The sequence below is a fragment of the Prunus mume genome, linkage group LG6 (assembly GCF_029339155.1).
Source record: "Prunus mume cultivar Tortuosa linkage group LG6, ASM2933915v1, whole genome shotgun sequence".
Classification (NCBI taxonomy): domain Eukaryota; kingdom Viridiplantae; phylum Streptophyta; class Magnoliopsida; order Rosales; family Rosaceae; genus Prunus; species Prunus mume.
In genome coordinates this window covers 4,081,885-4,324,527 of record NC_142703.1, presented here as the reverse complement: position 1 = coordinate 4,324,527, position 242,643 = coordinate 4,081,885, and the positions used below count along the sequence as shown (strand labels likewise).

Here is a 242,643-nt window from a genome sequence, read left to right as displayed (position 1 = left end):
CATTTTAGAGATCAATATTTCATTTCAGGGATCAATAGTTCATTTCATAGGTCAATAAAATGAACTATGAAATTAAATTCATTAAGCTTGCCCACCATAATTACTTTACAATCTCTCTCTTACTGACACATGGACAACATTGATTTTTAATTTATAAGCTATTGAACTATACCACTGCAAGTGAAATTGCACTTCAATTCAATAGCCGTCAAAAAAATTCAATAAATTGAACTATTGAACTAAACTGTTTAGTAATCATTGCGGATACTCTAATGCCTTGGAACCGAATGTAAACACGTTTTGCGATGGCTCAATCTCAGCCGTTGTTGAGCACAAGGCTGTGTCGGCTTATTATGCATGCACGGTTGAGATTGCATCATGACTCAATCACAGTGGGGCACCTTTTTGATAAGGTGGCCCCAAGGCCCACGTTCTCATTAGTTTGGTCAATTTCATCTCAAAAGTGACTTCGCATGTGTCGGTGCTAAAACGAATTATAAGCTACATGGATTGCAATGGAATCAGATTTTATTTTGTCAATTTATTGTCACAAAGAGTCCCACCGCGTTCCTCTTTGCTTAAAACTATTGGTTCAATATATATCCTTCATCCCATGTCGTGCCAACATAAAATATAATTAATTTGAAAAAAAAAATTGTTGCAAATATTCTTTAGTTCAGAAATAGTATTTTTGAATTAAGCACACTGCTAAGGGGATTGTAGGAGATTTTTTTTCCTGATATATTTGGAGGTGATTTATTTTATTTTATGTTTTTTCATACAAGCAATATTAGAGAATAAAAAATGTTATTTGTACCATATTTATTATATAAATTTATTTAATTTTTCTTTTACTTCCATTTGGTTGGGAAAAGGAAACATATTGAAATGAATTTATATATTTTTTTATTTTTCTATAAAAAAATAGAAAAAATTATGGTAGATCACCGCCCTCCTATCTATGAATCTGCTTGCTTGGACTTTACTGGCTCATTGGTTTACAACTTAACCTTAGCTGGAGTGGAGATTGCAGATCCCATAAAAAGGTTATAGAAATAGAAGTAGATCTCTCTCTCTCTCTCTGAGATAATTTTCATTCTTTAATAAATGCAATGCAATATGCAAATTTATGCTAAATACATTGATCTCTCTCTCTCTCTCTCTGATATATTTTTATAAAGACCCACTGACTGACCCAACCAAGCTCTCTCTTCAAGTAGGAGGCAATTAGTACTATGGAGTAAGCAAGAGGAGGACCCGACACTTCTCCCAGCCACTGAGCCAAGTAAGAAAAATCTCACTCTCTGTCTCAGATACTCTACCCCTTTCCATTATTTGATCAGATCTTTGTTTTCTTGCTTGACCGAAGTACTCTTTTGTTTAATGAATCAATGCCAAGGGACCTCCAAGTTTCTATCTTTTACATATTCCCAGCATGTAGTTGTTTCAGTTCTCATTTATTTCCCTGCACTTTCGCACCAACCAAACAGTGCATTGCCCTTATTATTGAGCCCCCACTCTCGTTTTCTGTTTGTTTGCGTTGTGAAATGGGTTATAATCACTTTTTGTAAAAACATGTTTTTGAGGATATTCTTGTTGGGTTATGGAATTCAACAGAAAAAAGTTGATCTTTTACTCTGAAATTTCTTTGTTCTTTGTTAATTGATCTATCTGCTTTCTTTGGAACAAAGTTGAGCTCTCTTTACCCTATTCTATGATCCAATTTGCTATTACTTGTCCATCTACTTGAGGAAAAGGTATCACCTTCGTTATGCCCAGAGAAAAACTATCAGAGCCGTAATTTGACATGATACACGCTACCACAACTACTCTTGTATATCAAAATTAGCAAGGATGCCCTTTTTCATATATATTCTTTTAGCAGTGCAAGGCCTGTCGGTTCCTTTATTCATTCAAAAACAGTTTTTTTTTTAATTACTCTTTTTGCGTTTGTGATTAAAATCATTAAGATAAAAATAAGTGCAAAATTATGTTGCCACATGAGGGTTCAAACACTTTTTCCTTAACAATTTCCAGAAAACAAGCTTGAAGATACAAACATCATGGATAGCTGAGTTTGTTTTGTTATTGCCCTTGTCAGGTGTGTTTACTATTTGGGATATCAGTTTTCACCTCATAAAGATGGCTGTAGGGAAGTATTCTCGAGTTGACGGAAGGAGGTCATTGAATTGTTGTTCGACGACCAGTCTAGTTGTATTTGTTGCATTTTGTTTAGTTGGGGTCTGGATGTTAATGTCAACGGTTGTTCCAATTCAGAATCAAGACTCATCATCTGAGGAGACCGTAAATGAGGTAAAACGGCAAACGACAACTGATAAAGATCCCAAGCAATTCGAAGACAGTTCAGGTGAATTACCAGAAACTGTAATAAAAAGGGATGACAATGGCAATGACTTACAGAGTGAAAGCCATTTGGATATTAAGAATGCTCAGAATGTTGCAGAGGATGTTTCTGTAAATACAACTGAAGAAAAACAGGAAGAATTGGTTTCAAAGGAGGACTCTGAGGTGAAGACTGAGCCAGAAAGTGAGAATGGTATTGAGGGAAATCAGCAAGAGAAGCTTGTAGAGGAGAAATCTGATGAGAAACTTGAGACTGAAGAGCAAACAAAGACAGAGGCTGAAAATGATGGGGATGGGAAAACAAATGATCATGAAGCTAGTTCAGGAGATGGAGAGTCCAATTCAGAAGCTGGAAATACATCTGACTTCCAAGAAGGGGAGAAAAAATTGGAGGGAGACGAGACTTCTGATGGAATAAAGCAGGAAGATGAAGTGACTATTCAGATTGAGAAGGAAAATGTTGAGAAATATCAAGACATTCATTCAGAAGAAAGTGATAGTAATAACATAGAAAGCCAGGAAACTGCAGCTGAAAATGAGCAAGGGTCAACTGAAATCGTGGAGTCGCAGAATGAGAAAGAAACACAACAATCTTCCTTATCCGAACATAAGAGTGGGCATGAGTGGAAGTGGAAACTCTGTGATGTCACTGCTGGGCCAGACTACATCCCTTGTCTTGACAATTGGGGTTCTATCAGGAAGCTTCCAAGTACAATGCACTATGAACATCGAGAGAGGCACTGCCCTGATGAAGCCCCGACCTGTCTTGTTCCTCTTCCAGAAGGATATAAACGGTCCATTCAGTGGCCTACAAGCAGGGAAAAGGTATATCAGCTGTCTAGTAAAACAATAACAATTACCTCTTTTTAATCCTTGCAATTGAAATATGTTCTTGGTGCATGATGCAGATATGGTACCACAATGTTCCTCACACCAAGCTCGCAGTAGTTAAAGGGCACCAAAATTGGGTTAAAGTTACCGGTGAATACCTCACATTTCCTGGTGGTGGAACTCAGTTTAAGAATGGTGCTCTTCATTACATTGATTTTATCCAAAAAGTAAGTCCTATTGTTATATCATCTTATTTTCCAGATCCTGTCATACATTGGTTTGCCAAAATATATTTTCAGAAATTTATGGGAAGGGAATATCATTTCTGATTCCACTTACAGTACCAAGTAATAGTTATATTGACGTAGGGCGATGAGGATATTACATTGTGCATGAGACATAATGTGTCGTACCAATTGATCAGTGATTCAGGATGCACCTGTGTTCATTCAAACTTGTTCCTATTAGTATTTGTATTGTAGGCATAGGGACAGTTTTGAGGGTTTGGTTAATGGCTTTGTGCTGAATGTGAACTATTTTATCCTTTTTTTTCCTGTATGCAGGACTGGGAATGTGTCTATGTGATTCTGTGTGGGTGTGCTCTAGTCCTTTATACAATTTTGAAATTATATTTTCTTTATGCAATTACCAAATAGTGGGTTAGAATTATGGGATGCAGTTCCATCTGATTTCATCTCTTCATTCGTGCAACTTGTCCATTTCATTGTATTCATTTTGCCATGCTTCATGTGAAGTCCTGTTCTTTAGGAAGCAATATATTTGTATGACCTTGGTTATATTTGTCTAAACATATTCAATTGTGCCTCACTTGATCTTATATGTTTATTTTCTTTTGTGGTTCCTTTTGTAAGAAAACTCTAGTATTCAGCATTATTATCTTACTGGTCTGGAGTTTCAGTCTAATTATTAAAAAAAGCATTATTTTTTGGTGAAACTTTTGTGTTTTTTTTCTGATGCTAAAAATGTATATTTCATTTTTGCTATGCAGTCTCTTCCTGATATTGCATGGGGTAAAAGAAGCCGTGTGATATTAGATGTTGGGTGTGGTGTAGCCAGCTTCGGAGGTTTTCTATTTGATAGAGATGTTCTTGCTATGTCATTTGCCCCCAAGGATGAGCACGAAGCCCAAGTACAATTTGCACTAGAACGGGGAATCCCCGCCATATCAGCTGTTATGGGTACCAAAAGACTACCCTTTCCAAGTTCTGTGTATGATCTTGTCCACTGTGCACGCTGTAGAGTCCCTTGGCATATTGAAGGTAATGTTTGCAATTTATTTATTTATTTTCTTAGTCTGCATTGTTCTGGAGATATAACTCGAGTTACATTGCAGGTGGTAAACTTCTCCTGGAGCTTAATCGTGTCTTGCGACCTGGTGGTTACTTTGTCTGGTCTGCTACTCCTGTTTACCAGAAGCTTCCTGAAGATGTTGGCATTTGGAAAGGTAGAATACTTCCTTTTTCTTTTTTCCTTTTTCCCTCCCTCTGAAACGAGTTGTATGTTTTGGTTGATCCTTCCTATCTTACATATTCTCACTCTCCTCTCTCTCTCTCTCTCATGGTAATTATTGGCAGCGATGTCTAAATTAACAAAGTCAATGTGCTGGGATCTGTTGGTGATTAAAAAGGACAGACTCAATGGAGTGGCTGCTGCCATATATAGAAAACCTTCTACCAATGAGTGCTACAATGAAAGAGCACGCAATGACCCTCCTCTATGCAGTGAATCTGATGATCCAAATACTAGCTGGTACTTTACCTTTTTGCCCAAATATTGAAGTATTGGCGTTTCTCTGTGTTTGTTAATGGTGGTCGCTAGTACGGAAATTGGAAGTGACATCAAAGAAAGATAAAAAATAATCAGAAAAAGTTTTTGTGTGGACATTTTTAATACAATGATAATTCATATAGTACCAAAAATAAATACTAGATTACCTAATGTGTACGTTTGCTACTCGATATGATGCATTGGTAAAATAAAATGATTTTGGATCTCAATAACATTTGCCATGTCAGATTTTAGAAGAATACTGATATTTTTCTTTTTTTTCTGTTGTCTGTATAGTAATGTTTGGTAACTAATATAAATTCGCTATGATGACGACTACTTATAGGTATCAATATTTATTTCTTAAATGGTGCTATAAATATAATTTAATAATGTACTAACTTTTTTAAGTAATGTGTGGCATATCAGGTTATTCATGTGAATCAGTTTCCTTTATGGCTAATGTGCATTGAAGATTTTAAATTTCTTTTAGGCATCAGGTTATATGTTAGTCTTGTTATACGTATATAACCAATTTGCTCTAAGCTAAAGCAATTGTGACTCATATGTCGCTTACTAGGACCATATTTGGAGTGTCTTTCCAGCAATAAGTTTTTGTTTTCAAACCTGAATTTTTATATGAAGTTTTACATTTTGGGTTTTGTGTATCCCTTGAAAATTCATTAGCAATGTGAAGGATTTTGCAGTCTGAAAAACATAAGGATTTTGTAGTGCAGAAAATTCTCCAATGTCGTGAACTTGAGATGCATAAATATCATTCCAAATCTTTAAGTTGTACTTGCCCTTGTGAGAGTGACTAACATGTTGAACTGAAAGAGCTTTTATTGATAGCATCTTCCTTTTTCAAAATTTCTGAGTTGTTAAATAAAATCTATGTCATAAGTTTTCATATGAACAGAAATAAATAAAATTGATGCCACTATAGTTTTCAAGTCCGCCTTTATTCTAAGTTGGCCTGCTAAACATCGTCAAATGTGGCTCAGAAAATACTTCACATCTTTGAATACCTATATGTAGTTAAAAGTTCCTTTATAGTATTCTCCATGAGTTAAATTTCCAACACTGTTAAGTGTTCCATTTTATTTCTGCATCATCAGGAATGTTTCACTAGAGGCATGCATGCACAAAGTGCCAGAGAATGTCTTAAACCGTGGGTCTCAGTGGCCTCCAAAATGGCCATTAAGGTTGGAAAAACCACCATACTGGTTAAAGTCTCAGCTTGATGTTGATGGAAGATCTGCCCCGGAGGATTTCATTTCTGACTACAAGCATTGGAAAAAAGTTGTTTCCGAGACATATTTGAATGGGATGGGAATCAACTGGTCTTCTGTTAGGAATGTCATGGACATGAGAGCTGTATACGGAGGGTAAGCAATTTTTAATCTTTTAATTTCTTTTTCCCATCACTACCTTAAATCACCCAGGTCTCCCTCTTTCTGCTATTCTACACCCCCTCTTCTTTTCTGTTGCTTTGATTGAAATTATTGTTTCCATATATACCTAATGACTACTGCCGATTACAAAAAGTTGAGTTTAGCATTGGTAATACTTTATATTTTGAACATCTTAGTGGCTGAAGGTGAAAAATATTGATGGCCTTAGATGGAACACATGGTCGAAAAGTTCGTATCAGTACGAATTGCATGTCATATTCTTTCCAAAAAATAATGATCCCCTTTTCAGCTTCGTTTTGTTATTCTTATTTCTCTTGTGCAAATGTTTCCTTTTTCCAGTGTAGTAAAGAATTTTGAAATCTTTCACATAGTCTGACTTTTTTTTGGCAATGCTTTTAGGTTTGCTGCAGCACTAAAAGACTTGAAAGTATGGGTTATGAATGTAGTCCCAGTTGACTCCCGTGACACACTCCCGATAATTTTTGAGCGTGGTTTAACTGGGATATATCATGATTGGTGTGAGTCATTCAGTACCTACCCAAGAACTTATGATCTTCTACATGCAGATCATCTATTCTCCGTCCTGAAAAAAAGGTATGTAATGAAGCATTTTCCTATGATTATTTATAAAAACACATTTACTGCTGTTTTAATCATAACAAAGACCTCCAAACATGTCGTCTGATTCAGCGTGTGTATGGTATTCTGGCTACAGATGCAACTTAGTGGCAGTGATTGCCGAAGTTGATAGGATACTTAGGCCAGAAGGGAAGCTAATCATATGGGACAATGCTGAAACCTTAAACGAGGTTGAGAGCATGGCTAAATCTCTGCAGTGGGACATCCGATTTACGTATTCGAAAGACAATGAGGGTTTGCTATGCATTCAGAAGACCTTTTGGCGTCCTGCAGAGAGAGAAACAATTTTGTCGGCAATTGCCTAAATGCTTCGATCTGTGTCTTTGACTGGGTAAGGCTTAGTCAATGCTGGAAGTATAGTCTGTTCAAGTTTCTTTTGTTCGCTTAGGCACTAAATTATAAGGACTATACACTGAAGTAATACGTTAATATGTAAAGTTCACATAATTGATTATTCTTTCAGATCCCCGATAAAGTTCTCGTCTCCTTTTCTAGTTGCTAAGGGAACTTATGCCCCTTCAATAGAGGGATTGGGCTTTGAATTTTTGTATCTTAATGTTCTGAGTATAAATGGCAGTCAACCACTCAAACGCATTTTATTGTAGTCTTTTGGTATGTTATTGCTCTTTTCTAACTCTACTACCAAAAGTGCATCTCCATGCTGGGATAGGTTAATTAATAGGTTCGGAGTTATGGCAACTAAATGGGATAGGTTAATTAGTAGGTTCGGAGTTATGGCAACTAAAAACCTAATTTATATCTAAGTGTGTTTGAGTTTGCCTTTGGTCGTGCAAAGCATTATAAACAAATAGTGTTATATTGGACTTCATTGTATCCGCATTACTTATTTTCTTATTTGCATTTCCCTTTTGCACAAGAAAAACTTGGTTGCAACGGTGATGACACTATTTTGCTATCCCAACTAATAATAATATACCATGTAAAAAAGTTATCACGAGTGTTATAACATTATTAGCCGAGAATAGCATTCCGTTTCATGCAAATGTTTCTCTTTTCGCACACCGGTTTTGAGTGCAGATAAGTAGCTATAACCCACAGACAAATATCCAACAAAAATCAGGGCAGAGGAAAAAATGATTTGGAAATTAATTAGTTAGACCAAATTAAATTAGTGAGCAGTAAGACATGTGCAGTAGTTTGAGTGAGAATGGACCCTACCACTTTGAGATAGAGTACAGTGTCCATCTCCTTCCAACTCCTCTTGTCTCGAATGAGCCTGCATGCATAGATTAAAACATTATCTTTCACCCGACATTCTTCCAACTTTGACGATTTTATAATTCTCACACACACATGCGCTGCAAATTTATTTTATATAGGGACTGCTTCTCTGCAATGGCATCACCATATATGACTGACGCCTACAAATTTCTTAGCATTTTAGAAAAAAAAAAAAAAATCGTAATTCATACTCACAATTTTCATTATACGCTCATTTTGCGAGTGATTCATACTTAAAAAAAATTTAATTAATTAATTTTATAATGACAAATTGAAAGTGTGAGCAGCCTTAGAAGTTCTTGTTTTAAATAGTGATTGATTTCAATTATTATTATTATTATTTTAATACAAAGCGATAATGAGAGAGGAGAAATCGACCCTAAGACCTAAAATGCTTTCAAACACTTGAGTTACAAGCTGTTCAAATATTAAATTTTAGAGGAATCCTGGACTATACCTTTTGACTTAAGTATGAGTAGTTTGATTAATGTTTTCCGTTGCTTGCTTGTCTGACTGAACTTCACTTTTCAACTAAGGTGCACCATTAAGTAGGAAATTGTGGTGCTCTAATCACAACCCTTTTCATAAAAATATACTAATATCTCACTGACACCATTGATGGCCATCACCTTTTTGTTGTAAATATATTTCTTTGTTGGCAAAATAGCATACAAAAGTGTCAAGATGCTTTTTTTGAACTCTTTTAAAAATTTACTCATCAACTTTACATTAGCTAGGCTTGTTTGTTTGGCTGTGAGTAATCTGAGAAAATGAAAAAGGAAACTCTCTCCCTCATGTTTGCATGATTGAAATTTAATAATAACAATAATGCTACAATTTTAGGTTGGGTGTTCTCAACCATAGGCTTAAATGGCTTCAACAAATTATCTATATTTCCATGAATGATGCATAGCTCATTGAATTTAATTAGTTTGATGAAGGTCTGTCATTGCTTGCTTGACAACAAAGAAATTAATGAATTTAATTTGTTTAAAATTAACAGAGAAATTATCAGTAAGATAAACCAGATTTCTGTACCCAAACCAATGCATAATGCATCATACATCATGACAATGTATGCATCCACATAAATTCAGCAAAGTAAGTTGGGTGAAGATCTTGTTCTGGTTAGGTCACAAATTGTCCAAGTGGCATTACCAATTATACCACTTTGAACAACTCTGACAACAAGGATTTGTTACCAGACATAGAAGAATTAATTTTATACCCAACCAAAATGAGGGGTCCAAGGAGAATGTTTTTTTTTATAAAACCCCTCAAATTCCTCACTTTCTCACTCAAAGAGATTCTGCTTCTAGTACACAATGAGAGCAACAACATGAGCTGCTCAAAGAGGTTTAGAATTATCAAATACCCTATTGTCTGCCATTGGCACACTTTCCTCAAACAATCAAGTTGGCAGTCTCCATACATTACTCAACCTGTCTGCTGCCACCAATGCTCTAAAGCTGCCATCTTAGGATGTTAAAGTAGCACAGTGCCTGTCAATTCCCAGAGTATTATTCAACATGTCTGGTTCTTGGAGGCACAAGTGCTTGCTCTTCACTCTTGTTGCTTTCATTGTTCTCTCAGAAGCATCAAGGTTGCCTAAGGACTGTTGGCAACAGATGCTGCCCAAGAAGCTACCAACTCCTTCCTCATCTCCCTCCAAAGGCACGAATTCGGCGACTAAATCTTCCTCCAAGTCCTTGGAAGCTCATAGGAAACTCCCCTCATCAGATGGAAAAGTCTAGCCACAGTGCTATGAAGAACTTTAGTTTCAATTCTATCTCTAGGTCAGCCAGAAAGGCAATCCGCAATGCTGCACCAATCAGAGGGAACCATGCACCGCTTTGAAATCAGTTATCAAAATTGAGATATGCTGTTCTGATGAGGTGCTTATGAACAAAGTTATATCTTTGTAGATTTCTTTTGACTTAGTCTGCGGTACAGTATGTTGTAAAGATCACAGAGTAGATTAATTTTTGGACAGGATGAATTAGCAATCATAATTTCGGGACAGTAGGATAATGCCTATGTATCTCTCTTAAATAATGTTGATCTTTGTACTTCTTCCTCGTAACGACTTGTGTAATCTATATCTAATTTCCTCTCAAAATGACTTTCTCAAACTAACATATTGCTTCCTTCACTTTCTTGGTAAAAACATCTTTATGAGTTAAACATTTTCTTGTATATATAAATTTCAGTTACTCAACTTGGGAATAAAACTAAGAACACATATAAATTCTTTACTTGCTTGGTTTGAGGTGCTAAATTAAAAATAACAGTAAATGAATTGAAGTTTTGGGGATGGGTTGGCTAAATATTTACAGCTTCAAAGCTAGAAACCAATTTCTAGGCTAGTGTTGTGAAAAAACTATGCAGACCTGAGCAGAAGTAGTAGGCATATCTTTCATCAATTGAAACACAAAAGAAGCACAAAAGAATGCATGGCTCAAATCTTTGATCAATTGCTACTAAAGTGACAGTCAATCTCCAACAATATTACAAGACATACAAACAGACAGTACTGAAAATGCAATCTATGAGCAGAGAGTCTTGGTATTACTTGATTCAAGCATTAACAAGAGAAAATAAGATTTATTGTTTGCAGCTTCATAACAGAATCTTCCTGGCGCAAACAGGATTGAATCTTCACCTCTCAGACTAGATTCTGCAGAAAAAAATAGCATTATGAAACCAGGATGGAAATCGGATGAAATTTCCATGCTTATATTATGCTATAGAAACTAACTATTAAGGATTTAGTATTTGGTCCATGAAGAAATTATATGGCTTCACCAAAATGTTAATTTGGAATAATTTGGAACAATTTCTATTAGAACAGTTCAAATTAGATGCCTTCTAGCAAGAAAAGACTTAACGTACCTTCATGTGGGTGAACTATGATGAGCTCTTGTCAAGCATTTCAAACGATAATTTGTAATGACGGTGATGTGTTTTACAGTTGGATGATCCACACCTCCTTCTTGTATGGACTCTATAAGTTGCATTGAAACAGACAACAATTCAAGTGTTTCTAGCTTACTAAGGTATTCAAAACCCTGTGGCAATGCCTTTAACTCCATACATCTACCAAGTGTTAATAACCTGAGATTCCTCACCACCCCTTCTGCTATAGTTATCTTATTCAATAAGGGGAAATTAAACAACTCCAGAATAGTAAGCTTTGGAAAGCCTCTGTTGAAACACAACTCATTACCAACATAGGCATTGACAAGTACAAGCCTTCCCAGACATGGCAATGCTTCAATACGAGGTAGTAAATCCTCCTCAAGTCTCGTCCAATGAAGATACAGATATGTAAGGTTCTGGAGTGAAGAGAACCAAGGTGGTACCTTTTGCAACTTGCTGGCAAAAATAAGCCTTCGAAGGTGTGGAGGAGGTGAAGATAATGCATTGATGTCAAGAAACTCCTCCTCACCACTTACCCCTAAAGCCAAGTACTGAAGTAGCTTCAACTTTTGAATTGAATCACATAGGTCCATTGCGTCTCTCTCTTTTACATTCGTAATGCCAATCTTCGTAAGTTGAGTCATATTCCCAATGAGCCTTATAATGTTTCTGATGCAGGACGCATAGGACCTAAATTTATTAGTTTCCTAATATATTTGTTAGTTTCCTAGATTCTCTAGTTTTCCAAATTCTAGTAGGATTTCTACTTTTCCAGATTTCCAGATTTCTAGTTTTAAGTATTTGGGTTATGATTTCCGTTTAAGCAAGGGATTTTTATCCTATTAAGGTTTTAGTTTGCTATAAATACCCCCATGTAGTTCTTTAAAATTGAGATTTGGATATTGAGTAAACCTTCTCTTAAAACTATGTGATTTCTGTCCTTTCTTTCGTCCCTTCGATCTATATTTTCGTCTCCTCGATCTCTTATACTCTTCTATGTTCTATTGTTTGGATGCTTAATCTAATATACGGGCTGTACTACATCAATTGGTAATCAGAAGCGTTTGCTCTCCCATGGCACCCCAAACCGTGGCCAGCCTTGCTGAACAGTTTCATCCGAGACAAAGTTTCTGACGATATCGCTGGCATGGAAACCCAACTCTCCAAACTCAGTGTTGACTTCAAAGACGAGTTAGTACAGGCTCACACACATCGTGCTGACCTCAAAGACGAGTTGGTACAGGCTCATCGTGCGAAGATGGCCCTTGCCATCAACAAACTCCAAGACTCCGTTCAGATGAGCTTGGAACGACTGACCCTTCTTCTACCTCAGTGGTGCTCTCGAGTTCGTGACTCCGCCGCCAGAAGGTGGCCTTCTTCCCAATCCACTGATGGATCAAACACTCAAGGCCGTGCCACATGGTCCTCCGAGTGGAACTATCGATTAGCATGCCCGAGGTTCCTGGAGCCCATCGTTTCTTTTGGTTCTATGCCGCAGCCCAACCATACCCAACATCCGATGGGTTCTCCTCTAGTTGACGACAACATTCCCGTCTCTACACCACCACCCCAACCACACAACAAGAACTTCATGCACCAACACTTTGATTTTGAGATAGCCCGACATGCAACGCTAGGTGTTTTTCCTGCACCAAGGCACTCTGGCGACGACTTACGAACACCATGGATTGAGGGTGCGCTTGCATTCGTTGGCTGATCATGTTTGTGGAGGAGGCTATCTATTTGCCATTCTAACAAGGACTAATGTTCCAGGCTTGCGGAACGGCTGGTTTCAAGGTGGCAAATATGATGCTGTGAAGAACTAACGAACGCCACATGCCTCTTCACCTCCTCGCTGTTTACTCGTCGGAGTCGAGTTCTTTTCGGCGGAGGAGAATGATGCAGGACGCATAGGACCTAAATTTATTAGTTTCCTAATATATTTGTTAGTTTCCTAGATTCTCTAGTTTTCCAAATTCTAGTAGGATTTCTACTTTTCCAGATTTCAGATTTCTAGTTTTAAGTTTCCTATTTTATTTGGGTTATGATTTCCGTTTAAGCATAGGGATTTTTATCCTATTATGCTAGGTTTTAGTTTCTATAAATACCCCCATGTAGTTCTTTAAAATTGAGATTTGGATATTGAGTAAACCTTTTAAAACATTTCTGTCCTTTCTTTCGTCCCTTCGATCTATATTTTCGTCTCCCCGACCTCCAATATTCTTCTTGTTCTACTGTTCTACTGTTCTACCCTTTCTTTCGTCTTTTGAGTCTATATTTTCGTCTCCTCGATCTCTTATACTCTTCTATGTTCTATTGTTTGGATGCTTAATCTAATACCTACGGGCTGTACTACATCAGTTTCCTTCTGATTCAACAAATGACAAAACTTCCAATTTCTTCAGCTTACTAATATTCAATGGCACTCTTGTCCCACTGGCCATTCTGAAGGCCATATTCTCTCCAGAATGACGGAGCATAATTAGATGGCGCAGGTTTTGCAACTTGGAAATTCCTGTGGGAAGTACCTCTATCTTAGTATTGAGGAAGTTCAATGTCTGAAGGTTGTGGAGCAGTCCTATGGCTTTTGAAGCTCCTTAATTTGAGTTCCCTTCAAACTTAAGTATCTTAAGTTGAATAAGTACACTAAATTATGTGGCAGCTTATCAATTTGGACATCCTCCAAATCTATAACCCTCGACAATTTGAATCCAGAAGGCAATGACTTTGAGAAAGAAAATGAGAATTTGCCAGTAACGAATACAAGAAAAGAACGAGGGCGTGACATACCAATGCAAGATTCAATTCCTCCTTGGGTTGTTTGGATTGACAAACGGCGGGCTCCAATGTCTTCCAGTACTTCTTTCCCATCATGTACAACAGAAAATTTTTCTTTCTCAGATGTTGACAGAGCAAGCTCTCGCATAAGGTCATGCATCTTACATGATTTTGGCCTACCGGTTTCATTCCTCTCTACAACTTGTAGCATGTTACGAAAAATGAGTTCCATAAGATAGCTATCTGCAATTTGTTCAGGTGTGACCCCTCTAGCATGTTCAACAAATCCTTCAGCTATCCATAACCTAATGAGCCTTTTCCTTCGAATCAAATAATCCTCTGGAAAAAGGGAACAATATAGAAAACAATGCTTCAAGCGATATGGCAAATCATTGAAACTAAGTAACAAGATGCTCTTCACAGGTTCTAACAAATGATGGCTTGTTAGATGCCAATTTAAGCCATTGTAGACTTTACTCCACTCCGCAGCTGATTTCTTGGAAGACATAAGACCACCTAAAGCTATGATAGCTAGAGGTAGGCCTTTACACTTTTCCATGAGTTCCCAAGCTAATTTTTCAAGCTCTGGTGGACAACATTTACCATCAAAGGTAGAGAATGATTTCCTGCTGAAAAGCTCCCAAGCGTAATTCTTTTCCAGGGGTTGCATACAGTGAACATGGCTTTCAACTCCAAAACAATGGAATGCTATGTCTTCTTTTCGAGTTGTAAGCATGATTCGACTTCCAAGCTGTCTATCTGGAAGTGATATCCTTATTTCTCTCCAAAGTTTGATATCCCACACGTCATCCAGTACTACTAGGTACCTTTTAGACTCCAGGTAGTTCAGCAGAAGTTGTATCAAGTCTCTGTAGCCCATGGATACCAGGTCTGCAGGGACATCTTCATTCCTTGTTTGGTGGAGTTCCTTGATCAAGCTCCGAAACAAGTCTTCAATCACATAAGTTTGGGAGACAGTGATCCAAGCATAAGAATCAAAATGTCTCTTTACAGTTTCGTTGGTGAAGGTCTTGGCAACTAGAGTTGTTTTCCCGGATCCTCCCATCCCGACCACGGAGACAACAGTTAGGTGTTGCTCTTCATTGAGCAGCCATGCAGTTAATGTTTGCTTGTTTCCATCAATCCCGACGAGTTCATCTTCATTAACAAAGAGAGAAGACACTGCTTGGTTCTTGACCCATTTGCTAATATCATCCCAACTTGTTCCTACTACACCTCAAGAGCATATCTCTTATTTCTCTCTGGAATGGCCTTGATCATTTTAGTGATTTTGTGTAACTTGTTGGCAATTTTACGCCGATAGAAGAGATTCTTTGGAATATGAATGGTCCTGTGGAGCCACCTTGCAAATCGTCCCCTACTTTGCTGCTCATACATATGATACATGAATTCATCGATGATATCCTCAACATCACTGGTTAAGTCTCTGACACTTGTGACCCAAGCTTTCTGTGCTTCTGTCTCTGTTTTCTTGCCGTCAACATCCTCTAGGAAGGATGTCATGCTTACCAGCTCCTGCTTAATCTCATCAACTTCATCACGGACAGCGCCTATGGAGTATGCTTCGTTCTTGAGAACGTCGATAATTTTGCAAACCAAGAGAGCTGTTGGAGCTGAGTCCATATGGATTCACCTCTTAGGCAACCCTAATTGACAGAATTTCCAAAGTATTGCTCTCACATATGTGCAAATGTTTTAAGATCAAAACAAAATATGAAAATGGTGCATATATAAGCAATCAACCATGTGTGCAAAATGATGCAGTTTTATTATATGCAAATCCTAACTTAACTTGAATTGCATGCTTTATCAATTACAGAATAAAATTTTATTGATGAAGAATAACATACCAAGTCTTGGGTAGATCTGATCTGATGGGATATAAAGCTCATAAAAGAAATGCAATGATTTGCTTCAATTCTGTGAAGAACAGGACTCTCTCCTCTGTTAATGAGCTCTAATAGCAAACTCAGTGAGATAAAATGACAAGGTTTAAGAAAGAAAATGGAGAGGTACGTGGGAACACTTAGACCATGAACAAAATTTCTACTTGCACTTGTTTTCCTACCACAGAAAATGGAGAGATAAGTGGCAGCTGCAAATGGTCAACATATCGCAATATTATTGCTATTTTATCGATAATATTGCGATATGTATTTTCAAAAATGAAATAATTCAATTGAATTCACGCACACAGGGGATTGAACCCCTCCACCTTTCAAGTTTGGGAGCCACTCAACCACCACGCTAGTGGTCACTTTGCGACTAGTTCCTATGGAATTTATATTAATAAGTCTTCCAAGCTGTTCCTCAAAATAGAAAATAATTACTTATTGTTCTATATTGTTGATCAAATATTTAGTGCAATAGCCAGTAGTGGATTTTCTATCAATAGCATTCCCTGCCTAGTCAACATTGGTGTATGCCATGATTTGAGTATGACCATGTTGTTCATGATAATTCCCCAAACAATGGAGCCCTTGAGGTATCTTAGAATCCTTTTAACAATGTTTAAATGAGCCTCAGTGGGTGCATGCATGAATTGGCTAACAAGGCTGACGACATAAGTTATATCCGGTCTAGTAATGGTGAGATATAAAAGCTTACCCACTAGTCTTTGATAGTAACTTATATCACTGAGAAGTTCTCCTTCCAATTCCAACTTCAATTTGCTATCAAGAGGGATATGAGCCAGTTTGCAATCCATCATCTTCACTTCTTGAAGCAAGTCAATTACATATTTCCTTTGACTTAAAAACAGTCCATTGGGAGAAGTAGCCATTTCAATCAAGGAAGTATTTTAACTGTCCTAAGTTTTTAATGGCAAATTTCTGATGAAGAGAATGCTTAAGAATGTTAATCTCATCAATATTATCACCTGTGATGATGATATCATCAACATAGATTAGAACAACTAATTTTCCAACTAATCCAGTTCGAACAAACAAGGATGAATCAGCATGACTTCTCTTGAAACCAAACTTTTCAAGTACAAAGCTCAGCTTGGCATACCAGGCACGTGGAGATTGTTTCAATCTATAAATGGACTTGTGAAGCTTGCAAACCATACTTGAATTATGTGCTTGTGGATGACCATGAGGTAATTGCATGTAAACTTCCTCTTCAAGGTCTCCATGCAAAAAGCATTTTTTACATCCATTTGGTACAATGGCCACTCATGATTAACTGCAACAGATACCAAAACCATCACTACACTTATCTTAGCCACATGAGCAAATGTCTCCTTATAATCAACTCCAAATGTTTGAGTAAAACCGCGAGCCACCAATCTTGCCTTGTGTCTTTCAATTGAACCATTAGAATTAAGCTTGGTTTTGTAGATCCAACAATACCTACCACCTTCTTTCCCTTTGGAACCTGGACTACACTCCGGGTTTTATTTTCATCCAAAGCCTTGAGTTCTTCTTCCATGGCTAGCCTCCAAACATCTTGAAGATTGGCTTCTTGAAAGTTCCTTGGTTCACTTTCATTTGAGAGTTTACTGAGAAAAGCTGCATGAGAGTGAGAGAGTTTGGAGTAATTTACAAACTTGTGAATTGGGTACCTTGCATTGTATGTTACATAGTCTTGCAGCTTTGATGATGGATGTCTATGTCAAGTTGGATTCCTTTGAGGTTGAGTTGGGATCACAGTACGTAGGTTCAAGTCCACTCTCTTCTATAGATGATGTGTCATTATATATCATGAGGAACCACTTGTGCTTCTAAGGCTTTAGTTTCATCTCCAATAATCACGTTCGCATTACTGGTTGCATGAAGAGTCACTGTCATGAGGTACTGAATGAACACAATCACTTGTTTCTACCAGATTTTGTAATGAAAAGAAATCCAGTAAGTGTTCCCCCTAACGATTTTGATATGATGGTTTGTTGAAATAAGGTTTGATCTCATCAAACCTTACATCTCTTAAGACAATCAGCTTCCTAGAACATGGATTGTAACATTTGTAACCTTTTTGAGTGGAGGAGTAGCCCATGAAAACACACTTAACTGCTTTGGGATCTAGCTTGTCTCGATGATGGGATTGAATATGAGCATAACAAGTACATCCAAAGATTCTCATATGGGAATTTAATTTTTTTTGTTTTGCATGACCTTGTTGGTGATTTTGAATCTAGAACACAACTAGTCAATCTGTTGAAAAGGTAGGGGGCTGCAGCCTGCAAGAACTCCTTGAGACCAAAACCTCTTAGGCACATTCATTTGTAACATTAGAGCCCTGGTTTTTTCAAGTAGGTCCCTATTCTTCCTTTGGCAATTCCATTTTGCTGAGGATTACCTACACAACTTGTTTGATGTATAATGCCATGTGTACTCAAATAGTTAGTCATATTTTTAGATGTATATTAAGTGCCATTATCAGACCTTAATATGTGAATTTGAGATAAAAAATGGTTCATGGCAAGATTATGAAAATTCTTGAAAGCATCCATGACTTCACTTTGAATTTTAGGAGGTACAACCAAGTGACTTTTGAAAAATCATCAACAAAAGTAAGTAGTACCTATAACCATCAAAAGACTCTAGAGGTGCAGGTCCCCAAACATCGGAGTGCACCATCTCAAAAAGCTTGCTAGCTCTAGATATGGAAGAATTAAATGAAAGTCTAGTACATTTTGACAAATGACAAATTTCACATACAAGTGAGGATTTGCATAAACTAGGGAACAAAGTAGACAAAACAAATTCTGAGGGATGTGCTAGACATTGGTGCCACAACTAATGTTCTAGATTTGAACTGACTTGGAACCCCTTTGGAACATTAAGGTCCTTTGAAAAATAGTACAATCATTTAGGTAGTGACCTTTAGCAATCAGCTTTTTGGTGGCTAGATCCTGAAAAACAACATTGTAAGGGGAGAAAATTGCACGAAAGTTGAGAGAATTTGTAATCCTTCCTACGGACAACAATTGAAAAGGAAAATATGGAATATTTGGACTCAACACTCTTTGAAATCAGTTTAACTTTCCCTCTACCTAGAACAGGTACACCTCTACCATTTTCTATAGAAACTAGGAAGATGGTTTAGTGTAGCTTTCAAAATTGTATAGCTTTGAATATTGATTCGTCATGTGATCAGTGACACCTGAGTCTATAATCCAAAAATCATGAGAATGACTAACATTTAGAGTAGTTGAAAGAGCACACATAATATCTAGAATATCTCATTGAGGCAATCAAACTTAGCTAAGAATCCTGCAAACTGCCCAAGGAGAGCAGTTTGATTTCCACTAGTCAACACTTTGCTTGTGCTTCCTTTTATGGTTTGAAGATAGGCTGAGAACTCATCAATTGATGTAGCAGCAGCAACATGGTTTTTGTTTGTATGTGATCTGGTTTGTGAGCCCTTGTAGTCTCTTGATGGCCTGTTCTCAAACTTTGGCTTCAACTTAGGTGTAATATCCAGCATCGATATATTAGATGTCCAACATTATTGCGGTGTGAACACTTCAGATCTAACCTTCTTTCCTTGTACACTTTATCTCCAGATGACTTGTGGTTTGTCACAAAAGCTCTAGCCTCAGACACACTAGATTTTACGTCAACATTTATGACTTTCCTACTTACTTATTCTCGCTGGATAGTAGTGCAAACACTTGCAAATGATGGAAGTTCGGGGTTCATTAGAATATGGCTTCTAAGATCTTCATATGTAGACCCCAAACTTGCTAGCAAATGAATTTTTTTGTCTTCCTCAGACATGTTTAACAGTAGGGCAGCACCGATAGTATGTGGTCAATACATATCTAGTTCGTTCCACATATTTTTCATGCAACTGAGATGATGAACAAAGGATTTATCACCTTGTTGGAGACTTGCAAGATTCCTCTTAAGTTGGAACACTCAAGCAGCATTGTTTTGATTTCTATACATATCTTTGACTGCCTTCCAAAGAGAAAGACGGGATTCTGAAAATTGAAGATTTTAGATAGCTTAGGATCCATGGAGTTGAGGAGCCATGACATGATTAGTTGGTCTTTGCACAACCATGCTTCATACTCCGGAAACGAGGCGTCAGGTGCCTTAATGCTTCCATTGACAAATCCGAGTTTGGATCTTCCTCCAAGGGCAAGAGATACTGCTCTAGACCATGGAAGATAGTTAAACTCATTTAACAACACAAAGCACAATCGTTGGTTTGCGTTGACTTCAGCTTTGGAAAACTGGAGCGAGGTACTAAGAAGCTTTCAGCTTTAGAGCCAAAAGTATTATCTTCTGCCATTATTGAATACAATGAACAGAAGAAAATAAGGAAACAATAGAGACCGGTTAAGGTTCCTGCTCTGATAACATGTGGAAAATGATGGGGAGAATGTGTTTTCTCATTATATCTTCTTTACAAGATTACAAAGTATATATGCATAAGCTGGGGAAGGCTAATATCCACTGGCCAAGAGTTGTTGGTCAACACGCCACAACCTTAACTTCCATGATTTAATCCCTAATTATAGGGAAACTCTAATTACAAGTAACAAGATCAAGTCACCCTAAATTAAGGGAAACGAACGTGTAAATGGGACAACCACCAATAGCTAATCACGGCTAGCAGCCACCTAGCCACCAATACTTCCAATAGTATGTATGTAATCCATTGTTTGGCAACTTAAGTACGGAACTTATTAAATGATAAGCAAAAAAAAAATCATGGAAATTGGGGATTGAGATTCCCAATTTTAATTTCCGACAAAAAGCGTCATTTCACAATTTCTATTGAGTATGAATTCGCGTTTCACTGTAATTTCTGTCATTTACAAAATTCGCCATACATAAATCCAAACATTCGAAATTATTTATTGCCATAAATTTAAGAATTCTTTGTAATTTCTGATTTCTTAATCCAAGAGAGGGTAATGTAATAGAAAATGATACTTCATTCATTCATTGAGGTAAAAATAGAGACGCACCCAATTTAGACAGAAAGAATGCTACAAAAGGAAGGAATCAACATACATAGACTAATCAAGGGAGAAAATCATAGCATATGATGGAGGCAATTAACAGAACTTTCCTAACTGGAAAGTAGAAACCAACAACTTTAATTATATTTAGGTTAGGTTAAATATTTAACCTATTTTCTTCTCTTCTCTGCGCCGTTACCTCTCTTCTTCTCTCTATCTCTGCGCCATTTCTTCATATCCTTCTCCTCTCTCTCTCTCTCTGTCTCTGCCACGCCGACCAGATCTGGCTTTGGCCCGTCTCTAGCTTTGACGAAGCGAGATGGGAGGTGGATTTCGAGTTCTTCATCTGGTGAGACCCTTCCTTTCGTTTTTGCCGGAAGTGCAGAGCGCTGACAGGAAAGTCCCCTTCAGAGAGAAGGTGATATACACTGTCATCTCCCTCTTCATTTTCTTGGTATGCAGCCAGCTCCCTCTGTATGGCATTCACTCCACAACTGGCGCAGATCCCTTCTATTGGATGCGTGTGATTCTCGCTTCCAACCGAGGCACTGTCATGGAGCTTGGGATCACTCCAATTGTCACATCTGGGCTCGTCATGCAACTCCTTGCTGGCTCTAAAATCATTGAAGTCGACAACAATGTACGCGAAGATCGTGCTCTTTTGTAAGTATAATCTCCATCTCTAGGCCTTTATATTTAATATTTAATTCGGTTTTATCACTCTTGATTTGTTCGTTTGAATGCTTGAATTTGCATACTATTGCAGCCAAAAGGGTTTTCATAACTGTTTCAAAATACGGGCTTGAAATCTGGGAACATTAAAAAATGGTGTTTTCAGTTTTGGGTTATTATAGAGCCATTTTTTTCTACTGCCTTCTAAAATTATACATGTTAATTGTGATCACTTGTCTCTAGTTAACTTATTTTGTTTGGAAATTTCTGTTGTTCAGTTCTTTTCTAAGGTAATATTTAGTATTCTCCTTCATTTGCAACTTGCAACTTGCATGTGCATCTTGCTATTTGTATTCTACGTGATGATTTCTGTTTTTCGTCCCAGGAATGGAGCACAGAAGTTATTGGGCATCCTGATAGCTATTGGTGAGGCAGTTGCGTATGTTCTCTCGGGCATGTATGGTAGTGTTGGGCAACTTGGAGTTGGAAATGCCATTCTCATTATCATTCAGCTCTGCTTTGCTGGTATTATTGTGATATGTTTGGATGAACTGCTTCAGAAGGGATATGGTCTAGGCTCTGGAATTTCTCTTTTCATTGCCACCAATATCTGGTGAGTTTGTAATCCTTTCTTCTGCCTAGTTATGTCCAGCAGTGGGATCTTTTGCATAACAGCTCAATAGTTTACGAGTTCAGCATGTTCAAAATTTTCCAAATTTTGAGTACTTTAAAAGTGATATAATTCTTTATCAGTGAAAACATTATCTGGAAGGCGTTTAGTCCCACCACTATCAACAGTGGGCGGGGAGCTGAATTTGAAGGTGCCGTTATTGCCCTGTTCCATCTTCTGATAACTCGTTCAGATAAGGTTCGAGCTCTTCGAGAGGCCTTTTACCGGCAGAATCTTCCAAATGTTACAAATCTGCTTGCGACAGTGTTGATCTTCCTTATAGTAATCTACTTCCAAGGGTTCCGTGTGGTTCTGCCTGTGAGATCAAAAAATGCTCGTGGGCAGCAGGGTTCCTATCCTATCAAGCTGTTCTACACCTCCAACATGCCAATCATTCTGCAGTCTGCACTTGTGTCAAACCTCTACTTCATCTCCCAGGTACTGGAGTTTTTTATGTTTGTATGGACAGGTTGTGACTGTTTCTTCTACTGTGCAGTGTAACCATTTGTTTTTCTTTTTAAATTTTTATGTACAGTTGCTGTACAGGAGGTACAGTGGAAATTTCCTTGTGAATCTTTTGGGTAAGTGGAAGGAGTCTGAATATTCGGGTGGACAATTCATTCCTGTCGGTGGTCTTGCATATTATATCACTGCCCCTTCAAGGTAATTTAGAATACTTTCCCTCTTGAAGATGTTATGTTCTGTGCCTAATGAAGCTTGCATTTTTGTTGGTAAACCTGATAATTATGTGTGCTTCCCTCTCTATTCTTGCTGATGGCTGCTTTAATTGATATGTTGCTATAATGTTTTGCAGCTTAGCTGATATGGCAGCCAATCCTTTCCATGCACTCTTCTATATTGTGTTCATGCTGTCAGCCTGTGCACTTTTCTCAAAAACATGGATTGAAGTTTCTGGATCCTCTGCCAAAGATGTTGCCAAGCAGCTCAAGGTAAGTTAAAATAGTTTATCCATTCTCTTTTGTTGCAAATGAGGGGGTTAGTGTGGCTCCTACCCATTGTATTCTCATATCTTACGATTTGTTTGACCTTATGGTCTTGAGTTTAGTGGCCAGATCAGACCCATCCCACTTGAATTATGTTCCTACCAAATGCACAATTTATATAATAGTGCATTTGACTATTTTTATTTATATATTTTTTTATGAAGAAAAGTTTAGGGGGAGGGGAGGCTATCTCATCCTAGGGCCAGGGCATACCAATGCCCCTTTGAGGACTGCATTTGACTATTCTTAAATCATTACGTAATATACACACAGCTATGCAGCATGCTAATTACATCTCCCTTTCTAATTTGTAGGAACAACAAATGGTGATGCCTGGTCATCGTGAATCAAACTTGCAGAAGGAGTTGAACCGATACATTCCCACAGCTGCCGCGTTTGGAGGCATGTGCATTGGTGCTCTGACAGTGTTGGCCGATTTCATGGGTGCAATTGGTTCAGGAACAGGAATTCTGCTTGCAGTCACAATCATCTATCAGTACTTCGAGACATTTGAGAAAGAGAGAGCCAGTGAACTTGGTTTCTTTGGTTTCTAGGCAATTTGTTGCCAGTTATGTTTGGTCTCCCTGACAATTTTGGTGTGCTGAGAGATGTAAGTAGGTTTTAACAGCGAAGTTAAAGATATTAGGCTAGTCTCTTATCACTCCTTTGAAGAAAATACAAAAGCAATAAACCTCTAAACATAGTGTTATATGGGATCTTTTCCCTTTTGCATTTCCGCCACTACCATGTTCCATTGTCAAGTATCGTTGGATCTATGTAACACTATCAGGTCCTATGGTAAGGATCTTTATAATTTACTTGTCTGAAATGTTTAAGGACACCTTTGAGAAGGAACTGACTGAATTTTGCTCATGTTCGAGACTCTTAGAAATTCCCTTGTACTAGCATGTTGTTTCTGTTACACAAATGACTTTGCCTCTTTTCGACTTAAACAAGGACCAGACCGCCATATCTGAATTGAGATCTATTTGGCGCACTGCTCTGTATGAGAATGACGTATGTTGACAATTTGACACATTATTTGATAAATAAAAAGGCCTCATCAAGTCTAGCATTATTGGCTGGATATTATATCTTACCGGGATATGAAAATTCACAAAACAAATGCAATTAATTGCTACAATTCCATGAAGAACTTGTCCTCTCGCCTGACCAAATATTTGTCAACAATCTCTGGAAAGATGACTAAAACGTCGCTACTGAATAAAACAACACCCCATCTGTTAAAATACGTAAGTAAATAAAACAGCACCCCATCAAATAAATAAAAAAGGTTCAAACAGCACAACATATGGCTACTTGGGTGAAAAACCTTCAGTCTCCAACATTATCAACATGGCGGCTTTGATTAACAAGAAGCAAGAAAAGAAGATCAGTATTTCTACAATTTGTTTATGCAACAGATATTACAACGAAACTGAAATATGATTATCAATTAAATTAACCATACATACATTATTCAGCTCACGAACTGATACACGGATTTAGCTTGTTTTTTGTAGCTCGAATTTTGAAAATGCAAATTTGTTTTCTCGTTTTGATTTTTAGAAAAACATTCTCTAAAAACCTTCTATGAAAACGTTTTAGACAGGCCCTAAGCAACTCCAAATGTGTAAGATTTTCGAAGCCTATATTGAGACACAACTCATTCCTAAAGGGTGTTGTTATAATTTTTGAACCCTTGTGGAGGGTGTTAGTGTAAATAACGCATTAAAGAAATTAGAAATCTTTTCTTATTCACATCAAATTGCAAATATTTCCTCACTTGTATTACTATATGAGACATGTGGGTGGGTTAAATATTTGTTGGGGTTCTCTAACATACAAGTCCACTCCATCCTTCCAACTTTCAAGCATGTAATGAGCTGCTTCTATTAATATATATTGCCTTTTAAATTGAGTTATGACTTTAAGCTTTTAATATGATTTGTGAGCAATTGACAATTCATTCTTTGCTACTAAATTTGAAGACTTTTTCAACATTTGCAACCAGATAGTTAAATAACAATGCAAGGCAGGTGGAATGGTGAAATCAGGGAGAAAATGAAAACCCTGCCTACTCCATTTCCAAATAATTTATCAAGAAGCAAACAAAATGAGCAAAGTGAATGAATACGGTTCTGTGGATTCGAAGTCAGTAATCGAGCATAATATTCAAAGTCAACATACAACTCACTCTTGATGATAAAAATTAAAGATTTTCAGCAGTAAAACCTATAGGAATTTTTTAATCAGCCAAGCTGGAGTACAAACAACACAACCTCCTTCGATCTCCAACATTATTACATATGCAACCAGCAGATGTACAAAGAAGACCAGTCTTTCCATCTTCACACAAAGACATCTTGTCTCAGTCTGTTACATGTTGACAAATTGAGATATCATTTTCCATTTGATGCGCTCAAAATACAATTTCAAATCACTGAAATTTCTTGCACATTGGAGGAGGTTCCACTGCCAGCTGAAATCGTCACTTGATTCATTTGGCTCATCTTTCAACCTCTTCTATATTCAAATTCATTCTACCATTGTGAGCAACTAGTTTGGATACAAGGCTAATATGGCCTTACCAACAGACTTCTTGATCGGCAAAATTGTGACCATTCTTGAGAACGAAGCATCCTCCATAGCCGGTGTTCGTGATGAAATTGATGACATCAAGCAGGAGCTTGTAAGCATGAAGGCCTTCCTAAATGATTTTGAGGGCAAGAAGGCACTCACCGAAGGTGGGGAGACGTGGGTTGCAAGCGTCAGAGGCATGGCCTATGATGTTGAAGACATCATTGACGAGTTCATGTATCACATGTATGAGCAAGGATGTCATAAGGGCCGATTTGCAAGGTGGCTCCAACATACTATTCGCATTCCTCAGAATGTTTGGTTCAGACGTCAAATGTCAAAGAAGTTGCGGAAAATCTCAAGAATGATTAAAGCCATTCAGGAGAGGAATCAGAGATATGGTGTCGGTGGATTAGAAGGAACAAGTAGTACTTGTGATGATGTTGGCAAATGGATGCGGAACCAAGCGGAATCTTCTCTTTTTATTAAGGATGATGAGCTCGTGGGGATTGAAAGAAAGAAGCAACTATTGATGAATTGGTTGATGAATGGAGAGCAACAGCAAACGCTTATCTCTGTGGTGGGGATGGGTGGATCAGGGAAGACGACTTTAGTTGCAAAGACCTTCAACGACGGAAGGGTCAAGAGACAATTCCACTGTTGTGCTTGGCTAACTGTTTCACAAACTTATGTGACTGACGACTTGCTTAGAAGCTTGATTAAGCAATTCCACGAAGCAAGGATGGAAAAGGTCCCTGCAGACATGAATTCCATGACATACAGAGAATTGCTACAGGTGCTGGTCAATTACTTGGAGTCTAAAAGGTACATGGTTGTATTGGATGATGTGTGGGATATCAAACTTTGGAAAGAAATGAGGATAGCACTCCCAAATACACAGTTTGGAAGTCGAATCATGCTTACTACTCGAAGAGAAGACGTCGCATCCTATTCTTTTGGAGTACAAAGTCATATTCACCACATTCAACCCCTCGGAAAGAATGATGCTTGGGATCTATTCAGCAGAAAAGCATTCTCAGCTTACCAGAATAAATGTTGTCCACCAGATCTTCAATCATTGGCTGAGGAACTTGTAGAAAAGTGTGAAGGCCTACCTCTGGCGGTCAAGGCTTTAGGTGGTCTGATGTCTTCCAAGAAGTCATTAGAATGGATCAAAGTCTACAACAGCTTAAACTGGCATCTAACTAACCATCCGTTACTTGAGCCAGTGAAGAGCATCTTGTTGTTTAGCTTTGATGATTTACCATACCCATTGAAGCACTGTTTTCTATACTGTTCCCTTTTCCCAGAAGACTATTTGATTCGAAGAAAGAGGCTCATTAGGTTGTGGATAGCTGAAGGGTTTGTTCAAGATGAAAAAGGCGCCACACCAGAAGAAGTTGCTGAGAGCTATCTTATGCAGCTCATTTTCCGTAGCATGCTACATGTTGTTCTGAGGAATGAAAGTGGAAGGCCCAAAGCATGTAAGATGCACGACCTTATGCGGGAGCTTGCTCTGTCTACATCAGAAAAAGAGAAGTTTGGTGCTGTACATGATGGAAAAGAAGTTATGGATGAAGTTCAAGTGCGCCGCTTGTCAATTCAAACCACTGGAGGAGAAATTAAACTAGGCACTGGTATGGCACAACTTCGTTCTTTTCTTGTGTTTGTTACTGACATGTCCTCATCCTCTTCCTCGAATACATTGCCTTCTGGATTCATATTGTTGAGGGTGCTAGATTTGCAATATGTTCCAATGGATGTACTGCCAAAAGAACTTGCGTACTTATTCAATTTAAGATACTTAAATTTAAGGGGAACTCCAATTAAGAAGCTTCCTGAATCCATTGGGCAGCTCCGCAACCTTCAAACTTTGGATATCAGGAACTCAAAGATAGAGGCACTTCCAAGTGGAATTGCCAAGTTGCAAAACTTGCGCCATCTAATTATGTACCGTTACACTCAAGAACCTAATGGCTTCAGATATGTGAATGGGACAAGATCACCACCAAATATATGTATGTTGAAGAAATTGCAAGTTTTGACGTGTGTTGAATTAGAAGGAAACATTGTTAGACTTGTGGGTAATATGACCCAACTTAGAAGGATTGGAATTACGAATGTAAAAGAAAGAGACGAGATGGACCTATGTGCTTCAATTCAAAAGATGAAGCAACTTCACTACTTGTTTCTAATGACAAGCGATGTAGAGGAAGTTCTTCAAACAAACAAAATATGCTCACCTCCTCCCCACCTTCGAATGGTTATTTTGGTTGGCAAATTGGAAAATGTACCACGTTGGTTCTTTTCACTCCAGAACCTCACATATTTGTACCTGCATTGGTCTAGAATTGAAGAAGATTTACTACCTTACATTGAAGCACTGCCCAATCTGGGAAATCTTTCACTTCTTAATGCATATGCTGGCAGAGAGTTATGTTTCAGCAGAGGGTTTGTAAAGCTTACGAGATTGCATTTGTGTACTTGCCCTTTATTGAACAAGATAACTATAGTAAAAGGGGTGATGTCAAATCTCCAATCTTTATGGCTTGATAACTGCCCACAACTAAACACAATGCCACTGGGTCTTCAATACCTCACTGAACTAAAAGTATTGGCATTGGAGCATGTATCAACGGAACTTAAGGATTCCATACGAGAAGGAGGTGTGGATCGTGAAAAGGTACATCACATCCCTGAGATCTACCATTTTTACGAAACGTCACTGGGAATGTGTCGTGAAAGCTTGTCCTAGTTGTTTTGGAAGGAGGTATGTAAAGTTTTTTTTTTTTTGGGTCTCCTTGTTTTTCCTTTTTCGTTTTTTATATATGCCTTGAGTTCCCTAACTTGCATCATATAAACTATTCTAGTACGAACTATTCTATTGTTATCCACAAGTTTGTTAAGGCCATGTATTTTTGTCCATGGACTAAATACTAAGCCTGCTATAGTTAGTTTTAATAGCACAAGATTTTTGTATTGAAATTCTGTTTGATTATCATTTCGATTTTGTTGTTTGCCATGCAGAATCTAGTCTGAGACGGAAAAATTTTACCCAGTTGCGCCTAGAAGAACCCTTGCTTTCTTGTGTGAGGCTGCAAATCTTAATTATTTTCCATCACTATCTCATGTTTTATTTGAAGCCATTTGATCATTAGTAAGTTTTGCTTTGAGACCATGGAATCTTATGTAATTTGATTTGTGAGTATGTTTGCTATTTGATTATGTAATGCCTTAAGAAGCACTAATCAGGATCTAATGCTCAATTGATTTTGAGAGTTTCCTATACTTGTACATTGATAATCATCTTTTGCTGCTCTGGAAAACTTTTAACAACCGTAGGGCACATATAATTGTATGCCGAAACTTGAATTGAGTTATGAGTTTAAGCTTTTAGTATAATTGTGATGTCATGTAGAATTTGTGAGCAGACTTTTTCAACATTCTTCTTTGCTACCGGATAAATAACATCAGTAACAATGCACCCTGCCTACTTCATTTCCAAATAATTAAGCAAGAAGCAGAGAACAAAATGAGCAAAGTGAATGAATATGGTTCTGCGGATTCTCACTTTGCTTAGGCCGTCCATGGAGGAATCATCATTACTTGTGATCAAAGTTTTGTAGGTAGAGAATGACATGCTGGTGGTTTTTGAGAAGATTAAGGATGAATCTTTACTAATGGCTGAGACAATTAAAGTCGAGATAGAGCAATACCATATAAGGCCATCTCCAGTCATAGGGCTAAATGTAGTTCAAGGCTATAAATTTTGCACTTCAAAATACTAATTTTTTAAAGAATAATGTAAGGCTAAATTTTTCCATATACAGCCATGCAGGGCTATATTTTAGAGTCCTTCATATTTTATTATTTTGAGAAAAACTATGGTACAACACTCATACATTCCACAATTATGTATTGTTTAATTCAGTTAAACTACTATTTAAAGACAATATTCCATATATGACACGTATCCGTTGATAACATTTAAAAAGGCTATTTAAAAAAAAATATATATATATATATATATCCTAACGGCAAAAAATAAATTTGGAGAAGTCAGCAATTGCTTTCAGTCCGAACACTCCTATGCATTTAAGGAATGAGGTGAGCAGCATTCTAAAGATCCCAACTATTGAGTTTCATGAGAAATATTTGGGATTGCCAACTGTGATTGGCAGGAAAAAGAAGGATTGTTTTAACGGAATAAAAGAAAGATTGAGGAAGAAGCTTAATGGATGGAAAGAGAAATTGCTTTCAAAATCAGGAAAGGCTCTCCTTATCAAAGCGGTGGCTTAGAGCATTCCAAATTATGCTATGGGAGTCTTTAAACTTCCTATAACATTTTGCACTGAATTGAATTCAATGATCTCTAAATTTTGGTGGAAGAATTCAAAGTATTGCAAAGGTATTAGCTGGGAAAGTGGGAGCATCTGTGTTTTGCAAAGGATGAAGGTGGAATGGGGTTTAGAGATCTAGAGTTATTTAACAAAGCTCTTGTGGCTAAGCAATGTTGGAGACTTATTACCAATGAACAGTCCATGATTCACAAGGTGTAAAAGCTCGATATTTTCCAAACTGTAATTTCTTGGCGGCTGGTGAAGGAAGAGCTTCTTCATATGTTTGGAGGTCTTTGATTTGGGGTTGTGAGTTGCTCTTGAGTGGGTTAAGGAAAAGGATTGGAGATGGACAAGAAACTCTAGTCTATGGAGATGCTTGGATTCCTAGACCTAATTATTTCCGCCCTATTTCCCCTCAAGTGTTGGATCAAGAAACTAAAGTAAGTGCTTTTATTTTTCCAATTGGGAATTGGAATGTTGATTTACTAAATTTGTGTTTTCATGCAGAAGATGTTAAGGCCATTACCTCTATCTCTTTGAGTGTTATAATTATCACAAGGATAGATGGATTTGGCATTATACGACTAATGGAATTTATTTTGTGAAAGTGGATATAGGCTGGAGATGTCAGAAAAAAAAGGAGTGTAGTGGGGCTGTTGATCTTCTTCGGAACCAAGAATACAACTTGCTTTATGGAGAAAAGTTTGGTCCCAAGAGATACCACAAAAACTCTTATATTTTAATTGGAGAGATATTAAAAATTATCTTCCTTGTAAATCTAATCTACTTAAAAGGAAAATAATCTCTAATGACTCCTGCCCCATTTGTAATGTGAATTCTGAGAGTGTAATTCATGCATTGTGGAGTTGTCCTAGTACCCAAAAAGCTTGGAAAAAAGTGCAGTTTAGGGAGGTTTTTATAGGGGTGCACTTTTCTAACTGTTTGGGCCTAAATTAAACGCGCCCAGCCCAACACGGAGAAAGCCAGAATAAAAGCTACAGGACTCAAGCGGTTTGGGCTTTTGCAAAAGGCAAAGCCCAAAGTCCAGAGAGGCCCAGCCCAAGACTCATCAAAATGTGGCAAGCAAACTTGGGCCCCAAAAGAAAAGCGATTACCTTTGGGCTCTAGACAAATCAGAATGGGCCCAGCATGATTAAAAGAAAATGGAAGAGACCCGTTTTAGAACCCACGTGACTACCAAAATGGAAAAGTCAACAAACTCAACTGAGTTGATTGAGAATTAATTAAAGCAGGTCAGTGGCAAAAGGACTTCTCTGAATTTTTGCCACTAGAAGATCAAAATCCTTCTTATATATTCAAAAATATTGATTTCACTCCAAGGAGGCACCATCCTTTCAAGAGATACGCAGGCCATATTTTCAAAAAGAAGATAAGCAGGAGGACAGAGAGTTGTTCATCTGGGAAATCAAACTAACCATCATGGTTGAAATCTCACAAGGGGCAGTTAAAGTGGGAAAAGGAATTAGGCTTCTTTTAAAAAAAACAGGGAAGTGATCTCAAAGATTGATTGATAAAAGCCTATCTGACATAATTAAATTAAATCCCTCCCTCTCTTGTATCTCTTTGCAGATTTTTGAAAGGATTTGCCACCCATTATTAAAAGAATCACCCTACTCTAGAAAAACATTTCTTATAAATACAAGAAGGAGTGAACAGGGGAGATGACAAAAAATCCTACATTCAAATCATCAACCAAACAAACAACTCAAAATCAACCAGAAGCTCACTTGAATTCCAAGTGAAACCAGCTTTAGATCAGAATTCCCAAGGTTCAGACTTAGAGAATAAGTCATTTAAAACGAGATTTCTCTCGTTACAAATTTGATTCAGCAAAAAACCAAGACAGGTAGAGCTTGAGCTTTTCCCAAACATGAAAACCTCAACAAATTTCACAGTGCAGTCTCTAGCCCACTGAAGTCCTCAAGAACATGCCACTTACGCCTCTCGATCAAGAAGCCGCATTCGCCCACTTAAAACCCTCACAAAAGCATGAAGTATATTAAAGCTCTGCCAAAATTGACCTTTGGTATCGATTTACTGAAGCTTAGCGATTGAAGTTGTTATGATTCAGCCCAAATATTTCAGTCCGGCCCGGATCGAGCCTCCCATCCAGACATAAATGGAGTTCCAGTTGTCTTTTTATCTTTCTAGCATGGGTATTTATTTTTATAGTTTTGTAAAAGGCAGTTCTACCTAAGACAACTTAAATTCCATCAACCATTCTGGCCAGAACAACCTCTTTTTACTGAGATAAATTGTTAAAGTCCTCACCAGTCTAAGGCAAGAAAAGAACTTACTTGGGAGATATTCCTCACCCAAATTCACAATCGTTTGTTTATAGAAATCAGTGACTTGAGGCGCAAGTTATCTACTCTAGAATAAGTCTGCTAGGATCTTCATTGCTAGCAGTGGCGCGCTCATACACCAAAGAAAGCTGATTTGTTCACCAGTCAATGATTTTCAAGGCAGTGGGGAACTTTGCTCTTCCATCTCAGGAGAAATCACAAAACGGGATGAACACTAACTATGGGGATTTATTTGAAGTTGCCACTATTTATCTTTCAAAGTATGAAATGCGCTTGCTTTTATACATCTGCTGGAGCTTATGGAAAAATAGAAATAAAGTAGTTGTTGAAGGTCGTTCTTGTGCACAGGAGGCGATTTTCAAAAGAGCTATTTACTTGGCTGATGAATATGGAAATCTTGTGAAAGGTGAACCTAAAATATATGTTGAGAAACCAACCAAATGGTCTCCTCCTCCCGTTGGTAAATATAAACTGAATGTTGATGTTGCTTATATTCCCGAAACATGTGTGGGTGGAATTGGTGCTGTTGTTGGAAATGACAAAGGGGAAGTGATGGCGGCTATGGCCCTTCCTCTTGCCACCGCCACCTCACCTAAATATGTAGAGATCATGGCACTTCATTTTGGGATTAAATTTACTCGAGATGCTAGCTTTTCTTTTATTCTAATTGAGTCTGATTCACAAGGAGTGGTAAATGATGTAAAGAAGGATGAGGAAGAGTCGTGGGCATCAGATGGGCATCTCATTGATGATATTAAGAGGAGTCTGCAACAATTTGATGGTGTTACTATCTCTTTCAGTCAAAAGGGGTGCAATCAATGAGCTCATTTTCTAGCAAGGCATGCACTTAATTGTAATACTATAGTAACTTAGATTGAAGGGGTTCCCTTCTGGCTGGCGTCAATTGTAAAATATGATATTGTTGTATCCTCTTAGTTGTTATCAATGATTTCCTTTTTCACCCAAAAAAAAAAAAAGAAAAAAAGAAAAAAAAAAGAATGGAGGAGAATGGAGGATTTTGCATATGGGAGTTGTGTAATTAGAGGGATAAGGAGTGTCCATTTAAAAAATAAATGAGGGCATTATGGGTAAGTCAAAAATTCATTAAAACCATTGGTTATTATTATTATTAAGCAGCTCTTAGAACCAGGTGGAGAGAGCTTTGAAGAAAGGTGGTTAGAGGGCACCAACTCTCTAATAGAGGTGGGGCCAATACACCGAGCCCACGCTTTATTAGAGAGTTGGTGAGTTGGTGCCTCTAGCATTTTCCTTGAAGAAACGATCATTAACCGCAATTTAAAAAAAGGATTCCGGATGTTTACCAAACTCCCAATCCATGACAATTTTTTATTAAAGGCTTTAAAAAAATTAAACACTACCATACACTACCTTAGTCTTCTCAACTGTAATTTACAACTGCATGGTGATTGGTCATGCTCCCTATCCCATGTCTACCGTGAACAAAATAAGGCTGCTGATGTTGACCAAACAAAAAAAAGTTGTTGATGCGTTAGCCACGAGCTATTAATTGAAACAAGACCCAATTTCCACCTTGGAAACACCACTAAACCGTCGAGGATCAAGCCACTCGTAGTTCTTTTCTCTATTCGACTGCTTGAATTTATAGTAAAACTAGGGCTGACCATTCGAGTATCGGGACTCCTTATAATCCGTCAAATACTATACAATCCAGAAAGTCTAGATTAATATACTTGGAATTAACTACGATCCAACGGTTCAAACGTATTGAACTGACAAGAAAGTAGATCCGTTTGGGGTTCAAACGATATCCGAATTAAGATCCCGAAATCCTACGCTCGTGAGGACTAGAGATCATTCTTGCCATGCCTAAAGCGATAACGCATCGTCGGAAAAACTCAACATCTAGGCTCAAGACTCCTATCCTAGGTATAACACCCATTTGGAGCCACTTTTGTTCTTGGACCTACCCCAAAACTGACCGAAAGTGGCCTGACCAAAACCTGCTGAAACCTAGCTCAGAATCGAGCTATCTCTGAAATTTCAAATCCTATCCAACCAGCAGCTAGAGCATGAAAAATAGCTAGAAATCCATACCTCACCCGTCAAATTGGTGCCCAAATCGTTCGAAGCTAGAGAAAATCAAAAACCGCCATTTCTATGGCAATTCCGGCAATCTCCGCGTGAGACCGATCGGGAAGGGAAGAGGAGGGTGGCCGTCCGTTTGGGTCCGATCTCGTGGCCCACCGTGGTGACAACGGTGGCTCTTGGAAGCCACCGAAGCTGAAAAAATGGGGGAAGGGTTCTCTCGAACCAAAGAGAGAGAGGGTTTTAAAAATCTGACTTTCCTAATTACCATTTTGCCCTTGAAGCATTTTGACCGTAACTTCTTCGTTACAACTCCGATTCGAGTCCACTACGTGTCTACGGACTCGTTTTCGCGCTCTACGCAACGGTATAATTGAAATCTCCAATTTCCTTCTTGGTCAAAAAGTCAACTTTTGACCTAATAAAAATTCTAAGGCATTTTAGTCTTTTCCTCCAATAAATTAATAATTAAATATAAATTTTAGGTTTGGGTTATTACAAATTCCCTTTGGGCCTTCATGTCTTGGAGTTGGAGCCCCCCCTTAATGATATTATTGATGCTGATGTTAGCAGACTTAGGGTGGTTGCGGTTCAGAAGCTGCAATTTTTGCCCAAACGCAAACCGACCGACTATTTGCGGGATGGTGATTTTTGAAACCGCATAAAGCGGTCGGTTACCGTGAATTAGCGGTTTAAAACCGCAAGTTCTTTTTGTATCATAAAAATCCAATCTTCCATATTTTAGGCCTAGTTTTGATACTTCTTTTGAAGTCTTTTGAGTTCAAGCATACTTTAACCCAAAAATATAAATTCACAACCTAAAGAAATAAATTCACAACCTCAACTTCTCAAGCATATATAAATTCACAACCTCCTCAACTTCTCAAGCATTCACAACCTAAAGAAAATTAAAGTTACAATTCCAAGCATTCCAATTAAAGTTAAACTTCTCAAGCATTCACAACCTCAACTTCTCAAGTATTCCAATTCCAAATCCTTTAAAGTTACAAACCAAAAGGAAAATGCAATTCCAAATGAATTAAAGTTACAACCCAAAGGAAAAATCAAATTCAAAGTTAATTAAAGTTACAAACTAAAAGGAAAATACAATGCATCAATGTTACAAACTCAAGTGTTGGTGATGGTGAGTGGATTTGAAGGACCTCGTTGTGTTGTTTGAGCACCAATGCTATCTACAAATAAAACAACATAAGTTTAATACATTTTATTATAAGAAGAAGCATTAAATGCAATTTTATTTATTTTTTTAAAATATAGTCGCGGTTTGCGATAACTGCAAGTTATGAAAATCAAATACCGCAACCGCAACGCAAATGCGTTCGGTTCTTCATACCACAAATGCGATTCGATTTTCCGCGATTGCGGTTCCATTGCGGTTAAATGTCGGTTGGTTTTTGTGATTTTTCAATTTTTCGGTTTAAAATGCCACCCCTAGCAGTACACCTAGTCCCAGGTTAATCCCGGGAGCTTCTACAATGAGGAGTTAAAGTGAGGAGACCGATCCGACCGTCAAAAATTTAAAGTATTTAAGTCCCGTGATTTCTTTACATTTGTTGATAGTGAGATTTGACCTTCTCAAATAACCTTCTCACTTTAAGTCCTCATTATAGTCTTTCCGGTTAATCCCTACATCATTGTTTGGTTTTGGGCTCTTGGCCCCGCTTTGTACCTGAAAAAGAGAGAAAAGAGAAGCAGTTCATTTGGGTAAAAGGGTACCGAAAAAGGAAAAAAGAAAAGAAAAGGGATTCACTTCACCTTTGTTGTCATAATGTACGTGTCGCAACTTTCAATTACTTTGTCCCTTTTTGTTTTGGGTACTGACCACTTTAGGCTCTCTCTGTAAATCACGTTCACCTTTGGGAAAATTTCTTTGGTCCAAACGGGTAGTAAGAATGCAAGAAATTTTCATTTTTGTCAATTAGCTCTTGCTTTCATGTTTACAGCTGTTTTTTTTAATGGGTGGTTGGTTGTCCCATCTTGAATTGGACCTCTTTGTTCTCTTCTTCGAGAAATTATAAAATAGCACTTGCCACTGATCACTTGAGAATTTGAGAGATGGAGTGGAGAGAGGAAGAAAAACAAATATGAAAAAAAAAAAGAGAGAGGGAGGGAGAGTTGGAGAGAGAAGGAAAAGAAAAAGAATATAAAGAATATATAACAAAAGAGAGAGAGGGGCCCTACGTAGATACGCCACTGATCACCATCCACTTCCATTTCTGCAAGACATTTGACTCCTTCAGGAGCAGCTATGTTGCTGTTGGTCTAGAGTCTCTACACAACGCTAAAATATGAGAATTATGAAAGAATATTGGTTTGTAGAAATTTTTTGTGTATCTTTCTCTTTGTAGTAAGTTATATTTATAATACAACATAATTTTAATGGGCAAATGAATAATAAATTCATATTTTTATTTATAGTAAGAAATCAGGAATTTCCACATGGGCACTCAATTCGGCTATGTTTGGTTCAGAAGGAGAGAAGGAGTCAGTGGTGCTACCTCCATAAGGGTTGAAAAAATCATCAACCCCTATAGCGGTGGCGGGGGTTGAAAACTAGAGTGAACAATTCCAAGATCGCCGCCTTGAAACGGTATTTTATTTGGGCTACCAAAGTCAACAATTCAACACCTCCTATATTTGGACCAGTCTTTCCATCTTCACACAAAGACAGCTTTGTCTAAGCCTGTTACTTATTGACAAATTGAGATATCATTTTCCATTTGATGTGCTCAAAATACAATTTCAAATCACTGAAATTTCTTGCACATTGGAGGAGCTTCCACTGCCAGCTGAAATCGTCACTTGATTCACTTGGCTCATCTTTCAACCTTTCCTATATTCAAATTCGTTCTACCATTGTGAGCAACTAGTTTGGATACAAGGCCAGTTATGGCCTTAAGCTTGCCAATAGACCTATGGTAAGGATCTTTATAATTTACTTGTCTGAAATGTTTAAGGACACCTTTGAGAAGGAACTGACTGAATTTTGCTCATGTTCAAGACTGCTAGAAATTCCCTTGTTCTAGCATGTTGTTTCTGTTACACAAATGACTTTGCCTTTTTCCGAAAGCCTAATATCATTGTTTACAGGATTGCCCGCTTGGCTATGCAATTCTAATATTTTATGTCATGAAAGTCTGTCGTCCCCATCTAAATTAATGTGTTGTTCTATCTTCTACAGTTTCTAAAATCAGAATTACCTACCGTTGATTTAGTCATGGATTTGGCGCACGTTTTGGTTAATTGAAAGGCGACTGCGACATTGCTTGTGTGTTGAAACAGTTTTTGCTCCTCATTCTAATATCATCCTTGTAAAATCTGAAACCGTCTAGGCATTTTATCATTGCCTTGACCATTTTATTGTTTATGACTTATTTTATCATTGCCTTGACCGTTAGTCAAGTGAATATTTTTTTTTAAGGATGATCTTTCAATTATGACTTATAAAATGACGGATTCAGATCATGCTTCTATTAAATATATTGCCTTTTAAATTGAGTTATGACTTTAAGCTTTTAATATGATTTGTGGGCAATTGACAATTCATTCTTTGCTACTAAATTTGAAGACTTTTTCAACATTTGCTACCAGATAGTCAAATAACATGAGAGTATAATAACAATGCAAGGCAGGTGGAATGGTGAAATCAGAAAGGAAAAAAAAAGTGCAAACAACACAACCTCCTTCGATCTCCAACATTATTACATATGCAACCAGCAGATGCACAAAGAAGACCAGTCTTTCCATCTTCACACAAAGACATCTTTGTCTCAGTCTGTCACGTATTGACAAATTGAGATATCATTTTCCATTCGATGTGCTAAAAATACGTATTTGCACATTGGAGAGCTTCCACTACCAGCTGAAATCGTCACTTGATCCATTTGGCTCATCTTTCAACCTTTTCTATATTCAAATTCATTCTACCATTGTGAGCAACTAGTTCGGATACAAGGGTGATATGGCCTTACCAACAGACTTCTTGATCGGCAAAATTGTGACCATTCTTGAGAACGAAGCATCCTCCATAGCCGGTGTTTGTGATGAAATTGATGACATCAAGCAGGAGCTTGTATGCATGAAGGCCTTTCTAAATGATTCTGAGGGAAAGAAGGCACTCACCGAAGGTGGGGAGACGTGGGTTGCAAGCGTCAGAGGCATGGCCTATGATGTTGAAGACATCATTGACGAGTTCATGTATCACATGTATGAGCACGGATGTCATGAGAGCCGATTTGCAAGGCGGCTCCACCATACTATTCGCATTCTGCAGAATGTTTGGTTCAGACGTCAAATGTCAGAGAAGTTGCGGAAAATCTCGAGAATGATTAAAGCCATTCCGGAGAGGAATCAGAGATATGGTGTCGGTGGATTAGAAGGAACAAGTAGTACTTGTGATGATGTCCGTAAATGGATGCGGAACCAAGCGGAATCTTCTCTTTTTATTAAGGAAGATGAGCTCGTGGGGATTGAAATAAAGAAGCAACTATTGATGAATTGGTTGATGAATGGAGAGCAACAGCAAACGCTTATCTCTGTGGTGGGGATGGGCGGATCAGGGAAGACGACTTTAGTTGCCAAGACCTTCAACGACGAAAGGGTCAAGAAACAATTCCACTGTTGTGCTTGGCTAACTGTTTCACAAACTTATGCAATTGAAGACTTGCTTAGAAGCTTGATTAAGCAATTCCACGAAGCAAGTTTGGAAAAGGTCCCTGCAGACATGAATTCCATGACATACAGAGAATTGCTACAGGTGCTGGTCAATTACTTGGAGTCTAAAAGGTACATGGTTGTATTGGATGATGTGTGGGATATCAAACTTTGGAAAGAAATTAGGATAGCACTCCCAAATACACAGTTTGGAAGTCGAATCATGCTTACCACTCGAAGAGAAGACATAGCGTCCTATTCTTTTGGAGTACAAAGTCATACTCACCACATTCAACCCCTCGAAAAGGATGATGCTTGGGAGCTATTCAGCAGCAAAGCATTCTCAGCTTACCAGAATAAATGTTGTCCACCAGATCTTCAATCATTGGCTAAGGAACTTGTAAAAAAGTGTGAAGGCCTACCTCTGGCAGTCGTGGCTTTAGGTGGTCTGATGTCTTCCAAGAAGTCATTAGAATGGATCAAAGTCTACAACAGCTTGAACTGGCATCTAACTAACCATCCGTTGCTAGAGCCAGTGAAGAGCATCTTGTTGTTTAGTTTTGATGATTTACCATACCCATTGAAGCACTGTTTTCTATACTGTTCCCTTTTTCCAGAAGACTATTTGATTAGAAGAAAAAGGCTCATTAGGTTGTGGATAGCTGAAGGGTTTGTTGAAGATGTCAAAGGCGCCACATCAGAAGAAGTTGCTGAGAGCTATCTTATGGAGCTCATTTTCCGTAGCATGCTACATGTTGTTTGGAGGAATGCAAGTGGAAGGCCAAAAGCATGCAAGATGCATGACCTTATGCGGGAGCTTGCTCTGTCTAAATCAGAAAAAGAAAAGTTTGGTGCTGTATATGATGGAAAAGAAGTTAATGGACGAAGTTCAAGTGCGCCGCTTGTCAATTAAAACCACTGGAGGAGAAATTAAATTAGGCACTGGTATGGCACAACTTCGTTCTCTTCTTGTGTTTGTTACTGACATGTCCTCATCCTCTTCCTCGAATACATTGCCTCCTGGATTCAAATTGTTGAGGGTGCTAGATTTGGGATATGTTCCAATTGATATACTGCCAAAAGAACTTGAGTACTTATTCAATTTAAGATACTTAAATTTAAGGGGAACTCCAGTTAAGAAGCTTCCTGAATCCATTGGAAAGCTCCGGAACCTTCAAACTTTGGATATCAGGAACTCAAAGATAGAGGCACTTCCAAGTGGAATTGCCAAGTTGCAAAACTTGCGTCATCTAATGATGTATCGTTACACTGAAGAGCCTAGGGCCTTCAGATATGTGAATGGGACAAGATCACCATCAAATATATGTATGTTGAAGAAATTGCAAGTTTTGGTGGGTGTTGAATTAGAAGGAAACATTGTTAGACTTGTGGGTAATATGACCCAACTTAGAAGGATTGGAATTACGAATGTAAAAGAAAGAGACGAGATGGACCTATGTGCCTCAATTCAAAAGATGAAGCTCCTTCAGCAGTTGGTTCTAAAGACAAGCGATGAAGAGGAAGTTCTTCAAACAAACGCACTATGCTCACCTCCTCCCCACCTTCGAAGGGTTATTTTGGCTGGCAAATTGGAAATTGTGCCACGTTGGTTCGTTTCACTCAAGAGCCTCACACAATTGTATCTGCATTGGTCTAGAATTGAAGAAGATTTACTACCTTACATTGAAGCACTGCCCAATCTGGGAAATCTTTCACTTATTAATGCATATGCCGGCAAAGAGTTATGTTTCAGCGGAGGCTTTGCAAAGCTTACGAGATTGCGTTTGTCTACTTGCCCCTTACTGAACAAGATAACTATAGAAAAAGGGGTGATGTCAAATCTCCAAACCTTATGGTTTGATAACTGCCCAGAACTAAACACAATGCCACAGGGTCTTCAATACCTCACTGAACTAAAAGTATTGACATTGGGGCTTGTATCAAAGGAACTTATGGATTCCATACGAGAAGGAGGTGTGGATCGTGAAAAGGTACAACACATCCCTGAGATCTACCATTATTACAAATCGTCACTGGGGTTGCGTCGTGAAAGCTTGTCCTAGTTGTTTTTGAAGGAGGTATGTAAGGTTTTAATTTATTTTTTTGGTCTCCTCGTTTTCCTTTTTCGCTTTTTATATATGCCTTGAGCTCCATAATCTTGCATCATATAAACTATTATGGTACAAACTATTGTCGTCCACAAGTTTGTTAAGGCCATGTATTTTTGTCCATGGACTAAATACTAAGTCTGCAATAGTTAGTTTCAATAGCACAAGAATTTTGTATTGAAATTCTGTTTGATTATCATTTCGCTTTTGTTGTTTGCCATGCAGAATCTAGTCGGAGACTGAAAGATTTTACACAATTGCGCCTAGAAGAACCCTTGCTTTCTTGTGTGAGGCTGCAAATCTTAATTATTTTCCATCACTATTTCAAGTTTTATTTGAAGCCATTTGGTCATTAGTGAGTTTTTCTTTGAGACTATGGAATCTTTTGTAATTTGATTTGTGAGTGTGTTTGCTATTTGATTATGTAATGCCTTAAGAAGCACTAATCAGTATCTAATGCTCAATTTGATTTTGAGAGTTTCCTATACTTGTACATTGCTAATCATCTTCTGCTGCTCTGGAAAACTTTTAACAACCGTAAAACATATATAATTGTATAGGGAAAAACATGAACTTGCTTGTATTCCGTTTAAATTTGTTTTATCAAAATAACATAGTTGACGAAATTTTTTTGCAAGACCATCGCCTCTAATAGATTGCACTCTGCTCTATTTAGTAAGGAAGAGAGATGCGACATCATTGCTAATTCCATTCTCATTTTTGCCTGATAGCCTGAAAAAAGCAAGACATATTTAGTGGAAGTTGGCTAGTATAAGTCCACTCCATCCTTCTATTAAAATATATTGCCTTTTAAATTGAGTTATGAATTTAAGGTTTTAATATGAGAATTCATATTCTGCAACTAATTTGAAGACTTTTTCAACATCATCAGAGTATAATAACAATGCAAGGCAGGGGAATGGTGTAATCAGGAAGAAAATGAAAACCATGCCTACTCCATTTCCAAATAATAAGTTAGCAAGAAGCAGAGAACAAAATAAGCCAGTAGAACTCTGATGGGTTTACCAAAGCAGCAGAATATGATTAATAATTGCAAAGATACCACAGGTTGTAGGAACTTGATGGTAGAATCAAAAATCCAGAATTATTAGCTCCTGACTATAGTAGTGTTTGTTGTTGCATCTTCACACAAATTCATCTTTGCACCGTGCTTCTCCAATTTGATTCTTTAAAGGGATATGACAAGACAGAGCAATACCATAATCAAAATAAAATGAATGTACATATAACAGACTTTTAAAGGATCTAAAATGATTAAGCTTTGGAAAGTCAATGGAAGGACAGAAACTTACGGTGTGGGGAAAGAATCATGGGGTGAGCTTTCACCTTGCAGAAGAAGTCACAGATGATGTTTCGTAAATTTGGTCAATTTCGTGGATGTGTTGTACCTTTGGATGATCCACGCCTCCTTCTCGTATATTTTCTATAATTTTCATTGGAACAGACCCCAATCTCAATGTTTCTAGACTCTGAAGGAATTCAAGACCATGTGGTAATGCCTTTAAGTTCATGCAGCAATGAAGTACTAACAATTGGAGTTTCGGCATCACACCTTATTGTTATATTTTTCAAGAAGGAGAAATTAAGCAACTCCGGATGTGTGAGCTTTGCGAAGCCTATTTTGAAGCACAACTCATTCCCAACATAGGCATTAACAAGGATAAGCCTTCGAAGACAGGGCAGTGCTTCAATGTGTGGTAGTAGATCTTCTTTAAGTCTAGACCAACGTAGACTGATATCTGTGAGGCTCCTGAGTGAAGCAAACCAACTTGGTACAGTTGCTAGTTTGCCGCTCAAAAGAAGCCTTTGAAGGTGTGGCGGAGGACCTGGAAGAGAAGCAAGTGCATCGATTCGTAGAAATTCCTCTTCACTTGTTACCAATAAATACAGGTTGCATTGAAGCACAAATGTTCATCTCATTACTTCCTTTTACATTTGTAATGCCAATGTGAGTAAGTTGGGTCATGTTCCCAACAAGTTTAATAATGTTTCCTTCTGAGTCTGATTCAACAAATGACAAAACTTGCAATTTTTCCAACATACAAATATTTGATGGTGCTCTAATCCCTTTAGCATATCTAAATTTCCAAAATGCTCCACTGTATCTGTGGGAACCGAATTAAATCAGACCCTAGGTCAAATAATTCCTTCCATTTGGGGATTATTTGACCTAATTGGGAATTACTCGACCTAATTGGGTGGTGGAAACCTCAATGCAACCGCACAAAATCGTGGCTGCCAACGCCTTGCAGCCATCTTCTAGTGCTTTGCAGCCGCCTTTAGCTGCTGGGATTGCGAACAGCAGCCGCATGACCCCGGGACCTCCACAGCCTTTGCGCGGCGCCGATTAACGGAGCTGCCTGCCTCGTTGTCTTGCCGTCGAGCACAGCAGCAGCCACACCACTCAACTACGGACTTGCTGTGCAGCCCCACGGCTACTCCGACGTCATCCCGGTCTTGGGAGCAGATCAATTATCTCCTCCTCTGCGATCACACTTGACATATGCACCTGTGTACGTGTCTAATGGAGCCCTAGCCCATATGCCGTTGGGCCCGATGCACACCACTCCACTTGACCCGCGCAGTCAGGTGGACCTTAACTCACGGGTTGATCAACTCACAAAGAAGGTCGATGATTAAAACAACCTGATTGGCCAACTACTCAAGCAGATCAACTTGGATCGAGGTCCTAACCTTGGACCCCGTGACGAGGAGAGGAGGGTGCACGAACATGCTGGTGAGCGATTCGAGAGGTCCCAGCTGGTCGACAGGGCAAGCGGCGGGAGAGAGCAAGATCGTGCGAGACGCTAACGTTGATATAAAACAAAGGAGCTGATTTTCTCACTCCCCTTTTCTCCACTTACACTCCTTTTTTATTTTTAATACTTTTTAATCAAGTTTGTTCTTTTTGTTCTTTATCTTTCCTATTATACCCCTTATCTTGAATTAAGGTTTTGATAACTGAAATAAAGAAAAGTTAATAGGAAAAAAAAAAAAGTCACAACGTCTTCTTCTCTTTCATCGTGTCTTTTCCACTTCTCCTACCTAGAGCTACTCTCAGAGCAATTCATGAAATAGAACAATCCTTCTCCTACCCAAAGCAAATACTCTTTAATTTTTAGTGAAATGTTAGATACGGATGAAAACCAAACATTAGAGTCCAAGTCGCCTAGACAAATATACAGTGTTAATTATTTTTTTACTTGATGAAAGGAAAAAGAAAACTGAAAATGTAGTGCAAGTTAAAAAATTAAGTATAAAGAAAAAATATATATATAAAAGTGAAGTAAAAAAGAAATAAGGTAGGGCAAAGGTAGAAGAGGAAAGATGAAGAACAAAAAAGAACAAAATTGATTAAAAGTATTGACCAAAAAAAATTGATTAAAAGTATTATTAAAAAAAAACAAAAAGGAGTGTAAGTGAAGAAAATGAGAGTGGAAAAATCAATTCTCTATAACAAAATGTTAATTATCTACGTTGGAGCAATTGTCCATATGCCATCGTCTTATAGATACGTACTGTCATCTGACAAGTGTCGTGATAGTATTGTGCTATTGTATAATTTCTTAGAGAGAACAAAGAGGTCCAATTCAAGATGTGCCAACCAATTATAAAAAAACAGCTGTAAACATGAAAGCAAATTGAGAAAAAGAAAGAAAGTAATAATAGATTTGTATCATGATTCCTGCAGTGTTGCTACCCCTAACGGAGAGAGCCTAAAGTGGTCAAGTATACATTATGACAAAAACGGACAAAATAATTGAAGGTGCATCACGTACATTATGACAAAACAGGGAACCCGTTTCAAAGATTGAATCAGAAAATGAGCATCTAATCTGATCTTGCCCGCTAAAATGAAATATATAATTTCTAAAAGCAAATGTGGCTGAACGTGAGAAGTAGTGAAAAAAAAAAAAAAAAAAAAACCTTCATCATTTCCTTTGAAAACTAAGGCGGAACGTGCGAAGTAGTGGAAAAAACATCATCATTGCCTTTGAAAACAATGGTGGTTGCCCATTATAATTTTAGTTTCTGAAGTTTGTCAGTTTGGACAATTCCACTTAACGATTTTAACATCACAAAGGGAAAAACTAACAAAATAGAGCATGAGCTGCACGGCCTGGCATGGTTTAAATTAAGTTTAATAATTGGCTAATGTCACATGGTGGTCGTTTTTTAGAACATTAGAAATGAATCTTTATTAAGAATTAGCCAATTTACCGCTTACTATCAATTTTTTCAAATTTCATCCAACTTTCTGTCCAAATTAAGGCCAAATTACCCCCAACGAACCATTTTTGGCTTAGATGGCAGGTGGGTAATTTTCCAGTTTGGTTGGGGGTGGATGCTGGTGGGTGAAGCGTGGTAAAGGTGGATGGGCTGTTTGGGAGGGGCGAGAGAGACAGAAAGTTATGAATTTGTCCTTAATTTGGATAGAGAGTTGGATGAAATTTGAAAACATTGACGGTAAAAGGTAAATTGGCTATTTTTAAAAAGTTTGTGTCTTAGTTTACCCAAAAACATTGATTGATGGGTAAATTGATAAGATCGAAATAGTTGAGAGGGCAAAACCACAGAAAACCCCTTATGAATGGTTGAGCAACTCTGGTTTTCACAATAAAATTAATTAAGAACTCAGAAATCGTGAATTTTTAGCTATGGAATAGTAATGTCTCTTCCTGCATTGAATAATGAAATTTTGTAACAAGCCATAGAATTTTATTAGAACAACTAAAAAAAGTATAAAGGGAGCCATCCCAATTAGCAGTATGACGGAACAAGAGAGATTTTCATGCAACGAGAATAACAACTTTTTATTATTCCAATCAATAACGCAAGATAGCTTTTCCACATATCATTGCATTATTGGCCTGCTATCTTCGTTACAAGAAAGTTTTTTCTAGTAACAGCAGACTGTTTATATTCAACCAAGGACGGACCCATTCACATACTCACCTAGACTATAGCCCTAGCCTAGGTGTCTTTATTTTTTAGCCTATAGTAGTACTCCCAGCTCACCCAAGCTAACCCCACACACCCTCTTGCGCATACAACATTCCTTAGCCAACCCCTACCTGCACGCAGAGAAAAAAAACACATGAAAAAGCCAAGCATCCGTGCTGCACGCCAATCACCCAAGCCCTTCAACGCTTAATTAAAGGAAACCAAGTTAAACATTAAAAATACTATTTCACCCCTGCATTTAACAGAAAAGTTAACAAAATTAACGGCATGATCATTTGTCTTAACGAAACTAAAGTTAAAGGACCGCAGGAACCGTTTTGGAAATTGAGGTACTCAAATGCAAATCGATTCTAAATTCAGGGACTAATAAAATGATTAACCCTCTTATTAATGAAACTTATCTTGATTGTAATTTTAATGAAATTTACCAAAGAAAAAAACCTACTGAGCACGGGTTTTAGGTGTAGCAGCATCGAATAGTTTTTTTTGTGGAAAATAATATGATTTTGAAAAGCTGCCTTATGAACCTTTTTATTTTTTTCAAGTCTTATGAAACTTTGGATTCGACTCAAAATACAATATTAAGCAGTGCAATTACAGAAGAAAGTGTTGGTGGTTTTAATTAACAAGAAGCATGAAAAGAAGACTGGTCTTTTGGCTCATCTTTCAACCCCATCTCCATATTCAACTTTTTTTTTATTACGCTGGGAGGAAAGACAACCCTGAGCCTTCAATCCTGGGTGCCGAGCAGCAGGGCAAGAGAGGAGAGATACGAAGGCTTCACAAGAGATGTTACACTATAGGGCATACTCACCCAATCCTCTCTCTCTCTCTCTCTCTCTCTCTCTCTCTCTCTTGTAAACAAGGAGCATGTATTAAGATTACTAATTATATGTGGGACACTCACTACTTCGCTCTTTCCTAGAAGGATGCATTCATACTTCATGCAAATCAAAATTTGACACAGATCAGCATAAAAGTGGGAAAGTTCTTACTTCTAGGAAATGAGGCAAGTATTTTCCTAATATGCGTCAATATGTCATTAAATTAATCTAAAGATCTTTATTAAAGAAGTGCTATATTTTTAGGTGAGCTGGACTGCTTGATTGGATGCGCACATAGTGCATTCCTCTTTAGCCTTTAGTGTGGACAGTACAGAAGTTGCATCAGATTTGTTTATTTAATCTAAAATTTTGCCTGAAGCTACGAGATTCACTTACCTATATACAATCCTAAAGATCATATTTTCAAGTCAAATCAAAAGAGAAGGGAAGCAGTTCATTTGGGTAAAAAGGTACCTTTGTTGTCATAATGTACGTGACGCAACTTTCGATTATTTTGACCCTTTTATTCATAATGTACGTGTTGTCATAATGTACGTGAAGCAACTCTCTCCGTAAATCACGCTCGCCTTTGGGAAAATTTCTTTGGTCCAAACGGGTAGTAATAATGCAAGAAATTTTCTTTTTTCTCAATTAGCTCTTGCTTTCATGTTTACAGCTGTTTTTTTAATGGGTGGTTGTCGATCCCATCTTCAATTGGACCTCTTTGTTCTCCTCTTCGAGAAATTATAAAATAGCACTTGCCACTGATCACTTGAGAATTTGAGAGATGGAGTGGAGAGAGGAAGAAAAACAAATATGGAGAAAAAAAAAGGAGAGAGGGAGCTTCCACTGATACAATTTCAAATCACTGAAATTTCTTGCACATTGGAGGAGCTTCCACTGCCAGCTGAAATCGTCATTTGATTCATTTGGCTCATCTATCAACCTTTCCTATATTCAAATTCGTTCTACCATTGTGAGCAACTAGTTTGGATACAAGGCCAGTTATGGCCTTGCCAACACACCTCTTGATTGGCAAAATTGTGACCATTTTTGAGAACGAAGCATCCTCCATAGCCGGTGTTCGTGATGAAATTGATGACATCAAGCAGGAGCTTGTAAGCATGAAGGTCTTCCTAAATGATTTTGAGGGCAAGAAGGCACTCACCGAAGGTGGGGAGACGTGGGTTGCAAGCGTCAGAGGCATGGCCTATGATGTTGAAGACATCATTGACGAGTTCATGTATCACATGTATGAGCGAGGATGTCATGATGGCCGATTTGCAAGGTGGTTCCACCAAACTATTCGCATTCCACCGAATGTTTGGCTCAGACGTCAAATGTCAAAGAAGTTGCAGAAAATCTCAAGAAGGATTAAAGCCATTCCGGAGAGGAATCAGAGATATGGTGTCGGTGGATTAGAAGGAACAAGTGATACTTGTGATGATGTTGTCAAATGGATGCAGAACCAAGCGGAATCTTCTCTTTTTATTAAGGAAGATGAGCTCGTGGGGATTGAAAGAAAGAAGCAACTATTGATCAATTGGTTGATGAATGGAGAGCAACAGCAAACGGTTATCTCTGTGGTGGGGATGGGCGGATCAGGGAAGACGACTTTAGTTGCCAAGACCTTCAACGACGAAAGGGTCAAGAAAAAATTCCACTGTTGTGCTTGGCTAACTGTTTCACAAACTTATGTGATTGATGACTTGTTTAGAAGCTTGATTAAGGAATTCCACGAAGCAAGGATGGAAAAGGTCCCTGCAGACATGAATTCCATGACATATAGAGAATTGCTACAGGTGCTGGTCAATTACTTGGAGTCTAAAAGGTACATGGTTGTGTTGGATGATGTGTGGGATATCAAACTTTGGAAAGAAATGAGGATAGCACTCCCAAATACGCAGTTTGGAAGTCGAATCATGCTTACTACTCGAAGAGAAGACGTAGCATCCTATTGTTTTGGAGTACAAAGTCATATTCACCACATTCAACCCCTCGAAAAGAATGATGCTTGGGAGCTATTCAGCAGCAAAGCATTCTCAGCTTACCAGAATAAATGTTGTCCACTAGATCTTCAATCATTGGCTGAGGAACTTGTAGAAAAGTGTGAAGGCCTACCTCTGGCAGTCGTGGCTTTAGGTGGTCTGATGTCCTCCAAGAAGCCATTCGAGTGGAAGCAAGTCTACAACAGCTTAAACTTGCATTTAACTAACCATCTGTTGCTAGAGCCAGTGAAGAGCATCTTGTTGCTTTGTTTTGATGATTTACCATACCCATTGAAGCACTGTTTTCTGTACTGTTCCCTTTTCCCAGAAGACTATTCGATTCGCAGAAAGAGGCTCATTAGGTTGTGGATAGCTGAAGGGTTTGTTCAGGATGGAAAAGGCGCCGCACCAGAAGAAGTTGCTGAGAGCTATCTTATGCAGCTCATTTTCCGTAGCATGCTACAGGTTGTTCAGAGGAATGAAAGTGGAAGGCCCAAATCATGTAAGATGCACGACCTTATGCGGGAGCTTGCTCTGTCTAAATCAGAAAAAGAAAAGTTTGGTGCTGTATATGATGGAAAAGATGTTATGGATGAAGTTCAAGTGCGCCGCTTGTCAACTCAAACCACTGGAGGAGAAATTAAACTAGGCACTGGTATGGCACAACTTCGTTCTTTTCTTGTGTTTGTTACTGATGTGTCCTCATCCTCTTCCTCGAATACATTGCCTTCTGGATGCAAATTGTTGAGGGTGCTAGATTTGCAATATGTTCCAATTGATATACTGCCAAAAGAACTTGCGTACTTATTCAATTTAAGATATTTAAATTTAAGGGGAACTCCAATTAAGAAGCTTCCTGAATCCATTGGAAAGCTCTGCAACCTTCAGACTTTGGATATCAGGGACTCAAAGATAGAGGTACTTCCATGTGGAATTGCCAAGTTGCAAAACTTGCGCCATCTAATTATGTATCGTCGCACTGAAGAGCATAGGGGCTTCAGATATGTGAATGGGACAAGATCACCATCAAATATATGTATGTTGAAGAAATTGCAAGTTTTGGCTTGTGTTGAATTAGAACGAAAGATTGTTAGACTTGTGGGGAATATGACCCAACTTAGAAGGATTGGAATTACGAATGTAAAAGAAAGAGACGAGATGGACCTATGTGCCTCAATTCGAAAGATGAAGCAACTTCGCTACTTGTTTCTAATGACAAGCGATGAAGAGGAAGTTCTTCAAACAAACACACTGTGCTCACCTCCTCCCCATCTTCAAACAGTTATTTTGAATGGAAAATTGGAAAAGGTACCACGTTGGGTCTCCTCACTCCAGAGCCTCACACATTTAAATCTGATTTGGTCTGGAATTGAAGAAGATTTACTACCTTACATTGAAGCACTGCCCAATCTGGGAAGGCTTACACTTGTTAATGCATATGCTGGCAGAGAGTTATGTTTCAGCAGAGGCTTTGCAAAGCTTACGAAATTGGAATTGTCTATTTGCCACTTATTGAACAAGGTAACTATAGAAAAAGGAGTGATGTCAAATCTCCATTTCTTATGCCTTGAAAACTGCCCAGAACTAAACACAATGCCACAGGGTCTTGAATACCTCACTGAACTAAAAGTATTGACATTGGTGGTTGTATCAAAGGAACTCAAGGATTCCATACGAGAAGGAGGTGTGGATCGTGAAAAGGTACAACATATCCCTGAGATCTACCATTATTACAAATCGTCACTGGGGATGATGTGTCGTGAAAGCTTGTCCTAGTTGTTTTGGAAGGAGGTATGTAAGGTTTTAATTTTTCTTTTGGTCTCCTGGTTTTCCTTTTTCATTTTTTATATATGCCTTGATTTCCCTAATCTTGCATCATATAAACTATTCTAGTATGAATTGTTGTTTTGTCCATAGACTAAAGGTCTGCAATAGTTAGTTTCGATAGCACAAGAATTTTGTATTGAAATTCTGTTTGATTATCATTTCGCTTTTGTTGTTTGTCATGCAGAATCTAGTCTAAGATGTAAAGATTTTACCCAGTTGCGCCTAGAAGAACCCTTGCTTTCTTGTGTGAGGCTGCAAATCTTAATTATTTTCCATCACTATCTCAAGTTTTATTTGAAGTCATTTGATCATTAGTGAGTTTTGCTTTGAGAGTATGAAATCTTATGTAATTTGATTCATGAGTGTGTTTGCTATTTGATTATGTAATGCCTTAAGAAGCACTAATCAGTATCTGATGCTCAATTTGATTTTGAGAGTTTCCTATACTTGTACATTGCTAATTATCTTCTCCTGCTCCGGAAAACTTTTAACAACTGTAGAACAGGTATAATTGTATGGTGAAAAACTTGATAAATAACATCCGTAACAATGCACGGCAGGGTCATGGTGAAATCAGGGAGAAAATGAAAAACCTGCCTGCTTCATTTCCAAATAATTTAGCAAAGCAGAGAACAAAATGAGCAAAGTGAATGAATATGGTTCTGTGGATTCTCACTTTGCTTAGGCCCTCCACGGAGGAATAAAGTTTTCCATATTTTTACATTATAAATTCCAGGTTCTGAAGTCTCTGAACTTGAACTCCAGTTGACTTTTCAAAATCAAAAGAGCTTCCAGACGCAGAAACTATTTAAAAGCACGGCTGAACGGCCAGAGCTGCTTCAAATTATGAACGAGACTATTTAAAAGCTTAATTCTTGGCTAATGCTGGAGAAGTCACATGCTGGTGGGTTTTGAGAAGATTAAGGATGAATCTTTATTAATGGCTGAGACAATTGAATAATGGGGCAAACTTTCACCTTCCAGAAGAAGTCGGAGATGATGTTTCGTAAATTTGGTCAATTTCGCGGATGTGTTGTACCTTTGGATGATCCACGCCTCCATCTCGTATATTTTCTGTAATTTTCATCGGAACAGACCCCAATCCCAATGTTTCTAGATTCCTAAAGAATTCAAGACCGTGTGGTAATGCCTTTAATTTCATGCAGCAATGAAGTATTAACAACTGGAGTTTCGGCATCACACCTTCTTCTATTGTTATATTTTTCAAGGGGAAATTAAGCAACTCCAGATGTGTGAGCCTTGCAAAGCCTATATTGAAGCACAACTCATTCCCAACATAGGCATTAACAAGGATAAGCCTTCTAAGACAGGGCAGTGCTTCAATGTGTGGTAGTAGATCTTCTTTAAGTCTAGACCAACGTAGACTGATATCTGTGAGGCTCCTGAGTGAAGCAAACCAATTTGGTACAGTTGCTAGTTTGCCACTCAAAAGAAGCCTTTGAAGGTGTGGCGGAGGACCTGGAAGAGAAGCAAGTGCATCGATTCGAAGAAATTCCTCTTCACTTGTAACCAATAAATACAGGTAGCGAAGGAGCTTCATCTTTTGAATGGAAGCACAAAGGTTCATCTCATTACTTCCTTTTACATTTGTAATGCCAACGTGAGTAAGTTGGGTTATGTTCCGAACAAGTTTAAAAAAGTTTCCTTCCGAGTCTGATTCAACAAATGACAAAACTTACAATTTTTTCAACATACAAATATTTGATGGTGCTCTAATCCCTTTAGCATATCTAAATTCCCAAGATGCTCCACTGTATCGATACATAATTAGATGGCGTAGGTTTACCAACTTGGCAATTTCTTTCGGAAGTGTTTCAATCTCTGTGTAGCTGATGTCTAAGGTTTGAAGATTGCAAAGCTGTCCTATGGATTCTGGAAGTTTTTTAATTGAAGTTCCACTCAAACTTAAATATCTTAAGTTGAATAAGTACACAAGACCATCAGGCAGTTCTTCAATTGGTACATCCTCCAAATCTAGAATCCTCAACAATTTGAATTGAGAAAGCAATGTACATGAAATAGACAGCGAGAATACACCAGTGACAATATAGAAAAAAAAAATCAGAATTTTAAAGTATTTTTTAGTATTTTTTTTATGGTATTTAAAGTATTTTTTATTTATAGGAAAAAAAAATCAGAATTTTAAAGTTTTTTTTAGTTTTTTTTAATTTTGATTTTTTTTCATAATTTTATTGCTGGAAAATCGCTAGCCGTTGGATGAAGGCTGTGGAATCAAATCGGAGCGCTAGGGGCGTGCCACGTGGCTTCAGTCGTTGGTTCAAATTTTTACCGTTGGCCCGTGCAATGCATGCGTAACGGTAAAAATTTGATTACCGCGTGCTCGGCGTCGTGGACGTCGGTGACGTCGACCCGCATTTTGGACTGAGGCGGAAGTTGCCTTGGGGTTGGTGGGTCCCACACCCCGGGCTGCTCTCTGGACGCATAAAATTTTTTTTTTTTTCCCCTAGCCTCGGGCTGGGCTTACTGCTGGAGTAGCTCTAAGAAAAGCAATGGTTTGCTTCAATACCATTTTCTTTTGGTACAATGGACTGCTTTAATTGTAATAAAGATGCTTTTGAGCAATGAGCATTCTTTGCTTGAGGTTTTAGTTCCTGGTTGTCGAGGTTGAATTTGGGTTCCTATTCTGTTTTATGGCCATACCATCTTGTTGGGTTCTTTTCCTTGTTTGCTCTTCTGGATTTTATTGTCTTCTCCATTTCTTAGTTTGTTGCAGTTTTGTTTTTTGGGTCTTGCTTTAGTGAGCCATTAAGTTGGGGACAATGGGGAGGCACATTCGCAAGATATTTTTTATATTTCAAGTTTGTTAAGTGCAACTTCGAATTATATTTCTATGTATCCTTTTATTGATCAGTCTTCGAAAGTAATATTTGCTTAACATTCCCATCAAACAAACCACAATTTTCTATCGCAACTTGTCTCAAATCAATCGTTGGTCTTTTTTTATCGTCTAACGAACAATAAGCAACACAGAAAACAGGACTTGAACTATCAACAAGACCAATAAGCTATTATTATCATTATCTGGAAGATAATCAATACACATAGCCTTAGAAGACCATGACCATCAATGAATCGCACAATTTAGAGCTTTCTGAATAGCTTACATTGAGATTTTATAGTAACATGGAAATTTCAGCCAAAAATTTATTTTCCTCTGTTTCTCTGTTTAAACAATGGATCAAACTAAATTTGGCTCGACAAGTAAATAAGAATAGATGAAATTCTTACTTCAATTTGTAGGATGTTTTGTCTGCGAAAAACTGACATTCAGGGCTGATAATCCAACAATATCGGGGCTCCTGAGCTGATCAAGCTGTTTCCTAGCGCGGCGAAGCAAGTACTCAATGTAAAGGAAATTTTTGCGGTCTACCTCCTTGGCATTGCGGCGGAACTCACTTGACACAAGTGACTCAATCTGCTGTCGATCTTCGGCAGATTTTGCACGGGCTGCCCTCAGAAACCCTCTGTATAGACTAAGGACTTGTTTCTGCATCCCAGAAAGCCTTGGTCCTCTAGAGGCTCCCATTGCATCTTCTTTTGTTTGGCACCAGATTTGCTTTTGGGAAGAACCTCAAAACGTTATGGAAATATTTTGACTTTGTTGTTTCTTCTGTATAGAAACATAAATTAGTATATTATATTAAGCTATAAGTAAAAAAAAAAAAAAAAAAATTTACCACTCAAACAGAAGAGGGTTCCTATCACAAAGCACAAGAACTCACATGAAAAGTTGATCGCCAGATACAACCAATACAAGCATTGGAAAATTCAAATTGGTGTTGGATTAAACTAACAAAGCCATGTTTTGCATAACATTGCTTCAAAACAAGCAGCAAGAAATCCAAGTAATGACTTAATCAGAAATATACAAGTACAGCAAGATTGATTGTAAAGATATCATGGTTCGTATGCATATTGACATGCTTAAAATGGACCTAGCTACAATGCAATATTGACATCTTTTAAAATTACTTTTTCCCTCTCACTCCATGATTGCAATCCATGGAGGACTTTCCTCATACAGGTAGTGAGCATCAGAACAAAATGTAGCCTTCAGCAATTCCAAGTGCAGATAAGTTCTGCCCTTGATTTGATTCAGATGCGCATACATTCAGAGGAAAGGAAACACATTATAGATTATATCCCGCGTAATATCGAGAGACGAAAATGTGATTAAACTGGAGCAACTAAACAAAGAACACATGGAAAAGACCTAACTTTCTTGTCATGACATAACGCCATTTTCAGTTAGACTCGGGACTAAATTAAAAGATGTGATTAGTAAGGGAAACAAACAGTGATGAACATCTCTAGGGCGCAATAGAAAATTGGAAATACATACGAAATGTTGGGAACAAAGTCTCCAGAAGCTAACTTGTTCAATTTTGTTAGTAATTTGATGATTTTTGCGACAATTTTGAGCAAATACAAATCAAGAACGGGATGATATAATAAGTATTCAGAATTACAAAGATACCAACAAAATAAAATAAAGAAATCAAACGGGAAAAGCATATTATACCTGTAGCGTAGAAGTAGAAGAACTGCCAAAAACAAGGAGAGAGGAAACAAAGATGAGAATGACGACCAAGTGTGCCCAACTTCTTGGGTTTGCCAGCCCATGTGCACAGTGCACGTGAGTCACGAAAAAAAATTTGACAGTGTGATTTTAATTCCAAGCAATTTAAGGATAATTCTTAATTTCTGTCAAAAAATTGTAACTGCCGTTTCTTATGAAACATGGGCCCAACTTGTTGGGGTATTATAAGAGTCAGAAGAATAATATTAATTCAAATAATTTCGTGGATAGTCTTATCCTTAACTGTAATTCGTATGTTTAGTATTATTGTGTACTATTTATGTTTCTTGTTGTATAGACATGGTATGTTGCTTATACTCGACTTACAATGTTTCTTTCTTTAAAGAGTATAACCGTATGACCATACATTATAAATAAAAAATTTTAAAAGTATAGAGTATAACCGCGCGGCTATACTCCAAAATTGAATATTTTAAAAGTAAGTGTGAGACTGGTAGTCGTGTTTGTTTCTCTTCTTTTATTTTGTCAATGATTGGACCTAAATGCCCCTCCACGTGAAGGGCATGTATTCGATAAGTAATGCACTTACAATAATTTGACTGAAATAGTGAATTATCCTTAAATTGTTTGGAATTAAAACTACATAGGCAAAATTGATGAAATGGACACCACAAGGACCTTAGTGGTAAAAATAATAAACCACATGGACCAAAAATGACTCTTTATCATACATCATTAGTCCACAACGTTGTCGTTTCACTCATCTACTTCTTGTAGCTCATGCGCATCTTTCCTTTGTGGATGGGTTACTTGGCTACTTCTTTCTGATTATGGATTTGAGAGTGTTGCTACCACACACCTTTTAATGAAAATGGGGAGGACAAGTTTATCCATTTGTGAAGCAACCTACAAGAATTTGGCTAAAAATAAAGAAGCGTTTTCAATTCAAATGGTCTCTGAAAATGTCCACGAATTGCATTTTGGTCCCTTAACTAAATTTTTCTTTCTAATGGTCCCTTAACTTTTATAATGGTGCAAATTGGTCCTACCGTCTAACTCCGTCAATATTGCCATTAATTTGAGGGTTAAAATCGTCAAACTTACTATGGATTCTCAACCTCTACATCAATCAAAACTTATCCAATCATATATTCATCTTCTCTATCACGCAATTCATTTAATTTCGGGTCAAGGGCCCTATTTTCAGATGCATAGATGAGCTATTGATGATTTACAAACCCTTACACAAACTCAAATTATGTTAAGGAAGGCAATTTAGGCAACAATATAACATAGTCAACTCATGTTAGCCTTTCTTTTTGTATCTGATTGTGTACTATGAAAGTAGATAGTTTAGGCTATAATAGCGAATCTTCCTTTCTTAAAAGTCCTTGTATTGTATCAACTCAACATACACCGAATCTCATTCACGTTTCTTTACATGGTATCCAAGCATCACGTCCTGGTATGTATTTTTATGTTTATATTAAAAGGGAATACATCGTTAAACTTATTATAATCCTCGCCTTTTTTCTCCATTCTCATGCACCACTTTTGACCTAGCTCGAAGAGTTTAAAAGTGATGATTTTTTTTCACTGTTGTTCGCGCATTTGTACATACATGTATATGCAATTGAATTTAAAATCTAGTTTCTCTATGGCTCTTCTTCTCATAAGTTTAGCAAAACATTTTTTAGTAGAAAATGTGATTTACTCTTTATACTATTAAATTGACGGGACATAATAAATATATAATGCAAAAACTAACGTATAGAAGCTTCTAATGTGTTAGAATTAAAAAAATATATATCCATATACTTCTAAGATTCAAAGGTAGAATACAAGTAGTACCCAATCAACTTGTGCAAACCTTCAAACTTTCCTTGCCTTTTTTTTTTCTCGACTAATTTTTACCTTCAATTTCTATATGGCTATTTTTTTCATGAGTTGAGCAAAACATTCTTTAGTATATAATGCAGTTTACAATTATATACAACATTAAATGAAAGGAAAAGAATCACTATATAATGCAAAGCTAATGTACAAAAGATTAGAATATATAAAGAGTGCTGCTAAATGAACCCTAAAATTAATTGAATACACCCGATTACCAAACTATTTATTGAATTACTAATTTATCAATTGATAATTGCTTGTTGCCATATTTTTTCTTTTCTTCAAGAAATTTTGGCCTTAGCAGCAACAGGAAATTTAACTTTAATATTATATATATTTCATATAAATATATAATACATATATTCATGAACAAATAAAGTAGCAAGTTCGACTGATCTATTTTGTCCAAAATGGTGTGGCTGGAATTCAGGATGCAACCAATGATCGTAGAGTAATAGTAACCTTGCTTAGGATTGGTATTAGGGTGTTGTGTGATAGAGTGTATCAGGGTATACCAGGGATATTTTTGGTAGTTAAATAGGGTCTACTTAGTTAATTTTACATTTTGATTAAAATATTAGGATGTACTTAGATCATAAGGTGTACTCATTAGGGTTCGTTTAGCAGCACTCTATATAAATATCGATACTAATAATAAGATTAAGGCTACATAAATATGATATAAACTATGCATTCCTATTATAATTTCAAGTTTCTTATATGCATTTGTTTTACAAGAGTTTTATTCAAATTCTATCCTATTAAATGAACATGTTTTTCTTAAAACTATCAATCCTTCTAACTAAGTCTCTTATCTTTCTCGTCTCTCTCGTCCAAGTTCAAGTTAGACATCATTATTTAGGACATAAATGTTTTGGGGAGATAGAATTTCCAAACAAGGACGCGTATGAGGCAACTTCAGGCAATAACGAAAAAAATTCTTGACGCAATTCCTCCTACAGGAAATGCAATCGCCAAGTGTTGAGGATTCGCCGTAGCAGAACGTAACCACATATCATGCATAAGCTGCATCCATAAAGCAAGTCAACAGGTTAGAACTTAGAACGTGATGCCTTCAACGATCAGGAGCATTCTTTGCTTGAGGTTTTAGTTCCTGGTTGTCGAGGTTGAATTTGGGTTCCTATTCTGTTTTATGGCCATACCATCTTGTTGGGTTCTTTTCCTTGTTTGCTCTTCTGGGTTTTATTGTCTTCTCCATTTCTTAGTTTGTTGCAGTTTTGTTTTTTGGGTCTTGCTTTAGTGAGCCATTAAGTTGGGGACAATGGGGAGGCACATTCGCGAGATATTTTTTCTATTTCAAGTTTGTTAAGTTCAACTTCGAATTATATTTCTATTTATCCTTTTATTGATCAGTCTTCGAAAGTAATATTTGCTTACCATTCCCATCAAACAAACCACAATCTTCTATCGCAACTTGTAACAAATCGATCATTGGTCTTTTTTATCGTCTAACGAACAATAAGCAACACAGAAAACAGGACTTGAACTATCAATACACACAGCCTTATAAGACCATGACCATCAATGAATCGCATAATTTAGAGTTTTCTGAATAGATTACATTGAGATTTTATAGTAACATGGAAATTTCAGCCAAAAATGTATTTTCCTCTGTTACCTCGTTTAAACAATGGATCAAACTAAATTTGGCTCGACAAGTAAATAAGAATAGATGAAATTCTTACTTCAATTTGTAGGATGTTTTGTCTGTGAGAAACTGACATTCAGGGCTGATAATCCAACAACATCAGGGCTCCTGAGTTGATCAAGCTGTTCCTTAGCGTGGCAAAGCAAGTACTCAATGTAAAGGTACCTTCTAGACTCCAATTAGGTTACGAGTATATGTAGCAATTCCCTATAGCTCATGGAATTTAAGTCTGCAACTGCAAGGACCTCTTCCTTCGTTGCTTGGTGGACTTCCTTGATCAAGCTTCTAAACAAATCTTCAATCACATAACTTTGGGAAACCGCAATCCGCGCAAAACAGCTGAAATGTCTCTTCACACTTTCACTGGTGAAGGTTTTTGCAACTAGAGTTGTCTTCCCTGATCCTCCCATCCTGGCCACAGAGATAACCGCTTGTTGTTGATCTCCGTTCATCAGCCATCCCATCAATATTTGCTTCTTGTCTTCAATCCCCACAAGTTCGTCTTCCTTAATAAAAAGGGAAGACTCTGCTTGGTTTTTCACCCATTTTTGAATGTCATCTGAACTTGTTCCTTTTAGGGGATCAATATCGTATCTTTGATTCCTCTCTGTCATGTCCTTGATGGTTTTTGTGATTTTCTGTAACTTTTTGCCAATTTGACGCCTATACTAAAGTTTCTTTGGAATGTGAATGGCCTTGTGGAGGAAGCTTGCAAATCGACCGTTATACTTTGGAATGTGAATGGTTTTGTGGAGCCACCTTGCAAATCGACTCCTATACCAAAGATACTTTGGGTTGTGTCTCGTCCTGTGAAGCCACCTTGCAAATAGACCTCTGTTCCAATGGTTTGGAAAGCAAATGGTTTTGCGGAGCAAGCTTGCAAATCTAACCCCACTCTGCTGCTCATGCATGTGGTACATGAACTCATCAATGATATCTTCAACATCATAGGCCAAATCTCTCACGCTAGCTACCCATGTCTCCTCTCCTTCTGCCTGCGGTTTCTTCCCCTCAGCATCCTTTAGGAAGGATTTCATGCTTATAAGCTCTTGCTTAATCTCATCAACTTGATCACGAACACCTACTGTGGAGGATGCTTCGCTCTCAAGAATGCCTGCAACTTTGCCAATCAAGAGATCGGCTGCAGTTTAGGCCATATTTGCTCTTCTACTGTATCTTCTTAATCACAAAATCATATGATCAGAAATGGAATTGCCCTTACCATCTCTCTAAGAAAATTTTCTGAGAGAATTTCCGGTGTGGTGACTGATATATAGAGTTTAGGGTTAAGTGCAACTTCGAATTATATTTCTATTTATCCTTTTATTGATCAGTCTTCGAAAGTAATATTTGCTTACCATTCCCATCAAACAAACCACAATCTTCTATCGCAACTTGTCTCAAATCAATCATTGCTCTTTTGTATCGTCTAACGAACAATAAGCAACACAGAAAACAGGACTTGAACTATCAACAAAGACCAATAAGCTATTATTATCATTATCTGGAAGATAATCAATACACACAGCCTTAGAAGACCATGACCATCAATGAATCGCATAATTTAGAGTTTTCTGAATAGATTACTTTGAGATTTTATAGTAACATGGAAATTTCAGCCAAAAATTTATTTTCCTCTGTTTCTCTGTTTAAACAATGGATCAAACTAAATTTGGCTAGACAAGTAAATAAGAATAGATGAAATTCTTACTTCAATTTGTAGGATGTTTTGTCTGCGAGAAACCGACATTGGTGATAATCCAACAACATCGGGCTCCTGAGCTGACCAAGCTGTTTCTTAGCATGGTGAAGCAAGTACTCAATGTAAAGGAAATTTTTGCGGTCTACCTCCTTCGCATTGCGTGGAACTCACTTGACACAAGTGACTCAATCTGTTGTCGATCTTCAGCAGATTTTGCACGGCTGCCCTCGAAACCCTCTGTATAGACTAAGGACTTGTTTCTGCATCCCGGAAAGCCTTGGTCCCATTGAGGCTCCCATTGCATCTTCTTTTGTTTGGCACCAGATTTGCTTTTGAGAACAACTTCAAAACGTTATGGAAATATTTTGACTTTGTTAGTTTCTTCTGTATAGAAACATAAATTACTATGTTTATCTATGTTGCACCGGTACAGGTACGGCTATGCTGATATGATACGATAAGCCAATACGTCAAATCTCTAAAAACTAGAATACAAGTACGTACCGGCAATTAAAATATATATTAATAACAAAATTGATATTTGATCCGTCATATTATAATTATGGGAATTTTAGTTTTAAAACACCATATAATATACTAATTTGGAAGATAGGAATACAATTTCATCTAATTAGCATAAGGCCAAAGGCCAAAGACCAAAAAGTAGTAGCTAATTTTACAATGATATAATTAAAAAATATTAAAATTACACACAATGCCGCTCATTCTAAAGTAAGTACACTATGTCACATGTCCACCTACGGCAATCCTCCTTCCGGCCAACCGTCGCCGCTGGCCTGCCGTCATCTGCAGGGAACCAACTCAGTTGCCCTCCTTAAATAAATTAGAAAATTTTGTGTCATATAAGAGCATCTCCACCTATAAGAGCTAAGTCTAGGGCAAGGGCAAGCAAGGGCTGCCACTATTCACATGAATAGTGTCAGCCTTGCCATTTGTGGTTTCACCCATGAGGGCTAAGTCTATGGCAAGTCTAAGGCAAATACTATTCATTGTACTTTATTTCCTATTTTTTTATACTTTAAACCATTAATTTTGATAATCTTTTGTGATTAAATTTTCGGATAAGATTTTTGGTTGTCACGTGTCCATTATTTTTCAGAAAAGATTTTCGGATGAGAATCTTGGTTGCCACGTGTCTTATTCCAAATAAAATTTTCGGATATTCATTAAAAAAAATTATAATCTCATATTTCAGATAAGATTTTCACCCTCTAAAATTGTGCCACGTGTCCCATGTCAGATAAGATTTTTAGATATTTTTAAAAAATTATAATCTCATATTTCAGATAAGATTTTCACCCTCTAAAATTGTGTCACGTGTCATCTCTATCTTCTGAATCCCTCTATAAAACTACACCATCAACTCATACTTCTCACACAATCTCTTATTTATTCCTTCATTTCTCAGATATTACAAAACACATTCTACTCTCAATGTCAAACTTGTCAAGGGTGTTGGAGAGGCAACAGAAAGAAAGGGAAGAAATCTAGCGTAGACGTGCTGAAAAAGATCGAGACGCCGATGAAGAAGAGGAACAAATGCTTGCAGCAGTAGTGTGTATGCTTAATCAATCAAGGCAACACCATCGTCGTCGTGCTCCGAATGTGGACAGACGTAGGGAGTCTCAGGGTAAGAATCTCTTGGAGGATTATTTTATCCCAAATTCGTTATATCCTGCTTTTAAGTTTCGAGAGAAATATAGAATGCAGCCAAATTTGTTCCAAAAAATCATGCATGATATTTGTAATTACGACACATACTTCATTCAAAAGCATGATGCTGTTGGAGCTTTGGGTCTTATCCCGGAGCAAAAACTTACAGCTGCTTTGCGGATGCTTGCTTATGGGGCATTTGCAGAGCAGGTAGATGAGATTGCAAGGATGGGAAAATCTACTATCCTAGAGTGCTTGGTGAGATTCTATGATGCAGTAGAAAATTTGTACACGAGGGAGTACCTTCTCAAACCCATGCCGAAAGACCTGTAAAGGCTTCTACAAAAAGGCGAGGCTCGAGGCTTCTCAGGAATGATTGGAAGCATCGATTGCATGCACTGGCAGTGGAAGAATTGTCCTACTATTTGGCAAGGAGAGTACTAGAATCGGAAGGGCCTAAAAAGTATAATTTTGGAGGTCATTCCCCCAGGTCACGTACCAAATCTATAATACTGTATACTCTGGTGCGTACTACCTTCCCAACAGAATTTATCTTAGGTGGACGACATTCATGAAAACAATTCCGAATCCCCAATCTGAGAAGGAAAGAAGCTTTACTTCCTTTCAAGAAGGTTACAGGAAAGACGTGGAGAGGTGTTTCGGTATCTTGCAAGCTCATTAGGAAATTATTAGGGGTGCTGCTCGGATGCTAGATGAGGAGGTGCTGCGAAGTATTATGATGACTTGCATCATCCTCCACAACATGATTGTGGAGGATGAGTATGACCACGATGCTCCAGATGTGTTTGAACCCGATCCCATGAACACAGCGTTAACAAGAATATATGAAAGGCCGATGGGACCAAATGGACTACCAATGGAGCCCGAACTGTTACTTCGGGATGGTCGATTCAACAACCCCATGATTGATCATTATCAAGAAATGCAATCTTCATATGTTCACGAGAGACGTCAAGTTGACTTGATCGAGCACTTATGGGAGATGAAAGACAGTCACAATGGATGAAGTCAAGATTAATGTTTTGTTTGGAATTATGCTTTGTTTTTAATTATGCTTTATTTCGTGTGTTGTGTTTTTTGAAATTATGCTTTTTATTATTATTATCCTTTTATGTATGGTTTGTTTTGTGTGTTGTTTGCAATAAATTAAGGTTTGTTTTTAATAAATACTCATATTATTTAATGCTTTTTTTATTAAATAAAAAGGAAACAATACAACAAATTAAAGGATAATACAACAATACAACAATACAAAGGATAATACAACAATACAACAATACAACATATGGCAAATGTGTTTAAATACGACCTAATGGTTTTCATCATTTAACCAATCCATATTGCTAGGTCCGTCGTCATGGAAAAGTTTTCTTCTCATCACATCCCTTCGTCTTAACTTCCAATAGGCTTTTGTTTCAGGAGACATATGGCTCGTATCCATGGCCATGATTTTCATCTCTCTATCATCCATGTCTTTTTCTTGTGCCTTCTACTGTTGAATAACATATGCTTCCTCTCGTGCCACGTCCATTTCATCTCTTTTCAAGTCTCTCTCAATTCTTAGTGAGATGTTCTTAGCTATTTGCTCCAATAATTGTACACATTCATTGGTCGAAGTGCCTCCTCTCTTGGCCTTTGCCGCCTTTCTACCAATAGGTGTCGGCGGACGTGGGAGTGGTGACTTCGTTTCCATTGGGAAGGCCAATGACGAATCGTGGAGCGGCGCCTCATTCAACACAACCGGCGGACCGGTAGGAATAATTTTGAATCTCGAACAATCCTTCACAACTTCCTAACATTGGAAATGCACAAAAAAAATTTTGCCTTGCCCCGTGGCCCCGAACCACATTTGTGCTTGTATGATCTATTAAAAATAAATAATTGGAAGTGCAAGAAAAAAAAAATATTATGCAAGAATAAAATTGATTATGCGAGAAAATATAGACAAATTGGAAATGCAAAAAGAAAAATAAAGATTATGCAAGAAAAAGAAATAGAATATGCAATAAAAAAAATTTACATTAAATTGATTAAAATGGCAATTATAGATATTCTACCTCATCGGATAGATTTTGACCGCTTCGAATGTTCTCCCTTACTTTTGTCAAGGCATTTCTCCATTCCCTAACTCTTTATTCAGAAGTTTCCATTTACTAGATAAGGCCATTTCGGTCCGAATGGAACCTGATCTTTGACAAAATTCTCCATGAATTTTGCTCCACGTATGATGGAACTTCATCTCATTGCTCGTGATAGGGTCATGACTAACGTTCACCCAAGACTGACACAACGCAATATCTTCCTGAGTTGACCACGAGCCTCCGGTTTCGACAGAAAGTAGTAGAAAAATGTGAGTGGAGAGTAAAAAATATTGGAAGGAGAAGAGTTTGTATGGAGAATTGGTGTGGAAAGTGAATAATGTGAGTGGAGCGTAAAAAATATTGGATGGAGAAGAAATTGTATGAAGATTTGGTGTGGATAGTAAATAAAATGGTTAGGTATTTATAGGGAAAAAATACAAAAAATTTTGGTATTTTTTTTAAAAAAAATTCAGAATTTTTTGATTTTTTAGCCAAAAAGCGGGACCGTCGGTTTGGAGAAAAACCCATCGGGCGTCCGTGTTGCGACACGTGGCACATGCCCGTTGGATTCATCATTGTGGCGTTAGCGGTGACATCAGCGCGTAAGTCAAATTTATCGTCGGCGTTAACAAGTGTAATTCACGCGCCAAGCGGTAAAAAATTTGAATTACCGTCTTTGAGGCGTCGACAGCGTCGCCCTCGGGCTAAAGCCCGTGCAAAACTTGCCCTTGGGCTTGCCCGAGCTAGTGGGACCCAACGCTGCCGGGCTTCTTCTCTCGCCGAAGGCGTTTGGGCTCGGTCGGGGCCTTTTGCCCAGTTTTGGATGCGCACTGGAGATGCTCTAAAAGGGACTTCAACCTTGACCCTCAAAGGAGGAAGGCTCATTCACAAACCACTACACCAAACTTAATTTTGTGATATTTATTCAGTTATACAAATAATCAATGATTTTATAAAAAAAATTTAAAAAAATCATTTCAACATATATTCACACAAAAACTGTAAATAAAAACAAAAACTGCCACAAAAATACAATGTAGATATCAATTATGTAAACACATACAAAAACAAAAAAACAAAAACAAAAACTAACTTTATACAAGCAAAAATTGCACTGTAGAGCATGGGAAAAAATAAACATGATGAAAGTACTAGGACGGAAATGGAAACTGCAATGCAGAAACTGAAACTATAATGCAGAGTCTAGGCAAAAATGCACCTACTAATAAGTGAGGAACTAAAAGTCACCGGGTCTATTTCTCCTTCTTCCTCGCGAGAGAGACCAGATTTTCTGGCTCTCTCTCTCTCTCCGCACACACTCATCTTCAAGCAACGATTTCGTCGCCATCCGAGACCCGTTTTGAGTGAAATTTGTTGCAAAAGTTTCGTATCGTTGTCCTCTACCTAACCCAGCTCAGCTCCGACGCCAGCCGCAGCGAAGCCACCGGAAAACTCGAAGGAAGTTGCGGTTTTGACAGAATTTTCCAAGCTTACGTTCTCCCTCGATTCTCCACCAAATCGGACGAGTGAGGTATGGTTTTCCAGCTATTTTTCGTAACTTAGCTGCTGGTTGGGTTAGATTTCAGAAATTTTAAGCGTAGAGTGTTCGTTTTCAACTTAAGTTTCAGCCGGTTTTGAGGGTAAGATTCCGGCCACTTCCGACCACTTTTTGGGGTAGGTCCAAGAACAAAAGTGGTTCCAAATTGGGTGTTTTATCTAAGTTAGGAGTTTGGGCCGGCGGTTTGGAGTTTTCCTGCCGCCGGAAATTTCTCAAGCAACCCAAATCGCGGCGTGTGGCGGCGCGTGGGCAGTCTGGTGGGGCAATTCTCAATTCCAGAATGATCCTAGTATTCTCACGAGTGTGTAGAAATTCACGGATCTCAATTCGGACGTCGTTTGAGTGTTAAGCGGACTTTTACATAGTATGCGTTATTCGGTTCAATAGTTTTGAACCGTTGGATCGTGATCACTTTAAAATATGTTAATCTAGACCTTGCCAGGATTGTGTAGGATTCGACGGATCATGAATCGGAGTCCCGGATACTCCGGAATCGCGAACCCTAGGGTTAAGGTTTTAGAATCGTCGATCGTGTGATCGTAACGAATCTAACCGTCTGATCAAAACCAGATTCATGGGACGAATGTCCTAGGATTAAAGGAACGTAATGTGGGCATCGGAATAACTTTTAATTGATGCACGCACTTCTAGAAGCCGGGGGTCAGGGTTTTATTTAAATATTTATACCGAGCAGTTTTATTAATATATTTATTCGTATTTGAATCGGGCATTCGGGCACCGATTGACCGCAGGAGGGACCTTCCACAGTCCAGCGAGCTCGGACCAACTGTGAGTGGACTCTTTGTTTTCATAAATGAATTTATTCAATTTAGTTTCAGTATTTGATCTTGAATAAGTTTTATTCAAAGAATAGTGTTTTATAAGTGAGACATGCTTTTAAATATTATGATTTGCATGCTGCCGAGTGGAATATCCTTTAGAGACACAGAAAAAGAGAATTTTAGCTAAACATCAGATAAATGGCAGCAGAGTCCAGCCTTAACAGAAATTCAGTTATTTATCAGATTTTTCAACAAACTTTGCTTATTACTATTATTATTATTTTCTAAGCCACCTTAGGTACCCAGATATACAGATGTTGCCTTCGGATATGATGATGTCTACGGACATCCAGGTTGCCTTTGATTTTATCGTTGCCTTCTGTTTAGTCGGCATGCTTGATTGCCCCACGAGTTCCTTGGTACCCGGACTCGTGCGGAGCGAGAATGCGAATCAGGTTGACTACGGTCCCCGAATCCTGCCAGTTTGCGGCTCGGGTTGACTCTGTGTCACCGAGACCTGCCAGGGGAATTGACGAATATCAGGAATTGATGGCAAACCAGGAATTGACGGAAATAGAGGGGTACACCTAAGTGGTAGTTTTAAACGGATTTTAATGCTTTACAAGATTAATGTTAACCATGAATGTGTTTAGTATATAATGCATAAATACATTGATTTCAGCATGTGTATGATAAAGGAAATGAGTTAGTTTTGTATAATTGTATTTTTACTGTGGGGTTAGTATGTTCTTACTTATTTTCTAAACTTTGTTTTTGGGGTCCACTCACCTTTTTAATGTTTTGCGCCCCCAGGCTGTAGACGTGCATCCGAGAGCCACCACAGGACATTCCCCGCTTCCCGCTCTTCCCCATTTTGATGTAGGGTTCCTTGGTTCACAACGGTTACCTCCTTTGTAATTAAACCTGTTTAGATGCTCTGAAATTGCCCTGGAACGTCTTTAACTGTTGGAACTTACTTATTTTTGTATACTGGCAGTTGGTGTATATATTTAAGTACTTGTTGACAGGTGTAAATTTTGGGAACGTTCAATTTACAGGGGAGACTTTGCCGAATTTTCGGTAGAAGTCAGGATTTAAAGGAATTAAGTTTTTAATCAAAAAGGGCAACCAAGTCAATTGTGTTCGGCAACTACAGGTGTCGATCACAAACAGGGTTCGGCTCAGATTCCAAAGTAGAATTTGGGTCGGGTCCTGTCATTTCTGAATTATTTGCCAACAATATATTAGATCTTCGCAAAAACAAAAGAAAAAAAATCTAGTCATATGAATGTTGCCAGAAACAATTTATGTCATCACCAATGGTTATTAGTTGTATTGGTCCAGAATCTAGATCTTTGGTGTGCTCCCAAGTTGTTTTAGGTAATCATTGTATCTCACAATTTTTTATTTTTATGTCATATGAATTTCAATTTACCCTTAAATTATCAAAGAATTTAAATAAAAATAATAATATTCGATCGTATTATCCAACAGAGCACCAAACACAGTATAATTTAGTTAGACTATTTATCCGAACAACACTAAATGCCTTATAATACTATAGATAAATAGTCAGTACTTGCTGGAACAGATTAATACTATCCAACAAAAAATTAGTCAATACAATCCGATGAACCAAACGAACCCTTAATTGTCTAAATTTCTTCTGATACGCCTCCTTTGGTCCGTCCGTTTGAAAGAAACAATGAGTTTCATTCAAGTTGCAATGAGTTTCATTCAAGTTGAACATTTCAAAAACAGGCCCATTATAAAGCCCAACAAAATAAGGCCTTAATAATAAGGGTTAATGGTCACTTAATGACATATCTAATATTTATTTTCCAAAATAACACTCATTCATATGCATCTTTTATCGGATTAATTGAATAGGTTTATATTAGATATATTTTTACAGTGATTAATATGGGGCTCAAATAATCTGTATTTTTATATTTAATCTATAAAATAATATATGCTCGAAAGGTTTACGCTTCAATGCCTCAAGGATTATGCCTCCCCTTGTGGGACAAAAAAAGGCCTTAAGAAGTTGCTTCTACTAAAATATATTTCATCCTTCCAATTATGGTTGGCTGGCTCGGTCGAACCCAAAATTTTTGGGTTTGGGCCAGGCTTTATTGGGTTTTTTCTTTTCTTGGGTTGGGTTGGGCCGAGGTTTGAAAGGGTACGGCCCAAGCCCACTCTTACTTAATTATTTTTATATTACTCAATTTACTTAAGTTTATAATGTAAATAAGAAAGTAATCCCAATTTGGATTCAATTAAAAATACTAGAAAATCAAATTCCCAACAAATCAAAATATGAAAATTCAATTATAATATAAGATACTGTTTATACCAATATTGATACCTCAATAAATCAATGTATACTTTATACTAAAATATCATAAAATCGTGTTTGATTATTTAATATGTAAGGAGTATAAACCGCCAAAAGTTCTTCTGTCCTAAATAACATCAGAGTTTAATAACAATGCAAGAAGGCAGGGGAACGGTGTAATCAGGAACAAAATGAAAATCCTGCCTACTCCATTTCCAAATAATTTAGCAAGAAGCAGGTAACAAAATGACCAAAGTGAATGAATATGGTTCTGTGGATTCTCTCTTTGATTAGGAGGAATCATTACCTGTAAACAAATTATTCTATATTCCAACATTATAATTTTCAGATTCTGAAAGTCTGTGAAATTGGATAACTCCAGTTGACTTTTGAAAATCCCAAGAGGTTCTAGAGGCAGAAACGAAGTAAGAAAATAGAACATGGCCGGCTTGAGCTGCTTCAAATTTGTGTTTTAACGCATTTTCAGAAGAAAATGTTCAGATAGTTTATTTATGGATCCCATATTTTTTTTTTTTTTGAGTTAATCGTTTTATTAGTTCCTGAACTTAAACCCGATTTGCATTTGAGTACCTCAATTTCCAAAATGGTTCCTGTGGTCCTTTAACTTCACTTTCGTTAGAACACATGGTTCTGCCGTCAATTCTTTTAACTTTTTCTGTTAAATACAGGGGCAAAATGGTATTTTTATACCATAGTAACAAATACCCGATCTTAATTGCAATCCAATAAAAAATTATAATAAATGGCAACAACGGCACTTAGCAAGGATGAAGACGTCATCATAGTTGCTCAGTCATGCAAATTCCTAATTGTTTTGAATTGAGAGAGAGAGAGAGAGAGAGAGAGAGAGAGAGGAGGGAAGGGGGTTGCCATTAGCTATGTCCTGCACAGATACACAACACAAGGAAATGACAAATCTCAAAAAACGAAGACACGGGGACACAACAATGAAAAAATAATAATTTATAATAATACTTAAATATATTTTAAAAAAATTAAAATATTGATGTTCATACTATAATTTCACAATACTATATGGTGAAATTTAAGCTTTCCAAATCTTTCAAAATGTAGTTTATTGATTTTATATGAATTATAATTGAATTAACACATTAATTGACCCTGAGTATGAGTTGACCCATGTCCAAAGAGTGGCTTGACCATTGATGGGGATTGTCCTGACCGTAGACATGACGTTGATCGTTGAACACGGGAGTCTGACACTCTGAAACTTGAGCTTAGTGGAGTGTCTATGCAACATAGGCCATGAGTGAGGTGGGGAGGGGTGTGTCATGGGTGGATGATAGGTTTATGGTTTTTTCTTTATTGTTTTTGTTTCCTTATTTTAATTTATGTAGACTTAACGGTGTTAAGTTATAGTTAATTATATGGATAGGTGCCAAAATTTAAAAATTGACATGTCATATCTTGAGTGGTTAGATTATTAGAATAGTTCAAATCTTGTGAAATGCAGGTAAATACACAGTCACTAAATGTAGAGGCTCAATATCCCGATGACGTTAACATTGATATAAAACAATGGAGCTGATTTTCTCACTCTCCCTTTCTCCACTTACACTCCCTTTTAATTTTTTAATATTTTTTAATCAAGTTTATTCTTTTTTGTTCTTTATCTTTCCTATTTTACCCTTATCTTGAATTAAGGTTTTGATAACTGAAATTAAGAAAATTTAATAGAAAAAAAAAAAGTCACAACGTCTTCTTCTCATTCATCGTGTCTTTTCCACTTCTCCTACCCAAAGCTACTCTCAGAGCAATTCATAAAATAGAACAATCCTTCTCCTACCCAAAGCAAATACTCTTTAATTTTTAGTGAAATGTTAGCTACGGATGAAGACCAAACATTAGAGTCCGAGTTGCCTAGACAAATATACAGTGTTAATTATTTTTTCCTTGATGAAAGGAAAAAGAATACTTAAAATGTAGTGCAAGTTGAAAAATTAAGTATAAAGAAAAAGAAAAAATATAAAAGTGAAGTAAAAAAAGAAATAAGGTAGGGTAATGGTAGAATAGGAAAGAGGAAGAACAAAAAAGAACAAAATTCATTAAAAATATTAAAAAAACAAAAAAAAGGTGCAAGTGGAGAAAACGATAGTGGAAAAATCAATTCCCTAAAACAAAATGTTAATTACCTATGTTGGAGCAGTTGTCCAAATATCGTCGTCTTATAAGTACCTACTGCCATTTGAAACAGCTGTAAACATGAAAGCAAATTCAGGAAAATAATAATAATAATAATAATAGTGGAATCATTACTTGTAGACGTATACATTACGACAAAAAGGGATAAAATAATTGAAGTTGCATCACGTACATTATGACAAAACAAAGAACCAGTTTCAAAGATTGAATCAGAAAATGAGCATCTAAATCTGCTAAAATGAAATAAACAATAGAGGAATCATTATTTGTCATAAATTAATGTACGCAACTTTCAATTATTTTGTCCCTTTTTGTTTTGCGCACTGACCACTTTAGGCTCTCTCCGTAAATCACGTTCACCTTTGGGAAAATTTCTTTGGTCCAAACGGGTAGTAATAATGCAAGAAGTTTTTTTTTAATGGACGGTTGTCCCATCTTGAATTGGACCTCTTTGTTCTCTTCTTCGAGAAATTATAAAGTAGTATGGTAGTCTCACATGATACTTGCCACTGAACACTTTAGAATTTGAGAGATGGAGTGGAGAGAGGAAAGAAAAACAGACATGAAAAAAAAAAAAAAAACAAAAAACAAAAGAGAGAGAGGGAGCTTCCACTGATGCAATTTCAAATCACTGAAATTTCTTGCACATTAATTGGAGGAGCTTCCACTGCCAGCTGAAATCATCACTTGATTCATTTGGCTCATCTTTCAACCTTTCCTGTATTCAAATTCGTTCTACCATTGTGAGCAACTAGTTTGGATACAAGGCCAGTTATGGCCTTGCCAACAGACCTCTTGATTGGCAAAATTGTGACCATTTTTGAGAACGAAGCATCCTCCATAGCTGGTGTTCGTGATGAAATTGATGACATCAAGCAGGAGCTTGTAAGCATGACGGCCTTCCTCAATGATGCTGAGGGCAAGAATGTACGCAGCGAAGGCGGGAGGACGTGGGTTGCAAGCGTCAGAGGCATGGCCTATGATGTTGAAGACATCATTGACGAGTTCATGTATCACATGTATAAGCGAGGATGTCATGATAGTCGATTTGCAAGGTGGTTCCACCAAACTATTCACATTCCACGGAATGTTTGGTTCAGACGTCAAATGTCAAAGAAGTTGCGGAAAATCTCAAGAATGATTAAAGCCATTCCGGATAGGAATCAGAGATATGGTGTCGGTGGATTAGAAGGAACAAGTAGTACTTGTGATGATGTTAGCAAATGGATGCGGAACCAAGCGGAATCTTCTCTTTTTATTAAGGAAGATGAGCTCGTGGGGATTGAAAGAAAGAAGCAACTATTGATCAATTGGTTGATGAATGGAAAGCAACAGCAAACGCTTCTCTCTGTGGTGGGGATGGGCGGATCAGGGAAGACGACTTTAGTTGCCAAGACCTTCAACGATGAAAGGGTCAAGAAACAATTCCACTGTTGTGCTTGGGTAACTATTTCACAAACTTATGTGATTGACGACTTGTTTAGAAGCTTGATTAAGGAATTCCACGAAGCAAACAAGGAAAAGATCCCTGCAGACATGAATTCCATGACATATAGAGAATTGCTACAGGTGCTGGTCAATTACTTGGAGTCTAAAAGGTACATGGTTGTATTGGATGATGTGTGGGATATCAAACTTTGGAAAGAAATTAGGATAGCACTCCCAAATACGCAGCTTGGAAGTCGAATCATGCTAACTACTCGAAAAGAAGACGTAGCATCCTCTTCTTTTGGAGCACAAAGTCATATTCACCACATTCAACTCCTCGAAATGAATGATGCTTGGGAGCTATTCAGCAGCAAAGCATTCTCAGCTTACCAGAATAACTGTTGTCCACCAGAACTTCAATCATTGGCTGAGGAACTTGTAGAGAAGTGTGGAGGCCTACCTCTGGCAATCGTGGCTTTAGGTGGTCTGATGTCCTCCAAGAAGCCATTCGAGTGGAAGCAAGTCTACAACAGCTTAAACTTGCATTTAACTATCCCGTTGTTAGAGCGAGTGGAGAACATCTTATTTCTTAGTTTTGATGATTTACCATACCCATTGAAGCACTGTTTTCTATACTGTTCCCTTTTCCCAGAAGACTATTTGATTCGAAGAAAGAGGCTCATTAGGTTGTGGATAGCTGAAGGGTTTATTCAAGATGAAAAAGGCGCCACACCAGAAGAAGTTGCTGAGAGCTATCTTATGCAGCTCATTTTCCGTAGCATGCTACATGTTGTTCAGAGGAATGAAAGTGGAAGGCCAAAAACATGTAAGATGCACGACCTTATGCGGAAGCTTGCTCTGTCTAAATCAGAAAAAGAAAAGTTCGGTGCTGTATATGATGGAAAAGAAGTTATGGAAGAAGTTCAAGTGCGCCGCTTGTCAACTCAAACCACTGGCGGAGAAATTAAACTAGGCACTGGTGTGGCACAACTTCGTTCTTTTCTTGTGTTTGTTAATGACGTGTCCTCGTCCTCTTCCTCGAATACATTGCCTACTGGATGCAAATTGTTGAGGGTGCTAGATTTGCAATATGTTCCAATTGATATACTGCCAAAAGAACTTGAGTACTTATTCAATTTAAGATACTTAAATTTAAGGGGAACTGCAGTTAAGAAGCTTCCTGAATCCATTGGAAAGCTCCGCAACCTTCAAACTTTGGATATCAGTGACTCAAAGATAGAGGTAGTTCCAAGTGGAATTGCCAAGTTGCAAAACCTGCGCCATCTAATTATGTATCGTCGCACTGAAGAGCATAGGGACTTCAGATATGTGAATGGGACAAGATCACCATCAAATGTATGTATGTTGAAGAAATTGGAAGTTTTGGCGTGTGTTGAATTAGAAGGAAACATTGTTAAACTTGTGGGGAATATGACCCAACTTAGAAGGATTGGAATTTCAAATGTAAAAGAAAGAGACGAGATGGACCTATGTGCCTCAATTCAAAAGATGAAGCAACTTCACTACTTGGGTCTAATATCAAGCGATGAAGAGGAAGTTCTTCAAACAAACGCACTATGCTCACCTCCTCCCCACCTTCAAACTCTTGTTTTGGTTGGCAAATTGGAAATTGTGCCACGTTGGTTCTTTTCACTCCAGAGCCTCACAAAATTGCAACTGCATTGGTCTAGAATTGAAGAAGATTTGCTACCTTACATTGAAGCACTGCCAAATCTGGGATATCTTGTACTTATTAATGCTTATGCTGGCAGAGAGTTATGCTTCAGCAGAGGCTTTGTAAAGCTTACGAAATTGGAATTGTGTACTTGCCCCTTATTGAACAAGGTAACTATAGAAAAAGGGGTGATGTCAAATCTCCAATCCTTAAGGCTTGATAACTGCCCAGAACTAAACACAACGCCACAGGGTCTTCAATACCTCACTAAACTAAAAGAATTGTCATTGGTGGTTGTACCAAAGGAACTTAAGGATTCCATACGAGAAGGAGGTGTGGATCGTGAAAAGGTACAACACATCCCTGAGATCTACCATATTTACGAAACGTCACTGGGGATGTGTCGTGAAAGCTTGTCCTAGTTGTTTTGGAAGGAGGTATGTAAAGTGTTTTTTTTTTGGCCGTCTCCTTTTTCCTTTTTCGTTTTTTTTATATGCCTAGAGTTCCTTAATCTTGCATAATATAAACTATTTTAGTACGAACTGTTGTCTTGTCATCCACAAGTTTGTTAAGGCCATGTATTTTTGTCCATGGACTAAATACTAGTCTGCAATAGTTAGTTTCGATAGCACAAGATTTTTGTATTGAAATTCTATTTGATTATCACTTTGCTTTTGTTGTTTGCCATGCAGAATCTAGTTCAAGACAGAAATATTTTACCCTGTTGCGCGTAGAAGAACCCTTGCTTCCTCGTGTGAGGCTACAAATTTTAATTATTTTCCATCACTATCTCAAGTTTTATTTGAAGCCATTTGATCATTAGTGAGTTTTGCTTTGAGAATATGGAATCTTATGTAATTTGATTCGTGAGTGTGTTTGCTATTTGATTATGTAATGTCTTAAGAGGCACTAATCAGGATCTAATGCTCAATTTTATTTTGAGAGTTTCCTACCCGTTAAATAACATCAGTAACAATGCACGGCAGGGCCAAGGTGAAATCAGGGAGAAAATGAAAAACCCTGCCTACTTCATTTCCAAATAATTTAGCAAAGCAGAGAACAAAATGAGCAAAGTGAATGAAAATGGTTCTGTGGATTCTCACTTTGCTTAGGCCCTCCATGGAGGAATCATCACTTGTAATCAAAGTTTTCCATATTTTTACATTATAAATTCCAGGTTCTGAGGAATCATCACTGGATAACTCCAGTTGACTTTTGAAAATCAAAAGAGCTTCTAGACGCAAAAACTAAGTAAGAAAATGGAAAGCATGGCTGAACGGCCTGAGCTGGAGAAGTCACATGCTGGTGGTTTTTGAGAAGATTAAGGATGAATCTTTATTAATGGCTGAGACAATTGAATTATTTAAGAATCTTGTAGAACTGTGATGTTTTTACCAAAGCTGCAGAATATGATTAAAAGCTGCAGACCACTGTGAGGTTGAAGAAACTTGATGAGCTCCTGACTAGTAGTGTAGTTGCATTGCATAATGAATTGTAAAAGTAATAATAATTCTAATAATGTTGGTAATAAATAGCACAATATTCAAACTCATTATAATAAAAAATAATAATAATAAAAATCATTCTTAATGAGATTAAAAAAAAAAATTATAAAAAAAAATCAGCAGTGAAAGCACTAGGAATTGTTTACTCAGCCAAGCTAGAGTACAAACAACATTTGATCAGAAAATACAAATATTAAGTAGTGCAAAACAAGAAGCTCAGTCCTTCCATCTTCACACAAATTCATCAAAATAAAATGAATGCACATATAACAGACTTGTAAATGAGAAGTGGCTTATATAGCAGTAGTTAAAGGATCTAAAATTATTGGGCTTTGGAACGTCAATGGAAGGACAGAAAACTTACGGTGTGGGGAAAGAATCATGGGGCGAGCTTTCACCTTGCAGAAGAAGTTGCAGATGATGTTTCGTAAATTTGGTCAATTTCGTGGATGTGTTGTACCTTTGGATGATCCACGCCTCCTTCTCGTATATTTTCTATAATTTTCATCGGAACAGACCCCAATCTCAATGTTTCTAGATTCCTAAGGAATTCAAGACCGTGTGGTAATGCCTTTAATTTCATGCAGCAATGAAGTATTAACAACTGGAGTTTCGGCATCACACCTTCTTCTATTGTTATATTTTTCAAGAAGGGAAAATTAAGCAACTCCAGATGTGTGAGCCTTGCAAAGCCTATATTGAAGCACAACTCATTCCCAACATAGGCATTAACAAGGATAAGCCTTCTAAGACAGGGCAGTGCTTCAATGTGTGGTAGTAGATCTTCTCCTGAGTGAAGCAAACCAATTTGGTACAGTTGCTAGTTTGCCGCTCAAAAGAAGCCTTTGAAGGTGTGGCGGAGGACCTGGAAGAGAAGCAAGTGCATCGATTCGAAGAAATTCCTCTTCACTTGTAACCAATAAATACAGGTAGCGAAGGAGCTTCATCTTTTGACTGGAAGCACAAAGGTTCATCTCATTACTTCCTTTTACATTTGTAATGCCAATGTGAGTAAGTTGGGTCATGTTCCCAACAATTTTTAAAAAGTTTCCTTCCGAGTCTGATTCAACAAATGACAAAACTTGCAATTTTTTCAACATACAAATATTTGATGGTGCTCTAATCCCTTTAGCATATCTAAATTCCCAAGATGCTCCACTGTATCGATACATAATTAGATGGCGTAGGTTTACCAACTTGGCAATTTCTTTTGGAAGTGTTTCAATCTCTGTGTCGCTGATGTCTAAGGTTTGAAGATTGCAAAGCTGTCCTATGGATTCTGGAAGTTTTTTAATTGAAGTTCTACTCAAACTTAAATATCTTAAGTTGAATAAGTACATAAGACCATCAGGCAGTTCTTCAATTGGTACATCCTCCAAATCTCTAATCCTCAACAATTTGAATTGAGAAAGCAATGTACTTGAAATAGACGGCGAGAATACACCAGTGACAAACACGTGAAATGAACGAAGCTGCCACATACCTTTGCATACTTTATTTCTCCTTCAGATGTCTGAATTGACAAACGACGAGCTCTGATTTCTTCCATTACTTCTCTCCCATCATAGACAACACAAAACTTTTCTTTTTCTAATGTGGACAAAGCAAGCTTCCGCATAAGATCATGCATCTTACATGCTTGTCTTATAGTTGGACACCTTACAACCTGCAACATGCTACGAAAATGAGTTCCATAAGATAGCTCTCAGAAACTTCTTCCAGTGTGACCCCTTTAACATGTTCAACGAAGCCTTCAGCTATCCACAATCTAATAAGCCTTTCTGCTCAAATCAAATAATCTTCTGAGAAAATTGAACAATATAGGAAGCAATGTTTCAGTTGATATGGCAAATCGTTGAAACTGAGAAACAAGATTGTCTTCACAGGTTCTAGGAAATGATCATTTATTAGATGCCAATTTATGCTGTTGCAGACTTTTCTCCACTCCGTAGATGACTCCTTGGAAGACATAAGACCACCCAAAGCTACGATTGCTAGGGGTAGACCTTTACAATTCCCCAAAAGTTCCCAAGCTGATGATTCAAGCTCTGGTGGACAACGTTTATTATGGTAAGTTGAGAATGCTTTCTTGCTGAAGAGCTCCCAAGCCTCATTCTTTTTCAGCGGTTGAATACGATGAACATGGCTTTCTACTCCAAAGGAATAGAAGGCTATGTATTCTTTTCGAGTAGTGAGCATGATTCGACTTCCAAGCTGTCTATTTGGAAGTGCTATCCTCATTTCTTTCAAAAGTTTTATATCCCACACGTCATCCAATACAACTAGGTACCTTCTAGACTCCAAGTAGGTTACGAGTATATGTAGCAATTCCCTATAGCTCATGGAATTGAAGTCTGCAGCTGCAGGGACCTCTTCCTTCGTTGCTTGGTGGACTTCCTTGATCAAGCTTCTAAACAAATCTTCTCGATCACATAACTTTGGGAAACCGTAATCCACGCATATATAACAGCTGAAATGTCTCTTCACACTTTCACTGGTGAAGGTTTTTGCAACTAGAGTTGTCTTCCCTGATCCTCCCATCCCGACCACAGAGATAACCACTTGTTGTTGCTCTCCGTTCATCAGCAATCCCATCAATATTTGCTTCTTGTCTTCAATCCCCACAAGTTCGTCTTCCTTAATAAAAAGGGAAGACTCTGCTTGGTTTTTCACCCATTTTTGAATGTCATCTGAACTTGTTCCTTCTAGGGGACCAATACCGTATCTTTGATTCCTCTCTGTAATGTCTTTGATGGTTTTTGTAATTTTCTTTAACTTTTTGCCAATTTGACGCCTATACCAAAGTTTCTTTGGAATGTGAATGGCTTTGTGGAGGCAGCTTGCAAATCGACCCCTATACTTTGGAATGTGAATGGTTTTGTGGAGCCACCTTGCAAATCGACTCCTATACCAAAGATACTTTGGGTTGTGTCTCGTTCTGTGGAGCCACCTTGCAAATGGACCTCTGTTCCAATGGTTTGGAAAGCAAATGGTTTTGCAGAGCAAGCTTGCAAATCTAACCCCACTCTGCTGCTTGATGAGTCGATTTTATATTATATATTTAACCCCATTCTTAGTATATTTTGGTTAATATTTTGGAAGAATTTTGATACTTTGAATTATATTTCTAATATAGGTCTTTCAACTTCCTCTGGAGCAAAACATAATCAAATGGACGAATTTTGGAGTAATTCCAGTTGGAGGACGTTCGTGAGTCACTTAACTTGATCGTGTCAGAATTTCAGACTTTTCCACCAAGCGATGATTTCCTGGCGAATAAATAAAGGAGCAGTGCGCTATGCTGGAATAATGACGTTTTGGGCTTTTATTGCGATTTTAGAGCCCAAGATGACCTCGGATGGGTTCGTGGCCTTCTGGAGAAGTGTTCGGAATATTTTTATCTTTAAAACGAGCTATCTTGGGCCAGATTTGGAGGAGATTTGAGACCAAAACGTGGCTGGGCAGATTTGGGCAGATTCTCCTAATCCAATTTGGACTTTATTTCCTAGTCTTATTTTATTTTAACTTAGTTTCCTTGTGGGGTTTGGGTAGCTAGGTTTTAGGAGGCATTTAAGCTTCTTTTCACATAAATTTAGGGGATCTCCTTTTAGAACTTCTTTTTGGCTTTGGGAGAAATTGCTAGGGTTTTGCATTTTCGCTACTTTCAGGTGTTTTCATTCTTACTCATTCGAATGATATTTTCTTGGATTTCAATTATGATTATGTGTAACTAATTCCCTTTGCTAGGGCGAGGCCGTAAGCCTTAGCATGAATATGTAGTTTTATTAATTTACTTATGAATGGATGCATGTTTGCTTTGAATTATTAATCACTGTCACTACTACAAAAAGTGACAAAGACGACCAGAAAAAAACGACGGTCTAAGTGAAAACCATCGTTGTTTTTTAAAAGACGACGGTTCTATAAAACCGCCGTGTAATAACACCTTAGACACCTAAAAAATGGAGATTCAAATGATTGTTCATAAACAACGACGTACCTAATTAAAAAACCAACGTCTATTTGAAACAGGATTTCCGCAGTGTAAAATCAAAGCAAATAAAGAACGGCAGAAGTTATGAATCGACCGACGTAGAAAGTAAAGACGACGATTTCAAAAAAAGCCGCCATTTTTACGCAGAAAATAACACGACCAAGTTTTCGTATAAGGCGCCATATAATTACAAATAAATCCACGGCGGTAAAATACAAAATATCGCCGTATTAAATTAATGTACAACGACGAAAAATAAAAATATATCGACGTCTTTCTCATATAGTTCTACGACGGTATCTTTAAATCTCACCATGTTTGTTTTTCATTTAACGACGTATTATAAAATTTAACGTCGTGTTTATTCCCTTTATACGTCATACCTTATATTTAAACCGTCGTCTTAATATGAATTTTTTTTATCAATTTATTTCTTTGATTTTGTATCATACGTCATACTATATGTAAAGATGACGATTTTTATAAAAACCGTCGTCTATTATAGGTAAAGATGACGATTTTATAAAACCGTCGTCTATTATATGTAAAGATGACGATTTTTATAAAAACCGTCGTCTATTATATGTAAAGATGACGATTTTATAAAACCGTCGTCTATTATATGTAAAGACGACGATTTTTATTAAAAACCGTCGTCTATTATGTGTAAAGATGACGATTTTTTAAAAACCGTCGTCTATTATATGTAAAGATGACGATTTTATAAAACCGTCGTCTATTATATGTAAAGATGACACTTTTTATAAAAACCGAAAAAACCGTCGTCTATTATATGTAAAGATGACGCTTTTTTATAAAAAAACCGAAAAAACCGTCGTCTATTATATGTAAAGATGACGCTTTTATAAAAACCATAAAAACCGTCGTCTATTATATGTAAAGATGACGCTTTTTATAAAAAAACCGTCGTCTATTATATGTAAAGATGACGATTTTTTTTTAAAAAAAAGGGTCATCTATTATATATAAAGATGACGCTTTTTATAAAAAAATGGTTGTCTATTATATGTAAAGATGATGGTTTGTTATAATAACCGTTAAATCATGATTTTTCATTTATAACCGTCGAAATTTTTTGTCCCGTTACTTTATCTCTGAATGTTTATTTTTTTGATTTTTGGTGTAGATGATCTCGAAGTATAAACAAGCAAGTTTGACGGTTGGATCGTTGAAACTAGTTTCTTAGAATGCGTATGCCATCAAAACAATATATTCACTAACAATTAAGAGTTTATTTATACTTTCGTTAAATATAACATAAGATTTTGTGGTATCCACTAGTGTAAATATTTTAAATTAAAGATCAAATTCAGTCATTGTATTCATATAGGGTCAAGGAGTGTAGCGGTAAAAAATCATCAAAATCGGAGTTAGAATAACCGTTAAATCATGATTTTTCATTTATAACCGTCGAAATTTTTTGTTCCGTTACTTTATCTCTGAATGTTTATTTTTTCCGATTTTTGGCGTATATGATCTCGAAGTATAAAAAACACGTTTGACGGTTGGATCATTGAAACTAGTTTCTTAGAATGCGTATGCCATCAAAACAATATATTCACTAACAATGAAGAGTTTATTTATACTTTCATTAAATATGACATAAGATTTTGTGGTATCCACTAGTGTAAATATTTTAAATTGAAGATCAAATTCAATCATTGTATTCATATTGGGTCAAGGAGTGTAGCGGTAAAAAATCATCAAAATCGGAGTTAAAATAACCGTTAAATCATGATTTTTCATTTATAACCGTTGAAATTTTTTGTCCTGTTACTTTATCGCTGAATGTTTATTTTTTTCGATTTTTGGTGTAGATGATCTCGAAGTTTAAACAAACAAGTTTGATGGTTGGATCGTTGAAACTAGTTTCTTAAAATGTGTATGCCATAAAAAAAAATATTCACTAACAATTAAGAGTTTATTTATACTTTCGTTAAATATAACATAAGATTTTGTAGTATCCACTAGTGTAAATATTTTAAATTGAAGATCAAATTCAGTCATTGTATTCATATAGGGTCAAGGAGTGTAGTGGAAAAAAATGTCTATTGTATGTAAAGATGACGCTTTTTATAAAAATTGTCGTCTATTGTACGTAAAGATGATGCTTTTATAAAAACCGTCGTCTATTGTACGTAAAGATGACGCTTTTATAAAAAACCGTTGTCTATTGTACGTAAAGATGACGCTTTTTATAAAAACCGTCGTCTATTATATGTAAAGATGACGCTTTTTATAAAAAAACCGTCGTATATTATATCTAAAGATGACAAATGTTTTTTTAAAAAAAGCGTCGTCTTTTAAAACACGCTAAAAAATGGCCGCTTAAGTGAATTCGCGCTCGATAAATTTTCAAATTTTCACCCGTCTTTGAAAATCTTATCTCTCATTAACAAGCGTCGTCTTTTAAAACACGCTAAAAATATCTACTTAAGTGAATTCGCGCTTGTCAAATTTTCATATTTTCCCCCGTCTCTGAAAACCTTATCTCTCCCTCCTTCTGCACTCTCTAAAACACCCTCATGAAACTCTCTACAAAATCATCAAAAGATCGATATCAATGAAGGAGTTGAGAGATTAAGGTCTTAGCAAATCCATAAGATGTAGAGGGATGTTCTGTATTTGAGAATCAAGCTGGTTGAAAGGTTTGATTTGAAAGTCACCTAATCTCTTAATACCCTTCTATATCTTGCTAGTGAATTCTGGATTAGTCTGTTTGCGTTTTTGGTATGTTCTTTGTATCCCTAATTTCATATTTTGTCTCTCTTGATTTGTCTGATTTGTTTACATATTTTTTTAATTTCTGGTTTCTTTTTAGATTTTCTGATTTGGTTATCAGGAGATGAGGAGGAAGCTTGCAGATTTATAACTTTTTCTTTTGCAGGTTTTCTATGTGAGTCGTATGTTTTTATGTTGTTGAAAATTTGCAGGTTCTCGATGGTCTTTTTTATGCTCATTTTACAAGTTTTCTATGGAAATATGGACCAATGGTAAAATTTCTCTTCCACCTAATTTTTTATGTTTATAATCTTAGCTTCTTCTTTTTTTCTCTCTTTGTCATTTTGATTTATTTACAGGGATGATGGAGGAGACTTCAGTTATGCATCATTTGTATGTTTGGATGAGGAATGCTTGGATTAGGAGTACGTAGGTCTTGTTAGGAATTATGTTTGTTGTAGAATAAAGATTGGTTAACTATGTAATAACTATTGAATCTTCAAGTTTTATGAAAGAAACTATTTTTGATAAAGCATTATGGTTGGTTTTCTAGTTAAAATTGTTGTATAGCATCATAGGAAATCAAAAAGCATTATTGTACGTAAAGATGACGTTTTTATAAAAACCGTCGTCTATTGTATGTAAAGATGACGCTTTTTATAAAAACCGTCGTCTATTGTATGTAAAGATGACGCTTTTTATAAAACCGTCGTCTATTGTACGTAAAGATGACGCTTTTTATAAAAAACCGTCGTCTATTGTACGTAAAGATGACGCTTTTTATAAAAAAATCGTCTATTGTACGTAAAGATGACGCTTTTTATAAAAACCGTCGTCTATTGTACGTAAAGATGACGCTTTTTATAAAAACCGTCGTCTATTGTATGTAAAGATGACGCTTTTTATAAAAAAAGGTCGTCTATTGTATGTAAAGATGACGTCTTTATAAACAATCCACGACGGTTTTCATAAAAAAATCGTCATCTTTACATACAATACACGACGGTTTTATTAAAAACAGTCGTCTTTCCTCCTATAATTAACGATCTTTACCTCTAAACAACGACGATTTTCTTTAAAAACCGTCATCTTTACTGATAAACAACGACGGTGAAAAGCCGTCGTAGTTTGAAACCCAAATAGACGGCAATCGATTTCACGACCGGCGAAAACCTTTTACACGACGGTGGTTTCCCGTCGTCTATTTCGATTTTTGCAGTAGTGTGTGTTTAAAACTATCTATCTATTTTAATGATTGATCACCATTAGGATATGTAGACAAGTAATTTGATGCAATTTCTGTTGGAACATCACCCTGAAATTGAGGAGGGCTTCTTGTGATTAGTAATTGTAAGTTCACTTAAGGCGAACATCACGTTCTTAAGGGTTGCATGGTTTTGCAAAGGGTTTTCACAAAGCTTAATGAGTCTTGCATGTTTATATTTGATCTGAACATCACAGACGGATTGCATGTTAGATATACGTTTTCGCTTGAACATCACAAGGAAAATATGCATTAGGAAAACCTAACCTTCAAAGCATATATGTGGAAATTCATAAGTAATTGATAGAATTGCATAGGATTGCGACGGTGTTGGCTAAACCCTAGTTTTCTCTAAATTGTTAGTCTTTAAAAACGAAATCGTTTCTCTTCTTTGCTGTTATTATTTCCCAACTTTCAGATTTCTTTTACTGTTAGTTTAATCTTTTCAAATTCATAAACTTCAAATCTTTGATAAAATCTATTTTAGTTATTAATTAAGAGTTAGTTTAATTACAGATTAGTCAAACAATCTTTGGGGACAACGACCTTGCATGAGCATTTATACTACAATTACCTTGTATTCTTGCAAGTATTTTCAGTGATTTTAACCCTGTTTGCGCAGGTACTAAAAATCCTATCACTGCTCATGCATGTGGTACATGAACTCATCAATGATATCTTCAACATCATAGGCCAAATCTCTCACGCTAGCTACCCATGTCTCCTCTCCTTCTGTCTGCGGTTTCTTCCCCTCAGCATCCTTTAGGAAGGATTTCATGCTTATAAGCTCTTGCTTAATCTCATCAATTTGATCACGAACACCTACTATGGAGGATGCTTCGCTCTCAAGAATGCCTGCAACTTTGCCAATCAAGAGATCGGTTGCAGTTGAGGCCATATTTGCTCTTCTACTGTATCTTCTTAATCACAAAATCATAGGATCAGAAATGGAATTGCCCTTACCATCTCTCTAAGAAAATTTTCTGAGAGAATTTCTGGTGTGGTGACTGATATGAGTTGAAGTCAAGACAGAGAATAGAGTTGAAAACATAATTAAATGGAAATCAATATATCACAATCCAAAATTAGAGTAGAGAGTGACATAGCTATAGCATAATCCAAAATAATTTCAGTGACCATTTCAACTTTGTAGGGGATTCTGGTGCTCCATAAATGAAAGAAATTAGAAATCTTTTCCTAATCACACCAAACTGCAAATGTTCCCTCACTTACATTACTATATCAGACTGACATGTGGGTGATTAAATATATCTTGGGTTCTCTGAACTCAGAAGCAAGTGATGTAGTGAAAATGTGAACAAACTCTCTGTACTTGTAATATGCATGTAAGTCCACTCCCTCCATCCAACTTGTATTAAAATATATTTTCCTTTGAATAGGAGTTCTGACATATAATTATTTATATAAGTTTGCTCCCCATTAAAGGAAGATTTCTGCTACCCAATTAAATAAACAGAGCATGTATATGTGGTGTCAGACTATGATTAATCTGAACCTAAAATGCAGCATCCTTCATAGTCAATGTAGTCTAGAAGGCAGCATGCGTTAGGGGAAGAGTGAAAGGAAGTCGCATAAAGTTCACTTCTTTAGGTTAATTGTTTATGGGATGAAGTTGATGAAATAAATAAACTAACAAATTAAAATTGAGAAAGAAAATGCAAAAGAGAGATCAAAACTGGTAAACTTCTATATATATGTTTCTATTTCTTTTAATACAAGCGATAATCATCTCTAAATTAATCTAATTTACAAGGAGGGGGATTCGAACTTGGGTGCAAAGGGTCTAGCTTATTGCCTTGGCCAACTGACTTAACCCACATTTGCATATTATTTGTCTCGATTTATAAGACAGATATATCAGTTATACCAGATGGAAGATTGGGCAATATAAGCAAATCCTCTTTTATATGGCATGAAAATAATAAGCTCATGGTAAGAAAAGCAATGGTTTTCTTCAATACCATTTTTTTTTTATACAATGGACTGCTTTAATTGTAATCAAGATGCTTTTGTGCTTGAGGTTTTAGTTCCTGGTTGTCGTGGTTGAATTTGGGTCCCTGTTCAGTTTTATAGGCATGCCATCTTGTTGGATTCTTTTCCTTGTTTGCTCTTCTCCATTTCTTAGTTTGTTGCAGTTTTGTTTTTCGGGTCTTGCATTAGTGAGCCATTAAGTTGGGGACAATGCAACTTGGAATTATATTTCAAAAGTAATATTTGCTTATTTGCTTACCATTCCCATCAAACAAACCACAATCAATCATTGGTCTTTTTTTATCGTGTAACGAACAATAAGCAACACAGAAAACAGGACTTGAACTATCAACAAAGGCCAATAAGCTATTATTATCATATCTGGAAGATAATCAATACACATAGCCTTAGAAGACCATGACCATCAACGAATCGCACAATTTAGAGCTTTCTGAATAGCTTACATTGAGATTTTAGAGTAACAAGGAAATTTCAGCCAAAAATTTATTTTCCTCTGTTTCTCTGTTAAAACAATGGATCAAACTAAATTTGGCTCGACAAGTAAATAAGAATAGATGACATTCTTACTTCAATTTGTAGGATGTTTTGTCTGCGAAAAACTGACATTCAGGGCTGATAATCCAACAACATCGGGCCTCCTGAGCTGATCAAGCTGTTTCTTAGCACGGCGAAGCAAGTACTCAATGTAAAGGAAATTTTTGCGGTCTACCTCCTTGGCATTGCGGTGGAACTCACTTGACACAAGTGACTCAATCTGTTGTCGATCTTCAGCACATTTTGCACGGGCTGCCCTCAGAAACCCTCTGTATAGACTAAGGACTTGTTTCTGCATCCCAGAAAGCCTTGGTCCTCTGGAGGCTCCCATTGCATCTTCTTTTGTTTGGCACCAGATTTGCTTTTGAGAACAACTTCAAAACGTCATGGAAATATTTTGACTTTGTTGTTTCTTCTGTATAGAAACATAAATTAGTATATTTATTAAGCTATAAGTAAAACAAAATTTACCACTCAAACAGAAGAGGGTTCCTATCACAAAGGACAAGAAGTCGCATGAAAAGCTGATCCCCAGATACAACCAATACAAGCATTGGAAAATTCAAATTGGTGTTGGATTAAACTAACAAAGCCATGTTTTGCATAACATTGCTTCAAAACAAGCAGCAAGAAATCCAAGTAATGACTTAATCAGAAATATACAAGTACAGCAAGATTGATTGTAAAGATATCATGGTTCGTATGCATTTTAAAATTACTTTTTCCCTCTCACTCCATGATTCAATCCATGGAGGACTTTCCTCATACAGGTAGTGAGCATCAGAACAAAATGTAGCCTTCAGCAATTCCAAGTGCAGATAAGTTCCGCCCTTGATTTGATTCAGATGCGCATACATTCAGAGGAAAGGAAACACATTATAGATTATATCCCGCGTAATATCGAGAGACGAAAATGTGATTAAACTGGAGCAACTAAACAAAGAACACATGGAAAAGACCTAACTTTCTTGTCATGACATAACGCCATTTTCAGTTAGACTCGGGACTAAATTAAAAGATGTGATTAGTAAGGGAAACAAACAGTGATGAACATCTCTAGGGCGCAATAGAAAATTGGAAATACATACGAAATGTTGGGAACAAAGTCTCGCAAATCAACAATCTAACAACATTTAAGTAACACCCAGAAGCTAACTTGTTCAATTTTGTTAGTAATTTGATGATTTTTGCGACAATTTTGAGCAAATACAAATCAAGAACGGGATGATATAATAAGTATTCAGAATTACAAAGATACCAACAAAATAAAATAAAGAAATCAAACGGGAAAAGCATATTATACCTGTAGCGTAGAAGTAGAAGAACTGCCAAAAACAAGGAGAGAGGAAACAAAGATGAGAATGACGACCAAGTGTGCCCAACTTCTTGGGTTTGCCAGCCCATGTGCACAGTGCACGTGAGTCACGAAAAAAATTTTGACCGTGTGATTTTAATTCCAAGCAATTTAAGGATAATTCTTAATATCTGTTAAAAAATTGTAACTGCCGTTTCTTATGAAACATGGGCCCAACTTGTTGGGGTATTATAAGAGTCAGAAGAATAATATTAATTCGAATAATTTCGTGGATAGTCTTATCCTTAACTGTAATTCGCCTCTCTATCTAAACATACCATGTCTATAAATAATATATATAGACATGGGTATGTTTAGTATTATTGTATACTATTTATGTTTCTTGTTGTATAGACATGGTATGTTGCTTATACTCGACTTACAATGTTTCTTTCTTTAAAGAGTATAACCGTATGACCATACATTATAAATAGAAAATTTTAAAAGTATAGAGTATAACCGCGCGGCTATACTCCAAAATTGAATATTTTAAAAGTAAGTGTGAGACTGGTAGTCGTGTTTGTTTCTCTTCTTTTATTTTGTCAATGATTGGACCTAAATGCCCCTCCACGTGAAGGACATGTATTCGATAAGTAATGCACTTACAATAATTTGACAGAAATAGTGAATTATCCTTAAATTGTTTGGAATTAAAACTACATGGGCAAAATTGATGAAATGGACACCACAAGGACCTTAGTGGTAAAAATAATAAACCACAGGGACCAAAAATGACTCTTTATCATACATCATTAGTCCACAACGTTGTCGTTTCACTCATCTACTTCTTGTAGCTCATGCGCATCTTTCCTTTGTGGATGGGTTACTTGGCTACTTCTTTCTGATTATGGATTTGAGAGTGTTGCTACGACACACCTTTTAATGAAAATGGGGAGGACAAGTTTATCCATTTGTGAAGCAACCTACAAGAATTTGGCTAAAAATAAAGAAGCGTTTTCAATTCAAATGGTCTCCGAAAATGTCCACGAATTGCATTTTGGTCCCTTAACTAAATTTTTCTTTCTAATGGTCCCTTAACTTTTATAATGGTGCAAATTGGTCCTACCGTCTAACTCCGTCAATATTGCCATTAATTTGAGGGTTAAAATCGTCAAACTTACTATGGATTCTCAACCTCTACATCAATCAAAACTTATCCAATCATATATTCATCTTCTCTATCACGCAATTCATTTAATTTCGGGTCAAGGGCCCTATTTTCAGATGCATAGATGAGCTATTGATGATTTACAAACCCTTACACAAACTCAAATTATGTTAAGGAAGACAATTTAGGCAACAATATAATATAGTCAACTCATGTTAGCCTTTCTTTTTGTATCTGATTGTGTACTATGAAAGTAGATAGTTTAGGCTATAATAGCGAATCTTCCTTTCTTAAAAGTCCTTGTATTGTATCAACTCAACATACACCGAATCTGATTCACGTTTCTTTACATGGTATCCAAGCATCACGTCCTGGTATGTATTTTTATGTTTATATTAAAAGGGAATACATCGTTAAACTTATTATAATCCTCGCCTTTTTTCTCCATTCTCATGCACCACTTTTGACCTAGCTCGAAGAGTTTAAAAGTGATGATTTTTTTTCACTGTTGTTCGCGCATTTGTACATACATGTATATGCAATTGAATTTAAAATCTAGTTTCTCTATGGCTCTTCTTCTCATAAGTTTAGCAAAACATTTTTTAGTAGAAAATGTGATTTACTCTTTATACTATTAAATTGACGGGACATAATAAATATATAATGCAAAAACTAACGTATAGAAGCTTCTAATGTGTTAGAATTAAAAAAATATATATCCATATACTTCTAAGATTCAAAGGTAGAATACAAGTAGTACCCAATCAACTTGTGCAAACCTTCAAACTTTCCTTGCCTTTTTTTTTTCTCGACTAATTTTTACCTTCAATTTCTATATGGCTATTTTTTTCATGAGTTGAGCAAAACATTCTTTAGTATATAATGCAATTTACAATTATATACAACATTAAATGAAAGGAATAGAATCATTATATAATGCAAAGCTAATGTACAAAAGATTAGAATATATAAAGAGTGCTGCTAAATGAACCTTAAAATTAATTGAGTACACCCGATTACCAAACTATTTATTGAATTACTAATTTATCAATTGATAATTGCTTGTTGCCATATTTTTTCTTTTCTTCAAGAAATTTTGGCCTTAGCAGCAACAGGAAATTTAACTTTAATATTATATATATTTCATATAAATATATAATACATATATTCATGAACAAATAAAGTAGCAAGTTCGACTGATCTATTTTGTCCAAAATGGTGTGGCTGGAATTCAGGATGCAACCAATGATCGTAAAGTAATAGTAACCTTGCTTAGGATTGGTATTAGGGTGTTGTGTGATAGAGTGTATCAGGGTATACCAGGGGTATTTTTGGTAGTTAAATAGGGTCTACTTAGTTAATTTTATATTTTGATTAAAATATTAGGATGTACTTAGATCATAAGGTGTACTCAGTTAATTTTAGGGTTCGTTTAGCAGCACCCTATATAAATATCGATACTAATGAGATTAAGGCTACATAAATATGATATAAACTATGCATTCCTAATATCAAAGACATGCAAATGTAAAGGATTCCTTAGGAAATCCAAAAATAAATAAGGACAATTTTGTCCATTTTGGCTTCTTTTACAAAATTTCTCTCTCCTTTGTGTTTTTCCAAAGTCTCCCTTATAATTTCAAGTTTCTTATATGCATTTGTTTTACAAAAGTTGTATTCAAGTTCTATCCTATTAAATGAACATGTTTTTCTTAAAACTATCAATCCTTCTAAGTCTCTTATCTTTCTCGTCTCTCTCGTCCAAGTTCAAGTTAGACATCATTATTTAGGACATAAATGTTTTGGGGAGATAGAATTTCCAAACAAGGACGCGTATGAGGCAACTTTCAGGCAATAACGAAAAAAATTCTTGACTCAATTCCTCCTATAGGAAATGCAATTGTATTCAAAGGCAGAGAAGAACAAAATCAAATTTTATATGGGCTCGCCAAGTGTTGGGGATTCGTCGTAGCATAACGTCACCACATATCATGCATAAGCTGCATCCATAAAGCAAGTCAACAGCTTAGAACTTAGAACGTGCTGCCCTCAACTATCAGGAGCTATAATTTGGTACAATAATTGGTTCTTAAAATACTCAAGCAAAAAATTCTTAGGTAAAAGCGACAATATAATGGGATTTTTGTGTGGAATACGGAATAGGTTCATGCTCCTCCATTGTTGTTTATGAATGTCCAACAACTTTTACTGATTGTGTTTGCAATCTACTCTTATCGGGCCTTTTTTGGCTCAAGGGCACTTGAAACTTATGGGTGATGAAGTGCTTTACAGTGCTACTCAATGCACTACCGACCTTTTGCACATAGAATGTAAGAGGTGTCTTGATGTTGCAATGAGTGATCTAGAAAACGCAAGAGCAATGGAAGGAGAGGTTACCGTACGTGTTTATTATGGGAGTTGTTATATAAGATTTGAACCTTATCGCTTCATTCGTTGATGAATAGAATTGGAGGATAGATTCTTTAGGAAAAAAAAAAAAGGCCGAAAAACCCTAGCCCCCAACCCCTAACCCCCTATCTCGCCCCCATCTTCCTCCTCTCTCTTCCCTCTCAACCCTTCTCTCTTTCTATATCCTCCTGTTTTTTTCGTCTCTTATTTCCTTCCCTTTCCTTTCTCGTGGATCTTAGTTTTGTTTTTTGTTTTTCTTGTTTCTGGTTACATGATTTTTTGGTTTGGTTTTTTTTTCTTGGCTGTAATAAGAGTTACCGATAGTGCCATCTATCTCGGCAGAGGTGGCGGCGTCAACATCGATAGAGGTAGTAATGGTTGCTATGTTGGTTCGCATGTGAAGTGGAAGCAGACACCCCGAAACACCATTATCGTCATGATTTAGTTACCGCTTTTGGCTCTAGTTCAGTGTTTGGAGTTACAATAATGAAAGTTATCGGTTTTTGTGGGGGTGGGGTTTAGTTGGTATGGCATCTATGGAATTCTTTGGTTGTCGGAGAGGATGTGGAGTGTTGTCCTGTTTCTTGTTTGAAGTATATTACTCATTAAGAGTTTGCTATACTTTTTATTTTAATTCTTAAGAACTCTTTATGAGTTTGCTATGTTTTGTATTCTAGTTTTCGGCTGCAATACAAATCATCGTTCTGTTCTTGTGATGGAGATGTATTGTTAATCTGAGTACGAGTACTTCAAGATGTTGAATCAAGGGGTTGAGTATTTGTTGGTTTAGGCGTAATTCTCTCCAAATCAAATCAACATATTGTTGTGTTTGGTCACTAGAGATGTTGTATCCATTTAGCTCTTTTGTGGCTTTGTACTAATGTTTCATCAATAATTACCATCACTTTTTCTAAAATAATAAAATAAAATAAAAAAGTGAGACCCAACCAACTGTGCTCAGCAACAAAGCAAAAAGGCCATAGGCCCAAATAAAATGTAAAAGAAACAGTAACAAGCTTAAAGCCCAACATGCATTAAGCCCACACAAGCCCAAACCAAGGCCAAGATGGCAAACATACCCTAAACAAAACTCAGCCGAGCCGCCAAAGCCTGAGATGACATCACCGGGACAAGTTGAGGGGATGAACTGCCACACCTAAGGGGCACAAAACGAAAAAACGCACAACCCACAATCCATCCAAATACCTTTAAAAAGAAATTTTATACATCCTAATCTGCTCATTTGGAAACTTTCCATAGGGGATGGAACCAAGATAAAAATAGAAATTTTTTGTAAGAATGGAAATGGGAAGGCAAATTCGATCCCGTCTCGCCCTATTATCATCCCTAGCAACCACAATGAATGGTAATACATGAACCTAAACTAAACCATTTGAATATAATCAATGCATTTTTCTCCATATGATATTGCATTCAGACTAACCAACCACATACTAAACGTATTTATACATCCTAATCTGCTCATTTGATAACAAGTCTAGAGCGTTCTCTACACAGTTCATGACATATCACGTTCTTCGACGTCTGCCATTGATTAGCGTCGCCTAGCACTTCCTCAGTAGTTAGACATAAATTAAGAAAAAAAAACCTCCACACCCCAACAGACTGATAGGGAGAGAAAGAGATATGGCAAGAGCAGAGGAAAGCAATGATCAACTCTGTGCAGCTTATCCAGTGAGAGGTGGAGATGGACCCAGCAGCTATGCCGTCAACTCTGTTTACCAGGTTAGTTTCTTCTCTAGCTACTATGTACAAGCCTCTGATTTACTTGGCTAGTAACTTATAAGAATGTTTTAATTTCCGGAGCCATACATATATAAGAAAGAACCGATTTGGGTGCTGCAGTAATGATTTCATCTTATTTTATTCTCTTTAGAATTAGTAATTAGTGATCGCTAAACATGTAAACATTGTTTTTCAGTTTGTTACCTACAAAGATAATAATAATTTTTTGTGTTAGATATAGGCAAATTAAAGATATAGGTGGGTGTAGCAAAGGACTTTGTAGCTCATGTGGTTACAAGGATAGGGAAACATTTATAAAATATTGAACATGGTCTAAATTTTATAGGCTTGTTCCTACTCCAATAAATATTAGCCCGCTGCACCAAATAAATATAGCTCATACATGCATTGTTTTTCTTTTTTTAATAAACTATCAATAGCCCAATCTAAGTAAAGTAAATAATAGCTCAGTCCTCTATTTAAAATAAGCCCACTCTTGAAACATATAGAAAATAATAAACATCAATCCAATCCTTTATAAATTTGATTAGAAGTAGAACTCACGCTAAGGCTCTACCAACTTGAGCTATTCTAATCGTACTGATATTGGGCTACACCAACAGAGAGTAAAGATGTTAGACAATGTGTTTGATGAGCTTCTAATCGTCACATGATGATAATAGACCGGATATCATTTATAGTATTGCTTCATGTTGGACAATGTGTTTGATTTGTTATTTATTTATATTTTGTACTTCTTTGTGTTATATTTGCTCGTAATATGGCTTTGTTTGATTTATAAAATTTTATTTACATTTTTGTTTCAAGAGAAAAAAGACTTATAATATGTACAAATTTATAAATAAACCCAATCCTAGACATGTATTTATAAAAAAACCCAAGCACTATTTATCTCCTCTAAAATAATAAAAAATTTAGCCTACCCCTCTAAAAATTCATGGATCCCCTATTGTGTGGTCAACGAGCATTTACCCATGTGTCCTAAGTGTCCTAGTTTCGATTCCCCGCTCCCCAATATATAGCTTGTATTTTTTATAAAAAAAAAGAAGAAAAAGATATAGGTTTGTAGTAGAGAAATCAAAATTAAAGATTTTGAATCCCCTCTGGATTCAATTAAATGTAACATGAACATTTCTTCTTATACAGAGAGGAGCTGTGGCTGCTGCCAAAGAATTTATAAGCAAGGCAATTGAAGAAAAGCTTGACATGGAAATCTTGTTATCTTCCAAGACCTTTCGCATTGCAGATTTGGGTTGCGCTGTTGGGCCCAATTCCTTTTTTTCTGCTGAGAACATAATTGAAGCTGTGCAGTTGAAGTATAAAAGCCAAGGGCTGAATTCCCAAACCCTTGAATTTCAAGTTTTCTTTAATGATATTACTGCAAATGATTTTAACAAGCTCTTCAGATCCCTCCCAAGCAACAGGCAATACTATGCCGCGGGTGTACCAGGTTCCTTCTATGGCAGGCTATTTCCTGATGCTTCCATTAACCTTTTTCACTCTGCTTTTGCTATTCCATGGATGTCTCAAGTTCCAAAAGCGGTAATGGATAGGAACGGTCCTGCTTGGAATAAAGGGCGAATCTTTTACTCAGATGCCTCGGATGATGTAGTGAGTGCTTATGAAGCACAGAACGCTGAGGACATGGAGCGCTTCCTGCATGCCAGGGCTCAAGAGATTGTGAGTGGAGGACTCATGGTATTTTTCATTCCTGGCCGTCCAGATGGTACCCCCCATTCTCATACTCTGCCAAATGTGATCTATCAAATCTTAGGATCTTGCCTCATGGACTTGGCTAGGAAGGTAAGCAATTGTTTTTATTATTTTCATTCTTTTTTAAATAGTGATTTTTCCTGGGGAGGGTTGCTCTATTTTCTCTTATTTGTATGGTTTTAAAATAGTGAAGTAAGATGTAATTATATTTGATTTTACAATTGTTATCTATTGTTGCTTTGTATTGGTTTGTTCAAGACATCCTTTAGCTGCTTTATGTATTTTTTCACTTTATGCATGCAGGGAGTTGTTGATGAAGAGAAAGTAGATTCATTTAACATACCTAATTATTTGATGTCTTCCAAAGAACTTGAAAGTGCTGTAGAACGAAATGGATGCTTCAGCATAGAGAGAAGGGAAAATTTGGATCATTTCTTTGCACATGACACTGTCTATAAAAATCCTCAATTACTTGCATCTCAAATCAGAGCTAGCTTGGAGGGACTCTTCAAGCAGCAATTCGGAGACGAAATCTTGGACGAGCTTTTTGAATTGTATGGTAAAAAACTTGAAGAGCAGCAGTCCATGGTTGAGTCAGGGAAGGCAGTTGTTTTTCTTGTTGTTCTTAGACGCACAGCAAATTGATTTTAACATCCAGCTTTTAATAGTTCAGTCTGTTTTGGTCATGTAGAGATGGCCAACTAAGTATTCGAATAATCAGCTGGCTATAAGTATGCTTTCAGATAATAACTTTTATGTGTTGTCTTTGTTTATTGGCAGTAATTGAGATTAACTCTAGAAACTCATTACTTATTTTGCAGTTTGTCTCTATGTTCAAGTGAACAAAGAACTTATAATTATATATTACACAAGAGATCACTGCAGGTAAACAGAATTTGACAATCTAGGTTTAGGAATGCCAATGAGAGGCTTTCCTTTTCGAATTGTGAGCCCCACTCTCTCTTCTACATTGTCGACAATCTCAGCAGGGCATTCCCACTCAAAAGCATGAAGCAGTGCTGCTAAGTAAAAGTGCACCATGCGATGGCCAAGGGGCAATCCGATGCAAGACCTTTTCCCACTCCCAAAAGGAATGAGGTTAAAATCATGGCCTTTCACATCAATGCTTGACCCAAGAAACCTTTCGGGTTTAAACTCACAAGGGTCTTCCCAAACACTGGGATCCCTAGCCATCCCCCAAACATTCACCAACACAATACAGCCCTTAGGAATTTGGTAACCGGAAACCTCACACGCCTCATTCGTGCTACGAGGAACGAGCAGTGGGACTGCAGGGTGGAGCCGGAAAACTTCTTTTACTGCTGCTTGAAGGTAGGGTAGATTGGAGATGTCACTCTCTTTAACAAACCGATCCTTCCCAACCACTTGGTCCAACTCCATAACTATTTTCTTGTATGCATCAGGTTTTCTTAGGATCTCTGTCATCCCCCACTCAAAAGTGCTTGAGGTAGTCTCTGTGCCTGCGACAAACATTTCCTGTAAAAATTCAAAATAAAAACGTTGGTCTTAGGTTTAATTGGACTCAATTATGGTTTGCTTGTTGAACTGATATACAGGTTTGTTTTGAGAATTTTACTGTATGGGGGATTCGAACTTGGAATCTCTTCCAACATTGAAAGTATATTTAACGGAAGTGTGAAAGTACAAAGTTTAGATATTAATGTCTAGATAACTTACCGCAAGCATGCCCTTGATGTTCTTTCTGGATAAGCTTTTTAATTCATCATCTCTGTCACTTCTATAATCCAATAACACATCTAACAAGTCCAAATTTTCCTTCCCAATATTGCCGATTCCGATTTTTCTTTCTTCCAACCTCTCCTTGATGATATTTTCATAAAACGCATCTAATCTCCAAAAGATTTTCAATATTCTCCGTTTCAGGCCTTGAGGATCAAATGGCTTGAATACTGGGATGAGATCAGCAACGTTTACAGAGCCAAGAATTTGCATTAACTGCCAGAATGTATGTTTTAGCTCTCTCCCTTCCTTTTTTGTGTTCTCAAAAAGGTTCCTACCGCATACTGTGTTGCTCACAATGTTGCCTGAGGCCACGAAGGCCCACTCTGCAATGTTAACCGAATTCCTGGACAGTGAAATTGAGTAGAGCTCCTTGAGCAACCCATGAACCTAACGAACAAATGAAACAATTAAGACTGTTCATATTTCTCTTTACATAAACATCATCTTTTTATCAACATTTTCTTTACGTGCACATATGTAATTTTAGGTTAATTAAAATAATAGCATTACTGATGTTATATATATGCATGTAAGAAATTAACAAACCTGTCGCTTGCGAAGTGGTTCAAAAGCCTCAAAGGCCTTGGCAGAGAAGAGCTTTTCCATTAATATTTTTCTAATTACTCTCCATCGTGCACTATCCATGGGAGCATATACAATGGAAGCGGTATCATATGTAATGACTCGGATGGCCTCGGTGACGGTGCGACTGGAGAAAACAGCCTCCTGCTGCTTGAGGGTCTTACATGCCATCTCCGGCGACGATATCACGACAACCGGCTTTAAACCTAGTTTCAGGCTAAAGAGCGGGCCATGGATTCTGGACAGATGAAACAAGTCCTCATGAAGGCGATTGTTGAGGAAGTGAAGAAGGCTTCCTAGTACGGGCCATCCCACAGGTCCTGGTGGAGAATCCTTCCAGTTCTTAGAGTCCTGGAAATGGATGATAAAATATGCACCGATTGATGTAGCCAATGCAACGATAATGTAGAGAGGGGAGGTTGAAAAAGCTGATGATATGGAAGTAAGCTGCAGGAAATCCATGGTTTGCATGCTCTGTGTATCTCTGGCTGTGTTCGTGTGTATTTATAAATCAATCGTTCTCCGGATCGAAGACTTTAAATCCCAATTGCCACGTTTTCTGGTTAATTAAAGATTAAAAAAAAAAACGTGAGTTTGGCTAATTGGCGAGAACAGTGAGTCCACACTTTCACATTCCACTCCTTGTACTTATGTTTTCTTGGCTTATTTTCTCTTACCTTATCATTCCCTGTTTGTATAATACTATAACTGAAAGTTGTCATTCTCTTACCTTATCTCTTATTTGTATAATTGCCTTCTTAGTTTGTCTAGATCTATTGGCTTTTCTTGTTATGTATCATTACAATAGCACTTTAGTTGTGCATAAAGTGGTTCGCCACTAGATAGTGGTGTAACGTTAAGCATGACTAGACAAGCACAAGCAACACATACTTTTATAATAGAATTCCAGTTTAAGAAATTAGAAACTCTATTATAAAATATCGTACTCAAGCATTACCAGTCGATTACGTAATTATAAGCCTTAAGAAAGTTTTAGCTTATAATTATGAATATGAAGAAGCAAGAGAACATCTATCTAATTTGTTGAACAGCTCAAGCAAGAGGATGAAGCTGTGTGAAGCACTTCAGATTCAGAATATTAACTCTCAAGTACAAAAGTTTAACAACACAAATAATTATTTAGCATGATTCGACAAGATAAGCAAGAAGATCACTCCTCTACAGGCTGTAGCGCATGCACATGTTTTTCCTCGGGCATTAAAATAAGAAGGTAGTACCTTGAGTCATATAAGAAGTTTCACGACCAAAAGAAAAAGAGTGACACTTTTTTGCTTTATTTAACCAGAAAACATAGGAATTAGCATTTTAAAGTCCAGAAATCTTCAGAATATTTATAATCTTGTATGAGCCAAAACTGAAACTTCCTTTCCTTGGCGAAATAATGGATATAAAAAAATAAAATTATAACGGGCTTCTGATGGAGCAAAAAATACAGAGAAAAGCAAGCCTGAAATTGAAAGCAAATTTCAAGGAATTGGTACTACATCAAACTAAGTACAGAATAAAATATTTTCAAGGATTATTAGTAAGTTGATTATTTAATTAATGCCAACTAACATACGTAATAAGAAGACAATAAAGCGCATATAAAACCAGCTAGTCGTAGCTTAATGTTTTGTGTCAAGCCTGTATGTCTTGTTCCTCAAGTTAGTAGTGCTATAGAGCTGGTGAGGTTTCGACATCTTGAGGTTAATTATGTGAGATATATTCAGATAGAGTAATACTATACTCATTAGGAGTTTGCTGTACTTTTTATTTTTATTCCTCAGGAATTGTTTAGGAGTTTTGTGTTTTGTATTCTAGTTTTTACTGCAATTCAAATTTGTCATTTCTGCTGTTACACGATGGAGATGTATTGTAAGTTGGAGTACAAGTCCTTTGAGATGCTAAATTAAGGGGTTGAGTAGTTGTTGGTTTAGGCGTAATTCTCTCTGAATCAAATCAACATGTTGTTGTGTTTGGGCACTAGAGATGTTCTTATATATGTGGCTTTGTACAATGATATGTTTCATAAATAATTTTTTTCTCAAAATAAAAAATTATAATTAATTAAATGCAGTGATCATTAATACTAGTTTATTTTTACAAATATATTAAATGCAATGATAATCAATGTTAATATTTAATGGGTAATTATTTTATTTATTAACTTATACATCAGGCAGGGCTGGGGTGCCCATCGGCCTAGAAATCGTGGCCTAGGCTCTACCTATTACAGAACGGGCTGAGCTAAGTCCACTCATAGTAACCGGCCTGGGCTAGTTCATAGTCCAAAAAGTAGGGTAGAGTTTTGGCTAGCCCATCCGGTTGGGCCATTTTACAGGCCTTTGGGGACACATTGGATCATTTCTATGCACATGACACTGTCTATAAAAGTCCTCAACAACTTGCATATCAAATCAGAGCTAGCCTGGAGGGCCTCTTCAAGCAGCAATTCAGAGACGAAATCGTGGACGAGCACTTTGACTTGTATCGTAAAAAACTTGAAGAGCAGCACTCCATGGTTGAGTCAGCGAAGGCAGTTGTTTTTCTTCTTGTTCTCAGACGCAGAGCAAATTGATTTGAACATCCAGCTTTTAAGTTCAGTTGAATTTGGTCATGTAGAGATGGCCAGCAAAATATTCCAACAATCAGCTGGCTATAAGTCTGCATTCAAATGTTATTGGCTATTATATAGGCATCAGTAACTACATAACTTTTATGTGTTTGTCTTTGTTTATTGGCAGTAATTGTGATTAGCTCTGAAACTGATAACTCATTTGCATTTTGTCTATGTTCATGTGAAACTAATTGCATTATTATTACTCATGGTATATTTCTAAATTACATTAGCATAAAGTATTGTAGAGACATACTCCATCTTACCAATATTACAAATTTTTACATATTTGCACAGGAGATCAGTGGAGGTAAGCAGAATCTGACAATCTAGGTTTAGGAAGGCCAATGAGAGTCTTTCCCTTTTGAATTGCAAGCCCCATTCTCTCTTCTACAATGTCCAAAATGTCAGCGGGGAATTCCCATTCAAAAGCATGAAGCAGGGCTGCCCCATGCGATGGACAAGGGGCAATCCAATGCAAGATCTTTTCCCACTCCCAAAAGGAATGAGGTTAAAATCATGGCCTTTCACATCAATGCTAGACCCAAGAAACCTTACGGTTTTAAACTCACAAGGGTCTCCCAAACACTGGGATCCCTAGCCATCCCCAAAACATTCACCAACACTATGCAGCCCTTAGGAATATGGTAACTGGAAATCTCACACACCTCATTCGTGCCATGAGGAACGAGCAGTGGGACGGCAGGGTGGAGCCAGAAAACTTCTTTCACTGCTGCTTGAAGGTAGGGTAGATTGGAAATGTCACTCTCTTCAACAAACCGAACCTTCCCAACTACTTGGTCCAACTCCATAACTATTTTCTTGTACGCATCAGGTTTTCTTTGGATCTCTGCCATACCCCACTCAAAAGTGCTTGATGTAGTCTCTGTGCCTGTAAACATTTACTGCAAAAACATAAAATCAAAACTTGTTCTTAGTTTCAATTGGACTGAATTGGTTTGTTTGTTGAACTGATGTACACGTTATATTCTGCGTATGTTTTGAGAATTTCAGCATGGGAGATTCGAACTTGGAATCTCTTTCAACATTGAGAGTATATTTAAACAAAGTCTGAAAGTACAAAGTTCAGAGATTAATATCTAGATAACTTACCGCAAGCATGCCTTTAATGTTCTTTCTCGATAAGCTTTTTAATTCATCATCTCTGTCACTTCTATAATCCAATAACACATCTAACAAGTCCAATTTTTCCTTCCCAATATTGCCGATTCTGATTTTTCTTTCTTCCAACCTCTCCTTGATAATGTTTTCATAAAACGCATATAATCTCCAAAAGATCTTCAATATTCTCTGTTTAAGGCCTCGAGGATCAAATGGCTTAAATACTGGGATGAGATCAGTAACATTTACAGAGCCAAGAATTTGCATTAACTCCCAGAATGTATGTTTTAGTTCTCTCCCTTTGTTTTTTGTGTTATCAAAAAGGTTTTTACTGCATACTGTGTTACTCACAATGTTGCCTGAGGCCACGAAGCCCAACTCTGCAATGTTCACTGAATTTTCATCATCGAAGCTTAAGTAGAGCTGCTTGAGCAACCCATGAACCTACAAGCAAGTGAAACAAAGAATTAAGACTGCTCATTTTTCCCTTTACATATGTTGTATATTGATCAACATTTTGTGAACTGGTTCAAAAGCCTCAAAGGCCTTGGCAGAAAAGATCTGTTCCATCAAGATTCTTCTAATTACTCTCCAATGTGCACTAGCCATTGGAGCATATATACAACAGAGGCCGTATAATATGTAATGACCCGGATGGCCTCCGTGATGGTATGACTGGAGAAAACATACTCCTGCTGCTTAAGGGTCTTCCTTGCCATCTTCGGTGACAATATCACGAACCCCAGCTTTAAACCTAGTTTCAGGCTAAAGAGTGGGCCATGGATTCTAGAGAGATGAAACAAGTCCTCATGAAGGCGATTGTTGAGGAGGTGAGGAAGGCTCCCAAGTATGGGCGATCCAACAGGTCCTGGTGGAGAATCCTTCCAGTTCTTAGGGTCATGTAAATGGATGAAAATATATGCACCGATTGATGTAGCCAATGCAATGATAATGTAGAAAGGGAAGGAAAACAAATAGGTTGAAACAGCTGATGATATGGAAGTACACTGCATGAAATCCATGGTTTGCATGCTCTGTGTCTCTAGGAGTGTGTGTGTGTATATTTATAAATCAATCGTTCTCTCGATCAAAGACTTTAAAATCCGACCCGCCACCTTTGCTAGTTAATTAAAGGGGGAAAAAAAAAGGCAAATGATTGAAAAGCCCTCAAAATACCTTTTTTTTACACAATTAGAAGGGAGGAGGGAGGTATTCTCACACACGTGCCGTGGAGAATCGAACTGCATACCACTAACCTGGATTTCCACAGCTCTGAGACCCCTTTGTCATATACTGTACTTTTCTTGGCTTATTCTCTTACTTCATCTTCTCCTTGTTTGTATAATACTATAATTGCACATGTTGTCATTGTGTTATCTTTTCCGTTTTTAGGTCTGATTAATTACCTTATCTTTTCCTTATTTATATAATTTATCTGTTGAAAGTTCTTTTCCCCTGTTTGGATCACTTGTCTGCTGTTTGATTACAATAGCACTTAGTTGTGGATAAAGTGGTTCACCATTGCAGGGTATGACTAGACAAGCATAATCAGCACATACCTACTGTCATAATGGAATTCCAGTTGAAGAAATTTGAAACCATATCCTACTCAAGCATTACTATCAAATAAGCAGAAAGCGTTTTTTGGATAATTTTTGTAACATTAAAATTACTTATGACAATCTGAGAAAGGGGCAAGAGAGCTTATCATCAAGGAATTGGAGCAGGAATTTTTGGCTTATAATTTTGAATATGGAAAAGCAAGAGAACAACTATCTATTTTGTGAATAATATAATAAGCTCAAGCAGCAAGATAAGCAACCCTTAGATAGTATAGGATGACTGCCACACTGTTAGACCAAAAATGCAGAAACTCTTATTATTTTCCTTCAAGCATTAGCAAGAGAAAGATTCCACTACATAGCAGAAGATTCAAAAAGCTATATGATCAAATTAGAATATTAGAAAAACATGTCAGTACAATATGCATGAAGAAAATAACCTTACCCTTGAGCACATACATCCACTAGGATTGTTGTGGACTGATCAACACTTACCCTTAACATGCATCTGCTTAATGTAATTTCAGAAATATTAAACTTTTTATGGTTAATACAATGCACATGTACAAATTCAAATTCAAATTCAAATTCATAATTCTAACTTCTTTCATCTAAGCACAATATATATATACATATTGATTTTATAGAATTGAAGCCCACTTTTATGAAGATAATTACAAGGCATATCAATAATATTAACTCTACTGTAAATAATCACCTGGAAATCTGCTTGGTTGGTCCTTTGAACATTGTGGTTGCTTGGTAATGGCTTCTCTTCTCTGCTGCACCTCAAGTCAAGAAGAGTGTATGAAGCTGAGTCTAGTTTTCAACGGAAATGGAATATTTCTTTTGTGGCGGTATAAGTCCCATTTTATAATTTAACCATGGTCAACTGACGTGCATCAAGTAACTATCCTTTCTATTGTAGCTTAATCTCGATCTCATCACCCACAATTATGATGAACCACTATCATTAGAGACAAAATGAGATGAGATTTAAAAAAAAAAAATGTAGTATGAGCAGTCACTCTCCATGCTTTACATAATCCTATGAGGATATGAGGAAGCAACTTCCCTAATAAATCATCAGAAATAATAAGCAACAGAAATAAGAGTTCATTTCAGCTTACCCCATAACAAATGTTGTTTATACTTGTATCCTTACAAATGTTCATCGTAAAATATTTTCAACAGGTAGATAAAAGAACAGTACTTCAATTGAAAACTATTTGAATATGGCTGCTTGAAAAGCCTTTGCGATTCTCCTTTTCATCTTCCTGCATCATATTAAAAAAATTATTGAAGTAGAAAAATTAAATAGAAGAATATACAACAATAAGAGGAAAACAGTGTATCCTGAACCCTGATTTGCTAAGACAAATAAAACGGTGTCTTTCCAACTTGCAAGCACAGAAAATTGGCACATCAGAGTTGGGGAAAGGGTGTCCGCCCGATCACTATCATCATCATTTATTACCTGCTGTTGTCGTTGTGGATGTAGGAACACGTTGAGTGGAAAAAATAATCATTTCCGCATGACCAACAAATTTTGTTGCTTCAATTTTCTGGAGTACTCCTTCATCCATTACGTCAAACAAATTTCATTCAATGTAGAACGTTTACGACAACGTAGTGGTTTACACTTCCAAAACTGCAACGCTGGCAATCACTGCCTGGCTCTGTACATAATCTGAAACTCTTATGAACTAGAAGGATTACTCATTAAGTCTTTGAGCAGCCCATTGTCCCAATCTCAAGCAGCCATGTCTTCTACAAGCATCAAGGATTCTTGTCAACATTGGGACTGTAGGATCAAATGGCATATTCTTTACAAAATCTTCAAGCTCATCCATGTACCCCCATTGGCTGTAGAGTTCAATCATGCACTCATAGTGCTCTAACCTAGGTATAATACCGTACTCATTGGTCATCGAATCAAAATACTGCCTGCCCAACTCAACAAAACCTTCATATGTACAAGCATGTAAAACACCTCGAAATGTTACATGGTCTGGCTTAATACCTTCATCCTCCATCAAACCAAAACATTTAAGTACTTCTCTCCCCTTATAGTTGTGACAGCATCCCAAAATCATGGAGTTCCACAGAATTACATCTCTTGAAGGCCCTCTCTTTGAAAACCATGATAGCATACTCAATAGAACGACACTTGGAATACATGTCAACTAATGTCCCTCTGACCACACTATCCATTGTATAACCATTTCTGATCATGAAACCATGAATTTGTTTTCCTTGCTCAAGTGCAAAAATATTTGCACAAGCTGCCAGGAGAATTGCAAACGTATACTCATCAGGTGTTTCCTCCAATTGCATCTCACAAAATATTGTCATAGCTAGTTCACTCCGGCCATGGCGAGCATAGCTACTCAACAAAGCATTCCAAGAAATTCTATCCCGGCATTGACTAATTTGGTGAAACCAGACTGTTTTGGCACTTTTCAAGTTCCCACATTTACCATACATGTCAAGAAGGCCATTTCCAACAAAGATATTGGAACAGAAACCATGTCGGTAAATGAATCCATGAACCTGTTTTCCCATTTCAACATCTGAAAGGCCAGCACACACCTTGAGGATTAACCCAAGGGTGACTTGGTCTATATTTTTTGTTGTGTTCACCATCAGGAATATAAAATTCAAAGCCTCTTCCCACTGGAAATAATGAGTGTATCCAGCCAACATTGCATTCCATGTTACCACATTCCGTTCAGGCATTTCATTGAAGAACTCTCTTGCCTTCCATGTCTGTCCACTCATTGCATATCCTGAAACAATTGAAGTCCCAGAAATCAAATTTTTCGACTTGGGCTGGTCAAAAATTGCACACGCATTCTCTAGTTCCCCACACTTGGCGTACATATCGATAAGGGAGCTCAAAACAACCTCATCATTTTCGAAACCCATTTTAATTGCAGCTCCATGAATCTGCGTTCCCTCTTCAAGTGCAGTAATACTCGAACAAGCAACAAGAGCACTAGAAAAGGTGAAATTCAATGGCCTAACAGCTGCCACAAACATCTGGAAAAACATAATTATTGCCTCCTTTCCTTCACCCATCTCAAGATACCGCCTCACAATTATATTCCAAGATATGTCATTTGGATTCTGGATCTCATCAAATATTCCACGGGCATCCCTCATAACCCCACATTTCCCATATATGTCAACAAGTGAACTCCCTAAAATCACATTCCCATTGAAACCATACTTGAAAATAACCGCATGAATTTGCCTCGAAAGCCAAAGCGCCAAAACTGCAGCACACGACCCAAGAACACTAGCAAATGTAATCTCATTCGGCAAAAAACCCGACCTGTTCATCTTTATGAACAAGCCAAAGGCATCCTCAGGATTCCCAGTTTGCGAGTACGCTGTTATCAATGCATTCCAAGACCCACCATCTCTTTGAGGCATTTCCTCGAACAGCTCCCTCGCATCTCCCAAAGACCCACATTTCGCATAAGCCTCAATGGCACGATTCAGTAGAAAAATGGGCGGGATGGGTGAGAAGGTGACCAAATGCGACTCAACCTTTCGGACCTCAAGAATGGCGCGGTTGGAGGAACAGAGCTGGAAGAGACGGGTGTAGAGAGAAAATTGGAAGGGAAATGGAGATGCAGAGAGGATTGAAACGGCTTTCGGGAGATGACCAGAGTCGAGGTGAGTGAGGATTGTGCTGGTGATGGCTTTGACGGTGGTGGGATTTGAGGGTTTGGTTAGATGGCCTTTGTCACAAAGAAGACGGTTTAGCACAGAGCCTGCAGTCACACCCATGCATGTGTTGTTGTAATGTCGTGCGAATTAGAACACACACTGCAGAGTGCAAGAGGATATAGGCTACAAGAGAACTATTCATTCACAATCTGCAGACAACCAAAGTGCAAAAATTGTTGTGAGGTTCATATCGCCAAGCTCACGCATTTAACATTCATTAGTTTGCAGGCAACCAAAGTGCAAAAATTGGACATGAAACTTTTGCATTGGATGTCACTTTCGTTGCTTTTTTCTTTTTCTTTTTTTCTTTTTTTCGTATTTTTCCTATTAATTAAGCAAACTATTGAGTCAACATGCATTGTTATAAATATATAGGAACAAGAAAAGACCACCAAACCATTTTGAGGCATAAGAATTTAAGATTAACATTCCCACCCTATCCTTTCTATCTTCTTCTTCTTTTTTTTCCTGATTTCCAACATGATTGAACTGATACTGAAAAGAAAGCAATTCCTATCCAACTAGGGCAGATTTCTTTAGATGAATTCTCTCCCCTGTTTTGGTTGCGAAGTAGAAGATAAAGTCAGTAAGCGAGTTCAATTTATAAATTCCTTGACAGACCAAATTGTATCTGGCATTAGTTTGACTGATAGTTCAAAAAGAAGGTTTTAACTGAAGAATAAGAAACTCATGAAAAAGTATAAAGAAGGCAACAAAAAAGGAAGAATTACTCAGAATATATTGCATATAGAAGACAATCTTTTGTTTTCTTGGTCAGCAAGACAACTAAAAATTTATCAACTTTCTTGGTGTGGAAGACAAACAATACTATTTACGCAAACAAAACTGAATTTTAGTGAAAATTTACAAGAGAAGCAGATTAACAGAAGCACTTAAATATAGCTCAAGTTTTTAACTTGTTGAAGATCATCCTGCACTTATCTCACGTTAGTTGCACATTATAAGTGTTATAACATGTGAAGCCATATTGAAGCAACCTAGTAGTATTAGAGTACTGACATGCCTTCTTTATCATTTTTCCATTTCAATGTATCAGTATCTTGTGTCCCATACCATGCTCATAGCTTGAGAGGGCTTAATTAACAACCTACTGCTTGTGCCATCCCATTTCTAGTTCTTCCGAAAATGTTTCTTCTTCACTCCTAAACAATCTAATCACTGAGCTAACTAAATACAACCGACTAATTTTTTAGATTCAATAACAGTAAGGGCAATAACATTCTTATTCAAACTGCTGAGAAACACATATTGGGATTGAGGATAGAAAGTTGTAACAATTTCTAGGTACGACTCTGATGCACTTATCACTCAACAGAAAGCTTGAAATCAAAAAGTACTCAAATCCCCAAATCCCAATAATTCTTATTCTTATATCAGTCTACATGTGCAGCCATATAGAAGCAGACATTGACATGAAACTCAAATTAGATATATCTTTATATATATATATATATATATATATAACAATTAGATACACCCTTTTTCATTTAAAGTTCAATAGCTCTATTCCAATGGTAAAAATTACCCGATTGCAGCGATCGGAGATAAGCCAATGTTGTGCGTCTGTGCGGTGGCGTGTGAAGTCGAGAATTCGACTGATGGAGTCGCAGAGACCAGAGGAGGCGGCGAGGGCAGTCCCCAGATGCCCAGCCCTAAAAATTACTGACGAAAGAGAGGGGGAGAGAGAGGTAGAGAGAGAGGGACAAAGAGAGATGGAGAGGGAGCAAGAGAGCTTCAAGCTTCTGCGAACGATGAGAACGGCGAGAAAAAAAAAAAAAATTTTACGAAATGACTATAATACCCTTAACTATTTAGGTCTGGTCGACCAGAGTGGTCAAGTATTAGATCGATCTAATACTGAAAGAAAGCAGCAGACGAAGAAGAAGAGTGAAGTATAGAGGAAGAGAAAAATGGGGAAAGCATCGACATCGTCAACGACCAAGGACGCCCTTGTCCTCTTCGATTCTCTTCGCTCAGCTTACTCTGCAACTCCCACCACTCTCAAGGTCTCTCTCTTCTCTCTCTTTCTCTCTCTAAGAATTCACAAAATAACGAGAAGAAATGCTTAACCCAATTTGTCATTTCTTTTATAAATTTGCAGATCATTGATCTCTATGTTGGTTTTGCTGTGTTCACAGCTCTCATCCAGGTACTCCATGATCTCAATTTTCCTGTCTCCGTGTATATATATACTAATTTGCTATATTTGGGTGCCTAGAAACTTTGGGTAATTGTCAAAGGTGCAAAATTGAAATGCCCCATTTTGATTTAATCTTAAGTAAATGGATCTTTATTTTCTCTCCTTTTGGTTTGATCTGAAATCACGTAAGTTGATAGTCTCTCGGATTGACAAACATATCGGTTTTCAATTTTTTTTTCTTTTGTCGAAAATGATATTTCATTAACGGAGGACAAAACCCCAGGAAACAAGAACAAAGCACAGGGAAAGTTTTAAACAGAATAAAATGGCTTTCAAAAAAATATATATTTATTTTGTTAATTGTGGTTTAAAAAGAAAAAGTAAAAAACAAAACCAAGGAGGAGAAGGGAAAGCATCTTGGAGTCTTGGATAGGCTTGCAATTTGAACTGCCTTTCCATTTGAACCCCTTATTATTTAGTTAGGTCAATATGAATAGCTAGGATCAGTAAAATCTTATCTTTTTTTAAAAAATATAAATGTATAGTTATCTGGTTTGTTATCAAGCTTCAGTCTTTTCTATCATTAGTTTGTATTCCTTCCGGTTTGATTGTATACATAGTTTTGCATTCCACATGGCACCATTGTGCGTGCATCTATTTGGTAAATGTTGTTAACGGAATTGCCTTTAAGAGGTTTCTGAAGCTCCATTTGGTTTAATATAACAACGGATCTGAAGCTCCAGGGAGAAATATTAATAATTAGGTGTTTAAAGGCTTGATGTTCTAGTGTTGGTGTCTACACATGTCTGACACACACATGGCCACCTTGGAGCGTCCATTCTTCATAGGTTAAGGTATATAAGACTCCTTGTTGGGGTACATATCGTGGATCAATGCCTTTAGCCTCTCTTTCTGTAATAACAGGTCTGGTCGGTCTGGCTACCATGTTATGTCATTGTTGATTACCATGTCCACTCTTTTTTCCACTCCCACTGCAGCATAATCTTCTACCTATTTCTAATGATGCTATGATGCCATGATGCATTAACTACTACAATAACAACCCATAAATGGTGGAAGCTAGCTTTCTTGCAACTTGATATGGTTTCTTTAATCTTTGATTTGGTTATCTACTTTGTTGATGAACAGGTAGTTTACATGGCTCTCGTCGGATCATTCCCATTTAACTCTTTTCTCTCAGGAGTACTTTCTTGTACAGGGACAGCAGTCCTCGCTGGTAAGGGAACGATGAAGTTTTTTTCTTTGTTGGGTGAAAGTTCATATTAGACATGAGAAGGTTAACTCGGAAACTGATTACTTCTTTTGCAGTTTGTCTCCGTATTCAAGTGAACAAAGAAAACAAAGACTTTAAGGTAAACTCTGTTTCTTCCTTGTCCTTCTGTCTGATTCACAAATTTTGAATTGTGCCAAGTTTGTGCACTCTAAACCAGTTTTTTCGTTTTCGACGGCTTTTCTTCATCATGTATTAAGGAATTGACAAAGTTGGTAATGTTGTTTTGCCCACCTTGACCTATCCTCTTCCATCCTCGTCCTGATCAGTGTTTGTGTGTAAAACTGCAGGATTTACCACCAGAACGGGCTTTTGCAGATTTTGTTCTCTGCAACTTGGTGCTGCACTTGGTGATTATGAATTTCCTGGGATAAGTTAGCATCTTTTGGTCTTCATTGATACTGTTTCCTGGAACAATGATGATAAGATATGATCCTAAAGAAGTTTTAAGAATTTGATGTGGTAACTTTTTCTTGGTAGCTTTATTTTATTTGATAAACTTTACATGATAAGTTATGTAGCCACAATATGTGGAAAATGAACCTGCAATAGAATCTGTCTTTTATTACATTATCAGGATCTATTCTTTAAATAGTTTATTGGAACTGTTTTTATTACATTACTGGTTGCTGTGGATTTGTTCATTCTAGAGATAGTTAAACTTGTCTCTGCCAGACCATTTTAATGCTCAGCTTAGTGTTTAGCCCTTTGATTGGAGAACTCATCTTGTGCTTTTGGGCGTTCAATAGGATATGGATTTGTTCGTGTATAAAACAGAAGACAAAAAGTTAGAAATTATTTGATCAATTTATGCAAATCAATAACGGTAACTTCATCCCAGTAGGAGCTGTTTGAGCTCGGCAGGTGTTTACCTCTTGTGAGAATAGTTGTAAGATTCATATTGATTATGAGTTGATAATAGTACATGTTTATTATCCACTGTGTATAGGGTAAACGTGAACTGCTGAGAGCTTTAATGGAGGTTCTGAGTACTTCATGGGTGGGAAGAAGGATGCGTAGAGGCAATAAGGCAATAATCTTCACTCACCCTTTTGTGGATCGGCCACTGGTGAGGGGAATATGGTGGGCTGGAAATTGTCAAGGAGTTTGTGGTGGCGGTGGGAGGGTGTGGAGGGGGGCGGGGCTGCCAATATAATATCTTGAATTTGAAAGTGACCCAAAAAATTAGGTTTTCCCTATATGTATATACATATAAAATAAAAATAACAACTACAAACAAGAGCTTCAATTTTCAAATGTTACATGAAATCTTTGATATCTCTTGCTCTGGCAATGGCACTTGCCACCATTCCCAACGGCTCTAAATCTTGTCAACTCCATTCCTTCTCCTAAAGGTAGAGTCACATAACGAAACCCTTTCTTCTCCTTAAAAACTCGATCAAGAATCATTGGACCTCCAAAATCCCTCTTAGTCTCAGGGTCATCAACGTTGGTTCCTACAACCATGCACCCATTTGGGTTAAAGTTCATAATCTTCAACAATTTCAAGTGATCTTTTAACTTGAAGTCAACAACCGCAAAATCTATGTTCTTCAACTGCTTCACCAGCATACAAGGATCAGTGCCGTAAACATACTCAATGACCTCGTCAAGACCATGTTCCACAAACAGGGTTTTGCTAATTTCCTCCACACGATCCACATCCTGACTGTTAATCCACACAACTAGTCGGCCTCCGCTTTGCTTTGCAGCCACAGCCAGTGAAACTGTCACTGGCGTTATGCCTTGAGAGGTGATTTGCAGGATTAATCTTGCTCGCTTTCCAGCTGCCAAAGCTGATATAAATTCCATGCATTTTGGCTCTATGATAATACTGGTAGCGGTTGTGTGATTTCCAAGGCTCAAGTCTTCATCTTTGTCGACCTTACACTGCATTAATTTAAGTGAATCAGTTAGCAAAGATACATGAAGGAGAAAATTACAAAACTGGAAAAATAATTCCACACCACCAATGTATATTTAATGTATATAGAAAATTACCAGATGAAGAGTGTGTAAGTAAGCTTTCAAGGCATCTTGAGGAGACCATTCCATTGCCATTTAGTACTTCAAATTGGTTCAAGGGAGAGATTTTGTGAAGGATATTTAGACCAAAGAAGGTGATGGAGGCATACTTATAGCAGTTCTGATGTTCAATTGATTTTTTTATGCAAGGTGGGAGTGGTGACTTTTAAATCCCGTTATGCAATGACATGTGGCAGCAGAAGGGATAGGATTTGCATGCATTAGGTGAGGTGAGGTCGTGGCAAGCTTTGAGCACCTTAGATCACGCGACTAAAGTGGCTGGAAAAAGGGGGAAACACATCCCAAAAGAAAGAAATTGCTTATTCCTTGTAATAAAAAAATATTTAAAAATTGGTCGTTTCTAGATCATTTGGGACGTGGGGGCTAAATTAAGGAAACACTTGCCACTGCGAAAGATGCCCTCAACAGGACATGTGGAAACAAATGACACTCAGCTCAACCACAAATTGGCAACCTAGACAACGAGATATAACCCAATGTAAAAAGAATCTTGTTTTGCAAATTAATGGTGGTTTAAATTTTATGACATCGTAGTAGTGTGTTTGAGAAAACATCTTCTTTTTATAGTTTAAACAATCGCTTGTATTATTTTATAAAATTTTTGACAACAGATTAATTCTTAAATTGGTCGATATAATACTAAAAACTGATCCAATCCAAACCGCTAACACAACCATTCCATATATATTGCAGACTAAAAGAAACACACTCCTCACTGGTTCATCAGGTGTACTCAAGGTGAGCAGCCCTGGAATTCTTGTCCTTGTTGACCATAAGAACACTATCAATCTATTGGTAGTCTTTAATTAAAATGTCTTGTTCATGTTAGTTGGAAAGATCCAATTTCCCCTCTCATTCTCTCTGAATTTCTAATTTTTTTTGTTTGGCTTGATTCCTGGCATTACATGGTAGTCTTTAACCCACCAATGAATTCTCCAGGTGTGGCTGCATCAAGGATGAAGCCTCCCCTAAAGAAAGAAACATCAATGAAGCTTTTGAGAGCACCTAATTAACTTGATATATGTAAATATGTAAAACAGCAGCCATGACAAAACAGTGCATTCTGAACATCAACATAGGATGCAAAAGCGATCCAACTGGAAGATTTAAGTTGAAAAAAAAAAAAACCACACATATTCTCAAGCAACATTTTTCTAATCAACTTCTAATACCAAACAATATATTAACTCTAATTCAAATCACAACATGAGTTGTTGAAATCATGATAGAATACACATTTGTAACATCTTAAAAGGAGAAGTTACCCACTTCCAAGGAGCATCTTGAGCAGGAAGATTCGAAGGCTTTAGACTGAGACTAGCAAAAATATTCACGAGATCTCTTTCTTCACCATCTGCATGATTATGTTCAACAGCACAAGTATAACCAATTCTGCAGTTCCAAAATAAATAAAATAATAATTTGTAAGTCATATCCCTTGCCTGGACTGGAAATAGGTGATGGGTGCCTCATTGTTGAACTGTGCGTGGCTCCTTCACTATTTTGGACTCCATCTTCTTATAAGAAGTTTTACCAATTAATAAGACATCCGTGAATCGCTTCTCCCCAATATGCTCATTTCCAGAAGCTACGGAAGTCTTTGTTTCTCCTATAACTGAGATAAGAAATCATAAGCATTGCACATATAGCATCCATTTACCATAGGAACAAAATGCTATCTTCACACTTTTAATAACACATCCAAAATATTTTGAACAAAAAATGCTGAGTAGATACAACGAGTCTGTCTCAACACTTTTACTAACCCAATTCTATTGCATGAACTCTACAATAAGAGCAATTTATAATTTTTCTTTTCATACGAAACACAAATTTAAGTTACAAACTTCCATTAAAACAAAGAAAGAGAATCGTGATGCAGAAGACACTGTTGATAATAATAGTGAAGATTATTTGTACCATTCCTTATACTCAGTTCTGATTATTTGACTTCAGTAGCAGGCAAAGCTGCATCTACTAGATCGTCACTGGAACCATATTCCTTTGAATTCTGCTAACCAAGAGGAGCCTTTGGTTCTGACAAAGACATAAGAGCAACCAATTGCACCACTAAGAGTATATCAAAAAGCAAAACCTTTCACTATCTAGCATGTACTCAATCATCCATATATACAAGGGGAGAATGGAGAGTATGTGGCTCATAGAATCAAAGCACGATAGGTAAAATGGAGGGTTTTGTTAAGCATATATATAGTATGATCATCATATTTTGCTAGAATTGAAAGCTAAGTTTATAGAACATCTGTTAGACCAGCCATGCTATATGGGACTGAATGCTGGACAGTTAGAAAACAGACATATTCATAGTTCCTGTAGGTACATATTAGCCAAATGTTACAACCAACACAGTGATATGCACACCTCTATCTCTGTTTTTCTAACAGCATATTAGCCATTATTAGACACAAATTGTTAAGAGATCAGATTAAAAAAAATTTCACCTTTTGAATCCTTCAAAATTGGAGATGTTTGCTGAATAATCTTTCCTATCCTTCAAAATCGAAGGGTCATTGCCTCAACCTTAAAAGCCAAGTTTTTATAGTGAAAGGGATGTCAATGAACTCGAGGTAAATCCTTCTTCTAACAAATGTTGTAGACCAAAGATGGATTGAGTACATCAGGGCATGACCTTTTGAGCCTGAGAGGCAACCGTTTCGAGTCTATCCTCGGCATCTTGTGCTTTAGACTCCAAAAAATGGGCCTAGGCGGGCGGCTAGACGGCTGGGCGGGCGCTAGGCGGCTGGGCGGGCCTCTTAGGCTGGTTGGGTCTTTTTTCGGTGCCGAACCCGGAGGACGAAGCAGCTGAAACTGAAGAAAACAAATCGAAGCTTGAGTTGATAGAGAAGCGAAACTTCGACTACAACCTCCGTCCTCTGCGAGTTGAGGCTTCGTGTTCATAGGGTATAGCCGCGCGGCTATACTTTTAAAATATTCTAATATATTAACATTTCAAGCGTATAACTTTTAAAATATTCGAATATATTTAGAAAGTATAGCCGACCGGCTATAAGTTTAAAATATTCTAATATATTTGGCGAGTATAGCCGCCCGGCTATAAGTTTAAAATATTCTATAGTATAGCCGCCCGGCTATAAGCTTTAAATATACAGTTCTGTTTTATCATTTTAAGGTTTGAGGCTGAAACATCACTTGGACTCGAGCTATTTCTTTAATTATTTTATTTGTTCAAGCGATATTGGAGAATAAGAATTTAAATTATTTCCAATACCTCACATTCTAATAATTTCTAGCTATTAGCCCATTAGACATGAATTTAAAAAAATGAATTTAATTTATAACAAATAACACAAGTTTAACCCATAAATACAACAACAAAAAATAGGATGTCAATGAACTCGAGGTCAATCCTTCTTCTAAAGCACTTTTAGCTAATGAAGTCATAGTCCTTTTACACCAAGGGAGGCTCAATAAACGATATTTCATGCTAGTGTGTTAATCTAGTGATTTTGAAGTCAGTTTGAAAAGTTAAATATAATTAAGAGATTCCATGCGTTAGCAAATGCACCCTCTAAAAAAAACTAGGTTTTATGCCTAACTATTTCTCGTGTTATTAATTTGCTCGTTTCAACATATCAAAAGCAAATATTGAAGAGAGAGAAATTTCGTAGTAAATCAATCTAAGAGTTCAATTATTGAATTTATATTTTTCGTGGGAATGTTTGCCTTTGATCTATCTCGTTCTCTCGAGTGCTATTAAATTATGTTACTGCGCATATTATTTGTCGTAGCGAATGGCATGATTAGTTGGAGTGGTTTTAGTAATTGCTTCACTTTTCAAACAAACACTTTACATGAAGAATATTACGACCTTACTACTATAAATCTTTGTTCCAAATTCTTGTTTTGGTTGGCGAATATATTGCAAAATCACCATTTTGATGAATGATGGTGATTTTGCAATATATTGTCATGGCATGCAAGTACAAATTCAATTGATGTATGATTTGGCTTTATCTTCTGTTTCTGTGGAGACATAAGGGTGGCCATGCATTTTGACGTCATTCCAAGTTCCAAGATTGAAGAGAACATCGAAGCATCTGGTGCCCGATTCGGATTGCACATCAGGGCTGCTAGAGCCCGAGAATTGCCGTTAGATCCTCTGCCATGAGGTGTTTGAGAGGCGGGGTTCTCTTTTTTATAAATAATAATAAATAAATAGTCGCGCTACACTTGTGGTTTTCAAAAAAAAAAGTATAGTCGTATGCGGCTATACTTAGGGTTTATTATAAAAATAGTATAACCGAGTGGCTATACGGTTTTTGACATGTGGCAAAGCGGCGCTTGGCACAAAGCGGTCCTTTTTTATTAATTATAAATATTATAGCCGTGCGGCTATACGCTGGGTTTTAAATGAAAATCGTATAGCATAGCCCTACTACGGTTGTTATTATAAAATTAGTATAGCCGCGTGGATATACTATTTTGACTCGTGGTTGTATCTAGGGCCGGGCAAAGTGGTCACTGTTTTTTATATAAATAATATAGCCGAGCGGCTATACTACGGGTTTTGTTATAAAATTAGTATCGCCGCGCTATACTATTCGACACGTGGTAAAATGGGCGCTAGGCGCCAGCGCCAGAAGGTCCCTCCCGGCTATACACGGGGGTTTTATTATTCAAAATAGTATAGCCTACGGATTTTATTAAAAGAATTGTATAGCCGGACGGCTGTACTATTTTTGACACGTTAGGCACCAGACGGATCCCTTTTGTTCTTTTTTCATAAATAATTATTTTTTTCTTTGAAAGGAGGAAGCATGGTAGTGGAGTTTACAAATGACATTCTGCATATACTAAAAAATTAAGAAGGAAAGGAGGAGGATGAAAGATCTACTTGGTAATTTCCACTTTACAAGAAAAGAGTGGCATCAAATCAACACCAAAGTTTGTCATTGTATCATTCTCCAACTTCCTTTCGGCAAATTCCTCTGGGAAGTTCTTATGTATAATTTTGTTAAGTGTCACACTAACAAAAATAGAAATAAGATTTTGAAGGAAATTCTGAACGCTATAACACTAATTAAGCACAAAAAATTAGGAAGCACATATCATGCTCACAAACCTAAAATATATGCCTAGCATTGAATGCATGATGGAAGTAAAAGTTTGAATGGCCCCACCAAAATGATTTCCTAAATTCATATTTATAGATTAGTAATTTCATTTTACTTGGATTTTTGTTATTTCCAAAATCTAGAACCGCAAATCCGCTAATTGTTATACTCTGTAAAAGTGAGAATGCCAGACTCAACCATGCCCATTACAAACAGCATAGGTATAGAAAACCATAAAGCAATAATTCTGATGTCAAATAATACCAGCATCTCATTCAATTGCTATAAGCACGCGTTCTAGGACTAATGAAAAGAACTGTTCGGCACAAAGGACATTTGTTATCTAGGAAAATTAACACAAGTCAAGGACTAAAAAGGGATTAGAAGATATAGACTAACTCAATTAAATAGAATCAGTAATAGCAAAACACTCACCTCGATCCATTGACCGAAATAGGCACGAAATGCCCCCAAAGTTGTGACAGGTTCATATAGTAATTTCAAGCGTAATGTGCAATCAAAGTCATCACTGCGTTCTGCTTTTCTATGGCTTCTCCTCCTTGTGAACTTAGCTTGTATTCTCTCTAAATTCTGAAGAGGATTGCTACAAAATACCACACAAAAGATAAAATAATATAACATTTGAGAAATTCCCTTAAGAGAAGTGAAACTACAACAAAAGTCCCTTAAGAGAAACTGTAGTTTTAGACTTCTAGTGTATTAAACAATATATACTTAATATCTATGTTTTGTTAAATAAACAATTATTCAAGCAGGGGAATAGTTACGTAGGTGACCAATGAACCTTTGAGCCTATGGAGGTGTATTTAACACCGTGAAAAAGTTCAAGAAAGTCGGGTTTTCCAGCGGCCGCCTATTGTAGAATCGTCGATAACCTGGCTGCCACGTGTGGGGAAATGTTCCTTATGCTTTCTTTTCGACAAGTAAAACTACAACAAAAGTCCCTTAAGAGAAACCGTAGTTTTAGACTTGTTGTGCATGATGGGATCTCAGGCTTTGTAAACGTGCGTTAAATCCCCGTATTTTAGTTAGGACTTGATTAAGGGTCTCAAAACGTTGTATTCTACATGAATTTCCTCTTAGCATAACTGTTTCTCCTTATAGACTTCCTCTCAGTAGGAAGAACAACTATAAGTAGAAGTTCCTATTATACAGGACTTCCTTTAAGGGAGTGTAATTGGGGAGTATGGTAGTGGAGTCTTTAAGTCCTCTTGCATTTTCTGCTTGGTTGCCTTTACATGGACGGTTTTTAACCATCGAACAAATACAAAGAAGAGGCTTGCAATTGGTGAACCAGTGTGTCTTGTGTTGGTCTGCCATGGAATCAATACACCACTTGTTAGAATGTTGTCTTTTATAACAACAAAAATCTATTTTACTTTTGATTTTATCGAAAGAGAGTTTCACCAATTCTAACACTAATTTGAAATTAAATCGAATTGGATCCTCCCAGTAAACAAATTACTCAATTTCTTCCTGGTTTCCTGACATTTTCTCAACAACCAAACAAGAGAAACCACACTCACCGAAATGCAGTCGTCCAGGTCACCAGGCACGTAGTTGCCGAACCCGGAGGACAAAGGCTTTGCCTCAACAGACATTGAGAGAGCCCAACCAATCGAATCAACGCAGCAACTAAAACTGAAGAAAAAAAAAATTTGAAGCTTGGGTTGAGAGAGAGCCTAAAGACCGAGTTTTTGATGCTTTGAAATGCTTATAGAGAAGCAAAATGGCTGTCTGCGAGTGCAAGCTTCGTGTTCGTTCTCGGTACGTTCAGTTCATTCGCGGACAACATTCCTCTGTGAGTTTCTTGTTTGTTAGGAACATATTTAAATAGCGGCTATACTTTTATATTATTCGAATGTATTTACAGAGTATAGCCGCGCGGCTATACTCTCGAATACATTAAAGAAGTATAGCCGGTCGGCTATACTGTTATTTCTCCAACATCCCATTAGGATTTAGGAGGAGAAGCATCCAAAGCTGAATCTCTTGCCTTGTGGCGGTAACCGGCCCAAACCAAAAGGAAGGGGCAAAACGTCTTTATCTGTCTGTCTCTGGTGTTTCTCCTTAAAAATCAAACAAGAAGCGAGCAAAGTCTTAGCCCTCCGCATGCTGTGAGTCTGTGACTGTTGCCTTGGATTCATTGACAAAAGTGAAAGGAGATATACATAGAACATGGATAGTAGAGGGAAGCCTCAGCTGTGCAAATTGCAAGCAAGAAAAGAAGATTGGAATTGGAGAGAAGGTGACCACTTTTCTCTGCACTCCTAAAACTAATACCAGTTTTTTTATGTCCCCACTTTGACCAGACAACACACCATGCTGCTGTAGATAAAAAGAATTAAATGGTTCCATTTGTCTCCTTCTCTAAGGGATGGGATCAATTACCTCTTTCCTCCATCAGCAACAAAAGGGTATCTGCACTGCAGCCTAGCTAGCTTTGCTTTCACTTCCAAGAGCCCTCTATCTTATTATCTCAGAGAGTTCAGTTAAATCTATCCGAGCCAGAGAGACTGCATCAACTAGTTTATAATGGACCACGAGAAGGCCAAATCTAGTTGCCGACTTGCTGGGTTAGGTGTGCTAGGGTTTAGCAATCATCTTCATATTCACTATACACAGGTTCCTCCGCACGAGAGAGACAAAGCTTCCCATCTTATACTATTGCTCTGTCTCTCTTCTCTTATTTTGCTCTCTCCGTGAAATTACAACATGGCAACCCTTTCGTACAATTCTCTATCTGTATTTTTATCTGTAAATTTGAATGCGTTTGTTTTTCTTCTTTGTGAAAATTTGGTTATGTTTTGTTGATTGTACAGCGGTGGCAAGATCCTTTCTTCAGTGGCGACAGAAGAGGTTGCTTCCTCTCGTGAGTTGTTCAGATCGAAGGAATCTCCATGATTCTCGTCTTTTCTCTGTTTTGCTGCTTGTAAATTTTTGGAAAACTATGGATGCCTAAGTTGATTATAACTATGGACATGACCCGCCCAGGCCATCTAGATACTCCCGGCTGCCTAGATCCGCCTAGGGCCTCCTAGATCCGCCCAGGCCGCCTAGATCCTCCCAGCCGCCTAGGCGCCGCCTAGATCCTCCCAGGAGGCCAAGGCACCGCCTAAATCCTTCCAGCCGCCTAGGCACCGCCCAACTCCCGCATCGGTGTCCTCCCGTCTAGTGCCGCCACGGCTCCCAGACCCGCCTGAGCCACCTAGATCCGCCCATGCCGCCTAGGCGCTGCTTAGATCCACCCAGCCGCCTAGGTGCCGCCTAGATCCTCCCAGCTGCCTAGGCCCCCAAAACTCCACAGTGTCGTTGTCCTCCTCCCTAGTGCCTAGGCCAATATCTCGAACACCTGCTCAAAATCTGCAGGCTTGCTCGCCCTAGTCGTTCGTAGTGATGAGTTCAGTCCGAGTCCGATTCGCAGAATATTTTTTAAAAACCGAGTATAGCCGAGCGGCTATTCTATGTTTAAAAAAAATTCAGAAAATACCGAGTAAAACCGCCCAGTAACGTTGTTCTCGCCATCATCCAAAGTAACAAGGAAAAAGAAACCAGAAGTTTATATTTTGAAATGAGAAGAATGTTTGAGATAATAAGGAAGACTTGGGGTACATAATGTCAGGTAAAGTTTTCTTTGACAATTGAGATTAGGAAGACTTGAGATCAGGTAAAGTCCTTTTCTATCTGCCTCTGGCAGCTGGTATAGTTTGGATAGAATTAATTTACACCAATATCAGGTGATTTTCTTTGACAATAGTTTATTCATATCGAATATATGTATAGTGCATTAGCAGGTGCTCATGTTTAAGAGTATTTTTTAGCAATATCCTGGAGGTGGGAGAACAGCTTTACTGGTCTAGACAACAAACATGAACATGTGATCAGAACCATTTATCACTTTGACTTCATCTGGTGGATTTGACTATGCTACGAATTAGATTTCTTCGCCTATCCTCGTTGAGGAAAAAAATTGGAAATTCTATACATAGAATCTAAATTACCTTAACTACAAAGCTTGTTCTTCTATTCCTTCACTGCTCAATGTAACAACGTTCATCCACAAAGTGCATTCACTTCTTAAAAATCTCCATATATGGCCTCAAAGAGTCATGAGGATCTCAAAGCACTCTTTCCAGCATTGTCTGACTGTGGCCCAGTTGCCTGACTCAAAGAAACTCAAAGAGTTTTCGTCGAGATTTGGCCTCATTGGTTGGCAAGATCTCATTTTATCACTTCAACTCAAAGGAATAAATGATGCTCTGCAAAAATCTGTGCTGATAAGTTCATTCTTTTAGAAGTTTATTTCTCTTCCTCAAAACAGAGTTCCTGAAATCTTGTTAAGCTGCAAGCAAAGAGAAACCAGTTTAGTTTGGATAAGTCGTGATCACGAGGAACGAAGGGAACTAAAAGTGAAAGAAAGAAGTTGACTGTAGTAAATTCAAAATAAAAATCAAACCCTATAGTAAGAGCAATCACTAGTTTACTGGGAAGCAGAATGAAACTCATTTCAAAGAGACGTACCGGTTCAGAAGAACATTAGGATTGTAGGGAAACAGATTCTTTTGGTGTAGACCTTCAATAGAAATTTTAAGTGAAAGTAAGCACTCTTTGGCTTCTTTGAAATACTGTCCTCCATTTTGGGTATGCTTGCAGCCATTTTCATTTTCTTCATCAGGTTCATCATCAAGAAATGTAAGATGATTTTTTGTTGGTGCAAGAGAATCCTCTCCCCAGGAACTCGAGCCACCCAATGAAACTTTTCTTTTCTTGCAAAATGATTGATTTGTAGCTTGCCCATCCACTAGAAATTCCACAAATAAGCTCCATGAATCACACACTTTACGCAAGCACCTAAAAGAGAATGCATAAAGGATGGTAAGAAGCAAATGAAAGATTAATGCATCTTGCCTCTAGTAGGAAAAGATGGAACAAGAGTACAGGATTGAAAAGATCTGAGACACGGAAAAGTAAATTGCCATTCGAATCCTCCAATGCAACCTTTTCCTTTTCATCCCTATATAAACCCAAAAATCTTGTTAAAAGGAATCCATGATGATAACTTTTAAAACAATGGAAAACTAGGATATTAATTCCTTACTGTTCTGCACAACAAGTACACAAAGCAGATGCAAGAGCACTTTGAATAATACATCATCCTACAGTTCAAAAACAAGCCAAGAAATGAGGACATGAGTCTAAAAAACTGCAAGAAAAATACAACAAATGAAGAATACAGAACTGCAATTTTAATACGTGAAATTGTTGAATAAGATGATGCATTCAGATAGACAAAACAAAATATGGATACAATTTTTCTTTTTTTGGGTCTGGGTGAACAGATTGCCTATTTTGCTTATATCACGTTGCATATAAACATAGACAAAAAAACTCCTAGTTTCAAAGATAAAGAAGACATACCTCTTTGATATACTGTTGGATGAAGGATTTGGCAAAGTCAACACATTCTACAAAATACATTTCATGGTCCACTGTCATATTAGCTGGAAGATGCCCTTGAAGCCAGAAGCTCCAAGAGACCTTTCTTTCTTAGACAGTAACATGAGGCTTCTAGTACTAGAAAGAAATCAATAAAGCAGAAAGGCACTGGTGAGCAATGCCAATGCGCCTCCCTCCACTAACTGACCTCTCCCTGCATGTGTGTTGACGACTAATTTATCCTTTCCTTTTCTTTATTACCCCAACCAAGACCACCAGGAATTATAAATCTCTCATTCCCTCTTCATTTGCCTCCCAATTCTCACTCTCTCAACAACAGAAACACAGTTTTCTATCTCTTCCTTTCACTCCACACGAAACAAACCCCTCATTTCTTATGCCTTTCCTTATTTGATGTCACCTTTCCTTCTTCGCACCAGGAAGCTTCGTCTGTCTTCATTTGGAGAAAAGAACACGACCCGCCTCAGCGCTCGGACCATACGGCTCCCGGACCGCCTAGATCCGCCTAGATCCGCTTAGGTCGCTTAGAACCGCCTAACTCCCGGGTGTCGGTGTCCTCCGCCTGTGGCTTATGCCGATATTTTGAACACCGCCAAAACCTGGAACGGGCTTGCGCTGTGCCCTAGACATATCTTGATGAGTTCGAGTCCGATTCACCGAATATTAAAAAAACCAAGTATAGCCGTTCGGCTATACTATTCTTTAAAAGGAAAACTCCGAGTAATGCCGGCTACCCTATTTTAAAAAATAAGATAAAAAGTATAGCCGATCGGCTGTACTCTTTTAAAATAAAACTAGGAAAAACCTAGTATAGCCGTGTGGAAGTACTATAGCCAACTTCGGGTTGTTCGCTTGGTTGTATTGCATGCTGCACACCTTTACAGTCACTTGATTCCTCTTGTTCTTCTTATTGATGGTAATTTTATCACCTATCTCACGTCATCAGAGAACACTGTTATTTTCTTACTTTTATGGAGAAAAGATGGGAAGGGGGAATGTAAGAATATTACATCAATTGTTGTTTTTTGAATTAGGTAGCAGTCCAATTGATGTTGTGGATCCAAGCTGGGAGTTGTATGTCCTGATCCAGAGGAAAACAGATCGAGCAAGGGGAAATCTACAATATGTTGCTTTATATATATCAGTTGCTAGTTATGCATGCTCTAGAGAAACAGCTTGGTGCTTCCGTAGTTCAAATAAATTTCATTTTTTGTGCAATCTTGGTGCTGTTGAGTTTTAACAAGCCTGCTTGTTGATGGCAGATATTGGTGTTGCCTCCTTATCAACACAAGGGTTGTGGACGATACCTTCTTGAGGTTCTCAATGATGTTGCAATATCTGAAAACGTCTATGACCTCACAGTTGATGAACCATGGATTACTTTGAACATGTACGCACTTGTGTTGATGTACTGCGCCTTCATAAGTTCGATCCAATCAAGCATGCAGTCAGCTCAGCAGTTTCGCAACTAAAGCAAGGAAAATTGTCGAAGAAGACACACCCTCCTCGACTTATGCCAGACACTAGAGTCATTGAGGATGTCCGGAAAAGTTTGAAAATCAACAAGAAACAGTTTCTTCAGTGTTGGGAGGTTTACCTTTATCTCGGCCTTGATCATGTGGACAGCTATATGGATGATTTTGTGGGAATTATTTCTAATCGCATGAAGGATGATCTTATCGGAAAAGATTCTGGGACTGGTGGGAAGCAAGTGATTGAAGTTCCAAGCAATTATGAACCCGAGATGTCATTTGTGATGTTCAGGTCACAAGCTAGTGAAGCTGCTAGTACTGTTCAGATAGATGAGAATCAACCAAATCAGGAGGAGCAACTCCAGCAGTTAGTTGATGAGAGAGTGAAAGAGATCAAATCAATAGCCGAGAAAGTGTCTGTGGAGCTCTCTATCATTGCTGAGGCATCATAAAGGACTTCGATTTTGGCGATGCCCTTGTACTTTACCAATTGATGCAATCTGTAGGGTGAAAGTGGTTTGTGGGTTGGAATATCGGAGCCTTATCTGTAAATCTTTGAGCTCTATGCTTGCATCCTAGCTTTTGTTATTCGAATATTTGCAGAACTTTATTACTTCTCATGAAATTGAGCAGCTAACGCTACCTTTAACATGTCAAGTGTCGTTTTCATTCTCTGTAACTTGTATTTTTATTTCAATTTTGCATCGAGTTATAGTATTTGTGTTTACAAATAGAAAACAAGTCACCTGCTTTTTTCACATCCACTTTGTCAATTTAGGTAATATATGTTTGGTACAAAGTAAAGTATCGTATATTGGAACAAAAACTTGCACAGGATATGTACTCATTAATGGAACAAAAACCTCTCCCGACGACATTTCGTCGGCATAGGAAACTTTCCTCGGGAGAGGTCTAATCCGGCAAATAGTTGCTGACATAGACATGTGAGGACGAAATGTCATCGCGACAAGTCTTCTTGCTCTGATAGTATTCATCCTAGCCACAGGTGCAAAGGTATCATGATAATCAACTCCATATGTCTGAGTGAACCCTTTAGCTACCATTCTGTTGGAATCAGGCCACTTGAGATGGTGCTTGGCACATTCTTCCAATGCTTCAATGAATCTCAAAGTCACTTGAGAAACTGTAGACTGGCCTACCCTGAAGTCAACTCCCATTGATACTTGAGACCCATGGCTGTATCGTTATTATATTTATTTTTTAGTATAGCCGGCCGGCTATACTGTATTTTATTTATTTTTAATTTTTTAAAGCTTATAGCCGAACGGCTATATTATTTTTAATTATTTTTTCATTTTACGAGTATAGCCGACCGGCTATACTAATTTTTATTTTGTTTTAACGAGTATATCGGCGCGGCTATACCTTTTTTTCATATTCAATTTTTAACGAGTATAGCCGCACCGCTATACTTTTAAAATATATATTTAGAGTATAGCCGGTTGGCCGTACTGTTAAAATATTCGAATATATTTAAGTAGTATAGCCGCCCGGCTATACCTTTATTTCTCCAACAACCAAAATAAGGGGCAAAAGGTCTCTCTCTGTCATCTCTGGTGTGTCTCTCTTTAAACGTCAAACAAGAAGAAGCAAGTCTTAGCCCTCCTCATGCTGTGAGTCTGTAACTGTTGGCTTGGATTCATTGAACTTGTTTGAAATTGAAACCAACCAAGACAAAAGTGAAAGGACATAAACAAAGAACATAGAGAGTAGAGGGAAGCCTCAGCTGTGCAAATTGCAAGCAAGAAAAGAAGAATGGAATTGGAGGGAAGGCGACCACTTTCCATAAACATATGGGGTCCACCCCATCTTTCTTTGATCTCTTCTCTGCACGCATAAAACTAATACCAGTTTTTTTATGTACCCACTTTGACCAAACAACACACTATGCTGCTGCAGATAGAAAGAATTAAATGGTTCCATTTGTCTCCTTCTCTAACTTCTAACTTGTAAGTTGTAAGTTGTTGTTCATGGGATGCGATCAATTACCTCTTACCTCCATCAGCAACAAAAGGGCATCTGCACTGCAACCTAGCTAGCTTTGTTTTCACTTCCAAGAGCCCTCTATCTTATCATCTCAAAGAGTTCAGTTAAATCTAGCAGAGCCAGAGAGACTACATCAACTAGTTTAAAATGGACCACTGAGAGAAGGCCAAATCTAGGGGCCAGCTTGCTGGGTTAGGTGTGCTTTGGATCTACTCATTTAAATGACCTATTTTATTGTAAGCCAACATCTTCAATAAACTAATTACCAAAAATAGACATCTTCAATAAACTAATCATTAGAGGTGTGCTTTTGTGTCAGGAGGGGATCTTTGTCTTCTGATTTCACTTCTTTTTCCATCTTTCTTTCTCTCCTAGGTTATAATGACCTTCCCTCAGTGGAGACCCCAAAAATGAGATGTTTCTCTTGGGCTCAGTTAAGTCCCACCTTACCTCCTCTATTTAATTATTGTTTTATCTCTCTTTTGCCAGTAACTAATTAATCAAAAGGCTAAAACTAGTTGAAGCTGTCTCCCTCTTCATTCCAGAATTGGAACAATATGCTTCTTTTGACATCATCAAAGCCATAAGGATGATGCAATAGTTAATATAAGTTATAACTACAAATCCTCTCTCTCTCTCTCTCTCTCTCTCTCTTTTGAAGCAAGTTATAGGATCACCTTTTCAGAGCTACACATACTCCCAATCGGCTCCATTATCCCAGTACTAGCCAGTACTATAACTATATACACATATATAGCTTGTCTCTAGTTCTGAAGAAAAATGGGCAACTGTTTTGTTCTCTCCAGGCAGGAGAAAGTTTTGAGGGTTGTGAAGACAGATGGGAAAGTTTTAGAATTCAGGGCACCAACTTTTGTTAAGGACATGTTGATGAACTTTTCGGGCTCTGGTATTAGTGTACCAAAGCAAGCCTCAGAGCTTCTCCCTCCTAATTACAAACTGAAGCTTGGGAAGGTTTACTATATGATTCCTCTTCTGGGTTCTGTTGCAAGTGATGCGATCAGTGCAGGTATTATTTCATCTGTGGATGTTACAGAAAAGGACAGGGCTGCTACAAGAAGGATTAAGATCTTCATAACAAAGCAACAGCTTCAAGAGCTATTGACAAAGAAAATATCAGTGCAGGAGGTTCTTTCAGTGGCTTGAACAGAAATCATCTTTACCCCAACCAAGACCAACAGGAATTATAAATCTCTCATTCCCTCTTCATTTGCTTCCCAATTCTCACTCTCTCAACAACTGAAACACAGTTTTCTATCTCTTCCTTTTATTTCACACGAAACAAACCCCTCATTTCTTACGCCTTTCCTTATTTTATGTCACCTTTCCTCCTTCTCACACACTATATACATGTCACCTTTGCTCCTTCGCACCAGCAAGCTTCGTCTGTCTGCATTTGGAAAAAAAAGGACACGACCCGCCGGCGCCAGATTCGCCAGCCGCCTAGATCCGCCTCGCCGCCTAGGCACCGCCTAGATCGGCCCAGCCTCCTAGCCCCTAACTCCCGGTGTCGGTGTCCTCCGCCTAGCACCTAGGCCGATATTTCAAACACCGCTCAAAACGGAACGCTTGCTCTGTGTCCTAGGACGTTCGTAGTGATGAGTTCGAGTCCGATTCACCAGAATATTACGGTATAGCCGTTCGGCTATACTATTTTAAAAATTAGGTAAAAAGGGTATATTGGTACCCTAGACGTTCATTTTTTGTGCAATCTTGGTGCTGTTGAGTTTTAACAAGCCTGCTTGTTGATGGCAGATATTGGTACTGCTTCCTTATCAACACAAGGGTTATGGACGATACCTTCTTGAGGTTCTCAATGATGTTGCAATATTTGAAAACGTCTATGACCTCACAGTTGAAGAAGCATTGGATTACTTTGAACATGTACGCACTTGTGTCATGTATTTGAGTGTGTGTTTGTGCTCATTTGCATCAAGAGAAATATACTGAACTTTGTTCATTTCATCTGCTCTTTCTCTTCTCCATATACCGTTTTTCATAAATGATTCTTTCCTTGCTCATATAACAAAACTAAAATCCTCAAACATTAGACACAGATTCAACACTTTCCTCCTCCTCACACACTATATACATGTCACCTTTGCTCCTTCGCACCAGCAAGCTTGTCTGCATTTGGAAGAAAAAGGACACGACCCGCCTCGCGCCAGACCGCCAGCCGCCTAGCGCCTAACTCCCTAGTGTCGGTGTCCTCCCGCCTAACACCTAGGCTGATATTTTGAACACTGCTCAAAACACGGAACGGGCTTGCTCTGTGCCTAGACGTTTTACCATTATCCGATAGTTCTCGGTTGCGAATTGGTCAGGTTTGCTCGTTGTATATATCAGTTGCTATTTATGCATGCTCTAGTTCAAATAAATTTCATTTTTTGTGCAATCTTGGTGCTGTTGAGTTTTAACAAGCCTGCTTGTTGATGGCAGATATTGGTACTGCTTCCTTATCAACACAAGGGTTATGGACGATACCGTCTTGAGGTTCTTAATGATGTTGCAATATCTGAAAACGTCTATGACCTCACAGTTGAAGAACCATTGGATTACTTTCAACATGTACGCACTTGTGTTGATGTACTGCGCCTTCATAAGTTCAATCCATGTAACAACTTATGACATGGCTGGCAACGAGTACCCAATGGTGTTCAAGACTTAGGTCACCAAGATTCATGTCCTCACTGGAGGCTGGAAAACTTTATGTCATGATCTTGGACTGGTTCGGAAACAGGAATTCATGAAGGTTGCTGGTATTCATTTTGCTAGGAGTATTATGGCAAAGATATATTGCTTTTGATTTCATTATTGTTCGTACATATGTTCCAAGAGCCTAAACTCAAACTGGCTTATGTTTACTGTAATTAATATATTTTACCCCAGCAAGATGGTTAAATTTACAAGTAAGTAATAGTCTCCTTCAGTCAAAGTATATTATACAGGTTGTTAGTTATAACAGATATAGTCCGGAGACTAATATGTAATTTGGGCTCCATTATCAAGAAATCTCTTGAACTGTCTAGAAAATCCATTTCCCATTTCCCATTTCTCTTGAACCAAATTAGTCTCCCAAACCAAATTTATCTCCCAAAGAAACACTTTTTCTCTTGCGATCAGAAGCACCATTGTGAAACAAAACAACACTATCAGTCTATCAGGCATGGCTGATGACCATAATGAAGACCCCCCAAATGAAGTTCCAGCAGCTGTTCCCAATGTAGAGCATGCAGAAGATGCGGAAAGAGAATTGCAAAGGCAAGAAGAAATTCTTTCAAATCAACAAATGCGAGAATATCTCAGATCAGTTTTTCAAGAAACTGAAGTTGAAGCCCTTAGTTGAAGCCATTGCTCCACAAGAACAACCACAGCAAGTTGCTGGGCCAGAATATGAAGATTTTGCAGCACTTTTTCAAGAAATGGAACCACAGCAAGAAAATGAAGATTTTACAGATGTTTCAAGAAATTGAACCACAGCAAGTTGCTGCACTAGAACAACAACTAGAACAAGGCTCTTCCTCTGGAATTAACCCTTGTTATGAAAAATCAGTCCAAGGCCTCCAAGAGTTTGGTCAGTTTCAAGAAACTGGAGTTGCCGCACTGAACAACAACTAGAACAAGGCTCTTCCTCCGAATTAACCCTTCTTATTATCCGCAATCACCCAAGGCCTCCAAGAGTTTGGTCGCTTCAAGAAATCAAGTTGCTGCACCAGCACAACTAGTACAAGGCTCCTCCTCTGGAATTAACAAGTATGTCCCTTCTTATCCCCAAGAATTTGCTCAATTTCAAAAACGTGGAACCCAACATGCCCAAGAAGTCATTGCAGCACAGGGCATGCCGAACAACAAGAAGAACTTGAACAAAGTTGGAGCCTCCAAGTCTCACCTCAGTTCCACGAACCTGCAGCCCAAGAACATGCAGTCATGGCAGCACAGACATGCCTCTGCCTCAACAACCGCAACAAGTAGAACAAGGAGGCCATGCCCCTCCGACGTCCCCCCAAGCCGCCAAAACAAGATCACAAGGTGCAGCAAGCGTTTTGAGAAGCAGTTGGCATATAGTGAGTGACACGAACTACATTGTACATGTGCAAAAAAGACGTGGAAAGCCACATCTTGCCATTGTTGGAGGCGATGAATTTCAGAACGAGGCATCCGAACTGTGAGGTCACAGTGTATGATATTGATGGTGACGAGTACCCTATACATGTCACCTTTGCTCCTTCGCACCAGCAAGCTTCGTCTGTCTTCATTTGGAAAAAAGGACACTACCCACCCGCCCTGGCGCCCAAACCCTCCCAGAAGGCCTAGATCTTCCCAGCCGCCTAGATCCTCTCAGCCGCCTAGATCCTCCAAGGCCGCCTAGGCCGCCTAACTCCACAGTATCGGTGTCCTCCCTCCCAGCGCCTAGGCGATATTTCGAACACGCACAAAACACAGGCGGCTTGCTCAGGCCCTCGCGTTCAGTAGTGATGAGTTTGAGTCCATTATTCGCGAATATTTTTTAAAACCAAGTATAGCCGAGCGGCTATACGATTTTTTAAATATTAAGAACATACCAGGTATAGCCGACCGGCTGTACTATTTTGAAAATAAAATTAGGAAAAAACCTAGTATAGACGCGTGGAAATACTATTTTTAAAATAAATTTGTAAAAACCCGAGTATAGCCGCGCGGCTATACTATTTTCCATAAAATATAAACCACCATTCTAACCTTTCTACGATAATGGATTCATCTTCATATGATTCTTTGGATCTACCATATGAACCACCTTTGGCTATGATTTTTTCTCTTACTGTTCCTTCTTTTTGTATAAAATTTGGATTTTATAACTATTTTGCACGAATTATAATAATTTGAGAAAATTTTGATAAATCACATCAACATGTCATGTGGATATGTACACAAGGAACAAAATAACTTCTCAAGTGAGTCAGTGAATTACTAAATTATTTTCATGATCACAAATTTATTGATTCAATTTAGCACTCCGGACATAAATTTGTTTTTGTAAGGCTCCATTAACATAATATTTTAAAAATATACCCGTGAAATATCATAATTTGAATTTCTCTTTTTTAATTACTTTATTTAGTAGTTATGTTTTAATCATTATTTACTCAGTGAATATTTAGTATTTAAGTATTTTATTAAAGAAAAAAATTTATTAAAAAAAACCAATTACTATTTATTAAGTAATATATTTATGAAGTTAATTAAAATATTTAATACAAATTATTCACAAAATAAATAATGATTAAAACATAATTACTAATGAAAGTAATTAAATAAGGCTAAGATTTTATTGAATTACTAAAAAAAAATTAAAAATGCACTGACCTAAAGATACTAAGTTTATAGTTATTATTTAAAAAAACCACTCCCGACAAACTTTCGTCGGCACAGGTCTATCTCGATGCAATTTTGCCGGATTAGACCTCTCCCGACGACATTTTGTCGGCATAGGAAACTTTCCTCGGGAGAGGTCTAATCCGGCAAATAGATTAGTTTCTTTGCTTTTATTTTTTGCCCAACTTCTTTAATTTAATATATATGTCTTTAAGTAATATCTTAGCCTTTTCTAATTACTTCAATTAGTAATTATTTTATTATTCGAATACAGACGCACCGCTATACCATTTAAATATTCGAATCTATTTAGGAAATATGACAAAGGGCACCTAAAAAGATGAGCAACATCATTATATCACTTCTCACACACATGCAACACACAAACAAGGCATAAATTTTCTCTAAACCCTAAGCACCCACAGAGGAACAAAGTTAGAACGTAAATACATACCATGTCTAATTGATTCATTATCTCAAGGCTCACCTTTGCTACAGAGAAATCCAGATTTTTATAGTTATATTTAAAGAGTATAGCCGATCGGCTATACGCGTAAAAAAGAATATTTTAACAGCCTAGCCGCTCGGGTATACTCTATAAACAGAATATTTAAAAGTACAGCTGTGCGGCTATAAGCCATAAACAGAATATTTTAAAAGAGAGTATAGCCGACTGGCTATACTCCATAAATAGAGCATTTTAGAAGATATCATCCCCGCTCAGCTATTCCGTTTTTTAAGACGTTCATAAAACAATTCGGGACCCTTCCTTGATATGTAGTTCAAGCGATGAATGTCCAGAACAATCTCAAAGTAGTTAGGACCCTGCGTGTGAGACAGCTTGATAAAGTCAAACAACATGGTTTTTCTGTTTCATCTTCTTAACACTCAGCAACATATATGTTCAATGTTTACCTTGTAAAAATTGTGCTGGGGGCATGAAAGAATTGGTTTGTCATTATATGCATGTACAAGCTTCTTCTCAGCAGAACTCCGACCGATATCCTCAAGATTTACCACCCGAGCCAAGATCTTTAGTCTTTCTCTAAAAGGTACAGTGGAGTCCTTTGCAAATCCTTTAACTTTTTCTGTCTCATTGTCAACCATTTTCTAAAAGCATCATTCAAATATATCAACAGACTGAGTGTTCCAATTGAACATAAGATCACATTTCCATCAGAATAAAGTACATGCCTATCCAAATGGATGAAGTTGCATACAAAATGAAGTTACCTTGATAATGTCCTGGAATTGAGGAGGGATGTCTTTATCAAAATTCTCAGAAACTTTGAAATACATTACAAGACTCATCCCCTTTCCATCACTATCACCAAGAAACATTGCAGCAGGATAAGTAGGCAATTGCAACAAGGCGCAGAGCAATATCATTAGATATTGACCAAATATAACAAACAAAACATAACAAGATAAATCAATTCTGAAAAAAAACCTGTATGTTTACAATGAACACTTTTCATTTGCTTTCACTTTGGGAAGCTCAGGATCCTGGGCAATGTGATGTATCTTTTGGGGCATACTGACACATCAACACCTATTGGAGTATATGGACTGTAGTTCGGAGCAATGGACTTTCGTTATCTCTGGATGGTAGACCAACAGAAAATAATATTATCATTAGCTAGGCAGAATAGAGTAATTAGTTGCAAATGTCTAAATTCAGTTAAGGTTGGTCTTGACAAAAGAAAAAACCAAAGTCATACTTGAAATAGTTCTCGCCACGAAATTTAAAAGTTGAGGGTGGAATCTCAGACCAAGATCCTGAAGTCGGCTTCTCTACTCTACAACACGGAATGGTATATCCTGGTCTAGGCTGATACAAAAACCTTTTTGATTGACCTGTGGATATATCATTGAAATGTTCAGTAATATACATGTACATCAATCCTAATATTCTAAGTTTTCTTTCTATTCAAAGAAAATTGAATTATTTGAATGCTTACATTGTTCAATGGTTTCTTCTGCATCACGGGATCTCTTAAAAGAAAGTATGAAAACGGCCCATGGCTTTCTCTGGGACTTGTGGAACCAAACTCTGTACACTTAGAATCTTATCGTTGAAACTTACAGAAGGTACCAATCGAGATATGCCGGATTTCAAGGCATTGTCTTGAATTTTTTCATTAGAATCACGTCCATCCTCTGTAAGTTCTTTAAAGCTTCCATAAGAGTCATCTAATATATTCTTCCTCTTACTGCAAACTTCATCAGCCTTCCCTAAGTAAAAAAGCTCATAGCCCTGGCTATTAATAAGCGAAAACCGATTTGATTCCTTGCGCTTATCTTTGTCTGTGATTTTATGTGATTTACCTCCATCAATTTTCATATAGCTTTGTTATTCTTCATACTTACACCCGTTATCAACAAAGCTAGCAGATCTTTCATACTGAAGTACTTAGCCACTTGAGATATTCGAACTGGATTGCTTGCTAATGGAAAACCATCTGTAGAATAAGAGAAGAAAATTAAGAAAACAAAACAAAATCATTTTCCAATAAGTAGCTCAAGAAAAATTACTTCAGTAGTAATGACGTTTTGCAATCAAACAAGACCACAAGGCTTTCATTATGTAATATGTAGTTACAGGCTGATGGCCAATACCTCCATGTATACTGATAAAGTCATCTTCCGAGTCAGACTCCAGAATACTCACCGAGTCAAACCAAGCTTCCTCTTGGAAAATTACTGCAAATGAATAACTTTAAAAATATGAGATTCAAGAGCTATGAATTTTCTTGTCAGCACTATTGGTTGAAATTGAAAGATCGTTGAAATCTGAGGAAAGAAAGCACACACCATTCGAATCATATTGACTGTGGTGTCATTGCAGCTGGGTGAGATGGAATGTTGAATTAGAAACCTTAGATCTTCTGTGAGTAGTTGTTGCACCATTCTCAAAGTCCACGTGAACAAACTCATTGACAGCATAGTCACTCACGCGACCTCCTGCATCACTATTTATTTTCTTGAAACTGGTATTTCTTTTCTTGGTACCATCTGAGGCGGAGCAGGTTGCCTTTCTATGGCGTTTGATGACCCGTTGAGAGTGTTTTTTCCGTGGTTTAATTGTTTTGGATGGGGTTGACATGCAACCAGCCATTGTGGCTTTTAAATCATGCAAGTCCCAACTACAACGATGCCTTCATCAAGTCCTCTCCAACCTGTGTGCCTACAAATGAAACAAAATACATCAGAGAAAGATTAAAGGATTTCGAAAGCAGTTTCTATGATCACAAATAATCATGAGAACGCAATCAATTCTTTCATCATGAGACTGTTTCAGTAATTTATGGCTCAAACGCTAGAACAGTTAACCAACTTAACACTTGGAAATTATTAGAATCAAACGGATGACACACAGAGGTCTCTATGTTTAATGAGTATGGTGACACTATCAGAAAGCACCTTGGTTAGAAGCGACTGGTAACTTGAAGCACTACACTAGTTATTCAATCAATTTGTAGATGAAAATTTGTGCAATCATCATAAAAATCAAATGTCTGATTCAAACCTTCTCAAACAAAGTGGGATGTCTCTTTCCCAGTCCCATAGATAAGCCACTTATCTATCATAAGCCCCAAATCTTTAGTTCTGACTCACTAGAACATAAACATGACCAGAAAACAAAAAGATAGTACAACCACCTCAAGAACAACTCAACAAAACCTTAGTCCCTGTACTTGCTATTATCTATCTTAAGCCCCAAATCTGTAGTTCTTACTTTGGTTTAATTAATTAGTACCTTTCTCTTAAGTAGTTGGTATTTGCAAAGTAAATGGGAGCATCAATCTCAAGTATGAGAATTTGAGAATTCCAGGAACATTGCTTGCGTTGGGATACTGCTCAACATTTCTGTAAACCATGGAATTCGGAAGGTTTCCTCGAACAAAAGTCCTTGGCCTTGCCACAAACAAAAGTACCATGATCACAGATATTGCAACCTACACAGAAGAAAAAAGAAATATTAGTTATAATGCATAGTTTTAAGTTGATAGATATAGTGTTACTGTCACACACAATAATGATACGTACCGCTAAGACTAATCCAATTTCAACGCTGCCAAAAACGACGTCGATATAGGAACTCAGGCAGACAACAAAGTAAACTTGTCAACCTTCCAGAGGTGAATTGCGGCTTCATAGACTAAGACAACAAGCAAAGCCCGACTATGTGTTTCAATGTCTGTATATTCTCCAAGTCTGATTCAGTTAGGATTTCCAACTACTCATCCAACTTAGGCCAACCCAGATTCCTAACAATTACATACTACTTTTACATGTCTAGTAATAACTTTTCGACCACATCTTTCTCTTTTCAGGATGCAAAACACATAATCAAAAGCAAATTTTTGTATGGTGGCCATCAGAAATTGAAGCGAGTTCATAATTTAGCCAAAGTCGGGAAAAAAAAAGGACACCGCCTAGGCGCCGCTAGCGCCTAGGCCCATTTTTCCAACATCCTAACTGAACAAAAGCACAGTTTATAGGTTTTGAGCTCTAATTATGAACATCATTACTGAATTTAACATTACAAAACAAAATCCACCACCTGTTCTAGATTTCTGTGCATCGTAGATTTTCCAAAATAAGCAAAATATAAAGATAATTTAGTTAAAACTACAAGTAATCTGAATGCATTCCACTAAAAAGCAGGAAGCAGAGTAATTGAAGACTGAGCTTAGTGAAAAGAAAAACCTTGGGTTGAAGAAACTATCCCACCAGCCAGAGTCTGGGGCTTCAGGCTCGACTGGAACCAAGCTTAATTTTTTCTTCAATATTCCTATCTTTCTTGCTTTTATTTGATTTCTTGGGAGACGCAATGAGAGCTCAAATGAGGAATTGCCCACCTCTATTTTGGCCTTGAACTTGAAGACTTTGATGGGAAGTGATTCGGTGAAGTGAGCCAGGCAGGGAGGGAAATATGAAGCTCGTATTGCCATTTTTGGCCTTTTTGTTTTCAATAAATAGTATAGCCGCGCGGCTATACCAGCATTCTGTCGTCTCTTTGAAGGAGTGTACTGATAGAATTCATACTAGAAGGCAAAAGGTATTGAGAAAAGCAATGTCTATATTTCTATTAATATTGATAATGGGTTACAATCAATGTATCAGACAATGAAAGCATGCGGCTCTTGTCATATGGTACTTGAGGAGTACATCAAAAGACAAAAATATTGAACAAGAGCAGTAATTAAAATGAATGGCTAGACATCTCATAAGACCACTCACCCATCTTGGTCCCAAGATCGAATTATACAATGTAAACAGAGCGCAAAAGTACAGATTGAAGTGAAAGACACTCGTATCTAACCTCTAAATAGAAACGTCCATTTGGGAGTGGTTCACCCCTACATAAATAATAATTTTTTTTCTTTAAAAGGAGGAAGCATGGTAGTGGAGTTTACAAATGACATTCTGCATGCATACTAGAAAATTAAGTAGGAAAGGAGGAGGATGAAAGATCTACTTGCTAATTTCCACTTCACAAGAAAAATCAGCTATTGAACCTGTCGAAGAATCAATGATAACCTACAAAATAAATAAAAAACAAGCAACAATCAATGAAACTTATACTTTGGGTCAAACTTTATCTTCCTTAAGAAAGTTAAAAGGGAAATAAAGGGACCAGTGACACTAATCTACCATTCCTTCCCATTCGACGGTTGCCTTCCATTATCCTCCTTACCCGTTGTTTAAGTGAGAAGATACAAGCAAAAATCTATGAATATTCAATAAAAACAACAAAACACATGGATCACATGGACTGTAGAAAAGTACCAAGTAGGCATACAAAACTTGCCAGATAAGTTTGTCAACATAGTTATTTTGCAGCAAATGCACTTCTACGTTTAATTATTTTATGAATGTCATATGTGAAAAATATAAACTTCTAACCAACTTACCACAAGTCTATACCGAGGTTAAAAAATGTGTAGCGGAAACTTCTGAAACGAGAGGACACCATCCACTACAAAGAGTGGCATCAAATCAACACCAAAGTTTGTCATTGTATCATTCTCCAACTTCCTTTCGGCAAATTGTATTGTGGCGGTAGCTGGCCCAAACCAAAAGAATGGTGCAAAACCTCTCTATCTGTCTGTCCCTGGTGTCTCTTTAAAAGTCAAACAAGAAGCAGCAAAGTCTTAGCCCTCCGCATGCTGTGAGTCTGTGACTGTTGGCTTGGATTCATTGAACTTGTTTGAAATTGAAAACCAACCATGACAAAAGTGAAAGGACATATACATAGAACATAGAGAGCAGAGGGAAGCCTCAGCTGTGCAAATTGCAAGCATTGGAATTGGAGAGAAGGTGACCACTTTTCATAAACATAAGGTGCTTTTCTGTCAGCAGGGGATCTTTGTCTTCTGATTTCACTTATTTTTCCATCTTTCTTTCTCTCCAAAGCCATAAGGATGATGCATATATTACCTCCAAAATAAGGTGTACAAAATTTTAACCAAAATTTTCTTTGAATCTGTTGAAGAAGATTTCATTGGCCCGTACTATTACCTCATCCTCAATATCAAACTCATTCACATAGTCTACAGTAGCGTCCACCCTACAGTGCTATTCCACTTGTACAGTCAAAATATTTAAATAAATAAAAAAATTTATAGGCATGTAGTCAAAATATTAGACAGTAACATTAGGCTTCTAATACACAGAGGTTCCTCAGCAGAGAGAGGCAAAGCAGAAGGCATGGGTTTAGCAATCATCTTCACATTCACTATGCACAGAGGTTCCTCAGCCTGAGAGAGGCAAAGCTTCCCATCTTATACTGTTGCTCTGTCTCTCTTCTCTTATTTTAATCTCTCCTCTCTTATTTTGCTCTCTCCGTGAAATTACAACATGGCAACCCGTTCGTACAATTCTCTATCTGTATTTTTATCTGTAAATTTGAATGCGTTTGTTTTTCTTCTTTGTGAAAATTTGGTTTTGTTTTGTTGATTGTACAGCGGTGGCAAGATCCTTTCTTCAGGTGGCAGCGACATGAAGAGGTTGCTTCCCCTCTCGAGTTGTTCAGATTGAAGGAATCTCCATGATTCTCGTCTTTTCTCTGTTTTGCTGCTTGTAAATTTTTGGAAAACTATGGATGCCTAAGTTGATTATAACTATGGACATGACCCGCCCAGCCACCAAGATACTCCCAGGCCGCCTAACTCCCTGGCGTCGGTGTCCTCCCATCTAGTGCCGCCTGCTCCCGCCCAGCCGCCTAGATCCGCCTGCATCGCTTAGATCCGCCCAGCCGCCTAGGTGCCGCCTAGATCCTCCCAGCCGCCTAGGCCCCCTAACTCCACGGTGTCGGTGTCCTCCCCTAGCGCTTAGGCCGATATCTCGAACACTGCTCAAAATCTGGAAGGAGCTTGCTCTGTGCCTTAGACGTTCGTAGTGATGAGTTCGAGTCCGATTCGCCGAATATTTTTGAAAAACCAGTATAGCCGACCGCTATACTATTTAAAAAAATCAGAAAATACCGAGTAAAACCGCCCGGTAACGTTGTTCTCGCCATCATGCCAAGTAACAAGGAATAAGAAACCACAAGTTTATATTTTGAAATGAGAAGAATGTTTGAGATAATAAGGAAGACTTGGGGTACATCAATATCAGGTATAGTTTTCTTTGACAATTGAGATTAGGAAGACTTAAGATCAGGTAAAGTCCTTTTCTATCTGCCTCTGGCAGCTGGTATAGTTTGGATAGAATTAATTTACACCAATATCAGGTGATTTTCTTTGACAATAGTTTATTCATATCGAATATGTATAGTGCATTAGCAGGTGCTCATGTTTAAGAGTATTTTTTAGCAATATTATATCCTGGAGGTGGGAGAACAGCTTTACTGGTCTAGACAACAAACATGAACATGTGATCAGAACCATTTATCACTTTGACTTCATCTGGTGGATTTGACTATGCTACGAATTAGATTTCTTCGCCTATCCTCGTTGAGGAAAAAAATTGGAAATTCTATACATAGAATCTAAATTACCTTAACTACAAAGCTTGTTCTTCTATTCCTTCACTGCTCAATGTAACAACGTTCATCCACAAAGTGCATTCACTTCTTAAAAATCTCCATATATGGCCTCAAAGAGTCATGAGGATCTCAAAGCACTCTTTCCAGCATTGTCTGACTGTGGCCCAGTTGCCTGACTCAAAGAAACTCAAAGAGTTTTCGTCGAGATTTGGCCTCATTGGTTGGCAAGATCTCATTTTATCACTTCAACTCAAAGGAATAAATGATGCTCTGCAAAAATCTGTGCTGATAAGTTCATTCTTTTAGAAGTTTATTTCTCTTCCTCAAAACAGAGTTCCTGAAATCTTGTTAAGCTGCAAGCAAAGAGAAACCAGTTTAGTTTGGATAAGTCGTGATCACGAGGAACGAAGGGAACTAAAAGTGAAAGAAAGAAGTTGACTGTAGTAAATTCAAAATAAAAATCAAACCCTATAGTAAGAGCAATCACTAGTTTACTGGGAAGCAGAATGAAACTCATTTCAAAGAGACGCACCGGTTCAGAAGAACATTAGGATTGTAGGGAAACAGATTCTTTTGGTGTAGACCTTCAATAGAAATTTTAAGTGAAAGTAAGCACTCTTTGGCTTCTTTGAAATACTGTCCTCCATTTTGGGTATGCTTGCAGCCATTTTCATTTTCTTCATCAGGTTCATCATCAAGAAATGTAAGATGATTTTTTGTTGGTGCAAGAGAATCCTCTCCCCAGGAACTCGAGCCACCCAATGAAACTTTTCTTTTCTTGCAAAATGATTGATTTGTAGCTTGCCCATCCACTAGAAATTCCACAAATAAGCTCCATGAATCACACACTTTACGCAAGCACCTAAAAGAGAATGCATAAAGGATGGTAAGAAGCAAATGAAAGATTAATGCATCTTGCCTCTAGTAGGAAAAGATGGAACAAGAGTACAGGATTGAAAAGATCTGAGACACGGAAAAGTAAATTGCCATTCGAATCCTCCAATGCAACCTTTTCCTTTTCATCCCTATATAAACCCAAAAATCTTGTTAAAAGGAATCCATGATGATAACTTTTAAAACAATGGAAAACTAGGATATTAATTCCTTACTGTTCTGCACAACAAGTACACAAAGCAGATGCAAGAGCACTTTGAATAATACATCATCCTACAGTTCAAAAACAAGCCAAGAAATGAGGACATGAGTCTAAAAAACTGCAAGAAAAATACAACAAATGAAGAATACAGAACTGCAATTTTAATACGTGAAATTGTTGAATAAGATGATGCATTCAGATAGACAAAACAAAATATGGATACAATTTTTCTTTTTTTGGGTCTGGGTGAACAGATTGCCTATTTTGCTTATATCACGTTGCATATAAACATAGACAAAAAAAACTCCTAGTTTCAAAGATAAAGAAGACATACCTCTTTGATATACTGTTGGATGAAGGATTTGGCAAAGTCAACACATTCTACAAAATACATTTCATGGTCCACTGTCATATTAGCTGGAAGATGCCCTTGAAGCCAGAAGCTCCAAGAGACCTTTCTTTCTTAGACAGTAACATGAGGCTTCTAGTACTAGAAAGAAATCAATAAAGCAGAAAGGCACTGGTGAGCAATGCCAATGCGCCTCCCTCCACTAACTGACCTCTCCCTGCATGTGTGTTGACGACTAATTTATCCTTTCCTTTTCTTTATTACCCCAACCAAGACCACCAGGAATTATAAATCTCTCATTCCCTCTTCATTTGCCTCCCAATTCTCACTCTCTCAACAACATGAAACACAGTTTTCTATCTCTTCCTTTCACTCCACACGAAACAAACCCCTCATTTCTTATGCCTTTCCTTATTTGATGTCACCTTTCCTTCTTCGCACTGAAGCTTCGTCTGCATCTTCATTTGGAGAAAAAGAACACGACCATACAGCGCTCGGACCCATACGGCTCCCGGACCGCCTAGATCCGCCTAGATCCGCCTAGGCCGCTTAGAACCGCCAGCCGCCTAACTCCCGGTGTCGGTGTCCTCCCGCCAGGCTTATGCCGATATTTTGAACACCGCTCAAAACGAACGGGCTTGCGCTGTGCCCTAGGCGTTAAATCTTGATGAGTTCGAGTCCGATTCACCGAATATTAAAAAACCAAGTATAGCCGTTCGGCTATACTATTCTTTAAAAAGGAAAACTCCGAGTAATGCCGCCCGGCTATACTATTTTAAAAACATCAGATAAAAACCGGTATAGCCGATCGGCTGTATTCGTTTTAAAATAAAAGTAGGAAAAAACCTAGTATAGCCGCGTTGAAGTACTATACTATAGCCAACTTCAGGTTGTTCGCTTGGTTGTATTGCATGCTGCACACCTTCTACAGTCACTTGATTCCTCTTGTTCTTCTTCTTATTGATGGTAATTTTATCACCTATCTCACGTCATTAGAGAACACTGTTATTTTCTTACTTTTATGGAGAAAATATGGGAAGGGGGAATGTAAGAATATGACATCAATTGTTGTTTTTTGAATTAGGTAGCAGTCCAATTGATGTTATGGATCCAAGCTGGGAGTTGTATGTCCTGATCCAGAGGAAAACATATCAGCAGGGGGAAATCTACAATATGTTGCTTTATATATATCAGTTGCTAGTTATGCACGCTCTAGAGAAACAGCTTGGTGCTTCCGTAGTTCAAATAAATTTCATTTTTTGTGCAATCTTTGGTGCTGTTGAGTTTTAACAAGCCTACTTGTTGATGGCAGATATTGGTATTGCCTCCTTATCAACACAAGGGTTGTGGACGATACCTTCTTGAGGTTCTCAATGATGTTGCAATTAATATCTGAAAACGTCTATGACCTCACAGTTGAAGAACCATTGGATTACTTTGAACATGTAAGCATTTGTTATGTAGGAAAATTAACAAGGCATAAATTTTCTCTCAACCCTAAGCACCCACAGAGGAACAAAGCTAGAACGTAAATGCATACTAGGTCTAATTGATTCATTATCTCAAGCCTCAGCTTTGCTACAGAGAAATCTAGATTTTTATAGTTATATTTAAAGCGTACAGCCGCTCGGCTATACTCGTAAAATAGAATATTTTAACGGTTAAGCCGTTCGGCTATAATCTATAAACAGAATATTTAAAAGTACCGCCGCGCGGCTATAAGCCATAAACAGAATATATTAAAAGATAGTATAGCCGCCTGGCTATACTCCACAAATAGATCATTTTAGAACAGAATATCGCCGCTCGGCTATTCCATTTTTTAAGACGTTCATAAAACAATTCGAGACCCTTCCTCGATATGTAGCTGAAGCGATGAATGTCCAAATCAATCTCAAAGTAGTTAGGACCCTGCATGTGAGAGAGCTTGATAAAGTCAAGCCACATGGTTTTTATGTTTCATCTTCTTAACACTCAGCAACATAAATGTTCAATGTTTACCTTGTAAAAATTGTGCTAGGGGTGTGAAAGAACTGGTTTGTCATTATATGCATGCACAAGCTTCTTCTCAGCAGAACTCCGACTGATATCCTCATGATTTACCACCCCAGCCAAGATCTTTAGTCTTTCTCTAAAAGGTACAGTACGAGTGGAGTCCTTTGCAAATCCTTTAACTTTTTCCGTCTCATCGTCAACCATTTTCTAATGGCATCATTCAAATATATCAACAGCCTGAGTGTTCCACAGAACATAAGATTACATTTCTATCAGGGAGAGTACATCAGAATAAAGTACATGCCTATCCAAATGGATGAACTAGCATACAAAATGAAGTTACCTTGATGTTGTCCTGGAATTGAGGTGAGATGTCTTTATCAAAATTCTCAGAAACTTTGAAGTACATTACAAGACTCATCCCCTCTCCATCACTATCACCAAGAAATATTACAGCAGGATAAGTAGGCAACTGCAACAAGGCGCAAAGCAATATCATTAGATATTGACAAAATATAACAAGATAAATCAATTCTGAAAAAAAATACATGTATGTTTACAATGAACACTTTCCCATTTGCTTTCATTTTGGGAAGCTCAGGATGCTGGGCAATGTGATGTATCTTTTTGGGGCATACTGACACATCAACACCTATTGGAGTATATGGACTGTAGTTCGGAGCAGTTGACTTTCATTATCTCTGGATGGTAGACCGACATAAAATAATATTATCATTAGCAAGGAAAAACAGAGTAATTAGTTGCAAATGTCTAAATTCAGGTAAGGTTGGTCTTGACAAAAGAAAAAACCAAAGTCATACTTGAAGTAGTTCTAGCCACAGAATTTAAAAGTTGAGGGTGGAATCTCAGACCAAGATCCTAAAGTCGGCTTCTCTACTCTACAACATGGAATGAGATATCTTGGTCTAGGTCGATACATAAACCTTTTTGATTGACCTGTGGATATATCATTGAAAGGTTCAGTAATATACATGTACATCAATCCCAATATTCTATGTTTTCTTTCCATTCAAGGAAAATTGAATTATTTGAATGCTTACATTGTTCAATGGTTTCTTCTGTATCGCAGGATCTCCTTTTAAAAAGAAAGTCAAAAGGCAGATGGCTTTCTCTGGGACTGCGGAACCAAACTCTGTGCACTTAGAATCTTATCGTCGAAACTTACAGAAGGTACCGATCGAGATAAGCCAAATTTCAGGGCATTGTCTTGAATTTTTTCATTAGAATCATGTCCATCCTCTGTAAGTCCTTTAAAGCTTCCATAAGAGTCATCTAATATATTCTTCCTCTCACTACAAACTTCATCAGCCTTCCCTAAGTGAAAAAGCTCTTAGCCATGGGTATTAATAACTTTCAAAATATGAGATTCAAGAGCTATGAATTTTCTTGTCAGCACTATTGGTTGAAATTGAAGGATTTTCTTTGTGACTTTATTAGACAGTAACATTAGGCTTCTAGTACTAGAAAGAAATCAATAAAGCAAAAAGGCATTGGTGAGCAATGTCAATGCTCTCCACTAACCGACCTCTCCCTGCATGCGTGTTGATGACTAATTTATCCTTTCCTTTTCTTCACCCCAACCAAGACCACCGGGAATTATAAATCTCTCATTCCCTCTTCATTTGCATCCCAATTCTCAGTCTCTCAACAACAGAAACACCGTTTTCTATCTCCTCCTTTCACTCCGCACGAAAGAAACCCCTCATTTCTTATGGCTTTCCTTATTTTATGTCACCATTCCTCCTTCTCACACACGATATACATATCACCTTTGCTCCTTCGCACCAGCAAGCTTCATTTGTCTTCATTTGGAAATAAAAGGACACGACCAACCCTAGCGCCTAGACCAGACCCACCCAGGCCGCCGAGGCACCGCCTAGATCCGCCCAGGCCGTCTAGGACCCGCCTAGATCCGCCCAGGCTGCCTAGGCCCTCCCAACTCCGTGGTGTCGATGTCCTCTCCCGCCTAGTGCTTAGGCCGATTTTTCGAACACTACTCAAAACCTGGAATGGGCTTGCTCTATGCCCTAGATGTTCGTAGTGATGAGTTCGAATCCGATTCACTAGAATATTAAAAAAAACCAGTATAGCCGAATGGCGACACTATTTTTTTAAAAAATTAAACAGCTCTACTATATTTTTAAAAATTAGGGGAAAACAAGTATAGCCGCGCGGCTATATTATTTTTAAAATAAAATTTACCGCAGAAGTACTATTTTCAAAATAAAATTTGGAAAAAAAACCGAGTATAGCCGTTCGGCTATACTATTTTCCAAAAAATATGAACCACCATTCTAACTTTTCTGAGAGAATGGATTCATCTTCATAGGAACCCTTGGATCTACCCTACGAAAACCACGTTTGGCTACGATTTTTTCTCTTATTGTTCCTTCTTTTTGTGTAAAATTTGGATTTTATAACTATGGTGCACAAATTATATTAATTTGAGAAAATTTTGATAAATCACATCAACATGTCGTGTGGACATGTACACAAGCAATAAAATAACTTCTCAAGTGAGTTAGTGAATTACTAGAGTATTTTCATGATCACAAATTTATTGATTTGATTTAGCACTCCGGACATAAATTTGTTTTGGTAAGGGTCCATAAACATAATATTTTAAATGTATAGCCGCACGGCTATACCTTTGAAATATCATAATCTGAATTTAACATAAGAGTGATCTAACATATTCTTCCTCTTACTGCAAACTTCATCAGCCTTCCCTAAGCGAGAAGCTCATAGCTCTGGGTACTAATAAGCGAAAACCAATTTGATTCCCTGCGCTCATCTTTGCTTGTGATTTTATCTGATTTACCTGCATCTATTTTCATATAGCTTTGGAATTCTTCATACTTACACCCATTTCAACAAAGCGAGCAGATCTTTCGTACTGAAGTACTTGGCCACTTGAGATATTCCCAACTGGATTGCTTGCTAATAAGAGAAGAAAATTAAGAAAACAAAACAAAATCCTTTTCCAATAAGTAGCTCAAGAAAAAATTACTTCAGCAGTAATGATGTTTTACAATCAAACAAGACCACAAGGCTTTCACTTTGTAATATGTAGTTACAGGCTGATGCCCAATACCTTCATGTATACTAATAAAGTCATCATGCGAGTCAAACTCCAGAATACTCACTGATTCAAACCAACCTTCCTCTTGGAAAATTACTGCAAATGAATAACTTTCAAAATATGAGATTCAAGAGCTATGAATACTCTTGTCAGCACTATTGGTTGAAATAGAAAGATAGTTGAAATCTGATGAAAGAAAACACATACCATTCGAATCATATTGACTGTGGTGCCATTGCAGCTGGTTGAGATGGAATGTTGAATTAGAGACCTTAGATCTTTTGTGAGTAGTTGTTGCATCATTCTCAAAGTCCACATGAACAAACTCACTGACAGCATGTTTGTACATTCTCCAAGTCTGATTCAGTCAGGATTTCCAAGTACTCATCCAACTTAGGCCAAACCAGATTCTTAACAATTACATACTACTTTTACATGCTAAAATCTCTATTGCTCTCTCTAGTAATAACTTTTTGACCACATCCTTCTCTTTTGAGGATGCAAAACACATAATCAAAAGAAAATTTTTGTATAGCGGCCATCAGAAATTGAAGCGAGTTCATGATTTAGCTAAAGTCAGGAAAAAAAAAATGGACCCGCCTAGACCGCCTAGGCGGCCACCTAGCACCTAGGCCGATTTTTCCAACAACCAAACTAAACAAAAGCACAGTTTATAGGTTTTTAGCTCTAATTATGAACATCATTACCGAATTTAACATTACAGAACAAAATCCACCACATGTTCTAGATTTATGGGCATCATAGATTTTCCAAAATAAGCCAAATATAAAGATAATTTAGTTAAAACTACAAGTAATCTGAATGCATTCCACTAAAAAGCAGGAGGCAGAGTAATTGAAGACTAAGCTTAGTGAAAAGAAAAACCTTGGGTTGAAGAAACTATCCCACCAGCCAGTGCAGGGCTTTAGGCTCGACTGGAACCAAGCTTAAGTTTTTCTTCAATTTTCCTATCTTTCTTGCTTTTCTTTGCTTTCTTGGGAGACGCCATGATAGCTCAAATGAGGAATTGCCCACCTCTTTTTTGGCCTTGAACTTGAAGACTTTGATGGGAAGTGATTCGGTGAAGCGAGCCAGGCAGGGAGGGAAATATAAAGCGTATAGCCATTTTTGGCCTTTTTTTTTTAAATTAAAAAAAGTATAGCCGAACGGCTTTACCATTTAAATAGTATAATATATTTAACCGTGGAAGACCTGAAGAGGAAGGCGAAGATTACTGAAAAGAGCAAAAAGAGCAAAGGTATTGAAGTTGAAAACGTGAAGGGGCAGTTGGAAGAAGCTGACGAGGCCATCACTAAGTTGTAATATATCTCCGCAGTCAATTCTTATATTGTGAAGTAAACAACACACCAAGATGATGTTAGAATTCATAGTTTCAGTAATTAGTTTTTGAATATTTTGGATGTTTGGGAGGAAGGAAGAAATCACAGAGAGAGTATGAAGAAGAGAACGTTGCTCTGAAATAGAAAAATGGAGATGACTATTCATTTCTACTCCACTAGCCAATATATCGTTAGCAGAGAGAGAGAGAAGTGAGATGCTTCTCTAACGGATTTACATCAAAATTGAATCCTAGCCATTGCTTCTATCATCCCATGAGATGCTTACATTTGTCACTAGCTACCACTTAAGTCCTAGACTAGAAAGAGAGTCCACTTGGGACTATGATCCAATGGCTCACATTACAAACAGAAATTAAAACATATAAAATGAAATTAAAACAAACTTTGCGACTTTGGCTCCAAGGTTTTCAGCTCAAGGCTTACCATCAACAGATGATGCTCGGAAGCTTATGCTTATCGGGTCTCCTCATGACCTTGTTAAGGATTCTCCAAGTGCCCTTTAACTGCGAGAATGTCGTTACTGCAAGTGACCTTATAGCCCCATGCATGGCATCAGAAATGGAAGCTGGGAGGCCATTGCTTTCATAAGGAGTTATGAACCAGGGAAGCAGAGGATAGCCAACCCCACCAACTAAGCATTCTCTAATCTCTACTCCTCTAGATAAAGTTTTAACATTTTCATTCAAACGTCGTCCACCTTCACAGAGCTTGAAAAACCCTGAACACTTTAAAAGTCTAGACACCGTCATGCCCCCAGGGCAACCAATTACAATGTGAAGAAACCTCATCTCATGGTCAACATTCCCTGCAACAAGAGCATGCTGTAGTTGTCCTCCAGGTCACACCAATCGTCTGATGTTTGAACGGTAGGAAGGGTCATAATGATGAGTGTACCATCTATGGCTCCACAACAATTGGGCAATCCAAAGGCTTCTTCAAGTTTGGACTTTATTTCTTCCATTCTGTTGGAACCAAGCCACTTGAGATGGTGCTTGGCACGTTCTTCCAATGCTTCAATGAATCTCCAAGCCACCTGAGAAACTATGGACTGGCCTACCCCGAAGGCAACTCCCATTGATACTTGAGACCCATGGCTATACCCTTATTATACTTATTTTTTTACGCGTATCGCCGGCCGGCTATACTGTATTTTATTTATTTTAAATTTTTTAAAGCTTATAGCCGAACGGCTATATTATTTTATTATTTTTATTATTTTTTACGAGTATAGCCGATCGGCTATACTAATTTTTATTTTGTTTTAACGAGTATATCCGCGCGGCTTTTAACGAGTATAGCCGCACCGCTATACTTTTAAAATATATATTTAGAGTATAGCCGGTCGGCCGTACTTGTTAAAATATTCGAATATATTTAAGTAGTATAGCCGCCCGGCTATACGGTTATTTCTCCAACAACCAAAAGAAGGGGCAAAACGCCTCTCTCTGTCTGTCTCGTGTGTCTCTCTTTAAACGTCGAACAAGAAGAAGGAAGTCTTAGCCCTCCTCATGCTGTGAGTCTGTAACTGTTGGCTTGGATTCATTGAACTTGTTTGAAATTGAAACCAACCAAGACAAAAGTGAAGGGACATATACAAAGAACATAGAGAGTAGAGGGAAACCTCAGCTGTGCAAATTGCAAGCAAGAAAAGAAGAATGGAATTGGAGGGAAGGTGACCACTTTCCATAAACATATGGGGTCCACGCCATCTTTCTTTGATCTCTTCTCTGCACGCATAAAACTAATACCAGTTTTTTTATGTCCCCACTTTGACCAGACAACACACTATGCTGCTGCAGATAGAAAGAATTAAATGGTTCCATTTGTCTCCTTCTCTAACTTCTAACTTGTAAGTTGTAAGTTGTTGTTCATGGGATGGGATCAATTACCTCTTACCTCCATCAGCAACAAAAGGGCATCTGCACTGCAGCCTAGCTAGCTTTGTTTTCACTTCCAAGAGCCCTCTATCTTATCATCTCAAAGAGTTCAGTTAAATCTAGCAGAGCCAGAGAGACTACATCAACTAGTTTAAAATGGACCACTGAGAGAAGGCCAAATCTAGGGGCCAGCTTGCTGGGTTAGGTGTGATTTGGATCTACTCATTTAAATGACCTATTTTATTGTAAGCCAACATCTTCAATAAACTAATTACCAAAAATAGACATCTTCAATAAACTAATCATTAGAGGTGTACTTTTGTGTCAGCAGGGGATCTTTGTCTTCTGATTTCACTTCTTTTTCCATCTTTCTTTCTCTCCTAGGTTATAATGACCTTCCCTCAGTGGAGACCCAAAAAATGAGATGTTTCTCTTGGGCTCAGTTAAGTCCCACCTTACCTCCTCTATTTAATTATTGTTTTATCTCTCTTTTGCCAGTAACTAATTAATTAAAAGGCTAAAACTAGTTGAAGCTGTCTCCCTCTTCATTCCAGAATTGGAACAATATGCTTCTTTTGACATCATCAAAGCCATAAGGATGATGCAATAGTTAATATAAGTTATAACTACAAATCCTCTCTCTCTCTCTCTCTCTCTCTCTCTCTCTTTTGAAGCAAGTTATAGGATCACCTTTTCAGAGCTACACATATCTCCCAATCGGCTCCATTATCCCAGTACTAGCTAGAACTATAACTATATACACATATATAGCTTGTCTCTAGTTCTGAAGAAAAATGGGCAATTGTTTTGTTCTCTCCAGGCAGGAGAAAGTTTTGAGGGTTGTGAAGACAGATGGGAAAGTTTTAGAATTCAGGGCACCAACTTTTGTTAAGGACATGTTGATGAACTTTTCGGGCTCTGGTATTAGTGTATCAAAGCAAGCCTCAGAGCTTCTCCCTCCTAATTACAAACGAAGCTTAGGAAGGTTTACTATATTATTCCTCTTCTGGGTGATGCGAGCAGTTATTATTTCATATGTGGATGTTACAGAAAAGGACAGGGCTGCTACAAGAAGGATTAAGATCTTCATAACAAAGCAACACTTCAAGAGCTATTGACAAAGAAAATACAGTCAGGAGGTTCTTTCACTGTGGCTTGAAGCAGAAATCATCTTTACCCCAACCAAGACCACCAGGAATTATAAATCTCTCATTCCCTCTTCATTTGCTTCCCAATTCTCACTCTCTCAACAACAGAAACACAGTTTTCTATCTCTTCCTTTTATTTCACACGAAACAAACCCCTCATTTCTTACGCCTTTCCTTATTTTATGTCACCTTTCCTCCTTCTCACACACTATATACATGTCACCTTTGCTCCTTCGCACCAGCAAGTCTGTCTGCATTTGGAAAAAAAATTAAGGACACGACCTCGGCGCCCAAACCCGCCGACCCCGCCCAGCCGCCTAGGCGCTAGCGTTTTGAGAAGCGGTTGGCATATAGTGAGTGACACGAACTACGGTGTACATGTGCAAAAAGACGTGGAAAGCCACATCTTGCCATTGTTGGAGGTGATGAATTTAACGAGGCATCCGAAGGAGGTCACAGTGTATGATATTGATGGTGATGAGTACCTATACATGTCACCTTTGCCGCCGCACCAGCAAGCTTCGTCTGTCTTCATTTGGAAAAAAAGGGACACGACCCACCCGCCGGCGCCGGACCCGCCAGAAGGCCTAGATCTTCCCAGCCGCCTAGGCGCCGCCTAGATCCTCTCAGCCGCCTAGATCCTCCCAGCCGCCTAGGCGCCGCCTAGATCCTCCAAGGCCGTCTAGGCCCCTAACTCCCGGTATCGGTGTCCTCCCTCCCAGCGCCTAGGCGATATTTCGAACACAGCACAAAACCGAACGGGCTTGCTCTGTGCCCTCGACGTTCGTAGTGATGAGTTCGAGTCCAATCGCGAATTTTAAACTGTATAGCCGATCGGCTATACTATTTTTAGAAAAATTAAGGACATACCCGGTATAGCCGCCTGCTGTGCTATTTTGAAAATAAAATTAGGAAAAACCTAGCATAGACTCGTGGAAATACTATTTTTAAAATAAATTTGTAAAAACCCGAGTATAGCCGCACGGCTATACTATTTTCCATAAAATATAAACCACCATTCTAACCTTTCTACGAGAATGGATTCATCTTCATATGATTCTTTGGATCTACCATATGAACCACCTTTGGCTATGATTTTATCTCTTATTGTTCCTTCTTTTTGTATAAAATTTGGATTTTATAACTATTGTGCACGAATTATAATAATTTGAGAAAATTTTGATAAATCACATCAACATGTCATGTGGACATGTACACAAGGAACAAAATAACTTCTCAAGTGAGTCAGTGAATTACTAAAGTATTTTCATGATCACAAATTTATTGATTCAATTTAGCACTCCGGACATAAATTAGTTTTCGTAAGGCTCCATTAACATAATATTTTAAACGTATAGCCGTGAAATATCATAATTTGAATTTCTCTTTTTTAATTACTTTATTTAGTAGTTATGTTTTAATCATTATTTACTCAGTGAATAATTAGTATTTAAGTATTTTATTAAAGAAAAAAATTAAAAAAAAACCAATACTATTTATTAAGTAATATATTTATGAAGTTAATTAAAATATTTAATACTAATTATTCACAAAATAAATAATGATTAAAACATAATTACTAATGAAAGTAATTGAATAAGGCTAAGATTTTATTGAATTACTAAAAAAAAAAAATTTAAAAATGTACTGACCTAAAGATACTAAGTTTATACTTATTATTTTAAAAAACCTCTCTGACGAACTTTCGTCGGCACAGGTCTATCTCGATGCTATTTTGCCGGATTAGACCTCTCCCGACGACATTTTGTCGGCATAGGAAACTTTCCTCGAGAGAGGTCTAATCCGGCAAATAGATTAGTTTCTTTGCTTTTATTTTTTGCCCAACTTCTTTAATTTAATATATATCTCTTTAAGTAATATCTTAGCCTTTTCTAATTACTTCAATTAGTAATTATTTTATTATTCGAATACAGACACACCGCTATACCGTTTAAATATTCAAATCTATTTAGGAAATATGACAAAGGGCACCTAAAAAGATGACCAACATCATTATATCACTTCTCATACACATGCAACACACAAACAAGGCATAAATTTTCTCTAATCCCTAAGCGCCCACAGAGGAACAAAGTTAGAACGTAAATGCATACCATGTCTAATTGATTCATTATCTCAAGGCTCACCTTTGCTACAGAGAAATCCAGATTTTTATAGTTATATTTAAAGAGTATAGCCGATCGGCTATACGCGTAAAAAAGAATATTTTAACAGCCTAGCCGCTCGGCCGCTCGGCCACTCGGGTATACTCTATAAACAGAATATTTAAAAGTACAACTGTGCGGCTATAAGCCATAAACAGAATATTTTAAAAGAGAGTATAGCCGCCTGGCTATACGCCATAAATAGAGCATTTAAGAAGATATCATCGCCACTCGGCTATTCCGTTTTTTAAGAAGTTCATAAAACAATTCGGGACCCTTCCTTGATATGTAGTTGAAGCGACGAATGTCCAGATCAATCTCGAAGTAGTTAGGACCCTGCGTGTGAGAGAGCTTGATAAAGTCAAACAACATGGTTTTTCTGTTTCATCTTCTTAACACTCAGCAACATAAATGTTCATTGTTTACCTTGTAAAAATTGTGTTGGGGGCATGAAAGAATTGGTTTGTCATTATATGCATGTACAAGCTTCTTCTCAGCAGAACTCCGATCGATATCCTCAAGATTTACCACCCGAGCCAAGATCTTTAGTCTTTCTCTAAAAGGTACAGTGGAGTCCTTTGCAAATCCTTTAACTTTTATTGTCTCATTGTCAACCATTTTCTAAAAGCATCATTCAAATATATCAACAGACTGAGTATTCCAATTGAACATGAGATCACATTTCCATCAGAATAAAGTACATGCCTATCCAAATGGATGAAGTTGCATACAAAATGAAGTTACCTTGATAATGTCCTGGAATTGAGGAGGGATGTCTTTATCAAAATTCTCAGAAACTTTGAAATACATTACAAGACTCATCCCCTCTCCATCACTATCACCAAGAAACATTGCAGCAGGATAAGTAGGCAACTGCAGCAAGGCGTAGAGCAATATCATTAGATATTGACCAAATATAACAAAACAAAACATAACAAGATAAATCAATTCTGAAAAAATACCATGTATGTTTACAATGAACACTTCCCATTTGCTTTCACTTTGGGAAGCTCAGGATGCTGGGCAATGTGATGTATGTTTTTGGGGCATACTGACACATCAACACCTATTGGAGTATATGGACTGTAGTTCGGAGCAGTTGACTTTCGTTATCTCTAGATGGTAGACCAACAGAAAATAATATTATCATTAGCAAGGCAGAACAGAGTAATTAGTTGCAAATGTCTAAATTAAGTTAAGGTTGGTCTTGACAAAAGAAAAAACCAAAGTCATACTTGAAATAGTTCTCGCCACGGAATTTAAAAGTTGAGGGTGGAATCTCAGACCAAGATCCTGAAGTCGGCTTCTCTACTCTACAACATGGAATGATATATCTTGGTCTAGGCCGATACATAAACCTTTTTGATTGACCTGTGGATATATCATTGAAATGTTCAGTAATATACATGTACATCAATCCAAATATTCTAAGTTTTCTTTCTATTCAAAGAAAATTGAATTATTTGAATGCTTACATTGTTCAATGGTTTCTTCTGCATCACAAGATCTCCTTTTAAAAGAAAGTATGAAAACGGCCCATGGCTTTCTCTGGGACTTGTGGAACCAAACTCTGTGCACTTAGAATCTTATCGTTGAAACTTACGGAAGGTACCAATTGAGATATGCCGGATTTCAGGGCATTGTCTTGAATTTTTTCATTAGAATCACGTCCATCCTCTGTAAGTCCTTTAAAGCTTCCATAAGAGTCATCTAATATATTCTTCCTCTTACTGCAAACTTCATCAGCCTTCCCTAAGTAAAAAAGCTCATAGCCCTGACTATTAATAAGCGAAAACCAATTTGATTCCTTGCGCTCATCTTTGTCTGTGATTTTATGTGATTTACCTCCATCAATTTTCATATAGCTTTGTTATTCTTCGTACTTACACCCGTTATCAACAAAGCTAGCAGATCTTTCACTGAAGTACTTGGCCACTTGAGATATTCCGAACTGGATTGCTTGCTAATGGAAAACCATCTGTAGAATAAGAGAAGAAAATTAAGAAAACAAAACAAAATCCTTTTCCAATAAGTAGCTCAAGAAAAATTACTTCAGTAGTAATGACGTTTTGCAATCAAACAAGACCACAAGGCTTTCATTCTGTAATATGTAGTTACAGGCTGATGGCCAATACCTCCATGTATACTGATAAAGTCATCTTCCGAGTCAGACTCCAGAATACTCACCGAGTCAAACCAAGCTTCCTCTTGGAAAATTACTGCAAATGAATAACTTTAAAAATATGAGATTCAAGAGCTATGAATTTTCTTGTCCGCACTATTGGTTGAAATTAAAAGATCGTTGAAATATGAGGAAAGAAAGCACACACCATTCGAATCATATTGTTGTGGTGTCATTGCAGCTGGGTGAGATGGAATGTTGAATTAGAAACCTTAGATCTTCTGTGAGTAGTTGTTGCACCATTCTCAAAGTCCACGTGAACAAACTCATTGACAGCATAGTCACTCACGCGACCTCCTGCATCACTATTTATTTTCTTGAAACTGGTATTTCTTTTCTTGGTACCATCTGAGGCGGAGCAGGTTGCCTTTCTATGGCGTTTGATGACCCGCTGAGAGTGTTTTTTCCGTGGTTTAATTATTTTGGATGGGGTTGACATGCAACCAGCTGTTGTAGCTTTTAAATCATGCAAGTCCCAACTACAACGATGCCTTCATCAAGTCCTCTCCAACCTGTGTGCCTACAAATGAAACAAAATACATCAGAGAAAGATTAAAGGATTTCTGGAAAGCAGTTTCTATGATCACAAATAATCATGAGAATGCAATCAATTCTTTCATCATGAGACTGTTTCAGTAATTTATGGCTCAAACGCTAGAACAGTTAACCAACTTAACACTTGGAAATTATTAGAATCAAACGGATGACACACAGAGTTCTCTATGTTTAATGAGTGTGGTGACACTATCAGAAAGCACCTTGGTTAGAAGCGACTGGTAACTTGAAGCACTACACTAGTTATTCAATCAATTTGTAGATGAAAATTTGTGCAATCATCATAAAAATCAAATGTCTGATTCAAACCTTCTCAAACAAAGTGGGATGTCTCTTTCCCAGTCCCATAGATAAGCCACTTATCTATCATAAGCCCCAAATCTTTAGTTCTGACTCACTAGAACATAAACATGACCAGAAAACAAAAAGATAGTACAACCACCTCAAGAACAACTCAACAAAACCTTAGTCCCTGTACTTGCTATTATCTATCTTAAGCCCCAAATCTTTAGTTCTTACTTTGGTTTAATTAATTAGTACCTTTCTCTTAAGTAGTTGGTATTTGCAAAGTAAATGGGAGCATCAATCTCAAGTATGAGAATTTGAGAATTCCAGGAACATTGCTTGCGTTGGGATACTGCTCAACATTTCTGTAAACCATGGAATTCGAAAGGTTTCCTCGAACAAAAGTCCTTGGCCTTGCCACAAACAAAAGTACCCTGATCACAGATATTGCAACCTACACAGAAGAAAAAAGAAATATTAGTTCTAATGCATAGTTGATATAGTGTTACTGTCACACACAATAATGATACGTACCGCTAAGACTAATCCAATTTCAACGCTGCCAAAAACGAAGTCGATACAGGCACTCAGGCAGACGACAAAGTCAAACTTGTCAACCTTCCAAAGGTGAATTGCGGCTTCATAGACTATGACAACAAGCAAAGCCCGACTATGTGTTTCAATGTCTGTATATTCTCCAAGTCTGATTCAGTCAGGATTTCCAACTACTCATCCAACTTAGGCCAACTCAGATTCCTAACAATTACATACTACTTTTACATGCTAAAATCTCTATTGCCTCCTCTAGTAATAACTTTTCGACCACATCTTTCTCTTTTCAGGATGCAAAACACATAATCAAAAGCAAATTTTTGTATAGTGGCCATCAGAAATTGAAGCGAGTTCATAATTTAGCTAAAGTCAGGAAAAAAAAAAGGACACCCGCCTAGCGCCTAGGCCCATTTTTCCAACAGCCTAACTGAACAAAAGCACAGTTTATAGGTTTTGAGCTCTAATTATGAACATCATTACCGAATTTAACATTACAGAACAAAATCCACCACCTGTTCTAGATTTCTGTGCATCATAGATTTTCCAAAATAAGCAAAATATAAAGATAATTTAGTTAAAACTACAAGTAATCTGAATGCATTCCACTAAAAAGCAGGAAGCAGAGTAATTGAAGACTGAGCTTAGTGAAAAGAAAAACCTTGGGTTGAAGAAACTATCCCACCAGCCAGAGTCTGGGGCTTCAGGCTCGACTAGAACCAAGCTTAAGTTTTTCTTCAATATTCCTATCTTTCTTGCTTTTCTTTGATTTCTTGGGAGACGCCATGAGGGCTCAAATGAGGAATTGCCCACCTCTATTTTGGCCTTGAACTTGAAGACTTTGATGGGAAATGATTCGGCGAAGCGAGCCAGGCAGGGAGGGAAATATAAAGCTCTTATTGCCATTTTTGGCCTCTTTTTTTTCAATAAATAGTATAGCCGTATTATGCTATGAAAATGATTTTTAAATGGTATGTCCGCACGGCTGTACTCTTTAAATATAATATATTTAGAAGGTGTAGCCGGCCGGCTATACCAGCATTCTGTCATCTCTTTGAAGGAGTGTACTGATAGAATTCATACTAGAATGAAAAAGGTCTATAGGTATTGAGAAAAACAATGTCTATATTTCTATTAATATTAATAATAGGTTACAATCAATGTATCAGACAATGAAAGCATGCGGCTCTTGTCATATGGTACTTGAGGAGTACATCAAAAGACACAAATATTGAACAAGAGCAGTAATTAAAATGAATGGCTAGACATCTCATAAGACCACTCACCCATCTTGGTCCCAAGATCGAATTATACAATGTAAACAGAGCGCAAAAGTACAGATTGAAGTGAAAGACACTCGTATCTAACCTCTAAATGGAAACGTCCATTTGAGAGTGGTTCACCCCTACATAAATAATAAATTTTTTTCTTTAAAAGGAGGAAGCATGGTAGCGGAGTTTACAAATGACATTCTGCACACTAGAAAATTAAGTAGGAAAGGAGGAGGATGAAAGATCTACTTGGTAATTTCCACTTCACAAGAAAAATCAGCTATTGAACCTGTCGAAGAATCAATGATAACCTACAAAATTAAAAAAACAAGCAAAAATCAGTGAAACTTATACTTTGGGTCAAACTTTATATGCCTTAAGAAAGTTAAAAGGGAAAGAAAGGGACCAAGTGACACTAATCTACCATTCCCATTTGACGGTTGCCTTCCATTATCCTCCTTACCCGTTGTTTAAGTGACAAGGTACAAGCAAAAATCTATGAATATTCAATAAAAACAACAAAACACATGGATCACAAAAGCCTATTGTAGAATCGTCGATGACCGGGCTGCCACTATCATGTGTGTGGGGAAACATTCCTTATTCTTTCTTTTCGACAAGTAAAACTACAACAAAAGTCCCTTAAGAGAAACCATAGTTTTAGACTTGTTGTGTATGATGGGATCTCAGGCTTTATAAACGTGCGTTAAATCCCCGTATTTTAGTTAGGACTTGATTAAGGGTCTCAAAACGTTGTATTCTACATGGATTTCCTCTTAGCATAACTGTTTCTCCTTATAGACTTCCTCTCAGTAGGAAGAACAACTGTAAGTAGAAGTTCCTATTATACAGGACTTCCTTTAAGGGAGTGTAATTGGGGAGTATGGTAGTGGAGTCTTTAAGTCCTCTTGCATTTTCTGCTTGGTTGGCTTTACATGGACGGTTTTTAACCATCGACCAATTACAAAGAAGAGGCTTGCAATTGGTGAACCAGTGTGTCTTGTGTTGGTCTGCCATGAAATCAATAGACCACTTGTTAGAATGTTGTCTTTTATAACAACAAAAATCTATTTTACTTTTGATTTGGTCGAAAGAGTTTCACCAATTCTAACATTAATTTGAAATTAAATCGAATTGGATCCTTCCGGTAAACAAATTACTCAATTTCTTCCTGGTTTCCCGACATTTTCGCAGCAACCAAACAAGACTTACCGAAATGTAGTAATCCACGTCACCAGGCACGTAGGTGCCGAACCCGGAGGACGAAGGCTTTGCCTCGGCAGACATTGAGAGAGCCCAACCAATCAAATCAATGCAGCAACTGAAACTGAAGAAGAAAAAAAAAATTGAAGCTTGAGTTGAGAGAGAGCCTAAAGACTGAGTTTTTGATGCTTGGAAACGCTTATAAAGAAGCAAAATGGTTGTGTCTAGCTTCGTGTTCGTTTCTCTATCCCTTCATTTCACTCGCGGACAAGATTCCTCTATGAGTTTCGTGTTCATTGGGAACATATTTAAAGCGTATAGCCGGTCGGCTATACCTTTATTATCATCGAATATATTACAGCAGTATAGCCGCTCGGCTATACCGTTAAAATATTTGAATATATAACAACCCAATAGGATTTAGTAGGAGAAGCATCCAAAGATGAATCTGTTGTATTGTGGCGGTAGCCGGCCCAAACCAAAAGAATGGGGCAAAACCTCTCTATCTGTCTGTCTCTGGTGTCTCTTTAAAAGTCAAACAAGAAGCAGCAAAGTCTTAGCCCTCCGCATGCTGTGAGTCTGTGACTGTTGGCTTGGATTCATTGAACTTGGTTGAAATTGAAAACCAACCATGACAAAAGTGAAAGGACGTATACATAGAACATAGAGAGCAGAGGGAAGCCTCAGCTGTGCAAATTGCAAGCAAGAAAAGAAGATTGGAATTGGAGAGAAGGTGACCACTTTTCATAAACATAAGGTGCTTTTCTGTCAGCAGGGGATCTTTGTCTTCTGATTTCACTTCTTTTTCCATCTTTCTTTCTCTCCAAAGCCATAAGGATGATGCATATATTACCTCCAAAATAAGGTGTACAAAATTTCAACCAAAATTTTCTTTGAATCTGTTGAAGAAGATTTCATTGGCCCGTACTATTACCTCCTCCTCAATATCAAACTCATTCACATAGTCTAAAGTAGCGTCCACCCTACAGTGCTATTCCACTTGTACAGTTCAAATATTTAAATAAATAAAAAAATTTATAGGCATGTAGTCAAAATATTAGACAGTAACATTAGGCTTCTAATACACAGAGGTTCCTCAGCACCCGAGAGAGGCAAAGCAGAAAGGCATGGGTTTAGCAATCATCTTCACATTCACTATGCACAGAGGTTCCTCAGCACCCGAGAGAGGCAAAGCTTCCCATCTTATACTATTGCTCTGTCTCTCTTCTCTTATTTTAATCTCTCCTCTCTTATTTTGCTCTCTCCGTGAAATTACAACATGGCAACCCGTTCGTACAATTCTCTATCTGTATTTTTATCTGTAAATTTGAATGCGTTTGTTTTTCTTCTTTGTGAAAATTTGGTTTTGTTTTGTTGATTGTACAGCGGTGGCAAGATCCTTTCTTCAGGTGGCAGCGACAGAAGAGGTTGCTTCCCCTCTCAGAGTTGTTCAGATCGAAGGAATCTCCATGATTCTCCTCTTTTCTCCGTTTTGCTGCTTGTAAATTTTTGGAAAACTATGGATGCCTAAGTTGATTATAACTATGGACACGACCCGCCCAGGCCACCTAGATCCTCCCAGCCGCCTAGATCCTTTGCCGCCTAGATCCTTCAGCCGCCTAGGTGCCGCCTCGATCCTCCCGGGCCGCCTAGGCGCCGCCTAGATCCTGCCTAGATCCTTCAAGGCCGCCAAGACGCCGCCTAGATCCTTCCAGGCCGCCTAGGCGCCGCCTAACTCCCTGGCGTCGGTGTCCTCCCATCTAGTGCCTTGGCGATTTTTCAACACCTGCTCGAAACTGAACGGGCTTGCTCAGTGCCCTAGACGCGTTAAATGCAGACGAGTTCGAGTCCTCTATCCGTGGCTACCATGGCGTCCAATTTACGTACGTTTCTGATTTTGCAATTTTTTTTTTTGTTTACATGGGAAAGGATTATCAGAGCTAAACCCTGGATATATTAAAGAGTATAGCCGCACGGCTAAGCCAACCATCTTGCCATTTCCAATAGGAAATGCAAGACAATCACTCGAGCAATAATTATGACAATAGCAACTTTGGACACTCTCACAAGTATATTTTTCTTAAATGGTGTTGAGAAGAAGTGTTGATCAATGCTTGAAGCTCCCTTTAAGAACCTTTGAGTAGAAAATATAAGGGGTTCTTCGATCTAGGTCCAAAATGATTAGCTGTCATTGAGTTTAGTCCATGCGTTTTTGGTTTTAGATGTAAGTCCTTTGACTTTCCTTACCTTTTTGTTGTGTCGATTTACCCATTGGGGTAAATAAAGAAAACACATTAAAAATCTAAATTTAATGCATTATTTCATCGAAATTGGATTTCAGAATTTAAATTTTCAATTCATTCCTTGGTAATATTTACCCAATACGTAGATATAATTTAATTTAATTCATGACAGTAAAAATCCACATATTATACCAATTATTCAGGCAAGCACCCACATGAAATTATGTACCTAGCATGCAGGTAAAGAGTTATTATTAGCAATGGAAAAAGCTTAGTGATAAATCATGTTAGCTATAAGTCAGGAACATAAATTAAAAGACTACCTATAAGTTAGGAACATAAATAAGAAGACCACCTATAATTTAGATACAAAAATAGACAAATAAAAATTGTATGCTACCTATGAAAAAACATGGTACATATATGTTGTCAAAAATATGAAAAATACATATATATATATATATATATATATATATATACCTATGCAATAGGCAATAGAACTATATACTTACACCATATGATAATATATCTACAACAGTATGTAATATACCTCTACCATGGTTTCCCGACATTTTCTCTGCAACCAAACAAGAGAAACCACACTCACCAAAATGTAGTCGTCCGCGTCACCAGGCACATAGGTGCCGAACTCGGAGGACAAAGGCTTTGCCTTGACATTGAGAGAACCCAACCAATCAATCAAGAATCAAATCAAGAAAAAAATTGAAGCTTGAGTTGAGAGAGAGCCTCAAGACCGAGTTTTTGATACTTGGAAACGCTTATAGAGAAGCAAAATGGTTGTGTCTGCAAGTGCAAGCTTCGTGTTCGTTTCTCTTTCCCATCATTTCACTCGCAGACAACATTCCTATGTGAGTTTTAGGAACATATTTAAAGAGTATAACCGCGCGGCTATACTTTTGAATATATTAAAGAAGCATAGCCTTGCGGCTAACCGTTAAAATATTTGAATATATTTAAGGAGTATAGCCGCTCCGCTATACTGTTATTTGTCCAACAACCCGCTAGGATTTAGGAGGAGAAGCATCCAAAGCTGAATCTCTTTTTGTCTGGCGGTAGCCGGCCCAAACCAAAATAAAGGGGCAAAACGTCTCTATCTGTCTATGTCTTTGCCCTCCGCATGCTGTGAGTCTGTGACTGTTGGCTTGGATTAATTGAACTTGTTTGAAATTGAAACCAACCATGACAAAAGTGAAAGGATATACATAGAACATAGAGAGTAGAGGGAAGCCTCAGCTGTGCAAATTGCAAGCAAGAAAAGAAGATTGGAATTTGAGAGAAGGTGACCACTTTTCTCTGCACTCCTAAAACTAATACCAGTTTTTTTATGTCCCCATTTTGACCAGACAACACACCATGCTGCTGCAGATAAAACGAATTAAATGGTTCCATTTGTCTCCTTCTCTAAGGGATGGGATCAATTACCTCTTTCCTCCATCAGCAACAAAAGGGTATCTGCACTGCAGCCTAACTAGCTTTGCTTTCACTTCCAAGAGCCCTCTATCTTATCTCTCACAGAGTTCAGTTAAATCTAGCCGAGCCAGAGAGACTACATCAACTAGTTTATAATGGACCACTGAGAGAAGGCCAAATCTAGGGGCCAGCTTGCTGGGCTAGGTGTGCTTTGGATCTACTTATTTAAATGACCTATTTTATTGTAAGCCAACATCTTCAATAAACTAATTACCAAAAAAAGACATCTAGGGTTTATCAATCATCTTCACAGAATCACATTCACTATACACAGAGGTTCCTCCGCACCCGAGAGAGACAAAGCTTCCCATCTTATACTATTGCTTTCTCTCTTCTCTTATTTTCCTCTCTCCGTGAAATTACAACATGGCAACCCGTTCGTACAATTCTCTATCTGTATTTTTATCTGTAAATTTGAATGCGTTTGTTTTTCTTCTTTGTGAAAATTTGGTCTTGTTTTGTTGATTGTACAGCGGTGGCAAGGTCCTTTCGTCAGGTGGCAGCGACAGAAGAGGTGCTTCGCCTCTCAGAGTTGTTCAGATCGAAGGAATCTCCATGATTCTCGTCTTTTCTCTGTTTTGCTTCTTGTAAATTTTTGGAAAACTATGGATGCCTAAGTTGATTATAACTATGGACACGACCCGCCCAGGCCACCTAGATCCTCCCAGGCCGCCTAGGCGCCGCCTAGATCCGCCCTAGCCGCCTAGGCGCCGCCTAAATCCTTCCAAGTCGCCTAGGCGCTGCCTAGATCCTTCCAGACCGCCTAGGCGCCGCCTAGATCCTTCCAGGCCTCCAAGGCGCCGCCTAGATCCTTCAAGGCCGCCTAGGCGCCGCCTAACTCCCTGGCGTCGGTGTCCTCCCTTCCAGTGCCTTGGCCGATTTTTCGAACACCGCTCGAAACACTGCGGGCTTGCTCGTGCCCTAGACGTTCGTCAGACGAGTTCGAGTCCTCTATCCGTGGCTACCATGGTGTCCAATTTACGTATGTTTCTAATTCTGCAAATTTTTTGTTTGTTTACATGGAAAAGGATTATCAGAGCTAAACCCTGGATAGATTAAAGAGTATAGCCGCCCGGCTATACCTTTAAAATATCCAAATATATTGAAAGAATATAGCCGCACGGCTATGCCTCTAAAACTAGTGTTACAGGTACCATCTTGCCATTTCGAATAGGAAATGCAAGACAATCACTCTAGCAATAATTATGACAATAACAACTTTGGACACTTACAAGTATATTTTTCTTAAATGGTGTTGAGAAGAAGTGTTGATCAATGCTTGAAGCTCCCTTTAAGAACCTTTGAGTAGAAAATATAAGGGGTTCTTCGATCTAAGTCCAAAATGATTAGCTGTCATTGAGTTTAGTCCACGCGTTTTTGGTTTTAGATGTAAGTCCTTTGACTTTTATTACCTTTTTGTTGTGTCGATTTACCCATTGGGGTAATAAAGAAAACACATTGAAAATCTAAATTTAATGCATTATCTCCTCGTAATTGAATTTTAGAATTTAAATTTTCAATTCTTTCCTTGGTAATATTTACCTAATGCATGGATAAAATTTAATTTAGGATTAACTACACTTTAGTCCCTGGAGATTTAGTGTCAGTATCAAAATGGGCCCCAAGGTTTCATTTTAATCAATTTCGTATCCAACATTTTGAAATATTACCAATTTACACCAGCTGTTACATTAACCGTCAAAGTCGACGTTAATCGCTAACGTGGCGGTCGTGGGACCCACCTCATAACCAAACAGTAGTTAGAAAGAGACGAGACGAAGGGCAATTTTCGAAAAAAATAAACTCTTTTAAAAATATTATTAAATTAGATTTTTAAAAACAGAAAAGAAAAAATATTCCCTACTTTCTCTCTCTCGCTCTCTCTCTCTTTCTCTCCTCCTATCTCCCTCCCTTTCTTTGCCCAGAACTTGAAAACCCAACTCACATCTTCGACCCATCTCCAACCACCTCCCCACCCAACCACCATTGAAGCCATACAAACCCCACCCACATATCCACCCCTCCCGACTCACTATCTCATTCTCTCCCCCGCCCCTTCTCTTCCTGTTATTTTCAGAAATCCCCAAATTAGCCAAGCTCCCTGCTCTAATTCTCCATCTGTGCCCCATCTGTGCCTCTCGAATTTAAGGTTTCTGATCCGATCCTCCCCCAGTGCACCGACCTATCTCAGAAACCCTAATCCTCTCGGAAACAAAATTATCCTTAATCGTATTCTATTCTCACGCTAGGGTTTTATTCATCATTATAATTATCATTTCCGATTCTCTTGGTTACGTCAAACCCTAGCTATATATGCAGTGATGAAGCACACGAAGAAAAGAAGGAAGAAGAAGAGCTCGGTAGATCCGAAGCCAGTCGCCAAAGAAGACAAAGGCCAGAAGGTAATCCGAGCGTTTACAGAGGTCTTCTCCTCGGTTTCACTCGACGACGTCATTTCTGCGTATCGCGAAGTCAATGGTAACCCGAACAAAGCTGCAGAGATTTTGGGGTAAGTGTGGCTGAAAGTTCAAGAGCCGTTCAGGAGTTCCACAACAAGTGGTGTTTCTGGATGGGATGCGGGTTTAAGTTGGGGCTCGAACTCGGGTTTGGGTTCATTAAAAGGGTTAGAGTCAAGTTGTATTCAAAATTTGGTGAGAGAGAAGGGTTTTAGGGGTAAGCTGAAGAGGGTTGGGTAAGCTGAATATGATATGTTGTATGATGTTGCATAACCTAAAAGTTTATTTTTGCAAGTCAGTGTGGGTATCATGTTGAAAAGGTACTAAGAGCATTGGGAGTCAAAGCTTATCATTTTTTCTCTCTCTTCTAAGGGCTTGCATATGTTGGTATGAAGATGAGTTAGTTGTGGTAGCGTGTATAGAGTTTGTATCATGTTTCACTGAGTGCTTAAGAAGGGGAGAGAATGAGATAGTGAGTCGGGGAGGGGCGGATATGTGGGTGGGATTTGTATGGCTTCAATGGTGGTTGGGTGGGGAGGTGGTCGGAGATGTGGGTGGGGTTTTCAAGTTTTGGGCAGAGAGAGTGAGGGAGATAGGAGAGAGAGAGAGAGAGAGAGAGAGAGAGAGAGGAATATATTCTTTTTTCTGTTTTTAAAAATCTAATTTAATAATATTTTTAAAGAGTTTTTTTATTTTATTTTTCCGAAATTGCCTTTCGTCTCGTCTCTTTCTAACTACTATTTGGTTATGAGGTGGGTCCCAAGATTGCCACGTCAGCAGTTAATGTCTGACTTTGACGGTCAATGTAACGGCTGGTGTAAATTGGTAATATTATGAAATGTTGGGTACGAAATTGATTAAAATGAAACTTTGGGGCCCATTTCGATACTGACACTAAACCTCCAGGGACTAAAGTGTAGTTAATCCTTTAATTTAATTCATGACAGTAAAAATCCACATATTATACCAGTTATTCAGGCAAGCACTCACATGAAACTATGTACCTAACATACAGGTAAAGAGTGTTATTATTAGCAATGGAAAAAACTTAGTGATAAATCGTGTTAGCTATAAGTTAGGAACATAAATTAAAAGACTACCTATAAGTGAGGAACATAAATAAGAAGACCACCTGTAATTTAGATACAAAAATAGACAAATAAAAATTGTATGCTACCTATTAAAAAAAATGGTTCATAAAATACTATTATATGTTGTCGAAAATATGAAAAAATACATATATGCCTATGAAATAGGCAATAGAACAATATACCTACACCATATGATAATATATCTACAAGAGTATGTAATATACATCTACCATAGGGTGAACAAAATTAAAATTTGTTACCAATAAGTCATGTGCTAAACGATGTGCTACTGTTGCTTCCCCAAAAACATGTAAAATAAAGGCTCGAGCAAATTGAGCCAAAATAGACATGCAGTCATCCACCAAGCACCCTGCTGTGCCAAATGAATTTCAAGAGACTTTCCGTATCTTACATCAAAATTGACATCAAAATGAAATGGACTTTAGAAAAACAAGCCCCATTTACAATATAACGAAGAGACTTTGAACTTTCTATAATTTATAAAAGTACCATCAATTTTCTTAAAACAAGTACAACCTCAAAACTTCACCCAAAAAAACCCAAAACCCTCAAAACAAAAACATAAAACCAAAAATTAGTATATTAAGTAAACTCAAACTCGAAAATAGGACAGTAGTAGAGTTTTTTTATAGTTTATTTATACAAATTAAATGGTATAGTGCTAATTTATAATACTAGCTCAGAATAAGTATATAACTAAATTTCTCAATAAACTTTAGAGAATAAGGTTATCCAAAATAACATGTAGACATAAAAGTGTTGGGGGTGGGAGGGAGAGAGACCTTGGCTAAGGTAGTACATTCTATTTAACACCCTGAAAAAAAAAAAAAAAAAAAAAAAAAAAAGACGAAAAGGCTACCACTTTCTTTATACTCCAACGAAAACCAGAGTCTACAGCCTATCAAGAGACAAGATAGTACATGAATTCTTGTCCTTCTCTACTGCTTCAGGCGATAATTTATGGCGTGGATTTTCCACTATGTCAAAGTAGGAAATGAAATGACATTCGTTTCTGGATGCCATCATTCTTTTGCATGCTGCTCCTCCACCCAATTTCAGTTATCTTCTGTGGATTCACACCGTCTAGTGTACCTGGAACTGGCACGTACAAAAATTTATTGTTGTGTGGGGCCTCTTCTTTTACTGTTTTGTTTATTTCAAACGAATTTGAAAGCATACTCCAAGGACTCCAGTCCTTTCAATTAATGAAGCCAGAGACAAATCCATGATTTGGAAACATGGTGGACTTAATTTACGTACGTTCTAAAAAAAATATCTTATGTAAACCTATTAAGAATAGAAATAATTCGATGTAAGGCTGTTTAAAAATTGTAGTCCTACAATATAATGAGTTCCAAAATGTGTTTTTCTACCCCAAAATAAACCTATAAACTACACCCATATGTAAGATCGTGAAGAAAAAAAATTCAAACAAATTACATTCATTAATCTCATTCATTGCCTTGTGCACAGACATAGCATGACTTCTTGGTTTTTTGACACAGCTTTCACATGTTTTGATCAAGAAAAGTTGTTGTGCATATAATTGAGACAAGTCATTAAGTGTTCGATGTTTACTTGATGATTTATCAAATACTTTCATTATTCATATTGAATTCATTTGCATGTTCGGTGACTCAAACGGTTGAGTGCACCAAAACCGTGGTGGCAATTTGTCTTCGGCAAGCTTGAAGCATTCATGACCAGTATTGCGTTCAACATAAGGAGTGTCGGAAAATCATCCCATTACAAAAGTTGAGTTACAAAGAAGTCGGTAAACATTATCTAGAATGTGTCTAGGATAAGTGTGTGAATCGTACTTCTTATAATCATCGTTCTATAGTGGATTTGTTTTGGACTAAGGAGTCCCGTGAATTTTCCCCAAAGGTTGGGTTTTACCACGTAAAATAATTCTCTGCGTGTTCCTTTATTTTATACTCAACACGTTTCAGGATTAATAAGTCATATTAATCTTGCTACCGAAGTTTATTTTTATTTATTGATTATAATTTTAAATTGGCCTATTCACCCCTTTTAAGGCATTATTAGTCATCTTACAGGTAATTTCACTATCTCTCATTGTAAATGATTATTACTTTCTCTCATTGTAAATGATCTAAATAATCACCATTGAATGGTGTAACTACTCAAAAACAATTTAAATCATTAAATGGCTTGAAAACAAAACAAACATCCAACATCAATGCAAACAAGTACGAAGCTTTAATTATTTAGATATGCCCAAAGTAACATGAAATTAAGAATACATGGTCCAAATCTTAAAAACGAATCTTCATGTTCAACCCACGCTGCTAACGTAGAATTGACACACACACATTCCATCTCCAGTATTATTTCATGCAAACAAACAATAACAAGGTGAACCTTTTGAACAGAATCTGGCTGGGACGCCATTGAGAAGAGGCAAACTCTTTGCAGGTTCTTCATGGGCCAAACTGGGTGCAGCAAAACAATCTAACAAGACAAGAGCATAGTTCATTACCAAATCAAATTTCAAACTTTTGGAAGCATTTTTTTATTTTATTTTTATTTTTGCTGTTGAAAAATAAGTAGAAAAGCAATGTAAGGATACATAGAAGACTCACCTGCCGTGGTGCTATCTATGTATAGGACAGGCTTTCATAAGACGTACTTCCAGACGATGTTGTGTAATAATTGTGGATTTTGGGAATGTGTTGCACCTTTGGACGATCCACACCTCCTTCTCGTATGGAGTCTACAAGTTGCGTTGGAAGATACACCAATTCCAATGTGTTTAGATTAAGAAGGTACTCAATACCCAGTGGCAATGTCTTCAATTCAATGCAGCTATTAAGAAATAGAGACTTGAGATTTGGCATAACCCCTTTTTCTATAGTGATCTTACTCAAAAAGAGGAGATTAGACAAAACTAAACGTGTAAGCTTTGGAAAGCCTCCACCGAAGTACAGCTCCTTCCCAATGTAGGCATTAAAAAGGTCAAGACTTGCCAAACATGGCAATGCTTCAATTTGAGGTAGTAGCTCATCGTTTTCAAGTTTAGCCCAATGCAGATGGAGATGTGTGAGGCTTTGTAGTGAACAAAACCAAACTGGTGCTTTGTGCAGTTTCCCAGCTAAAGAAACAATTTCAAGATGCGGAGGAGGTGAAGATAGCTTGTCGACCTTAAGAAATTCATCTGCATTCGTTGCCGTCAAACTCAAGTTGCGAAGCTGCTTCATCTTTTGAATCGAGTCACATAGGTCCATTTCGTCACTTCCTTTCACATTCGTAATGCCAAGCTGTCTAAGTTGGGTCATACTTCCAATGAGTCCTGCAATGTTTCCGTCTGATTCAAATTTTTCCAACACCTGCAATTTCTTCAACTCACTAATATTTGATGGTACTCGTGTCCCCTTGAGGTATTTAAATCCAACGTCGTCCCAAGTGTGATGGTACATAAGTAGATGGCGCAGGTTTAACAACTTGGAAACTCCTCTTGGAAGTGCTTCTATTTTGGTGTGTGATATGTCCAAGGTTTCAAGGTTTCCAAGTCTTCCTATAAATTTTGGAAGCTCCTTAATTGAAGTTCCCCTCAAATTTAAATACCTCAAGTTAAATAAATACACTAATCCACTTGGGAGCTTATCAATGGGGACTTTCTCCAAATCTAGAACCTTCAACAATTTAGATCTAGAAGGCAGTGAAAATGTGCTAGTGACAAAGAAAAGAAAAGAACGGAGCTCTGACAAACCTTTTATTGAGCTAATTTCTCCTTCAGTTGTTTGAATTGACAAACGACGTGCTGTAACCTTTCTCATTTCTCTCCCAACGTAGTTTGCAGCAAAATTTTCTTTTTGTGACATGGATAGAGCAAGCTCGCGCAAAATGTCGTGCATTTTATATGCTAGGGCCTTTCCCATGTCAGTCCGATCTTCAACTTTTAGCATGCTACGACGAATAAGTTCTATAAGATAGTTCTCTGCAACTTCTTCCGGTGTGAGCCCGTCAACTTGCTCAACAAATCCTTCAGCCAACCACAATCTAATGAGCCTTTCTCCATCGATCAAATAGTCTTCTGGGAAAAGGGAACAGTACATGAAACAATGCTTCAATTGATATGGCAAATCATCGAAACTAAGCAACAAGATGGTCGTCATAGGTTTTAGCAAAGGGTTGTTTGTTAGCTGCCAATTCAAGCTGTTGTACACTTTGCTCCACTCTGTAGGGGACCCCTTGGAAGACAGAACACCACTTAAGGCCACGATTGCAAGAGGCAAGCCTTCACACTTTTCCACAAGTTCCGAAGCTAATGATTCAAACTCTGGTGGACAACATTGCTCATGATAAGTTGAGAATGCTTTCTTGTTAAAGAGCTCCCAAGCCTCATCCTTTTCCAGGAGTTCAATTCGATAAACATGGCTTTCTACTCCAAAAGGATACAATGCAATTTCTTGATTTCGAGTTGTAAGCAAGATCCGGTTTCCAAGAGCTCTTCTATCTGGAAGCGATATCCTTACTCTTTCCCAAAGTTTGATATCCCACACATCATCTAGTACAACAAGGTACCTTTTAGCATCCAAGTAGTTGCGAAGCATCTCTACCAGTTCTGTATGTTCAAGAGAACTCATGCTTGGAGGGACCTCTTCCTTTCTTGATCGGTGAAATTCCTTGATCAAGCTTCTAAATAAGTCTTCAATCACGTAGGTTTGGGAAACAGTTATCCATGCATAACAGTCGAAATATCTCTTTATAGTTTCATCGGTGAAGGTCTTGGCAACTAGAGTGGTCTTCCCTGATCCTCCCATACCGACCACGGACACAACCATTTGATGTCGTTCTTCACTCATCAGCCTTTCCATCAATGTTTGCTTCTTTCTTTCAATCCCCACGAGCTCATCTTCCTTAATGAAAAGAGAAGACTGATCCGCTTGGTTCTTCACCCATTTGTGATTATCATTAGACGAACTGCTTAGGGAACCAACACCATATCTTTGATTCCTCTCTGGAATGGCTTTGATCGTTCTTGTGATTTTCTGTAACTCAATGGCGACTTGACGCCTATACCAAAGAATCTTTGGAAGGAGAATGGGTTTCTGGAGCCACCTCGCGAATCTACCCTGACTTTGCTGCTCATACATGTCATACATGAATTTGTCAATGATAACTTCAGCTTTAAAGGCCAAGTTTCTCACCATTGTAACCCACGTTTTCTCTCCTTCCGTGTGTGGTTCCTTGCCCTCAGCATCTTTCAGGAAGGATTTCATGTATAGAAGCTCCTGTTTAATCTCATCAACTTGATCACCAACACCGGCTATGGCGGATGCTTCATTCTCGAGGATGCCTACAATTTTGCCAATCAAGAGATCTGTTGTAGCTGAAGCCATATTTGGCCTTCTATCCTCACTTCTTTTGCACTCTTCTAATGCGTTGGTAGATTTTTTTTTCTCTGAGTTCTTTCAATAACACACTCTTTTTAATATTACTCCCAAGGTACTGATTCTATTCTAGCGTTCTCCCTCCATCTTCGTCTGCTTTTTCGTGCTCTAGTTCCTTTGGCTTGTGTTCGATTCCCACCTCATGCGTTGTGACTCTGGTGTTTTCCTTGAGTGGGAACAGGGGAGACTTTATATTATTCTATTTCAAGTGGTATTAGGGAGGAAGGGAATCAAACAAGACATCGGATGCAAAGATAGATCGATGCTATATGCTCCTAAAAATTTCAGACCAATAATGTATTAGAATTTACCAACAGTGTTAAAGTAGGGTTTCAAGGCATCTTGAGGAGACCATTCCATTCCATTCCATTATGAAAGAGCTGCTGCTGATATATATATAGGAGAAAGTATTAGAAATTAGAAAGTCAGTTTGAGATTGCTCCGAGGAGAGATTTTATCAAGGATTAGGATTTTGGAACAATTTGACATGCGGCACTAACAAAACAAGGATCTGATTTGCATGCATTAGGTGAACTCCTGGCAGACAAATTTGAGCAATTTGATCGGGTAACTAACTAAATGAAAAGGGAAAAGAAGAACATCCAAAGGAATGAAATTGCTTTTTTTCTAGGTCATTTGGACGTGGGAGCTATAAGTTTTACCCTCCCATTATAATAATTTTTAAAATCAAAATCCTCAACTCAGAAAAGTATACTTTTATTAAATGAAATATACCAACCAAGATGATTAAGTGAAAAATATATATATTTTAAAAAACTACAAATAATGGAAAAGTTTTGTAAGTGCCTATAGCAGAAAATTACACTGAAAAAACATATAGAAGCTTTATTTTACATACATATACATACATATATATTGGACTCAAACAAAGACCCTGGGAACAGAATCTACAGGCATGCAGTCGGTCTCCCTGAGCTCAGTCTTCAACCCTTTCCCTCCTCCATTAGCCAAAGGATGCACCCCAAGCTTCGGCCCCGCCATGTACGCTCGCTTCTCTCTCTCCTCATCGAAGCTCACCCCGTACCTCATCTGAACATCTATCGCAAGCTCCGGTCGCAGTTGACCGTCCCTGGTCAACTCCAACATAACCTGCGGAATCCCAAGCGGCAACTCATCCCCCTTATCCACTTGCCAAAAATGAATCGTCTTCCCATACGTCTTGCACACCTTGTCCAGGTCCTGCCTCTGGATGGGGCCTGGTAGCCCTGGCATAAAGAGAACGCCGCACTTCACCTCGTACTCATGCGAGTGCCAGAGCAGCTTCTCGTTGTCGGGGAGGGTGAGGAAGAGGAGCTCTGAGATGATGTACTCGAGGCCGATGAGTTTTGCATTGGCCTTGGGGCTGTCGTAGATGAGGCACTGGCGCATCTCTTCGTTTTGGTGGGCGCAGAAGTGGTGGGCTTCCAGTTGACGGGTCATGTCGTGGGAGTACAAGTGGAAGGCGCAGAGGTGCTGGTGGATGCTGTTGATGGGGCTGAAGCCTTGGGCTGTGGCCGTTGCGGTCTCGAGGATGGCCATGCCCGTCGGAGTTGGCTCACCGGGGACTCGTGCGTGAGTTGTCGCCATTTTTTGAAGTTTTGATGGAGAATGGTTTCCTTTGGTTTGGTGTTAATCGGTGACAAAGGAACACTAGCAGACTGATTTTATAGCAATTGTTTTTTGCTAAGCCAAGACAGATGGCGCAAGAAAGGATGTGATTTGCATGCAAAGGTGAAGTCGTGGAAAGAGTTTGAGCTATTTCGTTTGACCAGCTGGCTGAATGAAAGTCTTAGCACCAAAATAGAAAAATAAATTTGGAAAAAAAAAATAGAAAAAATAATAATAAATATTGCAAGTTATTTAAAGTGTAATTTGGACAACGGAGGAGGCACTTGTCAATGCTCAGCATAAGACACGTGGACATGGTGATTCCTCTACCAACAAAAGCTAATCAAGGCTGGAACAGTGACTAGCATATTATTATCGTGGATTTAATTATACAATTTAAGATTAATAATAAGAATAAAAATCAAAACATTTCCTATTCAATTTGCCAAAAGTTAAATAATTACAGGGCAGTGATTTTTCTTTTTTTTTTTTTTCTTTTTTTTTTTTTTTTTTTAAAGTTTGAAATATCTTGTGTAGAATTCATGGGCAGACTGAGACTCGTCACCTAATCCGATTAGGCTAATCGATATCTTTTACAGCATCCTGCACCAGAAGCACAAAGAAAATCAATTCAATACGGGTAAAAATATTTGCCTTCTCAAACCAAACAATGAGAAGCTTTTGGCAATGCCATGTTTCTTATCAGACCAAAAAATATGGAACAAATAATGAAAATGCTTGTCAATTTGGGGAGTACCTTTGCTAATCGTGTAACATAAGCAGCAGCCAACGCTGTGGCTAACAGTCCAAACCCTAGTGTCAGTAGCTGACCATTTCCTCCAGGCAAACCAAGATCAGATTCTTCTTGCTGAAACATCACCCAGGAAAATATTAACAAATGAATCGAAATGAAACTCCAGTAACCCGATGGAAAACCGATTAATTTCCTTAATTAAAGAACCTTAGTATAAGGAATCACAAATTCTCAAGCATATAATCCAATATGTCTCACAAATAAATCGAGCTAGCATCTCGCCAGACCAAATTTTGATCCTCGGTGAGTCATAAATTTATGATAAAAGAGAAGCACCAGTCTACAACTAATCTGAGGACTTAACACAATGAAGTTAATAACTGTAAGAAATTCCTATCGGCTTCAAGATTATTAGCTGCTTTGGCTTGTAAAGTGTCTCTTCTTACAAGACCCCTAAGAATTAATCCTGACTTCACCCAAAGCTGTCAAATGAACCCCCAAAAGACAGATAAAAATACATAAATTATCTCTACTCTAAATCAATTTGACAGTTGTTAAAATTCTCTGAATATTCAATTTATAAGTTCCGGCATCACAAAGATTGCAAACAAGTGTAACTAACATGATACGATGCCCAATGGTAACTGTATGAAAAGCATATGCGTTAATAGTAATACATATATGTAGAGCCCAGTGTTGCAGATGCCAGCATGAAAAGCACCAATGCATCTGGATGTTATTTGACAACTTTCATTTTCCCAGACTTATAACTATATCAACCACATAATATAGAGGTTGATACCTGACTTAGATCTGGGAACCATTTACTCTATCATATAAAGTAAGAACCTCCTAAGATTTTCACTCAATCACTCTTTATACAAAAGTACTACATACAGAATGAGAGTTCGATTTAAATGCAGTTGCCCAGTAAAAATTAACCAGCCACGTCCTAACATAAAATCTGTCTCCGCATGTGTAGGACTAGATTTGTCTACATTTGTATTACACTGGTCACCTTCACTGATGGTTATTATTGGTGGTCCAAGTCACATACATTACTCCTATATATTCCTCACTGAGCTACTTTATATTAACTCATTGCAACATGTTAAGCTGACAAACAAAGACCCCAAGTCATAGACCTTACAGACAGGAAACATATCTCACAAGGTACAAAGACGTTAAGAAAATATCCCACTGGATTCGCTTTCTTATAACATAATGATGTGTAATAAGTCAATAACTTGTTCTATAGTTGTCATTTCATACTATTGTCGCTTTAAAGAAACTATTTTTATAATGGACTCTTATCATGGAAGAATAAGCATAGCAATATATCATCAAAAGAGATGATAGTTGACATTAATTAGCAATGATTTCTCTTTTCTGCTGTTTTGTTTTGATCTGATCAATGTCAATATCAAATTGAATGTATCCTGTTTTTGCAGTATGGTAAGTATAAATCATTTGCTTCATACTCATTCACACACCCCCATCCCCTACTGACGGAGAGAGAGAAAGTAGTATTAAGGGAAAAAAATAATAATAATTGTAATATAATATATATATACACACACACATAGAACCACCACAACAGAACAGGAGAAACAGAGAGAAACTCACAATTATGGCTCGCCCAAATGCACCAGCGCTCACATAAGCCCATGTTCCAGGAAGCATCCCCAACCAACTGCAAGTCAAGTATTGATTGACTTAGAACCAGAGTGAAACATGTTACAATATTACGTACACAAGTTTAAAGTAGTTCATGATATAAAGATCAACTACTTCTGAAGGTAAACTACCAGACATGAGTCATGACCATCATACTCTCCGTCCTTTGTTACAATTCTTTTTCCCATGGGCCAGTGCAATCATGCTCAACTTATCAACTTTTATTTGATATTTTAGCCCTACATCTTCTATATGAGACACCTAACGGTACACTTAATAATCTTTACATAATTGAAATGGAGCAAAAATATTTACATCATGAGAATCAGTGGAAACTGCAACTGAAAATAGCAAGAAAACAATTCATTTCCCTTTAACTTTCAGTTCTATTACTTCAAACTGACAACATGCATTGTCATATGTCGGGACTCTTCAATCTAAAAGGGATAAAAAAGTAGATGGAAAAAATGAAGACCTTGAACTAGCTGATATATTGGCCATAATCACATACTTAACGACGGGGTTAAGCTTGGGCTAAAATACTTGTCTCATTTATCATGCCAAGAGCCTAACAAATTGACCTGAGCTCGAACAGGTCCTAAATCCGGCTCAATCCATTTGATAGCCTTAACTCTCAATAGCAGCCAATAAGAACAACCAACTTGTGAAGTAGGAACTTTAACTAAGAGAACAAGAAGTAGGGCAGCAAACCTTCCCAACACGTATGGAACAAACTTTACAGATGTCAATCCGTATAAATAGTTCCCCAAAGAAAAAGGAAGCAAAGGGCTCAAGCGAAGGAGAGTGACCACTCTAAATCCGTTTTCTCCAATAGCCTTATCAATTGCAAGAAATTTTTTGTTTCCCTCAACCATTTTAAGAATGCGCTCACGAGCAAAATATCTAGCAATGAGAAAAGCAACACTAGCAGCCACCTGAAATGGGTAAATAATGTCAGGAAAAAAACAAACTAAGTACATATTTAACAATTTGTTCTTTGTACACTCAGGAAAGAAAATTACTCACTGTTCCGCTTATGGAGACTAGAATAGAGCCAACAACTGTGCCAAAAAGAAGACCAGCTGACATGGTCAATGGAACAGCTGGAATCGCAAGGATCTAGGAAAACATAAATTTCACTAAGTCAGTAGCTGACAAAAGAATGTTTTGGCTCTCTGTATCATTTTAAATAAAAAAACAGATGCTAGAATTTCAACAACTGTTGAATGCTGTTATGAAAGAGATATGAGGAAATCAAGTCCAGAGCATACAGCCCATGAACAACCAGATTATTTAGCCAATGAAATATAATTTGTAAAATGAATGTAAAAGACCAAAAGGGACAACACAATTATTTGTTGCCTAGTTATGTTTAACTTGTATAGGTGAATTAAATAACTAGCATAAGGGTGAGCATTCAAGTGGGAAAAGAAGATTAGGCTGGAAATCCATATAGAGATAGCAACATATTCAAAGAATGGGTGTCAAATGCATACTTCCAGTCCTGCATAAACTGCTACAAACAAAGCATATCCAGCTGGACCATAACCTGTTCACCAAAAGCTATATGAGATTAAGTCAATTATAGCATTATTAAAAAAATAAAAATAAAACAGAAACGGAAATCCTACATATGATATGTCTTCTGATTTTATCAAAAGATAATTAAAGCAAGGTACAAGAACTGTCATTCCAGAGGTAAAATAGGAAGAAGATGTGTTCCTATTTTCCGACCACATGGTAAGGGTTGATTGTGGTAGGGCCCCAGAGGGCACATCTTATGTTCAAAATACAGCATTAAGGGGAAAATTCTATTACTAGAGCTCCATAAAATTAAGCTAAGGCATGCGTTCTTAACAAGAGGAGAGAACCTAGGATATATATGGATAAACTTGCAACCTACACAGTTACATGTGATTTTGAATTGGCAAAAGGTAACTTCAACAGAGTACCCTTATTTTTTTGCAACTGCAGCTACTCAAACACAATATGGCATCAACTTCTGCAACATAGTTTTCTTAATAGAAGAGCTGGGGATGGGGCTAATGAATTTGGCAGGCTACCGCTAACTTGAAGGGGAGAAAAATCTCTACTGTAGTTTGATAGCTTGATCTGCTTATGTATACTATATCTGGCTATGGAGAAGCGCTAGATGATTCACCAAAATTTTCAAGTCTGAGGATAATCAGAATCAACAACTCACATGAAGATTCAATTTCAAAGAAAAATACAACAGAGCATGTTTTAACGCTTAAGCGGCAACTTCCTGTGCAATTTTTTATTTCATTTGTATCTGTGTTTTTTGTAGGTTGGTACAGCTTTTGTTCTGTTTGGTGTTTTTGGTTGAATATAATTTCATACATTGGGCATGAAAATATAAAGGATATGGGAATGCTATGTTGCAATGTAACGATTATACTGTCTGTTTGGCCCCTGGATAGATTCTGGTGCCAAGCCGTGGCATGAGTTGGGGAAAACGTGAACAATAGGCTAAGAACTCTTCTATTGCTTTCATAGTTCACACCCCAAGATTCTTTTTTACAGATAAGTTTTCTAAATCAGCATCACCCCACCATCCAAAATCCTTCAAAAGGCTAGAGTTCAGTACCAAAAAAAGAGTTGAGGTACTGGGTCAAAACATGCAGTCTGCCTCGAAGTTGTCAAATTTTCCTAAAATACAATGAGATAAGCAAAGTTCCACATGACTATACATGTAATCAAAAGTAAATCCCACGAAGACCTGAAAAAGCTGATATCCAATTTGCATAAATTGCAATCTTACCTACTAGACCCCAATCCTAACACCCATTTATTATAAGATAAATAAATAAATCTTAAACACCAATTAACAAATTCCAAGCAGAATTGAGATTAAAAAAACTGCAAAAGGGTATAAAAATTTCGCAAATTTACCTTCAATGAAAGTGGAAAACTGGTTCAAGAAGGCGTTGATCTGGTCCTTGTACAAATACCCAACACCGGCAAACCCACCAACAATACCAACCAAGAAAACACCGGCCAAAACAGTACCTTTAAGCGCAGTGTCACCGCCGAAGGCACTGTCAGCCTCATCAGTCTTTTCAATTTCACCACCTTCGTCACCCTTTGGGTTATTGAAGAACCAGCGCTGGCTCTGAGGAGGAGGAGCATTGGGAGGCCTGGTGGTCTTCTGGAGAGACTTCTTCTTGGACTGTTTGAGAGAAGAACATGGGCTGAGGAAGTGAAAACGCTTGTTGGGTCTGAAGCTGAAGAGGAAAGAAGGAGGTGGGGATAAGGAAGAGAGGCATGGAAGGAGCACAGATGGCGGTGGTGGTGGCCTCAGAGTGAGGAGGGTGCGCATTTTAAGTAGTAGGTTGTCGGTAGGATAAGAGCGGGAGGCACACCACTGCCATGTATGGATGAAAAGAAGATAACGGAAGTGAATATGAGGGAAATGGAAAAAGAGAAATCTACAAAGAATGATGAGTGAGTGGTTTTAAATTTTGGAAGGGACTGGAAATCTATAGTCTTTGTAATTTTAATCAGGTCCAAATTGGCAATTGGAAATTTGTAAGAGGAGGATAATTGTGCGGTTCAGATTGATTAGGTGGTAAAAGAGAGGTAGAGGAAGTGACATGTATTCTTTTGTTTACCTCTGGTTGCCTTTTTCGAAAATTCTGTGGTGCATTTTTGCGTCAAATATGCCTGGTTGGCACACCAGCAGCTACCAATCATTATGAAAAGCAACTGTTTTTCTTTTATTATCATTTTAAATCATCTATGATAGATGAGAGATTTCCTTTTGAGTAAGAAATAGTTGAATTCCGGCTATGGCAAAGAAGACTTCAATTTTGTAAAGCTGCTTGCAATAGCTGAGGAAAAAAACAGGTTTGGCCTTTCAAGAACTTTCACTGCTGGGAAGACATTAGGAGAATGAAATGGTATGTTTGCCAAGTTTGTTACACATTATAATAAAACATTCAAAGTTCTCTACAATTTTATGGCCAATGCAGCACAGCCAGTGACAGGTGAATTTGCATAATACTTTACTGAAAGAGTTAGTCTTCAAGGTATGTAGCTAAATAGAATTTTTACTATGAATATGAAAAAGTTGGATACATATCATACAACACATGCATACATATACTTAACATGTTGTGTATTGACGCAGCATGACAATAAATTGACTAAAATCTTAGCCTAGAATATGTAACTCTAGAATCCATAAGGAAAGTATGGGGAAACCTCAAGGTTTATTTGATAAATTAAAATAACAAAACATAACACTAGCCACAGGTAAAATCTATTTAAATACTCCTAGAGACTCTAGAAATAAACAACGAATTAAAATTGAAAAAAACACAAAGTATCCAAAATTTATAAAAACTTTAAAACTGAACTTCGGGCTACTAAACTATCTCGAATCGACAGGTCATAGGCCCGATTATAAGCTCGGAGTCCAAATCTATTGTATTCTCGATTTACCCTTACGCGCGCGTCTCTGCAACTCCTCTTCAATTGCTTCCGCCATCTGTTCTAGATCATGGTATCTACATCCCACTTTTTCCTACTCCATCTGGATTACTGTATAAAATATGGGGAAGGAGGCATGTGCAAGTATAGTGACTTTACTCATTTTAAATTTAGATCTCAGCTGGTTTAAAATTTATGTGTTGATGACCACTGTCTAATAAATAAATCCAGGAGAGGTAGGGTTAACAAATAAATTTTGAATATCATATATTTGCTGTAATTCAGGTCTGTCACAGCTGAGCCTCCAACCAAATTGAACTCTTTTGCATTCTAATGCATGATGATGGGAGACACTTAAATTAAGGGCCCTTTTGCCACCCTTACATGGTTCTCACCCCTCACGAAGCCACCACCATACCTCACACTCACAAAAGCAAATAAGTAATTAAGTTGAATTGTTATAGTCAAAGTCGAATTCCAAAAAGTAAATTTTACCGATATATCATGCAACATCTATTGCTTTTTCTCTAATCACATTTGCATGATGATGAGCTTCATATATTTGTAGAATATCAAGTTCATAGGCACACATTTGTTGAATGATGATTTATTATAAATGGAGAACAAACCTTAATAAGTTTGAGATATTGGAGGAAACTAGGAATATATCATCTTTATATATTTTAGGAGTTGAGGAAATCACTAAGAAATATGCATGCTTCGTCTAAGGGCATCCAAGTTGATTTCAAATGTCGCACTCTCACAAGCCTCAAAGCCAATTTCTTGACTTCTCTTGCCCCATGCCAATTGGTTCACAATCACTGGTGATGGAACTAGCTTCACAATCACTGGTGGTGGAATCTAGCTTCACAATCATCTGCTACCCTACTCATCTACCCGTCTCATCTTTAATAACTTCAATTCCAATTTCTTATTGGACACATGTCATAGATGGAAGGTGCCAGCTTAATAAGTTTGAGATATTGGAGCAAACTATAAATAAACCATCTTTACTAATTTTAGTTGTTTTATTAATATGATGGAAATGACATAAATGGAGCAATTCTTGGCTTCACAAACCAAGATTTTCTTTATAAAGTTTGAAGCTTTCAGGATTATACTAAATTCTAAGGGCGTGTTTGGTAGGCTTCATTAGGTTGGACTATACTAAATAAGCCTTGAAGTCCATGTTTGGTAAAATGGGGGACTAAGTTAAAATGCAAGATATAAAGAATGTTTGCCTATATTTTTGTCACAATTTCCTGGGTTATCTATTTTATCCTCAACCAACATATTTTGGTATAATAACATACAGTCTCGATCTCTTGGCCTACAAGGGTCCAAGAGATTTGTGATCATTCACCGTTAAATGTAAATTTAACGGTTCACTCACTTTTGCACTCTTTTTAAGAAACCTTTTTGAACTGTTAGATTAACATCCAACGATGGTTGACCACAAATCTCTTGAACCCCTATGGTCCAAGAGATCAGGGCTATAATAACATAATATCACCTCGTAAAGACTCAATTAATCAAACTCTTTGTGTTTGTATACAAATAAAGACTCGATTATACATAAACTTGGTGGAATTTATAACTTTTAACAACAAACAAAAAGCCTTTGGTTTGGAGGAAAAGAAATGTATATGTCAATTTGGTAATTATAATAACAAAAAAAACTTACATTAATTATTTAAAAATTATTATTTTTAAATATTAAAATAATGATTTTTTAGTTCGACACAGAACCAAACATAGGTCTTCACTATTTTTACAATCTAGCTTCTTAGTCCAACACAACATTAAACGTAGATCAATACTTAATCCAGCTTAGGCCAATCCGAGCTAATCTGAGACAGTGATTTAGTCCAGTCCATGACAGTCCGCCATGCCAAACGACCCCAAAATGCTTCATAAAGTACGTGAAAATGTTTAGGATTATAAAGCAAAATGTTTTACCATACAATGCTGATTGTTACAAACTCCAAAACCATACCTAATTTTGACCTAAAACAATACCGGATGGGTACTCCTACGAGGAATTTAAGAAATCAAATCATTTAAAATCATCTACGATTTATTGCTTTCTGTTTGTTTACGTGAGGAGGAACTAGCAGCTTTTGATGAGAGATTTCCTTTGAGTAAGAAATAGTTGAATTCCGGCTTTGGCAAAGAAGACTTAATTTTGTAAAGCCGATCATTTAGACCAGCTTGCAATAGCTGAGGAGAAAGCAGGTCTGGCCTTTCAAGAGCTTTCACTGCTGAGTTCGCTGCAAGATTAATCTGTAGGGAAACAAGGGAAAAACATAAGTAGAAATGAAGTGGTATGTTTGCCATGTTTGTTACACATTATAATCAAACATTCAAAATTCTCTACAATTTTATTGCCAATGCAGCAAGCCAGAGATAGGTTGATTTGTAAAACTTTATGAAAGAGTTAGTTTGGGAGAAATGAAGTGGTATGTTTGCCATGTTTGTTACAGATGAACATTTTTAATTCTCAAAATATCATCATTTATTTTAAAAAAATGACATCACCTCCACTTTTACATCCAACTACTTGCAAACATTCTACCTACAATTTTCATTCCGCCACCACCACCTCCAACCACCATGCAGCGCAGCCATCCCCACCACCACAACCATCAACTTCGCCTTCATCTCCACCATCAACTCCACTCCATCACTATCACTACCATTACCACCACAAGATTAGTTAACACTTTTATCAATAGTCATTACAGTTACAACAATTTTATATTAAAATTTACCAAACGGTTTTAAACTGCTTTTTGTACTAACAGCACTTTAAAAATATACCAAACAATACTTTACTAATTATTTTTAAAGCACAGCAGAAGAAAGCAATCCCAAACTAGCCTTAGTCTTTCAGGTATCCAACTAAATAAATTTTTTACTATGAAGATGAAAAAGTTTGCGATATATATATATAGCACATGCATACATGCATCTAGTTAACATGTTGTGTATCTACATCCTACTGTCTCATACTCCAACTTGATAACTGTATGTGAATAAAACATGGGAAAGGAGGCATATGCAAGTATAGTGTGTTACTCAGTTTAAAATTTAGATCACATCTGGTTTAGGATTTATGTGTTGATAACCACTGTCTGATAAATCCAGGAGGGGTAGGTGTAATGAGGGTCAAAAAATAAAATTTGAATATCACATATTTTCTATAATTCATGTCTATCTATCACAGCTAAGCCTCCAACCAAACTAATTCTCTTTTGTATTCTATCTCACAAAGCCATAATGATTTCCCCAACACAAATTATAGGGTGAATCAGCTAATGCATGATGATGGAAGACACTAAATTAAAGGCTCTTTTAGCCCTCCTTGGCGCCCTTGATTTCTAGCTACAAAGTGAGTATTTCTTTCAATCATTGTAAAACATTTCTTACACTGAGGGGTTTAAAACGTTTCAATGTATGCTGATGGATGAATTGTTCTAAAATTATCAACGTGGTGGTCGCAAACAAACATAGCTTACATATTTTTCTGCAATGAAACTATCAGCACAGTGCAACACTATAACTTCTTCATGGCATGTGTGGGAAAGTGGCAAGCTAAGTTCCAGTGGTACAAATTACAACAACAACAACCAAGGGCAAGTCTAGCTCAAGGGCTTCACCAACATGTTGTGAAAACAAAAGCTGACAGACTGAACTTAAAGCATTTTGATCCCTTTTTCGGTCATTTTTGATAAGTTTAAAGCATCTTTCTTTCGGCAGAAGTTTAAAGTATCGTTGATTATACCATCAACTAAGTCTAAACTTATGAAGTCCAGAGAGACCAAATTCTGTTTATCTCTTCCTCTCAAAGTCCAATTAGCACACCCTAATAAAACTAAAATGTCTGATGTCAAGTAAGTTATCAAAATGTTAATGTACATAAAGAAAGAGCAAAACACATATCAAAGAACTAATAGTGAATTCAGTTTTTTTAGTGAAATATAGAATAACATTAATCTCAAATGTAAATGTAAGAATGAGCTGAAAATTCATCATACCGACTGCGAAGCCATCTTTATCAAAGATTTTGCAAGAGGCAGGACGCAAAACCTTAATCAAAGCCAATAGGACAACAATTAGGCTTAAAATTAAGTAGTATACTTAAAAAGTTCAACAATATCCCATTTCCACATTTCTTGTCTACCCTTTTTTCTCAGTAACCAGTCAGTGGGTTCTCTAAGGTAAAGAAAGACAAAGAACTTACATTCCTCGGCCACCCTGCCAGAGCTTCCTCCGATGGGTCTTTCCATTCATCAATTCTGAAACATGAATATCAATTATTTTAAGCTTAATTACGTCTATATATATATATATATTTATAGAGAGAGAGAGAGAGAGAGAGAGATATATACTTACACCCAACCATAACGGCGATCAAACAAAAGGCGTTTGGAAGGTGGGTTTGAGGAGGCTGTCATGGAGATTGAGGAAGTTGAAGACTCCATTTTCCCTCTTTCTCTGAAAGCAGATATTGGATTTGTGAAGTAAGAAAGCCTTGGGCTAAAAATGAAGTGGGCCTCGTTTTAAAATTTCATTGGAAATTGGGGCCCATTGATTGGGTAATTTCGTAAATAAAAGAGACCGCGGGGATTCATATTTTAAAGGCACCTCACTTTTCCCGCTTCGCCCCAACTCTCCTAATATCTGAGACTCAGAGCTTTGGAAATGGCGAATACGAAAGCAACGTCTCAAATTCCATCGAGGGCCATAAACTCGGGTACCTTTTTGCTTTCAATTTCCACTTGCTCATTCATATTTTTTCTTAAATTTTCTTTTATGTTTGTGGTAATTTCATTTTTGCTCCGATAGATTTCACCTATGCTCTGTTTGGTTACTTGGAAAATTTGGATGCAGAAACTGGAATGTCCACCATAAATCTCACTTCCTCTGCAATAAAATTCTTTTAACCCAAGACATTTCTCCAAACGCAGCATTAAATTTTGTTTGATCCGTAAGGAAAAAGATAAGAAGAAGAAGAAAAGGCGAAGGAATTGAAATTTTGATCTGGTTAAGTTGAATTTCGTTCAGTTTTTACAGAAATTTTGTAGAGGAAGTTCTCTGTTTGATGTATCAGAATACCCTCATTTTTTCTCCGTTCGTTTTCACTTATGCTCTGTTTGGTTCTTCAAAATTTTAAAAATTGGAATTGAAATTTCCACCTAAATCTCACTTTCTCTGCCACAGTGATCTCCTAGTCGAAGCCTTTCTTTTTTCTTTTTCCAAATAGAGCATTACCTTGTGTTTGGTTTGAGTGAAAAGGAAACAAATAAGAAGTAGAAGAAGGAACTGAAATTTTGATTTGAATTTCTTAAAATTTGTTCGTTAACTTGCAGGTGGTGGTGGTGGGGTTTGCATGATGAGCACAACATGGAGAGATGAACAACACCCATCTTTCATCAACTTCATTTCCACCTTCCTCACTGCAAACGCTTTCCGTCTTAACTTTGTCCCAATTGCCCCTGTAATTTCCTTCATCACATTCTCAAGTCGAAAAGAAAAAGAAAACAAAATTGGTGCATCACTTTTGACTCACTTGACTCAACTCTGTGATGATTCCATTTGTATTGCAGGACTTCATTTTCAACTGTGGGGGTTCATCTGTGGCATTCATCTTTGTGACAAGCTTGGATCCCACTTGCATCTCACAAATCTTCGGCAGGTGACCAAGTTGTTGTTATTTCCTAATGCCTCTTGTGTGTGTCTGTCTCTTGTCTTTTTATGTTTGATGCGATTTGTTCAGTTATACAGAGTTCAAAAGCTGAAGCTGCAATTTGCAAATCTATACGTTGTCATCACCCTCCCAACCAAGGAGAAAAATGATTTGTTTGTTCGTTCTTACTTCAAGTGAGTATAAGAAACATGTCCTATATTTAGAGATGTGATTTACCTATACAAATCATAAATGCGATTCCTTTAATATTTACTTATTTGGATTGTTTGTACAGTAACTGATTGATTAAAAAGTAATTGCATCTGTTTGAATCTGTGAAGATACGGAATGGAGCTTGGTAAACCCACATTCGTTCTGGTTAAGGACTTGGAAATGGGGTTTGAAAAGATGGTAAAGATAGCTCACTCTCGTGGGGGTAAGTATTGTTCTCTGAAACTTTGATAATAAAAAATTCCCGAGTAATAATTTGCCTAAGTAACCGTTAATTACAGTATGCAAGCGAGAGGATGCTACCGCAAAATTGAAGGCTGAGGTTGGTACAATAAGCTGCTTCGTTGTTTAATGTCAATACGAATGTTAACCATATTGTTCTAACATGCACATTTCTTTTTACTTCTTCTCTTGGTGGTGGTGTTTGAAAAGAGGAAGCAAACTGTGCAAGCAGTGAACGTTTTTCAAAGAGTGGTCACATCCATTCCGGGTATCGACAATCATGATGCGAATGCGGTACTTGACTCATCTTGTTGCTTTCTCCGCTGTTAATAAAATCCATTGATCCATTCGTTAAAAAATCCTTTCTACATACAAGGAAATTATACTTCTCGGAAGTAGGAAGAAGTTAATAGACTCCTTTTTTCATTTTTGGTATATGTTGTTGATTTGGGAAAACCGAAATGTTAAAAATGGTAGATCTACTTTTAATTAGCATCCCAAAGTTTGCTAATTGTTTGTGATTGTTGGAGTTGTGCAAGAAGTATAATTGTATTGGTTTCTGAACACGTCTGAACTGAAATAATGTTGTTCCAAATAATTTTATTTCTGGCTTTTGGTTAGAAAGTCCAGTTTAAATCCCTGAATTCTGATTCTTGCTAATTCCCACTGGCTTCTTAATTTCAACATGAAATTTTTGAATGCATTTCTATACTCTGTAACAATCATTAACTAAAGAATAGATCATTGAGGAAAAAGAAAAACATAAGACTAATTGAAGTGAAGCTTCCAGCATTTGAGTTGTACAGTGTTATATTAGGTTGTCATGCGACATTGTCTGTTTCTTATATTGTGGCAATTTTGTTCAGCTTAACCAAGCGATTGGTTCAATTGAAGCAATTTCCAAGGCATCGAAGGAGCAGATTCTGGAAAACACAGACCTCTCTGCTGACAAGGCAGAAGTAGTTTCAAGGTTTTTCAGGGATCCAAAGTTTTACCTGAGTCCCAAGATCAACTGATCTATAGGACTGGTTTCTGTATCTCTCTGTTTTCTCTCTTTACATGGACATTCAAAAATTCACAGGCATCAAGCGTCATGTGTTACTGCAGACTAAAATTTGTAGATTAAAAAAAAACAGAATCTATGCAGATTCTTTATTGGGCCTTAAGCTTGCAGTTGCTATTGCTTGGATGAATATGAATTAGCATTCTATAGCTTGTTAAATTTACGTGCTTACCAAGTTTTGGATTCACATCCCTCCATGCCACTGTAACTAATCAAGAAATTCAATCATCTCATTGCAAATGTCAAGCCGAAAGAAAACACCAAACAGTTGAAAACAGGCAAAGGAATAGAAACCAATTCAGCACTTGCAGGCTCAGAACTTCAAGTCTGCTGAAGATCATATCAAATCACTGGGTGCAATAATATTTCATGTAGTTTGAGCTCCATTCTCAGCTGTGATGTCTTGACCACCCCACTTCCTCACGTGTTTTGTTGCTTGCTCCATCTCAATGTTCCAGTTGGTTTTGTAGAGCACAAACAACAGAAGCAAAGTTTGGAGAGCAGTTCCACATATCATGCCACCCCAAAGTCCCGTAACACCCAGTTTAGCGGTATAACCAAGAAGATATCCAAGAGGATGTCCAAAAATGTAGTAGCAACCCAAGTTTATATAAGCTACCATTGCCTGCCATCCACCTCCAATTGCAACCCCTGATATTACTGGCTGGACGCTGTTGAGCAACATAGTTATACCAAGAAGATAGGCTAGCTTAGCGACGGCATGTTGCAGATGCTTGTCACTTGTAAAAATTAGGGAGAAACTGTCTTTGGTTATCAAGATAACAATCACTGGAAAAAAAAATCCCAATTAGGAGAGACTGAAACATTGTCACATAGACACAGTATTTGGCTGCTCTTGGCCGTCCTGATCCAAGCTCATTGGAGATGCGCACGCTTATTGCCACATACATTCCAATTAATGTTCACGCAAATAGAAAGGGAACCAACAGAACTGCATTATCAAGATGGCCTGTGAGAATGAGTATGCTCATCACGTACCAAATCTCAAGGCAGAGCATGAGAGCAGAGGCAAGAGAAAGTCTTACAAAAGCCCACATCTCCTTGAAAGCCAACCATGACGGTCCAGCCGTCCTTGCACCAACCCATTATATACACAAGCTCAGTAATTGCAATCTCCCATCTTGCAATGTTAAATGCAACAGCCGCACGCAATGTGCCCCAACTGAACACCAAAATGAGGAGAGCAGTCCAATTTGTATGAGCAAACCTGAAACTGCAATCCATGCCAGAACCTTAACCTTTCTCTGAGCTTGAAGGAACTTCTGAGCTGGAAAATTAATGGCAAGTGAGAACAATGAAGGAATGGTTTGGATTGTAAATTCTCCAGCTAGATTGGCTATGCCATCTTCTTGGCCTGGCAACTTTAAAACAGGTGTGGCAAAGATACAAATTGGCAAGAGGAAGAGGGTGGTTACAAATAGGATTATCCATGAGCGCTGCATGTAAATCCTAAGCATATGAATTTTCCCAGCTCCAAATGCCTGCTCACACAGGGTCTCAAGAGCACTCCCCATTCCAAGCAGGAATCCATCAGAGAATGTGGAAATGTCGGCGAGAGCAATGGAGACGGCTGAGAGCTCTACAGCTCCTATATGACCAACAAAGAGAACCACAGCCGAGCTAGTCCCATACATACACAACATAGTGATCACTGTCGGACCTGCTATTTTCCACAGCTGCACTTTCTCGATCCAAAACACACACCGCAATGCATCGAAGCTCCTCACCGGAGCATAGTCTTCTTGCCCACCTTCATACCTCAGATCATCATCATGATGAGGAAGCTTATTGCTCAACTCAGCGTCAGCTTCCATTCCCTAAAACCCTGATAAAACCTCTGGACCACGTCACTCAAATGTTGAAGATTTAATGCTTATTTTGTGGGATTTATATTGTGTATCAACCATAATTGAATAGCCAGATTTATTTCCTTTAGTATAGCCTTGTAAATCAAGCAATAACTTATGCTTATTTTGTGGGATTTAAACTGCGTGTAAATCAAGCAATTCCTTATGGATGCTTGCCTCTCTTTCCTTTTCCGTTTTGTAGAGTTAGTGCATATCTCGGTTTCTATCTTTCCAAGGGTAAGTGGACATTCAAAAGTTCAAAGGGATCAAGCGTCATGCGTTACTGCAGACCAAAACTTGTAGATAAAAAACGACAGAATCTATGCAGATTCCCAATTGGGCCTTAAAGCTTGCAGTTGCTATTGCTTGGATGAATAAGGATGAAAGCCGGGCGGGTTCAGCCTTCAGATAATTAAATCTTACAAAGGTAGGGAGCATTCTGTTACACTTGCACTTCAATGTAAAGGATATTTTCTTTCTTTTCTTTCTTTTTATCTTCGTTTGTATAAAATATTACGATCCATGCATGCCAAGAATTGGAAAAGAAAGAATAGAAGAAAACAAATAGATGTCAAATGATTCCATTCATATAATCATCTCAACTTTATTTCAAATGTACTACATGTAGTTATTTCAAATACATTCAATCTAGTGAAGTTCTTATTTTTGTAGCAAATTTAGCTTTATTGTTAAATTCAAATCCCTCCATCCAAACCGAGCTTTATCTACCAAAAATCTCCAGCTGGTACCTACGCTTCACAGGACCAGGAGCCACGACGCAAATCACTAATTCAAATAATAATTTCTGGAGAATGTTATATTCTCTCATGCAGAAAAACAGTTCACAAATTAGCCTACAGATTACAAAAAATTTATTGCATCCACTAAATAAAAGCTGACATACATGTGTTTATAAGTACACTCGGTGAGTGCCCCCAGATAGAAACGCATAAATTAATGCCTACAGGAACCATAAGAAGCTATCAACTTCTAGCGACGGGCTTTCCACTATGACGGGGCACCAAGATATGAGGCAAGCCGCAATATGTCACTGAAGACTCCACCAGCTGTGACTTCGGCACCAGCACCAGGTCCACGAATTATTAAGGGCTGATCTTTGTACCTTGTTGTTGTGAAAGCAATGATGTTATCTGCCCCAGATAGTTGAGCAAAAGGATGATCGTTCTTGTATGTTTGCAGCTTCACTATCCCTTTCTGATTGACCATGTCGACCACCCCAACATATCTCAAGACCTTCAGATATCACAAAGTCATGATGAGGGAAAAAGAAAAATTATTTGAGCAAAACTTAAAAGAAAAAGAAGGGAAAAAGACTCCTGTGAAACTTGAGCTGCATATCCCTGCCCAAAGAACTCTAAAAATAAAAATATTCACATTTTCCAAACTATTATGGCCTATTAAAAAGGAAATCCAGAGTCCATTTTTTATCACCAAAAGTTGGATAAATGCAACGGAAAACCCATCATAGCATAATGTACGAAACAATGCTGGGTTCAAAGGAAGCTAAAATGATACTGTTCTAATAGTTATATAAATTAACAATTCTGAGTTCTTTTTCTCCTTAAATTGCCTATTCTAGATAGCTGATACTTCCAGAAAAGTAAAGAAAAGAAATGGAGGCATTTAATAGCCTGTGGGTGCCTAGCAGGCTTCTGACCAACAACCTGATAATGTAGTAATCAAATATGGCTAGGTTAAAATTGTGGTATTACTCAGGAACCAAGAGAAGAAATGCATCCCAGAGATACTTACTTCTCCTGCATCCTCAGCTATCTGTCTTTTCTTAGCCCAGTCATGATCAAACTGTGGAAGTTTTTCCATGAAATCCTCTGCTGATGCACTGTTCTGAAAACGGATAATCCAAAACTCCACATCAAAGGTGAACTTTTGCATTTGGTAAGGTATAGTAAAATATAATTTTACCTTCAATGGTTCTGGCACAAGGCTTTCAACAGGGATGTCAGAGAGTTCCAGCTTAAGACCAGATTCTCTAGCAAGAATTATCACCTGCATTTGATGGGGTTCCTTAGGAGGCAAATCTTACCACAAAACAATGAAGCAAAAATAATGATAGCTCAGGTTGCAGTATGGGCGTGGGCCCAAAAGCAGCAAAAAGATGGTCAATCTTTGTCAATAATACAAGCTTTAGGGATATCAAAATTTGAAAAACTTAAACTGGTTAAACAGATAAAACATCATCACATTAGAAGCCTCCATAATATAGTGAACACAATTTTTGCACATTGTACCTTTCTACAAACATCTGTTCCAGATAGATCATCCCTGGGATCCGGCTCAGTATAACCTGCATGCTTTGCTTCAGCCACCACCTCACTAAAAGTCCGTCTTCCTATAAAGTTGTTAAAGATATAACTCAAAGTTCCACTGCAACAGCAAATCAGAGGGAAGACTTGTGTTAAACGTAATATAAGTGTGCATTTGTAAACATCATGAATTTACATGCTTAAAAAGAGGAATTATACTTGTATTATTTTCAGCATTTACTGAGAGAAGACAAATCAAAAGTAGTCTGCCTACCTGAAGACGCCTTCAATACGCAATATTTTGTCCCCGGTTTCGAGGAGACCTTGTAATGTATTGATAATTGGCAGACCAGCTCCAACAGTAGCTTCATAGAAGTAGTGTGTATATGATTGCCGTTGAAGAGCCCTTATCTTCAAATACTGTACACGGACAAAAATAATTTCATGACTGATGAAACCCCAAAAGTCAAAAACATATGTACGATATGAACAACATTATTGCCTTCTCAGAAAGCATCAAATTTTTACTTGAGAGTAACTAACTTATGTTACATGAAAGTTAAACATAAATTATAGTTTCTTTCTTCCTGCAAGTCAGTTTATGGTAATGCTGCAGGGGCACTGAAGCAAATCAAACAAACTAGTTACCTAATAGTAAGATATGGATATGAAAGTGCAAGTGTCAACTCACAACAAAATCCTGAGGGAAACAAATATAACAACCAAGTTGAGTACAACTCCCACCCCCATTTTCTAATGAACACTGTATTCAACAAGACAAACTTTGAGATCTTTCAAATCAAATTCAAGTAAGGCAAACTTTGTGATCTTTCAGAATAAAGAAAAGAGTCAAATTCACATTAGCATTACATCACTTGTTGCATAGAAATTTATGAAAAATTTATGTGTAATAAATGGCTGCTTTTGTTACCACTATGTTCAGACAATAAAGTACCATAAAACCATGTGTTAGGAATCAAAACTCCTCATCCAAATCTTAAAAAGAAAGCACTCTTGACCAGGAATCACAAAAAAGAAAAAGGAAAAAGAACAAAACTGATAAAGAATTAGAAGATACGATGTAGCTTGAACATAAACAAAATGGTGTGAACCAACAATAGACACGATCATAGCTTGATAACCCTGTAAATTGTTTAAAAGCAAGATATCCCAAATTCGGGGGTTTTGGATACGCAACTATGATGAGAATCGCACAATCCCACTTAATTGGGTAGATGAATTAATTAAGGAAATGGGGGATGTTCTTGTTCTTTTGTTATTATGAACTACTGAAACACAGAATTTGCAATTTGATAACATCAAGATAAAAACCCAAAAGAAGTCCACATGTTAAAGAGATATTACCTGATCAAGAGGTCCTGAATTCGCTTTTTTGTTGGGGGTGACTACATGAATTCCTTTCCGCAACCAGTCATAGTAATGGCTTGCAATACTAGAGTCAGCTGTGCAGTCAACCAAAACTTTATTCGGAATAAACTGATTACCATGTACATGCTGCACAAATTTGTCCATATCTGCCACTACTCCTTTCTCTTTTTGTAGTTCTCTCCATCTAGATAAGTCAATACCCCTACAACAATAAATAAGAAAAAGGTTAATTCGTGGTCATGGAAATGAAACTACTGAATGACCATTATTTATGGAATAAAGTCTTTAATCAATTAGAAGGGAAAAGGTCGGTGATAGTATTCACATATGAAATCCAAAAAGAATAAGGAGAGCCAACTATTAAGCTTCAGCATATATTGTAATAGGAATGTCAACAGAGGCAATTTCCACTACTTAGAAGAAGCACGTTGGTCAATTATCAATTCAAAAATATTTCATTAGCATACATGTATAAGTTAGACCACACCATTCCAAGGTGTAATTTAGATTATACTAAACATTTCATTTAATAATATTTATACTATTTAATAATATTTCGTTAAAAAATTTAACTTACGCCTCACTCAAAAGCATTGTCCTTGATCCAGTTATTCCCATAACACGCAAATCAATATTAAACTTTTCCTTGAGGGTAGCTGCCTGCAAAGATTATAGAACTTCAATGTTAAGGATTCACCCAACAGAATAAAAGAAAATAAAAGCACCTGGTCTTTGTCAAAATTTGGTTACTAAGCAAGCAGCAATATGTAACTTTTTTAGTAAAGACAGAGTAAAGTCAGTGTGTGTGTGTGTGTGTGTGTGTGTGTGTGTGTGTGTGTGCGCCAGAAGGTATGTTTTGTGTTCGTGCACATGAGAGAGAGAGAGAGAGAGAGAGAGAGAGAGAGAGAAGGCAAATATAAAATCATTCCAAACTTAGATCCTTAATTAAAAGTTTAGAAAGAAAACCCAATTGGTTTGGCTTGTAAAACTAATGTTAAATTGTTGAATGGCTATAAATTGCACAGCACAGCATATACAAATGGCTGCAAATGGACAGCATGCATGCATTGATTACATCCTTCTTCGCAACATTTCTGATGACATAAACGGAAGAAGAATACACAATCCAACATCTTCCTTCTCACAAAACTAAATCAAACTAGAATAGGTACTCGTGCAAAATCCAGAAAAAGGCCTCCAACTAAGCACACAGAATGATAAAATTTGACCAAATTTAGGATTTTCTAAGTAAACATGTAATGAAGAATCATGCAATTTCATGGACAGATGAAAATTCAAGTGCTATATTGCACAAAAGACTGATAATAACATAGGAAAAGCGAAAATAAAGTACCTGATCCCTTAACTGATCAAGTAATGTGGCACCAATCAGACCAGGTCCAATGATACCCATTGCTATTGTTGTTCTTGAAAGATAAAATCTAGAGTGGACAGCTCTCAGGGCCCTAATACAATCCTCTCGCTTTAATACTACAGTAATATTGTACTCGGAACAACCTTGAGCTATGGCACGCACATTAATGTTTGCCTGTATTGTAAAAACAATTTAGATCCCTCTGTATTGGAGATAATGGGTTAGGAGAAACATTTGGAATCGAAGACTGCAGTTTAGAAGAGGATAGCCCACATCATAAACCAGTATGCGAACAACCATGAATTTTCATATTTAACCTAACTGATTAATAAAATTAATATAAATAATATATCCCTAACCTTTGCCAGTGCATTGAAAAGAGTTGCGCTAACTCCTGGAGTACTCGCCATTTTTTGGCCAACTGTTGCCAAAATGCTACAGTTTGGAATGACTTGAACCTGAGAGGGAAGAAAAGTACCGGAAGAGGTGCCACAAATTAGTATTTTCAAACAATTTTTAAAAAAAGGGATGACATTTTAACATATATGAAATTGAAAATGTAAAAATAAAAATGCAGTGCATTTTTTCACATTAACATTCATGTCACCATTTTGAACTGTTTCTTATAATTCTTTATACTAATAGTGCGACCCAATCTAAAATATGCAAATCACCACCTTGGTCCCACTCACTAAATGCTTGCCTCCAACTTACTTAAGTAAAATGCCAACCCAACAACACTTTCCTGCCCCTGTAGTCTCAATTACAAGGATGATGCATGGAAAGCTGATTCTGAACAACAACTCTAATAATAAGTAATTGATGGTAAAACAAAGAGCTATGACCGTTCAGCCTTTTCCACCATTGTGAAGAAAACCACTGAACCACGGCATTAAGTTATTATCAGTGAAATAAACAATAAATTGCCGGTACACTGTCCTTGATCTGCATAAATTAAATATCAGGTAACCTGGTCAAGAAATTCAGTCAAATAAAAAGTAAGCACCTGAGAAAGACGCCCAGCATTCAAAGCCTCATGAAATCTTGACTGCAGTAACTCAAAAACAGCATTTACTTCCTTCTCAGGGACAGCAAAGCAAACCGAATGCTCACTACTAGCCTGCAGTGAACCATCACTAAGAACGTTAAGCATAAAAAATGTTCTACTGTTTCAACATCTCATGAACCTGATACAGAAGATGAGATAACCTGAGATATCATAATAACATTAGCCCCAACATCTTTTACGGCACTAAATAAAGTACTGGCTGTACCAGGAACACCAGCCATTCCAGTTCTGGGAGAACAAAAGGAGAATATTAAAAATTGTAGATCTTTAAAATCAAATGCAGCTGCAATCGCTATAATGCACAGCTCACCCTTCAACATTTACAAGGGCCAAGTTGTCTATTGTTGCAAACCCCTTGACAAACGATTCCAAACCCTGGCCCTCTTCATCCTCAGTAGAGCGACAAATTTTTGTTCCAGGTGCAGCAAGGTTGAAAATGTTCCTTATTATAATAGGAATGTCGTATCGCATCACTGGGATGATGGTGCGTGGATGCAGAACATTTGCCCCGAAATAAGACTGCACATACACGTATATATTATGTTTAAATTTGTGAATACGCCAATCTCAGGAACTTAAGTAGTGAGTAATGAGGTTTACCATTTCCCAGGCCTCTTGATAAGACAATGTCTTCAGAATCACTGCCTCACTAACTGCACATGAACATTTCTTATTGTTGAATTAAATCCCACAGTAACATCTTAACATTCTTAAAAGGCATCAACCAATTATTCTCACAAAATAAAGCAAAAATATGTACTCTTGTATTCCTAAAGATAGTGGTTGTACCATAACTGACCAAGCAAGATAAGACTGATCCAAGGCTACAGATAAGGAGCAGAGCGCCGAACTGGTGACCTTGACCAGGCCGACTCTCCATTCAGCACCCACCACTTTGGGTCCACTGGACCCATGTGCCGAAAAGAGGTCAGGGCTCACTGTACAGAATCAGTACACAGGAGGTACCACATGGCAGTCATCCACCACATGCTGATCAGCATGTTTGAGCAGGCTGAATGACCCTCAGCCCCAGACACCTCATGCTAGCCAAGACTAGGTGTCAAACGACACTTATCTCTTTGTGCCAACTAGACAGTCTGTACAGACTCAATTAAACAATGTGCCAAACGGTACCCCCAAAGGAAAGTCATTCGCTACGTTGGCATAACCACATGGGCAGGAGCCATGCTTCCTCCAGTTCACCTATGGGAGGCACCTTTCCGTCACCACCATGGACGTTGATGTTCCGGGACACGTGTCACCACCACACGCCGTCTCCCACATCAAAGTATTATAAGAGGATCTCCTGACTTCTCTATAAATAGGGGCATGCGCCCCCCAAGAAAAGGTATGAACACCATCATACATACCCTTACTCTGCCAAATTAAGCATCAGAGGTTTCTATGATGTCACACAGGTACCTTTGTCCCTCACTGACTATTCTTTCTTAACAGGTACCCATCTAAATTCGGTAGAAGGGCAACATAGGTCGCTCACAACTTCTATTGATCCATTTTGGACAAGCATGTATTATTTAAAATGGCTGATATGTGACATGTTTTACCAAGTACAAGAGCTATACGAACCTTTTCTGGGGTCTGCACTATAAACTCCATCAACATCTGTCCAAATTGTGACTTGACCAGCCTTGAATAGAGCACCCATGATAGCTGCGGAGAAGTCACTTCCATCTCTCTTCAAAGTAGTAGGAATGTTTTGAGGTGTGCTAGCAATAAAACCAGTAGCTACAATTGCTTTTGACGGATTTTTGGAGTACCATTTCTCAAGTCTCTCTTCAGATTCCTTGAAATCAGGATCCACTTGATTAGAACTAGTAGGGTTCACAATAAGGACTTCCCTTGTATCCATCCAATTGCAATCTACCCCATTCTGAAGAAGGAAAAAAAAAAGAATAAGAAAATATATTAATATAACAGACAACTAGGAAAAACAACATTCAGCAAATGCTCTTGAAAAGTAAGCAAACCACCACCAGACCTTTCTAACAACACATGACAACATCTGAGCAGACCATAACTCTCCATGTCCTACAACAAAATCAGTGAAGGATTCTGTTGCATGACCAGCTGCCATAAGTAAGTATATTAGTCAATCTGATAAGATCCAATCATAAAGTTTAATCAAAATTAGCCCAAGACATCAATAAAACTAACAAGTACATTCAAATTAAGTGTCATAATAATTTGACTAGACAAAGAACATAGTTTCCATAACATATAAATTGAGGATGTTGGCTAAGTTGGAAAAAGGCAAGTGATTTAATCCTAGGCGCTAATCAAATTACAAACTACTGAAGATTCAGATAAAAGAATTAGTCTTTCCCTGACAGAGAACACTGGCTGATATAGTTTGTAATATAAACACATACACAATAGTAAATACAAACCATTTGAAATATGATGGGAATTGTTAAAGCACACACCATATTTGCTTTATCTGATAAGCCATTGGAGAGTCTATACAGATCAGAGATCCACTAATGTTCTGATGTTTTGTGGAAAATAATAAATGAACCAAGAATGTCCACATAACATTCCAGGTACAACTTGAGAACGACAGTGTGTGAGGGAGAGAAGTCTAGTACCAATGTATATTGCACGAAGCATTGCTTTCAGGTTACTGATGTCATGTTGCAATTGTGCTAAGAAGCTACAGAGATCATCCCCATCAATTAAATCAAGAGCTGTTGATCTGTGCTTTTCTAAAACGGCATCTAATGCAGATATATAGGACTCATCTCCTGATTGAGCCTTGTTGATGAGATCATACATCATATCTGTTACCTTGGACATTGCAGAGACAACTACAAACTTCCTCTCCGAATCATCACTGAGAATTATTTTTGCAACATTCTTAATTCTTTCTGAATTTCCCATACAGGTACCACCAAATTTATGAACAGACCAAGTATCACCTTTAGGAAGCTGAACTTTTTCAGGGGATGTATTTACAGGAGTATCTACTATTAAAGGAAAGAAAATTAGAGTTAGATGAAACTTATACATACAAGATCCTAAGGAAAACTTTGGACAATTATGGAAAAGCATAGAAAATGAACCTGTGACTGATGAAATGATCCTGGTTTTTAGTGTCTTTTTCCTTCCTAGCCCAGAAACAAAACCCATCCTGAAAAAGACAACAGACATCCGCATAAATTAATGAATAATTTAAGTTAATCTTAAGTATTCCGCTAGTCAAATAAACCCTACAACACTAATATTTGGAAGTGAAAAAGGTGGATTCAAAATATTTATATTTAAAAAAAATACTTTTTAATTGTGCAATAAGAAGTAAATTTGTTCCAGCAATGCAAAAACTATTATAGCAAATAAAACATCAGTTCTAAGAGCACAAACTTACACTAAGAGCTTAAGAGAAACATGCTAAGGTTGAAAGTACCTACTTGGATCATGTTTGGTTATGACAAGTGATATAATTCCTAACTAGTCAAAACAGAAAGCAAGAATTTTTAAAGAAAAAATGTTTACTGAAAATGATAGCAACATCAAGCAAGGAGCAAATTCAAAATAATTGAATAAACACAATGCTATCTCATACCAGAGCTCTTGCATGCATAATAATTAAATTAAGTAGAAAAACCAATACCAAAACAATAATTAGAACAAAGGAGAAAATTGCACCAATAGCTCTTGGACTTTTGGTACAATTCCAACACTTAAAAAAGCCCCATTTTCCGCTGTGCTTCACTTCTTAGTATACCATTTTTTCAAAAACTAAAAACAAATTATCCTTAAGCACGATATGAAACTTGAGGACAAGTTGAATATTTCCATCATTCCAGGTTAAGTTAAACATTTACTACTTAAGCCATAAGCTCCAGTCCAGTGAAATGGTAAAAAGAAATATCAGTATGAAAAAAGAGTTCCACTTTTTATACAGAAAGCTCTTCCATTTTCTCGAGAAACAAACAGAAAATGGAATCAAGAAAGAAAATTTAGCTGGGTATAAAACTGAGTACCTGCAAATAGGAGAGCGCTGAGGAGGGAGAAGGAATGTGGGGCATTGAGAGTAGCAGATCTTCTTGGGCTTGGCGTCATGACGCAATGCGTTGGGGGAGAGACTGTGGCCTGGATTAGAGATGGCTGAATGGAGCAACGCCATAGCCTCTCACAGTGACACAGAGAGTAGTTTGGTGGTGTGGGTGTGAGTGCGAGTGCGAGTGCGAGTTTGGCGGCTTCTGCTAATATAATGTACTACTGAGCGGAGGCCATGAAAGTGAATGACTGGGAAGGGATGCGGTGCGGCGTCTAAAACCGTGGGCCAGGGTGATGATCCATTCAAGCAGTGACACGTAGCAAGATGTAGGGGTCAGTATCAAACTTCGCCACGCTTGTCTGCCACTCCAGTATTGCAAATTGCATTCTTCGCTTAACCAGGGCACCGCATATATTTTGTTTCACCAGGTGAACTTGCTCCCTAGAGAACTGATGCAGATAGAATTCATGCATTGGACTCAATTGGAATGGAGGTGAGGTTTTATGTCATTAAACCTCGTGTTATTAATAGTGAAACCATCACTCATTATATATCTCGATGCTATTTAGTAGTTAAACATATAATGTGATTCAATTTAAACACGTCTTGGTATTATTAATAATGAAACCACAAATGTTGAAATTCAAACTCGTAAATTTCTTTGTTAGTGGTGAATCCATTTGGTACACACGTTTCTTCCCTTTTGTTTTGAGGGTTTTTCTGCTTTTCTCGGTTTAATTAATTTGAGTGCCGATGATCAAGCTTATGAAAAATTTACCTTTTTTTTGGTAAAATGAAAAATTGACCTTTAAAAAACAAAAGGCTTATGGAAAACTTTTTTATTTATTATTATTTTATTTTTTTGAGAGTGATCTGAAAAACAAGTTATAAGCGAGCAGTGCCCAACCCACCAAAAGAAAACGCACAAGAAAAAAGTATCGAACAGTCCTTGAAAGCTCATACGTGAAAAACCCTACCGCCGAAACCGGCAAGACCCCCTCACAGTCTCTGAGCTCCGACAATGGCGGAGCTCTCAGTGATAACAATAGGAGGCAAAGGCTCATCTCTCTCGTCCTCCTCTGTCTACGCCATTGCCAGTGGCCTCGCTCAGTTACGCATCGACTCGTCGGCGCTCAATAGGCTCCCCTCCTCCTCCTCATCACCTCTCAATACCCACAACCTCGTCTCTCTCCTACCCTCTCTCCCAACCGTTGAAGAATCCAGAGCTTCTCTCGTCGTCCTCCTCAGCAAGCTCCTCTCTCTCTCCGGTTCCCCCAATATCCGTACTGTTCTTCCAGTTAAAATCGCGGAAGCACTCAATTCCCCAGACTTAAAGCACGAATCCCTCGATTTAACTGACGAGGAGGCCCTTGTGTTGGAGAAACTCAAGTTATCCTCTGCTTTGTACGCAATATGTGCGCTTCTGGACCACCAGTCAGCTGCTTTGTCGACGGTTTCGGATGCAGTAGCGGCGATTACTTGCGAGGCATTGAAGGCCGACGTAGCGGCGTTCAATTTGATCGATTCAGGGGATGGGCACGCCGCGAAGGAGGAGATTGGGGTGGCCAGTGATTTGAAGGTGTTGCTCAACGGGTCTAAGTTAGTGGGTAAGGTTGAAATTGAAGCGATCTCGAGAATCCCCAAAATTCACGCGAGTTTGAGAGAGCAAGTGAAATCGGTGCACTCCAAGACTCGAGTGGAGCTGAATTCTGGTGGGAAGGTAGTTTGTGCCGGGGTAGTCAGGACCGCTTTGTTGCCATTGGCAGCGGCTCTGTGGGACTTGGGGGACCGTAGTTTGTCCCGTGCGAAAATGAATGTGGATGCGGTGGGGAGTGTGAATTCGAGGTCGAGTTTGGTAGCATTGTTTGAGCAGAAATGCCCAAGTGGTGAAAGCTTGAGAGGTGGGTTCAAGCTGGTTTCCCAATTAGTTTTTGAAGAGGAAGATAATTATGATAATTTTGCTCATGAAGTGAATGCATTGATGGGAATTGTGTGGAAAATTGTGACTTGGGAGGCAATTACAGCGTTTATGGTGTTGGAGGGAGCTGAGTTGAATGGGAAGAAGAGTGAAGGTAGTGAAGTGAATGGAGGAGGGAATGTGAAAGTGGAGAAGAAGAGTGAGAAGAAGAAGAAGGTGGTTTTGGGAAAAGGAACTAGTGTTATATTAAAGTTGATAAAAGATAGGTTGCAGGGAAAGGGAGGAAATGCTGTTGATAGTTTGGGCTTGTTGGGAAATTGGGTTGAAGAGCTTATATCGTTTTTGGACCCCAAGGACCCAGAGTTTGATAGTTTGTTGAACAGAGTGAAGGAGTTGGTGGAAAGCAATGAGACTAGAAGACTCCCCAAGCTCCCAAAGGTAATGAATGCCTGGAGTTATGCTTTTCATTTCTGTCTGGAGTATTTTCTCCAATCCACCTTTTCATTGATTTGTAGGAGAATAAAATGAATGATTACTCTTCTTCATTTTTTTGTCCCTTTTCTTTGGGAAGCAGTGTTTTTCATGAAAATCATTTGGGTGCTTATTAGTATCTACCTCTTAATTTATTATTGTCTTAGGAAGGAAGATTTCTGTAGAAAACAATGTGCGTACTATGACTTGTAGTTAGATTCTGTAACATGTGATCATTTGGAAAGAATTGAAAATTTATACAGTTGTGCATATGTGTATTTTCAAAGACTATGCTCAGGTTTTTGTCTTAGTTGCCTTTGCAGATTATGTTAATTTATGTTTTTTTTTTTTTTTGGATTGTAATGAATGAACTTAATAGCATTCTGACTTGGACATATTTTGCACATACTAGGGGACTCGTGACTTTGCAAAAGAACAAATGGCAATAAGAAAGAAAGCATTTTCGATAATTGAAGAGGTCTTTGAGAGGCACGGTGCCACGGCATTGGATACTCCAGTTTTTGAATTGAGAGAAACTCTCATGGGGAAATATGGGGAAGATTCGAAATTGATTTATGATCTTGCTGACCAGGTAATTGCCTCATTTTCAACTTTTGGCAGTTTAAATGGACTATTTATTTTTATTTTTTGTAGTTATTTTATAGGTGTTGCTTGTCGGTCCTCATGTAATGTAGGGTGAAGAGGGAGTGGGCATACAAACATGAATCAATTTGATTCTTGGCATTTACACTAAATTAGCCGAATGCCACACTTTTTGTACTTGGAATATCGATGTTAGGTGACCTTTTAGTGTTTCCTGAGATGTTAAATTATCACCTAATCCAGAATAGCAATCCTGGTTCCTAAGAGGTATTAAGACTGTCAAGTCCGAGGCTTTTTGCCTAGTTTTCGCTCATTATTGTTAACCATTGTTAATTACATTTTTTTGGCAACTTTCATCAATTCTTTTCTGAATTCAGCTATGAAATACTACCTCGAATGCCTTCTAGATTATTCATTTTTTGTTTTGTGAGATTTGATTGTATGGTTTTCTTAAGAAATTGGCTATTGGGATGACCTTGTGTTGTTTGCATGTTGCAGGTATTTTTGTTTTATCCGCTTTAAATCTGACATAGGACACGGGTGAATTGTAGGCTTAAGTAGAGTAGTGGAAGCAAAACAATGAAAAACTGAAAATAGAACAAATAAGGATAGATAAGTCTGGAATCACTACAGGGGTTTGGCTTCACACCAAGAAGTCTCCAATCTCTGGAAAATAAACTTTCTTTATATCTCAACAACTCAACTCCCTAATGAATTACATGAGAGGGGTATTTATAGCAAACTAAAACCTAGAGACAATAGGATAAAAACCCCCTTGCTAAAACAGAAATTCTAACCTAAATAAAATAGGAAACTTAAAAATCCTACTGAAACCTGTAAAACTTAAAAATCTTACTAAAATCTGGAAAACTTAGAGAACAAGTTAGAAACTAATCGCAGGAATCAAAAATTGCCAGATTTAAAGACCAAATTAAATGACTTCCTCTTCCATCTCTTTCTTTTATAAACCCTAATGGGTTTGATGAAGATGTCCTCATCAAAATCTGTGATGAGTGTTTTTGTATTTTTAAACATGAAATCATCTTCTTTATATTGCGACCACTAAGTATTTTTTCATGTTTGAATTGTGGTATTCCCTGTCATGTGGTGTTAAATATTGTTTGTGAAGGTGTGTTAGACAGGCCTTGCTATTTCTTCTATTTATTCCTTATAAATACTTTTCTTTCTTGTTATAGCTTGACAATAGAACTGAATTAATCACTCATATCTAATGTAATTTGTGTCTATCCTGTCTACAGGGAGGAGAGCTTTTATCACTGCGATATGATCTAACCGTTCCATTTGCTAGATATGTAGCTATGAATGGTATCACTTCTTTCAAAAGGTACCAAATAGCAAAGGTGTACAGAAGAGACAATCCATCGAAAGGACGATATCGTGAATTTTACCAATGTGACTTTGATATTGCTGGTCAATATGAAAAAATGGGGCCAGATTTTGAGGTTATTAAGATTTTAACAGAACTTCTTGACGAGCTGGATATTGGAGATTATGAGGTAACTTTCTTTTCATTTTCCCCTCTATCTATGTCATTGCATACAAAGTCTTGTTAATTTGAATAATTATATTTATTATAGTACCACAGCTCCTCACTCATTAATTTTGACATGGAGTTATGCTTGGGACTTCCATTGGATGTCTCATTGCTATCAGATCTGGGTCACTATTTTAAACATTTAAAATTATTGTAAAGTTTTTTAGTTTGAAACATATTGGTGCATGATTCGTAATTGCATAGTAATGATATGAAGTTAATAAATACAACTATTCTGATAACAATAGGAAGAGATGAAGTAAAGATTCCTTCTCACTGTAATGATTCCTAATTGCTTCACATATAGAAACAAGATTCATTCTTTCTTTTTTTCTATACCCTTCAATCTTGACGTAGAGCAATATGGAAAGATGGATTTCAACCTAGTCTTGAGGTCTTCATCTTCTAAAAGAAGCCAATCTAGTCTTGTGATTTAAACCTCTCCATGAAGTGCTACACTACTTATATTCAGACTTTTGTGTGTCTTATCTCTCTGCCTTAAATCTAATTTTACAATTGTGTCTTAATGTTTATTGTACAGATTAAGTTGAACCACCGAAAGTTGTTGGATGGAATGTTGGAAATCTGCGGAGTACCTCCTGAAAAGTTTAGAACTATTTGTTCAACTATCGACAAGTTAGACAAGCAGTCTTTTGAGCAGATAAAAAAAGAAATGGTAAAGACTCAAAAATTGCGACCATATTTCACGTGCGTATGCTTGAGTTGCAATTCTGTATCTTGGTTTATGTGTTTTTATGTTTTGCATATGCTTGCTTTGAGTTACATTTCATGTCTTGGTGTCTCTGTTTCCTTGTTTCGTCTTTGTTGTTAATTCAGTATGAAATACTTAATGGAACATTAATTACAGCATAAGATTGTTTTTATGAAGTACTTACCTGGCTGACCCCAAGTAGTTGGGAGGAAGGCTTGATGTTCCACATCTATAACTCAATAGAGCAATAATTGCTACATAAGAATTTTACAACTAGAGGAAGGCTTTGTGCACACAAAACACCATAATTGTTGTCATCTGTCTGCTTCTTGACAAGGAACGCCTGTCTACTTGGGCAGTTCACATGGCTAGTATAGCATATTGGCCAATAAATTGTTTAAGCCTCACACCTTGAGGTAAAGCTTTTGGTCCTGTACCTGCCAACCCAAAATTCTTACTGTTAATTAATTGTTGCCTCTGGAACACGTTGTGTTGATTTTAATAACCATGTTCTGAGTTCCAAATGACTGAAAGGTATAACATTCGTCAATGAAAATAATGAATAAACCATGTTCTTTCAAGTAAATGCGAATAAAAAATTTGTCAATAAAAATGTATCTGCTGAATTGAATTTTCATTAACATAAGAACCGATCTCATTTGATTTTCTGTTTATTTTTCTATTGAATAAGCATATGCCTTTTATTTTTGTCCAAAAAAATAAGCATATGCTTGGTTTATCATTTTGTTGTGCTTTTCTCCATGATCATTGGGTAAACATTTTCATTTCTATTTTTTATTGGTTTATCATTTTGTTGTGCTTTTCTCCATAATCATTGGGTAAACATTTTCATATGATGATTGAGTTGTTTCCTCATATCTAAATCTAGTGAGGGTTTAATATTTATCATATTTGCATTTTTAGGTGGAAGAGAAGGGCCTAAGTGTTGAGACAGCAGACAAAATTGGTACCTTTGTAAAAGAGCGTGGACATCCGTTGGAATTGTTATTTAAGCTTAAACAGGAGGGCAGCTCATTTTTAGAAAACAATGCATCTATAGATGCATTGAATGACCTGGAGATCTTATTCAAGGCTTTGGAAAAATCAAAGTGTATCGGAAAAGTGGCTTTTGACTTGAGTCTTGCAAGGGGTCTTGATTATTATACGGGAGTAATATATGAAGCTGTTTTTAAGGGGGGTGCACAGGTAAAATTATTTAAATGCTGTTGTGATTTCCTCTGCTTTCATTTTGCATGCTATTACTGTTTCTATAACCTGTCTTATGTGCCCTCTCTAATCATGCCCTCTGACATTTGCTGTCGTTTCCTAAAAATTTCAATTCAGATGAGTGATGCAAGTAATAATGAATGGCGTATTGTTATTGCTTCCTCTCATTAACTTATGTGTTTCAAGGTTAATCTATAGATATTTGATCTTGTCATCAGGTTGGTTCAATTGGTGGTGGTGGACGCTATGACAACCTTATAGGGATGTTCGGTACAAAGCAGGTTCCAGCTGTTGGTATCAGCCTTGGAATTGAGCGAGTTTTTAATATAATGGAGCAGAAAGGCCAGAATCAGGTAACTTTCACGTGCTTCTGTGTGTATGTTGATTAATAGTCTACTTATATTTTGGGTGAATTGTATTGTTGGGTGATATTCCGATTGGTAGTGATAGCTCTTCAAATCCTTGTTCTCCCAACTGGGTAACTAATAAAAGATACTTATGAATTTTTAAATTCATTAGTTATACATTTTTTAGGTTAATTTACACTATGCTCCTGTACTTTTATCTGTATCTCAGTTTAGTCCTTAAACTTTAAATTGCTTCATTTTGGTAACTGAATATGGGTTAGTTGATCTAAATCAGAACTTCTCTTAATGAATTTAACAAAAGTAATCATGTGACTTGCACATGACTGCATACTAGAGGATAATTTCTTCATTCCTTATTTTATTTGTCATTTGTTATCAGGTATATTCTATTTGTCATCTGTTGCTATGTATCTGTAAAATATAGAAACTTGAAGATTTTTTTTTCTTTTTTGGGAAAAGCATTGAAGCCTGTTATTCAATTGTATTATTATTTTTGTATATTAATTTCTCAAACCACATAACTTAATGGCTAGCTACATGTGAGATTTAAGAGGTATAATAATGTCAAGAAAAAATTTCAATACTTATTTGGAGAGCCACTTATGTATAGCCATACGGTTAGACTTGCTCTTGGTGCATGGCAAATTTTTCCTTGCCCTAGTGTAGCACATACACGTTTATTTGTTTTAGCATGCTTGTATTGTATGAGACATTGATCTGTTCTTTCATATTTTATTTATTATTATTATTATACAGACAACCCGAGCAACCAAGACTGAAGTCCTAGTGAGTGTATTGGGGGATGATTTAACGCAAGCAGCTGAGTTAGCAAGTGAGCTGTGGGCTGCAAAAGTGAAAGCAGAATACTTGGTCAATAAAAGAGTGTCAAAGCACTTTGATCGAGCCAAGGAATCTAGGATCCCTTGGATGATAATCGTAGGTGAACGGGAGCTGAACGAAGGGGTTGTGAGATTAAAGGATATTGAGGCTGCTGAGGAAAGCATAATTCCAAGAAGTAGAATTGTGCAAGAACTTCATAAACGGTTGAGTTCATGATAATAATATATTTTGTGGAGGCAAAGAAAAGAAGAACAAATCTCAAGCCAGATTCCCTTATCTTTCATTTTTCTTTGTTTACATGTGCCTTTCTGGGCATGTTAAGGCGCTCAAAACAGGTATTACACACATTGATTTCAGATTCATCTCACATGTAATTCTGGTATTGTAATGTTTTGAAACAAGCAAATCCTATGATGAGTATTTTGACAAATTTTCGTTCAAGTTATGAGTTATTTTGATCTCTATGTGCGTGGATTCTAGGGTTTTAAGAGCATCCGCGATCATGTTTTCTATTTTTTAGTTAAATTTTAGCTAAAACCATATAAATGTTATTTTAGGAGCTCTCTATAAAATTTAAACTCTAATCATGTTCTCTAGTTTAAGGAGTCATAAATGCTATAATTCTTTTTTAATTGGTTCATCTCTATTAAAAAATAATATAAAAATAATAAACATTAATCAAAGGTTTGAAATACTCATTAAATAAAGCAGCATTAAATTATAGGGAGAGTTCTTTCTCTCTCCTCAAATTTAAGAGCTCCTAAAGGTCTCCATATTTTAGGAGGTGGATAGGTAGCATGGTTGGAGTTGTATTTTTCCAAATCCTCTCTAAATTTTGTCTAATAAGGTGGTTTAGGGAGCTCATTGTTGTAGATGCTCTAAGTCTAAGAGCATCTCCACCACTGTGACTTCAGCCAGGGCAAGAAGCCCATTCCCTAGGTTTTGGACCTCCAAGCACTTGCATGCAAGCCCAAGGACAGATCTTGCTCTGAGGCACTGACGTCGTGAGTGAGTCAAAAAAATTCAAAAAATTGCAATTTTTAAAATTTTAAAAAACCAAAAAATTATGGATGTTTTCCCTATAAATACATAACAAGTTTATATTTTGTTGCATATTCGTTTTTTCTTGCCCCTACCCTAGCCTTTTGGGGTGGAACCAAAAAAGGCAATGCCACTATTCACGTGAATAGTAGCATTCCTTGCCTTTGCCTTAGCCTTAGCCTTTTGGGATGGACATGCTCTAATGGTCCCTGAAATTTAACCTTATTTGCATTTTGGTTCTTCAATTTTCAAAATGATTTCCGTGGTCACTTTCGTTAGACAAATGGTCTTCACAATTTTGTTATCTTTTATTTTAAATGCAGGAGTAAAATGATATTTTTTGCATTATTTTTAATTTCCACCCTCTAAATATTCATATCACTCAAAAAATAAAAATAAAAACCAAAAAACCTTCTTCCGACACAACCTTTCCAACCCAACACCAACTGGACACACACAACCCACAACCACCACCAAGCCTTCCTCACCCTCACCGTCCCACCCAGTCCCAACCCCTCTTTCCCCATGATGAAATATTCAAATGTTTTTTTTTTCGATATTTTTTTTTCATGCCCAAAATTGAGGTTATGAAATAGAATGAGGGGCATAAGCTATCTCATGGAGGATGGGTATGGTTTGGGTGAGGTTGTGGGAGTGTCATCAGTTGTTGCCGGAGTGATGGGTTAATTGGCTTGGTGTCGGATGGAGGTTGTACATGGCTTTGTTGGATTGAAGGAAGGGAGATATATCATTTCTCGATTGGTGGTGGATTTTAATGGGCTTGGGTTTAGTTGGAGATATATCATTTCTCGATAGGTGGTGGTTTTGATAGGTACATTATTTATGGGATATGTAATTTAGGAATTATTTTTTTGGGTTCAAATTTTTTTAGAATTTGCCGATGGGTGTTAGAGGGAGTAGGATTTGCAATTGGGGTTGCCCACACTACAACCAAAACCATCTTTATCTTTGAATTGTTCTCTCTTTCTTTCTTCTCCTTTTTGACCACTCCACCGTGCATGAGGGAATACAAGGGGCTGGATACTGATAAATTCTATGCCATGGGCTCTTATTAGACCAAATGCTTTCAACATAATAATTTCTCTCATGACTGTCTATGGCCGCATTTGGCTATGATGCATCATGATTCATGTTACCAAAAATCAACCCCAACTATCTTACCATCGGTGCTTTAGGGTTAATACATTAATACGTCTCTGTCTAACTAGAACGCAGAGCTGTGGATACATAGGGATGGGAATAAAAATTGGGCTAGTGCCATCATGTTAACTTCAAATGTTGTGATGTGTATAGCTGCTCGGCTATACTTTTAAAATATTTGAAAATATTTAAAGAGTAGCTACGTGTCTATACTTTCAAAATATTCATATAGATTATATTGTTTAACTAAGAGTAATTAAGTCTAGCAATTAGGAAATGCCTTAAACCATACAAAGATATGAATTAGAAAGAAAAAAAAAATGTTACCCATAATCATAAATTAAAAAATGGCATAAGTCCATAGACAATAACTCCACGTAAGAGGAGATATCCAGAAGACCGAGAAAAGGGCGGTAATCTCATCAATGACATATTTTGCCTATATAATTATATGAATCTTTCGCGTTTATGGTGATTATAAATTTGAATACCATTCACAAATGTTACATTGTACCATGTGTTTCTACATATACATAGGACTTCGAATGTACAGGTGAATACTCTTAATCACTTGAGCTACATATCCCATGCTAAACTACTCAATTGGTCTTAAGAAATGATTCATCCACTCATCATTAATACTAGTAATACCACCCAATTAAGTTAGGCGCAGTCCTCCTCAAAGTCAATCCACAACAACAATAGGTTGGGTTGGGTTGGGTGTAGAAGATAATGCGAGCAGTGAAATAAGCACATACACACTTATCTTATGTATAAATTCATGGAACCACGAGTCTATTATGTTAAATTTACGGTTAACTCCTTCAACTACTGTGTTAAATTTACCACCCAAAAGCTCATCCCCTACAACCTGAGTCCCTTGAGCAAATTGAGAAAAGCAAGCTCTTCTCCCTCGACATATTGGGTTGTTGCTAGAGTAGTCGACTGGTTCAATAACCGCACATTAACTTTGATGTACAGCTCGCTGCCTACCATATGTATAAATATAATGTGGATGTCGGTAGCAATGGCATTGTGATGGACGGGTTTGACAGAAAATATGAAAAAGAGAAAGAAAGACTCCTTTTTCCCACCCAAATCCCAACCGCCCACACGGCTCACCCCATCCATCAAACAAGTCGGCGGATCCATGAATCTCGCCCAAATTAAAGTAAAAGAATAAAAGTATCAATTTATTTATTTATTTATTTATTATGTGATGCGAGACTGCGAGTGACTAACTACCACAGAATCATCATATTCACAAGTTTCTCAAATTGTGACTGGTCTGTTTCAGAAACTTTCCAACAGGCGCCGTGAGTTTAGCAAAGCCCATCCTCAACTGATCTGCAGACAGCAATCTCTTCATTTCAAACTCCGTGTGTTGGGTTGTCTTGTTGCGTACCCCTTCCTTTCTTCCAACCTCAAATTCTCCCTCCCCCCGTCAAGAAAAGGACATCTCAAAATTCTCATCAATGCTTGTTTTCCTTCCACCTTTCCCCCCCAATGCTGGCTCTAGCAAAATTCCTCCACTACTCATCTCACTTTAACTAATGACGTGGCACAAGCCCATTTGAGAAAAGTCCCACAAGTGCATAAAATTACAAACTTGACCTCTTGCGACCTTTATCTTTTATGTTATCCCCATTCTTCAGAACCACAGGTGGCCCAGTTTGCGCTAGGGTAGAGGCCTCGTCACCCATAACACTCTGCAGAGATTATCAAATACAGAGTGGTTTTGGGAAATACAGGTGGCTTTCATTACAAAACAGGAGCCATCAACGAAAACGGTTCCTTTATTTTCGTGTCTTTACCAATAAAACCGTTCTCTGTTTTGAGCTGAGCTCTCACCCTCCAATTCCGAAACCCATCAATCGATCCCAACCATGGAAGGGGGAGATATCGGTGACTGGGAGATGCTCCACGACTCGGACCCTCCCCTGGTCAACTCAAATGACTCGGTTGAAAGCCCTAGTAACTTCGAAGGAATTGATGTTGACGCCGAGGGTATGATCAGGCCTGATTACTTCTCTTTGGATAATCAGGGCAAGTATGGGTATGCTAAGGATGTGGCTGATGTCAGCGAAGAGGGTTCGGTTGAGTCCGACAACCCGAGCTGGATTGACCCGGGTCCGGTGACTCGCTACGGGGCAAAAGAACCGGGTGGGTTCTGGTCCGATTCGGGCAGTGATCGGTCCGATGACCGTAAAAGCAATTATCTTGAGGTGAAAAATGAATTGGGTTTTGCGGGTAATGACAAAAGCCAAGTTGGTTTTGGAGGGATTGTAGAAATGGAGTATACCGATGAGAAATTGGGAAAATTCGGGTCTGACGAGGGCAAACTTAGTGGGTTGGATGTGGAAGGCCAACTGAGCTTTGAAGAAATTGGGGAAAACACAAGGGTTGAGAAGGAAAGTGAGATGGGTTTTAGTGGATTGGATGGTGGAAATGACATGGATAAGAAACCAGAAGATGGACAATCAGTTGGGAGTCAAAGTGCCGCACCTGAAGTGAAACCTGAGGCAAAATCGGGTGCCGAGGTGGTGAAGAGGACAATCTTGTGGTGGAAGGTTCCATTTGAGGTCTTGAAGTATTGTGTTTTTAGGGTGAGCCCTGTTTGGTCCTTTTCTGTGGCCGCAGCAGTGATGGGGTTAGTTATCTTGGGGCGGCGATTGTATAAGATGAAGAGAAAGAGCCAGAACTTGCAGCTCAAGGTTACTCTGGATGATAAGGTCAGTTATTGCAATTTTTATTATTTTCTTTTATCTGAGTTAATGATCATTAGTCTTCACTGCGTGTTATGGGAAAGCTAAAATATGACTGCATTCAGGGTGTGAAAGTAGGACTAAATAGTGTATATTATAAGGCTTTTTTGTACTTCAGTTTTCTTTTGGTGTGAAGAAAGCTTTTGCATTTGTTCATTTGTTCGAGTTTCTTTCTCATTTGAAATGGCTAAAGTTATCTTTTGGTCCGAAGAAAATTTTGCATTTGTTCATTCATTTGTGTTTCTTATTTATTTGAAATGTCTAAAGTTGCACTTTCCAATCTTTATTACTTTTCTTATAGATAAAAAATCACAAGAATCATTTGGGAGTACTTTTTTCTTACACTGTTTGGTTTGTGTTTGACATTTTCTAGTGCAAAGGAATGTAGAGATTTGGTTTTATTCACCTTCCTCTGTTAATTTATTGTATTCTGCAATATTGTTAAAATTATTTGGGATTATGCTATTATGTTTGGTTACAAGTATTACATTTTTCCTTTCTTGAATTTTTTTTTTTTTTTTTTTTGGGGATAAGAAGCAGAGGATATTTAGTATTATAAAAAAGTGAAAGTTACAATAGAATTGAACAAGTAGTGAAAGTTACACAGACTTCAACATTCAGATACTTGCAATGGAAGCATTAGTAGAAGGTGAGAAGTTCTTGTCCTCCAAAAACTAAATCCCTGTTCCATTCCCCACAATAAAACATAGATTAGAAGAAAAAGAACCAATACCCTGCAAAATGACTTTCCAAGGACCTCTGTGGAAGCCACTATCAACTCATTTGAATTAAACCCATTGGCTTGAACCTCTATCCACTACTCTTATGCTCTCCCCTTTTGAGAGAATGCTCATTTATCTGCAGTTTTGTTTGTTTCGGAATCTTCACTTACGATTAGCTGAGATAGGTACATGTCTATGAGGGGACGAAACCTATTTCTAGACACTTACCTGTATCAATTATGAAATTTTATTTATACCGATTCTTTATTTTCCTGGCTGCATTGAAGTGGAAAGAAACTTTGGGCTTAGAGAGTAATCAATATAATTCAATTTTTTGAACATGTATGGACTGAGTGAACAAACTAATGGCTTTAGATGAACATGTAAAGGGCTTGCTTAATATAGGCCAGTTAAGAAAGCTCTGGGTGAAAAAGTAAAACTTAAAACAAAATATACTGTCAACGAAGTATATCAATTATATTCTATACTTTCAAATTAGCAAAGGGTCACATGTTACCTTTTAATGGTTATTTGTTTTCCTGTTTCATAATTTCAAGAAACCATGGATCTGAAGATAGTTGCAATAGAATAAACCATAATGGACAGATAAGGTCTTTTAGACCTTGTTTATTTCCTTTTGCAAGAAAGGGCATATTCATTTGGTAAAAAATTTCCCTGGAGTTCCTGGAATTTATACTGAGTGAATATTTTTTCAGCATTATCAGTGATCACAATTAAGGTAGTCAGAGTAGTTGATTATATGTTGCATGAGATTTATAACGCCTTTGCAAAGTACTAGTGGATATTTCCTGTTTTGGCCTTGTAGCCTGTAGAGTTAATTTGTTTTCCTTATGTTCTTGTTGAATTTACATTGGAGTAAAAGAGCGTAGAAATCCATGATACTGTGATAATAAGTCTCATGAAATGGTTTGCTTTTGCTTATTTTTCAAATTATTTTGTGCTGGGGCATGCGCTCTATCTAGCTCTAGCCGTATTAGGTTGGGGTGGGAAAATGGTGGAACCTATGTTAGTTGTAAGCAAAAGGCTTTTATGGTAGGATTTTATTTACTTGTACTTTGTTATATGAGTTATGTGGCTTTACAAATGGGAACTTTGCTTCTCTGTTTTGACGTATATGTTGAGGTAGAACCTGGCATATCTAACTGAACAAATTTTGCAGAAGGTGTCTCAGTTCATGAGTCGCGCTGTGCGTCTCAATGAAGCATTTTCAGTGGTGAGGCGGGTTCCTATAATACGACCCTCGCTGCCGGCATCTGGGGTAAATCCGTGGCCTGTAATGGGCCTGAGATAGAAAATTCTTGTTGTGAAGTACATAGAAAAAGAAAGTACTTTGTCCATGAACTGTGCTAAAAGTACTAATGTTCTTATGCTACGCTTTGTATCAAAACGATTGTGTCTGTTATGTATTATAACTTTGAAATTTAGAATCTTTTGCATCACTCTGTAAAATGCAGACAAAAATTTCCGTTCAGGTACAAATTTTTACTTCTCTTTTCCTGTTGTCTAGTGTGCTTTCTCGTTTTATCTACATGTTCAGTGTATTTTTCATGCCCGCCGTTGGAAATGCAAAATCACAATGTGTTTGTTATATGATACTAGCTGCCCAGCAATGTGCATCCACCAGACCTTTACCCAAGATTTTGTACACTAACTAATTTGGCAGGGTTTTATTTGTTTATATACGGTGTTACTTTAAACCTTACAAGTGAGCCTATTGGGGATATTGTGAAGATGCAGGAATTATTAGTCCATTGAACATCATTGTCTACTAAGTTCTCATGAGATTTTGGGGAGATAGAGCCACCATAAGTTGATATGTTTCAACTCATATGCTCAAGACTTTCTTTTATTTATTTATTTAAAGGGTTATGTTAGGGAGACCAACTTTAAATATTAACTTGTGTACCATTTCTCTAATAGAGGTGGAGCCCACCAATACAATGGGTCTCACACTCTATTAGAGAGATACACAAGTTGGTATCTAAAGTTGATCTCTCTAGCGTTTTCCTTATTTAAATACAAGTGATATTGGAGGAGGGAGGATCCGAATGCATGACAAGAGTGTAGGAGTAATTGCTCTTAATTCTTTGTACCAATACCACCAAAAAATATATTTTATTTTATTTTTACAAGAAATTTGCGGACAGCCTGAAGACAAACCGAAACTGAAACCATGGGCACAGATTAGGTGCACCATCACCATGAAAGGAGGAAGAAATTACAAGCTTAAAAGTTTGTTTACATTATGGAACATGCAAAAGGGTTATCATCACTAAATGCTTGATTAGGGTAAATATGTTGAGTTGAATATTGAGGAGGGTATTGGAATATATATCCCCCTGCTTCTGGGCCTTTCTTATTGTCTTTGCCTTGCCCTTTATCCCCTCCTCCACCTTGTTCTTGCTTCACAATCTCAGCATGCTTCCCCAATTTTTTCTTGATGTGTTCTATCAGCTTTGGGGGATCAACTACTCCCCTCACTGTCACCCTTGAGCTCGCCATATTTGCTTCTACATTTAGAACACCTGATATATACAAACTGAAAATAAATGAAAATCTATTCTTGTTCATATACAAATTGAAAAGAGAACATCAGAGAGAGAGAGAGAGAGAGAGAGAGAGATTTTTACCTTTCATTCTCTCCAAGTATTTCTTAACATCATTTGCACAGCCTTGGCAATGCAACAACATTTTGAGCACCACAACTTTCACCTGAGGCTGAGCCTACATTGATTACAAGACAAAAACGACTAAGAAGACAACAACAATTGACGTGACGATATATAAAATTGGGAAAGTCAATTGTTAAGCATACCGATTCTTTCTTTTCTGGCTCCTTCTTGTCTCTGTTTTCTGGTTTTGGTTTTGGAGATATGAGCTCAGCATTTCTACTACACTTCTTTTGTACTCTCTCCAAAACCTTTAACGGGTCTGCCTTTTTTCCCTTTACAGTCACTTTATGATTTGGATAATCAACTACAACCTCTTCAACACCTAATCAATCAAATCAATCTTAAAAACTCCAAAAATTATATAGCAGGCTCTCAGTCTCAGTATAAAATGAAGGAAAATCTTACCTTCTAAACCTCTCAGGCAATTGGAAACTTTACTTTGGCATCCTTCACAATGCATTAGTACTTTCAACACAATTTCTTTGCCGGAATTAGTATTTCTCTCTGCCATGTTGAAGTTGGGTTATCAAAAATTCTTGAGGCTGGTAATAGGAGAGTTGTGAAATGAGATGAAAATAAAATTGTATAGCATAATATATATGCATGTGTGATTATGTTTCCTTGCTAGAAAAAATAAAATACCTAATTTGTGATTACATGACTATTGGTAGGTATATTTGGTGTATCTTTCAATTCTATTAATGTAAATATTCCCCTACTCTACTATGCGGTTTAACTCCCAACTAATTGTGGAACCTTTATTTGGCTTCCAAAATGGACCAGTTAATTTCTATTTCAGTTTCATATATAAGAAATCATAATGTTAGTGGTTCTATATAAATTTGGATTTATGAGATAATAAAATGCTTACTAAATTATCAAAAGAAAATTGATAGAATACATAATCTCTAGTTAAAAATAGCTCCTTTAAGCCAACGACGAGGTCTAACCAAGTGGAAAAAGACATTGACTTGCAGCAGTGGTCTCAGGTATGAACCCCATGTCACCTTGGTAGTGTAGTGTGGGTATGAGAAGCTCCCCTCCTCCTTCTAACTTAGACTATTGCTTGTATTTTTTTTTTTTTAAAGAAAAAAAAAAGAGATTAAACATGGTCCTTTAAGAATAGTCCTTTCGAAGAAAAAAAAATAGGTTACATTATCTCATTTATGGATACTTACTAACTGGGTGATAATAGTCCTCTTTTTTAATAATCGATAATAATCATTTTAAATGCATATGGAAAATCTTTATATTTTTCTAACGCTCAAGTTCTATAAACATTTCCCTAACCGATTTATTACTCTATTAAACCTTAATTTCTATGGCAGCAATACCATTATGATTTCCTCATCTTATTCAATCTGGGTTAGCTTATATGAAACTGAAAATTATAAGTAGGCTCTAGATCCTCTTTGATTGGTCAAATGGTAATTACACAAAAATCATGTACAACCTTGTTTACATCTCACCTCACAACCATCTTAAATCTGGTTTTGATTTTGAAATCAGGCCCTCCTAACAAGTATCGTTTTGTCGAAGTTACGAAGGGGGAAGGGGGAAGGGGGAAACACTCACACACGTGGGTACCATAATAGGGAGGCTCTCACAACAACTATCTTAAATCTCTATGTTGTATCAAATTCACAATTTCTCGCCAAACTCATAAAACATGAATCTTCAAATCTGTGGCATGTGTAACATTTATTTTTACACCCAGGGTAGAAATGGAAAACTATATTCACAAATAGTGGAGGCAAGTAAAATAATGGAATTAGCATTCTGCACAACTGCAGCTTTTAGCAAATGCATCTGCTCTATCAGTCTCCAGTTGCTCAACAAAAGCTAACATAACAACTTTCTATGAGTATCCAAGGTTTAGACTACATTTTAGCCACCACTGATCGGAGGTATTATGGCCAACTCATCCTTGTCTTTAACAATTGCCGACTCAGTTGTGTACTCCTCATTGAGAGCAAGAACCATGCACCCGCGGAGCTCTGTCAGGCCGGGAAACATGGCGATGAGCTTATTTAAACAATCATCGGCACTACTGCCAGTCGACACCTCCAATGGCATCTCACTCAAGCCAGTAAGGTCCCGAGCTCTGGCAAAGAACATCACTTTTATCTTAACAGATGAACCCTCGATTCCCTTAGTTGTAGAGTCCATAGTTACCGTCTTAATCTCTTCTTGGATACAGTCCATTGCAGAACACCCTGCCACATGAATTAGTTCTTGCGGAACATGTTACCTGCAACAATAACATCTTCAATTTTAAGACACCAAATACTTCATAAATTTCTAGTTTCTAGAATCTCAGGGCAAAAAACCAACTTGTATGCTTACAAAATGCAAATATCACCACAAAGTCAGTAATCGTAAGAACCCCACTCGACCTGTTGGTGATCGACAGATAAAAAATTGGTGCTCACAGTTCAGCAAAACTGTAGGGCAATAGAGCACAACTCACCCAAATACAAGGATTTGGATTTCACTCACCAAAATCAAATCCATCAAATCCATAGTTGACTAATTCGCTCACCTCCCCTACGAATTTCAATCTGGATCGAGCGTACCCAATCGCGGTACGGTATCGATCTGGAACGAAAGATTTAACGACTCAGTTCCAGAGGAGAGAACAGTACCTGATAGATGACGTCGCTGCTACACAACAGTACGTGACGGCCGACAGCAGACGAGCAATCGGGAGAGTGCTATAGCTGATGAGCCCACGTTTGATTCTGTGTTTTGGAAGATATTGGGTTCGGAGAGGATTTTTTTGGACGAATTGATTCCAAGGGGTGGGATGGGTGATAAATGGATAGGCATAAGAGCAGATCCAGCGGACAGCCCAGCCCAGGCAAAGCCCCCTGTCGCCCAAAAGCAGCTGACACCCATCGCATGCAAGGCCCAAGGCAAGATAGCCCGAGTTTCTGCCTGAAGGGTGCTGACGTCAGGCAAAAAAATTGAAAAAAAAATCTGAAAAATTACCAAAATATTCAACAACAAAAATATACATACATAGCAAATTTTTATTTATTAATCTCATACATATAAATAATATTAATCTAATATGGATAGTAATTGCCCTAGAGCTACCATAATAATGGGTGAAAAAGCACAAAAAAATTGTTAGGGCATATACTATTTAAGTGAACAGTGACCACATTTACTTGCCATTTCTCTTTGCTATGGCAAGTGAGTAGAAGTGCTCTAAGGGAGAACATAATAAGAGCATTGCTTCTAGTTTCAAGAATTCAGCCTCGTTCTCTTGGACTCTATTGTCCAAGGAAAATGCGGTTATCTACCCTTGGATATAACCTAAGGGAGAAAAAAATGGTTTAAATATCAATATGTCATCTTTCATTGTACTTTTATTGCAGTAAAATACTATTTTGGTTATTAAAACTACTTTTTTTAAAATAAAAAAAAAATTAAAAAGAAAAGTATAATATCATAGATGAAAAACATGAACAAAAAACTCATCCGCATCTAAGACCATCGTCGTCTCCGACGCCATTGCAGCTATACTATTTTTTTAAAATAACCCGAGTATAGCCGCATGGCTATACTATTTATAGGAAGAAAAAAAAAATTAGCGATTAGGTGCCCATGTTTCAAAACACGTATAGGCGAGCGGCTATACTATTTTTTTTTATAAATAAATAAAAATTATTGTAGTAACGCCACGCAGCTATACTATTTAATAAAAAATAAAGAGTAATGCTACACTTACCACATTATTATCTCACATTTCTATACCATATGATGTGGCATGTCCATATCATATAACATATCAATTAAATGAATGAAGTGTATTTTAATAAATAAAATTAGAAAAACAAAAACTAGTATTTTACATAATGTGGTATGTACCCATCACTCGCCACATCATATGGTATAAAATTGTGGTATAAAAAATATGGTAAGACTAATATTATTCAAAAATAAAAATAAAAAGGACCACCATGTCAAAAATAGTATAGCCGCGATGTGATACTATTTTTTATAAAAGAAATACCGTAGTATAGCCGCACGGCTATACCTTTTATACCTTGTATTTTTATATTTTTTTTTAAAGTACCCTCCTAGGTGCATTAGTTTATACTTTATTGATATTAATTGGGTAGTTTCAATATATCCAAAATGGATATTGAAGATAGAGAAATTTCACAGTAAATAAATTTGAGAGTTCAATTTTTTTTTCCTTCATTTTTTTGTGGAAATGTTTGCCTTTGATCTAACTCGTTCTCTCGAGGGAAACTTGTTGGAGGAACAATAATAAATATTATTCTAATAATTTAATTAAACAATAAATTAAATAATGAAATTAAATATGGCAATAAATTAAAAACTAATTGTTCTTGTAAATAGAGGCTTGCAAAATTGCAATGTTCTTGAAACAAAATTTCACCTCTACTTAATGCTTGTAGTTTTGGAGGCATTTGCTCCATTATGATACAACTATCTAAATCAAAGTCCTAGCACTAGGGCTTTGATTTCTAGCGAAATTTTGTGGGTTAATCTATAAGGCTATCCAAGAATGATAATATGAATGTTCTATGCGAATTTGATATAATTCTATAGACCCAGGGCTTGTGTTTAAATAGAGTGGCTCATACATGTTCCAACAGGTATCAGATAAGGACAAATTCAATCAGACAAAAAAATTATATGAGATTTGAATTTTAAAAATAATTTAAATACTTAATTAAATAATCATGTTTAATTTAAATCACATAGCCCAAGACGTGTACAGAAAACGGGTGTATTATTAAAAAATATGTACGTACGTGTACAATACGAGTATTAAATGTGAAAATGCTAAATTCTTTATATGGGTAATAACTCTAGCAATAAAAAAAAAAAAAATTAAAGAGGACAATAGAGATTCGGGTAATGGCATAACAATAATGGATAATGCTCTAAACTACTCTTATCGATACAAGAAAATCAGGGGATTTTTTTATAAAGGATTCTAGTAAATATATATATATATAAAGAATATACTTTTTAAAAAAAATAAAAATAAAAATCCGGGTAAAGCCCCGTGGATATACGATTTATAAGGAAAAAAAAAGGACCCGCCTAGCAAATATACTATTTTAAAAAAAAAATACCCGGGTAAAGTGCACGGCTATACGATTTATAGGGAAAAAAAAAGGACCAGCCTAGCAATTAGGTGCCCACGTTTCAAAACGAGTATAGTCGGGAGTCTATACTATTATATATATATATAATTATTGTAGTAAAGCCGCGCAACTATACTATTTTTAAAAAAATAAAAAAAATACCCGAGTATAGCCGGGCGGCTAGGGTTTAGGGTTTAGGCTTGTCTTTTGATTAATTTATTAATATATATTAATTACCATTGACCCAAAGGCCATACCCACAAGCCACTCAATTAGGCCACTTGCATTTCCAATCCAAATTATTATATTTCTAAGGTGTTCCAATGTGGGACTAATTTCAACTCAAACATGTTTACAATGCCTTGTGAAACCAACAAGACTAAATTATGTTACTGCACACATTATTTGTCATAGAGAATTGCATTCTGAGTTGGAGTGTTCTTGGTAATTACTTCACTTTTCAAACAACACTTAATATAAAGAATATTACCACCTCTCTCATTACTATACCCATAAATATTTGATTGAAATTGTTGTTTTGTTTGGCAAATAGATTTCAAAATCACCATCTTGCATTTTTGTTACAACAAGTAAAAACTAATCTTTGCCTCTCACATTCTTTAAAAGTTAGTAAAATACGGAGCGAAAAAAATACCTATGTATTTTATTCGGCAAAATTTGGCAAATTATAACTAAAAAGTTGGGCAACTATATAATATTTTAATATAATTTATTTAAATTTGTTAATATATATTATTTAAATTCAATAATTTGTGAAAATTATGTGTATAATATGTGAATTTTGTGTGTATTATTGAAAATTTTGTTAAAAACACGTATATTAAACATGAAAAATATGTATGTATGTGAACAATACGAGTATTGTATGTTTGCTTTTTAAAAAACATGTATTTTACCGAGTCTACAAGATGTGTACAGAAAACAGATGTATTATTAAAAAATACGTATGTACATGTATAATAAGAGTATTAAACGTAAAAATGTTAAATTCTTTATATGGGTAATAACTCTGGCAAAATAAAAAAATCAAAATAGTGGCTTTCTTGAAATTTGTCATGCTTAATTCGTAGCCATATGAAACCATAAGGCAAATGCAAAACAATGCATGAGAATATTCATCTTTTCCCATCTATGAAGCACAATTTCTTCAACCTCGGGAAAATGTTCGGCATATATTCCACTTGCCGTAATATCTTTTATTTTGCCAAGCATATTATTCATCCTTTCATAAATTTCACCCATCTTTTGGCCATCACCATCATCAAATTGTACCACAAGATAAATTGGCTTTATGAAATCTAATATTGCCTCAACATGTTCCCAAAAAGTATCATCTCTCATAAAGAATTAAAAAAAAAAACAAAAAGTAACCCTAAAAAAAACTAGCCCACCCAATCCCACTCTCATCTCATCGTGCACCTGCAACCGCCTCTCTCTCTCTCTCTCTCTCTCTCTCTCTCTCTCTCGTTGTGGGGAGGAGAAGATGAGGCGCTGGGGCAATGATTATCGGGTTGGGAACTAGGAAGTGGGAGAAGGAGATATGTTTTTTTTTTCCTGTTAATTTTTAGTTTTTAATTTATTTACTATTTTATTTAACTAGACTTTTTTAACCCTATATTTGATGACAATATTGACAAAATGTAACGGTATAACCAATGTGTCAATTGATAAAGAGTTGATGGACCATTTGAATGAATAATTTAGTTGATAGATAAAAATGCAACTCGGGTATAAATTTGAGGACCATTTGAGTAAATAAGATAACCATTTAGTATATTAGGGTCACTCTCAATAAAAAAGATCATTTAAAAAAAATAAAATAAAAAATAAAATTTTAAAAAAAGAGACCTGGAAAACTCACAGACCTTCTAGCCCATCATCGTCTGTGTCACTTCCTCCTTAAGTCCCCATTTCCTTTCTTCTGTCTTTCTCATCTCTATCGAATTAGCAGCCTCATTTTACGGACAGACATTGATTTTCACTGCTTCCTCCTAGAGCGCGCGCAGATCTTCTTTACAACACAGCACCTGCCCCACTCCACCTCACTCAGGTATCTTGATTTGGGATAGGTTAGGGTTTTTATACAAGTTCAAGTCCATGGATGTATTGATTTGGGTTTATTTCAGTTACTCTCTTTCAGACCAGAAAAATCCCTAATTTGAGATTCTTCTTAGCCATCTGTTAGTCGACATTGATTTCATTTACACCTTTCTTAAAAACTTTCACTAATAATAAATTTTCTCCTTGTATAAAGAATTGATTTTTATTGTTCTATGTGGTTGGAATGTATGCAGCTTTACTGTCTTTCTTTTATCTTAAAATTTTGTTTTGTGCCTCTGGTGCCCTTCAGACGCATCTTTACTGTTTTTTTCCTTTTCCTAGTAAGTTCCATGTCTGCAAAATCCCAATTACTCTGATTCATTGATCTTTCAGGAACCTAATTTCATTGCCTCAAGGTCTAAGCTTATGAAATTTAATATTTCTCTGAAGCTAGGATTCTCCTTGTTGTGCATGAAGTTTCATGCAACTTATTAAATTCATCGAGGAAGTGGTTTTGGATTGATTCTCAAAGTTCCCACCCATTTCTTGGATTGTTGTCTTGTGCACATTTTGGATGGTGGGTTGTGTGAATCTTCACGTTTTATTGAAGATTTTTTATCCAGGTATTCTTAAATTCGTGAACTCTGAGTAGTTTCTGAAACAGTTCTGGGGTTTCGAGAAAGCCCTTTCATTTATAAACTATGAGGGAGCTCTAAGTATCTGGTCATGTTTGGTACTGCAAAAGTGGTCTTGATTCTTCAGCAGCTTATTACTATTGTGGAAATTGTCGTATTGAGATTATATAATTGAGTTTGAAGCATCCTTAAGAAATATATTATAGATGGGTAGGCCATTGGTTTTCGAGATCTTGGAAAAACCAGCCACGAGTTGTTTCATAGGAATATGCAGTGCAATTTGGTTCTACATACAGAAGAAAAACATTGGGTATTCACATGTGGGCTTGAGTTATGAAACTGCCATTGCAGGGCACCATTGGAGGATTATAACTTCAGCTTTTTCTCATATAAGCATTCTTCATCTTGTTTTCAATATGAGTGCACTTTGGAGTCTTGGGGTAGTAGAAAAGTTGGGGCCTATAGGTCTCGGGATGGAATATTATCTGCAGTACACACTTGTCTTGGTTGTACTATCCGGAGTGCTAGTCTTGGGGATGTACCATATCTTAATCCAAAAATTCAAGATTGAGTATTTTCGGAGAGTTACCGCTGTTGGGTATTCTTGTGTTGTTTTTGGTTGGATGACGATTCTTTCTGTCAAGCAACCCACATCCAAGTTGCATCTTTTTGGATTTCTTTCACTTCCCATTAGTTTTGCACCATTTGAGTCACTTATTTTCACGTCAATCATCGTTCCTCAAGCAAGTTTTATCGGTCATTTATCTGGAATTGTTGTTGGGTATGCTATTGCCTGGGGTTTAATTCATGGTATGAACAACTACTGGGCAGTTTCCATGTTGGGATGGATTGTGCTTGTTTCCGTGTTCAGTTTGAAGCGTTCTGGTGCATATGATTTCAGTTTTCTTGAGATTGAATCCGTTACTGATCCTTCATTGCCATCTGTACGGTTTGTTGGAAATGGTAGAACATTGCAAATGAGTGCATTACCAGCTACAGGTGTTGAGCTTGTGTAATATATTTGTAAATGCAACCTTGACTTGGGGTCTAGTTATTGCAGAGTTTAGATCCACCAAGCCTTAGTTATACTTGAAACTTTGTTGATTTTTCGGTACATTCCAGATTGGTCACCTCTGCCCGCTGTGGTGATACAAATCCCAGGGTGCTACGGTTTGACCCGTTAGAGTGATTGATTGTTGCTTACTGCATATGTAAGGGTTGATTGTCATTGTTGTGTTATAGGAACGGTTTTTTAATTGTCATTTGTAGTATCGCGAGTCTGTTAAATTGAGCAGATAATGTATCATTCTACTACTGTTTTCTCAGAGAAATGATGGAAGATGAGTTGTGTAATGGTGTTGCAATACACATGCAGTCGTTTATTGTACGATACAAGCCTTGAGGAAGATAATTCATTTATTCTTTGTTCAGTCATCTATTTTTCTTGTTTTTGTTTTAATCTCAGAACAGGTCTGAGGTGAGATTTCCATATCTAGTGGACATGTATTATTATTGTATATGTTGATGAAATCATAACTATAACTTCATGCTGATGCTACCCGTATCCATTAATTAAAATAATAATAATAATAAGGATACGAATTGGCTTCAAAATTAGCCTCCAAGGACAGCTTATTGGCTCCTGCGCAATCCATGTATTAATAAAATTGTATCATGAAAATGTACCCCAAAAGAAGAAATAAATAAATAAATAAATAAATATATAAAGAAAACATGTGCCATCTTGCAGAATGCCATAATCCAGGCAAGTTCATCGTCTTGTTTTTGTGGTACTGTTGCTAACTGTGTTTTTACCACACAACAGACAAGTTCATCGTCTTGCTCATTTCCATTTCCCTTCCTTATGGTTCAACAGCTACCATCGCTAATTTAACTCTATACAAGAAATACACCAAGCAAACAAAGATTGAATGATGGGAGATGATAACAGTAGCTTCTTGTTCATCATCTCTGTTACTCTCTCTCCAGTCTCTCCCCGGCTTTCTCTTCAAGTCCAGAACTTTCTTCTACTTCCATCAAATTCAAAACCCACAACGTTTCTGCAAACTTTTCACCCAGAAAAGATTTCACAATGCTCTTCTTTCTCCCCAGTCCTCTCCCCAATTTCCCTCACATCCAAATCCAGACATTCTTCTTTCATATCTAATTTCTGCTGTAGGCTCCTGCTCTTCAATCTCCTATTGCCGTGCAATTCACTCCTGCGTCATCAAATCTTTCAATTATACTGATGGGTTCATTGGCGATCAGCTTGTTTCTTGTTATACTAGATTGGGTCGTGCAGATGATGCACGCAACTTGTTCGATGAAATGCCCAACAAGGACTTGGTCTCCTGGAATTCTTTAATTTCGGGCTTTTCGCGAAGAGGGTATGTAGATAAATGCTTGGATGCATTTTTCAGGATGAAATTTGAAATGGGAATAGAACCCAATGAGGTTACACTTATATCTATAGCCTCTGCTTGTGCTAGCAGGGGAGCTATTGATGAAGGAAAGTACACTCATGGCTTTGCACTGAAATTGGGTATGCTGTGGGAAGTTAAGCTTGTTAATTCTCTTATTAATTTGTATGGAAAGTCAGGCTATTTGGATGCAGTTTGTCGATTGGTTGAGACTATGCCTGTAGGGAATATAGTATCATGGAATTTAATGATTGCATCTCATGCTCAAAATGGGACTGCAGCAGATGGAGTGGGTTATTTTAATCTCATGAGAAGGGCTGGAATTAATCCTGATGATGGCACTGTCCTGTCCTTGCTTGAAGCTTGTGAGAATCTAGGTTTACAGAAACTAGCAGAGGGTGTCCATGGTTTGATAACGAAATGCGGTCTCTATGCAAATGCCACAGTTGCAACTGGACTGCTAGATTTGTATGCAAAGTTGGGGAGATTAAATTATTCACTGAAGGTTTTCGGGGAGGTAAATAATCCCGACAAAGTAGCTTGGACTGCAATGCTTGCAGGCTATGCTGTGCATGGGAATGGGAGAGAAGCAATGGAGCTCTTTGAAGGCATGGTTAAGGTGGGTGTGGAGCCTGATCACGTCACTTTCACTCATTTGCTAAGTGCTTGTAGCCATTCAGGGCTTGTCAAGGAGGGAAAGAATTACTTCGACATTATGTCTCAAGTTTATGGAATTGAGCCTAGGTTGGATCACTATTCATGCATGGTTGATCTCCTGGGTCGCTCTGGGCTTCTGAATGACGCTTATGAGCTGATTAAACGTATGCTGTTGAAGCCAAACTCTGCCGTTTGGGGGGCCCTTTTCGGTGCTTGTAGGGTTTATGGCAACATTGAACTTGGGAAGGAAGTAGCAGAGAGATTATTTTCTTTGGACCCATCAGATTCCAGAAACTATATCATGCTATCAAATATGTACTCTGCAGCTGGTTTGTGGAGAGATGCTTCAAAGGTGAGGGCTTTGATGAAGGAGAAAGGTCTCATCAGAAAACCTGGATGCAGTTTTATCGAACATGGAAATAAAATTCATAGATTTGCCGTGGGTGATCGATCTCATCCGGAGTCAGAGAAGATATACACCAAATTGGAAGAAGTGATAGGAAAAATTCGGGAGGCTGGATTCGTGTCAAAAACAGAGTTTATTCTTCATGATGTTGAACAAGCAGTGAAAGAAGATATGATCAGTAAGCACAGTGAGAAACTAGCCATTGCATTTGGGCTTCTGGTGACTAATGCTGGCATGCCAATAATTATTACTAAGAACCTTAGAATCTGTGGTGACTGTCACAGCACTGCAAAACTCATATCCTTGATCGAGAAGCGAACTATCACAATTCGAGACTCTAAGCGGTTCCACCATTTTGCCGCCGGCATATGCTCTTGTGGAGATTATTGGTGATCCTCTGCGTTATTAGCTTTATGGTGATTCTGCACATGATATTTGTACAAGTCTCGTGTTTCGGATATTTGTGAGAGAAGCGTTGTATACATAATTCCCCAGTTGTATGGAAGAATGTATGTAATGTATTGATTGATATGAAGAATGCTCACAGAATATATATTGATTGATCTGAGGTTGTGTGAGCATTGTATACCTCTGTATACTAATGGATGGCATCGTGTGCATATCTCATTTTGTATAGGCTGGTAGAGATGAAGAAGAAGAAGATGATGAGATTATATGAATCCCAATTTGTTATGTTAAAAATATTGTTATAAGATAATACTCCCAGTCCATGAGTTCAGGCTCCTCCAACAACAAAGTTCATTGGTTTTATCATTACCTTTCCCTTTGCTTTGTTTCAACTGCTAATAAGATTAACTCTACATTGACATACAAGATAAGGAGAGACATTGCTCTGTTTATTCTCCCAACTTCTCTCCCTGCCCTTTATTTCCTTCAAGCTTCTTGTTATGTGCTCGCTAGTCAAGGCAATCTTCCTTTACTTACATGGTGCCAGTGGAGCACCACAAAGACAATCGTTCCCCAAAAACGCTGAAGCAGCAAACTTGGTGGCTGGAAGTGGTCCACACAGATGGTTGTGGCTCACATTCAATCTGTCAAGGCCTGAAACTCCACTGGGCACTTTCCCAAAAACCAAATTCCTGGACAAGTCCAATTGCTTCAACGTCTTCACAATCCTCAAGCTCTCCAGATTGAACTTCAACTTATTTCCAGAAGCCGAAAAACCCACCAAGAAATCAGTCTTGTTAAGCAACCCAATCGGACTGCCCGTAATTTCGTTATCGGATAAATCTATGAAATCATAGAAATACGTCTCTGCAGGCTTCCAGTCCTCCAATTTCAACTTAATCCCACACTTCGCAAGCTTCAGAGAGTAAATGATTGGCGATGAAGTAACCCATTTGGGAATTTGATTCAAATGGAAGCTGTTGTAAGACAAATCGAGGGACTCGATGCCCTTCACCTTCAATTGTGGGAATGGGTCGGTGAGATAATTATGAGAAAGATCAAGGTTAAAAATCTTGGTCAAATTCACAAATCTCTGGGGCACAATTCCCGAGAAGCCATTGTATGAGAGATCAAGGGTGTCAAGGGCCTTGAAATTTCCAAGGAAATCTGGGATTTGACCCGTCAGGGCATTGTGACCGAGCTCAAGGTAAGCCAGTTTTGGCGCCAAAGCTGAAATTGAAGCTGGGATTTTCCCGGAAAATTTGTTCCGGGAAAGTCTGAGAATTCGGAGCTCCGAAAATGAGCTGAAGAAATCGGGTATGGGACCAGACAAACCGTTTTGCTCGAGATTGAACAGGGTGAGGCTCTTGAGGTTTTTAATGCCGTACGGTATCGACCCGGTAAAGAGGTTGCCGCCCAGGTTGAGCTGCGTCAACCGAGTCAACTTGGAGATTGAGCTCGGGATTGGACCGGTGAACCGGTTGTAATAAAAACTGAGTGCACCGAGCTGGGTCAAGTTGCCGATCTTATCGGGTATTCGACCCGAGAGCCTGTTGTGTTCGATGTAGACGTATTGGAGGTTGGGTAGCCCGAATAGGAGATCCGGGAATGGACCCGAGAGGTTGAGGTTTTGGAGATAGATGCCGTCTAAGAACTTGAGTTTTGCGAGGGAGGGTGAGATTTTACCCGATAAGAAGGTGTTGGGTTGGTCGGGTTGACCCCCAAGAGAGAGGCTTGTGACCCGATTGTTTAAGCAGTTTATGCCCGCCCATGTGCAGCAGTCCGTACCCGGTTTCCATGAGCTGAGCTTGTTGGATGGGTCAGCTGTGATGCCCGATTTGAAGGCAAGTAGACCAGCTTCGTCGTCCACGTGGCAGGCTGCTGAGATGGGCTTGAGGCACCGGAAGGTGAGGATAGCCAGCAAGAGGAATGAGAGCTTCATGTTCATGTTTTTTGGGTTTCTGAGAAAGAAGTTCCAAATTCGGCAAAATGGGTTTGGAGAAACTGGGAGTCAAGTAAAAGGCAATGGGCATTTTTATAGGACATGCGGGATAGGTTTGAGTTTGACTTAATTAAATTTGACCAAACTTGAAGCAAAAAAGCAGTGAAAGAAGCACTTTCCCAAAAGTTCAATCTCATCTGCAATTGAGACAAAGTTGGTCAAGCCTGTCGGCTGAACTCTAGATCCAGATCCATATGTAGCTTGTACTACTTTTCTACAACACCCAACTAATGAATGAGGATTACGACCAAGAACCAATGAATGAGTAAAATCTACTAAGAGACATTGGCTTTGAAGAACTTGGTATGAAATGGGTCTATTTGGACAGAGTGAGTCTAAATTTAAAATTCTGGATAACATTGTAAGTGTTTTGGCTTCCTATTAATAAAACTTACCGATTTTGGCCGAAAAAAATCGTCTATGCGCGCAATTGACTTAACACTATTATTGATAGAAATTATCAGAAAATTAATTGTGAGTAGGTATGTGGACCACCAATTTTATGTACGTGACTTGTGGTGGCATAGGTACTACAATTTCTCAAAACTTGTTATAGGCCACAATTCACTTGCGTGGTATTCTTAGCCAACTTGTTCACAAGCAACATTTAAGAAGAAATGGCATGTCATGTTTGGTGTGCTGGACGTAAATTAATGCTGGTTCACATTTAGTTTTTAACATTTTGGAGTGGGATGAAATTTAGAAATCTGATTTTTTTTTTTGTCTTTTTTTTTTGTTTTTTTTTTTTGGGTTGAAATTTTGGGATTGCATTTGTAATTCAATAAAAAAAAGCCATTAAACACAAAGGGCCAATACAAACTAGTCACAAGGAGTCATTACAATAACAGAGTTATCTAATATCAAAATAATGACAATACAGGGCTCCTCCACTAATGATCACATAGAATCGAAGAAACTCTAGTATAAGCATCCCAACTAAGAGTGCAAACTCAAAACAACCAAAAATAGATAAAGCTTGAAAAAACCAAACCAAAACAATACAAATAAAACTTTCATAAAGGAGAGGTGAAAAACTCTCACAAAAGGAGAGGTGAAAACTGCACAGAAATCCCGAAGAATCTCTTTGACTTATTCTAAACATGAAGAAACTGCAAAAAGAATGGTGGTAGAGATCTGACGCTGAGACGAAATTATTACAAAATGAAGACAAATAGAGGAAACATTCTATCTTTGAAAATGAGGGAAAATGGGAGAAGGTAGAAAGGGAGAAAGGGAGAGGGCCCCTCAAAGTGAAAACGTTTGTAGAGTGATTTCTTGGAGAGAGGGGGCTAGAGTTTTCATCTTTTATGTCTTGATGAAATTTAGATATCTCGTCAGCCAAGTTTCAATAATTTTCATTTGAAGTTAGGATAATGGCTTCCTCCCCTCTCAAAGTGAAAACATTTGTAGAGTGTTTCTTGGAGAGAGGGGGTTATGGTTTTCATTTTTTATGTCTTCATGAAATTTAGATATCTCGTCAATTAAGTTTCAATAATTTTCATATGAAGTTAGGATAAAAAGAAATTATAGAAGCAAGAGACTTATAATTTAAGTTGTTCAAAATATTTACTATACACATGAAATCCTAAGTTTGTTCCCCACTTTCCAGTATCGCTTGTGTGTGTATATATATAAAATAACCAGTCAAACTCAATAATAACACCCTACCGACATTTTAATAGGCAACGTGATTTCCCTCCATCATCATCACCATCATTTCTATCACCAGTCACTAAAACTCGCACTCTAGTTGTGGCTGCTGCTTCCATCCATCAACGTCGAAGTAAATATTCTTGCCACCTCCACTATTGTCCTTGTCATATGTTTATAATTTTTTTCAAGTGATATCAATTTTATTTTATTTGTTGTCAAACTTCTTCTCCAGACCATCCAATACAGTAATCAAATACAAATTTGGAATTTGACCCAAATGAATGATGCGTTGAATTTGCTTTCACGCACAATAGGACGAAAGGGATGAGAGAATGTATCAATTATCCTTGCGTTATTTTGTCCCACATCGAACTAAAGAGCGAAACAGCGAAGCAGAATCTTATAAAATGCGAAGCATGCAGACGTTCATCTCATACCTTTCTCGGCCTTTTGGCTAAGATCAAGTGTAGTATCTGTTCTTATCAGTTTAGTATTTGATAGGTGGGCCAATGGCACACACGATATTAAATTAATTTCTTTAGGGGGAGGGTCCACCACAGTAGCTTGCTACTGGGGCTCTCTCGTGTCGCCCAAGCATTACACTACAGCATGGGCCTGGCGCACCCCAACAAAGCTAGTTGAATTTTTTTCCCGACATATTTTATTTCGATTTTCTGTTCCCGTGATGGCCCAAAATCATGGCCTTTTTTATTTTGTCCTCGTAAGCATGTCCGGGGGTCTCCTCTTGGACCATAGAAGGTACTGGCAAAACATACACTGTAAGAGAGGGAGCTTCTACAATGAGGAGTTAAAGTGAGGAGGTTATTTGAGGAGACCGATCCGACCGTCAAAACATTTAAAATATTTAAGTCCCATGATTTCTTTACATTTGTTGATGGTGAGATTTGACCTCCTCAAATAACCTCCTCACTTTAAACCCTCATTATAGTCTTTCCACAGAGAAGTATGATCCAATTTAAACCAAACTAACCTAAAACATTTTAAAATATTTTTAGTTAGTAGAATTCGGAATGAAAAAGTATAAATAAAAAGATATTGAAAAACACAAATGAAAAATTTGGCCACTATATAATTTGTAATAAATACCCTTCAAGCTGTAGATTTTATATATTTCAAACAATAAAATACGTTGTTTGAATCAGAAAATAAGGGAATCGACTACTCTGTTATACAATCTGCTCCCTTTAGAATTTGTCCTGCAATCAAGTGCAACTTTCAAATGACCATTAGTGAAACCAAGGAACTTGCTTTGCAATACAAACACAATTAGTAAAACTAATATGTGTGTACTTGTCCCGCATCGCCCAAGTAAAGATTGGAGGGTTGAGGTGGGCAAGTATAAATATAAAAGGATGAGCATCTGGAAACGTATTTACCTAGATAGGGTCTATGGGCGATCAAGAAGGCCCATGGCCTATGTTGATGACCTCTATTGCACCTAGGAAGGGTGCCTCCCTATGGTCTCCTCAAGCAAGACACCCAATGTCATAATTGTTGTCGTGCCAAATCTTATAGCCAAATGTAATTTTTATTCTCAAGGGCAACGGTTGTTCCAATCCAATTGTAATTTGTGAAGTTTGTTGCTATAAAGACTTGTAAGACTTTGGCTCTGGTGTTGGGTTCTTCCTAGCCAATTGTAATTGTAAAGTTTGTTGCTATAAATATATTTTATTTTTATTTAATAATATATTAAAAATACGTGTATAATATATGAATTTTCTATGTATCATTGAAATTTTGTAAATACGTGTATAATATATGAATTTTCTATGTATTATTGAAATTTTCTATGTAAGTGTATAATTCGTATGTTGTACATTTGATTTTAAAAAAATGTATATTTTACCGAGTCTTTTAAACGAGTATGAAAAATAGAAGTATTTTTTAGAAAATATGTACATATGGATATACCAACCACTAGCCTATTCTTCATCCAACTCTAAATGCAAGTACAAACTCTTAGAGCAAGTCCAACGATTGGACTTGCCAGGACAAAAGGCCCCCCAGGCCAGCAAAACCCACTCCATCGATTAAATCCAACCCGGGTAGTTGGTGGGCTGTACCAAGTCTAGGCAAGCCCAAAGGCAAGAACATTTTAAGGGCTCTGACGTCAGTGACAAATTTTTTATAATAAAAAAAATCGAAAAACTTCAAAAATTTTTTTATACATGCCTAGCAATTTTTAATATTATTAATCTTATACATATAAATAAAATTTGTCTCATGCGAATAGTAATTTTCCTTGGGTTACCATGGCAATGGGTGGAAAAAAAAATAAAAATATTGCTAGGAAAAATACTATTCACTAGGGGTGGGGTTTGAGACTGCAAAACCGGAAAATTGAGCCGAACCAAATGGGAAAAAATCGTCAAAAACCAAGTTGACTAAAAAGTCAACAAACCACAACCAAACAGAACTAAACCAGTTTCACAACTCATATCATCGGACAGACCGAACTAGACCAATCGTATTTAATTTCTCTCTCTGTCTCTTATCTTCATCTTTCTCTTTGATACGAAATACAATGCACATATAGAGACAGGACAGAACACCGACGACACACTCCTTACTCCTCACGCTTCCTTTACCGATGACGACGACGACGACACAGCTCAAGTAAGAACTTGTTCCTCTCATTCTTCTCATTTTTGGAACTAATATATTTCTCTAATCCCGATTTTGCTATCAGCCACCGAATCGCGATTTCTCCTTCGAAACTCCTTCGTCTCCTATCTTCATCTTCACTGGTTTCTCTTTGGTAATCATCGTATTCGCCTTTGATTTCTCCTTCGAAACTCCTTCTGATTTCCGATCCAAAGGTTCCTATAGGTCTAATAATGTATACTTATCAAGTTCCAAAGATTTGGTCTCAATCGAGAGGTTGGATTTAAGCCAATCGCACAACGGACGACAATCGTTTCGCCTACTTAGAATCGTTGATTCGGAGTATCCAGGACTCCGATTCTCGATCAACCAGTTTCTATACAATCCTATTAACACAGGGAACAACATATTTGGAATTGGAGCCGATCCAACTGTCGAAACATATCGAACCTAAATACGCAAATTTTTGGCCACACAATTTCTCAAAGCACCCAACAGTACCTATACCTACGTGATTAGGACAACTAGGGGCGCAACTTATTCAACTGGGCCAACATCCAATTTATTGGGGCCCCAAAAAATTGCCAAAGTATGACAAAATTTGGATTTCTAATTGGACATTCACAGCTTCAAATCAATCCAAACCAACCATCAAAACATCAAGAACACACTGGGATGATGAAAAAACATACCTCACTCGACTGCTTTGGTTGTAAACACTGTGGCGGCGTCGGAATAATCCCAAAACTTCTCCTCATTACAGTCGCTAAACCATGCACACACAAAAAAAAAAAAACCTAGAAATTAGGTGGGTTGTGTAGAGGAGAAGGAGAGGAAAATTTTGGAAGTGATTTCGTCGATTTTGGTGGCCACTGTCAGAAAATCTGGCTATGAGAGGTAGAGAGAGAAAGACCATCGAGCGGAGGAGAGAGAAAGAAGAAAAATTGCATGAGGGAGGGAGAGAACAAACCGGTTCTTTAAAATGTCCAACTTCGAAATTTTTGTTGTTGTGCCACTACACTTCCGTTGACCACAACTTCTTCGTTAAAACTTCGATCTGGGCCTACTATGTGTCTACGAACTCATAACGACGTGCTCTACACAACAGTACTACTAAAATCCCAAAAATCCTTACATATCGAAAAGTGACTAAGTACCCCTACTCCCGAGGGCAAAAATATAATTTCACAATTAATTAAGTAATTAACTAATTATTTGGGATTGGATGTTACAAAAATACTATCCGAAACCCAAGCGTGGGAGACATGAACAAATGTGTGATCTTAAAAAAGACTCGTGCATTATGTACATTGGGGGTAATTTCTACAGGTTTTAAGAGTTTGTGTATGAGTCTGTAAATGTCCAACAAATAGCTAATATTTTAGATGTTTTTTTTTTTTGGGTGGAATTTTGTGTAGTTAACCGTAAAACATTTTTGTCATTACCAAAACGACGACAAATAGGAGACGAAACTAATCTATAAGAGGAATTGAATTGGGGAGGAGTTGCATTGAGGAGGATTAGATTTTGGATTTCTATTGAAGTTGTTTACTAAACCTTACGGTTGTGCCTACATAAGTCATTACCAGAAGAGTCACCCTACTTTTGATATATGCTCAGAAATCAGTCAAAAAAAAAAAAAGCATCAAGCTTGTGATATGTGCTCAGAAATCCGTCAAAAAGAAGAAGCAAAAGACTAAGAATATGAGATTCAGGACTATAAGAATTTCACTGAAGAGTCATCTACTTGTCACTATGCTACTGCTTACAGAAATCATTACTAGAAGAGTCACCCTACATTTGATATATGCTCAGAAATTAGTCCAAAAAAAAAAACATCAGGCTTGTGATATATACTAAAAAATCCGTCAAAAAGAAGAAGCAAAAGACCAAGAATATGAGATCCAGGTTTATAAGAATTTCACTAAAGAGTCTTTCAACTGTGACTATGCTACTGCCTGCATAAGTCATTACTAGAAGAATCACCCTACTTTTGATATATGCTCATAAATCAGTCCTAAAAAAAGAAAGCATCTCGCTTGTGATATGTGCTTAGAAATCTGTAAGAAAATAAGCAGCAAAAGACCAAGGTATGAGTGTACAAGGCCCATTTGTTTGATTGACTTATGGAATATGAGATCCATGACTATGCATCATGTGAGTCTCTCACTCAACTGTGATGGTGCTTTCATCGCTGAACTGATCCTCATCTTCTCCTTTATCCTCTTCAACACCTCCTTCATTCTTTTCAACTCCAGCTTGCTAATCCTCAATTCCTTCCTCATCCTCTTCAACTCCAGTTGGTTGATCCTCATATTCAGCTGGTTGATTCTTATCTCCTCCCACATCATATTCAACTCCAATTTACTAATCCTCAACTCCTCCCTCATCCTCTTCAACTCCAACTTGCTAATCCTTAATTCCTCCCTCATTCTCTTCAACTTCAGCTGACTGATTTTCATCTCTTCCCACATCTTCTTCAACTCCAACTTGCTGATCCTCAACTTATCCCCCATCCTCTTCGACTCGAACTTACTGATCCTCAACTCCTCTCGCATCTTCTTTAACACTAGCTTATTAGTCCTCAATTCCTCATTCATCCTCTTCAACTCCAGCTTGCTAATCCTTATCTTCAGCTGGCTGATCCTTATCTCCAACTAGCTGATCTTCATCTCCAGCTGGTTGATCCTCATTTCCCAGAGCTCATCCCTCATCCTCTTCAACTCCAGCTGGCTGATTCTCATTTTCTTTCACATCCTCTTCAACTCTAGCTTGCTGATCCTCAACTTTTCTCCCATCCTCTTCAACTCCAACTTACTGATCCTCAACTCCTCCCTCATCCTCTTCAACTCTAACTTGCTAATCCTCAATTCCTCCCTCATCCTCTTCAACTTTAGTTGGCTGATTCTTATCTCCTCCCACATCCTCTTCAACTCCAACTTGCTGATCCTCAACTTCTCTCCCATCCTCTTCGACTCCAACTTGTTGATCCTCAACTCCTCCCTCATCCTCTTTAACACCAGCTTGTTGGTCCTCAATTTCTCATTCATCCTCTTCAACTCCAGCTTGCTAATATTTATCTTCAGCTGGCTGATCCTCATGTTCAACTAGCCGATCTTTATCTCCAACTAGCTGATCTTCATCTCCAGTTGGTTGATCCTCATATCCCAGAGCTCCTCCCTCATCATCTTCAACTCTAGTTGGCTGATCCTCAACTTCAACTGGCTTATTCTCATTTTCTTCCACATCCTCTTCAACTCTAGCTTGCTGATCCTCAACTTTTCTCCCATCCTCTTCGACTCCAACTTAGTCATCCTCAACTCTTCCCTCATCTTCTTCAAGTCCAACTTGCTAATCCTCAATTCCTCCATCATCTTCTTCAACTTCAGTTGGCTGATTCTCATCTCCATCCACATCCTCTTCAACTCCAGCTTGTTGATCCTCAACTTCTCTCCCATCCTCTTCATCTCCAATTTGCTAATCCTCAACTCGTCCCTCATCCTCTCTAGCACCAGCTTGTTGGTCCTCAATTCCTCCTTCATCATCTTCAACTCCAGTTTACTAATCCTCATTTTCAGCTGGTTGATCCTCATCTCCAGCTAGCTGATCCTCATCTCCAACTAGCTGACCTTCATCTCCAGCTGGCTAATCCTCATTTCCCAGAGTTCCTCCCTCAACCTCTTCAACTTTAGCTGGCTGATTCTCATATCCTTCCACATCTTTTTTAACACTAGCTTGCTGATCCTCAACTTCTCTCCCATCCACTTCGACTCCAACTTACTGATGCTCAACTCCTCGCCCATCCTCTTCAATTCCAACTTGCTAATCCTCAATTCCTCATTCATCCTCTTCAATTTCAGTTGTCTGATTCTCATCTCCTTCCACATCCTCTTCAACTCCAGCTTGTTGATCCTCAACTTCTCTCCCATCCTCTTCATCTCCAATTTGCTGATCCTCAACTCGTCCATCATCCTCTCTAACACCAACTTGTTGGTCATCAATTCCTCCTTCATCCTCTTCAACTCCAGTTCACTAATCCTCATCTTCAGCTGGTTGATCCTCATCTCCAGCTAGCTGATCCTTATCTCCAACTAGCTGATCTTCATCTCTAGCTGGCTAATCCTCATTTCCCAGAGTTCCTCCCTCATTCTCATCAACTTTAGCTGGCTGATTCTCATATCCTTTCACATCTTCTTTAACTCTAGCTTGCTGATCCTCAACTTCTCTCCCATCCACTTCGACTCCAACTTATTGATCCTCAACTTCTCCCTCATTCTCTTCAATTCCAACTTGCTAATCCTCAATTCCTCACTCATCCTCTTTAACTTCAGTTGGCTGATTCTCATCTCCTCCCACATCTTCTTCAATTCTAGCTTGCTGATTCTCAACTTCTTCCCTATCCTCTTCACCTCCAACTTGTTGATCCTCAACTCCTCCCTCATCCTCTTCAACACCAGCTTACTGATCCTCAATTTCTCCCTCATCATCTTTAACTCTAGCTTGCTGATCCTCATTTCCTAGAGCATCTACCCTAGTGAATTTCATCTCTACCACTTGTTTCTAAGGCATTCCACTCAGTTCATCACTACTTGGGTAAATAAAACACTCTTAAAATATCCAAGTAATAGATTCTCTATTAGCATAAGTAAAATGACATTTTTTAATTCTTGTAGAATATGGTAGGCCAACCCATCCAAGTCTCCTATATGGTGTTGACTCATCATTAGTCAGTCTAAATACCTCAAACTCATTTAATTCCTCTTTTTCTTCCACTGCCTTCCTCTTCCTTTGTTCAGGAGGTGCAGCTGCAACACAAGCAAAAATTCATCCATAATTTCTGATTATTAGGAATAAACTGTCATCTATAAAAAAAAATCCAAAAACTAACCATGAGGGTATTCATTCTTGAAAGAGCTTTCTGTCATTCAAAAACAATTTGTTCCCTACTAATTTATACAACGATACATTGCAATTGCATACTACATTCTATTTTTGCCCATAACTCCACTAAAGTAAGCCAGTCAGAGATTAGACAAACTGCTAATTCAAACTTCAGTAAACAGTTCATAAATAATAAAGTTGTATGCAAATCGAAACAAATAAGGAAGAGAATTATATTGAAAATTAATGTTCCATTTTCCAATGTACATTTAATATTACTTACACAAGTTTTAGTGACTCCTTTTCAAGAAAGACTAATGCAAACTCTTTCTCTGTACCTTGCAGCCATGATACAAGTTTCATTTGATGTTTGAACAAAAATGCGATTCAATGCATTAGATACATATACATACAATCAAGACAAGGAACATACAAAAGTATTTCAAGAATATAGCATGCTAAACAGGAAAGTGCTTATATATTCAGAGTGCATGATTAGATAAGCTACTATTTCATACTTCAGTAAACTGTTCCCAAATATTAAGCTGTATGCAAATCAAAACAGAAAAAGAAGATGATGACATTGAAAATTGGTGTTGCATTTTTCAAAATATATTTAATATACTTGCACAAGTTTTAGTGGTTACTTTTCAAGAAAGACTAACTCAAAACACCATTTCTCTGTACGTTGCTATCATGATACAAGTTTCATTTGATGTTTGCACATAAATGTGATTTCAGTTCATAAGATACAATTATGTCAAGAAAATAGCATACCAAACAAGAAAGAGGTCTTCATGGTTTGGAAATTGAAATTGATTGGTTGAGATAAGTAAACAAGTAAAGATAAATTAAATAACAAGTATTTAAGGAAAAAGAAAATAGCATACAATCTTGCAAGTACATATGATACATAGGGTTTAAAATTTGGGAATTGGGAATGGACCTGGTAACTGGTACTGGTAGGCTTCTTTTCCTTTTTGAGTTTTGAAATTGGAGCACTCTCTAAGTCAATCTCCTTGGATGCGGCCTATTTTATACAAATTTCTGGTCCGCATCGCTTCCCAATGTTGTTTTGTATTAGTATATACTACTTTTGTATTTGTTGTTGAAAGGATAATAAAATGGATAAGTAGTTTTTAGAATGAGGTGAAAAAAAACTGAAAGTCTCATTGTGAGCATTCATTTATTCCTTGTTTTTATTTTATTATTATTATTATTATTTTAATAAAATGGAAGAATGTCATTGAACTTGCACAAATACTTGCAATAGAATCAATATGCGAAACGGAAAGCTAAGAGTGGCCTCATTAAAACCTTGCCATATAAAACCCCGAAAGGAGGAAAATCCGGTCAAGGAAAATGAGTACCACAACACCTCTAAATAAACAATAGAGAAAGGGGGGCAATATCTTCCCAAAAAGACCACAAACCTTTCTTCAAACCAAACTGGGCAAGTGCATGTGTAGCCTCATTTTCATCGCGAGGTTGAAACACCACATTAACCACCCCATGATCCGCCATTAATCGTCCAATATCCTTCACCACATTACTCAAATTACTCCGTCATTCCAAATCTCCCTTGAGAATCGCCACTGCTTCTTTGGAGTCAGTTGCAAACACAAACTAAGTATAGCCTTTAAACCCCATCACCAATAACCCTTCCCTCAATGCCACCAATTTAGTGCCTATTACATTCAGCCCAGTGGATCGAAAGTGGCAAACCCACATATGAATCTCCCTGCATTATCTCTACAACAGCCCCCTAAACCTCTCCTTTCTCCTTCATGGTCCAAAGCACCATTACAATTAAAAATAATGGTATGCAGATGCGGTCGATCCCATTTGATTGGTCGAGACACCCTAGGCAGCTAGGGTCGCACCAGACAGGATTTGTAACTTCCACATAACTCTATAATTCTCTCCACTAAATCTTTTACGTGATAAACCAATTTCCCATGCAACATATCATTACGTGTCTACCATAACTTCCATACACAGCAAACAAACCTCTCCAAGTCAATCTGTGAGCAAGCTCTAATAACCGTATCAAATAAATTTGCAAAAAAGAGCCTCCACTAATTTTAAAAAACCCAACAAAACTCGTACACCTCTAGACTTGCTTGTTGAACTTATAACTCCACAAAGCATGATGGGCATCCTTATAATATTTGCCACATCCGAACTTGGGACAGAATCACTTTCCTCTTATACAAATTAATGGCAGTGGGCAAGATGTCTGAACACGCCCTCTACACCATATTCATAATCTTACTTGGCACCTCAAGCTTATGAAGTTGCTTCTAAAAAGATTGTCTTGCCGAGGAATCTGAGCCACCAATATCAAAGTTCTCGTCACATTGGGATAAAGTCACTCGAAATCCAGTTTTAACTGAGTGCTTACCAGTTTTTTCGAAGTACCAGTATTGGTTGTCACCCAATTATGCCACTGACCCTAGAGCTATGCTAGCTATTGCCTCTTCATCCTCCCCACATAAGTGGTTTATTAGCAAAGGCAAATCGCATGCCCCAGAATCAGTGATTAAATCAGCTACCTTAGCATTCCAATCCTATCCTGCATTCCACAACGGTTTAAAAGTACACGGTTTAAGAATCCACTTGTCATGAAAATTCCTAATTGAATTCCCATTCCCAAATTGCCAAACCAGCACTTCCTCAATAACCTCCCATCCCTACAAAATAGATCACCATATCAAAGACGGAAAATGACCTAAAGGAGCCCCCATGAAGTCTCCATGTGAAAAATATCGAGCCTTCAGAATCTTTGCCACCAAAGAGTTGGGTTTCTCCAAAATACGCCACACCTATTTCGCTACCAAAGCTTTATTGAAAGCTTCAAAATTCTAAAAGCTAAGAAACCCTCCCCTCCCCTCCCCCCTTCCCCAAAAAGCGCATTTAGGTTGACATAGCTTTCACCACCCCATCCAATATATGCCTCGTTGATTAGATTTCCCCCACCAAAATCGAGGTATGATAGCCGATAATCTTTGCACAAGGTCTGCAACAATTGAAAAACTCTCATTGTATATGTAAGAAGAGTCTTCCCAATTGCCTTAATTAATACTTCATGTCCTACCACTGATAGGAGATTTATGTTTCAATTATTTAACTTGAGCCACAAGAGCTCTCGAACATGATTAAACATTTGGGATCTATTTCGAGTAGTTAACGTGGGCAAATCGAGGTAGCATTCACGGCAAGCCACAATCCGCACTCCAAGCATCTCTGAAATCAATTGCTTCATCATAGGATCTGTCTTGGGACTGAAACACACCGTAGACTTGTCAAAATTAATTTTTTGGCCTGAGACCCTTTCGTTCAATCTGAGAATGTGATGCAAATTTGCACAATTAGATAAATGGGCAGTAGGAAAAAGCAAACTATCATCAGCAAAAAAGAGATAGGAAATAGTAGGGGCTCTACTAGCCATTGAAATTCCATTGATTTGTTTCGTTCCTAGAGCACAGGATAACAAGGTAGACAACCCCTTCTGAGCATATTAAGAACATATAAGGCAAGAGGGGGTCACCTTGCCTAAGCCCTCTTGTAGGCACAATCATACCCGTCACCACCCCCCGAACCTGGATAGAATATGTAACAGTGGACACACAACCCATGATAAGCTCCACCCATCGATCACTAAAGCCTAACCTCCGAAGCATAGCTTCAAGGAAACCGTACTCCACTCTACCATAAGCTTTAGACATGTCCAATTTTAGGATCATCTTCTTCGGACCACTACCTCCCCAACATTTAACAACATGAACACTTTCGAAAGCCACAATAATGTTTCCTGTAATGAGTCTTGCTAGAACAACGCACTTTGAAACTCCGAAATAATAAAAGGCATAATTTCCTTCATCTTATTAACCAACGTTTTAGATATGAACTTGTAGAGCACTGTACACAAGCTGATTGATCTAAATTCGATGACCTTTGTCGGCCCATTAACCTTCGGTATTAAAGTGAGGAGAGTATGGTTTATAGCCTTGACACTAGTCTCTTCATTCAAAATATTCAAGCAAAAATTCACTACATCATCCCCCACTGTCCCCCAATATTTTTGATAAAACAAAGCCGGCATACCGTCCACCCCCAGCCACTTGGTCTAAAGCATCTGCCCCAACGCAAATTCAATTTCAGCTCTTGAGAATGCTAAACTGAGCCTATTGTTACGTTATGCAGTAACCACATGCCTAATCTCATTCGTAACTGTCTTGGTCTCATTCAAACCATTTGTCCAGAACAAGTCTTGAAAATAGTCACAAAAGATGGTGGAGATTTTCTCGTTGGACATACACCAAACTCTATGATCATAAAAAATGCCTTTAACCAGATTTTTTTGGCCTTACATCTTGGCATGTTTATGAAAGAATTTAGTATTTTAGTCCCTAAATTTCAGCCAAGAAACCCTTGACCTCTGTCGCCACAAATTCTCCTCTCTCTCTAGCACCACATACATTTCCCGAGTTAGACTCCCTTGTTGATAGGAAACTGCTGCTGTAAATTTTTAATCTTACAAGTATTCGACCCATTTTCTCAGTATTCCACATGTGCAAAAATATTTGACATACTCTTAATCTATCAACTGTCATCCCTGTACTAGACCTCCATGCTTGAGTAATAACATCTTTGCACTCTCAATAGGTAAGTGGTCTGACATCACCGAATTTAGATGATAAGTAATCGCTTCGGGGAAAGCCAGCCTTAACTCTCCATTTGCCACTATTCGATCCAGATGAAGCTGAACATTACTTGCTTCATGCCATCTATTAGACCAAGCAAATTTGTTGTCTTGAAAGCTAAGAGATGACAAACCACAGT

General features: G+C 37.5%; 23 protein-coding genes, 1 long non-coding RNA gene, 1 other non-coding gene and 17 pseudogenes across 37 annotated transcripts; 18 read left to right on the top strand and 24 right to left on the bottom strand.

Annotated features, from left to right (window-relative positions):
• Positions 1-969: 969 nt before the first annotated feature.
• LOC103342714 (putative methyltransferase PMT25) lies at positions 970-7,641 on the top strand. Of its 2 annotated transcripts, none has more exons than XM_089053857.1 (10): positions 970-1,046; positions 1,221-1,285; positions 2,102-3,189; positions 3,273-3,422; positions 4,205-4,475; positions 4,550-4,660; positions 4,791-4,965; positions 6,102-6,371; positions 6,798-6,992; positions 7,114-7,641. In XM_089053857.1, the coding sequence occupies exons 3-10, from the start codon at positions 2,143-2,145 to the stop codon at positions 7,340-7,342; spliced, it is 2,448 nt and encodes an 815-aa protein (XP_088909983.1). In that variant the 5' UTR covers positions 970-1,046; positions 1,221-1,285; positions 2,102-2,142; the 3' UTR covers positions 7,343-7,641. The 2 variants fall into 2 exon arrangements, with proteins under 2 accessions (XP_088909983.1, XP_088909984.1); XM_089053858.1 differs by having other exon boundaries at positions 1,046-1,061.
• Positions 7,642-10,715: 3,074 nt separating this feature from the next.
• Positions 10,716-16,029, bottom strand: LOC103342713 (disease resistance protein RPM1-like; annotated as a pseudogene). The gene is made up of 4 exons (XR_016128244.1): positions 15,848-16,029; positions 13,539-15,643; positions 11,172-11,867; positions 10,716-10,956 (listed from the first exon to the last, which is right to left on the bottom strand). The product of XR_016128244.1 is annotated as a disease resistance protein RPM1-like (transcript).
• Positions 16,030-20,974: 4,945 nt separating this feature from the next.
• Positions 20,975-24,135, top strand: LOC103342712 (uncharacterized). The gene is made up of 6 exons (XM_008246352.3): positions 20,975-21,579; positions 21,974-22,201; positions 22,342-22,696; positions 22,794-22,921; positions 23,073-23,208; positions 23,577-24,135. Exons 1-6 carry the CDS (start codon positions 21,236-21,238, stop codon positions 23,814-23,816), a joined length of 1,431 nt encoding a protein of 476 aa, XP_008244574.1. The 5' UTR covers positions 20,975-21,235; the 3' UTR covers positions 23,817-24,135.
• Positions 24,136-25,554: 1,419 nt separating this feature from the next.
• On the top strand, positions 25,555-29,130 carry LOC103342711 (disease resistance protein RPM1 pseudogene; annotated as a pseudogene). Its single transcript, XR_016127654.1, has 2 exons — positions 25,555-28,612; positions 28,870-29,130. The product of XR_016127654.1 is annotated as a disease resistance protein RPM1 pseudogene (transcript).
• A 3,526-nt stretch (positions 29,131-32,656) lies between these two features.
• On the top strand, positions 32,657-33,331 carry LOC148915888 (uncharacterized). Its single transcript, XM_089055013.1, has one exon. The coding sequence runs from the start codon at positions 32,657-32,659 to the stop codon at positions 33,329-33,331; it is 675 nt and encodes a 224-aa protein (XP_088911139.1).
• A 3,785-nt stretch (positions 33,332-37,116) lies between these two features.
• LOC103342745 (disease resistance protein RPM1 pseudogene) lies at positions 37,117-41,851 on the top strand (annotated as a pseudogene). The gene is made up of 3 exons (XR_016127640.1): positions 37,117-37,515; positions 38,189-41,328; positions 41,584-41,851. The product of XR_016127640.1 is annotated as a disease resistance protein RPM1 pseudogene (transcript).
• A 5,980-nt stretch (positions 41,852-47,831) lies between these two features.
• Positions 47,832-51,429, top strand: LOC148915887 (disease resistance protein RPM1-like). 2 transcript variants are annotated; one of them, XM_089054627.1, is made up of 3 exons: positions 47,832-50,677; positions 50,813-50,947; positions 51,168-51,429. In XM_089054627.1, the coding sequence occupies exons 1-2, from the start codon at positions 48,176-48,178 to the stop codon at positions 50,930-50,932; spliced, it is 2,622 nt and encodes an 873-aa protein (XP_088910753.1). In that variant the 5' UTR covers positions 47,832-48,175; the 3' UTR covers positions 50,933-50,947; positions 51,168-51,429. The 2 variants fall into 2 exon arrangements, with proteins under 2 accessions (XP_088910753.1, XP_088910752.1); XM_089054626.1 differs by having other exon boundaries at positions 47,839-50,947.
• A 125-nt stretch (positions 51,430-51,554) lies between these two features.
• Positions 51,555-53,096, bottom strand: LOC148915886 (disease resistance protein RPM1-like; annotated as a pseudogene).
• A 909-nt stretch (positions 53,097-54,005) lies between these two features.
• LOC103342709 (succinate dehydrogenase assembly factor 1, mitochondrial) lies at positions 54,006-55,689 on the bottom strand. The gene is made up of 2 exons (XM_008246348.3): positions 55,548-55,689; positions 54,006-54,635 (listed from the first exon to the last, which is right to left on the bottom strand). The coding sequence occupies exon 2, from the start codon at positions 54,549-54,551 to the stop codon at positions 54,255-54,257; it is 297 nt and encodes a 98-aa protein (XP_008244570.1). The 5' UTR covers positions 54,552-54,635; positions 55,548-55,689; the 3' UTR covers positions 54,006-54,254.
• A 3,420-nt stretch (positions 55,690-59,109) lies between these two features.
• On the bottom strand, positions 59,110-61,131 carry LOC148915885 (uncharacterized; annotated as a pseudogene).
• Positions 61,132-66,912: 5,781 nt separating this feature from the next.
• LOC148915884 (uncharacterized) lies at positions 66,913-68,051 on the top strand. The gene is made up of 2 exons (XR_016127712.1): positions 66,913-66,955; positions 67,762-68,051. It is a non-coding gene; the product is annotated as an uncharacterized LOC148915884 (long non-coding RNA).
• Positions 68,052-71,978: 3,927 nt separating this feature from the next.
• LOC103342710 (disease resistance protein RPM1 pseudogene) lies at positions 71,979-75,537 on the top strand (annotated as a pseudogene). The gene is made up of 2 exons (XR_016128152.1): positions 71,979-75,010; positions 75,266-75,537. The product of XR_016128152.1 is annotated as a disease resistance protein RPM1 pseudogene (transcript).
• A 761-nt stretch (positions 75,538-76,298) lies between these two features.
• LOC103342741 (disease resistance protein RPM1-like) lies at positions 76,299-85,034 on the bottom strand (annotated as a pseudogene).
• Positions 85,035-86,410: 1,376 nt separating this feature from the next.
• On the bottom strand, positions 86,411-88,062 carry LOC148915883 (succinate dehydrogenase assembly factor 1, mitochondrial-like). The gene is made up of 2 exons (XM_089053783.1): positions 87,929-88,062; positions 86,411-87,040 (listed from the first exon to the last, which is right to left on the bottom strand). The coding sequence occupies exon 2, from the start codon at positions 86,954-86,956 to the stop codon at positions 86,660-86,662; it is 297 nt and encodes a 98-aa protein (XP_088909909.1). The 5' UTR covers positions 86,957-87,040; positions 87,929-88,062; the 3' UTR covers positions 86,411-86,659.
• Positions 88,063-93,106: 5,044 nt separating this feature from the next.
• LOC103342708 (loganic acid O-methyltransferase-like) lies at positions 93,107-95,796 on the top strand. The gene is made up of 3 exons (XM_008246346.3): positions 93,107-93,242; positions 94,410-95,066; positions 95,280-95,796. The coding sequence occupies exons 1-3, from the start codon at positions 93,144-93,146 to the stop codon at positions 95,619-95,621; spliced, it is 1,098 nt and encodes a 365-aa protein (XP_008244568.3). The 5' UTR covers positions 93,107-93,143; the 3' UTR covers positions 95,622-95,796.
• Positions 95,760-97,897, bottom strand: LOC103342707 (7-ethoxycoumarin O-deethylase-like). The gene is made up of 3 exons (XM_008246345.3): positions 97,287-97,897; positions 96,675-97,127; positions 95,760-96,473 (listed from the first exon to the last, which is right to left on the bottom strand). The coding sequence occupies exons 1-3, from the start codon at positions 97,791-97,793 to the stop codon at positions 95,853-95,855; spliced, it is 1,581 nt and encodes a 526-aa protein (XP_008244567.2). The 5' UTR covers positions 97,794-97,897; the 3' UTR covers positions 95,760-95,852.
• Positions 97,898-100,124: 2,227 nt separating this feature from the next.
• LOC103342706 (iridoid oxidase-like) lies at positions 100,125-103,897 on the bottom strand (annotated as a pseudogene). The gene is made up of 4 exons (XR_016127859.1): positions 103,757-103,897; positions 103,345-103,408; positions 101,056-101,508; positions 100,125-100,847 (listed from the first exon to the last, which is right to left on the bottom strand). The product of XR_016127859.1 is annotated as an iridoid oxidase-like (transcript).
• On the bottom strand, positions 103,746-108,148 carry LOC103342704 (pentatricopeptide repeat-containing protein At3g26540). The gene is given in 3 exon segments (XM_089054380.1): positions 103,746-104,749; positions 104,751-106,513; positions 107,911-108,148. Coding segments are annotated over 2 exon segments (2,082 nt in total). The 5' UTR covers positions 106,425-106,513; positions 107,911-108,148; the 3' UTR covers positions 103,746-104,341.
• An 80-nt stretch (positions 108,149-108,228) lies between these two features.
• Positions 108,229-110,435, top strand: LOC103342703 (dolichyl-diphosphooligosaccharide--protein glycosyltransferase subunit DAD1-like). Its single transcript, XM_008246342.3, has 5 exons — positions 108,229-108,391; positions 108,487-108,534; positions 109,675-109,762; positions 109,855-109,898; positions 110,107-110,435. Exons 1-5 carry the CDS (start codon positions 108,296-108,298, stop codon positions 110,188-110,190), a joined length of 360 nt encoding a protein of 119 aa, XP_008244564.1. The 5' UTR covers positions 108,229-108,295; the 3' UTR covers positions 110,191-110,435.
• A 554-nt stretch (positions 110,436-110,989) lies between these two features.
• LOC148915882 (uncharacterized) lies at positions 110,990-112,188 on the bottom strand. Its single transcript, XM_089054381.1, has 2 exons — positions 111,818-112,188; positions 110,990-111,706 (listed from the first exon to the last, which is right to left on the bottom strand). The coding sequence occupies exons 1-2, from the start codon at positions 111,875-111,877 to the stop codon at positions 111,062-111,064; spliced, it is 705 nt and encodes a 234-aa protein (XP_088910507.1). The 5' UTR covers positions 111,878-112,188; the 3' UTR covers positions 110,990-111,061.
• A 10,405-nt stretch (positions 112,189-122,593) lies between these two features.
• LOC148915881 (histone acetyltransferase type B catalytic subunit-like) lies at positions 122,594-124,529 on the top strand (annotated as a pseudogene).
• A 7,479-nt stretch (positions 124,530-132,008) lies between these two features.
• LOC148915880 (uncharacterized) lies at positions 132,009-134,406 on the bottom strand (annotated as a pseudogene).
• Positions 134,407-142,445: 8,039 nt separating this feature from the next.
• LOC103336504 (uncharacterized) lies at positions 142,446-146,176 on the bottom strand (annotated as a pseudogene).
• Positions 146,177-147,024: 848 nt separating this feature from the next.
• Positions 147,025-148,897, bottom strand: LOC148915879 (protein ANTAGONIST OF LIKE HETEROCHROMATIN PROTEIN 1 pseudogene; annotated as a pseudogene).
• A 3,691-nt stretch (positions 148,898-152,588) lies between these two features.
• Positions 152,589-154,999, bottom strand: LOC148915878 (uncharacterized; annotated as a pseudogene).
• A 12,926-nt stretch (positions 155,000-167,925) lies between these two features.
• Positions 167,926-171,190, bottom strand: LOC103336491 (disease resistance protein RPM1 pseudogene; annotated as a pseudogene). The gene is made up of 2 exons (XR_514438.3): positions 168,332-171,190; positions 167,926-168,200 (listed from the first exon to the last, which is right to left on the bottom strand). The product of XR_514438.3 is annotated as a disease resistance protein RPM1 pseudogene (transcript).
• Positions 171,191-171,909: 719 nt separating this feature from the next.
• Positions 171,910-172,878, bottom strand: LOC103336490 (oil body-associated protein 1A-like). Its single transcript, XM_008239536.3, has one exon. The coding sequence runs from the start codon at positions 172,727-172,729 to the stop codon at positions 172,025-172,027; it is 705 nt and encodes a 234-aa protein (XP_008237758.2). The 5' UTR covers positions 172,730-172,878; the 3' UTR covers positions 171,910-172,024.
• Positions 172,879-173,071: 193 nt separating this feature from the next.
• On the bottom strand, positions 173,072-178,986 carry LOC103336489 (SNARE associated Golgi protein family). The gene is made up of 7 exons (XM_008239535.2): positions 178,095-178,986; positions 176,678-176,730; positions 176,208-176,300; positions 175,893-176,116; positions 175,131-175,197; positions 173,508-173,618; positions 173,072-173,353 (listed from the first exon to the last, which is right to left on the bottom strand). The coding sequence occupies exons 1-7, from the start codon at positions 178,519-178,521 to the stop codon at positions 173,330-173,332; spliced, it is 999 nt and encodes a 332-aa protein (XP_008237757.1). The 5' UTR covers positions 178,522-178,986; the 3' UTR covers positions 173,072-173,329.
• Positions 178,987-181,552: 2,566 nt separating this feature from the next.
• On the bottom strand, positions 181,553-184,155 carry LOC103336488 (uncharacterized). Its single transcript, XM_008239534.3, is given in 5 exon segments — positions 181,553-181,916; positions 183,671-183,722; positions 183,877-183,890; positions 183,892-183,931; positions 184,029-184,155. Coding segments are annotated over 5 exon segments (408 nt in total). The 5' UTR covers positions 184,118-184,155; the 3' UTR covers positions 181,553-181,703.
• A 30-nt stretch (positions 184,156-184,185) lies between these two features.
• Positions 184,186-186,997, top strand: LOC103336502 (DNA ligase-like protein). Its single transcript, XM_008239549.3, has 8 exons — positions 184,186-184,389; positions 185,006-185,133; positions 185,243-185,331; positions 185,421-185,516; positions 185,664-185,758; positions 185,835-185,875; positions 185,986-186,069; positions 186,642-186,997. The coding sequence occupies exons 1-8, from the start codon at positions 184,338-184,340 to the stop codon at positions 186,789-186,791; spliced, it is 735 nt and encodes a 244-aa protein (XP_008237771.2). The 5' UTR covers positions 184,186-184,337; the 3' UTR covers positions 186,792-186,997.
• A 208-nt stretch (positions 186,998-187,205) lies between these two features.
• On the bottom strand, positions 187,206-187,517 carry LOC103336501 (protein DETOXIFICATION 35 pseudogene; annotated as a pseudogene).
• Positions 187,518-187,944: 427 nt separating this feature from the next.
• On the bottom strand, positions 187,945-188,673 carry LOC148915877 (protein DETOXIFICATION 35 pseudogene; annotated as a pseudogene).
• A 598-nt stretch (positions 188,674-189,271) lies between these two features.
• LOC103336486 (bifunctional aspartokinase/homoserine dehydrogenase 1, chloroplastic-like) lies at positions 189,272-199,086 on the bottom strand. Of its 2 annotated transcripts, none has more exons than XM_008239533.3 (18): positions 198,826-199,086; positions 197,905-197,972; positions 197,431-197,805; positions 196,824-196,912; positions 196,412-196,715; positions 195,425-195,477; positions 195,135-195,343; positions 194,965-195,052; positions 194,762-194,875; positions 194,115-194,213; positions 193,735-193,929; positions 192,958-193,040; positions 192,357-192,582; positions 191,266-191,411; positions 190,977-191,112; positions 190,651-190,734; positions 190,480-190,572; positions 189,272-189,960 (listed from the first exon to the last, which is right to left on the bottom strand). In XM_008239533.3, the coding sequence occupies exons 1-18, from the start codon at positions 198,966-198,968 to the stop codon at positions 189,715-189,717; spliced, it is 2,751 nt and encodes a 916-aa protein (XP_008237755.2). In that variant the 5' UTR covers positions 198,969-199,086; the 3' UTR covers positions 189,272-189,714. The 2 variants fall into 2 exon arrangements, with proteins under 2 accessions (XP_008237755.2, XP_008237754.2); XM_008239532.3 differs by having other exon boundaries at positions 197,431-197,808; positions 198,826-199,085.
• A 662-nt stretch (positions 199,087-199,748) lies between these two features.
• Positions 199,749-206,977, top strand: LOC103336485 (Class II aaRS and biotin synthetases superfamily protein). The gene is made up of 7 exons (XM_008239531.2): positions 199,749-201,198; positions 201,644-201,823; positions 203,094-203,351; positions 203,931-204,065; positions 205,026-205,307; positions 205,547-205,681; positions 206,453-206,977. Exons 1-7 carry the CDS (start codon positions 199,864-199,866, stop codon positions 206,750-206,752), a joined length of 2,625 nt encoding a protein of 874 aa, XP_008237753.2. The 5' UTR covers positions 199,749-199,863; the 3' UTR covers positions 206,753-206,977.
• Positions 206,978-210,144: 3,167 nt separating this feature from the next.
• On the top strand, positions 210,145-213,740 carry LOC103336484 (uncharacterized). Its single transcript, XM_008239530.2, has 2 exons — positions 210,145-211,470; positions 213,406-213,740. The coding sequence occupies exons 1-2, from the start codon at positions 210,625-210,627 to the stop codon at positions 213,535-213,537; spliced, it is 978 nt and encodes a 325-aa protein (XP_008237752.1). The 5' UTR covers positions 210,145-210,624; the 3' UTR covers positions 213,538-213,740.
• A 610-nt stretch (positions 213,741-214,350) lies between these two features.
• On the bottom strand, positions 214,351-215,458 carry LOC103336500 (heavy metal-associated isoprenylated plant protein 8-like). The gene is made up of 4 exons (XM_016795043.2): positions 215,324-215,458; positions 215,062-215,240; positions 214,877-214,970; positions 214,351-214,771 (listed from the first exon to the last, which is right to left on the bottom strand). Exons 1-4 carry the CDS (start codon positions 215,427-215,429, stop codon positions 214,485-214,487), a joined length of 666 nt encoding a protein of 221 aa, XP_016650529.1. The 5' UTR covers positions 215,430-215,458; the 3' UTR covers positions 214,351-214,484.
• Positions 215,459-216,571: 1,113 nt separating this feature from the next.
• CNX7 (co-factor for nitrate, reductase and xanthine dehydrogenase 7) lies at positions 216,572-217,721 on the bottom strand. 4 transcript variants are annotated; one of them, XM_008239529.3, is made up of 2 exons: positions 217,564-217,721; positions 216,572-217,169 (listed from the first exon to the last, which is right to left on the bottom strand). In XM_008239529.3, exon 2 carries the CDS (start codon positions 217,121-217,123, stop codon positions 216,806-216,808), a length of 318 nt encoding a protein of 105 aa, XP_008237751.1. In that variant the 5' UTR covers positions 217,124-217,169; positions 217,564-217,721; the 3' UTR covers positions 216,572-216,805. The 4 variants fall into 4 exon arrangements, with proteins under 4 accessions (XP_008237751.1, XP_088909881.1, XP_016650587.1 ...); XM_089053755.1 differs by lacking the exon at positions 217,564-217,721 and adding an exon at positions 217,389-217,541; XM_016795101.2 differs by lacking the exon at positions 217,564-217,721 and adding an exon at positions 217,265-217,403.
• A 5,086-nt stretch (positions 217,722-222,807) lies between these two features.
• On the top strand, positions 222,808-224,180 carry RBL13 (RHOMBOID-like protein 13). The gene has a single exon (XM_008239528.2). The coding sequence runs from the start codon at positions 222,953-222,955 to the stop codon at positions 223,760-223,762; it is 810 nt and encodes a 269-aa protein (XP_008237750.1). The 5' UTR covers positions 222,808-222,952; the 3' UTR covers positions 223,763-224,180.
• Positions 224,181-224,539: 359 nt separating this feature from the next.
• Positions 224,540-226,795, top strand: LOC103336481 (Tetratricopeptide repeat (TPR)-like superfamily protein). Its single transcript, XM_008239527.2, has one exon. It carries the CDS (start codon positions 224,688-224,690, stop codon positions 226,620-226,622), a length of 1,935 nt encoding a protein of 644 aa, XP_008237749.2. The 5' UTR covers positions 224,540-224,687; the 3' UTR covers positions 226,623-226,795.
• Positions 226,796-226,915: 120 nt separating this feature from the next.
• LOC103336480 (uncharacterized) lies at positions 226,916-228,774 on the bottom strand. The gene has a single exon (XM_008239525.3). The coding sequence runs from the start codon at positions 228,583-228,585 to the stop codon at positions 227,167-227,169; it is 1,419 nt and encodes a 472-aa protein (XP_008237747.2). The 5' UTR covers positions 228,586-228,774; the 3' UTR covers positions 226,916-227,166.
• A 1,951-nt stretch (positions 228,775-230,725) lies between these two features.
• On the top strand, positions 230,726-230,921 carry LOC148915876 (U2 spliceosomal RNA). The gene has a single exon (XR_016128404.1). It is a non-coding gene; the product is annotated as a U2 spliceosomal RNA (small nuclear RNA).
• A 760-nt stretch (positions 230,922-231,681) lies between these two features.
• Positions 231,682-231,816, top strand: LOC148915875 (U1 spliceosomal RNA; annotated as a pseudogene).
• Positions 231,817-242,643: the final 10,827 nt, after the last annotated feature.

Excerpts from the sequence above, each read along its gene's own strand:
- LOC103336480 (XM_008239525.3), bottom strand. The coding sequence starts at position 228,585 with ATGAACATGAAGCTCTCATTCCTCTTGCTGGCTATCCTCACCTTCCGG.
- LOC148915882 (XM_089054381.1), bottom strand. The coding sequence starts at position 111,877 with ATGGCAATGGAATGGTCTCCTCAAGATGCCTTGAAAGCTTACTTACAC. Across the intron at positions 111,707-111,817 it reads ACTTACACACTCTTCATCTG|TGTAAGGTCGACAAAGATGA; the intron begins GTAATTTTCTAT and ends AAATTAATGCAG.
- LOC103336484 (XM_008239530.2), top strand. The coding sequence starts at position 210,625 with ATGGAAGGGGGAGATATCGGTGACTGGGAGATGCTCCACGACTCGGAC. Across the intron at positions 211,471-213,405 it reads AGGTTACTCTGGATGATAAG|AAGGTGTCTCAGTTCATGAG; the intron begins GTCAGTTATTGC and ends CAAATTTTGCAG.
- CNX7 (XM_008239529.3), bottom strand. The coding sequence starts at position 217,123 with ATGGACTGTATCCAAGAAGAGATTAAGACGGTAACTATGGACTCTACA.
- LOC103336502 (XM_008239549.3), top strand. The coding sequence starts at position 184,338 with ATGGCGAATACGAAAGCAACGTCTCAAATTCCATCGAGGGCCATAAAC. Across the intron at positions 184,390-185,005 it reads ATCGAGGGCCATAAACTCGG|GTGGTGGTGGTGGGGTTTGC; the intron begins GTACCTTTTTGC and ends GTTAACTTGCAG. Across the intron at positions 185,332-185,420 it reads ATCTCACAAATCTTCGGCAG|AGTTCAAAAGCTGAAGCTGC; the intron begins GTGACCAAGTTG and ends TCAGTTATACAG.
- LOC103342707 (XM_008246345.3), bottom strand. The coding sequence starts at position 97,793 with ATGCAAACCATGGATTTCCTGCAGCTTACTTCCATATCATCAGCTTTT. Across the intron at positions 97,128-97,286 it reads AACCACTTCGCAAGCGACAG|GTTCATGGGTTGCTCAAGGA; the intron begins GTTTGTTAATTT and ends TTTGTTCGTTAG. Across the intron at positions 96,474-96,674 it reads ACATCAAGGGCATGCTTGCG|GAAATGTTTGTCGCAGGCAC; the intron begins GTAAGTTATCTA and ends GAATTTTTACAG.
- LOC103336500 (XM_016795043.2), bottom strand. The coding sequence starts at position 215,429 with ATGGCAGAGAGAAATACTAATTCCGGCAAAGAAATTGTGTTGAAAGTA. Across the intron at positions 215,241-215,323 it reads TTGCCTGAGAGGTTTAGAAG|GTGTTGAAGAGGTTGTAGTT; the intron begins GTAAGATTTTCC and ends TTGATTGATTAG. Across the intron at positions 214,971-215,061 it reads AGCCAGAAAAGAAAGAATCG|GCTCAGCCTCAGGTGAAAGT; the intron begins GTATGCTTAACA and ends TAATCAATGTAG.
- LOC148915888 (XM_089055013.1), top strand. The coding sequence starts at position 32,657 with ATGATTTTCAAGGCAGTGGGGAACTTTGCTCTTCCATCTCAGGAGAAA.
- LOC103336481 (XM_008239527.2), top strand. The coding sequence starts at position 224,688 with ATGATAACAGTAGCTTCTTGTTCATCATCTCTGTTACTCTCTCTCCAG.
- LOC103342703 (XM_008246342.3), top strand. The coding sequence starts at position 108,296 with ATGGGGAAAGCATCGACATCGTCAACGACCAAGGACGCCCTTGTCCTC. Across the intron at positions 108,535-109,674 it reads TGTTCACAGCTCTCATCCAG|GTAGTTTACATGGCTCTCGT; the intron begins GTACTCCATGAT and ends GTTGATGAACAG. Across the intron at positions 109,899-110,106 it reads AAGAAAACAAAGACTTTAAG|GATTTACCACCAGAACGGGC; the intron begins GTAAACTCTGTT and ends GTAAAACTGCAG.
- LOC148915883 (XM_089053783.1), bottom strand. The coding sequence starts at position 86,956 with ATGGGAGCCTCCAGAGGACCAAGGCTTTCTGGGATGCAGAAACAAGTC.
- RBL13 (XM_008239528.2), top strand. The coding sequence starts at position 222,953 with ATGGGTAGGCCATTGGTTTTCGAGATCTTGGAAAAACCAGCCACGAGT.
- LOC103342709 (XM_008246348.3), bottom strand. The coding sequence starts at position 54,551 with ATGGGAGCCTCTAGAGGACCAAGGCTTTCTGGGATGCAGAAACAAGTC.
- LOC103336489 (XM_008239535.2), bottom strand. The coding sequence starts at position 178,521 with ATGCGCACCCTCCTCACTCTGAGGCCACCACCACCGCCATCTGTGCTC. Across the intron at positions 176,301-176,677 it reads CAGTTTATGCAGGACTGGAA|ATCCTTGCGATTCCAGCTGT; the intron begins GTATGCATTTGA and ends ATGTTTTCCTAG. Across the intron at positions 176,117-176,207 it reads TAGTCTCCATAAGCGGAACA|GTGGCTGCTAGTGTTGCTTT; the intron begins GTGAGTAATTTT and ends TACCCATTTCAG.
- LOC103342714 (XM_089053857.1), top strand. The coding sequence starts at position 2,143 with ATGGCTGTAGGGAAGTATTCTCGAGTTGACGGAAGGAGGTCATTGAAT. Across the intron at positions 3,423-4,204 it reads ACATTGATTTTATCCAAAAA|TCTCTTCCTGATATTGCATG; the intron begins GTAAGTCCTATT and ends TTTGCTATGCAG. Across the intron at positions 4,476-4,549 it reads AGTCCCTTGGCATATTGAAG|GTGGTAAACTTCTCCTGGAG; the intron begins GTAATGTTTGCA and ends GTTACATTGCAG.
- LOC103342712 (XM_008246352.3), top strand. The coding sequence starts at position 21,236 with ATGGGAGGTGGATTTCGAGTTCTTCATCTGGTGAGACCCTTCCTTTCG. Across the intron at positions 21,580-21,973 it reads CGCGAAGATCGTGCTCTTTT|GAATGGAGCACAGAAGTTAT; the intron begins GTAAGTATAATC and ends TTTTCGTCCCAG. Across the intron at positions 22,697-22,793 it reads ACCTCTACTTCATCTCCCAG|TTGCTGTACAGGAGGTACAG; the intron begins GTACTGGAGTTT and ends TTTTATGTACAG.
- LOC103342708 (XM_008246346.3), top strand. The coding sequence starts at position 93,144 with ATGGCAAGAGCAGAGGAAAGCAATGATCAACTCTGTGCAGCTTATCCA. Across the intron at positions 93,243-94,409 it reads CCGTCAACTCTGTTTACCAG|AGAGGAGCTGTGGCTGCTGC; the intron begins GTTAGTTTCTTC and ends CTTCTTATACAG. Across the intron at positions 95,067-95,279 it reads TCATGGACTTGGCTAGGAAG|GGAGTTGTTGATGAAGAGAA; the intron begins GTAAGCAATTGT and ends TTATGCATGCAG.
- LOC148915887 (XM_089054626.1), top strand. The coding sequence starts at position 48,176 with ATGGCCTTGCCAACACACCTCTTGATTGGCAAAATTGTGACCATTTTT.
- LOC103336490 (XM_008239536.3), bottom strand. The coding sequence starts at position 172,729 with ATGGCGACAACTCACGCACGAGTCCCCGGTGAGCCAACTCCGACGGGC.
- LOC103336486 (XM_008239532.3), bottom strand. The coding sequence starts at position 198,968 with ATGGCGTTGCTCCATTCAGCCATCTCTAATCCAGGCCACAGTCTCTCC. Across the intron at positions 194,214-194,761 it reads ATGCTGGGCGTCTTTCTCAG|GTTCAAGTCATTCCAAACTG; the intron begins GTGCTTACTTTT and ends CTTCCCTCTCAG. Across the intron at positions 190,735-190,976 it reads GAACAGATGTTTGTAGAAAG|GTGATAATTCTTGCTAGAGA; the intron begins GTACAATGTGCA and ends CATCAAATGCAG.
- LOC103336485 (XM_008239531.2), top strand. The coding sequence starts at position 199,864 with ATGGCGGAGCTCTCAGTGATAACAATAGGAGGCAAAGGCTCATCTCTC. Across the intron at positions 203,352-203,930 it reads TGGATATTGGAGATTATGAG|ATTAAGTTGAACCACCGAAA; the intron begins GTAACTTTCTTT and ends TTTATTGTACAG. Across the intron at positions 205,308-205,546 it reads TTTTTAAGGGGGGTGCACAG|GTTGGTTCAATTGGTGGTGG; the intron begins GTAAAATTATTT and ends TCTTGTCATCAG.